Source organism: Barbus barbus (genome assembly GCF_936440315.1).
Source record: "Barbus barbus genome assembly, chromosome: 26".
NCBI lineage: Eukaryota > Metazoa > Chordata > Actinopteri > Cypriniformes > Cyprinidae > Barbus > Barbus barbus.
The window spans coordinates 3,691,208-3,979,565 of record NC_136754.1 but is presented as its reverse complement, the minus strand read 5'-3'; the positions used below and the strand labels follow the sequence as shown (position 1 = coordinate 3,979,565).

The 288,358-nt window shown below is 37.1% G+C and overlaps 7 protein-coding genes across 10 annotated transcripts in view; 4 read left to right on the top strand and 3 right to left on the bottom strand.

Moving 5' to 3' along the window:
• Window positions 1–39,781: 39,781 nt before the first annotated feature.
• On the bottom strand, window positions 39,782–50,610 carry kcnj9 (potassium inwardly rectifying channel subfamily J member 9; the record flags this gene model as incomplete). The annotated part of the gene is made up of 7 exons (XM_079379235.1): window positions 39,782–40,057; window positions 44,767–44,897; window positions 44,985–45,182; window positions 45,340–45,532; window positions 48,355–48,556; window positions 49,811–50,024; window positions 50,316–50,610. 7 exons carry the CDS (start codon window positions 50,608–50,610, stop codon window positions 39,782–39,784), a joined length of 1,509 nt encoding a protein of 502 aa, XP_079235361.1.
• A 12,751-nt stretch (window positions 50,611–63,361) lies between these two features.
• cdc34b (cell division cycle 34 homolog b) lies at window positions 63,362–73,900 on the bottom strand. Its single transcript, XM_079379264.1, has 5 exons — window positions 73,168–73,900; window positions 69,815–69,901; window positions 67,184–67,281; window positions 65,591–65,725; window positions 63,362–64,968 (listed from the first exon to the last, which is right to left on the bottom strand). Exons 1-5 carry the CDS (start codon window positions 73,351–73,353, stop codon window positions 64,746–64,748), a joined length of 729 nt encoding a protein of 242 aa, XP_079235390.1. The 5' UTR covers window positions 73,354–73,900; the 3' UTR covers window positions 63,362–64,745.
• Window positions 73,901–77,296: 3,396 nt separating this feature from the next.
• Window positions 77,297–88,791, top strand: abhd17aa (abhydrolase domain containing 17A, depalmitoylase a). Of its 2 annotated transcripts, XM_079379248.1 has the most exons (5): window positions 77,297–77,498; window positions 78,506–78,958; window positions 82,981–83,175; window positions 83,253–83,432; window positions 84,621–88,791. In XM_079379248.1, exons 2-5 carry the CDS (start codon window positions 78,531–78,533, stop codon window positions 84,838–84,840), a joined length of 1,023 nt encoding a protein of 340 aa, XP_079235374.1. In that variant the 5' UTR covers window positions 77,297–77,498; window positions 78,506–78,530; the 3' UTR covers window positions 84,841–88,791. The 2 variants fall into 2 exon arrangements, with proteins under 2 accessions (XP_079235374.1, XP_079235375.1); XM_079379249.1 differs by lacking the exon at window positions 77,297–77,498 and having other exon boundaries at window positions 78,421–78,958; window positions 84,621–88,790.
• Window positions 88,792–101,756: 12,965 nt separating this feature from the next.
• On the top strand, window positions 101,757–227,049 carry sema6ba (sema domain, transmembrane domain (TM), and cytoplasmic domain, (semaphorin) 6Ba). Its single transcript, XM_079379203.1, has 17 exons — window positions 101,757–102,421; window positions 170,041–170,164; window positions 173,407–173,521; window positions 176,356–176,416; window positions 176,536–176,598; window positions 187,461–187,559; window positions 188,756–188,846; window positions 189,164–189,283; window positions 191,656–191,744; window positions 193,022–193,239; window positions 207,314–207,445; window positions 208,840–208,989; window positions 210,326–210,505; window positions 213,711–213,851; window positions 216,186–216,263; window positions 218,838–218,896; window positions 224,101–227,049. Exons 2-17 carry the CDS (start codon window positions 170,059–170,061, stop codon window positions 225,015–225,017), a joined length of 2,619 nt encoding a protein of 872 aa, XP_079235329.1. The 5' UTR covers window positions 101,757–102,421; window positions 170,041–170,058; the 3' UTR covers window positions 225,018–227,049.
• Window positions 227,050–234,047: 6,998 nt separating this feature from the next.
• LOC306845777 (G-protein coupled receptor 55-like) lies at window positions 234,048–244,440 on the bottom strand (the record flags this gene model as incomplete). The annotated part of the gene is made up of 2 exons (XM_079378758.1): window positions 234,048–234,932; window positions 244,348–244,440. The coding sequence occupies 2 exons, from the start codon at window positions 244,438–244,440 to the stop codon at window positions 234,048–234,050; spliced, it is 978 nt and encodes a 325-aa protein (XP_079234884.1).
• Window positions 244,441–251,897: 7,457 nt separating this feature from the next.
• rorcb (RAR-related orphan receptor C b) lies at window positions 251,898–268,309 on the top strand. Its single transcript, XM_079379234.1, has 10 exons — window positions 251,898–252,196; window positions 257,395–257,480; window positions 257,748–257,889; window positions 258,979–259,455; window positions 259,757–259,878; window positions 260,001–260,133; window positions 261,654–261,761; window positions 263,549–263,659; window positions 263,813–263,925; window positions 264,599–268,309. The coding sequence occupies exons 1-10, from the start codon at window positions 252,190–252,192 to the stop codon at window positions 264,758–264,760; spliced, it is 1,461 nt and encodes a 486-aa protein (XP_079235360.1). The 5' UTR covers window positions 251,898–252,189; the 3' UTR covers window positions 264,761–268,309.
• Window positions 268,310–271,741: 3,432 nt separating this feature from the next.
• The window catches only part of sh3gl1a (SH3-domain GRB2-like 1a), a 20,981-nt gene continuing 4,364 nt past the window's right edge, over window positions 271,742–288,358 (top strand). Inside the window, exons 1-10 of one of the 3 annotated variants that reach the window (XR_013782043.1) lie at window positions 271,782–271,947; window positions 277,568–277,636; window positions 278,276–278,348; window positions 278,877–279,020; window positions 279,327–279,460; window positions 280,604–280,762; window positions 282,264–282,367; window positions 282,728–282,861; window positions 285,302–285,362; window positions 287,141–287,185. Coding sequence is in view for 2 of the 3 variants with exons in the window: in XM_079379242.1 (XP_079235368.1) it covers window positions 271,903–271,947; window positions 277,568–277,636; window positions 278,276–278,348; window positions 278,877–279,020; window positions 279,327–279,460; window positions 280,604–280,762; window positions 282,264–282,367; window positions 282,728–282,861; window positions 287,141–287,185 (907 nt within the window). In the remaining variant the exon portion in view is untranslated. Of the gene's footprint in view, window positions 271,948–277,567; window positions 277,637–278,275; window positions 278,349–278,876; window positions 279,021–279,326; window positions 279,461–280,603; window positions 280,763–282,263; window positions 282,368–282,727; window positions 282,862–285,301; window positions 285,363–287,140; window positions 287,186–288,358 lie in introns of all 3 variants that reach the window. The other 2 variants (XM_079379242.1, XM_079379243.1) reach the window with 2 other exon arrangements.

Sequence of the window (288,358 nt, the reverse complement as noted above, 5' to 3'; positions counted from 1 at the left end):
TGTAAAGTGTTATTTTGTTCTCAACCAGAAAAAAATTAATTAATTTAAAAAAAATAATGGTTTTACGAAACAATTTCTACCTAAATCTCAAATTGCGCACCTTCAGCTAGTCCAAAACGCTGTGGCCAGACTTCTTCTGAAGTGTCGCAAACATGAACACATCACTCCTACTTTCAGATCTCTACACTGGTTGCCGGCTCATCAGAGAATAGACTTCAAAATTTCAATCTTTGTTTATAAACCTTTACATAACCTAGCTCCTGTCTACCTCTCTGAACTCCATTTATACACTCCATCTAGAAGCCTAAGATCTTGCGACCAGGCTTTGTAAGTAGTTCCACATGTTAGACTTAAGCGTAGAGGGGAGCGTGTATTTGCAGTGGCAGGGCCACGACTTTGGAATACCCTGCCTTTAAAGATTAGAATGGCCCCTTCCCTGTCTGTTTTTAAGTCCCTGCTAAAAAGGGGAGAGCGATGGACTCACTCAGTGAGTGAGAGACACCAGCAGAAGAAAACTGGTGTCATAATTTAGGTACACCTGTAAGTGTAATGGTATACGAGTGCACATCTACAGATTGAGAGGGGTGCAGAGTCCCGGGGGGGGGGGGGACAAAATGTATTCTCTAAGGCACTAAGAGCCCTAGAGGCAATTAGTGCATTTGAAGGTATAAATACCAAGAGAATGAGATGCTAGAAGGGAGGCTCTAATCGTGAATCACTCTACCAACTCTAAATTCCAACCATTACAGACAGGGGCACGCCCCGAGTTTTAGCGAATCGGTCAGATATAATGGTCAAAGTAAGTAGGGGGTGAAGTAGTGGAATAGTTAGGTGTTTTGGAAGGGGGGTTTTTTTCCCGCTCACTAGGAGTTTGAACAAAGCTTGAGAATATTTGTTTTTAAGTCTCTTGTTTTATTATTATTACTACAATTTTTTTCAACTCATTTTTATTGCTGTGATCAATATTGTTATGATTTATTTTACTTTCTTTCATGTAAAGCACTTTTAATTACCATTGTGTATGAAATGTGCTATATAAATAAACTTGCCTTGTCTATTTGTTTTCCTTAGTGTATTGATGACTGTTATAGTGTAATTTTAAAATGGGTTGTTATTTTTTATCTGGTTTGTTTTCTGTATATGTTTTTATAATTTTCTCTCCTGTAAAGCATTTTGGTCAGCCTAGAGGCTGTTGTAAATGTGCTATAAAATGAACTTGAATTTTCACAGAAATGCTCTGCTCATGACTGAAGCCTGTTGTCACTAAATAAACTCTCACATCTGTGTAGGCCTAAATGAAACGATCACTAATTACCTTGTAAAGCAAAAAAAACATGGGACAAAAATTACGTAGATTTTTAGTAAGGGAGTTTTACCACACTCATCCCTTTTTTCAGCTTTCACTCAGTTTTATTCAGTAGGATGCATTAAATTGATCAAAAGTAACAGCCTTTTGTAAATGTTATAGCCCTAATCCTATTTTTAAAAAATGCTGCTCTTTTCAACTTTCTATTGAAAGAATCCTGAAAAAAACAGTTTCCACAAAAATATTAAGCAGTCGAATTGTGAAGAATCATGTGACACTTCAGACTGGAGTAATGATGCTGAATAGTCAGCTTTGCATTACAGAAATAAATTACATTTTAAAATATATTGAAATAGAACAGTTTTTTTTTTCTGTTGTAAAAATTCTCACAACATTACTGTATTTTTTAATCAAAAAATGCAACCTTGGTAAGTATAAGAGAAATCTTACCGACCCCTAACTTTTTAACGGTACATACATATACATATATACACACACACACACACACATATACACTTTTTTTTTTTTTACATTTCATTCAGGCACATTTCCCAACACTGGCTCTAGACCTGTGCATGCAGGCAGGAGGTCATCTTCAGGACAGGGTACAGTTTCAGTCACTGAGGTTATGGAGATCTATCCGGTCTCATATTTAGAGTCTGCTGGACCAAGCTTCATTCTTTTGGGATATTAGCATGCCATCTGAATCACAGATCATGATGCGTGTATCTGAGCCCAAAATATTGCAGAACCTACAGTCCAAAAAAATTTGAGAAAGGCAATCTGTGCACTGCCTCAAAGCATAAGCAAAAATAATCAGTACTTAATGTCACCTCAATGACAATATAATGAAAATACTTTTAAAAAGCAAATACTGCTTGTTAGTGTTAATCTGAGCAACCACAGAAGCAGGTGATTTTCTCAATGCATGCTCCTCCGGACATCGCAAACATAAACACACATGGGATGCCGGGCTTAGACATGTTGGCACAGACCTCAGACACACTCCGGTTACAACCCTGCTGTTAGCAGCTGATTCTAGATGATCTTCAGACCACTTGAAGGCACAGTGAGTCCTAACCTTAACGTTTATGAGTAACAAAACAGAGCAAGGATCTCAATGTACAGTATCATGACAAAATGTCAGTGTCAAGTAAATGATCCATTCAATTTCACAACCATTTGGTTTCACTAATGAATGTCAATCCAAATCAAATCGCAAAACTGTTTAGACTTAAATTCTGAAGAAAATCTAAATGTTTCAAGTCTATTAAAAACTTGTGTTCTGTGCAGTTGCTAGAATATGAGTGGTTGTTAGGTGGGTTCTTACTAAAATGCCAATTCCAAGTCTCTAGATATGGCTTCAAAAATAGCTACCATGTAACTACAGTGACTACTCAACAAACATGAAAAATGTCATGCTGAGAGATCTAGAATACATTTCACAAACATATCAAAGCAAAGTTAACCAAATGTGTTTAATAACTCATTCTTGGTAGAAATTGCAAAAAAAACTAAATAACAAAAATAAATAATACATTTTATATATATATATATATATATATATATATATATATATATATATATATATATATATATATATATACACACACACACACGTATACATACACACATATATTTATAAATATAAAATCAAACATTTCTGATTTATTTCAACTGCTCCACCAGATACCCTTTTTATTCCACTAACTACTGAAGCATATACTCCTATATCTATGCCGTCTTCCAAATCCAACCAGATGAAGGCATCTTACTTGACAAGATGTGCAATGATGCATCTCTACCTCTTTAAACTCTGGTTTTGAACAGCCATTATGCTCTTGGATGCTTCAGTAAAAATCCCAGTTCCACTGTCAACAACTCCAATGCAAAGTCAGACCACATTAGTTCTCACAAGTACACCAAAAGCAGGAAGTTACAACAGCATCTGCAGAACATTAAACAGTCAATAGAAGATTGTCAAATATACCTGTTGAGCTCCAAGAGGACACTGACGAAACAAACACTGACACATGCTTCCCTACCTGTCCATTGTCCAGCGCGAGTGGATCAGGGTGGGTTGGAGTCACAGGGGGATTATGCTATCATGGGGTTTAATAAAGCCGGCTCAGCCCGAGGGCTTACGGCTGCCGCCACACACAGACGTACATGGAGTAACAAAAAGGAGGAAGATAGAAATGGTACTTACTGGTTAGTGCCCAGGAAATCTTCCCGAGTTCATTGGTAGAGCCCAAAGGCACCTATTCCAAATGCAACGGTTTCTAAAGAGCGTTTTGTAATAAGTGCAGGTCAGTTTGTGAATGATGAGAGGTGAAGAAATAGCAGATGTCCATCATACTCAACCAAAGGATGCTGATCCATATGGATGAAGAATGTAAAGGAATATCAGTGGTGTTGATAGACAGGAAGAAAGAAAAAGGGGCAGGGAAAGGGGAAAAGAGAGGGAGAGGAGGGGAATGGTATTTGGAAGGGAGGAAAGAGAGGGGAAAAATTGGATACGGCGGACAATTAACAAAAAAAACAAAAAAACAATACGATGGACGTGAAGAAATCGGACAATTCCAATAGCGTTCAAATTTTACAAAAATAAAAAAATATTCCAAGGAATCTCAATGACGAACTTCTGCCGGTCACTGAAAATCCACAGGTGGCAATTTTCTGAATTTCCTGTTAAGCTAACAACTCCAGAGTGACAGACTACTGAGAGTCATGGTAGTGCACATGCTCACACACACGAGCAGAGGTAAACTCACCCAGTGGACTCCATGTATGGCCTGAGATCTGAGTCCTGCAGGGGAGTCTGCCATAAATAGACTGTGGGGGGGTTGAGAGACCCAGGGATTGAATCAGCTGTTAGATCAACAACCTCACCAGAGCAGTACCAGAGATAGACGCACGCATGGATCAGAGGAAACATACATGGATGGATCGAACTTGAAATATCAATTCTTTTGATACAGATATTGTATCCCATAAAACATAGATCCTAGTTTGTTTTTAACTAGTTATTGTATTTAGCACTAAAATTTGCAATTTGCATCATCAGTTACAAAGAGCAAACCATGCAGTGTATTAATGGAACATTTTTCAACATTTCTTGAAAGCTTATTTCAATAAAGCAATGAATTATTTAACATTTATCAATGTGCATCATACATCTAAAAAAAACAAAAGTGTAGGATTTATTCAAATATAACTGCAAGATTTATTGTTAGTTTATTTCAATTAAAAGTAGCTAGTTTTTTAAGTTAATGAATTATTTAGTGTTAAAATCAACGTGCATCATACATTTCAAAGAGCAAACATTCACTAAAATAAGAGTTGTGCTTTAGTTTTAAGTTTAGGCTATTTCAATGAAAAGTGGTTAAATTATTTTTTTAAAAATTAATTCATAATTTTGCATAATTTATGTAAATCATAGGTTTAGTGCAGCATATTAAAATGAAATTTTAAAATATTGTTTTAAAAACTAGCAAGGAATCACCATTAAAATCAAAGTGCATCATAGTTTAAAAGGGTAGGCAAATAGTGTAGCAGTTATTCAAATGGAATCGTGGAACATTTGCTTATTCTAAATTAAAATTGGTTAAATAAACTATTTAATTAATTATTTAACATTAATATCAATGTGCTTCATAAGTCTGAAAAAGTTACTTTTAAAACTTTAAAAGAAACTTATTAAAATGGAATTGTGCAACATTTAAAAGTGCCGATAAGCTAAATTTGCAATTTAAAAATGTACACTAAAAAAAAAATAAAAAAAATGGTGCTATATAGCACTAAAAGTGGTTATTTGGCTCGTAATCATAGGGGAACCACTTTTGGTGCTGTATAGCACCAAATCTTGGTGCTTCAGTGGTTCTTCAGCAGTTCTTCGGCATGACTGAGGGGGCTATATAGCACCGCCATGTACAGAACCTGTTAAGCTCCTGTATGGTTCTTCAGTGGTTCTAAGGGGTGATTAAGGTGCTATATAGCACCACTGCTGTAAAAAATAACCTGTTAAGCCTCTTTAAAGGTTCTTTACAAGCCAAAGAACCACTGTTGGTGCTGTTTTACACCATTTTTGTTGAAGAAATACAACGCAATACGGCACCTCTTATGGTTCTACATAGCACCATTTGACAAAGGTGCGGTATAGCACCTTTAAATATATGGTGCTATATAGCACTAAAAGTGGTTCTTGGCTCGTAATCATAGGGGAACCACTGTTGGTGCTATATAGCACCATTTTTACGAATTTCTAATGTGCTTATAAAAACTTTTTTCATCAAAAAAAAAAAAACATATTGCATCAAACTGGCTATCTAAAAAAAGTGGACAAGGAACCATTAGACATATAACCCTATATTCACATGGTGTCTTTGGCCTGGAGTGTAGCAGTGAATGTCAACTCGCTGCCAGAGCAGATCAGACTGCAGGTGGGCACAGAGCCTCGCTGGGTGATCTGAAACTAGGGTTGCCACCCGTCCCTTAAAATACAGAATCGTCCGAATCGTTTATTTAAAGGTAAAATGATGCGTCCCGTATCAAATCAATACGGGACGCGATTTGTCCCGTATTTTACAAAGGCCAACAAGCTGAATCAACAAATAAGTATTTTGCACCGTCTATAATGCTAAAAGAAATTATAATGAATCAATTTCATAAGAAGTTCGAGAAGCTCATCTTGGCGTCTTTGTGTCCGTCCTTTGAACACAAGACTCAAGATGTAGAGCTGAACGGGAAAGTTTATCAATGCGTCGTCCTGTAACTAATGATGAACGCGCAGTTTGCAGAGAAGCATTTGCGGTGGACTGTCTGACTTAAAGGGAACTTTAATTTTTGGGTGAAACATATCTTTAAAGTGACAGACACATCTGTGCTTCTAAAGGCATAACTATTATTTTATTAAAATTTGGATAGTCTGTTAGAGCTTGATAGACATTATTATATTTTTAGACATTATTAGACAAAATAATTAATAGATTATAATTAATGTTAGACCCTATTTATTAATTTATCATTTGTATTAATCAAATATATACATAATTAAATAGGCATGCGTGTCATATACAATTGGACATTTTAAAAAGGTTATACAAAATGCTACATTTAGATTTAATGTAGTCCTAATTTAAGCAAGTGAATAAAAAAAATAATCTCATCCAGGTAACCGCTGCAAAACTGTCAAAAAAATACTAATAAGAATAATTAATTTACATATATGAGCATGTTTTCTCATGGTGTATTGTCGAGCTATGAGTTCCTCGCTGATTATACGTGTCCTTTTTTTTGGGGGGGGGGGGGGGGTCCCTTATTTTGGCTCGCTGAAGGTGGCAACCCTATCTGAACCTCAGCACTGAAGAAAGTGACTCAGAGTCTGAACTTTTATGAGCGATGTGGATTTCAAACCAGCACATAGTCACGCTGCTGCAGTGTCACTTTCCTACACTCACCCTGTTCGGTCTCCTGACAAACCTTTATGAAACACCCTTGAATGTTTTCTCACCAAAAATGGCAAAGGAAATGAGCAAGGTGTATGTGCGAGTGTGCATGTGGCATCTGTTTATGAACCTTATCATTGCACAACTTCATATGCAATAAGAACAGAAACAGGCTCCAAATGAAGCCATTTCTCAAGCTTAGGTAACCAAAATAAACACCTTATCCATACATATTCCACGCAATATTCACACACACTGATTATTTAAATTAAAAATCATGAATAATTACAATATATAGACATTATAGAAATAATGTAATCTCAATTATACTAAAATTCCTTCATTTTCTATTGATTTTGTGGTGAAATTGTTGTTTTACTGAAATACACCCACATGCAGACACACTTCAGCCTCTAAAGGGAGCATGGCAACAGAGATGGATGGGGTAACTAGTAACTATAGAAAGACATGAAAAAAGCTCATAGGACAAAATTATATGATGTGACAGCACAATTCCCCTCCAAATCCACCGTACATTAAGACAGGCAGCCATCTGCTGGACAAATCATGCTAAGACAATATTTAAATGCAATAATAATTACTTAACTCATATCTTGAGGTAAAAACTAGATTTAAGTAAAGAAAAATACAGAAATAAATATACTGTACAAGTTCAATCAGTAAGTTTTCCCTTATAAAAAAGCCTCGGTTTTGCGATTGTGGATTAAATGATCATGACAAAAACACCTGCATATAAGGGTATTAATTTATACAAAGGGCAAAATTCGATTTGCAAACCAAAATTATTAAGAGCACCTAAGACAATTATCTAGTTGTCAGCGGCCAGACTGTTCGTCCACATGAGCTTTATCCATGTCCACATATGCAGCATGGGTCCAGGCAGTGGAAAGCTGATTATTGGACTAATGGACTAATATAAACACACTGAGACAGACCACATACTGCACTCATTCATGGGCTTTACCTTTAGCACCAAAGCACACACGTGGACTGCTCATTTGATCACATGAACACCGGACAAATGCATTTGCTGCCAAACACATATATATGTCCACAGGCAATATGTCTGTTTTGAGCTTAAAAGATTATAAAATTTGGGCATTTACAAGCAGAAGTATAGGGATGTCTTTATTTGAATTTAAACAGCAGCACATAGGCCTACTTAAACAGCATTTGTGTATAAGCTATAATCTTAAGGATCTTTATATAAGAAAGATTTATGTAATATGGTAGCCTATAAATGGCTTTTGTTCTAATGGTTTGACTGTCTCCTTGACACATAACCAATTTCTAGAATATTTGTGTAAAAAAATAAATAATCTATTGTCTATTATTAAATTGAGTGCTATTATATAATTTACTGGCCACCCTCATCTTTAAATATAATGGAAACCTGTATCTGTATTCATTCATAGCTGAAAGAATCACTTGCCAAAGCAACCTTTAGACAACACACAGGTGCCACAGTGTTTCAAAAACACTAATTGAGCCACAAACCATTTCGTCAATGAGCCTAAAGCAAATATACAATTTTATCATCAATTGAAACGTATGTGGTGAAGTTCTCTAATGACTCTTCATTTCTCACATTTAACATGAAAGAGTACTTAAAGCTAATTAAACAAACAAGTAAATGAATAAGTACATTTTAAAAACTTAATGACATTTAGAAGGTAATGAAGCGTTTGATACCATCGATATCAAATAGCTCAACTTTCAATTAACAGTCAGGTGCCAAATAATGAGACAAAAGCTATGGTAAGCGTCTTGAGGAAAGATATTCTTACCTTTAAATAGACGTTCGCTCTGCTTCACACTTTTATCGCGTGTTTTTCTGAATTATTTGTTTGTTTCATTCATACTGAGGGACCGAGCAGACTTCAGTCCAGCGGGATCAAAGCGTTTGGTGGCATTAACGATGATAAACACGAGCTCGTGATTTCCGGTGATAGGAACCAATGATAGAACATCATTCCAAGACGCCTAACCTAAAGTATTTATCATATGGTCTAGTACTCAGTATAAGTTTTGGGCTCTAATTACGTCTTTTTCAAATGTATGTTGAGGTTGGTTATTAACTGAGGTAAGCTGTCACATTAGATTGTGTCATTTCATAAATAACAACAAAGCTAATTTGGCCAAAACAATTGTTTACCTTTTCCATTTTTGATGTTTCATTCATTGTTTTGTGTTATATAATTGTTTTGCTGTACAAATTCGCCTGACAAATCCAATAAATATAGATATGTTGGACATAACCTACACTGAGAAATATCCACTGCAGTAAAAACTACCTTCCATTTTTTTGAGAAAAACAAAATCGTTTATTCATTCAATCTGAATAATTCATCACTTTCTATAAAATATGGAACCTGACATGACATTTTAGCTCAGTGTTTTGATAACTATAGCTACAAACACAGTTTCACTAGAGAGAAGCAAGTCTGAGAAAGTGGGAGAGTGTGTGTCTGTGTAATGTTGGTGATTTTAGCACTTTTCTCCAGCCAGACTCCCACACTGAGCTGCCAGTTGGACCCAAATGTTGGCAGAACTTCTTATCAATGGATCACAACGTTGGCACAACATTTCATGAATGTATCAGGCCAGTAGAGCATTTTATGATGAAACCTAAAATCCTCCCATTATGCTTTAGGAGATTTGGAGGACATCCATCACATTTTCTTTCTTTTCTGTTTTCAGTCACACATGAACACACTGCATTTATAGACTATATTTATATATTTCACTTTTACACACTATAACCACAAAGTGTAAAAATACTTCTTATAATGTCCTATGACTTGAAACCCAATGAACTACTTTTAAAAAAATTATTATGCTATCTTTCTGTCAAAATAATAATGTCTCGGTTTAATTTTGATTTAATGCTGAATTGTCCAGATACTGACATCCCTCAAACCAATTTTGACATGTTTTGCAAACCCACTTGACAGAAAAATCTTTTTTGATGCGTTTAATTTTATTTTAAACAGCATAAGTTCTCTTTAAACAATTAAAATATTTGTGAAATATTTCTCACTCAACATTCAGTTATTGGCCATTTATGGTTATTGTCTAAGGGTTTTTAAATATATCAGCACATCATTCCTGTGCTTCTCAAAATGTGCAAATTAAAAGGTAAAATATTATCTTTTTAATAATAAAATGTCACAATTAAATGAAAATTCAACCCATGAAATTATTGCAAAAAAATATATGATACACTCGAGTAGAGCAATACTAGAAAGTAAATTACATTATTTAAAAGTTATAAATTCAAATATATTAATTGCATATTTTTGCATGCCTTATTCAACATGTGCAAGCTATGAACTTAAAGAGAGTTAACCCACTCCAAAAATAGTTATGCAGATCTTATTTAGATATATAATCACAGCAATTAAATTGTAGAAAATGTTTATTAAATTTGATTTTTTTTTATCCATATGTCACATATTTACATTTCAAATGCCTAAAACATTTACAAACATGGAACCAAAAAATTATGTATGCAAATGCAAACCATGATATCCAGAAATGTCCAATGACACAAAATAAGCATTAAAAATGTAACCGATGACACTCTTGGCATGAAAATGCAACAGCTTGTGTTTTACAGACAGTGTTATCATTATGACTCCCGTTACAAACGAAAATAAAACAGTACGATTCAGTGGCTTTTTCAACTTACTCTGAATGCTACAATGGCAAAAATGCTACATAGTTCATGAAAACAGCTTGAAATCATATAACAGTTATGGCCTTTTTCAGTGAAATAGGGAACAGATCCTGTCAGTGTGCTACACATCTTACTTTCGATCCAAACGTTAGCTTATCATACTTGCAAAGAAAGAAAGAAAATATTTGGCTGCGTGTGAGCTAAAGACTGTTGACTTATTGATTTCTTTTTCGTTTCTTCATAGAAAACCGTTGGTACGAGCTCATGATGATAACAGTACATGATTCTGAATGGAAGACGTACAAATGCTCAAATAAAATAAGGCCACATTTAGCTTTGAACGGAATCAAGATCAAACAAAGTCACTTTTAATGCTGCAATATCCTCATTGTACAAGTTTCTAGGCAGCTGTGATGGGATTCACTAAATTTGTTATCTGATGTTTATGTAAATTGAATGAACATTACAACTATACAAAGCGTCAGATATCAACCGTGGGCCTTTTTCGCTTTACTGCAGCATTTACTACGAACTCAGAAAGCAAAATCCTGTAATTCATGTCCAATGTTCACAATGAGAGCCCCTAAACTTTGCAAAGCCAAAACGGGACATGCTGCAGGTCTCCCACTTAAATTTGCCCATCATTTTTTTCTTGATTTTTTTTTTTCCTTTAAGCACTAGAAAATTATAGAATTGTCTTATTCTATACAGCAACATAATACTGCCAACTTGATCCAAGAGCGAAGAAATTAATTATGGTTAAATACAAAATACCTTTTAAAATATTTAAAATATACTTTTATTTTATACATTATGCAGACTGGTTAACAATTTCAATGATAACAAAAATAAGTATTCCGTGAAATGCCTTTTTTTTTTTTTTAATCACATGGATGGCACTATGACGGGGAAAAAGCAAGCGAACACACACATGCACGCGAGCATACGCTCATTCACACGCTTGCACGCAATTTGAAACGCTTTTCTGTGAGTGATGTTTGGATAGATGACGCTTTAACGCAAGTACATCCTGCTTCCCAGATTTTCTACAGCCAATGAGCTTCTGTGTTGGACAATATTGCTCAAGCTTTCATGCATTATGATGTCAGAAAGTATCATATCTCTCCATTCCATAGCATATGGCATCTTAGAAGTTTCATTTTTCCTAAAATTGTTCCATACATATCACACATTACCATAGAGTATCTTTCACCTAAACTAATCCAAATCATTACATATCTAGAGCTGTCCTCTACTTTGCAACCATCTACGTTTAACCGTTAAAATTATCTGTACACATTTAGCTTGTTCATTGAAATGCTCGTGAGCATTTATTGCTTCCCGAAGTTACCTGGGGTTTAGGTTTGGGGTATAGACACGGAGCATTACAGTAGTAGCTAACATGTATCTTTGTGTTCGCGTTTGTACCCTGTGTTTTAAATTCTACATCGCCTGAAAAATAGTTCCCTAATTCAAAGTCGCACCTGCGTGAAACCTGGGTCACACAACATCATTTAAGGTATTTGATATATCAGACAAACATTCAAAACATGATGCACATTTCCACATTTGAGATATCAAACATTTGGGTGGTGTTTCAAAGTAACTCCTTAGGCTTATCGTTACTGGTGTGTTTCAAAAAGGCCACTCGATAGCTAAAAATTCTCTTTGAATCCAATCACGATAAAAATACGGTAACAAAGGTGCTTTTTAAGTTGATACATCAAATACTGAAACGCTCATCCAACCCAGGTCTCCGTTTGACCTGCATTACACCACTGGTTTTAATCGATACTGTACAAAGCTCTCCACACTCAGGGACGTACGTTACAGTGTGCTGAAAAGTTCTGGTAAATAGGGCACTATGGGTTCGAACCAAGAGCGATACGGTTTCTTTGATCGATTCGTCGGAAAATGAAAACAGTTCAGAGCCATTGAGCGTCTTCTACCACCTCGCGTGGAACTCCTGATTTGGAGCAGAACAGCTCAGGTGACACAAACATGACAAAAAATATAAATAGAACAGTTCTCGTAAAACTGCCATACTGGTTTTGGTAAAGTCAAAAAACAATATTAAAAGCGTTTACAAAACATTCATGTCTGCTCAAACAGAACCACGTGGGACAGAGGGGTGAACGTACCCCTTGAAAGCACTCCACAAGCAGACCACATGTTCCAACAAACGACAAGAGAGTTCCATGATGTCAATAGAGGAAAGGCTGGCGGGACCAAGACTCACTGGGGAGGATGGGGTAGAGGCTGCCTCCGTGGACTGGTTTCTTGATGGACTGATGGATTTGGGAGGTTTTAGGGGGTGACTCTGATGGGTCGTGCATGGTGCTGCTTGAACATGGAAAAAGTTATTATACCGTGTTCCAACCAGGTAAGATGTGATAGACAAGAAACAAAAGGATTATCTCCCTCTATATTGCATAAAGAAATTGAAGCCTATAAAGTGAATTAAAACTCAGTTTACATTAAAAGGCAGTTCAACTAACAATACCCTTTATTAATATCATATATAATATTTTTTTAATTTTTCCATCTACATTGCGTAACTGAGAAAAATCAGCTTCATTTTCTTAATGCAAAATATCCTTTTTTAATTTTGGGCTGAAATACGAAGAACTTGAAATTACACTGTAAATACCTGGTTAGGACATAGTATTATGATGTAGCTAGCTTAAAGTGCAGAATTAAAGCAGAGCGTTTAGGCAAGAATGCTAGGACACAAATATACACTCTTAAAAATAAAGGTTCCGAAAGGGGGTTTCGTAGCGATGCCATAAAAGAAACATTTTTGGTTCTCCAAAGAACCTTTCTGTAGCTAGAGGTGTCATGAACTGAGAAACCAAAATTCCCTTGATCCTTTGACATTTAAGTGGTCATTGCACTATAAAAACATCCTGTAAATTTGAGAACTCAAAACTTTCTTGTTTGTCATTTTGGCAGACTGGCTTCAATATAAGCTGTTTTTAGACTGTTTGTTGAATGTACAACTCTATGATGTAATAGTGTCCTCCACGGAAGAAGATCAACACCTGCTTCTACATTGCTGCCTGTTTAGCCCCGCCCACCGACTTGCGCATGTTGTGTTTATGAGAGAGGCGAACGTGCAGATCTACGCAGAAATAAAACAATGAAGATGGCACCAAAGATAACAAGATGCTGTGCAGTGCCAAGTTGTGGAAAAAGTGTCTTTTTCATTTCCTTCCTTCGGATCCCAACATTGGGAAAGTGTGGATTTATTTTCAATGAATTTCCAGACCGTGTCAGTAAGAACTTGGTCCTTTGTAAACGAATCCGCACTAAACCAAAATGAACAAACAAGGCACAATTCGACACAGGATTTTCAGAAAGATTGAAACTGAAAGACAATGCTGTGCCAACTATATTGGATCCAACAGTAATGTCGCAACACAAGTGTGATTAACTTTTCACTATTGCTCACCATTGCTTTGTCTGTTAAACAGATAATTTGATATGAGTATTTATGCATTTTTAATCTAAATCACTGCAGCATCTATTTGTGAAATGTGTAGGCTGTCAAACATACACAACTGTTAGCCAATCATTGCAGTGGGTGTTTACGTCCGAGTATACTATCCACCATGCCTATTCAAAGGAGCATTCCGATGAGGTGGGTTAAAAACATGACAGAAAATAGCCTATTACTTCTAAATCATGTTTTTTGAAGAAATCTTGATAACGTTATAAATGGACCTCAGTGAACAGTACAAAATAAAAAACAAAAGGCAGTTCATGACCCCTTTGAAAGAACCATTATTTCTTAGTGTGATTTTAAAAATCTAAAGAAACTTTTTCACTATAAAAGTATGTAAAGTTTCCATGGATGTAAAGGTTCTTCATGGATCCACTGATATCAATAAAGAACTTTTATTTTTAAAAGTGTATGCTAGTGTTGGATGATATCAGTGTGTTGGGAGATACTGTTAACTCAATAGTAACTCAAAGAGTGGTTAAAGTGTAAATCAATTGTGGTCATACCAATTAAGAAGTGTAGCACAAGACCTTGAACATAGAAACAAGTCTTAATACCAGTGGGATGATATTGTAAGAGAGATGATGACTTGCACAAATAGCTATATTGCCAGTTATTAGCGAAACATTGGTGCGCAGAGATAACACTGTCTAGACGAAGGAGAAATTAATGAGATGCACACAAGGTTAGTGTAATGAAGGGTTAGTGAGAAGACCGAGGACTTGATTAAGGGAAGGAACATGCAAAGATGTGAGGAAGGAAATGGTTTGAGGAAAGACAAAGTTGTGAGGATAATAGGCTGTTTGCAAAGGGTAGGACAGAATAAGAGATTGTAGCTGGTTTTAAACTTCATTGATTGTTCTGTATTACTTTTTAAACAGTCAATTTTTTTACAAAAGACATTAAAGTTGTTGTTTTTTTTTTTAGTTTCTTGGTCATTTTAAATGTTTTGCTGAGTAACGTACCAGATAAAGTCTAATAAACCAACTTTTAAGGAAATTGCAGGGCAAAGAACTATGACACGTGCAAGAAATTAAGAAAAATGGGGCATGATGAGAACTGTAACATATGAAGAGGGTGTGGCGGGGCATTTTTGGGAACCTCCTTCTGGCAGTGGAACAGCAACACTTAGAAAGCCAGCAGAGCTGGAACTGAGTGGGCGTGGAGTGGAGTTGATACACAATGCTCTTGTCGGAGTAGAAGGCCATTTCAGATGTCTCAGTGTGGTGAGGTGTTTAAATGTGTTCTGAATGCACGTGAGTGTCTGCATACATGACAATGACTTTGAGTGTTTGTGTATCAGTTTGTGTGCATTTATGCACAGATGTGTGTTTTAGAGAAATGCATCGCTCAGTGTGTTTGTGTCTAATGTTATATATATATATATATATATATATATATATATATATATATATATATATATATATATATATATGTGTGTATATGTGTGAGTCAATGTCTGAGGATGTTTCGATAGCATATGAGGATGAAGGCATTTAGCAGACAGCCAGGTCACAGTGCTGGAGGATGGCCCTTAGTTGGATGACCTCTGACCTCTAGGGTTCAGCTACGATCTCTCCACCTGGCTGGGCTCCTGTGACTCTGAAAATGTCAAAAGAGGAGAAATACATCATGTAAACAGCTGTAAATGTAACAATGGCATCACTGTGTACATTAGTGCATGCATGTAACGTAAATAAGCTAAAAAGAATTCACCACACATTGAAATAAGATCACAACACTATGCTGGGCTCAATTGAGAGCAAATTGTTCTTTGTGAAAAATTATAGTAATAATCAATGATCAATGACTGATAGGCTTAAATTCGGAGTAAAATTTGGGACTTTATCAAACGCCATACTGTACAAATGTCACCATCGACTTCTGCTATCAAATGCTACCCACATTAAATACAAAAGCTGCTGTAACAGTTTCTCACCTTTTAGGGTTGCCTGGTCGTCTTTTGTTTCTTTAGGTTCACTGGTGACTGCAGGGTGGGCGCTGCCCTCTTTATCCTCTACCTTTGTGGTGTTTGAAGAATCCCGTGGGCCAGGAAGGGGGCATTCTTCCTCCCATCCATTGTCTCCCCACCTTCCCACCCCGTGCAGTCCATCCCAAGAGTCTGAGCTACGGAGGCTAAGGCGTCTCATTCGTGAGACAGTGTCCACTTCCCTCATGCGGGCAAGTCTCTCCTCTGAGCCATGCCCGGGCGGGGCCGTAAAAAGAGCCTCTATTCTTTGGGAAAGTCCACGGTTCCGTCTATCTACACTTGAAACCTGACCTTCATCTGCACCCCGACTCTGACCCATATCAATGCCTTGGCTACAATCAGCTTGTGTTTTATCTTTTTCCACTTTATCAGTGCTAGAGACTGGACTGCTATGGTCTTCACCAAGACCCTGCTCAGGCGTAAGTGTTTTCTGTTTTGTCTCTGAATCTGCCTCTTTGTTGCCAGTGTCTGGGGTATTTTTATCTAATTCCCAGTCTGAATCATCTGTGCCTTGCCCATCAATCCCACACCCACGCCAACCCCCCAGACCCCGTTTTTCACCACCTCCTTCCTGTCTATCGTCGTCTAAACCCCATCTCTCTCCATCAATACCCCATCTCTCAGCATCAAGGGACCGCCTCTCTCTGGACCAGAATCCACCTTGACCCAAACTTTCCCCTTCCCACCCACCCCTCTCCCAGTCCAACCCTAAAGATAATCTACGATTAAGGTAAGGAAGTACAGAAAGGGGAAGGTGCTCTGGTGGAAATTCAGGACGTAGCTCTGAATCTAAACCTGAATGAGTCCACATTGCAGCCTTATTTGCCCTCAAGAACACATTTGGTTCTTTCTTTTCCTCTGAGGTTATATCACTATTTTGCTCTGTTCCTTCAGTAACAGTGTGTTTCTGCTTGCATTTCTCTTGCCCTGTTTCTATGTTTTCAATAGAAGTTTCCTCTTCTTTCACTTTCTCTGTCACTTCAGGTTGTTGGTTTTCAGGTGTCTCTGTTTGCTCTGTTTCTGTGTCTTTTACTTCAGAAGGTTTCTGCTCAGTATTGGCAGAGTCTTCTTTCATTTCAGTGGCTAAAATGTTGCTCACTTCATTCTCACCTGACTCACTGCCAGGAATGTATTCATCACCTTTAACCTTGTTCGACTCATCAAGGTTCTCTGCTGAACTCTCTCCTGTGATTAGAGTAGCAATATGCTTTTCAGCTAATGAAAGCTGCATCTGCCAGTCAGCAGGAACCTCTGGGTTAGCCTCTAAACCTGCTTTGTCACCAACAGGCTTTCCGGTTGCAAGGCTACAAAGCACACCCCTGTTACTAAGGAACCTGTTAGTGTGGCTTGTTACCCTCCTAAAGCCTGAGGTCCTTTCCTCCCTGAATAATGACATTGGCTCCTGTCTCCCTTCTAATGCTGAAGAACAACATGGCTGCTCAGAATCTACAGGAGGCCTACCAGGTATGGGCACATGCTGTGGGGTTTCAATGCTCATGGCACTTCCTGGTTTGGATTTGATAGAAGCTCGGCTAACAGCCCCAGATTCACGGGCCATTTGGAGAGTTTGACAGATGTGCTCGTAGTCTGGGGGGCTGGTTAGAGTGGAGGCATCTTGCATGGGCTGTCTGTCTGCCCATGGCACCTCGGCTGCCATGGAAGAGGTGGAGGAGGTTTGTGCAGTCAAATCTTCGTCTCTTTGGGTCTCTTTGGGGGCTGGGATATCCAGCTTCACTGATCTGCAGGCTTTGCGTTGGGTTATCTGGGACATGACGGTTTTGTAATCTCTGAAACCTGGTTCTGGTGGGGGAGGAGCAGGACAAATCTCCTCTCTCAGCTGTTTGCTGAAGCTCACACTCTTCCCAGTTGATGGTCGGGAAAAGGCACTCTTCACCTCCCGGTATTCTGGGTCACTTCCAGGCACCAAGCTTGGCCGAAGAGCAGTTGCAGGAATTCCAAGAGAATCTGAAGATAACCTAGATTTGATGCGGTCAGGGATTTGCATGGAGGAGCGGTTGGGAAGGTTATTGCTGGCAGTGCTGAGCTCCAGGATATCTTTGTAGGCCTCATTAAGATCCTCAATGCACTGGTCGACGCTGGGGCGTTTACCTGCTTGGTCTTTCGCCTCCTTATTGATGGTCTCAAGATCCTCAATAGCATCCCACGGCCGTCGGCTTACTGGCTTCAGCAAGAATTGGCCAAGTCCCTCAGGATTTGGCCCTGTGGCTGACTTTGCCTCCTCGTTCGGATCTGATGGTGGGGACTGAGCCGGGGGCTGCGTTGGTGGGGGAGGAGGAGGTTGAGATGGAGGTTGGTTCGGAGGTGGGGGTGGAGGGTGTGGCGGGGGATGTAATGGAGGTCTGTGAGAACCTGTGCTCTTGGATAAGGTACCCGTCCGTGAAAAAGCACTGTTGCTAGATGGTTTTAGGCTTTTCTGGCCCTTCATGGGAAACCCGTAAGGGGTGCTGGGATCAGGAGCTCCTGAAGCCGGTGGAGCTGCTGGAGTCGGTGGAACTGATGGAACCGATGGAGCTGACAAAGCCCCAATGGCCCCCGGGGTAGCCCCTGGAGCCACCGATGTAGTTTCAGCAGGAGCTGTTACCTCTGGGGCAGCAGGAGCATCTTGTGCTTCTGTATTGGTGGGGCCTGGATTTGCATTGCTCTTTGTGGGCTCAGGGCTGGTCTGGGTCTCCTGATCACGGTACTGGTCCCCTGGCCAAGCCCCAGAATACCGTCGGAGCTCATCATGTGGATTTGGCTTAATGATCCTAGAGCGCGAGTTCCTTCTCCGATGCGCTCTCCGTGTGGCTATGCTACTGGACCCACTGCCAAGTGTGAGTGCTTGTAGCTCTAAGTCAGTGGAGGTGGTGGATGTGCTTTTGAGGCTTTGGTTTGGCAGGGAGCCGAGGGTGTTGCTGTTTTCACTGGATGAACTTGGTGGAGGAGGAGGAGGAATTGGAGGAGAGTCTGGTTCTTTCTCTTCGTTGTTGTTTTGATCTCGGGATTTTGCACTGGACTGCGAAAGTGGTACAGACACAAGGCAAAAGATAGTCTCACTGAGTTTCTTTTTCACACTCTTTTTCTCGGGTTCCTGGACTACTTCTGTCTTTACAGTTGAAACACTCTCTGAAGAACCTTTATCCATGGATTTGTCAGCCTTTCCAGACTTGTCAGTGATCTTCTCAGGTTTTATCTGGTCTGTACTGCCATCTCCTTTTGCCTGCTTGTCACCCTTAATCAACTTCTCAGTAAATTTTTCAGATTTACTCTGTCTTTCTAAGATTTTATCTGCTTTAAGCTGTTTTTCTAAAATTCTATCAATCTTCAAGTGTTTCTCTAAGAGTCGTTCAGCTTTACTTTGCTTGTCTGAAATTCTATCTGCTTTTATGGGCTTTTCGGGGATTTTCTCTACCTTGACTTCAGGCTTAATTTGTTTGTCAGTATACCTGTCGGCTTTGACTTGATCTGGGATTCTGTCTACTTGTATCTGGTCAGTTAATCTTTCCACCTTTACTTGTTTGTCTGTAAACCTGTCTGGCTTTACTTGTTCTGTAGGCTTATCTAATTTTATTAGGTCTGTAACTCGATCTGGTTTCACTTGCTCTGTTACTTTGACTTGGTCTGTTTTTGTCTGTTCAGTACCTCTCTCAACTTTGACCGGCTCTGTTACTCTCTCAACCATGACTTGGTCAGTGATTCTGTCTGCTCTAGTCTGTTGGTCTGTACTTCTGTCTGTTTTAATTGGTTGCAGGGGTCTAAGCTGAAAGGCTGGTGGGTACTTGGCACAGCTCTGGTCAGGTGCTACAGTTTCACTGCCTTTATTCATCCCCTTGTGCCAGCGGTTAGTATTCTCCTGTTCAGTGAGAGCCGGTTTGTTAGTGTCCATGCTAAGACTCGGTCCCTGTGAAGGGAGAAAGGCACTATCATGTGTGGATTGTCCTAAAGTTGCAGCGCAGGGAAGCTCTTTGTTGACGTGTCGGATCTTGTCCGCGTCTGTGAGCGAGTTTCCACAGGGCCCCCCTGAGACGTGCCTGATACGTGGGTCTTCAAATGGGACATACTGCACAAGTCCTGGACGGCTAGGTACGACAGGCCCTGGATGAACAGGCCTTCTTGGAACCACTGCCATGCTCCTATCTTCACGCCGTTCGGACCATGACAATCCTGAAGTCCTGGAAAACCACTGCCCCATCTCTGCACTCACAGGTTCACGTTTCCATCGGACAAGAGCAGAATCTGCTCGGTAGTTCTGTCCACTCCTGGGTGGCAGGAATCTCCTATAGGAGGGGGGTGGGATGTAACCAGGAGGCTCCATACCAGTCAGTTCATGGTAAAATAGATCTGTCCTATATGATTCTGGTCTCAGGAGCTCTGCACTTTGGGAGTAACAAATGGACCGGTCTCGGAGCAGTTCTGAGCTCTGAGAGTAACAAAGGGATCGATCCCGTAAGAGGTCAGCACTATGCGAGTGGCTGAAAAAACGATCACGCAGTAGTTCCGCGCTCTGTGAATGACTGACAAATCTGTCTCTTAGTGGTTCAGCACTTTGAGAGTGGCTCAGCATGCGGTCTCGAATTGGTTCTGCACTCTGTGATAAGCAAATGGACCGATCTCTTAGAGGCTCTGCACTCTGAGAATAACAACCAGACCGGTCTCGGAGTGGTTCAATATTCTGAGGGAAGCACACTGAGCGGTCTCTGGTTTTGGACACGGGTTCAGATGACAACGTTTCCCAGCTTCCCCTGTTTTGCTGGTGAGTCTCATAAGACGGGGGCTTGATGGGGCGGCTGAACCGTGGCTTTGGTACAACTGCAGAAGGAGCATGACTTTGTATCTGACCACTCCACCTTTCCCCTGCTGGCCATTCACTGTGGTATCGACCATATGGAGCAGAGCTGCTGCTTCTTTGTGTAGGGGGGTGATTTGGGGCACCGGTTTGAGGCAGTTCTCCATAGCGGGGATCTTCTGGGGAAAGGACTCGAGGGAGCGACTGGGACTTGGCTTGCACTGTGGCAGACACACTGCCGTCTGCCGGTCGCAGACGGTGTTGCTGCTCCTGAGACCAATGTTCAGCCTCGCCATCTGACAGCTGCCGGCCCAAGCCCACTGCAGGGCGCCACTCCTCTGTTCCCAGGCTCTGGCATTTTCTCTCTGCAGTCACACGTAACGTCTCTGGGCCTGAGTCTATAGGTTCCCGTATCCATGGGCCTTCCTCCCAGCGTACCAGTGGCCTCTCAGCCCTCAGCTCCTCAACAGCTAGTACTGGACCTCGCCACAATCCTCCAGACACTCTGAGTTCCCTGGGATCAGCATAGTCCAGTAGAGCACTGAAGTCCTGTCCCCTCCTTCTCCAGAATGCAATATCTCGCTCATCTGCATGTTCAGAGAACGTCAGGCTGGGAGCATCATAGAACCTAGTAACAGAGACCAATATAGATCATTTATGAAGGTATAATTTTTTTTTATACTCCCATCTGAAATCGCAACTTTAATGTTGCAAACAAATTAGGTCGCAGAAATTAATAAAATTATATTCATATAGTAAAGGAAACAAGTATGGCTCTAACACCATATGGGTTCATGCTATGTGTAATATGAAATTATTTGTGTGAGTTCAATCTTTAAGAAAGAATTACAGAAAAAATTATTAAAAGAATTACAGAATAAAGGCAAAATTAGAATGAAATTTAGTCTAGCGTAATGACAAATAAAACGCTTGTTAATAAAAAAAAAAAAAAAAAAAGGTTTGTGTTGTGCACAACGTTAATTTACTCTCACTTTACACACACTCGAAATGCACCTCAGGGCAAGCTATAGAAGTGATTACATTCACATGGCCGATTCTTTTGAGGTTACAGTACATCAATGTTGACAGAGTCTAGATTTTTGTGACAAAATCACAGTGGAATGGATTAGGCATGAAATATGGATGAAGTCTATTTTAATTTGTTTGTAATAGGACAGTCTAAGACTCAACTAACAGTCTAAGACTCAATTAACAATTCAAGGTGTGCTAGAGAAAAAGTTGTTTAACATTTGATTTTTCCATTAAAACTAACCTCACGCACATTCAAAAGCAGCACACATGGCATGACATCCACCCAGATTCCAGGGCTCAAAACAAGGTGCAGTTAATGTGATGAACTACACTGGTGTGAACTTGAAGTGAACTGATTGAACCAACTAAACATCACTAAGGGCACTGGTAAAAATGCAAAAATGGCTCAGAAAAGTGAAGTTACAGTAGTTATGAGAATGGCTCTAGCATCATTGCAAGCAAATACCATTTGGTTTGATATTTTGTTACCTAATGTAATGATATTTATACATTTTTAAATATGGCGAAAGTGCCCAGACACTTTTTGGGGCCACAGTTTTTGTACAACAGATTATAAAATATGGGTCATCATCATGGATAGAACATTGCATCCAAAATAATAATGAAACGCATGTGAATTCAAAATAAATCTGCTGATAATTGCAAAATTTCAAACAAAATAGATATAATTTATTAGTGTCAGTTGAATTTGTTTAATATTTGAATTAAGAAAATGCTTTGCACTCTGTAAAAGGAATGTTAAATGTTTTAATGTGTGTCTTTTAGGCTACATATATCTTTACCATGTTAGCCAAGATCGGTGTTCACCAGTGATGATTACCATTACTTTTTGAAATGGCTTGTGGCAGGGATATTTAATGCAGATTATTTAATGCAGTTGTTGACCATACTTTTTCTTTGCTTTGATACGCTTATTTGGAAAGCGTCTTTACCTGCAAGTCATTCATAAACACGTGTAGATCTTAAAGTCCTTCTTCACAGGCCCCAAACGATAAGAGGCATTTTCAGGTTTTCTATTGGTAAATATCCACTTAATACAAAGTTTTAACGTGTTACTGTCACTGCTCAAAACAATTAATTGTGTGCGCGAACTTTTTGAACGATTCAAAGTGAATCGCAAACCGATTCACATTGAGGTTTTGCCAACTTGTTTGCTGAAAAGAGTTCAAAAGAGTTATTCACTCACAAAACGTACATCGAATTTCTGTGTCTGATTCTCATTCGAAGTACAACAGAAAACACCAGAAATAGACCAGATTCAATAAACTACTTTAGCTGATAAGCGAGCTGCTCTAACACCTGCAGCACCAGTCAATTTGTTGATTTGAACGGTCTACTTGCCAGGGTTGGGGAATACATGTAACGGCCTTACATAATCAGAATACAAAAATCTAGTAACTGTAACTCATTACAGATGCATTAAAAAACATTTTCATGTCTTGAAATTTCAGTTATTTTGTCAAAGGTCAGTCAATGAAATAAAGAAAGATCATAGCATTTTACATATGTTTCAACATGTAAGCTTTTAAAATAGACTAATATGTATATGTGTACGTTTTTTAATGTTACGTATAAACTTTATTTTTCCTTGCACGTTAAATAAATACATACATAATAATAATAAACCTGCTAAACTGTATAGCCATATATATATATATACAGGTGCTGGTCATAAAATTAGAATATCATGAAAAAGTTTATTTATTTCAGTAATACCATTCAAAAAGTGAAACTTGTATATTAGATTCATTCATTACACACAGACTGATATATTTCAAATGTTTATTTCCTTTAATTTTGACGTTTATAACTGACAACTAATGAAAGTCCCAAATTCAGTATCTCAGAAAATTAGAATATTGTGAAAATGTTCAATATTGAAGACCCCTGGTGCCACACTCTAATCAGCTAATTAACTCAAAACACCTGCAAAAGCCTTTAAATGGTCTCTCAGTCTAGTTCTGTAGGCTACACAATCATGGGGAAGACTGCTGACTTGACAGTTGTCCAAAAGACGACCATTGACACCTTGCACAAGGAGGGCAAGACACAAAAGGTCATTGCTAAAGAGGCTGGCTGTTCACAGAGCTCTGTGTCCAAGCACATTAATAGAGAGGCGAAGGGAAGGAAAAGATGTGGTAGAAAAAAAGTGTACAAGCAATAGGGATAACCGCACCCTGGAGAGGATTGTGAAACAAAAACCCATTCAAAAATGTGGGGGAGATTCACAAAGAGTGGACTGCAGCTGGAGTCAGTGCTTCAAGAACCACCACACACAGACGTATGCAAGACATGGGTTTCAGCTGTCGCATTCCTTGTGTCAAGCCACTCTTGAACAAGAGACGGCGTCAGAAGCGTCTTGACTGGACTGCTGCTGAGTGGCCCAAAGTTATGTTCTCTGATGAAAGTAAATTTTGCATTTCCTTTGGAAATCAAGGTCCCAGAGTCTGGAGGAAGAGAGGAGAGGCACATAATCCACGTTGCTTGAGGTCCAGTGTAAAGTATCCACAGTCATTGATGGTTTGGGGTGCCATGTCATCTGCTGGTGTTGGTCCATTGTGTTTTCCGAGGTCAACGCAGCCGTCTACCAGGAAGTTTTAGAGCACTTCATGCTTCCTGCTGCTGACCAACTTTATGGAGATGCAGATTTCATTTTCCAACAGGACTTGGCACCTGCACACACTGCCAAAGCTACCAGTACGTGGTTTAAGGACCATGGTATCCCTGTTCTTGATTGGCCAGCAAACTCGCCTGACCTTAACCCCATAGAAAACCTATGGGGTATTGTGAAGAGGAAGATGCAATACGCCAGACCCAACAATTCAGAAGAGCTGAAGGCCACTATCAGAGCAACATGGGCTCTCATAACACCTGAGCAGTGCCACAGACTGATCGACTCCATGCCGCGCCACATTCTAATTTTCTGAGATACTGAATTTGGGACTTTCATTAGTTGTCAGTTATAATCATCAAAATTAAAGGAAATAAACATTTGAAATATATCAGTCTGCGTGTAATGAATGAATCTAATATACAAGTTTCACTTTTTGAATAGTATTACTGAAATAAATGAACTTTTTCATGATATTCTAATTTTATGACCAGCACCTGTATATATATATGGGCTATAATATCTAGATGGTGAAACAAGACACGATTTTTTAGTTTCAGATAGTTTTACTATAGTTTATATTCGTTTTAATTTTAAAGCTATAATTAAATAAAAGTACTTTGATATTGATATTTTGACTTTATTTACATATGTAATTTGAAGTAATCCAATTACATTACTTTTATATTGTGGTACTTGGATTACGTTACTGAATAGTTTTTTAATGAAGTAATTTGTAACTATAACTGAATACATTTTAAAAGTGACTAACCCTCCCAACCCTGCTACTTGCACACTAAATGAAGCTCGCAATACGCTAGTATGTTGTAAGCCTAGGTTTAACTTTATGGTTTACAAATTCATTTTAACAGTGAAAAAAAAAATTTAATTATTGGTTTAGAATCAAATAAGAAATTGATGCGATACGAACACATTTTAAAGGCAACAAATCAGATTATTTAACTGTGGACTTTATATTTAATTTTTTACAATGGTCAAAATCCACTTTGACCAATTGAAATTCAATTAAGTCCAAAGGGCCATTCACATCAAGAATGATAACTATAAACGATGATATTTTCAATACCAATGGATGACAATGTTCTTTGTGGACACTTGACTGTGCACACTTACCCACTGTCTGTAGCTAGAGAGTCACCCAGCAGTTGCAGGTCACCAAGGAAAGCAACAGGAACCTCCAATCTCCGTTGAATTCTTTCATGGCCCTCATTAATGTTGTTGTTGTTCTCTGGGTAAGCCTTCACTGGCGCCGGCCTGTACACCCCCGTGCTTGCTTCTGCTCCCCCCTCAGTTGTTCCGAATCCATTAAGAGTTCCACCAACACCACCACCACCTCCAGCAGGCCGGTTCTCTACATTATCACGGCGACAGTCGTTGTTTCGATTGTCATAAGGCGCAGAGGAAGAGGAGGAGGCAGGGCCGCTCCTGGGCAGTTTGTATCCATGAGAGATCAGCAGGTCCTCCACACTGTACATGATGTGTGTGTATGTGTGTGGACTGAGTTGGAAAGGGAGCCCAAAGGCCTGTGTAAGTGTGTGTGTGTGTGTGTGGCCTATGGGCAGTGCTGGTGCAGCAGGCGGGGACACAGCTGCTCAGCAGAGGCCATCACTGGAGAATAAGAGAGACAGAGAGAACATTACACTCTAAAACAATAACCATCTGCTGTGCAGAGACCCAACCATCTTCTTGGCCGAGCACATGAAAGTTTAAAGCTACATACAGTATTTATTCTTTAGATCTGATGCGGCCACACCCTGTCAGGTTATTATATAACCAATGCACAAAATATTCAAGTGCAAACTCAGAAGTGCAGCTTAAAGTCAACGTGATACTCTGCACCCATTAAAAAGCCATCATCTGGGTCTGTGTGATATTTTACAGCTTTTTTATGATTCTCAACATATATATCTCAGTATTAGAGGAACCAGATTCACTGTTGCCAAGCAGATTTAAAATGTTCAATACAAGTAAAATACAGTAAGAAAATTATCAAGGCATGTTTTTCATCCTGTTTCTCACTGAAAGAACAGGAATTATGATATTTAATCATTTTGACTGACTGTTATATAAGAATACAACCAAATTTTAAAATATGACACAATTTTAAATATGACAAATGGTACACAGACACTTGTGTATTTTGAGTGACAATGCAAATGAATCTTGAATTTTTAATCAATTTTTAACTGATTAATTGAAACAGACAGTCAGTAATGGTCAGTCAGTAAAGTGAACGGACAATCTAACAAACAACATTTTTGCTACTGAAGTTTAAAAAAACATTCTGCACCACTAACAACACCAAATGCAATTATAATTTTTTTTTTCAAAAAGGTATCCTGAAAGAAATAACATGAAATTTAGTGTGAACCAAGACAAGTGTCAATACCAAGACAAAAGGAGCATGCATTTAAAATAAATAAGTGTGTCTGTCTGTGTACACACATACATATTATATATATATATATATATATATATATATATATATATATATATATATATACACACACACACACGTTGGTTTTTGTGGTTTATGGGGACTCTCCATAGGCGTAATGGTTTTTATACTGAACAAACTGTGTGTACTATTGCCCTACACCAACCCTACACCTAAACTTAGCCCTCACAGGAGACTTTGTGCATTTTTAGATTTTCAAAAAAACACCATTTAGTATGTTTTTTAAGCCTTTTGAATTACGGGGACATAGGCAGTGTCCTCATAAACCACCTTCATATTGTAATACCTCTGTCATACCCATGTCATTATACAAATTTGTGTCCTCATAAACCACATAAACATGCACACACGTACACACGCACACACCTCAGAAATCAGTGCTTATGTTGCAATGGATAATGTTTCATTTTTATCTATACTGAAAATATTTAAGTGTAGTGTTTACTTTTAAAAAATTTCACTCAGAAATTGCAAGTGCATTTCTCAAATCATTATAAACATCAAGTAACACATTGAATTAAACATGAAATTATGAGGTAGAAAGAATTTAAAGATTTTTTAATGCTTTTTTATTTACAACTTTGAAAAATCACTCACGTGCACATTTAATAGTAAAGATTACAGATCACATATACACAAGAGACATACCAACTTGCAAGTCAGCAAATACTGATTGTTGAATTTATGTTTGAATAACTGTTCAATAAATAATCATCTGGAAGCACTATCTGCATTGCCAAGAGAGCAAAACTGCGTGTTTCCATGGTGATTTAAAATAAATGAACCACACCTCGGTGCTGAATGTCTCCTAGCAGTAACCTTTGATCCCAGCAGTGACCTTAACTTGACCTTGAACTAGGAAAAAGAGAGACAATGACCTTGACTCATGCTCTGCAGCAGCTCTGTGTGCATGTGAGTGAGTGTGTGTGAGTGTGATTGCCAAAACACTATCTTGTTTTCTTGAGTAATGCTCAGACCGATTTGATGAGTGGCATTCGGTCAGGTTGAATTCACAGTGAGCCATGCAATACCACCAGCTACGCTTGAGGCTTTGGCTAGATCCTTCTCTAACTAGTCAGGAGCCTGCTTACAGTATCTGCACTTTTTTTGTTGTCAACACACACACACACACCTGACCTCCGGATGACCTCTATGTGAAACATGTGCATGCGTTCCTGTGCAACTAGACGCATGACATAACCAGTACCTGGTGTATACTTTACACTGTCTAATGAATCCAAAAACCACACGCATAAAATATGCATACTTTTGTTAGTGTGTTTTGTTTGGTTTCCGTTAGCAGTCTAAAAACCTTTCTGTGGGTCAGTTATCGCATTGCAGAACCCTTAAAACCACCCATGCTTTAACAACCAATGTACATTTGTGAAATATGGGGTTGAAATTACAGTGAGCTTGAGGATATTGCATTTCCCCTGCCAGCTGCAACTCTGATTGGTGTGGTATAGGAGTGACATCATCACTGTGAGCAGCCAATCGCGTTCCTCTGAGTCTGAATCAGCTGTAACCTACAGCAGAATTCTGAGTAAAACTAAATAAAGAGTGAAAAACCCAACAATGCTGTTTGATACACAGCCCCCGCTCTTTAACTGCAGTATTGGAGGGAGGTGGCTAGTTTAACTGTGTCACAGGCATTCGCAACAATACCAGCGAGAATGCAGGTACCATCGCAGGCTGATCGTATCACACCAGCAAGTAGTGCTCCCTATTCAGTCATAGGGATCAGGGAAGAGAGACGGCAATAGTCAAAGTGTGATTTGACCATGACAGCTGCTGTCAATGATAGCACATCGGTGTTGCTGGGTAGAAAAAGGGGTGTTGCTGCCTCATGTTGATTGAATATGAGAGTGTCACAGCATCACCACTGGAATGGAGGTTCATAATTACAACCATTGACTGTATCCCAGAGGGGGACTTCACAAAACACTGATCTGACATCATTTATCTAATCTTGTCATTTTCAAATCTTGTGTCATACTAATCAGCATCACAATATCAGCTCACTAGTAGGCTACGTGTATGTATATGTACGTGCATTGCATCAAATGCAAACATGTTTGCATGTACATGCATTCTTTTTTGTCTTACAACGTATCCCTCATTTAACACTGATCATTAAAAAAACTTTGTAAGCTGAAAGGTAATAGGTCAAAATATCACCAGAATTGTGTATTCGGCAAAATGCTAATGAATTATTGTTATGTATTCTCTTCTGTAGATCTGCATTACATTATAAATGCAAAAAATAAAATGTTACCATGTAAATAAATTCTTTTCTGTCTTATAATTTAACCTCCATTTAACATTGATCATTTAAAAAAAAAAAAAAACTTTACTTAATCACTAAAACTGCATATCCAGCAGAATTTTAATGGCTTTTACATGAATTATTGTTGTTGTTTTTTGTGCATCTGCATTACATCATAAATACTAAAAAAAAAAAAATATTCAAAACATAAATATGGATTTCGCACGCCTATCATCATGGCAACAGCAGCCTAGATACGTGTCAGATATTGCACACAAACTTCACCATATACACACACACCTCAGTAAAGACAAATCACAATGAAATGTTTTAATATCTCAAGTGATCCTCCTAGATTAAAAGGAGAGCAAATTTAGATTTATGCTTGAAGGGACAGTTCACCTAAAAACACTGTCACTATGTTGTTTTTAACCTGGATGACTTACTTTCATACATAAAACGCAAAGCAAACCAGTTAAACAGAAGGACAATCTCAGTCACCATTCACTTTCACTGTAAGCAAAATATACAATGTTAAGTGAATGGTGACTAAAACTGTCATTATGTCTAACATTCGCTTTGTGTACCACAGCAGAAAGAATGTCATGGGAGTTTGAACAAGAGTAAATGACAATACTCATTTTAAAAAGAGAATTGTGCTTTTAATAACCATGATTTTTCTCCCAAGCTAAAACATCTAATCTCACGTGTCTCCTTTAGAGTTTCTCAAAGTGCAATGTTCTCATATTTCTCATGAAATTCTTCCAGGACTTAATTATTTGAGCTATGCGAATTCATTTCTAATTCTAAACTCCTATCTCTAATTTCAGGAAAAAAAAAAAAACATCTGTGGCAAAGTTGAAAAACATAAACCAATGGACTTTTTAAATCAAAGTTCAGGAGCATCTAACTCACTTTCTACCGACATCCACCTCCACTTCTGTTTCTACTCACTTCTATTAAAGCATTCCTTAATTAAGAAGTCCAGAATATCTATTTAGAGCTTGAGTGGAGTCTTGAGCCCTCCATCATGGTTAACAAGCCAAATGTGTTTACCTTAATCTCACTCAAGGATAAACACCAGAACATGCGAAAATCTCAAAGCTGTAAAAAGAGCAATAAAACGATCCCGTGGTCGAATTCACTGTCTCTAAGGAGCAGGCCGGCTCGATGCTATAGTGTAAGGCACACAGGTATAGCTTCCATCAGCACACGAGCAGGTGATAAAATCACTCCTCCGTCACTTTTTACAGAATACAGCATTTAATAGGAACCGAATAGAGACGGTTCAATTATTATCACGTGTGTACCAGAATTAATTAAGAACTTGGAGCAGAGCGAGAGAGAGCGAGAGCGAGAGAGAGAGAGAGAGAGAGGTGGGGTGGAATGGGTAAAGCAGAGTAACACCCAAACGCACCAAGCATTCCCTACCCTATGGGAGAGGACGTTAATATTTGAGCAAGCAGCCCAACTCAAATGCAATTTCCACCTCTCACTTATTTCATTTCGCTGAACATCTCCACTGCGCCACAAACACACGCAGCTCCTGATGAGCATCAACGCGGCGCACAAGCGCGTAATATGACCTACAGCATCAGCACCAGCACAAACGTGCTATGCTGGCAAAGCCATACTGCAGTGTGTGCCACAGTATACATCAAACAGGCATTCAGGAACGATTCTAAAAGTCAAAAACGCAGGCTTACGCGGCGCCGCAGGTACAGGAATCACATTGCACAAACTGATTGGGGAAAATACGCTGTCATAATCCCGTTTCAATTTTTACATATCCTCCCATAGCAACATAAACACATAAATGGCCTAGACTCGCACCGGCAAACCCAAGGTGTGGGGTGCGTTTTTTTTCCAGCTCTCCGCACCATTTGCAAGATGCGTCTTTTGCTGGAGTGTGTTTATCTTTTGCATAAGGTGGAAAACACGCGCGCGCGCGCCCCCGTCATATACTGCTTGTTAATGGAAAAAATACATGCATGCACGGGCCGGTTGCATATGTGTATATTCGGTCGTTAAAAGGCACGATGCGCTCGGATGTCATTTCAAATGCATGTCTTACCTGGAGCTCGTTTGGCGCGGCCGTCGCAGTTCGCCTGCGCCCAGCGTCAGAGGCTGCAGGACGCTTCAGCTGAGCATGCCTATATCAGCGGGCTCTCCTCCTCTCTACGCGGAAGAAGAAAAAACGGCGTTGGCGAAAATGGTTTCTCCCGAAGTGTGCGCGAAGTTTATTTTCCTTCGCCCTCGTTGACGTCAGACGCACGTGAAATTGCTGCTTGATTTGACATTTAGTGGAGCTCGGTATGCCAGCGCTAATGCGGAGCCTTCCATGGTGGTGGCGGAGTGTGTTCTGATGTCAGGAGATCTACAGCGAGCGGGGTTCAGTTCATGCTAGGTGTGCACACACTCTCGGAAATAAAGGTTCCAGCCCTTAAGGAGAACCTTCAAGTTCCACCAAGAACATTTTTTATGCTCGAGCTCGTCAGAAATACATCTACTGGTGCTTGAAGGGTCTGGAGAACCTTTAATATTATGCGAAGAACTTAATTCATGTTTCTTGAGTGTTAGAATACCATCAATGTTAAAGAACCCAGCTGTCATTTGAAGTAATCTAAAATATATCAACTTTTAGCCTGTAGAACAATCTATCTATCTATCCATCTACACTCACCGGCCACTTTATTACACCTTACTAGTACCGGGTTGGACCCCCTTTTGCCTTCAGAACTGCCTTAATTCTTTGTGGCATAGATTCAGCAAGGTGTTAGAAACATTCCTCAGAGATTTTGGTCCATATTGACATGATAGCATCACGCAGTTGCTGCAGATTTGTCGGCTGCACATCCATGATGCGAATCTCCCGTTCCACCACATCCCAAAGATGCTCTATTGGATTGAAATCTGGAGACTGTGGAGGCCATTTGAGTAAAGTGAACTCATTGTCATGTTTAAGAAACCAGTCTGAGATGATTTGAGCTTTGTGACATGGTGCATTATCCTGCTGGAAGTAGCCATCAGAAGATGGGTAAACTGTGGTCATAAAGGGATGGACATGGTCAGCAACAATACTCAGGTAGGCTGTGGTGTTTAAACGATGCTCAATTGGTACTAAGGGGCCTAAAGTGTGCCAAGAAAATATCCCCCACACCATTACACCACCACCACCAGCCTGAACCGTTGAGACAAGGCAGGATGGATCCATGCTTTCATGTTCTTTACGCCAAATTCTGACCCTACCATCTGAATGTCGCAGCAGAAATCGAGACTCATCAGACCAGGCAACGTTTTTCCAATCTTCTTTTTTCCAATTTTGGTGAGCCTGTGCGAATTGTAGCCTCCGTTTCCTGTTCTTAGCTGACAGGAGCAGCACCCGGTGTGGTCTTCTGCTGCTGTAGCCCATCTGCTTCAGGGTTCGACGTGTTGTGCGTTCAGAGATGGTATTCTGCATACCTTGGTTGTAACGAGTGGTTATTTGAGGGACTGTTGCCTTTCTATCATTTCTAACCAGTCTGCCCATTCTCCTCTGACATCAGCAAGGCATTTCGTCCACACAACTGCAGTTCACTGGATATTTTCTCTTTTTCGGACCATTCTCTGTAAACCCTAGAAATGGTTGTGCGTGAAAATCCCAGTAGATCAGCAGTTTTTGAAATACTCAGACCAGCCCATCTGGCACCAACAACCATTCTACGTTCAAAGTCACTTAAATCCCCTTTCTTCACCATTCTGATGCTCGGTTTGAACTTCAGCAAGTCTTCTTCACCACATCTAGATGCCTAAATGCATTGAGTTGCTGCCATGTGATTGGCTGATTAGAAATTTGTGTTACCAAGCAATTGAACAGGTGTACCTAATAAAGTGGCCGGTGAGTGTATATATGAAGCTAAATATTGTATATATGAGTGAAAAAAAGATTTTTATAAGAGAATAAAAAATAATAATTTGCATGCATTTATATATAATATACTTTATATAATTTGCATATGTGTGAGCAAATTAAGAAATTACACACACACACACACACACACAAGAACTTCATCTCCAAAAAAAAGTAGGAAAGAGATCTTTTCTAAACTTTTACATTCATGCATTTAGCAGATGCTTTTACCAAAAAAAAACTTATAGTGCATTCAAGGATTACAGATTCACGCATTAGGTTCAGATTGACTGTCTTTGCCTGCATGTTAATGACTTGCTACCAAAAAGCAAATTACATTATATAATATTCCACATGGACAGGCAGAGAGAAAGTCCAAAGTACTGTACGTTTTGAAACTGCCCATCTGAGCATGGAAATTCTGATATCTGTCTCTCTTGTGTATATAACACCATACCCATTCTCTGAGGGACCGGCCCACTCACACACACACACACACACCTCATCACCATGCAACACTGACCCAGAATTCCCGGTGCTCTTGATCAGATCAGCACGGTGCGAGCGCTATCCACAATGACACTCCATAGAGATTCTAGAGGTGAAGGGAGAGAGAGAAAGAGCCTGGATGTTGTTCACATGCAAACCTCCCAGCATGCCCTACATGAGGCGGTGTCACGAAAACATGCATACAAATTACCAATAAAATATACAAGTCTAAGTTTCTTAAATTGAAAACAATCATTTATATTATGCGATTCATTTTAACATAACTATAGCTTGTTGTCAGAATAAACTCAGTTTGCACAAACCATTGAAATAGACCACAAGAGTGTGTTGCAGCAGGCCTCTGTAGGGTTTCACAAGCTCATGTTGGAAAAACTATGTCAGTATTGTAATGAAGAGGAAAGGCAAGGAGGGGTACATTGGACAGAAAAGAAAGAGAGCAAGGGAAACGTAATGCAAGATATAAAACAGTGTCTCTTTTGTTTATAGTGTTGCAGTTTTCTTTGTTCTGAACTGACTTTGGGAATCCTGTGCCATTTTTACAAGTTCCAATGCGTAAAATGGAACTGAGGTAAGAACGTTCTTACTGATAGCTGAAAGCGCAATCAGATTACTCAAGATATTTCATAAACAAGGTCAAAGGATGAGTAAAAGTTTGTGAACGGTGGGCGTTTTAATTCTGCTGATGTTTGTGTAGAGTGCTGCGGGCGCAGATTCAGTGTGGGCCTGGCTATAAGCCGTTCAAAGACAACCCCACTGAGCTTTGGGGCTTATACAGATCTGTAGGTCTGTTACTATGTAGAATAGTGAAATGATGAATCTGTGCACTCAGCCTCACTGTAGCCACTGCCCTCTAATGGCGCTTCCAGGCCTTGCAAGGCAACTAAACTGCAGAGATGGTCTTATACAGCACATGGAGACTTCATGCAATAACCTTGCATCTTAAAGGAACAATGCAACGTCTATTTTTATATGATCAGTGTGCTATAAATACAGCGGATATGGTGAAACACTGAGGCGAATCGGTGAAACAGAAAGGACCAGGAGGAAGATGCCAAAGGACGAAAGAGTCAGAAGGTCAGAGAATAGTCAATACTTTAACATTTACCCATAATCTCACTGGGTTAAGAAGAGGACACTCTTTGCACATTTGTGCATGTGGAAGTGATGGTGAATATAGACATTCAAATATTTAGAATTAGAACTAAACAGATTAGTGCTCAACCCCTTTTATAGTCCTAAAAATGTATAAATGTATCTGATTAGCTCAATGTATCTTTAGTTCATGTAATAAAATAGTATCAATATAGGTGAATTTGAGGTGGGACTATTTTTAGCAATTCTGTCTTGCATTTCCAGTTTGTGCCACTAGTGGCGCCAAATTACAAACTTCAGCTTAGTGTTTTTAAAGTGCCCCCATTATGGGTTATGAAAGGTTCGTATTTTGGTTTTGGGGGTCCCCAACAACAGGTTGACATGCATGCAAGATCAAAAAACGATTCATTTTTCCAAACCCCTCTTTTCTTTGCGTGACGCTAATCTGCGGTGATTGGTCGATTTCATTTAAAGCAGTGTTTGTGAGCTTTTAACGCTCCAAAGGCGGCACCTAGTGGCAAAGAATGAATTGGCATTTTCATTCAGACCAACGCAAAAATCAAGTTTTTCTTAGGTCTGCACGCGCAACAAGTGGGCGGGTAATATGCTGATATTTCATGTTGACATTAACATGAAATGGCTTGGGATTCGTTATAAAAAGGACTCTTTTAAATTATTCAGAGTCGATTCTTTCTTTTGAGAGACAATAATACACGAGGTGAGAGAGACAATATTATCGAGAGACAATAATTTATACATGGTGCACTTTAAGATTTAAAACTTTGCAGCATGTTTTCATTCACCTAGAGCTGTGTTACACACTGCATGAAAAGTCATTTTCAAAAAATCATAATAGCATGTCAATCGGAAACAGTTCATTCATGGAACTCTCTTCTAATGAGCTGATGATCTGAATCAGGTGTGTTAAACAACAGACATGCAAAATGTGCAGAGCGGGGGGGGGCACGAGGACTGGAGTTGAAAACTGCTGCTTTAGAAAATGAGTCGGGGTACCAAAACAAACTTGTAGCCAATCAGCAGTAAGAGCATATCTACTCATGATGCAGAGGAGATAGCGCTCATCAGTGCACATGAAAGGACATCAGCTGAGCCGAGCGACAACAGAAAGATAGAGATGGCAGATAAAAAAAAAAAAAAAACTAAACAAAAGAGGGACATGTCTGCGGAACAAAAGAAGGCTTACACCGTGTCTACACCAGACATGACAGTTGTCCTGTCTCGGTCTAGCTACACTGGATGTGACAAAGCGACTGTTAAAAATCATTTGAAATTTGTGTCAATATGTCATAAATAGAACGCGGTAGCAGTTTACTGTCGGGGTTTTGTCGTGTCGCGGCACGGCATCCACTGTAGACAGCATCACTCATTATAATGAGTTCTATAGTAGGCTACTTTGTTGCGCCACGCCACTCGTGTCTGGTGTAGACACGGTGTTACGATAAGGCAAGAAGTAGGACCCGTGTAAATATCGGATCAGCTTTCCAGCGCTGGAGAGAACTCAAGGAACGGGAAGGCCTGTGATCGGACAACCGAGGTTGCTTTGTTCTTGATAGGTGAGTAACATTGGTTTTGCTTGGTTTCACAGAACTAATCGTTGTTGTACATATGTGTGGGGCGGAGCTATCAAATTAGAGGCGAGACCCTTTTGGGGTACAGGCGTGTTTGTTTTGGTGATTTCAAATGTCAACATTGGCTACCAGAAATCACTTACCCCACCTTTAAGACAATTAATTTCTTTAAACATTCAATGTACACATCTTAATCACCAGACATTAGGTTGAATATAGTTTTATTAAGACTTATAATACAGAAATAGTAAAGCTTAAAAACACATTTAAAAAATTTCAACAGCAGCAAAAGCAAGAGGAGAAACCTGCATGAGAGCAGAGTTTGTGCTTATCGTATGTGCTAACGACATTCAAGTGAGCTACAAACCACATACAGGACAGCACACGCTAGAACACTTGGGGAAAACACACAGTTTCTCTCAGCCTGATTCAAACTCAATTTTTAAAGGTGCGCTCAGAAATGTTTCCCTTATTTTAAAAAAAAATTACATAAATGATTGTTAATTTTGAGAAATATGTTTAAAATATCATCATATGAGATAAAGATTCATATTGGTAGTCTAAAGAAATCACTACTTTTAATCACATTACATTACATTGAATTCACCATTTCCAAAAAAAAAAAAAAAAAAAAAAAAAGCAGCAAAACTGTTTCCAGCACTGATAATAATAATCAATGTTTTTTGAGCAGCAAATCAGCATGATTTCTGAAGGATGCTGAGAATTCAGCTTTGCATCACAGAAGTAAATTATATTTTAAAATATATTCAAATAGAGAACAGTTGTTTTAAATTGTGATATTTCATATTATTACTCATTTTTGATCAAATAATTACAGCCTTGATGAGCATAAGAGACATCTTTAAAACAACAAAAACCTTTGAACTTTCAAAATAATTTAATCATGGATGTTGGCAAACATTTCTACACTGGCACTAAAGTGAGAACTTCAACACCAGAATAAGGAAAACAAATATTAGTGGGTGGACCTTAAATTCATTCAACCTCTTCTGAACTTTTACCCTTCTGAAGTGAGTATACTGAAATTGAATTGAGTTTATATAATGATACATTAAAAGCTTTCATTAATAATAAAGGTTCAGATTGACTGTTCTATGTAACACACACACATTACTCTACACAAACACACATTAGTGCATCGCTCATGACAGTGCTATCTACATTACATGTCAATGTAATGTATTATTCTTTAGCTTGGGTTGAACAAATAATTTTGGTTGGAACAGCATGCAGCTACGCTAATTATGTCTCTATTGTTTCTCTGTTTCTGGTAACCTGGAATTAGGAATCTCTTAGGAACACCTTAAGAAGAGATGATGCCAACCCCTCAGAGGATGTCAACCCTCAGACAACATACAGAATTACCCAATTTTGCCATAAGTTAAATATATTAAGTTTCTACAACATATAAATATATTGTAGAAACTTAATTTCCTGTAAAGCTGCTTTGCAACGATTTGTATAGTAAAAAGCGCTATACAAATAAACTTGAATAGAATTGAATCGAAGGTTTTCAGCATAATTGTGTAAAATTAACATGAAACTGGTTTCTTCAACATATGATGAATAATAATAAAGTAGGACTGATAATCACACTGAGAAACACTACTGTCCCAAAGGAAACTAGAAAAGAGAGAAATACTAATTAATTATGTGTTAAACTCTTTTGGCATTAAAGAGACCATCAGAAAAAATATATAAAACTCAGCCTTTGACAAACTCTTATATTTCAAAATCTATTTCTTATTAAAAGTCTTTTAAAAATGACAACTGCAACTGTTCCCTTTAACTCGAACATTTCTGTGATTGTAAAAAAACCCTGTTTATTCGGCGATGTTGACGTTTCATTAATATCCCATTTTCTTTATTAGGTTTATTTTGGTTGTATGTTTTTGTTGTATGCCTATGGAAAATATGGAGAATTCACTGGTCCTCTTATTTTTGTCAAGCTTGTTTCCTTTGTACAGCTCGATCTCAAATAAAGCTTATGCCAAAAAAACTATTGGACCAAACCTCTTGACTAACTTAACCAGCTTCACCAGAAAGATCATCCACAAACCAGTCCGGACCAGCATGGGAAGAGACCATGACCAGCTGGTTTAAGACGTCCCTGGTTGCACCATATTAGTTAATGTGCCAAAAATGGCCTGTTGAAGTGTTTGAAATATTCACTGGTTAATTTCTTCAATCAGCAGCAGTAACAGAGCAATGAGTTATTTGTTGCCAAGAACACATTTGAACTCCATAAATAAGAGATACAAAGAATAGCAGTGTGTTTGCATTCAAACAGCTGATCAATCACAAGATGATGTTAATTTCTACATTGATTTAATTAGGAAGTTGAAAAGTTGCAATGACCTAATAGCATTTAATATCTATGGTATTTGAATCCATTTAAGCCATTTATCTTCTAGATCCACTCACATAATGGCATGACTTTCCCAGGCTGTTCGGCAGTCGTGAATGTGTACTAAATTTACCACCGGCTGACTCTTAAGAAACTAAAGCTAAACTCTGCTGTGATGTTGCAAATTGGAATGTAATGTCGCCATAGTAACACGTTCACTTCTTTTTCAGGTACATGTGAAACTAGCCAACGTGACAACTTGCACTGACTTGTTCTAAAAGAAAGATTGTTTTAAAAATAGTACCGCTCTGGCTGAACACTTAAGAAAGAAAGGCAGTGAAACGTTAAAGACGGTTAAGTTTACTCAAATGATTGGCATGACAGACATGTTAGCTTGGTTCAAAACCTGGCGAGTTGCCTATGTTTAAGTCACATTAAAATGGATTGTTTACCCAAAAATGAATATTATGTCACTTACTCCACTTATTCCAAACCTGCATGAGTTTCTTTCTTCACAAAAGAAGATATTTTGAAGAATGTTGTTGCTGTTAGCCATTAGTTGGAAAAAACACGATGGAAGTCAATAGGGAACAGAAAGAGTTTGATTACTCATATTCTTAAAAATATCTTCTTTTCTGTCAGCAGAAGGTTTGGAACAACATGAGGGTGAGTAAAATTAAGACAGAATTTTCCCTTTAAGGCAGGGGTGCCCAACTCTGTTCCTGGCGATCGACTGTCCTGCAAAGTTTAGTTCCAACTGTTTGATTAGAGTTGGAGCTAAACTTTGCAGGACAGTCGATCGCCAGGAACAGAGTTGGGCACCCCTGCTTTAAGGCAACACCGCATGTGTCCTTCACAGGTTTTATTTAAGTTAGGATGATGTCTAAGTAGACGGCAGACAGTGAGGCATCTTACTACTTTTTGAAATAGAGCTACTGTGTGAATTCAAAGGCAGCGTTGTTGTAAAACATCAAAAGTGAAGATTTAATCTGACTGAAAACACAGCAAGGAGATGCTAGGATTTCCCCCTTGGGGAAAGTATTCTATGCCAGGCATTAACGACTATACATTTAAAAACTCTAACTCGAAGAAGGAGGCTTGGATCGCTGAACAATCCAGACTAAAGTTACATTTACATATACTGTGGTTCTCCTTCGAAGATTTTCCGTACCTTTTTACATTCTTGCATCCTTTTAAGCCTCAGACTCTGATTGGTCAGTGGTCACACTGCCGTTCTGCTCTCCCACAACCGATTGGTCCTGGGTATTTGTAACTCCGCCCACAGTAAATGTTGGCCCGTCTCCCTTCCTGACAGATTCTGAATCGGTGGACTTCGCTGTTTGCTCAGTCAGATTAGGCCCCTCCCATTTCTCTTCATCAAGCCGACTGGAAATCGACCAATAAAGATGAGCGTCCAAACGGGCGGTAGCCAATGCCAGCTCTCTCGCAGAACAGGAGGGCGTGTCCACCTTTAAAAGATCATAAACAACTTTAGTTAGTTATTTAAAGCATTTGTCCAAAACCAAGTCGGGGTATATTTGTAGCAATAGCTAAAAATACATTGTAAGGGTCAAAATTATTGATTTTTATTTTATGCCAAAAATCATGATGTTCCATGGAGATATTTTGTAAATTTCCCTTTTTTTCCTTTTTGTAAATTTTGAAAAATTGACCATTATGACTGGTTTTGTGGTCCAAGGTCACATATTTTAAAAATAAATAAATAAATGAAATTCCTAAATATAAATATTAATAAAAAATAATAAAAAAAACGAATTCTCAAATATTCTTAAATATAAATATTGACTAATTATCACAATATTTATTTAAAAATGTACATAAACATCTATATATAAATATCAATAAAAAATAAATATTAACTACATATAATGACAGTATTTCTTTAAATAAATTAAAATGGTTTATTAATTAAATAAAATTAAATAATTTTCTAATTATCTAAAACATTTGATAAATATCAACTAATGATCACAATATTATTTATTTATTTACTTATTTATTAATTCATTCATTCGTTTAAATGGTTATTTTAGATTTATACAAAAATACTCTTTGGGCCAATGGATCGAAAGTGAGAATGTGATTGTGTAAGTAGTTAAATTTCTTCCAGTGATGTGCATTTATGACTCATCCAAAACTATAGCAACAACTAATGTAGAATTTTTGATCCAATACGCACATAAAGTCCCATAAGTAAAGAGATACAGTATCTCTCTGATTTTGCTCTATAATAAAGTGATGGTCAGCCTTGCACAGACAGATGATTATTACAGAGCCTTTGAACTAGCTAATACAGTGGTTTCAACATAAATTATTTTATAGAAAACTGTATATTTGAGCACATTTGTTACTCCACATAAAAACATTTAAATGTAAATATTAATTTAATAAAATTCAATATTACCTAGATATCACAATATTATTTCCCTTTTTTAATATAATATAAAATGGTTTATTGTAGCTTTGGATGGATTAGATTGCGCACATAAAATCCCAAAAGTAAAGATAGATATTTCTGGGTCTGCTTAATAATAAAGTGCTGGTCAGGCTTGTACAGACAGATGATTATTACAGAGACTCTGAAGCTAATACGGTGGTATCAACATATATGAGTTAATTGAAAATTTTGTAAGGGATTTAGGGGAAAACTATATGAGAGATGATGCAAACTGCAAAATGAAACCCAGATATGCTGATACAGCTACTCACCAAACAACTAAATGCATGCAAATTAAGTTTAGCATCATTATACTTTTAAAAAAAGGTTTCATAGCAATAGATTTTTGGTTCCCCAAAGAAAAGAAAGTTCTTGATGCAACTGTTTTTTTTTTTTTCGTTTTTTTTTTTTTATGCAGAGAACATTTTATGTAATCTAAAGTACCTTTTCCACTATAAAGAATCATTTGTGGAAAAGCTCTGTGAATATTAACGGTTCTTCATGGAGCCATAGATGCCAATAAAGAACTTTATTTTTAAAAGTGTACAGAGGCGGACAGTAGTGAAGTATTTTTACTCCGCTTTAAAAGTACTGGTGTCTGGACTTTATCAGAAAGAAAAGTGTCTGGACTTTATCAGAATGTTTTTCTTTAGAAAACTTTACTTCACAACATTCCAAAGAATAATATTGTACTTTTTATTGCACTACATTTCATATTAAATACAACCTGAATTCCAGAAATGTTGGGACATTTTTTTAAATTTGAATAAAATGAAAACTAAAAGAATTTCAAATCACATGAGCCAATATTTTTTTTTTTTCACAATAGAACATAGATAACATAACAAATGTTTAAAATTAAAAACTTTACAATTTTATGCACAAAATGAGCTCATTTCAAATTTGATGCCTGCTGCAGGTCTCAAAATAGTTGGGATGGTGGCATGTTTACCATGGTGTAGCATCTCCTCTTCTTTTCAAAACAGTTTGAAGACGTCTGGGCATTGAGGTTATGAGTTTCTGGAGTTTTGGTGTTGGAATTTGGTCCCATTCTTGCCTGATATAGAGTTCCAGCTGCTGAAGAGTTTGTGGTCGTCTTTGACATATTTTTTTTTTGTTTAATGATGCACCAAATGTTCTCTATAGGTGATAGATCTGGACTGCAGGCAGGCCAATTCAGCACACGGACTCTTCTACTATGAAGCCATGCTGTTGTAATAGCTGTAGTATGTGGTTTTGCGTTGTCCTGCTGAAATACACAAGGCCTTCCCTGAAATAGATGTCATCTGGAGGGGAGCATATGTTGCTCTAAAACCTTTATATACATTTCAGCATTCATACTGCCTTCCAAAACATGCGTGCTGCCCATACTGTATGCACTTATGCACCCTCATACCATCAGAGATGCTGGCTTTTGAATTGAACGCTGATAACATGCTGGAAGGTCTCCCTCCTCCTTAAGGCCTTTCCACACTGCGCATGATGCGAAAAAGCGAACGAACGTTGCTTTCACACCGAGCGCGAAATGAATGTTCGCCTTCTGCTAATTCACGGCTGCATGCTAGGGGGCGCCGAACAACTATGCATTTTTCCTCAGATATGTATCCGCGTATATGGATTTAACATCTAAATTAAGATAAACAAAGTTTGGTTCTACACCAGAAACACGAGCTATCTATAATGCTTACAAGAATAGGCTACATCCTAAAAAAATATAATTAGAAGTACAATAAGCATCAACACTTGAAAATGTATTTAATTATTAATGTATTTGCTTACCCACTTTAAACCATCATCGAGTGCTTGTAATGACTTCTAATTGTGATTTATAGTTGATTTTGATTCTATAATAATAAGCAGACACATGCACTCTTTGTTTGTTTAATAACGCTACACTGTTAATATTAGTCATAAACATCCTTTATTGCTATGAAAAAAATACTATGAGCTGGATACAAAACACATACAGAAATTGTATTGTCATAATCATGTCTATCTGCATTCATATTTCATGTGCAGAAAAATGTTTCACTCTATTTTATTTTTTAATACGGAAGATCTAGAGAGTGAACGACTCATAACACTCGCGCACGTGGAAGAAAACGGACGGTGCTCAACAGATCACATGATTCAATGGAGAATTATTAGAAATTATATTCTGTATGAAGAACATGTGAGAATAAATCTGTTCTCAAATTCCAACGATAACAAGAACTCATCATCCACTCTTCTTCTTTGTTTGTTTACATTAGTTTTCGAAACAGCGCCACCCTTTCGTGCAACAGCAGCTGCTCTGGTCACGTGATCCTAGCTCAAATGTTATTGTACGGCCCGTGTTTTCGCTTTGCGAAACTGAAAAGATTCGTCGGACTGGACGAAAAAAAAACATTCGCTTTTTCGGTGCACGAATGTTCGCGGTCTTTGTGGAAGCATGCTTAGGAAGCTGTTGTTTATTCCAGCGCGTCATCGCGTGCGAAATTCGTTTAGCTTTTTCGCGCTCGGTGTGGAAAGACCTTTAGTCTGGAGGACATGGCGTCCATGATTTCCAACAAGAATGTCAAATTTGGACTTGTCTGACCATAGAAAACTTTTCCACTTTGAAACAGTCCATTTTAAATGAGCCTTGGAACACAGGACACGATGGCGCTTCTGGACCATGTTCACTTATGGCTTCCTTTTTGCATGATAGAGCTTTAGTTGGCATCTACAGATGGCACTGCGAATTGTGTTTACCAACAGAGGTTTCTGGAAGTATTCCTGGGCCCATTTAGTAATGTCAATGACAGAATCATGCCGATGAGTAATGCAGTGTCATCTGAGGGCCCGAAGACCACAAGCATCCAACAAAGCTCTTCGGCCTTGTTCCTTACGCAGAGATTTCTCCAGTTTCTCTGATTCTTTTGATGATGTTATGCACTGTAGATGATGAGATTTGCAAAGCCTTTGCAATTTGATGTTGAGGAATGTTGTTTTTAAAGTATTCCACAATGTTTTTACGCATTCTTTCACAGATTGGAGAGCCTCTGCCCATCTTTACTTCTGAGAGACTCTGCCTCTCTAAGACATCCCTTTTATAGCTAATCATGTTACAGACCTGATGTCAATGAACTTAATTAGTTGCTAGATGTTCTCCCAGCTGAATCTTTTCAAAATGTCTTGCTTTTTCAGCCCTTTGTTGCCCCCATGCCAACTTTTATGAGACCTGTAGCAGGCATCAAATTTGAAATGAGCTCATTTAGTGGATAAAAGTGTACAATTTCTCAGTTTAGACATTTGTTATGTTCTCTATGTTCTATTGTGAATAGAATATTGGCTCATGAGATTTGAAAATCTTTTAGTTTTAATTTTATTCAAATTTTAAAATTTCCAGAATTCGGGTTGTATAATTAGAAATCTATTACTCTCTTACTTTTACTCAAGTAAAAGTAATTCAAAGATTTACTTGAGTACAAGAAAGTACTACATTTTTAATGTTCTTAAGTATTAAAGGTAAAACAAACAACAACTTTTATTTATGAAATGTAGTGCAGTAAAAAGTATGACATTATGCTTTGGAATGTAGTGAAGTAAAGCTTTCCATATAAAAACACTGATAAACTACAGGTATTTTTTAAATATACTTGAGTAAAGTAAAAAAATACCTCACTACTGTCTGCCTCTGAAAGTGTACAGCAGAATCTCAAATGGACCAATTAGAAATTCCCATTGTACACCACATACCTCAAATGTGTGGTGAAAAGCCCCATAATCAATGTCAAAAAATCCCTCGGCCAGCAACATCATGGGACTGAACCTGTGACCCCATAACAGCTCTTCAGCCAAGTAAGAGCTCCGTGCCTGACAGGTCATTCCTGTAGATCAGAATATACCCGTCGATTACTAAACACAAATCAATACAACACATTTCGCATGATAAACCTGAGTATTAGTGTATGTACCTGTAGCTTCTACCATCCCCTCCAAGATGACCACAATCTCAAAGTCCTCTTTCTCCAGCTGTGCTTGTGACACATCCCAGAATGGAGAGCGGGCATCGATCTCGTGAGAGATCACCAACGGAGACACCAGGAAGAGACGATCATCCCCCGTCTCAAAACCCACACTGATATCCGTCTGATCCAGTGGTATAAACTCACCTAAAGAGAAAGACAACAAAACAAACAGTTCTGATTAGAGAATGTTCACACCATGTCTTTGTATGATATAACCGGCAGGTGGCGCCACTTCATCAGTAAGTGCATGTGAGGCTGCTGATGTTGCAGATGAGTCTGAGGCTGGTGAATGCTGTCTTACCCTCTTGTGTCTGTTTGGATTTGATAAGCTTGGCTCTCATGTTGGCGCCCACAATGTGGGAGGATCTCAAGTCCCCGACGCGAAACATCAAACACAGCTTGTCATCCCGCAATGAGATGACAGCATTACGAGAGAACACCAATGTCTCGGCACGCTTATTCGGCTGGGAGATCTTCACAAACATGCAACCAACCTAGTGGCAGAAGGAGAGAAAGAAGCTAGGTGATTTTTACTTTTTCTGAGTCCAGCTCAGAGGTGTTGTTTACATACTATAAAAAAATTTTTTTTAAATAAAACAAAGATTATTGGAGTATTTTGTTTTTTCCAAGAAAATAAAATCTCAAAATCTCATGTTAATTAAATGTGTTACCTACCATTTCTTAGTAACTATTTGTGAAATTTACTAGCAATTTCTGAGTGAAAATTATTTCTACAAATTTTTCAGTATATTTATTCATACTTCAAACGAGCAGTTTTTATTTTACTTTTAGTTGAAGTTTTATTAATGAGTTCTTTTTTTATAAGTTTTTTTATATATTTCTATTTAGCATTAATTAATTATTTAAGATAGTAATTTTAGTATATAAACCTTACACCAATTTTTTTTCAGTCCAACTGAAATAAAATAAGTTGAAGTTTATCTTGGATCTATTTTAAATTTCTAGTGAATAATAATAATAAAAAAATACAAAGAAACAGTAACACATTTAAGAAAGACTGAAATAGTATTTTCAAGTAAAACATTCCAATAGCCTTTGTTTTATTCACAACTCATTAGAAAATCAATTAACAGTGTCCTTTTTTAAAGGTGCTATAGAATGCATTGATACAATATTTTAAATCGTTCGCTGATCTCTACATAGAAAGTATGTGGCTTAGGTAAGGGCAAAAATTCTCCAGAAACGGTTTTACATGTTCATTTACAACCCTAGGATTTCTCCCTAGAATGATATGATCTGTTATTACCTTATTTGGAAGGGTCATGAATAATAATGTTGAGCTCTGCTCTGATTGGCTGTTTCACAGTGCTGCTCAATGTTGAGCTCTGCTCTGATTGGCTGTTTCATAGTACAGCTCATTTCAGTAGCTCACACAGCAGGAAGGAAACACAGGGAAAATATATATTTCAGTACTTTGAAAAAGCATCAAATATGTCATTTTGAATGGACTGCTATCACATTAAAGTCAAAGTTACTAAATATATATATATTTTTTTTTTTTCATTCGGCGGGTGAAAATTTGGTGACTTTGGAAAAAAGCAGCACAACAACCACATGATTTGAGGACAATTATGAATGATATGTAAAAGTTTATAAAGTTTAATGCTAAATAGAGATTAGTACTCAAATCTCTAACCCCAAATATGAGTTTGTTTGTATGTTTGCCTTCACAAACCCCACTAATTAAAAATAAAGTGAAAATTAATTTAATCCGTTAATCTGGGTTTAGAAAAGCAGATACTAGAGGACATGGCATTTAGAGAGAGTATGTGTTGTGTTCAAGTGTGTGTGTGTGTGAAAGCAGCCCCTGGGGGCAACATTTAAACCAGGACATAGAGATATAAATGAACTCATCATAACCACAAAAATACATCAAAATAGGCCAGAAAAGAGATTGCAAAGGGGGTTGAATTTGGCAAAAGGGACAGAATTAGAAAAGGAGAAAAGGAAAGACACAGAAACAGAGGGAAAGGGTACACACATCTGTGCTCCAAAAGGCATGACACATTTGCTCTTGGTTATGGATGATATAACTCAGTAGAGCACAGATCAACAAACCAAAGGCACGTGCAATGAAAAACACTGCTTTTCCAGACCACATCATACATGGCAATCATGCGGCACTTTCTACAAAAAGAGTGCAAATAGTACTTCAAATGTACCTCAAAACAATTATTATTTTTAACAATTAGGCAGTGAAAAGAGATGCTTAACCGTCACAAAATCATCAACCTCAGGAGGTAAACTAAATATTATATGTGCTTTAATTTTCTATTTATTTTGCAACCCTGTTACCAAAATCTGAGACATGCACCCATATGTGTGATTTTGTTATTTTCTAAAATAATACAGAATACAGATGAAAAAAATAAATAAGTAATTAAAAAAAAAATCTAAATAACAGTGTTTCAAAATGAAGGTAAAAAAAATACATAATTATGTACATACAGTACAGTACACACATAGGGACTTGAGGTTTTACCAAGTATATACTAATGCCATAAAAATATATAGATAACATTATTATACTGAACAAAATTATAAACGCAACACTTTTGTTTTTGCCCCCATTTTTCATGAGCTGAACTCAAAGATCTAAGACTTTTTCTATGTACACAAAAGGCCTATTTCTCTCAAATATTGTTCACAAATCTGTCTAAATCTGTGTTAGTGAGCACTTCTCCTTTGCAGAGATAAATCATCCACCTCACAGGTGTGGCATATCAAGATGCTGATTAGAAAGTATGATTATTGCACAGGTGTGCCTTAGGCTGGCCACAATAAAAGGCCTTTTGTGTACATAGAAAAAGTCAGTCAGTTCAGTCAGTTCAGCTCATGAAAAATGGGGGCAAAAACAAAAGTGTTGCGTTTATAAATCTGTTCAGTGTAATAATATTTTTGATAAAAGAAAATGTCAAAATAATACAGTTGCAAAATTAAGATAAAAAATTACAGAATATATTGTCATTTTTATAAATAAAATAGTATTTGTATTAAATAATGTTAAGTATTGATATTAATAATATTACATAATACTAATATTAATAATATAAAGGTAGCATATTATTAATTCATTTTTTGTTGTTATTCTTATAATGGCTGGGTTTGATTAATGGAGTCAGCATTACAATTTTTTATAAAAATGTAGAAAATATAATTGCACAGCAAAGTAGATAGAAAAATAGATTGCACAGCAAAAACACAAAATTCGTGACTCTTTTACCTTATTTTAAAAAGCAATTGGATGCCAAAGTGCACCATGTTTTTGTGGAAAGTAGCGTATATTTGATCTTACCATGAATGCATTGACCATAGATCCCAGTATGGCCTGTAGCAGGAGTAACATGGTGCCCACTGGACACTGGTCAGTGATGACACGGTAACCGTAGCCAATGGTCGTCTCGGTTTCAATGGAGAAAAGAAAAGCAGAGATGAATCCATTAACATTATTGACACATGGAGTCCACGCCTCGTCCTCCAAATGATCCAGATCACCCCTGCCATAAGAAAGAGGAAGGGAGAGAGATCATCCAACAGCAACAAAGATGTTTTGTTTGTGAAAATGTGTCCTTGTCTTTTTTTAAATCACGCAGTCTCCTTTAGTAAATTGGCTCTTGCATCTTTCAGAGCAAACCGGAGCGCTTGTTCTCAAGTGTCCACCCACACAGATTAACTGTGTTCATATCTAGCATGGACAAAAATGACAGAATGTGGACGACACAAATCCACTGCAGCTATGAGCAGAAAACTTGATTGAGAAGTATTCCTCAGGGAAGAAGTGATTTATATTTTTGCCAATATCAAAAACCATTCTGATTTTCTTTATGATACCTGTTATTTAAGTATTATTTACATACACTGAAAAAATACTTTAAAACTAAATTTTATTCAGAACTTCCTAGTGATTTTTTACAAAAATACAAAGAAACGGCAAGTAACATTTAATTAAACATGAAATTTTGAAGTAGAAAGACTGAAATTTCATAATATTATGTGCTATAAATATATATGTGTGTGTGTGTGTGTATGTGTGTGTATATATATATATATATATATATATATATATACACACGACCCTGGACCACGAAACCAGTCATAAGTAGCATGGGTAGCAGTAGCCAACAGCACATTGTACACCAACAACACATCTCCAGTCATAAGGGTTAATTTTTTGAAACTGTGATTTATACTTCATCCGAATAAATAAGCTTTCCACTGGTGTATGGTTTGTTAGGACAGGACAATATTTGGTAAAGATACAAATATTTGAAAATCTGGAATCTGAGATTGCAAAAAAATTAAAATATTGAGAAAATTGCCTTTAAAGTTGTCCAAATGAAGTTCTTAGCAAAGTTTTGATATATTTACTATTTCCTAAATTATATATTTCCTAATGATTTTTGGCATAAAAGAAAAATCGATAATTTTGACACATACAATGTGTTGTTGGCTACTGCTACAAATATACCCATGCTACTTATGACTGGTTACGTGGTCCAGGGTCATGTGTGTGTATAAATAAATATATATATACACCTACAATTTTACATGCTTCAAAACATTCTTGTAAAATAATGTATACAAGTTTAATAAATATATTATATTATAGCCAATTGTTACCAATTGTCACAAATATATTCTGGATTCTTTATTTACTGGGGGGGGGGGGTCTGATTTGGCATCCAAAAATAGAGTCTTATGGTTTAAAAGGTTAAAGGATATAAAACTGCATGTTTGTGTGTTCTTCATACCTGCAGTATGCAATGAGGTACCATATTGCTCCAAAGAAGAGCCAAGTGACTGCATACGCCATGACAAAGACCAGCAGAGAGCATCGCCAGTTCAGATCCACCAGAGTGGTGAAGATATCCGTCAGGTAGCGGTACGTCTCGCGCATGTTACCGTGCTGCACATTACAGCGGCCGTTCTTCTCCACATAGCGCTGCCTCTTACGCTTGCTGCGCCCTGGAGAGAAACACAGGAAAATTAGAGCGAGTAAAAAAGGACATAAAAAGTAGACAAATACCGTCACTGAGTAGCTTACGACAATCCATATTAAAAAAAGTGATGAAGTAAAACTGAGTGAGACACATCCAAAAACTAAGAAATGGTCAAACTAAACTGATAAGCAGAAGAACAGTGACATTATGTTCCTGTAGAGGTGTTAGAGTAGGTCAGTCTGTTTCATTACAGGTAACAGAACTAAATCTTTGACAGCCACCGACTCCTACATCATCTAAAGTGATTGAGTCTTACCCCATCCGAACCTGCCCCTCTCTTGCCCCGCCCCCTGAAGTTTCTTCCGGGGCTGATTGGCTTGCGCCTCCCTCGCAGCCATCTTGTCCTGAAAGGACATGTTGTTATTGGTCGATGGCTGTGTGGGTGGGGCTGTCTCCGTGGTTACGACATTCCCCAGCTCCTCAAATGTGTTCTGTCCATCGGTGGGCGGAGCATCCTTTGGGGCCTCCTGCACAGGCTCCTCCCCTTTCTCAGGAACCGGGACGGCCAGGGATTCGGGGCACGAGGAGAAGCCGGTGTTGTCCAGTGCCATACTGTGTGTGTGTGCGTAAGTAATAAGTGAATATGTGTGTGGTAACAATGTTTCTCAGTGCCTTATTCTCAGTCGCAGAGTTTCATTTGTGCCTTTGTTTGATTTCTGCAAAAAAAGACAGTGAGAGAGACACAGATAGACACTGATAAAATCGAAAAAGTCCTAATTAACAAGTTTTACCAATGGGCTGAAAGTTTTATAACATTCTCTGATGACATTCTCAGAATATCAAAGTAATTTGCAACCACCAAAAATGGAAACGGTTTTATTTCACTGCTTATTATTGCTCAGCGTTCATTTCAACCTTGCCTTTCATTCACTGCCCCCGTTATGCATTAAGCATCCAATTAACTGCCTGAAATTAACTTAAGTAGATTACACTGATGACTTCATGCAATTCAACCTTTAAAAAAAAACATTTTCCATATCAAACACGCAGCTGATGAAGGTCGTTTCAATACACAGTAAAACATCCGATCTGTTATCAGATGGGCTCTTAGAAAAACACACAAACCCAAAGAGCAGACTGATATATGGATGTCTAACTTGACTTGAATCAACCTCCGGGTTCAGCAGCTAAACACATTTTCAGAAGACAGTGAAAAGGCAGCTAGAGGATTTAGGCTCACTTTAATCCACAGCTCTGATGCCCACACACATACAAATGTACCCAGAAACGGGCAACCGTCCACATGATACTAAACATACAGGTCTGAGTTTCCCAAAAGCATGGTAAGCCTAAGCAGATCGTAGAAACCACTGCCACCAAATGTCTCTACAATACATTTAGGTTTACGATGCTTTTGAGAAACACAGATAAATACATTTAAAGGATTGTTTGAGGTTCAAAACAAGTGAAGATCCAAGCCAAAGATGCTGCTGATTGCCACAGACAATAATTTTGATTTGTTTCATTGTGTTTACTGTAATGAATGGAAGTCTATGGGATGAGACAGTCTATAAATGTGCAGTCTGTGAAAGCCCATATTCATTTTTTTCATAAAAATGTGTGCTACATAAGCTATAAAGCTGTCTAAATCATGCTGCAGGATTACTTATCTAGGCTGATTCGGGTAGGTGGATTTTTTTTACTATGTAAAGAGTCTATCTCTGCTATATTTTGAATGCAGACTTCACTGCCTTGAAAAGACATGACAGGAGAAAAGTAGATGTAATGTTGAAAACACAATGGTAGTAAGGGCTCTTAGTCTAACATGAGATTAATTCTGCAAATTTATGGGGCCACACTTTCAAAACAGCATTTTGACTTTTTTCCTGGTGCAAAGTTCCATAGATTTCCATTGTAACTGAACTTAAAAAAAAAAAATACTATCTACTAAGATAACTAAAACTGAAATCAAAATGAATAAAAACTTATTTTTTTAAAATGCACCCTAACTATAATTAAATTGAAAAAAAGAAAATATTAAAATTAAAATAAAATAATGATAAATAATGATAAAAAACATAATAGTATCTCAGGGATACTAAAATAAGTGCCCATAGAGGTCCATTGTAAGATGGGTTATTATAGTTAACTAAACTAAAATACCATAAAAACAAACATTGTTACTTAAAATAAAATGGTCATGAACTAAAATAATATGCAAAGAAACAAACAATAAATCAATAGTTTCCAAATAGTTTACAAGTCAGTATTTCTCAATTTCATTTAGTTTAACTTGATGTAATATAATAACTAAATCTGAAATAATTATTAATAATAAAAAAAACTATATAAAAACTATACAGCCATGTTAAAAAATAATGAAAATGACAAAACAAATACTCCACTCAAAATAATAAACTAACATAACTTGGTGGGTTTAAGCATCCTCACCATTGTAACTGTCTCAAAAAAGGCCATCAGTGCCTGCCCGTGTTCGGGAAACCTGTCTGTAACAGTTATTGCCCCATACTGCCCCAGAAATCACACAATCAACTTTAACTTACAAGCCAAAACATTCCATAAACAACACAATATGCACAACACAAAAACCTCTCAGAAAGATAAACAAAGCCAGTCACAGTTTCCTGTGTCATCATTGCAAAAAAACAGTGATGTGACCTGTAAAAAATGCCTTCTTGCTTTCATTGCACATATATCCAGTATCCTGCATCAACAATCACATATCACATCACCATTGATTCATCTATAATGGCATATTTCACTGCTGCATCATCTCTACAGTACGGTAACATCTGTCTGACTGAGTCTGATCATGTTTGCTGTGTTTACACAGGGTGTTAGGGTGTTAGGGTGCGAAGTCCGTCGAGATGCTATATTTAGCTCTGATAGTCTGGCAGTAGTAATCCCGCCCACTCGAAGATTGATCATGATCTGCCTTTTGGTCTGGGCCACATTTTTAGACTCATGAATCTTTCATGGAGTGGATCTGTGTGAAGACATGCTCATGTGTTCAACGCAAAATTGTCAAAAGAGACTGGATATCTCGGACTGCCATATTTCAGGATTTGCAGGGCTCAGCTAGGGCGCACACACACACATATACACAAATAAATCAATCCTACTTGAATTAGACTGAATGCAGCAGGTAGCACAGATGAAAAATGACCTGCACTGTGGACAAACCTACTGGGTGTGTATATCTAATGCACAATAAACAGTAAAATAGTACCCTGTTGTTTGATATACCATGCTAGGCCTGCATAATTAATACTGCATAGTTTATGAAAGTAAAATGAAGAAAAAGTGTGCGTATATCCATGTATTTGTGTTCGTCTCTGTTAATCGGTCTGTTTGTGTGGGTGGTTTGTTCACAGTCCTGATGGAAAGTGGGATTGTCATGTTTTCTAATTTTGGTCTTTTGGGAGAAAAGAGTGTTAGATGTGACACAAAGCTGCAATTACACACATACATGTTCAACCACACACACACACACGCACGACCAGTGGCCTATGTTTGTCAGGATCACTGCCTGCTGTTTACATGAATATTACAGCGTTACTGAAATATAAACTAGTGCAATAGCACACAAGGCTTTTTAACACTGAATATTTTTAAAGACCATCAGACAATACTACTTTTGTATAACAATTAGTATACTGCATATTAAACTTTTTTTTTTTTTCTTAATTTAAATATATATATATATATATATATATACACACCATAAAAACACTTCTTTGGGATCATTATTAAATAATTTTCAATCTTAATAAATGTAGCATGTAATTATTTTATTTGTGTGTGTGTGTGTGTGTGTGTGTGTATATACATATATATATACACTGCCCTCCTTAAAGTTTGGAAACACCCCAACCTTCCTAAACCTCCAACAAGACAATGACCCCAAGCACACTTCCAAGCTGTGCAAATCCTATTTTTGATTACTCGAAAATTTAAGTTTTTTTCTATGTATAAGCTGTTTATGTAATAAAATATGTTTTCGTAGTTTGTGTTGTCCCTTATCAGTGCAAAATTATCACAAATTAAAAAGGATTCATGCCAATATTGTCCAATACTCCACTTTTCTAGGGCGTTTCCAAACTTTTGGAGGACAGTGTGTGTGTATATATATATATATATATATATTCCACTCTTATGCTTAAAATACATTTTGACATTTTACAAACTTTTTTTATTTTTTATAATAACATTTTTATGCAATTGATTATTAAAAAGTTTTCCATTTATCTATTATTGTTGTTCTCCTTTTTGTTAGCCTACATTTAATTTTTCATTTCCAATCAGTATTTAAAATACTTGGAAGCAATCATGCAATCACATAAAGCAAGAAACCAGAAGGGGAAATAAGCATATAATGCATGCACATTTACTGATGTTTAACTAATAACAAGTCTTGATCAGCAAATAAGCATCAGTCAGTGTATGTAGTAGCGCACAACTAAGCCTACCTGCCACTGAGGCGTTCTCCAGCACGTTAACTTCAGCGTTTTAAACACTTGAGATCTTCAACAGCCCTGAGGGTTTGTTATTCCAGATCTCTCATGTTGGGCTCTTCGATCAGACTCATACCGGCGATGATGCTGATGATGATGATGATGGTCTACAGCGACGCAGCATCACTTCAGCATCATTTCACCTCCAGGAAACAAAAGAGAGCCAGCCAATCCAGTCAGAGCGAGAAGGAACTTGTGAAATATTAATCTCGCGCTGCTGAAGATGGCAATGAATCCTCTTTCCACCGCGGAGAGACTCCTCATTAAAATGGAGGCGATCTGACTGTCAGGATGGATGAGAGATTGGAGAGCGAAGCGAAGCGGCGTCGGCGTGATTCACTGACTCTGCGCAGGTGTTCTTCTGCGCGCGTGCGTGCGCGTGTGTGTGTCTGAGAGAGCGAGAGGGAGAAAGCGTAGAGAATTGGACGATTAGAGATGGAGAAGGGGGAGAGGGGAGGAGAAGAGGGGGTGGAGATGAGGTCAGTGTCTCAAAAATATCTCTCACACATCATAAAACCATGAACCGCCATAATGATTTGCTTAAAAAAAAAACAAATTATATATATATATATATATATATCTCATGCATTTAATATGTAATCTTTTTTTATTATTTTTAATGCAATACATATTTTACATGATACATATTTTATTCATAACTACCAGTAATAGGACAACATAATATTATGAAATATAATACTCAAATGTCATGAAAATGATACAAGATTGAGAAAAATGTAACCCACCCACCTTCTTAAGAAATGATAATGTAATTGTCATTTAAAACCTGAAGCATGATATATTCTTGCATGTTATTAAATAACAGCGCTTCCTAGTTAAAATGTGCTTTAGGAATGCAATTTGATTAGGTTTAATCTGGTAGATTAATTAGTGAGCAATGGGGTTTAATGATAAAATGCCAATTTATTTGTTAGTGGGAGATCACTGCAGCAGTCTATTGTGTGTTGCATATATATATATATATATATATATATATATATATATATATATATATTTACGTACATTATATTTAGTAATTTAGCAGATGCTTTTATCCAAAGCGACTTGCAAATGATGACAATAGAAGCAAACAAAACCAACAAAAGAGCAATAATATGTAAGTGCTGTGACAAGTCTTGGTTAGTCTAATGCAGTATATAGCAAGGTTTTTATAATAAAATATCTATAATAAAAAGAAAACAAGCAGACAGAATAGAAAAAGAATAGAGAACACTGGTGTTAGAGGGTTCATTTTCTTCTTCAAACATACATACAAAATAATTTAAAAAAATAGTATTACAAATATATAAAAGCACATATATAAACAAACACATAACATATCATGCCCTCTGCTGGAAAATGTGTTCCACATTCTCAACCATATTCTGAAAACTATAATTTGTTAACATTAAAAAAATATAAAAAATTGTAATACATGTTATAAGAGTATGTAGTATTTATGGTGTACTGAAGTGGGCTGATGTGTATCTTTATTGTCATAACCCCATCACCTATCCTAATAAGGGTTAGTCAGATGCACGTTCAAAAATATTCAAAAAATTTGCAAGTAAAGTGAATTCATCATGCCTTATAGTTAAGGATCTGCAGGTTCCATCTTAAGAACTCAAGAGCTACTAAAAATACAACCCCTCTGTCACCACGCCGCCTTTACACAAGAATCTTGAGTAGTTTTAGAGCTGCAATTAGTCTTCTGAGAGTTTTCTTTAATGGGGAAGCATCTTATAAATGCAAATTTGGTTGAGCTAAATCTTTTAATCTTTTAATGATAGCCATACGGTCTGATTAATAACCAAACCAGTTAACAGTTAACCAGAGTGGTAACAGGTTAAGATAAGACTAGTGCTTATTTGTGAGGCTGTCAAAGGAAAGGCCCGAGGAGAACGTCTCCTCCATGCATCTCCACGTCTCGGTACAGTGCAGAATGTAGGACAAGTGAAAATACTTATATATATATATATATGTGTTATGGCAGCTTTGTTCAGTAGCTCTTCGTCTATGTCAGTAGGACATTCTTAGGAACAGAGCTTTCTATCTCACCCCTAGAAAAAATGTCCTTGTAAACATCCTTTTAGAATTCAATTTCTATATCCAATAAATTTAGCTGTGACTGTGCATAGACATAATTATGCACAGCAAAAGAAATTTTGTTGGCAAAAATATCATTTTCTTGAACTAAAACCTGCTTTGTAAAAATAGCCATATTCCATAGAAGACTGCAGTCATGGCTTTACTAAATCTTCAGATACCTAAAACAACTTGAGTATAAACTCAAACAAGAACAATGACATTAATACTAATCTAGGCAGAATGGCAAGAAACCAGAAACAGATGCTCCTGCAACAGCAATATGCCAAAACCACACATTTACTCAAACTATTAGTTGTACTGGCTTTGCCCAGCTAAAATTAGGCACTTTATATTTAAAACAGATTGTTTTACTGCTGGTAAAATTCTGTGAAGTCATTCGAGTATGGTTGAAATGGAATAATGCTGCATATTTTGCAGCATAAACTGCATAATGCCTACAGTATTCCATGCTTTTTGTCAAATGAGCTCATGACTAATATGTATTGTTTTGCTTTTTTATCTTTTGCAGGTTGATCAAATAATGATTGAAGATATATCACCTAAAAATAAAACAAATGCTGAAAATGTACTTATCCAAGTTTGTTTCTTAATGGAAGCAGATTGGGAGAAATTGAGCATATCATCACTTGCTGCAGTGAATGGGTGCCGTCAGAATGAGAGTCCAAACAGCTGATAAAAGCATCAATAATCCACAAGTAGCACACACCACTCCAGTCCATCAATTAACGTGAAGTGAAATGCTGTGGATTTAGGCATTTTAACCATCACTTCTAGCCAAAATATATCCATGCAAGTCCATAATCCACAATAATGCTTCCTCCAGTGAAAATCTCTATCTCCTTGTTGCCCTCTCACATGAAAACCCAAAACCCACATCGAGTTTGACTACTTGAGTTTCTAATTGGTAGTTTTGAAACATCTTGATTAAATGAGTTTATTCTCGTAGTGGATCATTTACGTTGATTGAGTTTTGTCTGGGCTTGATTAAGCCGTATCGCTGAAAGCTAATGAGTTGCTTTCATGTTCTGCTCCTGTTTGGCCATCTGGATGCATCTGAGATAAAACAGTCACAGGCCGGGCAGGGAATGGACATCTCTAATGAGGAGAAGAACAACTTAGAAAAGGTTGTCCATTTAGCACTGTCATATTACTTGGTCTGGGATCTGTGCAGAATGTGTTTGTGTTTAATTATACCCCTCTGGTTAGTTGCTCTCTGATTTCCTGGTGTCTTCTTCAAGCAGTGACGACAGAGGACTGGAGGGACTGTTTAACTCTGCCACTGACCTGGAAGAGAACATCAGACAATGAACACACTCTTCTGTCTGGAAATACACAATTGTCAAGCATTTCACAATTGAAGAGCTCTGCTGGAAAGACTGTTTTTAAATGTGATGCAGGTGAGCATGTTTTGTCTACTTTAATGTGTATTGCGTTTGTCTTTATGTATACCTAAAATACCTATATTATAATATATTCATAAATACACGTTCATACATAAACACAATTTATGAATCTGAATTTTAATGTTTCAAGGAATAATTCAGGTGAAATACCGGTTAACAGCATAAATAACAACTGCTTATTAGGTAAGCTTTCAATGATTGCTCCATAGACCTCTATTGTGAGTACGTTTCGATCAGCACATTTTTACAAACTAACCCCGCTGAAAAAAAACAATAGAACCCTACCCAAAACACACTACAAAAGGAATTTTGTAATGGTTTTACTGGAAAAAGCTAATGGTTTATAGTGGTATTTTAATGGAAACCGTTGGAATTTCTGTGATGATTTCTATTGGACTTCTATTGTTTTTTTTTAGCAGGGAGATACAAGTGCAAATTATTTTCTATTGTAATCAACAGCCTGCTGAACTTGGAATATTAACACTTTCAAACTCATTTTAGTCATGTTACTCATTTTCTTTTTCTTGAAAATGCTAGTTAATGTCATTGCATTGGACTAAAACCTGACTGAATTTTTTTGGGGTAATTTCTTGGTATTTTTGGTGAAAAATGACAGCCTACAAACATTGCTTATATATTCTTATGCTATATTATTGCCAACTATTGAATTCAGGTTTTTTAGCAAATTGTTTTCTTTCAGTAAGGACAGGTTTTGTGTTTCATTTCGGAACTGATTGATTGTAGCCCTCGTTGATCTGAGCTTATGCACTGAGTTTTTGAGTGAAGCATTATTTATGGATAATTTTGGCCCCGTTGATTCAAAAACAATGAGGATCCTATCCTTAAAATAGGATCTGGTCCTTTTGTAAACAGCATTTCAGATGTGAACAGTCATTTTTTACATTTGCAACAGGTGCTGGACATTGGCGACAGGCTTATCATTCCCAGTGAGTAGACAGAGGAGAAGAAGACCTCAGGGATTTGGTGGAAACAGCTGGTTGCCAGAGCAACGGCAGGACGATATCCAGGACAGGAACCTTTCGGGCCGAATGAAAGTTTTTTTTCTTATGCATCTGCGTACATCATTAGCATTTCTCAATATTTAGACTGACTTTTTCTTTTTTTTTAAGCAAATCTAGTCTGTTTTCTGTTTTAAGTGTTAAAGTGATACTAAGAATATACTATTCTATTACAGATATTACTCACTTGATAGTTTCATGAATTGAAATGCGTTGCTCTGTGAGTAATTTGTTGTTGTGAGTGGGTTTCAGGTCGATTCTTTCTGATCAAACCAAATAAACAGATGCCACTGTGGAAGAGAAACAAATGTAATGATGTTAAATTTTGCACCAGAATCCACCATGACAGGCAGGATCCTGAATATATATTTGAACATAAATGGCTCAGTCTCAGTCTGATATAAAGGGATTTCTAGTCAAGAATAACCATAGACAGTTGGATATTATGCACTATATGCATGTGTAAAAAAATGCATTTGCTGGCTTGGAAACGTCACTCTTGAAGACCCATCATTAAAGTTGAACTACATTCACAGTGGCAACAGGGCAGAAAAATAATGTTTCTTAATAAAATTGATCACTAAAAAAAAGATTGCATCATCATCATGAGCTCTTGGACATAAAAAGATGTCCAACTTTTTCCACATACAGTGTATTAGGGTGATAGCAAATCTTAACTGCTTGATTGCTTGCATTGTCATAAACTATATTATCGCAAAGCTCTCTAATCTCGCAAACATATCATCTAGGACCAGGAGTCACAAAGGACTTTTATGCATGCTACATCCCCATATCCTGAGTATTATTCCATCTACATCCATCGATCTTGCCATTTTATGATGTACATGCACAAAAACGCTTACTCAAGAAGCCCAGCTATTTTACAGCATCATACCTATAAATAAATATCTTGTAATGGAATTGGCTTACCATTTTATATTTGGATTGTTTCATTTGTAATCGACTCCATTGGACTGCACTTCCACATCTCTGCCGGTTGCCTCATTGATTCTCTGTAATGTAATACACCTCTGTAATGCTCTGTCACTAAATCATACAGGCTGTGTTTCAGATATTAACAGTGATGGCCATTTGAAGAGCAGCTCTCAATGAGGATGATCGATTTATATGTAGCACCAGTGTTTATCATTGTCATAAACCGGGGTGCTCCTCAACCATCGCAAATATCACATTAAAAACTACTTAAGTCTCATCAAATGCTCTCTGTGGGATTGCAAATACTGCAATGAGCCTGAAAATCGCTGTCTGGTTTTAATTAACATTAATGATAAAATATGTCATTTGCATTCTGTGCAGCATATACTATAAACACCCTACTATTAAAAAGTAGGAAAATGGTTGTTTTGCATTTTTATTCCAAATTCATGTTGAAATCTCTGGATCTTTGAAAGTCTGACTAAGTCAAGAATGAGTGTCCTATATCTTATGCTCACCAAGGATGCATTTTTGTTGGATTCAAAAGTTTGGGCCAATGAGTTTTATAAAATGTTCTTGAAATAAGTCTCTTATGCTCACCAAGGCTGCTTTATTTAATCAAAAATACAGTAAAAACTGATAATTATGAAATATTAGCATATTACAATAATTATTTTATAAGTTTAATATTTTAAAATGTCATTATTTCTGTAATCAGAAATCATTGTAATATGCTGATTTGCTGCTCAACAAACGTATTCTTATTATCAGTGTTGAAAACAATTGTGCTGCTCAATATTTCTGTGGAAATGGATACATATGCATTTGTTCAGGATTCTTTGATGAATACTTCAAATGAGCAGCATTTATCTAAAATATCATTTTTTTGTATCATTTGAAATTAAGTTAAATGGAGTTAAATTAATGAGTTCAAATTAATTTTTAAAAATAAATTTGGTAAAAAAATGGAAGGTCAGGTAGGGCGCAATGCATTCTGGTATATAAATACTTTTCAACACAGCGTGCTCTGATTGTATAATTATTCACATTATACTTTCATACGGAAACTGAAACTACAATTTTTGGCTCTGATCAGGGAAAATTTGTAAGCTTAATCACATAAACTAGAAATTTTGAAAATAGTAGGGGTAGTATAGTAATGTGCCATTCTGAACAATTCCCTTTATCAAATACTCCACCAGAGCCATAAAAACCCACATTTCGATATGCTGAAACACAGTCCTAACCCCGGCGTCCTGTTCCTGCTGGCCCGTGGGACTCTCGCCAGCTCTCCACGGGCACTGCTGCGCACCCGTATGCAGGGACAAGCCAGCTCTGTGCTCCCTGAGAGAATCCCTATCAGACACAGAGATGCTCTTTATGTCTTAATGGAGGACAAATCTGTTAGCGCAAGGCCAGCGTGCGTGTGGGCTCTTCACTGCTGTCACCTGAGCACAAATCAGTTGAATGGAGACACTTTTAGAGCTGGCAGACGTTTTGTTTTTACCTCAAAGCAGCTTAAAGTTTTAGTTTTGCTGTGTGTTTCATTGCTTGTAGAAGTGCATTTAGATGAAGAGTGTAAAGAGGATGAAGCCATGTCATGTCAGTCAGGCAGCTTGTTGTTGTTGTTGTTAAATGATTTAAGTAACTTGTAGGCCTACAATATTACTACATTTATACTACCTGAACCTGCATTTATTTGATCTAAAATACATTAGAAACAGTAATATTGTGAGATATTATTACAATTTAAAATAACTTTTCTATTTGAATATTTTTTAAATTTATTCCTGATGCGAAGCTGAATTTTCAGCATCATTAATCCAGTCTTCAGTCACGTGAGCCTTCAGAAATCGTTCTAATCTGCTGATTTCCTAATCAATACACATTTATTATTATTTAAGTATTTTACTTATTATCAATGTTGAAAACAGTTGTGCTGCTTAATATTTGGGTGGAAACCATACATTTTTTTCAGGATTCTTAAACAAATAGAAAGCTCAAAAGAACAGCGTTAATTTAAAATAGGAATTTTTTATCAAATTATTAATGTCTTTACTGATCAATTTAATGCATCCTTGCTGAATACATCCCTGATCCCAAACTTGTAAAGCAATACTCACCCTAATGTCACTCCAAACCTCCAGTATGACCTTTTCTCTGTGAAATACAAAAGACGTTTATATATACAGATGTATAGGGGTCAAAAAAGCTTCTGAAGTTCAAACAACTGCATTTAATATAAATTTAAACTACAATACGTTACATTTACTTGCAAATAACATGCAACTAAGTGTTTGAAAACATTACTTAAGTACATTATTTCTGCAATAAGAACCCCTTTTAAAAGTATGCTTAAGTATATTTGATTTTCACAAGGGTGGCCCTTTAAAATACAGAATGGCTATCAACACACAAAATAAGGCATTTTGAAGAATATTGGTAACCCAAGAGTTGACGGTAGCCATTGACTTAAATATTATTTTATTTTTTTCCATGTAAGTCAATGGCTACGTCAACCGTTTGGTTACCAACATTCTTCAAAATATCTGCTTTTGTGTTCAACAGAAGAAAAAAAACAACTCATTTTGGAAAAAAAAAAAAAAACAGTTTTGGAACAACATGAGGTTGAGTAAATGACAATTTTAATTTTTGGGTGGACTATCCCTTATTCACCATAAATGTACAAATAGTAGAAGCATGTCTTCTGTTTCATTCTTACAGTGTAACAGCTGTTTAAAACCACCAGTTGTGTCTCCAAACACTCTCAGGCAGATTACAGTGAACCTTTGCTCTGCAAACTTTATCAGTCATGTACCTGCATCTCACTGGCGCCCCTCATCTGTGTGTTCATTGTGAAGCCTGCGAGCTCAGATTGTCTGAATAAGCCTTGAGCACAGCGTTTCCAGGCAAACCTTGAATGCCAGTCGGAGGGTTGTCATGGCAACAGAGTTGGGCCAACTTCACTTTGGAATGCCTGGAGACCCTGAACACTTCAGCTGTGTCGAACATCTTATCTGCTAACCAATGTCAAATTCAGATGTGCATTGAAATCAAACTCTCTCGTGTCCACTTACCCTGAAAAATGACATCGAACAGGAAAGATAAAAAAAAAAAAAAAAAAAATTGATCTCTGTAATATCTCAATTAATTATTTAATTGAAAGCCCTGAAAACAGTTACGCAAAAGAAAATTTTGTTAGACCGACTACATTTGCTTCCTTTAGTTTGATTGTAAAGATTTTTTAATAAAACATTTAATGTGTAACTTGCCACTTAGTAATTATTTGTGGAAAATAATTTCCGCACCATTTTTTCAGTGTAGTTAGGTTTTTTAAAAAAGAAAAAAAAAAGAAATATTCTAATAAAGATCTTTATTCAGTTTTAAATAGGCCAACAAACCGTAAAAATACATACAGGTCAATAAAACGTCAAATCAGCTCCTCATGTGCATCTCAGCCTCTTGGGATACGGTTGTAAATGGTCCTCAAAACAATATGGAAAAGATGGATAGTTTGCAGGTGTGAAAAAAGTACTTTTTGTTGTTGGTAGCTTTTTTCGTTTTCCAGATTGGCTGATCCTGAGAGTCAGTCGGTATGAGATTATATTCAAATCAGAGACGGACACCAGCACTCCCCAGCCTCCAGGCAGTGGAAAATTAAAGTTTCCATTAGGATCACAACGTAGGGTGTGCTGTCAATTCATGGAGCCATAATGCAAAAGAAACGGCACGAAAAAAAATAAAAAAAATTCAATGGTCCAGAAGTCACCCTACATCCCAAATAAAACAACAAATGCTTTTTTCAGTGATGAAAAAAAATATCAGCATTGCTTAAAAAACATTAAAATAAACAACATCCACTTGCCAACCTACCAGATTAAGCCTGACTATATTGATTTTCTGATAAGCTCCTATATCTTGGAACAAAGTAATACATAATTTTAATAATTTAAAGTGACACTATAAGTTAAATAATGCACATTTTTAAACGCATCGTAGAATGTAGGCCTCGGCATTTTTTGGTTTTTGCAATGTTTACATTGCAAAATGATTTTAATATCAACTCATCCTTTAATTTTTTTTTTGCTTAAGGTTTCTTAAAGAGATAGTTCACCCAAAAATTAACATTTTGTCATTTACTCAACCTCATTTGTTTAGTTATGAAGAAAGTTGGTAACCAAACAGTTTTGGTGACATCAGATTTGGGATGACATGGGGTTGAGTAAATGACAGAACTGTAATTTTTTGGGTGAACTATCCCTTTAACGTAATTACTACTCAAGTGAAGGAGGAATAAAAACCAAAAACTCAAAGCTTGCCCCCAAACTCATTACGTTTTTTTTTCTGGGCTGCTCAGATGTGCTTGAAGGCCAAAAAAATGAGCATGGATGATCAAAGTGAAAATTCAAAAGATCAGTGACATAATCAGCATTATTCAGCACAAACCCTCATTCAAAGAATCATTCCCTAATTCAGTCACACTTGTTTTTTTTCACAGAGCTATCTGAAAGCACAAAGCAAAGAAATAATACAACAGCAGATTTAAGAAAAGCCTGAAGGCCAGCACAATTATGACACGGAGGGAAAACAACATAAATGCCAAAAAAAAAAAATTCTCTCTCATTTCAGTCCATTAAGAAAACAAAAATGGCCATCTGAGTGAGTGTAAATGCAGGGCGCATGCCTTAACGTTTCCACTTTTGGAGTGATGCTGATGTAGACGAAAATGAAGATGGGAATGTTGTCATGATTCCTCATTTCCTGAGTCGTCCTCATCATAGCAACAGTCCTCGCCATCCTCATCCTCATCCTCATCCAAGTCCTCATCATCATAGTAATCGTCGTATAACAGGTCGGACCCCTCGTCCAGTGCAGGGGCGCGCGTACGAACGCAATACTCCGCCAAGGTGGTGGGAACTTTCACTCCGTCCCGCTCTGCCTCTGCTTTAGTGGCCAGAACCTGTTTTCTGCAAGACACACAAACACATGCAGTAGATTTAAAGGAATATTTGGCTTCACTTTTGTGCTTTCAAATCTTCAGGCTAGAACTGAATTGTTTTCCATTCGCTTTTACTGATATTACGGTTTGTGGTAATCAACACCATGCACCAGACTTTGCCTAAAGACATTAAATTTGCTCAAAATGCAGCTTTATACAGCTGAAATATTAACCATATAGTTTGCATAAGACTCATCTGTCTTAGTCACTGTTGCCCTGAGGTTTTAACAAGCCAAGGCTCGGGAATAAACAACTGATGTCCTGAAGGAGGGAAAGGATGAAATCTGATGCAAGTCAAATTTTCCAGATGGTTGAAAACATGAATTGCAACATGTAATAGATAGATTGCCAAGAGGAGATAAACAATCACTCGTGTTTCAGTGTCTCATGCAACCACAGGAGGGCACCGATGATCCAGAAAAATAAATCAAAATCTTTATAGAATGGCTTTCCATTAGCTAAATTGTTCCTTCTCACCAGGCCTTCTGATAGAGCCATTAAAATGTAACCAGCATTAAACAAATAAACACTGAGCACAGCTGAACTCTTAAGAGAGTCATATTCTGTAGTTTTGCACAATTATTTGTTACCTAATGATTTCTGCATATTCCCGGTCTTTTCCTTTACTGTCTCTCCATTTGCGGTACATGACGGAGGCATCCACATTGGCTGGAGAAAATGTGTTGGGTTCGTTCAGTAGAGAGATGACACTCAACAGTATAGTTCTGTAACACAAACAGATACTCCATGTAATAATGTCATTATCTTAAAGCTCATCAGCCGCAAAGCTGCTTTGTGTTGCATTTTCGTAAAGATTTCAGGAGATTTTACACAAGAGGATCAGTCTTCTTCTATTGCTTACAGCTACACCGGCACACTCACGTTTGCAGTAAGGGTGTACACTATTTTCAGTGGTCAATTTGACAAGAAAACAACAGTGTTCACTAGGAAAGTTACTTATTTTGAAGCACTCATTGCATAATCATTCCTATAGTCATTGATGGTTAAGTAAACAAAGTGTTTTCAACTTAGCAAATAAATTATGTAATACAAAATATATTTTCAACAATTTAGAATAATAAAAAACATCTATGATTAAATTAAAAACAACAACAATAATAATAATTATTATTATATTTGTATAATAATTGTTTACTTGAAATATGATATACAATTAATTCATGTGATGTAATTATTCTAGTTGTAAATAGGTAAAAAAAAAAACAGCTGATATACAGCAAGTTATATCCTGATATTTTTTATACATTGACAAATGTTTATTTTTATAAGTTTGATAAACAAAAATATAAAAAATGTGATGTCCATGATTTGGACAATTGTTACAAAGTGCATACAAATTGTTTCCTGCTAAATAATATAAACTTGTTAAAAAAATCATGAGACATAATGAACACATACTGCTTTTAAATAAACACCAAACAAACATTTAATATCACATTTACTTACAGATACCAATATAAAAACATGAAAAATGAAACGTGAAAATTATACAAAAAGTGCAATCTATTTCTATAATGCACTGTGGTTGGTACAACAGAAAATCAAGTTCTTTGAAGAACAAAGAACAACTGGCAGATGTATTAGTTTGCATTTACACTTCAAAACATAATGCACAGATCTATTCTGACATACAGTGTCATATTAAAATATTTGTTTTACACTCAAAATAATAAAGTATTAGAGCCTACGCAGTAGGTTTTGACAGTGCAAAAAGGCAACATTTAGTCTGGGTCAAAATATGCCCATCTGTCTCCGTGTACAGCGACAGGTGCTCTTCAACAACATGAATGATTAACATGAGCTTCCTGGAAGACACTAGCTCTTCCACCGAAGCACAAAGCCCAGTGAAACACGATACCAGACCAACTAGAACACAGATCATACTCGGGGGAGGAAACGCACAAATAAGCAGATCTCCACTGAGATGCTTTCCATAAAGGCAAGCAACAGGAAACTCATGAACACAAAACCTGCCTAGTCACTCTTCCTATAATTCTGTTATCGGGAACACTGCTAAAGAGCTACTGCCTGTGTATCCCTGAGGGGAAAATCATTTGAAAACAAACTATTTATCTCTGGTAAGTGGACACAACAAGCTGTAAAGTGGACTAGACAACATGGTGATAATCAAAAAGGTCTGGCTGTTAGAGGTTACTTCTTACCTGACGTTCTGTGTGGGGTTCCACCTCTCAGAGGGCAGCTCTCCGCTCTGTGGATCATCTATTGGAGGATGAAGAATGGAGATGCACACGTCCCCGTTCTGTGAAAGCACAAAGAGATTCAATCACAGGATCGTAATGCTTTCATGAGGCAAAACAAGCATCTGAGTGAACCCCTCGCCTCCACACCACTGCTGTGAGTACTCGAATCAGAGCGAGACGTGTGAAAGAGAGATAAGGAGAAAAACAGCCCATCAAAACTGAAGGACAGTCCCTGCAGAACGATAAAAAACTTGCCCGGACTCTGAAATGGGCTTGTGCACATGTGAAACCAAAGTGAAAACAAAATCCAAACCCACATGCCACATGTTTGATGATCTGAAACATTAAAGTGTGACAAACATGCAAAAAAATCAGGAAGGGGGCCAACACTTTTTCACACCACTGTATACATCTAATTTGAGGAAACATACCGGTGCATTGGGTAGGTGGTATGACTACAAACTTAAATCAGATCTCATGAGGTATCGATAATATAAATATTAGATGAAAAACAAAATGAAAACTGCCTTGGAAATCATCTAGTAAATGAAATGCTAAAAACACAAACACTAAATCAAAATAAATATAAATTGCTAATTATAAAAAAAAAAGAGAAAACTGTAAATATAAAAATAAAAGCTCATTTAAAACATTAATAAATCCTATAATAGTATATTCATATTTTATAACTACAAAAAGCTTTGTATGTTACACATTAATGAGCTATGTTTAAAAATAAGCACATCTGTGAACGCACATCAGTTCAATTCAATATCAATGTGGCAAGATGTTAAATTGCATGGCAACCATAAACAACATGCAGTTACACAACATTTATACAGGAACATGCTGGTGATGCGTCAAAACTAATAAATCAAAATAATGCACATTACAAATCAACAAAGCTGACTGCACTCCAGCACACCACACAGATATGCATTTTCAAAAATTATTGAAACTTAAGAGAGGAAGGCCAATTATCCTTTTTTACATTTTAACTACAAATCCACCTGCCATTTTTTGGTAAAAGAAACGCGCACCAAATATAAAAATATAATGCTACTGATCACAATATTACTTAAAGGACACCTATTATGCAAAATCCACTTTTACATGGTGTTTGGACATAAATGCGTGTTGGCAGTGTGTGAACACAACCACCCTGCAATGAACAAAAATCCACCCACTCCTCATTTTTTCATCCCCTTTAAACCAAATCAGTCTCGCTAGGCCTGCCGTTTTGATTCTCAATACAGTGTGACGTCACATTTCGGAGGGCAGGTCCAAGGGGGTTGATTGACAGCCTGCATTACCATACGCTGTCCTTCCTTTTCTTCGCGTTTGAGCAGCTGTAACATCAAGATTGTCTCGCAAGCAATCCCAGTGCTCTGTGTTTGGATGTAAGTCTGAACATGAGTCTTCATTTTCTCCGAACATCTGAGCTGCTGAGGACGCTGTGGATTACTTTAATTTTTAATGGAAATGTGCCTCAAAATCTACCTAAATACATTCATCACTCCAGACTCCTTTGTGAATATCATGTCGATATAGTGCTTAGTGTTTTAACCGTATTTGTGTGCATACATTAAGTAGTTTTTAACTGATGAAGGCGCGCTCGTTAGATTAGTTTGCACCGTTCATAGCACAAGATTCGTTCGGGAGCGCGGTCGCGCGACTAGGTCCATTGACCTAAACCGATGACAGGTCAGCACGAGGCGAGCTCTGTACATTGCGCTGTTTCCTCCCACTTTCAGAGCATTTGACTTCCCATATGTTTGGCTGAACACCGGTTCTCTCGCTCTGTTATGTTGCTTCTACCCGCTGTAGGTATGCAATGCAGAGAGACGCATACGTCGTGACGCCCTCTTCTGGAGACGGGGCGGGAATATGCAGCTCATTTGCATTTTAAGCGATACACCCTAAAACAGCTCTTTTTTTAGACACACCCCAAAAGTGACATTTTCCAGCTGTTATAATAAATGATCTGTGGGGTATTTTGAGCTGAAACTTCACAGACACATTCTGGGAACACCCAAGACCAATATTACATCTTGTAAAAAGGGGCGTAATAGGTGCCCTTTAAAATACAATTCTACATCAACGTAGGGGTGTGTGATATATATCATATCTGATAATATCGTAATTGTTGTTTAAAAAAATATATTTTTTTAATTACTTAGCCTAAATTTCAGTCCATTCTTCACACACATCAGAATATAGCGCATGATTTATAAAAACCCTCACAATATGATCTAATGTGTTTTTTAGGTCACAAACAGATCTGGACTGCAGGTGAACCACACCTGTCTGTGCCTGGTGGTGAGAGTTACAGTTCTTCCTCATTTTTAGTTCAAACAATGTGTTTGGCTCACTTTCCCATTTGACACAGTGCAGCTATTTCTATATAGTCATATCAAGAGTTCATAATGCATTGCCTTGCATATCTGTTCACTGGCACTAGCCAACACAAAGTGTTGCGTTTGCCAGGTGCATTAACAGAGGGCCTAACTGAGAAGGAAATGAGTAAGTCCAGAACAACAGACAAGCCACGTGCTACAGTACACAGCATGAAAGCTGAAACAATCCTCTTACCTCATAGATGTTGGGGTGCCACATCTTGGTCAGGAATCTGAATGTGGGAGGGGAATAAGGGTAATCGATGGGGAACTTGATGCGAGCCTGCAAAACAAGATGAAAACAGTGGTCAGGACCATCAAAACACACTTCAACCCATGCCTGTTCGCTTATTAAGTATTACATCTAAATTGATTATGCTTTCAGCTGCCAATAAGGCTGTTTTCACACTTTTTCTTTGTTTGACCTGAACTAAAGTTCGATTTCAACCCCCTCACCCGCTGGTCTCTTTTCACATTGTACTTTGTACATTTGTTTGTCTGCAACAGATGCATCACAAGAGATGTGAAAAATGCAAGCTGCTTTCCAAAGGCAATTTATTTAGAGACAAACAACAATGAAAAATGAATAACGTCAAAAAGGGGTTTTTCAAACTTTGAGACCTCCAAATACACTGAAAAATAACAATGTAAAAACTTGTCTGAAAAATATTTCGTTTCTAGAAATTTTGTATTTTTTCTAACTACCATTAGGCCTATAGTACTATTTTATAAATTTTAAGAAATTGATTTTGCATTTCTCACCAGTCTTTTTTCTCTGTAATTTTTCCAATTATTATATTTCTTTCTATTACATTTTACACACCATTTTTCTCTAACATTTCCCAAAGAGCCCCCAATTTCCTAAAGCAAACTGTAGTGAAAGTGTGAAAATGTCCAAAGAAACTATATTTAACACATTTCACCTTGTTAAAAACCATTCTGCAGATTCTTCCACCCCCCCCAAAAAAAAACATTCTGGTGCTGCTTGACAATCTAGCCATACGCTAAACCCAAAACAATCAACATCACAGTGGCGTCGGCCGGTACGGTGCAGAGAGATTTCTTATATACAGCCGCTTTGGAGGATTCGTTCTCAGGGTGAGCGCAGGACAGCTGCTCTTAATAGGATTGGAGATGCATCACATTGCAGGAGAACAGTGCAGATGGACAGGAGGGAAAATCTGAAAGAAAACAAACAAATGGACTTCGAGCTGGAGAGCCAGGAAGTGGGACGAATCATTTTTTGGCACGAAATCAACTAGGTTAAACAGCCGTTACGCAAGAGATATGCCCTCCATCTCAATTCAATACAGACCTAATTATTTTCAAGTCTCGTGGCAAAACTGCCCTTGAAATATTTTAGGCAGCTACTTGAAAGTGGACACACTGACACGTACATTCAACTATACTCATTTAAATTACTAAATTAACCAGGATTAGTTACTCAGTCTGATGTTCTTCCAAAACCTGAATGTTCACACTGTTCTGACCCATATAATAAAAATTAAATAGGGATCGATGCTGTTGAGCCCCACAAACAGACAACACCACCATAAAAACAGTCCATATGGCTCTACAGTCAAAGTCGTATGATAGCTTTAGTGTAAGGAACAAATCAAAAAATCTTTATTCACTGAAATTGCTTGTTTCCAGCGTAGCACACAATGCCATTTGCGTATATTCAAATACAGCACATAAAAAAAGTGACACCAGGTATGTCAAATGGAGTTATTATATTCTTTAGAGACAATGAGGTTTGAGAACTACAGCAGAGGAGCAGATTGTGTCAAAAACAACTTCAGTTTTGTTTAATTCCTGTCAAAAAGCCATTGTAAGGTTTCTGAAGACCTGACATAAAGCACATATAATAAAGTTCAAAATTTAGGTTTGGTAAGATTTTTTTTTTTTTTTTTTATGTTTTTGATCAAAAATACAGTAATACAGAAATATTATTACAATTTAAAATAACTGTTTTATACTTTCATATATTTTAAAATGTAATTTGTTCCTGTGAAAAGCTATATTTTCATAATCATTACTCCAACTTTGTGTCAAATAATCCTTCATAAATTACTCAGATTTGATACTCACTTAATGTCAAAACCATCATTACTTTTTTTTTTAAGATTCCTTTATGAATACAAAGTTCAAAAGAATATAATTTATTTGAAATGGTAATCTTTTAACACAGCCTAAATGTCATTACTGTCACTTTTGACCAATTAAATGCATCCCTGCTAAATATCAGCATTAATTTCTTATCACATTGATCAAGTTTTTGAACAGTCATCCTATGGATGTCTTCTAATGTGGTTCTGGTGATTCAACAGCATCCATCAGCACTTCTCCTTTTGTGTTCCAAGGAAGAACATCAGTGGTAAAGGTTACAAACACATGAGGGTAAGTAAATGACATAATATTCAGTGAATTGACCTTCCTGTGAACAGACAAAGTGTGCAAATAATTTCCCCTTTCAAACAAAGCAGCAAGTCTCTGACATGCAAATACACTCTCCACTGGTTTATCCTCAAGCAGGAGTATGAGTAGCATGCCTTCGGGCTTCGCCAGGCTCAAGAGTTCAGTTCTGACATTAATCAGGTTTCAACACGAGCTCACATCCTGACACACCAGTGAACAAGTTACGCCACTGTATATGCCAAACCCTGTATGTGTGTGAGTGCTCTCGCTGTAAACAAGGCAAGAAAAGTCATTGACCTACTTCAAATCACTACACAACAGTCCAGGACCTTCCTTTACAATCTAGAGAGGAACTAACACGAAGATGAATGATTCAATAAAGCGTCTGACATAAGGTCATTAATTATAAACTGGTGTGAAGGAACAGGTTTATCGGCTCTGGTGGAATGGGGTGAGACCTCCTTAAAATCACCCTTTGTTGTCATTATTCCGTTTTTTTATTACCATAACAGGTCAAATATGATGTCAACAACTAATACCAAATAAACGGCCCTTAATAAGTTGATGGAAGGTTATGAGTATGATATTTTCAAAAGTGAAATCAGTTTTGACAGATACCTACATTCAGAAGAATTATCACAATCACTAAGTGATGAATTATTATTAGTCAATAATGAGTAAAAAAAAAAAATCACTCATGAGTAATGAGCATACTGTAAGCTTAAAGTATAGTAATACTATGATGAGATTAAATATGATCACATTTAATTGTAATATTAATAATATTCTTCTTACAAAGTCATGTAAATCATCTCACCCTCCATTCATCAGAATCACAATGAGTCAATGAGGAACAAAGAAACCAAACAAATGATCTCCATTATCCTCAACAAAGACCCCAAAATCTCATCAAACCGACATCTGATGGAAAACAAGACTTCAGGTCATATTCGGGCCTTAAATCAATCAAAAACCTTAATTATATTCAAATACGTCTAAAGCAAACAGACACAGAGGCACATAAAGAGACGCAGCTATCTAGAGCTGGTTCCAGGTCTAAATATAGACCATAGCCATCTGTTCCTAAAAATAACACGTATTTACCCCTTACAAATCATCCTCAGTCCTTACCTTGAAATAGCCCCCTTCATAGTGAGTGTTTGGGGGTCCAAAAATCGCCACTTCCCAGTTGTAGAGATCAGCTTCATCCACTAAAGTGATCTTGAAACCCTCCACCGGTTCTTCCTGTAGAGACTTCATCTCCAGCATTAATGCTTTCTGTGAGCTGGCGACCTGAGCACTGCTCTGCTGGGCCATTTCTGTTTTATTTCGACCCAACTAGACTCAAAAAGTGGGGTTTGTTCTTCAAAAAGGGCGAAAACCTGACAAGATGTGATGAGGCGATAAAAGCTGCTTTTCTTTCTTTGTCTGGAGTTGCTAGCTTAGCGAGGAAATGACAATGTCTCAAAAAAGAGACTATTTTCGACCAAATAAAAAGTATTTTAGCTATAAAGCATTATAAGTGTTTTTTTCGTCGTCCATGAAAGTAAAAAAGGTTGTTTGGTTGTTTATACGCAGAGTTTTGCTTGTCAGAAAAATAAAAAATCGCGCTCCGGGTTTGTTGTTTTTCGTAGCTGAAGGCTAGCCGTGAAAATCCACTTCGATTCAACACTAATCCTCTCTAACGGGAGGTTTTCGTTAAATAAGTCAATTCAGATGTCTGAATGTACAAAAAGAAAGTCTACGCTTGAATTGTGTGCCAAGCTGATCCGTCGACAAGCAAAAATTAGCGTGAACTAGTAAACGTGTAGGAGAGTTATGAGCCAATGTCCTGGATGCGTCTTTCCTCAATTCCAATGGGGTCGCGGTGCATCATGGGTACTGTAGTTTTACCGGCACAGTTTACACTGTAAACAGTGACAGACATCATTCCAGCTATTTGACTAATACTAACCCCTCTTATAATTAGTTTAACTAAATAATTAACTGATTGAGTTATTTATTAGGCTATATTATTTATATTTTTCTATAGGCCTATAGGGGAGAATGGGCCTCTCTGTAATACACAATAAGTCTTGACTACAAAGCTTTATTTAAAAAAATAATAATAATAAATTCTGTTATTTCCCAGTAAAAACACAAGTGGACAATATTCTCAAATAAGCCAAACATATAAACCTTCATATCATCCATTTAGGCCATCTCAAAACAAAGACAGATAAATCTCATCAGATCAACATCTGACGACAAAACAGAGCATGACGTGATTAAAACAACCTTTAAATCAATCGTAGATCTGAATTACATCAATATGTCAGAAATTCAGTTATGCAACACTATTACAGAGCTCTGTAGAAAAGAAAAGTTTGTTTTATATTCTGAATGAATACTTGTCTTTGTTCACAAACTCTATGGTTTTATTTCTTTTCGAACAGAAACCCGGTCCTTAAAAGAACTTCTTTGGATAAAATAAGAGTTCTCGTTGTTTTTGATTATAGAACACTTTTCAGGTCTTTTGATTTTCCTTCTTATATCAGTATTTTAAAAGAAAATATATGTTTGCTGTTCAGCAGCTCATAGGCCTATACTGTTCATTTTGCTCCAGTGAATATCCAGGAATGTCTAATCTAGATAACAGACATCTCTCTTACTCTGATTATATCTACTGCCTGTTTATTATTAATCTCTGTTACATAATCAATCAAAACTACTGGCTTTTGTCCAGAGGTAAGACAGTAACAATAAAATTCAACCAAGATCAGCTGTGGTGAGGTCTGTTGCTGCATACATGCATTTGTACATGGCGATTAGGGAAATAACAATATTAAGCTAAATCTCATAAGGCACATTAGATCAATCTTCATTACTCTTATGTTTCTCTTCATGTGGAAGAGCCTGAAGCAACCCTCTGTCTGTCCTCCTGATATGCTGTCAGTTATCTGATACAAACGCAGGACAGCATGGCTTCAGGAACTCACTGAATGTTGGCAAAGGACTCTTAGTCCCTGACAATAAAGTTAAACTTTGACGTTAAGGAATTGGCTAGGCTGTATTACACCTCAGTACATTTGTTAGTAACATGATATGTGGATTGTATTGCAGGATGCTTTTAATACTTAAAAAAAAAACATATTTCCAGATGTATTTTTAAATCTATTTTAAAATAAATATATGATTTGACAGTCATATAATAATGAGTATTCATTAAATCATTCAACCTATTTGTTCAAACAGCTCATGAATGGGTCATCAATGACTAACTTGATTCACTCAAAACGGGAATTCACTCAGTTATGAAACACCACTGTTTGGCAACTGTTCTGCTCTGTTTTTTAAACTATTTTCATTAAACATGCCGATCAAAGACAAACATTGAATTTAAAATGTACTGTAATTACTTATTGTGACGTGTTGTATGAATATTTAGTTTGAGATCGCTCTAATATTCGAAAAAAAGCACTCTTATTTGTGTGATATTGCTTTAACTACATTTTTTGCCCCCTTATCTTATATTTTGGGGGCTCTTTTATATATATATATATATATGAATATGTATTTTTTTCACGTGTAGCCTATTTTACACTAACCAGGAGGCAATAATACTTTGCATTTATTTATTTTATTTTTTTTAACCCAAAGCAACAACACACACTTGTTGCTGGTAGGGTTTTTACTCACAATGCTGATAAAATGTAATTTCAAGGACTCTGTGGGTCCTGAATCAACCATATTAAGGCTCAACCAGCAACATTTGTGGGACTTGTCAGTAATTAATAGCCCAATAAATCATTCCTATATATGTCACATTACAGAAATGTCTCTAAATACACATTTGTCTCATTATAACATTTGCCACTCATGAATATGAGTGCACAGTATATATCTTGGGAAAAGCCCAATTTTAAAATGTTTTCCACATTGTTGAATATACATTATTTTTGCATATCTAAATTGAACCGTCATGATGTAAAATTTAAATCTGGCTATAATGCAGCTAAATAAATAAATCTAGACTTGTCACATCTGCTGTTGCGTTAAATATTCAGTTCAGTTCTATCTTGGAAATACAATTTAGAGAATAACTCACTTTACTGCAAGTGAGTAAAGCCACTTTGATTCTATTTCATATCTGGTCGTGAAGTTATGTATAATGCAGTATCAGTAGTACAGACGTATACTAGATAAGGAAGTGATTTGAGATAAGAAGGCCTTTAAGAGAGGCCCATCTTAACTTTTTCCCCTGGTTTCACAGAAAAGGCTAGTCCCAGACTAAAATGCATGTATGAACTGAAAATATCTTGCTCTGACATATCTTACAATATGTCATTGCCGTTGTTTTGTCTCAAGATGCACACCTGTAAAGTTTTCTTCTAAGACACTTTTATAAAAGCTGCTTAAATATCTTAATTTACCTAAGGCCTAGTCCTGGCTTAAGCTAAGCCCCGTCTGTGAAACTGAGCCATAAACAAGTCATAAACAAATTGTTTAGTGAACAATTATTTGTTCTTTTTCTTCTCACACATCACAGAATGACGATGAGTGATGTTTCCCCCATGAATGACCCCCCCCCCCCCAAAAAAAAAAAAAAAAACTGAATAAAGTATTTTATTTGTGATTACAAGATCAGATTATGGCAAGCCGTTTTGACTTTTATTCCTTCACATGATATGAATTCTTGATATCAACAATTACATTTTTACTAGTTAAAATGCTAATTCTTGATATCAGGAATTATATTTCTACTAGTAACAATGGCTATTTTTGAGATCAGCAATTGCATTTCCACTAGTAACAATGTAAATTTTGTATATCAACAATTCAACTTTCACTTGTTAAAATGCTAATTCTTGATATCAAGAATTAAATTGTTGATATCTGTAATTGTTTTTTCACTAGTTAAATGTCACCATAGGCTGCTATTCAAAGTCAATTGTTGATATCAAAAATTAACATTTTTACTATTAGAAATCTAATTCCTGATATCAAGAATTAACATTTTAACTGGTAAAAATTGAATTGTTGATATCAAGAATTCATATCCTGAGAATGAATAAAAGTCAAAACGGCTTGCCATAATCTGATAAACTACATTACCTGAACACATTTGGCGATGTAAAGCCAAAAAAGCAAATATCGTTAATAGTAATATTTATTTAGTTTTATTATTTGTATTAGTAAATAAATAATTTATTTTTAAGTAAGTTTATCTTTGAGGTGAACTCTATTTTCCACAGTTAACTTTTCCGGTTACGGGGCTTTTATTGTGAAATGCGGCACATCCGGCGCTGCCTCCGTTTTTTGGCCGACAGATGAAAACATCAGTGTTGGGTGCTAATGCCTGCCACAATCAGCAAGATGTTTGTCATCCTACTGCCTGTTTCCAGTCAATACGGATCAAACTGTTAACGTTTACTGTATCTGTAGGTAGCCAAAGCCCATTTTGTATTACTATACCCCTTTTGGTAAGTGATGTCTGATTTATTTAGCCAGAAAATCCAGCTAGTGCTAACTGACTAGATATTAATAAACACTAGCTGGATTATTCTTTAGAAATCCATTATTTATGATCATGTCAAGAGTAAAATAATCTACTTTTATAAATCATTTGGATGCATGTGATGTGCAATTAAAATACACTTGTGCAGTGGATACGTTTTCGTATATTGTCCAAACGGTGTGTGTAACGTTATATTTTGTATTTTATATGATGTAATATTTATTTTATTGTAAATTGTACCATACAGTGCTACTAATGCATGTCTATCTGTCTGTATATCTATCTGTCATTTAAATATATTTTATTTATTTTATTTTTTATTTCTTTGTAAATTAATTTTTGCCTTCATGCATTGGGGTCTAAAGGTCAGTCTGAGATCACTAGTGGATATTTATTTGTCTATTTATATTTTAATGCATATATTTATTTGCATAACTACATTAAATAAAAAGTTAAAAGAGAGTTAAAAGACAAATGATTTTTGCAATTTTTGTGTGTTTTGTTGCTTGGTGAAACCTATTTTTCTAGATTAATATAAATATTGTTTTTTCTATACACACAAGAAAATGTAGTTATTATTATGTCTTCAAGCAAGCTTTTACAGAAAAAGCACTTTCCCATTTTTTTAATATTCAGTCAGCTGCTGTGTGCATAGATAATTGTTTTCTGAATTAATGTGCGATTAAGTTAAATGGTGAGATCTGAGTTTTGTGATTATGTGGGCAGCTCTCCTGACATCAGCCTTGCTGTAGTGATGGATCCGAATGCAGCTTTAATTTCTGTGCCCTGTTAAAATGCCTCTAAAGGTTAATCGCACTGTCTTGCAATGACCAAATCAACATTTCCCTTTAATCTAAATGTCAACCCTCCTTAACATTAAATGACATTCTCACTTGGCTGGATGGCTTTGTTGGCATTGGCTTATGTGAATGATGTTGAAATTGATAATTAAAGCCGTGCAATCTTTCACAGGATCTCTAATTTCCAGCGGAAGAAAATGAACGGCTTATCCATCAGCGAGTTGTGCGGCCTGTTCTGTTGCCCGCCCTGTCCGAGCCGGATTGCAGCGAAGCTGGCCTTCCTGCCCCCGGAGCCCACCTACGCTTTTCTGCCAGACCTGGAGTCCACCTCACCTGTGACCTCTAATCTTGGAGCCCCAGGTTTGCGCTCCCGTTTGGCAGGAGGTGCTGGAAGTGCTGGAGGTGCCGGAGGTGGTGGTGGTGGAGGAGGAGGAGGAGGAGGTGGTGGTGATGGTGATGGTTTTGGTGACAGGAGTGGAGAAGGTCGATGGAAGCTGCACCTCTCTGAGCGAGCGGAGTTCCAGTACTCCCAGAGGGAGCTGGACGGAACCGAGGTCTTCCTCACTCATTCCAGCCGTGGCAACAGAGTGGGATGCATGTACATCCGCTGTGCCCCATCTGCAAGGTGAGGAAGGATCAGCTTAAGATGTTAATGTAAAAAAGCATTCTTTTTAGTAGTAGACTTCTCACCCAAGCCTTTAAAGGCCCATTCACACCAGGAACGATAACTATAATGATAAAGATGAAGAACTATAATGATAACAATACAGAGAAGCACCATCATTGAAGTCATTTTCAAAACTATTTGGTAACCCTTAAAGCTTTTATATAATGCATTATAATAGCAGTTTTACTGCATGAGTTATGCCTTGTAATACATGGTATGATCTCATGAATAATTGTAACTACAGTTATAATACATTATAACACATGACAAACAAAGCTTCAAATATTATAATGCATTGCATTACAACAAGAGTCATGAGTAAGGTAGTTTTTCACCAGGAATGTGATTATTACATAAGTTGATATACGATTAAATACGTTGATAAAATGCTGGCTGATAGCTTCAATAAAAACATATGCCATTATTTATAACCTCATAGTTTACAGTAGGTCTGTATTTAAAGGTTCATAAGTTATTGTTCAAAATCAATTCCCCTATGGAGAAAATTAATGGAATTTTTACTTCTGGAACCCGACTGCTGCACTTTATAATAACATTTTAGAAGAAAACCTGCAGAAAAATGTGCAGGGCTCGCAAAATAGCTAGCCCGACGTCCCGGGGCTATTGCGTTTTCCAGTCGGGCTACCAAAAATGTATCACTGCCCTGCCCGACGGGCTACCCTAAATACAGGGTTCCCACGCAATGTTCCTTCTAAGCTGAGCGCGCGCGCGACCGCGCTCTTCTTCCACCGCGGCCGCGCAGAAGAAATAATGTGCCTCGCACACACAAAAATTAGTTGGGAAGCCATTTGATTGAATGCCGCCAGTAAAACGGAAAGAATAGCAATGCTCGGGCAAACCACTGTAGAGCTGATGTCACGAAAGAGTTAGAACCGGTTTCATAGAAAGAGAACGATATGCACCAAATGAGTCGCTGTAGAAACTGAATACTTCAATGGTTGCAGTGCGCTCAACACGAGAGACAACGCAAACGCAATGACATGTGAAATAAAACGTCCTCATGTATTAAAGGTCCCATGACATGCTGTTTTTTGGATGCTTTTATAAAGGCCTAAGTGGTCCCTAGTACTGTATCTGAAGTCTCGTTCCCGAAATTCAGCCTTGGTGCAGAATTTCAGCCACTACGAGCCAGTCCCAAAATGAGCTTTCCTTAGGACGAGCCATTTCTGTGTCTGTAGCTTTAAATGCTAATGAGGAGGAGAGAGGCGGGGCAAGGTGGAGGCTGGGTGTGTGTCCTGCAGCTTGCGGCCACGGTACCATGCGCTAATGTCGACAGTGGATGTATGGCAATGGCTCTTAGACACGCAGTCCTTCAAGCTTTTCAGTTTGACCCAGAATCTGATCCGGATGGAGAAGCACCAGATGAAGAAGTTGCAACTCAGCGGCTACAGCAGGACGTCTCCGAATGGTTAGTTTAAAACATTGTGTCTGGATACGGTCAGTGTTTCCCACACATACACTTTACCTGGGCGGACCGCAACAATATCCACCGCCTGCTGCCATCAGCTCCCACGTCTCACACACACGAGCGCGACTTTAGCACAATATTTAGTAACTTTCAGACCCTTTAGGCGGCTTTTTTCCCATAACGGGTACATACTAACAAACCTAGTGACTTAAAAAAAAAAACTAAACAAAAAAACCTTATTCAGTTGTAAGATGTCTCCAGTACTGCCCCGCGAGCGCGAGGTCTCTCTCCCGGCGAAGTGTCGCCTCTCTTGGCGTCTGTTCTGAGCAGCGAGCGGCAGAGAAGCAACGCTTTCAGTTTGCCTTAAAGCAGCAGACTCATCAATAAATCATTTAAAAAACTGCGTTTCCAAGCACTTGTCGCTTACTGACTGTTTGGACTTTTTAATATGAACATAATTTGTCTGTTAATATGCACAGTTTATTACTCGGACGCAAACCAGTGCTTCGCTCGTTTGCAAGCCATGATGTCTCTCGCCTCGCACAGTCGTAGCTCATTTTCTCATGGGCGGGCAAAGCAGAGAAAGGGGAGGTAACCTTTCCCCATATGACGACATAAAGGAAAGATTCCAGATCGGGCCATCTGAGCTTTCATTTTCTCAAAGGCGAAGCAGGATACCCAGGGCTCGGTTTATACCTATCGCCGTTTCTAGCCACTGGGGGACCATAGTCAGGCTAAGGGAACTCATATTAATGTTAAAAAACTTTATAAAGTGACATTTTCATTCCATGGGACCTTTAAAGAAGAGTGGCTTGATTAAGTGCTGGAAATAGCGGAGGATGGGCAAAGAACGGTAACAAAACTCTGAGACATGTACAGTCACACACAAGTGTATTGTACAAACTGTACTTCATAACGATGTTTAGACAGCTATAGAAGAATTCATATGTTCACTTTTTTATATATATTTAACTTACAGACCTCAGCTTAAGTTTGGCTTCAGTTTCTATTGTATTATATTCTATTGTATTCTATCAGTTTAAATAGTTTGTTTTTATAATATATTATGTTAGGCCTATATTATAGACTCAAAAACAAGGTCAATTATTTATCAGGTTTTTGACTTTGAGTCTCTTGCTCATCAAGGCTGTATTTATTTAAAAAATACAGAAAAAACGGTGATATAGTGAAATATTATTGCAATTTCTAATATCGGTTTCCTATTTTAATACCTATACTTTAAAATTGTATTTATTCCTGTGATCAAAGCTGAATTTTCCAGTCTTCAGTGTCACATGATCCTTCAGAAATCATTATGATATGCTGATTTATTATCAGTGTTGAAACTGTTGTGCTGCTTAATATTTATTTGGAACCTGTTTCTTTTTTCTTTGATTCTTTGATTAATAAAAAGTTTAAAAGAACAGCATTTATTCAAAATAGAAATATTTTCTAACAGTAGAAGTCTTTACTATCAATTTTATCAATTTAACACATCCTTGCTGAATAAAGTTTAATTAACTTTCTTTAAACTTTTTAAAAGTATCTTTAAAAAAGAAAGAAAAAATTTCTGACCCCAAAATTTTAAATAGTTTATATTGTAACACAAAATCTCTATTTTGACTAAACACTGTTCTTTTTAACTTTTTGTATTTTAAAAATATCACAGGTCCCAAAAAATACAGTATTAAAAACAAAAAACAAAAAAAGGCAGTACAACTGTTTCCAACATTGATTAAAAATCAGCATATTAGAATGATTTCTAAAGGATCATGTGACACTGAAAATACTGCTTTGCTTCACAGGAATTAATTACATTTTAAAGTATATTAAAATAGATTTATTTTAAATTGCAATAATATTTCACAATATTATTTTGTGAAATAATATTCAGTATTTTGGATCAAATAGATACAGCCTTGATGAGCCTAAGAAACTTCTTTAAAGAAAATGTATTGATCCAAACTTTTGAACTGCAGTGTATTGTACTGTAAAAATGTTTTCTCAGCTAACCTAAAATGTACATCATTTAGTTACATCAAGGGTCAAATCAAATATAAATAGCACATTAAAGTTAAAAGTTACACACTTTTTTGTGAGCGTGCTGTACAGGTCTGGTATAAAGAATGCTTTTGCTCAGGTGACCGAAATGTCCGCCTTAAATAGATTTTCAAATTGCCTTTAGCATAAGAATTCTGCAGATACCTTGTAAATAGTAAAATAAAACTCTTTCCTTGATATTCATTGATATTTGTGTATTGAAAATGTTTTTGATTGACATCTATGGTCTTTATTTTATTGGCTAGTTAAATTAATTATCGGGCTACTAAAATCTGAAGAGTACCTGCCCGAAGGGCTACCAGGGATTTAGAAATTTTGCGATTAATTTATGGATTTAAGTTCTGTCTATGTATAGATGTCAGGATTGCATTGTTATATTTCTTCCTCTTAATCAAGAATTGTTATTTTGCTATGTTTTGATATGCAGACCATCTCACAATCCATTTTAAAGCCAGTCCTCTAGATCTGTCTCTGTTTTTGTGCTCTACAGGTACACTGTGCTTTTTTCTCACGGTAACGCTGTGGATCTCGGTCAGATGAGCAGCTTCTACATCGGTCTGGGCACTCGTATCAACTGCAACATCTTCTCTTATGATTATTCTGGTTATGGGGTCAGTACAGGGAAACCCTCAGAGAAGAATCTGTATGCAGACATAGACGCAGCGTGGCATGCTCTGCGCTCAAGGTATGTCTGAATCCAGAGACTAGAGAGCATGCAGCTGTACTGGTGCAATATTAAAATTCAGGTGTGTTTTGTTTCAGGTATGGCATCAGCCCAGAGAATATAATCCTTTACGGGCAGAGCATTGGTACGGTGCCCACCGTGGACCTGGCGTCCCGTTATGAGTGTGCTGCCGTGGTACTTCACTCACCCCTCACCTCAGGGATGAGGGTGGCGTTCCCTGACACCAAGAAGACGTACTGCTTTGACGCCTTCCCAAAGTCAGTGAACACTGAAAACATTTATGTTAACACTGTTGTTTAGAATATTACGATATATTAAAACTATTGGCCGATCAAGGTCATGCGTTAATAAGGAACTCAACTGAGGTGCAGTCATAGGTGTGCTTATATAAATGATTTGTTTAGGTCTTCAAACATGGCTCATTCATTCAGAATTAAGAGCCGTATGTTTCCATGAAGAGGAAAAATGTAATTCCTTTTACCTCTGAAATTTAGCAGCAATCTACTATAGAATGAAATATTTTGACTTTAGTAGCACTGCTTGCAAGATATTTAGTCTGAATACTTTTGAATGGCAATCAGTGAAGAAACTAGCTTTCTGACTGCAGAATAGTACAGTTATGGTCTTATTCTACTAGTCTTACGTTGGTCTAATAAAAATATTTTATAAACTATTTATAGATTCTTGCATTCAGAAACTATGCATTAAATTGATTCAAACTGACATTTATATTATAAATTATATCAAATATTTCTATTTCTAATATGAACTTTCTAAGAATCGTAAAATATTTGTCTCCGTTTTCACAAAAGTATTAAGCAACGCATCTGTTTTCAACATTGATAATAAATATTTCTTGAACATAATATCAGCATATTAGAATAATTTCTGAAGGATCTTGTGATATTGAAGACTGGAATAATGATAGCTTTGCATCACGGGAAAGCTCATTTTAAAATGTATTCAAATAGACAAGATAATAAAAAATATTATTAATATATTATATTCCATTATTATATTATAATAATTTAAAATTATAATATTATTTCACAATATTAATGCATTTACTTCATTTTTGATCAAATAAAAGAATTTTCAAAAGCATTAAAGGCTTATTGACACCAAAATTTTGTGTGATACTACAATAGATTAAAAGTGTAAATTTTCAAATCTGCTGGTCTGTTCTTAACCCAAAGCCACTGTATGATTTCAGAATATAGTGCTTAGACTGATATAAACTATTTTTATGGTTATTTTGTGACCTTGTTGAAGGCTAAAAACTCCGTGAGTAAAATTGCCCTGGAAAAAAAGACCAGCGCGTTCTTCCAAATGTCCTTTTTATGGTTCACAGAAGTCAATTTTGAATGACATTATGGAGAGTAAATAGTGGCAGAATTTTGTGGACTGTTTCTTTAATAACTCTGTTGTGTCTTATCCTCTCTCAGCATTGAGAAGGTGTCTAAAATCTCATCTCCGGTGCTGATCATCCATGGGACAGAGGATGAAGTGATTGATTTCTCTCATGGTCTGGCTCTGTTTGAGCGCTGCCCGAAGGCTGTGGAGCCGCTGTGGGTGGAAGGAGCCGGGCACAATGACATCGAGCTCTACAGTCAGTACCTGGAACGCCTGCGCCGATTCATCAGCCAGGAAGTGGCTGCACAGTAAACACACCCTTCGTTACGCTCATGTCAACACATCGTCGACGTATATGGAAAGCAAACAAACAGAATGTAGTTCTGGAGGGTTTGTTCTTCTGTAAACTTCGACTCTTATGTTTCTATCAGCCTGGAGCTGAGTTTTCTACTGAGAAAGACCCCTCGACTTCACACCCAAAAGATCCGAGTGTGTGAGCGTCGGTCTCAGGAGCTCAGTACATCTGAGGCACTTGCAGTTGATTTGGCTTGTGATTTATGTGACCAGGACAAATGAAATTAAATGTCATTTGAACAGGTCTAATATCTCTTTATGAAGCTCTTGTGGGTGTTTGTGTACTTTCTCTTTTGTTAATTCTCTTTGGTAAGCATAAGACCAGTCTGTTTTAAAATACAGCATGATCACCTTTTCAGACAAGAACTTTCTGCTGGACAGCTTGTGTGTGTGTGTGTGTGTGTGTGTGTATTCAATATTTTTTTGACCATCTGCTGTGTGTATAAATGTGGTTTCATTGAAGCCTTTTTTCTGATGAACTGATCTTCATCGGGCATCTCAAGATACACTACCGGTCAAAAGTTTGGGGACACAGAGTTTGATTTTCATGATCTTAAAAACCTTTTGATCTAACACCTTCTGCTTTAATGCTTAGTTTTGTAGACAAGTATATATTGTGCCTACTGAATTTCTTTACAAAACTAAAATCTTAATGAATCTTGTTTTTTTTAGTGGACATGTCAGACCAGTGAAGCAACCAGCAACTGTCCAGTATACATGCAAACGTCTTCAATACAGTTTAAGACTATCCCAGGATGCTGCTCATGAAGTTGACAAATGTCCAGAGCTGGAATCTAGACAATGAAGCTCAATTGTAATGCATTTAAAAAATTTTTTTTTTTTTTGCTTAATACATACTTTAATTTGTGTTATTTAATTTTATGTTATAGTTTCATAAATTTTCTATTATTCTAAAATGGAAAATAGTCATAATAAAAATATTATTTTATTAGATGTTTCCAAACTTTTGACTAGTAGTGTAGGCCCATACCGGTTTTGATTCTACATTTTGCTTTTAGCATTTTTCCCTTTGCTTCCCTTTATTTAAAAAAAGGAGTTTGGGACCCAAACACTGTTTTTAAGCTGTGCCGAGACAATATGGATACATGGAAATATACTTCCATTCAAAAGTTTGGGATCAGTGGATTTTTTATTTTTTTTGAAAAATGATAGTAATGGTTTTATTTCACAAGAATGCATTAAATTGATCAAAAGAGACCGTAAAGACATTCAAAATATTTCAAATAAATGCTATTCTTTTCAGCTTTCCTGTTATCAAAGAATCCTGAAAAAGTATCAGTTTCCCCAAAGATATTAAAAGCAACCGTTTTCAAAGAAACATTTCTTATTATCAAATCAGCATATTAGAATGATTACTGATGGCTCATGTGAGCCTGGAGAAATGATGATGAAATCCAGCTTTGCCTCGCATTAATAAATGAACTGTTTTCTATTTGACTATATCTTAAAATCTATTAAATCTATCTCTTATAGAGTAAAAGAGACTTCTTTCAAAACAAAAAAATCTTACTTACCCCAAACTTTTGAACAGTGTTCTATCAAGATTTTTTTCCTCGCCATATTGTGTTGATCCTTATAACAATTTTTTTAATTCATGTGTTCATTTATTACATGTTTAGGAAGAAACAGATTCTCTACGTGAGCAAAAACTCTAAAACCAGAGCTGCTTCTATAAGACGAAAGTGAAGTAAAACGTGCGGGAGAGATTAAAACTCTTCCCTGGTCCAGTTGATATGATATTGTGATGCATCAGTGTATTGAGTTGTGAAATATGTATCACAGTGAAGTAGTTGGCATTTCCAGCCTCTAAAATGGGGACTGAATTTGTAAATATTTAGATTTCTGATCCTTTTCCCCACTTTTTCCCCACACTCTGAATTGTGGCGGAGGTTAATAGCTGTGATTTTGCCCACTGTGAGCACCTGACCCGAATGACAGGAAACCTCACGCTACACCAGAAACATCACACGTTCTTCCCGCATTCAGTTCTCTTAGCTCGTGCACGTTGATGTAATGATGCGTAAATGAACTCTGACTCCCAATTCGACCCCAGACTGACGTGTGATTGACAGTTTTCTGAGCCGTCCCAGAATGGGGTCGGGACCTCCATCCACTGCTGACCTCTTGTCTGTGTTTATGTCTGCGAGAGGAAGAACCGTGACAGGTTTTTTAATATTACCGCATACCAGGTCATCAAATCACATTACCGTCGTTTTTGCTATTTCCAATCGCAGTTTGTATATTGAGCTATTTATAGCGGCCACTTCTCTAGCAAACGAGCCTCGCTGTATTAGACATGCTCTTATGTGCTCAATGGATATTTAACATGAACTTCCAGATCTATTTTTATAAGGTTGACAAGTCTTTGCTATAATATGAACAAACCTTTCACTGTTTAAGAGCCATTTTTAAAGGGATAGGTGTGTCTTTGTAGCCTGGACATGTAGATTGTTTTATTTTTTGACTTAAAGGGATAGTTCACCCAAAAATTTAAATCTGTCTTAATTTCTTCAGACCATAAACAGGTCGTTTTTTAATATTATAAACCATGTAGAGACCAAGGGCCGTCAAGCTCAGAGATTATGATGAGTTGGTGAATAACCACCCAAAAAATGAAAATCTGTCATCATTTACTTGTTCAACTTGTATGACGTCTGCAAAACACAAAAGAAGATATTTTGAAAAATATTGGTAGGCACTCAGTTTTGGTTCCCGTTTTCCAAACAATGGAAGTCAATGGAAACCGAAACTGTTTGGTAACCAACATTCTTCAAAATATCTTCTTTTATGGGTGTGTGTGGGGGGGTCTCTTTAAATTTAGTGTTTATCATGCAAATCAATTGTACAGCTTATGGTTATGATACTTTAATTGTGTCTGTTTTTTGTTGTCGTTTTAGGGTCTTGAAAGCATCTGGTCCCTATATGCATTCTTTTTATCAAAAAGCAAATTTTCAGACCTGTTTGTAACACTATGAGGGAGAATAAATGAAGAAAGTTTTCATTTTTAGGTGAACTATTTCTTTAAAAGGGCATTGCAACCTCTTTAACAATCTAGTTTGCTATACCTCCCTTAAGGTCAGTCGTTTTGTATCCTGACACCTGTAGTTCTTAAGACGGTTTTTAAGACTTTGGCATTTTTAAGACCCCAACTCTTGTAAAAAGCTGTGTGTACTCAGGAACATTTTCATTCGTTTGGCTGACAATTGTCCTAAAATGCTGCCAGTAAAACACAACCTGCTTTACATTGATCTTAGGAGCCAGAGACGGCAGGAAAAATCATTTCTCATAATGAGCATAGCAAACTTTGTGTTAAAGCAGGTGTGTGCCACTTTCAGGATGCATGTAATAGATATGAAATGGACTAATTATAGCGTGCAGATTTCAGTGTATATTAAATGACTTTCCGAGATTAAATAGTTCACGTTAGCCTAATATATAAAAAGGATGCTAGGATGTTGATTTTTCATTTAGCTCTAATGAAAAGGGTTAGTATTCACATCTCTAAACAACCGAGCAATAATGTCAAACCTTTGACTGTGAGAGCTGGATAGATTTATCAGACTCACACAAAACTCCACATGATGATCATTTTGAAGGGTTTGCACTTTCAGTGACGCAGAACAACCTTATCTCAGAACTCTAAAATACTCTATGCTGACTTACAATTTTGTAAAGTGATATAAAGCTAATTTGTTGTATTTCTAGTCACACTAAGTCACATATCTAAAATTACTGTATATTACCAGGTACATGTCTGTATAAAGAGGTGATGGTGATGGTGTGTCCCCCTATGATGTAAGATGCTTTGTGTGTGTTGGGTAATGCTTTCTTTTTTTAGCTGGAAGATGTGATGTGCTGTGGTTGAGTAATAAAGGAAAGCTGTAAAGTAACAGTGGTATTTTAGATTTTTTTTATAGTGATTAGTAGTTGAATTGTCTTATTTTTTGTGTTAAATGACTGATATCTTGAGAGCAAGAGCCCGAGAGTTTAAAATTGGTTTAAAATTAATCGGTTCTGATCATCTCAGAATGGTCGAATATGGTCTGATTGACTGAACCTTGTCCTTTAACTGATTTTATGCCGCAGTGTTTTGAGCACAAAACTGTAATGCAATAAATGTTAAATGCAATAATCCAATATGCTGGCCTAAAAAGGACAATTCATTTTAGTCAATTAAAAAAAAAAATTATAATAATGAATTAACTCATTAAAAAAAACTAATATGTGGTATTTACAGCAGTTTTGTAAACGAATGTTTGGTAAAATACTGCTCTTTTAACTCTGAGGTTTTATTTTTGTATAATTGAGATACTGTTGTCATCTTTATTATTAATTAGTTTTAATTTTATATTTTTGTTTTGATTAAAGTTTAAGTTTTTTTAGAGTATTTTATGCATGTCTGTATAGTCTTTGTTCATTTTGATTTAGTTTATTTTAGTACACCAATAAACTTAATGAAAATGACAAATGTTGCCATGGAAACTAGATGAAAAATAATGCAATCAAATTTGTATAACGTTTCAGCCTTGGAAAAAGAAAGCTAAAAAGGTAAATGTGACCTTTTTTTATCTCAGAATTCAGTTTTTTTTTTTTTTTTTTTCTCTCTCACAGTTCTGAGTTTATCTTACAATTTTGACTTTTTTTTTTTTTAATTACGAGATATAAACTCAGATATTCGAGATTTTTTTTTTATAGTTTAGCACCCTGTGGCAGAAACAAACAAAAAAAAAGTGTAGTTTTAATATATTTTATTTAATTTTAGTTAGATTAATTTATATTTTAAGCTTTATTTTGTTTGGTGTAAATGAATCTGTTCATATTTAATGCTATTACTCTAACAGATGTTTTGTGCCAGGTCTACTGCTCTGATTGCCAGAAACAATTTAATGTCATATATTTAAGAAGCTTATTAAAAAAGCTGCCATAAATAGAGGATTTGTACAACGCCAAAAGCTTGTTGCTGGCATTTGTGTCTCAGAATAATATTCCCAATGCAAAGCCCGTCTAGGCATCGGCATCAGACACTAGATGGCAGGGTCTCTCTGTCTTCAGCAAGATGCAGCACTGCCCTCCTCTGATCAATCTACACATCACATCACACCTTCAGTCAATAAACCGGTTTGTGATTTTCAGTGCCATCTCCAGGGATACCGTAATATGTGTCTATTTTTACCCGCTCTGTAGCATTGTCTATTAAAATGGTTTGAAGCTGTTAAAGATGAAAAGCAATTATATTAAATGGCTATCTTCAAATAAAATCTGCTCAAAGCTCCAACATGGAGTTTTTCTGTTACCTTCAACTATCCCAGCTTGATGTTCAGAATCAACAGTAAGGACGTTGATCCTCAGAAAGTGTAAAACGTGGTTTTGTGTCTGATTGATTTGTTTGTTTGTTCATCCCTACTGGCTCGACACAGCAACGGTGGCTCAAAGAGACGTGAGTTTACATTCATTCAGCGTTATTTAGCAGCTAACGAATGTTTGAGTTTGGTGTGAGACTATTCGTTCCCACCAGTAGAAGAAGGCTGAATCTGTTTCAAAAGCCATTATTATTATTATTATTTTTTTTTCAATTTTGCACTTCAGGTTTAAAGGATTTCAAAAGAATCCTGTAACGGTCCATTTAATAATAATCCATTTAAAACTTCCCCTCTGCTGCAGCTCTTAATTCTCATTTCTTATGATGTGTCAGTGAGTTAAAGAAATAGTTTACTCAAAAATGGAAATTTACTCACCTAAGATGTAGATGAGTTTGTTTCTTCATTATAACGGATTTGGAGAAATGTAGCATTTCATCACTTGCTCACTAATGGATCCTCTACAGTGAATGGGTGCCGTCAGAATGAGAGTCCAAACAGCTGATAAAAACATTACAATAATTCACAAGTATTCCACATGACTCCAGCAGTTAATGTCTTGTGAAGCAAAAAGTTGCATGTTTGTAAGAAACAAATAAATCATTAAGACTTTTTTTTAAATTCGAACCATTGCATCCATTCAATTCCTCTATCCATAATATTGCTTTCTCCAGTAAAAAAAAAAAGTTATCCCATCTGTATCAGGAGAGAAATGTGCACAGATCAAGCACCGTTTACAAGCCAAAACAAATTCGTTGGTGGATTTTGATGTTAGGGGGGCAACAGACAATGGACTTTTTCAGTGGAGGAAGTGTTATTATTGATTATGGACTCAAATTTTAACCGAAAGTAACAGTTTGAAGTTAAAATTATTTAATGATGGATTTGTTTCTTACAAAGACGCATCTCTTCTTATCACAATATGTATTGATTAATTGGAGTGGTGCATGGATTATTGTGATGTTTTTATCAGCTGTTTGGACTCTCATTCTGACGGCACCCATTCACTGCAGAGAATCCATTGGCGAGCAAGTGACATAATGCTACATTTCTAAATTTTCAAATGTGATTTGAGAGCAGTGGACAGACTTTTCATTTTCGGTGACCCATTTTATTGACATAAATAGCTACAATGTTGTGGTGTGGCCTGCTGCTTTTTGTAGTGATTTGCACATAGGTTTTCAATTTTGCAGGGTCTGTGCTAAAAACACTTTCTGGAGTGATTTGCCACTGACCTGTGTCCAATTTGTAGATGTCAGAATCGGATACTTTTTCCATATCAAAGCGGCATCTGTTTCAATGCTTGCCTAAAAATATCAGCATAATGGTTTCCTGATGCTCATCTCCTCAGCAACAGAAGCAAGGGTGATGAAAACCTGCCTGACAGGAATATTACTAAAAAGTGTTTCCCTCGCTCTCTCTTTTTTCTCTTTGATCGCAGTTTATTTGGGGGATATTGGGGAAACTGGGCCTTCAGAGTCTTGTTTTCAGGCCTGAAAAAATATTTGCATTGCACGCTTGAAAAGGGCTTGTTCTTTCAGTCTTTTTCTACAATTTAAACTATTTTTTATTATTTATTTAAGGAGTACAAGCACTGAGTGTTACTAATTTGCTAATTTGTCTGATTTAAGTATTGCTATTTGATGTGAACAACCCTTGAGAAATGCATGCATGTACTTTTGATCCTGTGGTTCTGTGCATTTGTAGTCTTTCGAGTGCATTTTAAACTTTAATGAGTCACATCGTACTAGCGAATATCAGACTCCGAAGCAAAAATCCCACACATCTCAGTGAATCAGCCGAGAATCCATCTGGAAAATCTGTTCTGCGTGTGTGACAGAAAGAGAAAAGCAGTCACACAGTAAAAAATGGGGTGTTAATATTTCAGAGTAAAGTTATTTTAACCCAAATAGAGTATTTTCAACATTTGGGAGAGTAAAGTTGCTCTATCAGTGGAGTTAAAAGTGAGTGTAAAAATCTGCAGAAACGCATGACAATTTCAACTCTACAGCAGTGATGAATACCCGCCACTCTGTTGTGCTGAAGATTGGCACGTTTGTCGGTGGAGAAAGATCGCTCTGGAGTAACGTTAGGGCACTGATATTGCTAGGTAACTTAAGTAATAATCCCTGTGTTGTCAACACACAAACGGTATTTTTTAACTTTACATAATTTTAGAGTTGTGCTGATATTAGTTGAGGTCATAATACAACTAACCAGCTAATCTGTATCGGTAACTGTGTTTCTTACTTGCAATATTTTCACGAATGAATTTGGTCAGAATGATTTATGCGTAAAATAACGTTAGCTCGGTCGATATAACAACAAAATATTTAATATCTATTTTTTTAGCTTCCCATTCAACGTTAATCTGGTTTTTTTTTATACTGGTAATGTTAGCATGATTCTGATGTTGGTCTAGCTCTATATCACTGATTGCATGACGTGTTTGTTTAACATGGCTTAACCATTTTAACGGGTTACTGTTTGAACTAAAATAGCTAATGAGCTAGCTAACTTTGGCACAGTTATTTGGTAGCTAGTGGGACGCGGTGCCTCTAAACTTTTAACTAGCCTAAGTTAACGGTAACCCATTTGCTGCAGAAAATAGCCTAATGTGGAAATTGCAATAAATCGCAAGTGGCAACTTCTCACTTTGAGCACACGAATGCGTGTGTCATTTATTTTTAGGTACAACACAGAAGAGAAAAACATGACGCTCAACCGCGTCCACGTCACCACGCCATTTAAAGGGACAGCGATCCCTGTAGTAATGAATAACACACTAAGAACAAAGTGCTGCGTTTATAATCAACAGTATGTAGAACTACGCTTAATAACAAAGGTGAATTATGTATGTCACATTCACTACACACGTCCCCCCAGAATTCACCATATCAGAAGAGAAAAAAAATAATTAAAAAATAAAACCGTCAACGGGGAGGTGGTCGTATCAGTCGGCCACAACGGCTGCGCTGTTCCGGAGGTCGAGGAGACCCCACTGCAGGCGGAGTCCCGTCATTACACGTGTGTGGGGCATGGAGTGGAGATGGCTTGGGAGTAAGGGGGGCAAGGGGTGGGCGCAGAGCAGGAGGTCGTCCGCGTGGTGGGGGCTGAGCCAGGTCAATGGGCCTAGCCACGTCCAAGTGAGCCGGTTTAAGGCGGTCAATGGAGAATCGCTCCGGTTTGCCGCCCCTGTCCACCACAAAATGTTTGTCCCCTGTCTCCAAAACCCGAAATGGGCCCTCGTAGGGCGGGTGTAGCGGCCCCCTGTGGGCGTCGTGGCGAATGAAAACATAACCAGCCGCCTGAAGCCCAGCGGGGATGTGTGACTGAGGGAGGCCATGACGGGAAGTAGGGACAGGTGCGAAAAGCCTCGCATTGTCCAGTAGAGCAGAGCGCTGGAGAGAAGCAGACCAGGGAACCGTAATGCCAGGGACAAAATCCCCTGGGACCCGCAGCGGCTGCCCATAAACCAGCTCCGCGGATGAGGACTGAAGATCCTCCTTTGGTGCCGTCCTGATGCCCAGCATCACCCATGGGAGCTTGTCGACCCAGTTACCGTCTTTGAGGCTGGCACGCAGGGCAGCCTTCATCGACCTATGAAAACGTTCACAGAGTCCGTTAGCCTGCGGGTGATATGCGGTTGTGCGATGGAGTTTCACTCCGAGGCTCCGTGCGACGGCATTCCATAGCTCAGACGTAAACTGCGCGCCTCGGTCAGAGGAGATGTCCGAAGGGGTGCCGAAACGGGCAACCCAGGTGCCAATAAATGCCCGTGTCATTTCGACTGATGCCACTGACGTCAGCGGCACAACCTCAGGCCAGCGGGTAGTCCTGTCAACCATGGTTAACAGATATGTGAAACCGTGAGAGGAAGGCAGAGGACCAACCAGGTCCACGTTTACATGGTCAAAACGCCTCTCAGGCACAGGGAACAACTCTAAGGGAGCTTTAGTGTGGCGGTGGACTTTGGCCCGTTGGCACTCAACACAGGTGTTAGCCCAGTCCCTAACGTCCTTCTTGAGGCCGTGCCAAACAAACTTCGCCGCAACCAGTCTCTGTGACGCTTTCGAACCTGGGTGGGAGAGACCATGGATGGCATCAAAAACTTGTCGTCTCCATCCCGAGGGAACAACCGGCCGCGGACTACCTGTGGAGACGTCACACAGGAGCGTGGCGCCGGCGTCGCCAAAAACCACGTTCTCGATCTGCAGCCCTGTAGTCGAGGTCCTCAGGATTTGAACATCCGGGTCTGTGGTCTGAGTCGCCGCCATGCGGTTGTAATCCAAACCCAGATGGACTGCCCCTGCCACAGCCCGTGATAGGCAGTCCGCCACGCGGTTGTTCTTACCGGCAACGTGCTGCAAGTCCGTGGTGAACTCGGAAATGTAGGACAGATGCCGCTGTTGGCGGGCGGACCACGGCTCAGCCACTTTGGCCATTGCAAAAGTCAGCGGCTTGTGGTCCACAAAAGCAGTGAAGTGTCGGCCTTCCAGCAGGGAACGAAAGTGTCTGATGGCGAGGTAGAGAGCCAGCAGCTCCCGGTCGAAAGTGCTGTACTTCCGCTCACAGGGGCGCAGCTGACGGCTAAAGAAAGCCAGCGGCTGCCAGGCCCCGCCTACCCACTGCTCGTAGACAGCACCGACAGCGTAGTCCGAGGCGTCCGAGGTGATGCCGATAGGGGCGGCAGGAGAAGGATGCGCCAGCATGGTGGCATTCGCTAGGGCTGCCTTAGTGGCAGCAAAAGCCTCGACTCTGCTCTCAGTCCAGTCCACAGCGTGCTTGGGTTTACCTTTCAAAGCCTCGTGCAAGGGCAGCATGAGCTGAGCGGCACGAGGGATGAAGCGGTGGTAAAAATTCACCATGCCGAGGAATTCCTGCAGGGATTTGACAGTGAGCGGGCGTGGGAACTGTGTGACTGCCTCCACCTTTGATGGGAGAGGGACTGCCCCATCCTTAGTGACTCTGTGTCCTAAGAAGTCAATAGTGGAGAGACCGAACTGGCACTTGGCGGGGTTGACAATTAATCCGTGTTGGCTAAGCCGCTCAAAAAGTGTCCGAAGGTGCACCAGGTGCTGAGACTTGGACATGCTCGCTACCAGGATGTCATCCAAGTACACAAAAAGGAAAGGCAGCTCCCGCAAGACAGAGTCCATAAGGCGCTGAAAAGATTGGGCGGCGTTTTTCAGGCCGAACGGCATGCGCAGAAACTCAAATAGACCAAATGGCGTAATTACTGCCGTTTTAGGAATGTCCAGTGGGTGTACCGGCACCTGATGATATCCCCGGACGAGATCCACCTTGGAAAAAATCACCTTGCCAGCCAGGTGTGCTGAAAAGTCCTGTATGTTTGGGACAGGGTATCTGTCAGGTGCCGTTGCCTCATTAAGCCGCCGGTAGTCACCACACGGGCGCCAGCCGCCGCCAGGTTTGGGGACGATGTGGAGGGGTGATGCCCACGGGCTGTCGGATCGGCGTACTATGCCCAGGCGTTCCATGTTGGCAAACTCAGCCTTTGCCACGGTAAGCTTGGTTGGGTCGAGGCGCCGAGCTCGAGCGAAAACAGGAGGACCAGTAGTGGCGAGATGGTGCTCCACACCATGCTTCACGGTAGATGTCGAAAAAGTGGGCTGAGTGAGGGCTGGGAACATGGCAAGCAGACGGTGGAAATCATCGGACGTTGAGAGCATGCTAGACAGTCGTATGGGGTCGGACTCGCTGAGCGTGCACATATAAGAACAAAACGTGACGGCGTCAACCAGACGGCGGTTCTTTACATCCACCAACAGTCCATGTGCGCATAAAAAATCAGCGCCGAGGAGGGGCACGGCGACCTTTGCTGTAACAAAATCCCAGCCGAACTGCTGTCCTCCGAAACACAATTCGACATACCTCGTTCCATATGTGCGGATGGGGCTACCATTGGCAGCTTCCATAGGAGGGCCGTGGCTGTCGGTCGCCATGTCCAGACGGGATGCAGGCAGGACGCTCCTTTGTGCCCCCGTGTCGCACAGAAAACGGCGTCCGGAGATGCTGTCGCGGATGAAAAGCAGCCTGCCTATGCGGCCGACGCTCATGGCCACTGCTGAGCGCCGGCCCTGACATTTCCCGAACCGCCGAAACTGCATGGTGAACGGCATTTGGTAGCCTTAGTTCCAAACTTTGCATGGTAGAAACACAAACCCGAAGGCTGTTGGGGGCCAGAAGGCTGCTGCCGACGAGAAGTGGTTGCCGCAACGAGTGTGGAGTCGTCCCGCGTCGCCATAGCAACGTGCGCGGGAAAAACCGCGGCCACACAATGTTCCTGACTCGCCAGGAAAAATTTATCAGCCTCTTCAGCCAGGCTCCGACAGTCAGTGATTGTGGTGTTGGCCAATGCAGCTCGCACTTGAGAAGGCAGCTGACGCAGGAAAAGCTGGATGAAAAGAAAATCTGGTCTGTGCTCGCCCAGAAGATCCAGCATACGGTCCATGAGCTCGGACGGTTTGCTGTCACCCAGTCCATGAAGTGAAAAAAGCCTGCTGGCTCTCTCAGCGTCCGACAGTTCAAACGTTTTTAACAGGTGGGCCTTGAGCACTGTATACTTGTCAGTTGCCGGAGGATTTGTTAAAAGGCTCACCACTCTGGATGCCGTTGAATTTCCGAGAGCTGACACAACATAGTAGAATTTTGTTGTATCCGCGGTGATCTCACGCAACGCGAACTGCGCTTCAGTCTGGGCGAACCATGCCGATGCCGACGATTCCCAGAATTCGGGGAGTTTAAGGGTGACAGCGTTCGCGGTCATGGTCGTGTCGTGTCTCTGGGTACGTCCAGCAGACTAATGTCGGGGTCACCAGTGTGGAAATTGCAATAAATCGCAAGTGGCAACTTCTCACTTTGAGCACACGAATGCGTGTGTCATTTATTTTTAGGTACAACACAGAAGAGAAAAACATGACGCTCAACCGCGTCCACGTCACCACGCCATTTAAAGGGACAGCGATCCCTGTAGTAATGAATAACACACTAAGAACAAAGTGCTGCGTTTATAATCAACAGTATGTAGAACTACGCTTAATAACAAAGGTGAATTATGTATGTCACATTCACTACACTAACGTTATATTCAACCAGCATAACTTTGTCTTCAGCCACTCTTTGTAATTGCAGTGTAACATCTAAGTAATGCATAGTGCATTGCCACTACTGAGAGAAATGGATAGATAATTCTTAGTTGAACCAGCCCTAAATTATGATTTTGAATATATATATTTTTTTGTTAACAGGGGCAAAATGCTGTTGCGTGTTCAATTCGGGGAAGAGCAGAAATATGTCAAGCTGTCTGAGCTGACATTCGATGCTTTCTTGAAAGAAGGTGGGTCATTAGGTTAAAGCAATATCACCCAATGATACAGCACCTATTATGTTATTATATCTAGCTAGGTCAATAATCATTTCTGCTGTGCTTTATATTTTCAGTTACATAAAATCGGGTGCAGATACTTGTCTTTCATCATTTTGTGAATACATGAGGCAAACTTAAATATGACCTTTGATTCTTGTGAGGGAATGCATGTTTTTTTATTTAATTTTTTTAAACAGCGTGTCTAAAATTCAACATACCAGAAAGCAGGCAGCCAGACATTAGGTGTATGACCAGTCAGACACAGAAGTTGACACAGGTTTTTGAAGAAATAGTGAAGGAGTCACCTGGAACTTTCAGAATCATGCTGGGCAATGGAGGACTTGGTATTCATTCAGACAATTCACAAATTAGTTTGTTTAGTTCAAAGGCCGGAATGAGAACATTTATTGTTTTAAAAATTTCTTGTTTCTTGTAATATGTTTCTATGTTTTGTACAAATTTCATAATGAACAGGTGCCTCTCAATCATCATCATGCTTGGGTACATCTGATGACACTGTCATCCTGAATTTCACGATGTGTGACCCTGTTGAAGAAGTAGCTGCTGCCGAAGGAAGCCAGCCTAAAAGGCCATGTCACATAAACTATGAGGCAAAAGCGGTAAGTGGTGGAAATTGCTGTTAAGTCCAATCTGAATGTTGTTTCACCATGGGAAGTGTTCTTTAGATAGCTTTTTTTTTTCAGCATTACATATGGTTTTACAATAACGGAAAGCACATTTTATTCCACCTATAGTTGATTGAAAAAATCCTAACATCAAAGCCTGGTGGTGAACGCATTATGCAAGAGTATGGAAAAACCAAATCTCTGACAGATGCCACCAGAAGACAGATGATTAACATACTTGCTGCTGAGATGACAGAAACACATGGGTAAGCATTAAGCATATAGATGGGCTGTAAAGAAACATTGTTATTGTTGTACAGTTATTAATTATGTAAATTGTGTTGTGCAATGTCAGTTGAGTGTGATGTTAAATTTGAATTCATATGCTAGGACATCCCCCCCCAAAAGTGTCAGAGTGATGTATGCACAGGGGATAGTAGCTTTGTTTCCCTATCTAGAAGACCCATACTCACAGCATGGATATGTAAGTAAATGGGTTATTGCAACATTATGCACATATTCACTCTTTGAAATGTTAATAGTACTCATTTATAATTTATTTATAATCACATAGGAACATTACTACGATCCGGAGAGTGGTTCGGGATACCTTGCATGGCGATTGAAGACCATACAAAAAAAAACAGCAGAGGAGAGAGGTGCCTCAGTGAGCAAATCTCCTAAAGGTATGTTTACTGATCAGTGATGTGATTATAGTGGTGACCTGTGAATTGTACAGAAATCAGTTCTTAACATTGTATTTTTTCTTAAGTTGGTGGGCCAGGCCGTGGTCGTCAGCCCTTCCGCCATCTGATGAGGATGTGGAAGCAGCTATTTCTGTTTTGAGACACTCTGCTGATGAAAAGACTGTCCGCGAGAAGATGGAAATGACCTTCATATATCGGCAAGCAATGGTCAACGATGAAGCCAAATTATCAGATGTCTTCTTGGTCTTCCCACGATTTCTGATCAGATCAAAGCAGGATTTGGGTTTTTTTCATGTCGACAACCTGCATTACCCTAGGCCTTTTGACATACAAATGTCATATGGAGGGACTGACACAACTCTCCTTGTCGTGCCATATTGCTTTCTCTGGTAAGAGAAAAATGTTTGTAAAAAAACATTGTTATACATGTCTCTGTCAGATACAAGGCATTGTAAATTCAATGTTCAACTCAATTCAACATTGAAATGCTTTTTCACAATAAATTGTGAGTTCTGTGATCTAGTGTTATTGTGCTTGTTTTTATTTGGATAGTATTGATAGTTCTATATAATTCAGTAACAATGCATCTTATGATTTATATATATTTTAAAACACTGTAGAGAAATAAAGTAAACATTACACTTAAAGTGTCATTTTTTTTTAAGTAAAATTGTAGATAAATTAACTCTATACTGTGTAATCATATTACTCTTAACAGTGTGATTAAACTACAGTGTTAAATACTTTTACACAATTCATTGTTATTTTTTACTCAATATTGAGTAGAATTAACTCTAAAAACTTGACACTGACCAAAGAGTAAATTTTACACTGATTTCGAGTGGGACCAAATGTTATCTGAAACAGAGTCAAATTCAACTCTTTAGGAGTTAAATTAACACTTCTGTTTTTACTGTGCACCTGAAGTGTTGAAATGACACATGCATATATTTTCTATGTTTTTGCATATGAAATATATAATTAGACTGCCTGGATTATTTATGCACTTCATTTTGTGGACCGTTATTTAAAAAAAAATCATCAATATAGAAAGACTTGCAGTTAGAGTTAGGGTTGGGTCAACAGCAAATATTATTATATTATATTTATGGTTTTATATTATATTGTATTATTTTTTTTATATTATATTATGCTTGATATGTAGCATCAATAGTAGCATCCATTAGACGTAAAGTATTATTTGTTTGTTTGTTTTTTAAAGAAATTAATACATTTAATATTGTATTTTTAACTATTTTTTCATCAAAAAGTCCTAAAAAAAGTTTCAGTTTCCACAAATATATTACTGTTTTACTGTATTTTTGATGAAATAAATGCAGGCTTTTAAGTGTGAAAAATGGAAATGTAAAATGTATTTTATTTCAAAACTTTCTCCAACAGGTTGGTGGAATCCAGGTTAAATTACACATTGGTAGGTATTAGTCATTGGTGAGCCTGTCTGTATCATAACCTGTGTTTAAAGTGAGATTACAATGACAGATTATTTTATGTTCATTAACTGGTTTGGTCTGTTTACGACGTCTTTTGTTGCTTCAGCAGGTGCGGCAGTCAAAAACCAAACACAGATGGTCCAAAGCATTATCTGAGAAGAGCTTTTGTTGTCCACGTGGTGGTGAGGATTCTTGCTTTAAATAAACTGAAATTAAATAATAAAAGTTACCTTGACACATATCCTGGAGTATAATTGGTTCCTGTGCATTAGTCACATGCATCTTCATAGACAATAACATATCATTTTTTAAAACATATTTGCTTATGCTGTAAGGATTCTACATCTGAAGTCTGAAAACACTGAACTAAACAACATTAGAGCCCACTGACTTCCATTGTATGGAGAAAAACAAAACACTAAGACATTATTCATAATATCTTCTTTTATGTTCCACAGAAGAAAGTCAGTCATACAGGTTTGAACCGACATGAGAGTGAATAAATAATGAGTAATTTGAATTTTGGGGTAAACCTCTTCTTTGAGATCAGCAAGGAATCCTCCAAGAAACTATATTTCACTTTGTTGGATTCTTAAGTTTTTTTTATTTATTTATTTTTTTTTTGCTGGAAAAGTTCTTGATGTAATATTAGGTTCTTCAGATCACTGTATATGGATGAAAACTAAAGTAGACTAAAAAGTGTTTTTATGTAATTATAATATTAATTTTTAAGAGTGTAATCATAATAGCTTTATTTTATAGCAGTAGAAGTCTAAGGAGGGTGCTCTTGAGTAGCTATTAAAAATCATATTGCTTAGAGGTTGATCTTTCACATCTCAGAAGACTTAAAGAAGATGTAAAATACATTCAACTCAAGCACTGGCTTTTTCTCAGATGTTTCTCTTAAAACCAAAAAAGACGCAAACCAAATATGTTCACATACATGGAATTAATGTGGGTACAGATCATTTAGTCTTAAACCAGTTTGATGAGAAATACGTCATATTGAGGTTCATATTGAGGTGTATGTAGCCTACTACTGAACAGGACTACAATTTGAGACATTGTTGAGATCTCCACTGAATCTCAGAGGACGTGTGAAATTAATAGGGCATTTTTCTCAGGGGAAAATCCATTCTCACTATTTGCTCTCCATTTAGTTTAGGAGAAACAATTGAAATATTAATTAGATCTAATTATCCGAGTGTGTATAGCCTACGTTGCCTAACTGTGTGAATGTGTGTGTGTGTGTGTGTGAGAGAGAGAGAGAGAGAGAGAGAGAGAGAGAGATCCATCCCCCCTCTTGGATGGTTAGGTGCCTCAGTCTGAAGCCCGCGGATGAAGCTCGTGTTTACTCAGTGCTCGGTGTCTCAACGGTGGATGTAAATATCAGTTTATACTACAGCAGAACGCACAAACTGATTCATGAGCATCGCCAAAGGAACCGCTGGAGAGACGCTCCGCTCCACTCCAGACTGCAGGAGGATGTACGGCGTTATTAACCATCCCCGAAACCATTTAAGGATCCTCAGACATTGATATCTTCATATGCACGTGAATCCTCTGCATTTGAAAGGCTTTCAGCGGGCGGACACACGCGCTGCGCTGTGCGTCTTAACGCAGGACTGCTCTTTTGGACCCGTGCCACGGTTGTCTGTCTCCGTCCGTTCACCCAACCACACCTACCCGTTATACCCTCACTGAATTACAGCAGCGGCGTCCGCACACCGGATCCCGACAGATCCCGTCGCGAAAGGGACATTGTGTCTGCGTGAGCGGGTGGAAGATCGCGGATCCACTGCGCTATAAACGCCCGGTGCGCACCGGACCCGCTCAAAGACGCCCGTGTCGGACCGATATGTCAGCCCGGTGCGCGTGATCGCTTTGGAGGAGAGGCAGGTGAAATTATCAGCTTTGTCCCGCATCCTGCGCCAAGAAGGAACGCATCACCTTGAGGATTTAAACGCACCGACATCCAACTTACCAGGTGAGCCGCTCATTCATATTAGCGATAGATTTAATGCACATTAGAGTCAGAAATTAACTTTTTATATTAGGTAAATTAATTCCAGTGACATTTTGTCAGGATTTGAATTGCTGATTTCATCACAAACACTTCATATTAGCTCTGCGGAGGCGCTGAAACCGTAATTATTGGCCTAAAATATTAGGAATGGTCAAAAAATATAAAAACAGAGGATGAATTACATATTTTGTCCCTCCAAAGACTATAAATATATGGAGCTCTTTAGTGCATTTTTTGTCCTAAACCCTTATTAATTTCTGATCATGATGCACATTTGAACTTGTAGAAGGTTCATTAAGTCAATACACCCACCCTAGTCCCTAGTCATAAAATCCTGGAGGAATATTGGAAATAGCATCAACGTTTGGAACCAACCTTAATGGGATCCAGTAAGAATCCTTTAAGAATCAAATCCACCTGGATGAACTGAAATTCCTGCAGGGTGTTTGGGATTATACATGTCTGTTGTATATAAGCGCTACACTTATTGTAATGGAATAATGTCTAGCTATTGGGCGGTTAAAGGAAATCACATGGAAGCTGAGAGTTAGTGAAAGATTTTCCTCACATTCCTTGAAGGCATTGGTTCTTTTGGTGATGTAAAAATCCTGTTAGGGAGCATGGGTTTCTGAAATACCACCATAAGTCCTTAAGATGTTAAATCAAGTAATATTAAGTCAATATATACACCCTAGTCAAGGAGAAATAAGTACCGGATATATATTTGGAATTGGAATTGGAATTTGAAACCAATCCTAATAGGATCCAACAGGATTTCCAGTTTTTCTTTTATTCTTGATTCTTAGAGTCTTATTGGACATTATGTAACCTTTTTCAGAGTTTTATATGTCATGTACTGAATTAATGTTTTGCTGCTGGACATTTAAAGGAAATCACATGGATGCTTTGTCTGAATGATCTAGTTTTTGTTTGTGTGATGTTTCATTTTTTGCAATTAGAATTCTTTAGAATTGCTTTTAAATCATGATGGAATTCTGTTCGCATCCCTTTAGGAATTTTAACCAGGTGTAGCTGGTTGATAAGGCTCTTTTTCATCTCATTCAGGGCTTGTTGGCTCTCAGTAGCATGTCTCATAGGTCATGCATGCAAGATTAATATCTTGCAAAACTGTTTAGTTTGTAATTCTCTCACGTGCGTGCGAGGTGAGCGATCTGATGCGGTGTGGCTTTCATTGGTTCATCGTTCTATTGTTGTGAATGCATGCACACTCCAGGCCCGCTGATGCTTCATAATTCTGCGGCTCTTGCTGTAATAAAACAGCGTTACCGCCACTGGAAGACCGTTTGGGCAGTCGTAGCCTAGTGGATAGAGAGTTGAACTTGTAACCAGTAGGTCGTGGGTTTGAGTGATTGTAGGTGGGGGGTGTGAATAACCAACACTCTCTCCACCCTCAATACCACGACTGAGGTGAGACCCTTGAGCAAGGCACCGAACCCCCAACTGCTCCCCGGGTGCTGGAGCATTGGCTGCCACTGCTCCGGGTCTAAGTTCACTACTGTGTGTACACTTGGATGGGTTAAATGCAGAGCACAAATTCCGAGTATGGGTCACCATACTTGGCCACACACCACTTCCCTTTCCCTTTTTTTTCCTTCCCTTTCCTAATAAACAAACCTCTCCAGTGCCAGGCTTATGTAAAGCACGTTTCTCTTGTCAACAATGTTTCTGAAGACAAAGCTTTCATATTGGCTAGGAGGATAGGGGATCATTTCATCATGTGCTTTGGGATATACATGCATGACTGAAATGCAATCACCACCTGTCTTTTGTGTTCTACATGTGATGATTGTTGAGTTTGTTTCTCTAGTTTTGTATAATTTATAAGCATAGTTAAGAGGAACTGCTTCCCTTGCTTCCAATGAAAACCAGCCATTTATAAGATAAATTTAACTCGGAACAAACTTTACCATTGTACAGTAAGGCTGTCAGAAGGTAATACCATGGTATACACTGGAAAGGTACGATTACCCTCATACTAGAAGCTTTCAGAATCTGTCTTTTTAATGGATTTTTTTTTTTTTTTTAATGATGTCAAATGGTGTCAAGTTAACACTTTTTGCAGTGTGTTTTTTTGGGGCAAACAAAAAGGGTCAGTCTGCTTACATTAGTTAATGTTTTTAATGTTTTATTTTATTTTATTTGATCCAAGACAACACATTAATTGTACATGCCAATATGTAAAATGTGCCAAAGATTTAGTCAAATTAACAAATGTACAATTTGTTGTACAATATGCTGATGCCAGCTGAAACGACAAACAGGACCTAAAAGAAAACCGACAAATCTCTCCATGAGGCAGTATCGTCCTGAGAAAGACAGAATTGTTCTACACCAAGATGTTATAAAAACTAGCTGGCCTGTAACTGCCTGTTGCTTTTCTTTTTGCTGACGTGATGTCTTTGCCCTCTTAGGCACTGCATGATTTATTTACATAATTTATTTATTTTTACCCATAGGTTCCATGACTTTGAAAAATAAATCATATGTAAGGACAGTCTGGAGACGTTCAGAAGAGAACAGAATGTTTAGATAGACGATAATATCTACAGATAACAGTGGAAACGTACACTAGCTGCATGTTGTACAGATGATGTGAGCTAAAATGTTTGTGTTTGAATACAGTGCACAGTAAATAACAACTGGATTTATGCGTTTTGTTGCTTGTCTGTGCAAAACTCATGCACCACCACGATGCTAAAGTGTTCTGGGTGCTTGCCAAGGTGTTGATATACAGTTACGAAAGTTGCGTCCCCAGTGAAGCACTATACACTATGCACTTATACACTATATACTTATGCACAGTGTACTCGTTTCTCTCGTAACTCTGATCACATAGAAAAATGATAGCACATCACTTATAGCAAAATTAAGGACTGTATGATAATGGTTACACTATTAATCACAATCATTTTTATTAGAAAAATTTATATTATGTTTCATTAGAATTATTGCACTTTCAAATAAATACAAATTAAGAATACGTCAACTCATACGCAGGGTTTATTTTACCTTATCTAGTTTCCTGATTATTATATTTATTATGTACATTTACATTTATGCATTTAGCAGACGCTTTTATCCAAAGCGACTTACATTTTGCATTCAAGTTACAGGTATTTAAAAAAAAAAAAATTTATGAGCTCTTGCTTTCCCTGGGAATCGAACCCATGACCTTTGGCGTTGCTAGCGCCATGCTCTACTATTTGAGCTACATTAAAGAGTGCATTAATGTACATAATAAATATAATAATCAGGAAACTAGATAAGGTAAAACCATTAAGAATACCATTAAGAAAACTGATATACCCTTTCTCTCAAAAGCTAAAACACTGAAATTACTAATATTAATTGCAGTTATTCAAAATTATGTTAATGCATTTCTTATAAAACACTAAAAAAGTATTTTGAAGCCTTTATGCTACCATACAACAACTACAATCCCAAACAACGCAGTCGAGATTTGTTTGTGTATATCGCAAGTCTTGCAGAGGATTATGCCTAAATAATTGAGAGAAGCAGAAATCATGATCACAATTAAAATGCGATTAATCGTGCAGCAGTAATTGGTATCATTTATATCATAATGCATGACAAAGTTTAATGCTCAGAGTTGTTGGTTTTATTCAACGCTATCTCACGACCAATTCGTCGTGGTCACACCTCACTCGTACCTTTTTGTACGATTTGTATAGATCCCAGTGACGGGTAGGTTTAGGGGCGGGTTAGGTGTAGGTCATTTGTACAAATTCATACGAATTGTGCAACTCGTAAAATACGTACGATTTAGCAAAAGTCGCATGAATTTGTACGAGTGAGGTCGTACGAATTAGCCACCTCGTAAAATATGTATGAACTGCTGTGAGATTGGGCTGTTTTATTAAATCACTAACCCAATGGATAAGCAATAGTAGTGTTAGTTCTAACAAGGATCACTAATGTAATTCTATAGTGCTGGGTGGAGTCTACAACAAATATAATTTTTGCATTCCCATTTGCCTCAATAGCAACAGAAAACATCCACGAGTCATATATCAGAAGTCATATTTCTATGACTTTTCAGAAGAGGAAAAAATGTCAAGAGATTACACTGGTCAGAAGAGAGAAAAAGAGAAAGCGGTGTTAACTAGTTTTTTTTTTTTTTGTAATTTAACACCGAGATACCATAGTGCCATAAATGTACATTCATTTCTTTTTAAATGAAAACATAAAACGTGTGGAAATGTGGAAATGCACCATCAAGGTCTGTGAAAAGAGTCCATAGAGACATAGAGTGATAGGATGTGGTCTATATATAATTTTGAATCCAATTACATGTTTGTTGCTTGCCGATTGCGAGATGCTTTGTTAGAGTGACTGTTACAGGCTGAATGTGTGTGTGTGTGTGTGTGTGTGTGCGTGCGTTTATATATGTGTGTGTGCAAAAGAAAGATTGAGCCAGAATTGCTTGAGAAGGATTGATAGTGCATTTGTGTAAGAGTTGTGTCAGTATCTATGTGTTTGTTGGACAGAAAGGGAGGGTAAACAGAGCAGGTCTCGATGTGTGTGAGAGAGTAAGACACACACACACTCACACACACACACACACACATAGAAAGTGAGACAGGGCTTGACTCTCTCCGACTGACTAGCTGTGAATAGCCCCCCTGTTATCTCTGCAGTGCACACAGACAGCAGCGCAGCAGGCCAGCCAGGCAGGTGCTGCACAAAAATAGCAGGTGTCTGTTCGGTTAATAAACATCGTCCCCCCTTCCCGTCTCTCCCGGGGGCCGAGCACCCATCACTGGGTTGCGGCAGCGTTGAGAAGGCCCTCCTCCTCCTCCTCATGCACCACAAGCTTGAGTGACCAAGGGTGACGTCTCGCCGTTGTCCGCAACTTGTTGTGTGTGACGACCACCCTTGTCCCCTTTCGTCGTCCGCGGACCGAAGGATTGCTCTCGTCTTTCAACAATAAGGGAGGATTTAGAGCTCGAGGTGTTATTGGGATGTGTGTGCATCTGTGTTTGTGTGTATAACTCAGCCAGAGGATGTATTTTTATTGGTCAGGCGTTGCTCTTTCATCGCTCAGGAGAGTTAATTGAGTTCTCAATTATGTGTCGTTTAGGTTTCAAGTAGCTTTTGAAAGGAATCTCAATGGAAGTAGATACAAATTAGATGTAGTGTAATATTAATTTGTGATGACAAAATATCGTGCAAGGAACCATGAGAAAATATGTCAATAGCCTTTCCCGTAATCATATTTTCTGTGAACGGAAATAGGAGTTGGTGTTTTACTGCCACTAGTGTTCATTTCACCTGGAAACTGCAGTAAGTTGCGCGCATAGGTGTGTTTTTGACATTTTGCAGGAATGCAGATAGACGCGCATTGTTGATAGATGCTTTCCAGGAGAAGCAAACAAGATATTAAAGAGATGTCAAAAGTGAATAGATTCCCCCTTCTGAAAACTTCAGTATTGCAGGTTGAAGTCTCCATTTGCTCTCCATTTAATCTCATTGTTGACTAGCATAAGTAATAGGAGTAATATTAAAGGCATGTTTTTCTTTCTTATAGCAGTTCATAGCTTTCTCCCTCTGAACGCTTCGATATTTTTAAGTTGAAATAAAATAAAACTGTTTTCTGTTCTACGCTAGTTATATTTTAGAAACTCTTGCTTTCGAATCCAATATGTTTCGAGGCCAAGAATGGACTGAAATTAAATCATTAAGTATTGACAGACTGGAGTCACAGGGAGAGATACAGAATTATGGCAGTGCATCAAACACATTTAGAGAAAATTCATTTGACAGTTTATTGATCCTCAAAGACTTCATTGTTCTCTCTACTTCCTTGAGATAGCGCAATTGGTTAACTGCAAGGCAGCGATATTTTCCCTGATAAGAATTTAGGCAAGTGAAATGTCTCCTGTTCCACAGCATTGTATTCTTCTTCAATATTCACAGTACATGTACGCTTGTGCCCAGTGTTCACGTCCGATTGATGTTCTTAAAACAGTATCCTACTCGCCAACACAGTTGAGAGGGCTTCAATTATCTCTACGTGCCGTTTGAAAGTTCACATGGGTCACCTTGAGTCATCTGTGGTGCTAACAACGAGCTGAATGTGCGCTAACAAGCTTCACAGACACGGATAATTCAAGCCAGTCACCGAGTAAAGCCATGATATCATAACAACAGAGTGCAGGAATCCACAGAACTGGCTGTTAGTGGTTTCCTGACAGGAAATGAAAGATGTTAGTTCATTTTTGAACAATTTAGGCTTGTGAATGACAAATGGATAATAAGACAACCTTGGCCAGGACAGGTAACTACACTGCTCTGAACATTACTGGATAAGTAAGTTTGTAGTTGGTTTTATATGGTTTCTAGCTGGTAAAATTTGAGTCAGTAGCTGGTTTGGGGACCGATGTTGTCATTGCAAAAGCATTTTCTTTTTCAGTGTTTTGTGGTAATAGTAAGATCCTTATGTTCTGTCATCATTTACACAGATGAAGATACTTTGAAAAATGCAAATGTAAAGTGTTTTTGTCTATACATTGCAAGTCAGTGGTTTCCAAAGCTTTTTTAACAGTACATATTTAATGTATGTTCATTAAAAAATGATGCTCTGTTTTGGAACTATATGAAGGGGAGTAAATAATGACACAGTTGTTATTTATGGGTGAACTGATGCTTTAAAAAATATATACATTTAATTGAGAAGCAAAATTGTGTAAGATAATGCAAGAAATATAGGGAAAAGATCATTCATTTTATAATAAACTAATGTTCAAAACTTGGCTGGTAAGATTTTTAAGAGAAGTCTCTTCTGCTCATCAAGGCTGCATTTATTTGATCAAAAATACAGTAGAAACAGTAATATTGTGAAATATCATTGCAATTTAAAATAACAGTTTTCTAATTGAATATATATTTTAAAATGTAATTTATTCCTGAGATGCAAAGCTGAATTATCCTATAAGCCTTGCTCCAGTCTTCAATGTCTCATTATCCTTTAGAAATCAGTCTAATATGCTGATTTGCTGCTCAAGAAACTTCTTCTTTATAATTATTTCTTATCAATGTTGAAAACAGCGCTTAATGTTTTTTTCAGGATTCTTTGAACAGCACTTATTCGAAATAGAAATTATACGTCTTTAATGACTCTTTTGATAAATTTCACATCTCCTTTCTGAATAAAATGGTCAGTTTCTGTAAATCTTAAACCAAGTGTATTTTTTCTTACTTCAATGATAGAGTGTTTTAAGCATAGATTTTACTACATTTAGTGAGGCTTATGCATATGCAGCAAGAAGAGCTATTTACCAATAGTGTAAGATAACCATTCTCTAAAAATACAACACGTCTTAATAAGTCTTGAATTCAGCTGTTGTTGTTTTTCTTTTCTAGATTGTGTGGGTTATATGACAGGCTATTAACACATAGATGAGAGGAATCTCTTGAAAAGTATCATGTTGTGAGCGATGTATATTCCCCAAAGCCCCAACATATAAAAGAGTGCGTGCAGGTCTGTGAAATCAAATAGACACAACTGGTCATAAGGGGCTCATTTAAAAGCAATTAGCCACCAATTAGCTCCTAAATTTCATCAGCGGTTAAACACACAATATTCCAGAATTAGCCTTTGAAAACTCTCGCAAACTCTTTATTTGTACTCTAGATAACCTTCAATGTAATGTCACCCTGTAGGTCTGTGTTTTTCATTGTTTAGTTCCAGAACCCACAATAATCTGCAATTAGCACATTTTAGCATTATGTACTATCATTTAGGAACATTGTGAGGGTTTTGCAGCGGTCTCGTAATGTTTTGTGGTGAACAAGGAGACCGTAACAGCCTGTGTAACTCTCACCTCCCTCTTATTGGAATATAAATTCATGCCGTGCGGCTGCCGGGCGTTGGGTAAACAAATAAAATGCTGTTAAAAGTAACCGAGTGCTAGCACTGATGCGAAACGGAATATTACTCCCTCACCCAACTTCCCAGCATGGCTCCACTGACATTGGCGTGTCGAGAACCGCAGGTTTCAAATTGTTTTTTGGGGTTTCACCTATGAGGCTGTTTATATATGACTATTCATACTGTGTGTGTGGCATTTCTGAATGCAATTCACTGCTAAAAAGTGAAATGGAATGATTTCATAGTCTATATTATACAAATTTGCATTCATGTATTTTATTGAAATGCTTGGCTTGGAGGTTGTATACGGTGAAGCTAACTGTAGATAGATGGAATGGGACACAAACAAGGCATCCTAAAAGGAAATAAATAGACAAAGAAAACAAATATTTATTTAAAGAATTTTAAAAGAAATCAAAATATAAAAATGCTCGTTTTCAAAGGGGTCCAAACACATATCACAATTAGTGCTCTCAAACGATTAGTCACAATTAATTTAATCCAAAATAAAAGTTTTTGTTTACATAAAATATTTGTGTGTATTGTGTATATTTATTATGTACCTATAAATAAACACACATACATACTGTATGTATATTCCAGAAAAATATGTTATGTTTATAAATAAAATATTTATATTTATTTATTATATAAATTATGTATTTTATATATATATATATATGTATGTGTGTGTGTGTGTGTGTGTGTGTGTGTGTGTGTGTGTAAATATATACATGTGTGTGTATTTATACAGCACTAATCACAATCAATACAAAACAGAACAAAATAAAAAATTATAATAATACTGTTATCAACACATCAACCATTAGACAACTGTCAGGATTGTGGACTGTTTTGTGTGTGTTTTGCTCCCCATGTGTTCCCTGTGACCCAGTTTTTCCCCGGTTGATTGTGTTCATCTGACTCCAGGGGCCCGTTTCAATAAGGAGCTTCAACCAACTCAGAGTTTAAACTTGAACTCAGAGATGACTTACTCTGAGATGGGAAACTCTGAGTTTTCGGTTACAGAACAGCTGAACTGAGTTAGTTTACTCAACTCTGAGTAGGTTGACTCCGAGTTACATTTACATTTATTCATTTAGCTGACGCTTTTATCCAAAGCGACTTACAATTGCTATATATGTCAGAGGTCGCATGCCTCTGGAGCAACTAGGGGTTAAGTGTCTTGCTCAGGGACACATTGGTGTCTCACAGTGGATTCGAACCCGGGTCTCTCACACCAAAGGCATGTGTCTTATCCACTGCGCCATCACCACCAGTTAAGCGCGTGCACCACGACTATGAAAAGTCATGATCAGCGGAGCGTCGAAATTATGATTCAACATGGCAACAGCTCCCGCCAAAAAGACTTCAGCGCATACGTCCGTAAATGCGTAATTTTAATTGTTAATAACTGTCAATAACTTAATAACTGTTATAATATCAGAGGTGAAAACTGTAAATTATTGAACTAATATTCATTTTAAATGGAATGCCATGGCCACAAAAAAAGGGAAAAAGACAGTAAAAAGAAAAAAGAATGTGGCAGCAGCTAAAAAAGAAAGTATAAAAACACAATTCAATCAAGGTAAAGCTTTAAACATGAAAGGTTCATGGGTGTGGGCTAAATGCATGACTTTACAAACATTTGACATTAAATATCATTCAAGGTCTATTTCAATGCGCTGTAGCTTTTTCCACATAATCTAAAACACTCACATAGGCTAATTAAATATTCTCTAATCCAACCAGTTACATTTGTTAATTAGAATAATAAAATGAACTACTAACTTGTCGACAGCAAGCACCAGCACCACTGACAGATGAAGAGGAGATGGTCAAGTATTGGAAGATTTCTAAAATCCAAAAGTAAAAAGAATAACTTCTGTATTAGGAAATAAAGATGACCAAAAAAAACTGTGAATAATTTGTTTATTTAACAGCTGTGGTGGTGGTTATGGCTCGTACTATCCCTCCATCTGGCATCCTTCCATTCCATACAGTAATCAGTTTCATTTTCAGAAGGTGTGATGGTGGGGATATGCTTGTCATCAATGCATCCAACCAAAGTGAAAATCCTGAAGGAAATTCTGATTATTGGGTTACTTCCAGAGGTCACAGAAAGATGTTATCAAGTGAACGTCATTTATCAGATTAGCCTCATTTAAACCGATTTTTACCGCACTGACCTACAGTCCTGTGAAACCCTTCTTTGACGGATTTGTGCCCAGGAAAAAATTCTCAGAATGAGTGTGAGAGGGGATGCACACTTTCCTTAAAATATGCATACAGTGGACTTATAATGTGCTCTGCATCTCCGATGTTTTAAAGTGCTTTAAAAGTGTAATTTTGCTAATTATCTTCCAATGGGGTAAGAAATTAAAAATATTATTGTTTCTGTTTGCATTAAGATCATTTGTTTTTACCCTATGGTGGACAATTTTACTTGTTTTATGTAAAATGCACTTAAAAGGAAAATCCCCCAGGAAACAAGACTAAATGTAATCGCATGCGATTGTCATGCGCATCTCGTCAGTAAAGCCGGTTCTTTGATTAGCGGTAAATCTCCATCACCTGCTATCAGATGGAGCGACACGGAGCCGTAGTTCGCTGACAAGCCACGCAAAATCGCGTTCATAATCGAATGCGATTTATCAGCGATTAATCGTGCAGGCCTATTCTGAACGTCTTTCCATGTGTTCCTGTGTCTCCTACGTGTGTGGACTATTAAAGACTGTGTTTTTGAAGTACTCCTTGCTCCCTCATTCCTTGCTCCCTGGTAAAGTGTGACAGAAGAACCGACCAAAAACAGGTACCTCTGCGTCTACCCTCCGTTTTGTTTCCCGTTTTCTATCAGTGTTTTTGTTTCCGTTGTGTGCCCCATGGATCCCCTCGTCCGGCCCGAATTCCTCCTCCTCCTGCTGGAACAGGGGGAGCGTTCGTTCGAGGACCATACCAGACTGTTTCTGGCCCTCACGGAACTTACCAGCTACCCGGATGACGAGCTATGACGCTAGCCTGAACGCCGCATGCAGAGCACTGTCGTCCGAAGATGGTCCTCGAGCGGAATTCGCCACTTTCATGGAGTGGACTCTGGCGAGAAATGGATCGCGACAGTGCCCACCACGAGGGAGCCAGCCGCGGCTGAGGGTGAGCTGATGATACATCTGGGACTGCTGGACTGGGAGGGGGTGTCAGATCCTCCAGTGCCCGCTCCTCGAATGTGCACTCCAGTGCCCGCTCCTCGAAAATGCCCGCCCTCCCACCCGCTCCTGTCTCCTCCACCGCTGTCATCTGGCAGTCCCCCCCCGCTTGCCTCAGCCCCCTATCTTTACGGTGCGAGCCCTGTGGGTCTGCCATCCTCCAGCGTCACCAGGGCTGGAGTATCCCTCACCTCCACCTCCAGCCTCTGAAGCCTGGACTCCGCCTCGGCCTGTAGACCCAGTGGCTCCACCTCGGATCCTAGCTCCCTCGCTTCCACCATCATCCATCGATCCTCCAGCTCCACCGGGCTCCCTCGTCCCTCCGGCTCCGCCTTGGTCGGGCGTTGACCCGCCATCACCTCCTCTCCTCTGGCTGTGCCTCGTCGCTCCGTCCCACCGGCCATTGGGCTCCTTCCTCCCTTCAGCTCCACCTGGGTCCTCAGTCGTTCCGGCTCCGCCGCGGTCGCCAGAGCCCTCGGCTCCACCCTGGCCCCCTGGATCCTCGGCATCCCTCTGGCTCGTTGTCTCTCTGTCTCCGCCTCGGGCTCCTCCACCACCTGCTCCACCGCCGTTGGTTGGCCCCCTGGAATCGGCGGCCATCCCTCCTCCACGGCTGCTCCCTCCATCGGCTCCACCGTGGGCCATCATCATGGCTGTGGCCTGGGTCCAGCTGTGTGCCTCCTGCTCCGGGTCCCTCCTGGCTCCTCCCTCCTTCGACCCCTCCCGGGTGTACGTCCTCCTCCTTAGTTCCCGCCCGCCCCTCCCCTTTGGATGTTACTACGGTGCGAGGATGCACCTTCCGGGAAGGGGGGCGATATGTCAGGATTGTGGACTGTTTTGTGTGTATTTTGCTCCCCAGGTGTTCCCTGTGACCCAGTTTTTCCCTCATGTTGATTGTGTTAATTTGACTCCAGGTGTGTCTCGTTCCTCCCTGATTGTCCTGTGTATTTAGGTCTTGTACATTCAGTTAGTGTTTGTCGGTTCTGAACATCTTTCCATGTGTTCCTGTGTCTCCTACATGTGTGGACTATTAAAGACCATGTTTTTTTTTAAGTACTTCTCGCTCCCTTGTTCCTTGCTCCCTGGTAAAGTGTGACAACAAACACAGTGACAATTAATAAAGACTTTGTAAGCACCAAATCATAGCTATAGATATAGATAGATCTATATATAGATTATGTGCGATTATACAACATTATATTTGTATGAAAAAATATATAAATGCATAATAATTTTTATTATTATTATTTTATTGAGAATAATAAAGGTGATAAATAAATAGTTAATATAGTCAATTTATCTGTTTCTATTGAATTTTTAGTACGTACTTATTAATTTTTTTGTAATGTAAAAGTAATATATACAAATACATTTTTATTAATAAAAAGAAAATTCAAACTAGACTTTCTAGTACATACTCATCAATTTTTAAATGCAAAAATTATATTGAACATTTGAATTTTTATAACTTTTCATTCAAATGAAATAAATGTTTAATTTTTTTTTAAACTCTAGAGGAGACGTGAGATTAATGGGATCTTTTTCTAGGGGGAAAAAAATTGGATATGCTGAAGACTTTGGCAGAAGTCTCCATTTGCTCTCTGTTTACACTCATTCCTATCTATGAAATCCAATTTGTGATTTTTATTTCTTATGGACCATCAAATTGTTTAAATGTGAGACTGGGACAGTGTTCAATCATAATATGCTATGATATGATGTTTTAATATTAAACATGCCACGTGATTGATTTCTCTGTCAAATAGTGTAAAGTTCTTAAACATTGAGTTGTTTTCCATGCAGTCGCTCGTGATCTGTTAATGCATGCTGAGAGGAGCTCCATCACCCAGTTATGACATGGACATGCGGAATGCTGGATGTCCCACCATGCTATTGTACGGCTTTTAGAAAGCGGTTAATGCCCCTTTTGAAAAGCGCCTGCAATGTGGCAGTATCTGCTAAGAAGTAGATCACACAAGCTTGGCTGGAGAGGGGCATCAATCCCCTGACCTGCTCCCCGAGACACCAGACATGCAGGCGGTGGGGGGTTATTCTTCAGAGCGCACATGGCAGAGGAAAAGAAAGAGCCGAAAACTAACTTGGGTCGCTTTGATTCCAGTGTCAGTTGTGAAGCCATAACTTGATTAATGAGAGTTGGCTGAATGGGCCTTTGAAAAGAAATGTCTTGAAATTCATCTTTGCGTTGTCAGATGTCGCAGGAGCGTTTAACTTCGTGACCCCCCAAAGCGGAAGAATAAAGTGAGAGGAATTAAGACTTTCAGAAGTGTGTGATGTCACAGGAACACAGGAACATCTCTGAGGAAAAGTGCACAATGTAATTTTGGAGAAGATGACTGCCAAAATAACTGTCTACCTTTCTCTTGCTCGCAGACTTTTTGTTCTCTTTCGCTATTCTTTTTTTTCTTGGGCATTTAGTGTTGCTTTATTCTTTTCATTTCTCCCTGTGGTGCATGATGGGAAATCTGTCAAGAGCAGTCAACTCTGCAAATAGACTGCTTGCAATTCATTCTCAGTTTAAATGGCAAAACCATCACTGTAGGACAAAGAAGAAGCATCCATAACATTCCGTCTCCTGTAAAAAAACAGGCAACAGAGCATATACATAAATGGCTATTTGATATTTTAAAGGGGTCATATGGTGCATTTTATTATTTTTAATGTACCTAAAAGTCATTTTATTACTAAAATTAAAGTTAAATGTCAAAAACATTCATAATATGTGGTCAGTTATGTATAAAAAATATATGTACTGTATATGCAATATTCCAACAGATAATAAAATCCCCCTGGATCCCATTTCAGAAGTAAAATAGGATGCATATGGCTTTTCATGTTCACTTTAAATCCAGCAGAGCAGATGACATAAGTTGAAGCACTGCCATATACTGTGCAAGATGCTTTTTTTTTATCTATTCATTTTAAGCAAGGTCAGCACAACGTTGCCCATATTCATCTGAAATTCACATAGGAGCTAGACTTAACCTTGGAATTGCTAGCTGGTTTTGCAGCAATCTAACGCGCATCTCACAAGAGTCTTAGTGAATATCAGACCTCCATCTAATTGGAAGAGAAATGTCAGTGAAAGACCCCATACAGACCCATTCATTTCATTTGAACCAAATTCATTAGAAGAAAAGCCATTTATATGATTGAATCAGGCTTTTTGTGTAATCTGGTTCCGTTCGCTACCCGCCTGCTTGATGGAAAAAAGCAGCCTGTCTTCAACACATCACTTCCCGTGAGACATCTTAGGTCACATCATTTATCAATTAATATTTTATACAAATCACTTTCATTATCCAGCTGCATTTACAGCATATAACATTTCACTGGATTTAAAGGAAACGTTCACCCAGAATTAAACCTTGAGGGTGATTACATTTTGAGCAAATTTTCATTTTTAGGTGAACTATTCCTTTAATAGTATATAATGCTAGCTAGGGTTAGTATCACTATTACTTAAAATTAAATTGAGCCAGTAAGGAACCATCCAGGACACCCTGGCAACCTCATAGTAATGCAACAACACTGTGCCTTAGCAACGCCCTAGAATCATGTCATTGACTTTGAGCAACACTCTTCATAAAATATAATATTCCCATAACCCCCTCCATCCAAGCTGCCATTTGATTGGCCGGTAATGTATTTGGTATGTGCTCATTAATCATTTTCATGGGTCTGATGTGTTTTAATGTGCAGGTGGTTTGTAATCAGACCATTTAATCAAGTCTCTCTCGCTCTCTCTGTGTGTTTTTGAAGCTGTAATGCTAGTGCCTGCTGCATTGATTCAGCCTCCGTTCTGGTTACCAATTCATTTTGCCGATGGCAAGTCTCCTGGGGTTTGAAACCGCATCTACTCTGGTCATCAGTCTCCCCCCTCGAGTCCTGCGGTCTATGCTAATGTCGGCCCACTGAAGCCGGGGTCTCTGGAGAATTGCATAAGCTGACATCTGTACATTAACCTCTGATTTGAATTTCCTGTCCTGAGGTGTCGGCTGCGTCTCATTACATCGCTTCATTTTCTATGTTGGGAATCAGTGCAAATTTAGACACTGATGTACTTGATAACACTGTTAAGGTTGTGCAATATACTGCTAGTATCATTTGTTTTGTGCATCGTGTAGTTTCATTGTAGCTGGTAAAAATACAGTGCTATTTGAAGTGTGCTTGTGACCCATTTTTGATGATTTGTTTTATATTAATGGTAAGAATATCTTGTATTAGAAGTGTTATGATGACTTAGATCCTGTTGTAGTTTTTATTGATATTTTGAATTCATGTTTATTTTTCATATTTTTTGTTTTCATTTTAATGTGTAGTTTTTTGTTTCTTTTAAATATGTCTGAATAGTTTTTATTTTTATATTATTTTTATTCCAGTTGTACTTGTTATTTTAGTACATCAAGTTATACTAAATTAAATTGCCTCATCAATTAGCTGAAATAAAAAATATTTTATATAAAGTATATGTATGTATACACACACACACACATACATATATGTGTGTGTGTGTGTATGTATATTTCAGTTTTAGTTTCTTTTTTATAAAAAAATAAAAAATCTTTCAAAAATGTATTTAGAAAATACATTTAAATTGCATAGGGGAAAAAGGAAATTAATATGTACATATATAAATAAAGGTAAAGTCATTTCTATGCTTCACTGACTTCATAAATTGTTCTTGGAAAGTCTTTGTTGAATTGATACTTATATATGTAAAGTTAAAATATTTTATATGAAATAAACATGCAAAATATATATAAAATAATTAATGTAAAAAGCTTTTTGTAGATTTATGTAAAAATTTACAGTTGTAAATAAAAACAAAATAAAAATGTTTTTGTCAACTTGACAGACTGAAGTAGAACTCGTCAGAAATTATTTGAATTATAATTTTTATTCATGAATGTAAAAAATTCAAAATATATTTTATCACTTGGTGCATGTAACAGTTTTCTTGTTTTATTGTTGAATATTATGATTTTTGTTCAAATATCTTTTTTATTTATTTGTAGCATAATTGTATCTGCAATAAATGAGAAAAAACATTTTACATAAATAAAAATACAACAAAAATGAATTCACAGACTGCAGAAGAGACATTTCCAGTGAGCGAAAACAGTACCAATGCTTGCTTTTTTATGGGACATTTTCTCAGCACATTGAATGGATGTTGACAATGGAACCGTCCTAAAAAAGATTCCCTGTGTATTTACTACTAAACTAGGGAGTGAATTGAGACCCAGCTCTTGTTGAAAGCCCTCTCTAGAAAGGTGCAGCGCTCCTGCATAGACGCACTAGCAGGAATCTGTTAGGAGTAAGGCACATCTGTGTGTGGCAGCGAGCTATAGCTTAACCTCAGCCTCTATCTTCCAGCCCTTTGCAAAGAGCAGCAGCGGTGCGTTTGTTGATAACACTGCCATTTTCAGCACTGCTGACCTCACGAAGTTTCCCCAGCCCAGACATCATTCTCTCTCTCTCTTTGCCGTTCTTTAGCTTTGCTTCTTTTTAACCTTTAAACGGATGCTCAGGCTGTTGCTGTTGATTTGTGCTGTGAATGGAGCGTTTCAGACGCCACTGTTTGCGGTGCAATGACAAATGTGTCCTCCGCTCTCACCTCCAGAATTCAGCAGATTTTCCTTTCACACGGGAGTCTATAAATGCATTCGAGAAAATCATCAATCATTTTTACTCGTTGAGAGAGTTGGAACAAACATGCAAGCATTATTGCCTGTTTAATGTGTTTTATTACTCAATTTGATTGTAAGCTAGTGTTGCTTTTATAAATGAGTGGCTTTGTGCGTTTTTTTAGACTGTTATTGTTGTTGTTAATGTGCCGTTGTGATTTCTCCTCCAGAATGTTGTTCACATTCGTAGCATGAATTATTCTTCTTTGTTTACACCGTGACTGGGTATTAGATTTATTAAGACCCAGTCACATTTTTTTTTTCAAACCAAACAGCTGGAAAATATAATTATGAACTTTTTGTAACTTTCTAATATCAGACAGAGGAATACATCTGCACATGACCACCCACATTTACAAATGTCAATCCAGTGTTCAGAAATATGGTCTGCCACTAAAAAACAATATTAAATGACCTCTTCAAAAAGGTGCATTTATTTATTTATTTAACACATTTTTTATTCATTTTCCAGGATTGATTTATTTACAGTACTTATTAATTAAAAAATACAGTAAAACAGTAATACTGTGAAATGTTATTACAATTTAAAATGACAACATTTCTATTTGAGTATATTTGCAAAAGTTATTTATTTAAAAGTGTACATAAATGTGCTTTGTGTGAGCTAAAATATTTACTGGAAATTTCCCTGAAACTCACATTTACAAAATCACAGCTGTAATTAAATTAAATTAAATTAAATTAAATTAAATTAAATTAAATTAAATTAAATTAAATTAAATTAAATTAAATTAACACACCACACTATATTTACATATTTATTTATTTATTCAGTATAAAAAAATATAATTTTTTTTGAATAAATCTTATTTTAAGTGTGTATACACACACACATACACTCACACGCATGCACACACACACACACACACACACACACACACACACATACACATATATATGTATATATATATAGTAATCATAAAGTAATTATTAACTATTTATATTTGTAAATATATATAATATTTATGAATATATCTAAATCTTTTATTACATGTATGCATTTAGCAGACGCTTTTATCCAAAGAGACTTACATTGCATTCAAATTACAGTTTTTACATTTTATCAGCTCTTGCTTTCCCTGGGAATCGAACCCATGACCTTGGCGTTGCTAGCGCCATGCTCTACTATTTGAGCTACAGGAAAGCCTGTATTATTAATTAATTTATTAGTGTATTGGTAGTCAAGCGTTTGCGTACCATTTTCCACTCTCACCGTTAGAATGAAACAATCTGTGTTTGCAACTGTACCTTTAATACTTCTTTGTAAATTTCTCATGTTTTAATAGTTTTCTTTGTATCGGTCCTATATAATGTGGTGACCCTTTCCCATGATTCACCTATAGTTTGTTGACATATATTGAACTCTTGCTTCAAAAGTGCAAGGAAAGTTATGTTTTCCATGATGTGACCTCTTTAAAGTCCAGCACAAAGTCAGATGAGTTTGAGGAAACTTTCAGGTCATGAAGAACATTATGCAGGAAAACTGTCAGTGTGTGGATGTACTACAGATTGTTCCCATCATCTGTAATGCTGTATTACAGCTCGCGCTCTTCTTAAACAGCATATGATGGATTTGTTTACAGTGGTGTCTGGCTGTGATAAGACTGCAGTCAGTCTCAGTTATCCTGGCATTCACTCTCCATGTGTGTCGATGAGCTCAGCTCTTTCTAGCTTTCCTTCATCTCCGGACCCTGACAGATCCGTTGAATGTCACTCTGTCTGTGGTTTATGTCTCTGAAGAAGCAATCAGAAAAGTTAATTTGTTTTTTTGTTTTCTTGCCAAATGTTTTGGTTGTTTTTTTCTTAAACGAAAGACTCAATGTTTATCTTTCTATCAGATTAAAGCGTATTACACCCCTGACAGTCAAAGGGGGAATGTTTTTCATGAAACAGACGTCTTTAAGACCATTTCACTCTTCTGGAATAAAAAAAATAGACATGTTTATCTGACTGTTTTAACTAAGTCTAGATGAATTCAGCCTTTATGCAAGATTAATGGATGAAGTTTATTGATCCCACAGGGGAAATTCATAGACAGTCTAACTACGCTGATTCCTGCTTCGAGAGTCTGGAACGACATAGACATTCCCAGCAGATCTGAGAACAACCTCACAAAGTTACCACATGTATTTAGGATACATAAAAATAAATAAATAAGTGTGTGTGTGTTTACAATATATATATATATACATACATACAGTTATGGCCAAAAATATCGGCACCCTTGGTAGATATGATCAAAGAAGGCTGTGAAAATTAATCTGCATTGTTAATCCTTTTTATCTTTTATTTTAAAAATTCACAAAAATCTAATCTTTCATTGGATAATAAGAATTTAAAATGGGGGTAAATATCATTATGAAATAAATGTTTTCTCAAATACACACTGGACACAATTATTGGCACCCCTAGATGTTCTTATGAGTAAAATATCTCTGAAGCATATTCACATTCATATTCACAATTTTGAGCACTCCAGGGTGATTATGAACATGAAATTATCCAGCCATGGCTTCCTGTTTCACAGAAATATAAATAGGAGGGAAAACAAAGCCCAAATTCCCTTAATCATCCATCACAATGAGAAAAACCAAAGAATATATTTGTAATGTGCAGCCAAAGATAATTGAGCTTCACAAATTAGTGAAGTGGCTTTAAGAAAAGAGCTAGAGCAGTGAAAATCCCCATTTCCACAATCAGGGCAATAATTAAGAATTTCCAATCAACAAAAAATGTTACGAAACTGCCCGGAAGAGGACGTGTGTCTATATTGCCCTAATGCACGGTGAGAAGGAGCGTTTGAGTGGCTAAAGACTCTTCAAGGACCACAGCTTGAGAATTGCAGAAAATTATATATTATATATTGTGTTTTTTTGTTTTTTTTTTGCTGCTTTGTACATTGGTTATTGGCTATTTCTTGTTATTTTGTGTTATTACCTGTGTCCTGTCCTGTTACTGTCTTTCTGTTGCACTGTGGAGCTTCTGTCACTACAACAAATTCCTTGTATGTGTAAACATACTTACCATTCTGATTCGGATTCTGATTCTGAAATAGTTGAGTTTCAGGGTCATAAAACCTTTAAAAAATGGTCAAACAGCACCTACATCACCACATGTTGTTTGGTAGGGTTTCACGAAAAATTCTCCTAGCTCATCCAAAAACAAACTCCAGCATATTCAGTTGTCAGACACGACTGGAACTTCAAATGGGTCTGGCTTCTATGGCCAGATGAAACTAAAAAAATGGCTTTTTAGCAGCAAACACTCAAGATGTGTTTGGTGAACACAGGCATAAAACATACCCCATGTGTACAATGAAATATGCTGCTGTATTTTTAATGTTGTGGGCCTATATTCCTACTGGAGGTCCTGGATATCTTGTTTAGACACATGGCATCATGGATTCTATCAAATACCAACAGATAAAAAAAAATCAAGTGACTGACTCTGTTAGAAATCTTATAATGGGTCATGTTTGGATCTTCCAATTGTACAATAATCCAAACACAAACCTCAAAAACAACACAAAAATGGGCCACTGAGCTCAAAACCAAGCTTCTGCTATGGCCATTCCAGTCCTCTGACCTGAACCCTGTAGAAAATGAGTGAGGTGAACTGAAGAGAAGAAGCACCAACATGGACCAAGCACCAACATCTCTTGTCAGGTGTTCTCTTAACTCATCAGGCATTATAGGAGAAAATTTAGAGCTGTTAAACTGGCAAATGGAGGTTTCAAAAAGTATTGAATAAAAGGGTGCTGTTAATTGTGCCCAATGTGTATTATATATTGATGTTGAAATTGGTTAAATTATTAAATTATTAAAATCCCTTTCAAATCAAAATGTGATAAACAAGTTTGCAATAAAGTAGCTTAAAGGTGATCAAAAAAGTAGTCAGAATACATTACCTAAAATGTGTAATCTAATAGATTGTAACTACAATTTTCATCATGTAATTTGTAATCAGTAACAGGCTACAAGTAATCTACCCAGAACCGATTCTGTTTTATTTATGGGTAGATGGATCGTTTTGGATGAATGGATGGATGAAAGCATGGACAGATTGATGTAATGGATGGTGGATGACAGAGGGAGGGACTGACAGATTGATGAATGGATAGATGAATGAACAGATAAAGCTCATTACGTCAGTGCAGCAAACACACAGGTGCCAGTAAAAGTAGCGTGTGTCTGGTCTCGGGGCTGGAGGGAGGTGATTGCTAAATGCCGTTCACCATCTGCTTCCTCCTTATTCTCCTGGCAAACTGCTGCGGCTGTGTGAAACTTCAGAATATCAAAAGCATTTAGCACCTTATACTTCCTGTTTATTTTCTGCGTTTACGGTGTGAAATACTCATTGTAAATGCGCTATTGTGTGCAGCCAATATTTATGAAGTGTTGCGAAGTCGCTTCCACCTACCATTGTCATAATTAAAGCGGATTTTCCGCACACTCCGAATGGACCATGGGCACGACAGCTGTAAAAATCAATGGTACTTGTTATAGGCAAGAAATATTATTTTTCTCCCTTTAAAGGTGGAAACCTAATATGAACATCAGCCTATAAGCCATAAATGACAGCGGGGACATGCATTCGCATGTTTTAAAGACCTCCTGTGGGGACTAGTCACCTTCACAGTGGAACACAACGGCTAAATTTAGCCTCATTAAACAGGATTAAACACACAGAAATGTCAGTGTTTGAGGAGCGTTTTTGTCCATAATGCTTTTCAGCCGCACCAGAGGACGCTGGTTACAGAGGTGAGGCCGAACGTAGGAATCGGCGTTGCACAATTAAGGAATAGTGCACCTAAAAAGTTACAGTTGCTGAAAAGTTACTACTTTCAAGCCATCCAAGATATAGATGAGTTTGTTTCTTCGTTCTTTCTTACAAATATGCAGCTTTTTGCTTCACAAATCGTTAATTAATGGACTGCAGTGGTGTAGATTATTGTGATGTTTTTATCAGCTGTTTGGACTCTCATTCTGACGGCACCCATTCACTGCAGAGGATCTGTTGATGAGCAAGTGATACAATGCTAAATTTCTCCAAATCTGTTCTGATGAAGAAACAGACTCATCTACATCCTGTTTGGCCTGAGGATGAGTACATTTTCAGAAAATGTTCATTTTTGGGTGAACTATTCCTTTAAAGGTATCACAGTTGTTCTTTCATTTTCATCCCTTCTGCAACATGGGTGTTCCTCCATAGTTTTTGCTTTGATTAGCTTTTTCTGTGTGAGGGATTATGGATGGATTAAGTTTAGCACTTCAAACGGTGGCGTACGGCTCAGAGAGCATATGTGTTCTGCTGCTGAGAAGAAGAGAGAGGCCGAGAGAAACCTGGCAAGGTGTCAGTAAATGCCAGCTTGTTCATAATATCTGTTTGGGGGAAGGCTGTTTTAGTTGGAGCATGCACAGACAGTTTCTCTTTGATGATTTTTTGTTACATTCATAAACGGGCTACAGTTTCCCAGGCCTCTATGTTAATTAAAAGCTGTTTCATTTAGGTCTGTGAAGGTTTTCATTCATCTCGGCTGTCGTAGAAATGTCATATATAGTTATTGTCACTGCCTCCATCGCACAACTGATGCAACCACTTTAAAATCAATGTATCATGGAAAAACTATCACAAGACTTCAGAAGATTTGAAATATAGCACACAAGTCATATGAACTACTTTTATACTGATTTGTCTTGTTTTTCTTTGGAGCTCGACAGCTCACTAGGGATGTTGTTCATGAAAAATATCTTGTGAAATTCCCCTTTTTTTGTTCCACAGAAAAATAGCAGGTTTAAAAACAACATGACGGTGAGTAAATAATCTTAAATTCTCTTATGGTTGCTACAACCATGTGTAGTGAACGCCAGGGGAAAACTATAAAACGGTAGAGAAATGTAGATTATGACTCGTTTAAACTGAATCACAAGTATGCAAATGCATTTGAAGTTAATTCCCCCTTCTAGGACTAAAACAGGTTTAAAGAAAGTCCATGTTCTTTAATACCGCTGGGTGCATTCTAGCAAACACACACAGCAGCGCTGCATCCATTAACCAAAGCTGCTGTTTAATGGATGTTTTCAAGTTAGAAGTTGTAGGAACTTGGAGCTGAGAAACAAGTTGAGGTTATGAGTCTCCAGTGGGACTGTGGCAGGCAGGAGAGAGTCATTATCAGGCAGTGAGTGAAATACAGTTATATTCTCTCGCATCGACTTTGAATGAGTCTCACTGTGAAGTTTAGCTGAGCGACTCGCTTCATTTCCAGCCCCTTACGGTGGGACATTTGCGACTAGGCTAGAGTGGTGCCCGGAGACTGCCAGATGGAAATGGGTCTGCGGATGTCGGAGTGGCTGTGACGATGAAAAGGAGCAGTTTAGCGGTGAGCTGATAGGCTCCGGAGAGGACCGGTCCCTGGGCCATAAGGAAAGCGGCAGAGCATTGCACCGTTGTCTGGAGACAGAGCAGATTTCCGCAGGTGATTTGAGCTCAGATCAGCTGCTGATGCTTTGCTTCTCAGAGGACTTTGAGGTCATAAAAGTGTGAGACAGAGATGCAAACGCAAGGGATGCTCTGCTTTATGGGTAAAATGTCACCATGCACCTGTCTAATGCATTTCAATCCCAGCCCATCAAGATGCTAAATTGAGTCTGACAGGTCAGTTTAAGCATTGAAATATTAGTAAATTTCAATCAAATAGTTATCTGATGTTGACCTTCATATCTGTGCAAGTGTTATGAAAGGTGTGATGACTCAGTCTGTAGTGGGCTGGAAACAGAAATCATTTAGAGAGAGAAAATGACTTCTGGTTTTGCTTATATCTTGTTTTGATTTGAACAGAAATATGTTTTTTAGTATTTTGTGTGATGTCGCTTAAGTGCTACATTAAAATAATAAGGTCACAAGGTTTTGAAAATAATCTCATAATTGGACGTTTACGAGAATAAAGTCATAACATTAAAGTGATATTTTGTCAAAATTATGAGAAGGATGTCATAGCATTACAAGATTAAATTAGTAAGGAATGTAACATCAAATTTATGTGGAGCAAAGTCAGCCTATTAATCAAAACATTAATGTTTTATTTTTGTAATGCTATGACTTTATTCTCAATATTGTAGAATTTGATTCATTTAAATTTTTAATGTCACATTAAAACACATTTTTTGGATGCCGTTCACATAAAAAAAATTCTGAAGAAAATTAAATGTAAGCTACTTTTGCTTGCAAAATTTGCCTCTGTTGTATTTTTATTCAACAAGGACACATTTAATTGATCAAAAGTGACAGTTAATTAATTTATGATGCTACAAAAAATTATATTTCAAATAAATGCCTTTCTTTTTTATTCATCAAAAATGTAACACTGTTCCTACAAAAATATGAATCAAATGTTTCTTGAGCTGTAAATCATCATATTAGAATAATTTCTGAAGGATCGTGTGACACTGAAGACTGGAGTAATGATGCTGAAAATTCAGCTTTGCATCTAGGAATAATTTACATTTTAAAATAGATTCAAATAGAAAACAGTTATTTTAAATTGTAATAATATTTCCCCAAATTACTGGGTTTTTTAATCAAATAAATACAGCCTTAGTGAGAATAAAAGAGACTTCTTTTAAAGGGGTCTTATGATGCAATTTCATGTTTTCCTTTGTCTTTGGAGTGTTACAAGCTGTTTGTGCATATATAAGATCTGTAAAATTGCAAAGACTGAAGTCTCAGACCCAAAGAGATATTCTTTATAAAAGTTATGACTCGTCCACGCCCACCTAAAACGGCTCATTCAAACACGCCATGTCTACGTCACTGTATGGGAAGACGTATACGCAATGAAAGAAGGAGTAACTTTTATTCTTGCTGTAGTATTGTTGTTGCCGCCGTCATGTCGTGGAGACGCTGTGTTTCATTGTGAAAAAGAAAGTACTTTGTTTGGTCTTCCAAACGAGTTCACAACTAAAAATCAGTGTTTAAGTTATTTAAAACATTGTTCCAGAACAGTACAACGCAAATATTGGAGTGTGTGCAGCGCATTTTGATCCTGGGAGAGCGTAGTCTACAATGTGAACACTATGTATGGCTGTGAACACTATAAAGTGGGGCAATTCCAACATCGCAAGGACAGTCTGGTGCTTCTGACTCACAGCCTGTAAGTATGTTTCGATATTTAAAGAATTTGCTACTGACTATTCAAACGCGAGTTTTGAGCAGTGTAGAGTAGTGCTTGTTTGGCTTTTCTACGATCACAAATGCAGACGTGTAAAAAGACTGTATGAGTCATTATAATCAGTAATTATGTCCCCACTGGATGCAACAAATGCTTCGTTTATAGTGGATTTTATTGTTTTTGTGTCGTCGCGCCGGGACACGACATCATATGGTAAGGGGCGTAACATTTCCGTCACACGCCTGAGGTATTCGGTATAGCTGGCCAATCAGAGCACACCTCCCTTCTCAGAACGATGATCTTTGTAAAAATCGTCACATTTCAGAAAGGCAGAGCATTGAGGAGCAATATACAGTATGTGGAAAATAATGTGTTTTTTGAACCTCGAACCGAGTAAACGCATTGCATTACAGCAAATATGCAAGATAATGTTCTTTTTAGCAACATCATACGACCCCTTTAAAACTTGAAAAAATGTACCAACCCCACAGAAGTGTATTTTAAGTTAAAATGAACAAAGTTAACACAACACATCTGTTTCTCCAGCAACTCAGTTTGAAGCTGTTCTAGTCAGATAAATGGAGACATGCACGCTAGTTTGTGAGCTATTAGTATTTTAGAGCACCATGTTGATTTCCAACCATCCGGAACGCCAGACAACTGAGAGCTCGGTGGTTAATTAAGTGATTTTAAGCCGCAAGATGCCAATCAGTGTGTCAGACGGTAACGATTCATTCATCAAAGGGAGCATCAGCAGGAGATATTCTCAGCCTTTGAGTTGTACGTACCATTTTAAAGGATGGAAGTTTTGGATGGGGTTTGATTGAGTGTAGGAGCCAGACTCATCTTTTACTCTTACGTTTAGGATGCTGTGATTTCTCTTACGCATAATTCGGAAGAATTTGAATATTGGGATGAAAATTTGGTGGTAATAATCAAACCCATCCTCATGTTGTACCAAACCTATGTGCAGTTTTTATTCATTTATTTATTAAATTTTTTTGTGAAAAAAAAAAAAAAAAAGATATTTTGGACAATGTTGGTAACCAAACAGTTTTGGAGCCCATTGACTTTCATGTTGAGACATTTTTCAAAAGATCTTTTTTATACTTCACAGAGTAAATAAAATAATACAGGTTTGGAATGATTAGGATTTCTTGGGTGAACTATTCCTTTAGGTAGGCCTGTTCTTTTTAGTTAAATTAGGTCTATGTTTATATAAACTGACACCTGTATTTATATATATTTTCAGCTGCATATTGTCAATCCTCTGGACAGTAAAGTGCAAGTTATGTGGTGTAAAACATCAAAACTGAGTACTGAGTCAGCCTGTAAAATGTTATGTTAGCTTGCATATAATAGCATATAGAGGACCTTGAAGCAGATAGACATGGAATTTTGATTTAATTTAGTTTTTAAATTGCAATACTTCATTGACTATCAGTAAATGTGATGACACTGTTATGTTTATTCTTATATAATCTGAGCTGTAATTAGAGATCTGTTTGAATCTTCTCACCTGTCAGATCTGCTCTCTCTGAGGTGGGCCGCTTCTCACCAGCACTCAAAATTAGCTTGAGAACGCTGCATATGATTATAGGTTCCATAGCTTACATTAATACTCTTGCATCCCTCACTCTCGGCTCGTCTCTGGCTGTCTCTGTCTCGCTGCTCTCCTGCTGTGATTGTGTATTCAGAAGCACAGCTCCGCGTTCATTCGTAATAACACGCTGATCCAAACAGATCAGGCAAAAACGGGCAGAGTGCAAGGAAAACAGCTGTTATGTTTCTTACACTCAAAATCCATATGTCAACAAACAAACAAAGTGTATGTTTAGAGGTTTAAACCTTGCAACCCATCAACTGGAAACTTTCACAGTTTGATGAGATATTGTGAATGGAGGCTTTATTTACTGTCAGTTGCACAATTTACTTATTATTTATTTGTTTAATTTTTTAATCATTATAATTTAAAGATACACCGTCTTTATTGAGCACGTGTCACAGCTTGATGCATCGGAACAATAATTAGCAAAGCAGCATGGCAGTGTAACTTATGGAGGTCCATTTCCACTATGCAATTAAAATATTAAAAAAGTAAATGGGACTTTAAAGAATTATGAGAAAAAAGTCAAAATTGCTAAATATAAACTCTCAATTCTCACTTTTTTCTCACAATTCTGAGATTGCATCTGCCAATTTATATCTTATTAGTTTATATCTTGCAATTCTGACTTTTCTTCTCAGAATTCTGAGTTTACATTTTACAATTTTGTTCTATTGTTTTTGTTTCTGCCGCGGAATAAAAAATAAATAAGGTCATTACGACTTTTTTAAAATCTTAATTCTCAGAATTCTGACTATCCTTTGCAAAATTGTAATTTTATACCTCACAATTCTGAGTTTATATCTCACAGTTCTGAGTTTATTCTTAGTTTGTGTGAGAAAAACGTCAGAATTGCAAAATATAAACGTCTCACTTTTTTCTCACAACTCTTGCAGTTTATATCTTATAAATATATTATTAGTTTATAGCTTGCAGTTATGACATTTTTCTCAGAATTCTAAGTTTGCATTTTACAGTTTTTTGTTTGTTTGTCTCTGCCACATAATAAAAAATAAAAAAGGTCATTACAATGTCTTTACAAAGTAATGTCTCAGAATTCTGACTTTTTTTGAGTTTTTTTGTTTAATTCTGACTTTACATCTACAATTCTTACTTTTATTCCTCAGAATTGTGGGAAAAAGCACAAATTGTGAGCTATAAAGTCAGAATTGAGAGATATAAACCTTTTGTTATCCTGTGTTGGAAACAGGCTTCCTAGTAATGAGCTTTATTGATTATTAGCAATTAGACTGAATATTAAGTTCTTTCATGAACAGTTCTTAGGCGTTCTCGTTGTGCTCGTCTCTGTGTGATTTGTGCAGCTGTAACAGTGTAGCACAGTGATGTGGATTAAGAGAGATCAGAAATATGAAGCCCTGCCAAGGATACCTTTAAATGGATAACATTTGCCAAATGGGTACGTGCTACTGCTCAGAGCGATGAATTTGAGGATAGATATGCAAATAGAGTAATTAAGAGCGCAAATGTTATGTTAATAAAAAGTTAAGTGTTCTCATTGGCCCTTTGGAGGCCCCAGGGGTCCCGGCATCATTGTATCAGAGAGCTTCAAACACACACAGCTGGACTAGAACACAAGGTACATGGGCTTCATTTATGAAAAACAACACGCATGTGGAATAATTACAACCTTAAATGTGAAGTCTTTTTACAGCTGAAAAAGAAAGTGATAAAAGGAGTGCTATGCGGTTACTAAGAGTGTTTTTAGCATGTTGCTATTTGCTTCTCAAGGTATCCACAGAGATGCATGAGTTTTTTTAAATAGTGTTTTGGTCATCTGCCAGTTGAAAAAAAGTTTTTTATCACTCATAGTAATAGCTTCTCTCCCCCAGAAGCTTCATGATTTAAGGTTTTTCGACAGCCAAGGTTTGTCAAGTCAACCTTCAAATCGCTTACTAGTTATTTTTGTACATTAAATAAAAGTGGACATTTTTTATTATTATTTTGACAAAAATAACATCAGCTTTAATCAATGTAAAAGACAACAGTATCTCCTTGAGTTTGTTAAATTGTGTTAAATTTAGTGTGAGATTAAAAAAGGGATCGCAACTTCCTGACTGTTGTTAACTCATAATTCATTCAACACTTTCATTTAGTATTTTTTTGCAAGTTTGAGTATCAGGTGATGTCGCTCTTATTATCACTTTAATTCACTGTCAAGTGTGTCACATCTGTCAGAATGTCTCACCTTTTGAATCAAACTCGATATCTTGAAACTTCCTTTGGCTTAATTAGTCTGCTGTCACCTTTCTTTCTCTTTCTCTTTCTCTTTCTCTTTCTCTTTCTCTCCTTCCGTGTTTCTTGCTTTCTCTTTGTCCATCTCTGCTTCCACTGTCTCATTGGTCTTTCTGTAGAGCTCATTTTAACGCTCAGTATTGTGTTTTGATGGAATATCACAGCATTGTTTTCCCTGTGACACAGGCGGGATATTGCGAGGCCTTTACAATGCTGCGGAAATGTGTTTCCTTCGCGTTGGAATGACATTATTGTGACATTGCCGTGCTGTTGAGGAGACTGATCTTATGGCACACTGTCAGTTTTTTCTGACAGCTGATTCTGATGATTTGCTGTCAACGGTGAAAAACAAAGTGCAAGCGTGTCTTATCTTTTGATGGCGACTGAGTTGGGAGCAGGCCGAACCGATATAAGGGAACATTATGTCAGGGAAGGTCTCAGTTTGTCAGATGCATATTGCATGCTGTAATTGCAAACACATTTTTAAAATGACGAGCTCCAGTGTGATTGGATGTTTTTTTTTTTTTTTGCCACTTTAAAGAGTCAGGGTGTCTTTATCAGCTTGCAAATGAAACAAATGATGCTTACAAGTATGCAGGCAAAATTTAGACCTCAAATATGTGTACGCATACAATTGTTTAAAAAGACAGTTGAATTAAAAGTTTAATGCTGAAAAAACATGCAGTTTTACCGAATATTAAGCATCACAACTGTTTTCAACATTCAACTCAGCATATTAGAATGATTCTTGTGACACTGAAGACTGGAGTAATGAGGCTGAAAATTCAGATTTGTATCACAGAAATAAATTACATTTAAAAATAAATTAAAATACAAAATAGCTATTTTAGATTGAAATATTATTTCACAATGTTACAGTTATACTGTATTTTTAAGCAAATGAATAAAGCCTTGGTGAGCAGAAGAAACTCAAAAATGACAAAATGGTTCATGCGTGTGCAAAATATATTCTTGGAGTGCTGTGCATTTGCTAAGGTGTTTTGAGTTTAGCGTGCTGCTGTGTAGTTGCTATAGGAAGTGTTTTTAGCATGTTGCTAGGCTGTTCTTTGTTTTGTTTTCAGCGTGCTCTGGTGAACATTTTAGAGGAAAAAAAAAATGTTTTTGCTAAAGCTTGCGAGGATTATGGTAAGTTTTGTTTGAGTAGCAAATAAACATTATATCCTTGTGCATACTAGTACATCCCGCTTTGCTTTTAGAGTTATATTTGATTTCAGATTTAACATCCATTATGGAAACACGTCATCCGAAAACTAAATCCGATATATGAGAGAAAACGGGTGAATTGGTGATAACCTGAATAGTGCGATTATTTCACATTGGATTTACAAAATTGTTAAAGGGATAGTTCACCCAAAAACCCATACACAAAAATACATTTAAAATCTATAAAGACTTACTCACCCGTATGACTGACTTTCTTCTTCCCTTTGAAAAACGTTGACCATGTTATATGTCCAAAATATTTCTGGACACCTTAATTAAAAATGGAAATTCTGTCAGCATTTTTCATAAAAGTTTGATATTTTGAAGAATGTGGATAACCAGAGAGTTGACGGTAGCCATTGACTTACATAATATGGAAAAAAAAATACTATGGAAGTCAATGGCTACCGTCAACTGCTTGGTAACCAACATTCTTCAAAGTATTTTCTTCAGTGTTCAGCAGAAAGAAAATCATACAGGAACAACTTGAGCGTGAGTAAATGATGACAGCATTTTCATTTATGGCCGAACTGTCTCTTTAATTGCCATACACTCACTTCACATGTCAGTCAGATGGTCTCTTCCTGTTTAAGTGGGCGGTTCTTGGCCAGAATAAGCTGCAGTGTGGACTAGACTTGCTGATATGTCAAAGGTATCAGTGATGGTGTTCTTGTAGGCATTCTGGGATGGTTTTATTTGCAGTGTACCAGAGAGAGTACCAGAGAGATAAAGAAGGTGAGAGGAGGCGAGAATACAATGCGTTACTCCGAGAAGGCTACAGATACTGAGCTCTCCTGCCCCCCCCCCCCCCCGATAGCGATCCCATTCCAGCAGCCGTAAAAAGAGCGTCCAGACCCGTTAAATCCAGCAACATGCTCGCCATACCAAGCAGTTCTGTCCTATGAAATCGCCCCGGGAGAGAAGGAGAGCTGGAGAGAGGTGAAGGGGTGGGTTTGCGCAGCCATCTTGAGCTGTTCGTCGGCCCCTTTAATTACACAGAAGGAGAAAGAGAGCAGAAAATCACCTGATCACCCTGCCGTCTGCTAGCCAATCTAATGGAGATGTACCCTGCTCATTAGCATATAAATTGGCCTGAAAATTGAAAAGTGCATTACGACATTTAGCTTCCACCCCAATAAAAAAAAATCCAGTATTGCCTTAAGTCTCTTTACAGAAAAATGGGCAGAAAGACAAGCTCTTAAGGAAAGAGCATATTATCCAATAAGGCTGTGATAAAATAAAGACGTGATTCATTCATCAGCTGGTAATGCTGTACGTGTGGGTATGCTCTTTATGGCACATACTACTCATACTATTTTAGCAGCATATTTATATATTAGTGTATAACATGCATATTTTCGTATGCATGGAATAAAAGGATGACCTATTACAATTGTCAAAATGTGCAGTAAACAAGTAGATTATACTGATTATACTGGAATATTATATCCCAGAATGCAATGTGCTCAACTTGATTTGAAGTGTTCTATTCGTTTTCTGATCTGACTTACAATCAGTGCTGGGGAAATGCATTACAGTATTGCGTTACGCCATAAAAAAGTTAGTAATTGTGTTACTTAATTCCTTTTTATTGAAAGTAATGCGTTATGTTACTTTTGCATTACTTTTTTTAATAACAAAAACCCAAAAGTTATGCTACTTGCATTAATGATTTGGAAAATTAACTCAAATTTAAAAGTAATGCGTTACTTTTTAAAGTAATCTGATTAAGTAATCTTGTTCTTTCTTTCTTTCTTTCTTTCTTTCTTTCTTTCTTTCTTTCTTTCTTTCTTTCTTTCTTTCTCATCTATCTATCTATCTATCTATCTATCTATCTATCTATCTATCTATCTATCTATCTATCTATCTATCCATCCATCCATCCATCCATCCATCCATCCATCCATCCATCCATCCATCCATCCATCCATCCATCATTTCTTTATTATTTATTATTCATTATTTATTAGTTTAATGTATTTATTAATTGTTAGTATTTATTTAGTTATTTATTATTTAGTTGTTTGTTATTTATTATTATATATTTATTCTTTCTTTCTTTCATTATTTATTTATTCTTCCATTAAAAATGCATCATTTACTTCTCAATATTTTCTTTTGAGTTGAAAATTGGATGCCAATCACTACAAATTAAATGTAGCACACTGCTATCTAAGATGTTTATTGTTGCATACTATGTACTGTTTCACATGCTATTTTGTAATTGCATGATCCAGGGTTGTGCACCATTCAGAATTTAAATGACTGTATTTGAGTTCAGTTTGAATAGAGGATATGCAGCATGGCATTTTGAATTTAGATCGATAGATGATAGATAGATGGATAGACTGCACACTGTGCAGTGCGCTAGTATCACAAAGGTAGCTGATGTCTCCGCAGAGGCACTTTATCTAAAGCCCCATGTTTTCAGACAAACTAACAGAAACACTATTACAGCAGCTCAGAGCTCGGAAAGGGTTCTGGGTTTGTGTTTGCTACAAATCAATATGAAAAATTAGGAGTATGATGAATGGGCCCAGAGCACAAATTCAAGAAGCCAAATAGCGCATGTGTGTGAGTGCGGTTTCTGTGTGTGTGTGTTTGATTGAGGTGAAGGTGACCTAGATTATTGCGCAGCTTTAGTCCCTCTTGTTTTATTCAATGGGTTTAAACTCTCATCTGAATATATATGGAGAAAGAGCTAGATTGAGTGAGTGAATATTTATGTTGGTGTGTGTTTGTGATGACAGTTTGTAGGTGAGAGGGAGGGCAGGATGGGAGAGCACAGTAAGCAGTAAGAAATGAATGTTTGTGTGTGTGTGTGTGTGTGTTGCAGCGCTGGCGTTCTTGAGGTGTCCTTAGCTGTCGCAGTCATAAGGCATGACTCTGGAATACTGATCGCCTGTACCGTCCCTGTCTCTATCCCTCTCTTCCTCTCTCTTTCTCTGCCACTCATCTGTCTGATTGCATCGCAGCTGGAGTGTGTGCTGTCCACCCTCTTAAATACAGCTGTGATCCAGGTGAATAGAAATGCATTCAAACTGACTGTTGCTTTTGAACGCTCGCAAATGCTTCTCTGCTGTAAATAGCGGTCCATGTGGCCGGCGACCGTCAGCCCAGCAGTGCTTACAGGATGTAACAAGTTATATCTCTGAAATGCACATCCTCTCCACAAGTTCTTGGTGAAACCCCAATTAACGGAGAGTAAAATATGTACTTTGGAGTATGTAGTAGGATAGTTTCCTTGTATATGGAAATGACCAAAGGATTGTGCAAAGGATTGCATATTGGATATTAGAATAGAAGTATTAAAAGATGCATACTTTCAAAACATACTTTTTTGACATACTATTTTCAGTGTACAAATGTTGAATTTAATTCAAATGTTGGAATTCATACTCCGAATCCCAAACATGAAGGTGTCATAAACTTGTAAGTTTCCATAGGAAGTGTGACTTCAATTTGGAATGCATTTTATATATTCATGGCTATATTGTATGCTAATTCTGATTCAGCTGATCTATCTATCCAACATTATTATATTATAATAATGAAAATGTCGGACTCAGTATGCACTGGCCTTGAGTCCAAAATTTTTGCACGTTTAAAAAAAAACACAGATGAAAACTTCAGACTCAGTGTGCAAAGACCTTTAGTCACAGAAAAAGTGTTCGTTAATGAATATTTTTCGTCATCATCTTCGTTGACGAAATTAATAGTGCTGCAAATATAGTATGAAAAAAATTCTGATCCAGCATCTATCCTATGCAATATATGATTTGGCCTTTCTGAAACATAGTGTATGAAGGCTGTCGTTGCTTAGTTAGTTTGCAATAACACAATTAAATATGAAAGTAATACAAAGTATGTATTTTGTGCCTGTTTTCTGGGGACAACAAAGTAATTATGCAATTTCCCAAAAGCCAAAAGAGAGACATACACACACAAAAAGAGCAATATTTTCATAACTGATAAAGAAAATTAAAATGTGCTTTGCCTTTATGAATTCATTCATGAATAATGTGTGAAATCCAAATGCCAGTGCATCAGTCATAAAAGCCCAAAATAATAGAAAATGTGTTTTAGCCCACTGATAAGAGTGATGTTATGAGGTGGGGAAGGGAACTCTACAAGAAGCAGCTAAATTGAGTTATATTTTATTTGTGTTACTGCTAACCCTAAGTATTAAACTTTAGCACATAACTTGTCTCACACTCTTTGCGCTACAGACATAAATGATGCCTCAAATCATGCAGCTTGTTCAGAAGAGGTGTGCTATTACTTGTCTAAGCAATTAAACTTTCCCGGGGAGATGATCGAACACCCTAGCAACTGCATAGACACCTTAGAAACATGCAGACAAGTTTACCACATTTGCTGTTTGTTTGCTCTCCCCATCTTCTGTCCACTGAGTAACACATTTAATCTACAAGCCAATTAATACACAAATCACCTAATTTCCCTGCTCCTGAGCATATGACAGCACGTTCTCATCTGCCCCTGTAGATAAAAGAGCTCTGAACCCAACAGTGTAATTTCAGCGTTGAATTTCACATGATTTCCCTAATCACCAGAACTGAAGAGCACTATAGACACCACTGCTTCTGCCTAACAGCTTTTATTGTTACTAAAGACAGGCCTTATATTTTATTACGCCTGTCGTACAGCACAATATTGCCCACGATTCCCTGTAGGAGAGAGTTAATCCACTAACTGCTCGCTTACTGTGTCTGGAAACGGAAACAGAAATCACTGCAGGGAACAATGAAGTGGCACACACACACACACACATACACACAAACAAACAACCACGGCTCTTAACTAGGCAGTTAATCTGACAAGACTGTCAGAATGACACATGCAGAGAGAAAGAGAGAGAAATGTCTTTGTTAAGAGGCAGAAAACACATCTATCGTGTGCAGGCTGCGCCTGTTGCACAGCTGATCGGTTCACAATTTATCTCACTTTGCGATTGTAATGTATATATATAATATTATAATATATATATGTCGTTGTGTTAAAAAAACATACTTAATTTGCAGACAACTATAAGGTATTTGTAGGTTGATTGGCCTGGGAAGTGTAAATGCTGTTATAAAAACCTTTTGGTTGGTCAGCCTTAAACAGAGACATTGATTCAGCCAATAGTGTGAGTTTAGGGTGGGGCTATGCGTTTGATGGCCAATGGCAGACAGAGAGAGTATTACAGTGAAACCTGTTGGTAATTTTTAATGTAATTACATTCGGTGAGGTATAAATCACACCTTTTTAAAATACAAGGGCAAAAGATGTTCTTGAGGCTTTATTTTTTTGGAAATAGGCTCATTTTACAACTCCCCTAGAGTTAAACAGTTGAGTTTTACCGTTTTTTAATCCATTCAGCCGATCTCCGGGTCTGGCAGTAGCACTTTTAGCTTAGCTTAGCATAGATCATTGAATCGGATTAGACCATTAGCATTTGGTCATCAAAAATTACTAAAGAGTTGCGATAATTTTCCTATTTAAAAATGGACTCTTCTGTAGTTACATCGTGCACTAAGACCGACGGAAAATGAAAAGTTGAAAAGCAACTGAAAGCAGTCCCTAGCTATATCATAACTAGTTACCTAGCTGTGGACTACTTTCAGGCGCTGCGTAATATCACTGTGTCTGCTGCACCCACGGTATGGCAGCAAATTTCCTTGATTATTACGCTGGAACAAGAGAATAGTTCCTAGCCATATCTGTGCGAGGAGGGCAGGACAGGACAGAGGACAGGACAGAGGACAGGACAGAGGACAGGACAGAGGACAGGACAGAGGACAGGACAGAGGACAGGACAGAGGACAGGACAGAGGACAGGACAGAGGACAGGACAGAGGACAGGACAGAGGACAGGACAGAGGACAGGACAGAGGACAGGACAGAGGACAGGACAGAGGACAGGACAGAGGACAGGACAGAGGACAGGACACCAAGCACACACAACATTCAATGACAAACTGGCATAGGACTGCAAACACATGGAGATTATAAAGGGAGAAAACGAGGAGGGTAACGAGTAAACACAGGTGGGGCAAATTAACCAATAATCAGGAAACAAGGTGGGTGGGGTCAAGACAATTAACATGAGAGCACATGGCACTTAGAACCAAACAAGACAAGCCATGTGCTCACACAAAACAAAAACACAAGCACATGGCCAGCAAAACAAAATCACTAGCCATGTGCAAAACAGGACGTGAACATGCAGCTAATGAGGAGACTCATAAGCCACGTGTTCACAAAACATGACAAACATGAAAGCATGCAGCCAGTGAAAAAACACGAGCTGCGAGCAAAAAAACAACGAAAAAGCATGTGGCCGAACCCGAACCGCGTGCCGAACAAAACACATACACACACGGACAGAGGAGCGCATGGCCCGAGCGAACTCGAAATCGCACGCTCCCACAGCAAGAACAAACCTGGAGTGTGAGTGTCCGAACCCCGACACGAAACCAGAACTGAGCCTGAACAAGACAGGAGTGCCGGGATCCGAACACCATGCCACAACATGAAACAGAGCACTCAGACGAGAGAGAAAACAAGACAAGAAGGGAGTGTCAGGGCTCCGTCACAAAACCATGAATAAACTAGATCGAAGTGACAGAACCCTGACAATATCAGCCTAGAAAATCGCAACTTTTCATTTTCCGTCGGCCTTAGTGCACAATGTAAGTACAGAAGACTCAAGTTTTAGTGACTAAATGACTAAACTCTTTGGTCATTTTTGAGCGACATGCTAATGGTCTAATCCGATTCAATGATCTATGCTAAGCTAAGCTAAAAGTGCTACCGCCAGACCCGGAGTTTCCCTGAATGGATTCAAAAACGGTAAAACTTAACTGTTTAACTCTTGGGGAGTTGTAAATTGAGCCTATTTCCAAAAAAAAAGTGGAGTGTTCCTTTAAAGAGCACATTTGCGGATATTCAAGCAGGTTTGTTTTGTTAAAGTGATAATAAGTAAATGAACAGTGCATATTATTTTTCCATGTTTCCTGCAATATATCCCCATTTATTTGTCAGCAAAAGTCCACTGGTTAATGTGTTTTTCATGTCTTTTGACAGCTCCAGGGCTTTTGTGAAAGCTACAGGTCACATTTTTGTATCCCCGCTGATAGATCGTGCATTATGGGTGTTGAACTTTTTGCCACAGCCTTTTTCTCTGTTTTCTCTAGTCATGTAATACTGTATAGACAGCCAACCATTATTAAAGTTGGCAGCTGTGAATTACCTTTTTAAATCACAGTTTAAACTCTAGTTTTTTTAAGGAAAAATAACATTAAAAAAGGGTTTAACTAGGAATTAAAAGTTTAAATTCCTTTACTGAGATCTGAGATGACTGTTAGCCCAAATGGATTTAAAAAAAATTTTTTTTATTATTATTGACCAATTACATGACACTTATTTCATTGTCTTTTTATTCAAGAATACATTTAAATACATTTAATATAAAAAAGTCTACAACAACATGTACAACATCTTTTTTAATGACCGTGGTTATTATTTATTAACTTTCATTTTATTTTATTTTAAATGTCATGTGGTGTTAACTTTCCGAACCTTAATGGTAATTATGAATTAATAACAATATTATATTTACAAGTGTGTGTGTGTGTGTGTGTGTATATATATATATATATATTCATCAAAATATCTTTAGCTTTTTATGGAATAAGATTAAGAGACATGACATGCAGTCATTATATATAATATGAGTCATTAAATTAGAATTTTTCAAAACCATTCATGTGTTCTAAACTGCATTTTTCCTTTGTTTCAAAAGATCTGTACTTTTCATATCATTGACATTCTATGTCTATTCTATGTCATCCATGTTATAAGCATGTGTAAGACAGGAAAGTAGAGGTGAGAAAGGAAGAGTGGGATTTTAGTACATGTCTTTTCATTTGATTGTTTTAGTAGTAACACACTCATTGATTGAAGCATGAGGGAGCTCAGCCAATCGGGTGCTTGCTCAATTAACTAATAAAAATCAGGTTTACTAAGCTGTGGCAAATGAGAAGCCCGGCGTCAGAGATCGATTTCACGCATATGTGTTTGATCGTCTGATAAGTAAATGATTATTAAGCATCGTATAACATAATTAAATCTCAGCACAGACTCCCATGTAGCGGTTGGGCTGGATATCTATCTCGCTTAACTACGGTTTGCTGTAATTGCTTTTTAACAGACGCAATATGAAGTGTGTGGTAACACGGTTCATTAATGAGTTGGTTAAGAGTGTTTTTAAATGGTTATCCCCAGTCAACGTTTATGATATGATTTGATTTGACTTCCCTCGCGGTTGCCATGGGGGTCTCGTCGTGAGATAATGAGTTGACGGTTACCAGGGTTTCGGCAGGCATCAAGGATCGCATGGCCTCAGGAGTGGAACAGGAAGAAACCATCAACGTCTCAGCAGCCTTCAAATGTAATTATGCAGAAGTGTAATTATTTGGTTGCAAGGAGGGGAGGAGTAAAAAAATGTGATTGTGACTAGTTGAGGAGAAAGGAAATACCAAATGTGGAAGGAGACGATTCTTTTTGATGGCTGATTAGTGTTTGTGTGTGTTCTGGATTGAATTTAAACTAAATCTGAATCTAATTAAAGAGTCATTGTAGTCACTGCTGAATGTTTTTTCTGTATATTTATGTACTTCCAGAAAGTGATGGGCTTCTGAGGCAGCATAATAGTTTAATTATTTTAAAGAAAATAGAGAGACCTTTGGTGATGACTTAGCAAATATTTAATTACCATAATACAAATTTCTCTCTAGAAATGATATCAAAAGTGGGAAAAGTTGGTAAAAAAAATTACATTTACACAAAAACTGACCACCAACTGTAACTTTCAGACTCCATCCTTATTCTTTTAACTCAGCTGTCACTAGTTTTGCAACTGATCACAAAACTTATGGTTTGTATCATATGGTTTCTGAGTTAGATTATTTGTCAGATAAGGAAAAATGTCATTTGTCAGTTTGTTAATATTTTAAATTGGATCTTATATGTTTTCAGTTGTCATTTTAATTTAATTTGAGTAATGTTGTGTGTTTTTATTATTGTTATTTTTATATATCCATATAGCTTTTATTATGTTTTATTTATTCAATTTAATTGATTTAGTTTGTTATTTTTAGCTCTCTACAATAAGGTCCTATTCGTTACAATTAGTTTATTAAGTGTTTACTAACATTACCTAACAATGAGCTATAAGTTTGTTGCGTTATCTATTTATCTTTAACCATAGATAATAAAAATAGCTTTTCTGTGTAGTTTTTCAATGTATTAGTAAATGTTAAAATTACCATTAACGGAGATTAATGAATGCTTTAGAAGCATTTTTCATTGTTCAAATTAATTAATAAAGGGAAACTTATTTTAAAGTGTTACCTATTATTTTAGTAATTGAATGTAAACTATATATATATATATATATAAAGGTTTTTGCCCCCTTCTTGTTTTTTTATATATTTCTCACACTGTCAGTCCTCTGTCATGTGTGTCTTGTGTTCCTGCCTCTTGTGTCCTTATTTGGTTTGTTTCCTGTCCTTGTTTAATGTGATTATTAGTTTATTCTGTTCAGCTGTGTTTTAGTCATTAACCTGTGTATTTCGGCTCCTGTCTGTTCAGTTTTGTGTCGTCTGGTCTACTCGTTACTTCCCGGTGTTCCTGTCTGTCGTAACCATGCCTTGTCTTGCCCTGCCTTGCCTTGTTTGGATTTGATTGAAGACTGTTATTTTGAGTTTACTCTTCGTCTGCGTGTTCCTCTATCCTCCTCATGTGTGCACCGCGACACACACTTAAAAGATTCAGCTCATCAAACAAATTTTAATATTACACAAATATAATGCAAGTAAATAGAAAATGCAGTTTTTAAATGATGCTTTCGTAAAAAGCTGTCCAAATCTACCTGGCCCTACGTGAATAATTAACTCCCTCCTGTTAAATCATGAAAGAACTGATTAACCACATTATTTTAGAAAGCTGAGTTAAGTTTCACTAGCGACACCCAAGCCTGATTACTGCCAGACCTATTAAATCAAGAAATCACTTAAATAGAACCTGTCTGACAAAGTAAAGCATGCTTAAAGAGCAACACATAATCTCAACACGTGATCTAAATAAATTCAAGTACAGATGAGAAACAAAATAGTTGACATGTATCAGTCTGGAAAGGGTTATAAAGCCATTTCTAAGGCTTTGGGATTCCAGCAAACCACGGTCAGAGCCATTATCCACAAATGGAGAAAACTTGGAACAGTGATAAGCCTTCCCGGGAGTGACCGGCCTACCAAAATTACTCCAAGAGCGCAATGACGACTCATCCAGGAGGTCATAGAACCCAGAACAACATCCAAAGAACTGCAGGCCTCAATTAAGGTCAGTGTTCATGATTCAACAACAAGAAAGAGACTGGGCAAAAACGGCATCCATGAGTGAGCAAAAACCACTGCTGAACAAAAAGAACACAAAGACTCATCTCACATTTGCCCAAAAAAATATCTTGATTATCCCCAAGACTTTTGGGCGAATATTTTGTGGACTGATTCAACAAAAGTTTAACTTTTTGGAAGGTGTGTGTCCCGTTACATCTGACGTAAAACCAACACAGCATTTCATATAAAGAACATCATACAAACAGTCAACCGTGGTAGTGGTAGTGTGATGGTCTGGGGCTGCTTTGCAGCTTCAGGATCTGGATGACTTGCCATAATTGATGGAACCATGAATTCTGCACTCTATCAGAAAATCCTGAAGGAGAATGTCCAGCCGTCAGTTTGTGACCTCAAGCTTAAGCGCACTTGGGTTATGCAGCAGGACAATGATCCCAAACTCGCCAACTAGTCCACCTCTGAATGGCTCAAGAAAAGCAAAATTAAGGTTTTGGAGTGGCCAAATCAAAGTTCGGACTTAAATCCAATTGAGATGCTGTGGCATGACCTTAAACAGTCCTTTCATGCTTGAAAACCCTGCAGTGTGGCTGAATTAAAACAATTCTGCAAAGAAGAGTGGGCCAAAATTCCTCCACAGCGCTGTGAAAGACTCATTGCCAGTTTTCGCAAATGCTTGATTGCAGTTGTTTCTGCAAAGGGTGGCACAACCAGTTAATAGATTTAGGGGGTAATTACTTTTTCATGTAGTACCAGGCAGGTTTGGACAGCTTTTTTCCCTTAATAAATGAAATCATTATTTCAAAACTGCATTTTGTATTTACTGGGGTTATCTTTGTGTAATATTAAAATTAGTTTGATCTGAATAATTAAAGTGTGACAAATATGCAAAAAAAAAAAAAAAAACAGGAAGGGGCAAAACCTTTTTCTCACCGCTATATATATAGAGCGTTAGTAATGCTCACACCACTAATAATTAAAAAAAATATATATTTTTGAAACCAGTCCTTGAAGAAGAACATGCAAATTAGGCCATTACAAATTATAAACACTGATATTGGCTGATATATTGTGCATGATAACATGTCAAAAGTTCAGTCAGTAGGAATGCAGTTATGTCTTCTATCTGGTGAAATTTCCTTGTCAAGAGGTTTTGTGTAGTCCTCCAAAAAAAAAGAGAAAACCCTCAGATTTTCAAAACATTGGCAACCTTCAATCCCGCACTGAAGCTGTACTTCACACCATTCTTAGCCCATTGGCTGGCGTATCCAAACACATATATGTGTCAAACAAAAGTCAAATATTTGATCACACATATGCTCTCAGTAGGTGAGAATGAGACTGGCGGCGATATATTTCTCTTTCTCCAGCCCTGTTGAACATCGCTTACTGTTTCCACGGCAACGGAAGAGGAGGGGAAAAATCAGTAGGGAGAACAGAGTAGTCGTGTTGAAAATTTTCATCTCTTTTTTTCATTCTTATTATCTGTGCATGTGTGAAAGAAAGAGGAAAAGGACTCTGATACCTGTGCTTGATGCTTTCCGAAATATCCTATCAAAGTACTAATAAACACAAATCCTCATGTAACAGTTAGAGATCAGAATGGAATATCTCACTCGGGGCAGTTATTTGCATATTTTGGTTAAGTTTCTTGCGAATGCAGCAAAAGAGAGAGAAGAGAACGCAATTCGAGCCAAATTGAAAGCCGTTGATAGACTTAAGCAATTAAGCAGGACATTAATTGCCTGTGAGCGATCGATGACATTGAACTATCCTTTCATACATCTCTCGCATCCGACAGGGATAGAAGAGCCAAAAAGCATACACAACCTCTTTTTCATTGCCGCCCCAAGTCATTGTTCTGTTTCCAAATGTAATTTCATCAGCGACCGCCGGCCGTCCTCGTCATATAGTGGGAAATTTGCGAGTGCTGCCCGTCGCGGTGTCAGAACACATTTCAGGGGGTTCAGTTGGAGGTTTTAGCAGCAAGATCACTTGAACCTGCCCACATTCCCAGCTCACAGGCTCAACGACATGCGGGAGGCCTTCAAACTGTGGCAGGGCACAGTGAAACAATGACTATTAAGGCTTCCACTTCTAATGGGAAATGGCTTTGACTGCATCCCAGCATGCAAAAGTACAAGTTTCCATGTGTGTGTGTGTGTGTGTGTGTGCTAATGTGGAGCTTAAGGATAATTGACGTGATATGAAACACTAAAAAGATTCAAAATTATGGGGTCAGTAAGAGTTTTTATTGAAAGAAATTTATACTTTATTAAAGGGACAAAAAAGACATTTACAATGTTACAGAAGATTTATAATTCAAATAAATGTTGTTCTTTTGAATGCTGAATCAAAAAGTGTCATGGTTTCAACAAAAATATGAAGCAGCACAACTGTTTTCAACACTGATGATGATAAGAAATGCTTCTTGAACAGCGAATCAGCAAATTAGACTGATTTCTGAAGGATCATGTGACACTGAAGAATGGTGTAGTGATGCTGAAAATTCAGCTTTGCCTCACATGAATAAATTACATCTTAAAATATATTCAAATAGAAAACAGTTATTTTAAACTGTAATAATATTTCACAATTTTACAGATTTTTACTGTATTTTTTGATCAAATAAATGCAGCCTTGGTGAGAATGACATATTTTGTTTTTGTACAATTAGTACAATTACTTTAAAGTCTTGTTCACCAAAAAAAAAAAAAAAACACCTGTACTGCATGTCTACTATATTACTTTCTTTTTTCATTGGAACACAAATGGAGATGGTTTCTGAATAATCAGGCTGTCCTGTTCAATATAATGAAAGCGAATGAGGTCTGGGGCTGTCAAGCTCCAAAAATGACAGTAAAACAATATTTTGGTATCATAAAAGTAGCCTTTCCGGCTCATGCACTATACTTTAAGTCTTATGAAGTCATATGAAAGCTTTGTGTAAGAATCAGGCAAATTTTCACCATAGCTCTCAAATATAATTTCAGCATATTTCTCTCACAGAGCCGAAGTGAGGCTTCAGAAAACACATTGCAAGAAGAATCGCAATATTAAGTCATATTAACAGGTTTTTATTGTTGAAGTATATAAATGATGGTCATCATCTACTTTCATTGTATGGAAAAATTATTCCAAATGAGATTTGGAATGTCATTAGGTGACGATGACAGAATTTAAATTTTGCATCAGTTGTTCTATTAATATCTCAGTTTTTCCCTCTTAGACAGCAATGAGGTTAAATGGAGAACAAAAGTCAATATATGTCAAACTGTGGTCAGGTTTTGTCAAATGTCAGAGTTCTCATTATGATCTCAATCATTTGGGGAAGGGGAAGGGGTATGGGGAAGTCGTGGCCTAATGGTTAGAGAGTCGGACTTGTAATCCAAAGGTTGCGGGTTCGAGTCTTGGGCCGGCAGGGATTGTAGGTGGGGGGAGTGAATGTCCAGTGCTCTCTCCACCCTCAATACCACGACTGAGGTGCCCTTGAGCAAGGCACCGAACCCCCAACCGCTCCCCAGGCGCCGCAGCATAAATGGCTGCCCACTGCTCCGGGTGTGTGTTCACGGTGTGTGTGTGTTCACTGCTGTGTGTGTGCACGTTGGATGGGTTAAATGCAGAGCACGAATTCCGAGTATGGGTCACCATACTTGGCTGAATGTCACTTCACTCACTCACACTCACTCACTTCACTCACTCACTCATTTCTCATCTAAGACTAAATGATATGATCTATGACATCCACGCTTGATTTTATAGCTCTAAACTCTTGCTGCATGTCTTCAATTGTCTCATTTGCATCAAATGTTGTTTCTCCAGAGGAACAATAGAGAAAAACATCTGAGACAAAGTTAATACCAGAGCCGATCCTCCCTATACGCAGAATACGCAAGCTGCGTAGGGCCCCCGAACTGCGTAGGGCCACCGTTTTTAACTTTGTCCAGCAGTTATGAAACCATGAATGATCATTTCTTTTAATGTGGTGCGCTGTCACCCTCTCTACGTAAAAATCAGTCAAACGTAATGTGAATGTCGTACAGTCTCTTGCTCAAGACTAAAAAAATGAGTTGAAAGCGTACCGAGCTGCGGAAGAGATACTGTTTCTCGAGCGTTTTCCACGAGTGCGATTCGAGACAGAGTGAAACACGGACAAATGCGTTACATCCATTCTTTCATCCCAACCACCCCTCCAAAAAAAAAAGTTTTGCGTAGGGCCCCCAGAAGTCTAGGATCGGTACTGGTTAATACTTCTATAAAATAACTGAGGAAAGAGGAAACTGAAAGAGTATTTGACATGGTCAGAATAGCACAGACTGTCCAACTGTTAGCAGAAGAGTCTGTGTCTCAGACACTGCGGCAATCTCTCTCTCTATCTCTCTCTCTCTCTCTCTCTCACACACACACACACAGACATCTCATCTTATATCTGCCCGGCGGCAAAGTACACCAGAAACAGAGTCGTCCAGCTCTGCTGTTCCTCTCTTCCCCTGCCTGTTTTCTGCACATTCATGCTTTCAGGTTTGACTGCAGCCATATTTCTGTACAGTCTGTCAGTGTTGTGTTTTTCTCTCGGCTTAGCAGTAGAAAATATTTCTTGTGTTGGATTCTCTACTGGTTTTGCTTCAGGACCCAGATTTGATATGTTGAGAACCAGTGTTTTTAAGCTCTGCTTGAGGTTTTTCTGAAGATGAAACATTCGTAAACATCTGATTGCAAGCTGTATTTGATATCTACTAACAGTCTTTGCACATTTACATAGTATTATTAATGGTTGGAGCTACAATGCAGTAGTTAATGTTTACAGCATTTATTTAAAATAGAAATCTTTATACCGTTATGAATATATTTACTGTCAGTTTGCATCCTTGCCGAAAAGAAGCCTAAATTCTTTAAAAATATATAAAAATTAAAAAGATCTTACTGATCTTAAACATGTGAATGGTAGTATGCATAAATATTGCATGGTAAATTGTGTGTTAAATGTTTTAGGATTAGTGCTGAATGGACCACAGGTGCTACTCAACTCAGTTGAAAGAACAATAAGAACACAGAAGATGAGTGAATAGAGAAGAATAACGCAGGAGCTTTCACGTATTGATCACTTGAGATGAACAAAACAGCCGCCGATATACATTCAGAAAGAGACAAAGGAGCTGTTTAGTTTATTCACAATGAAGCAGTGAAGCAAGCGTCAGGATGTGAGAGCTGCATGATGTAAACACTGCAAACGAGGATAATATGTGCTTGACTAACAAGATACAGTAACGATTATCTGAAAACACTTTCAGCTGAAACGTTTCTTCTGGAGAGCGAGAACTACAGAAAATTGTTTTATTAAGCTTTTTTTTTCGTGCTGATTAGCTTATTATTATTTCATAAGCATAACTAAATATGGTTTTCAATTCATTCCTAAATCATAAAAAAGAAGACAAATAGTTTAGGAAAATGTGTTTGGCACAAGTTCTCAAAGTGATATCAAAGTGATTGATACAACGAGCCTCATTTATTACACTTTAGCATTGAGAACTGTGTAAAATAATTGTCAAAAATACGACAAAATGCACTTAAATTTAAGATAGAATCTATGGAAACAAGCCTTAATGGCTCATGCAGTGCTGCATAAATAAATGTATCTTGTTTCATTGATTTATTAAATCATTTTAGCTGGAAAACAAGTCTAAAAAGGACTAATGAAAAAATTATTAGACTTTTTTTTCCATTAAGTAAAAGAGATATCCATTAACATGACTCATATTTGTTCTCAGGGTTATATTTGACATAATATTTACCAGTATTTTATTAGAAGCAAAACATGCATATAAATGTGTCTTGTTTAAAGGACTTTTAGATATTTTAGCAAAATAAGACAAATATATTTGTTAAGAATATATTTTGGGGTTAAGACATTGTTTTCAGATAATGTATAATTACAGTGTATTTTATCTTACCGCACAGGCAGATTTGAAATATAAACAAGTGAAAACATTTAAGATAGAGTCTGTGGAAACAAGCCTTAATAGCTTGTGCAGTACTGCATGAATAAATGTATCTTGTTTAATGGATTTTTAGATCTTTATTTTACTAGAAAACAAGTCTAAAAAGGACTAATCAAAAACTCATTAAATCTTTTTTTAAGTTAAGTAAAAAGACTTATCCATTAACATGACTCTGAGTTACATTTGACGTCATATTTACCAGTATTTTGTTAGAAGCAAAACATTGCAAGAGTATGATTCTTTTGTCTTATTTTCCAGCTAAAATATCTAAAAATCCTTTAAACAGCATGCATTTACATGCAGAAAATATTGTAAGACATATTCCAGGTAATGCATCTTTATGCAAGTGTACTGTTTAATTGCACAATCAAATTTTAAGTGACAACAAAAAAGTGACAAAACGCACTTAAATTTACGATAGATTCAGTGGAAAAAAGCCTTAATGCTCATGCAGTGTTGCATGCTTCTTATTCATTTCATTTACTGGAAAACCAGTCAAAACGGACTAATCAAAAATGAAATAATTTCTTCAGTTAAGAGACATATCCATTGATATGACTCATATTTGTTCTCAGAGTTATATCTGATGTCTTATTTAGTCGCATTGACTATGACAGGTCAGAATAAAGCGCAGTGTCTTTAGTGTTGAGACCTCATCCAGACCAGCTTCCCGCGCAGCGGCCATCAGTGGGCGTTTCGGGGAAGCTCGGTCTTTAATGGTTACGGGGACACTGACACAGCTGTTGATTTTGTTGTCATTGTTTTGGCGTGATTTGGTGAAGTGCCCTGACTGTGTACATTGTGCTGAGCTGCACTAATAGTCCTTGCAGTTTTGAGCCGAGAGGATTACAACAACACTGCGGTCTTCCTGTGCCATGATCGTAAATCAACAGGCATTAGACCACAGTAGACAGACGTGTGTGTGTGTGTGTGTGTGTGTGTGAGAGAGAGAGAAAGAGCCAAAGTCTATATGGCCGATCCATCTGCAGCTCTTTCTCTCTCTTCCTCTGCTTATTGCATTAAAGCTGTGACATGCGGTCAGCTAACGGTCTCTGGCTTTCATTGGGACCTGAGGGGGACATGAGCCTCTGCATTTATCACATTTAGGTGCCTGAGTGGAAAACTAAGTTTAAAGTTTGTTATAAGGTTATGGGAAATGGCCTCCTTACAGCAACAATTATTAACCACAAAGAAACTTTTAAGAAACTCGCATTTTACACAGAAGTACAACTAAGTATGAAATACAATGAGAATAATTACTTATGCCAAAGGGAGAAAGTAAAAGATTGTGTTTTTAAACTGGCAGATAAAAACTGAAAGATATATTAAATATATGTGTAATTTCTGTAAATCTAGTAGCACCGAACTTTAAATATCCTGAAGAAATGTAACTTTTCTTGTCTGTGAAGGACTCATTACCATTGTTCTCACTATTTTGTGCAGTTACTATGATGTTTTGGTTGGTTGATACATCTAGCAATGTTATTATAGTTTAGATTTTGTCATTATTTACTTTGTATTTCTATAACTTTTTTTATTTCAGTTTAGTTTAGCCTGTGAACTAAGCCTATGCTTCTTAGTTTTAGTTTAGTTTTCCTTTTTCTCGTTCCAGTTTAGTTCTTTTTGTCTAGAATATTTTCACTTATTTATTATTTTTTAACTTTTTGCACTTTTTTTCTGTCCGCCCCACCCCCACCCCAGCTTTTAGCTTAGGTATAGTTTTCTGGGATATTTATTTATTTATTCAGTTTAGTTGTTTTCTATAATATTTTGTTTTTAATTTCGCTTTTTACTTTTTGCATTTTTTTAAATAAATCTTTAAATTTTTTATAGTTTCAGTTTAAAAATTTTACATTTTCAGTTTAGTTCTAATTATTTTAAAATAATTGAATTATTCAAATAATTAGTTATTATTTTAATTTCAGTGTTCTAAAGGAAAACATTTATCATTTTAGATTTTAAAATGCTATTTGAATCATAATTGACACTTTCAGACATTCCCTAATGTTTTTAGTCAGATTGAGCTCACTTCTGAGAATTGTTGTTAATTCAGTTTACCGGTAAAAGTCTACTTTATGGCTAATTAATTTATAAATCAAATTCATCTGGGACTTTTTCATTTGCATTAAGCAGATTTCCATTCACATGTTTTTATGCAAATGTCAGGATACAGCATACAAAAAATGCTGGATGGAAACACTAAATTTTACTTGGTTAAAGTTTGAGTTATAGTGTTTGCTAACTTATACTGTAGTTGTTTCTGGAAAAAGAGGAAGTATTTTAATATTAAATTTTTTTTTTTAGTAATACAGAACTTTGAGGTTGCACACTTATGCTTGTGTAAATGTTATTAAAAAAACTTTAGGAAAGTGTAAGTGTATTTTTAATTGGGTGAATTTACAGAGAGTGCCTGAGAAATGCATTAGCATGTGATAGATCACAGTTAAATCTTCTTTTCTTGAACAGCTTGTGATTTGAGTTGTGCACACAGTGTAATGTTTATTAAAGAGTATTTATTTGAAGTCTCTCCCGCCATCTAACAGCACACGCCGTTTATCTAGAGAACGTGCGATGAGACTCCATCCCGCTCTTCCTCTCGCACTCAGCTTGTGCTCTGGTAATTAGCCTCCGCTCATTAATTATTAAACGAAGTCACAGATCTGAACCCGTCTCATTATTTAAACATCACACTCACGACGACATTTTCTGATGACACATAAATAGGAAATGGAAAAAGCAACAGGGAGTTTTTAAAATAAGGAGCGACAGCTCACAGTATATACTCCTGTGCACACGTGTGTGTGTGTGTGTGTGTGTGTCACACTAACAGATCTGAAGACTCCTGTGCACATGAAGTCTGTATACACAAGTTCAACAAGAGAACAAACGCAAAACTTTAAGCTTGTTCTCCATGGTGATGGCGCGTTCGTGCCAAAGATAGATTGCCTTTCATCAGCACGTCTAAATGTGATCTTGACTGATCACGTTTTTTATTTATTATATCTCATATTCATTTGAGTTTTATGTACGTGTGCATATTTACAGCCTGCTCCAGATTTTAAGCTGTCATAAATGCAAATGTTGCTGCACTAATGCATAGTCTTGGCTTTAGAAGCAGACTGGCTTCAGTATAATAAAATAAGCAGGGAGTATCACTGTAGGGCTGTGAATAGTACATTTGTACCTGCACAACATAAGTCATGTGGTTAATTCAGATTGTGCGGCTGTGTTCAAAATCTAATACCAGTATCCTGCCTACTGCAGTGTATACTTTGTACTGTTTCAAAATAGTATGTGAAAACATTTTAACATTTTAAAGTGCCCCTGTTATGGATTATGAATGGTTCATATTTTGTTTTTGGGAGTCCAAAACAACAGGTTGACATGCATGCAAGGTCAGAAAACACTTTAATTTTCTTGTACGCCTAATATGCATTTATTTTTTACCTTATTTGCTCAATGACTCCCAAACGATTTGCTCAACGATTAATTTATCCAAACCCCTCCTTTGCGGTGATTGGTCCGATTGGTCGATTTCATTTCCATTTCATCATGCCTTATAAAATAGCTTTTGTGAGCACAGTGCTGCTTTGTGTACAGCGTTACCGGGAAAACCACTATTTTTACCGCACCAAAAGCGGCACCTAGTGGCAAAGAATGAATTTGCATTTTCATTCAGACCAACGCGAAAATCAGGTTTTCCCTGGTCTGCACACACAACAAGTGGGTTATGTTTATTAGGGTTGTATGTTACATCTAATGTTGTTAAATTAATGTTTATAGCATATTTCAGTTTAATGAGTCTCACCATGATGGTGTTTAGTGCTTGTGTGAATGACACTGTGCACCTTCTATATATGCTATTGTTTAAAAGTTGCTTGTGATGTGCTTTGGCTCATCATGTGACTTTCTCATCATTACCTGCATTTGGTGGATATCAGTGTATTTCAAAGGAACAAAACAGATTTCAGTACTTTAATAGGTTGGTATATTAAGATTATATCAGTTAAAGAAATTACGGTATTTAACTGTAAATTTAAATTAAAACCGTAAAACCTAAAACGTTGCTACCGTATTTTTACGGTAGAATTCTGGCAACCACAGCTGCCAGTTTTTTACCGTAAATTTTACGATTTTTTTTTTTTAATTTTTTAGCAATGTTTATTATAATATTTATTTTCAATTTAGTTTAGTTTCAGTTTTTCTCAAACTGTGGTTATTAGTTTAGTTGGTAACACTATTCACTTTTCATTTGCTTATTAGTGTGCCTATTACTAACATTTTTGCTGTCTCTTAGTAATTATAAAGGTCATATAAATGCATGACCATATTCTAGATCCCTTAACTCTACCCAATATACATAAACAAGCTACTACAACTATTATCAATAAGCAGTAATCCGTTTAGTTTGTCTAGTTTCTGATGTTTACTTGTTTTGTTTTTTTTTGTTTTTTTAGTGTTCTAAAGTAAAACTTTTGGATTTTTGAATCATAAATTACTTTTTAGTCAGATTTAATTCTTTTCTTAGACCAACCATTATTTTGAAAACCCACAAAACTACAAATTCTCAAATCTAAAACATTTAGGCATAATGCTTCTGATTAGGCTCCTGTTTCTGTCAGGGAATAAAACAATAAAAAAACAACAAACAAAAAACGCCACAATAATAAAAAATGAAAAGGTTATTGTAACTTTTTTCTTGCATTTGCAAGTTTATTTCTTACAGCTTTCTTCGCAGAATTGCAAGTTCATATCTTTCAATTTTCTCAGAAGAACATTCCAAATTGTGAGATATAAACTCAAAATTGTGATATAAAAAGTTGCGCTTTATTTTATTTGTTAATGCCGTCACAGAAATGGGCTTCCGTAGACTGCACAAATAACTGGACATTCACTTAATTAATTATGTAAAGTAAGTGGCCATTTGACAACAACGTAGCACGCTACTGGTGTTTTAATTTGATGTTTTTAAGTTTTGCAAAATTTGCATTTATGTGAATGGAAAATTAATTTTATTTGAAAAGTCCCATCTGTATAAATGAACTGTATAAATGAATAAGCCACAAAGACAGTTTTCATGCATACAGAACATTTGTGTAATATAATATAGTATATGCTATTCCAAGCATAACTCTTTTTTCCCTCTTTCTATCTCTCCTACTCTTCATTTCAGTCTCCAAATCCATCATCCATTCAGCTTCCTTTTGAGATGCTAAACAAGTAAAATAATGAGAGTGAGAAGGATTGAATCTCTTGTCGTTGAAGAGAAATAAATCTGAACAGGAATTTGATTGAAGGCTTGTCAAAATGAGCTGTTTCCATCTTACTGACTGGCTAATTTTTATATGCAGGGATTAGAGGTCTAGACAAAAATTGCTTTCTGATTGCTTTATCTATTGTGATTGCCTTTGGCGAAGAATAGAGCAGCTTTATGTTTCACACTCCCTTTGCAATGTAGGCCACCTTTTGAAAATTTGTGTTGTGTGTGATAGCAGATCGTGGTTCCTTGTTGCCATAACACCCAAAAGATGCTCCACATCTGCAATAAAAACTACAGAAATGCACACACTTACACAAACCTGCATTCTATCTTGTTATCCATCTACCAATATTTAATATTTTATGCATATATTTACAGTATTTTTTATGCTGTATTCCAAAATTTAGTTTGACTGTTTCTGACTTTTCAGTAATAAAGACTGAAAACTACTTTAATTTAGTAAAAAAATCTAAATAAATTGTAAAAAAAAAAGCAAAAAAACACATACATGCATATATTAATAAAATAAAATCAATTATTCAGACTGTTCTCCATTGTTTACTGATAACCAGAATTAATGACTGCTAAATCTGACTAAAAACTTCCTTTGGGAATGTAATTTATCTAACTGCCTCCTCATAAAAAAATAAGTCTATTCTTTCACTTTTCTGAAATATCAAAAGTAGTGCTGTCAAACGATTAATCGCATCCAAAATAAAATATATATGTAATATAATAATATATGTGTGTGTGTACTGTGCATATTTATTATGTTTATATAAATACACACACATGCATGTGTAAATATGCTGTGTTTATACATTTAAAATATTTGTATATAATATCAATTATATGAATATAAATATATACATGGCAATATTTTCAAAATATATACTGTATCAGAATCAGAATCAGAATCAGAATGAGCTTTATTGGCCAAGTATGTTTACACATACAAGGAATTTGTTGTAGTGACAGAAGCTCCACAGTGCAACAGAAGGACAGTAACAGGACAGGACACAGGTAATGAAACAAAATAACAGGAAATAGCCAATGACCAATGTACAAGCAGCAAAAAAAAATAAGAAATACACAATATATAATATATAATATAGGCGACTATGTATGTACAGGTCAAGTATGTGCAAATTAGAAATGAGAAAATAAAATAAGTGAGTGTGGTGAATGGATAATGTATTAGTTGTGTGTTTTACGTTTATTTATTGAGTGTTCATGAGATGTATTGACTGAGGGAAGAAACTGTTCCTGTGTCTGGTCGTTCTGGTGCTCAGAGCTCTGTAGCGTCGACCAGATGGTAAAAGTTCAAAGAGGTTGTGTGCTGGATGTGAGGGGTCCAGAGTGATTTTACCAGCCTTTTTGCTCACTCTGGATGAGTACAGTTCTTGGAGAGTGGGGAGGGTTGTACCAATGATTCGCTCAGCAGTCCGGACTACCCTCCGTAGTCTTCTGAGGTCAGATTTGGTAGCTGAGCTGAACCAGACAGTTATTGAGGTGCAGAGGATGGATTCAATGATGGCAGAGTAGAACTGTTTCAGTAAGTCCTGTGGCAGGTTGAACTTCCTCAGCTGGCGAAGAAAGTACAACCTCTGCTGGGCCTTCCTGACAATGGAGTCAATGTGAATATCCCACTTCAGGTCCTGAGAGATGGTGGTGCCCAGGAATCTGAATGACTCCACTGCAGTCACGGTGCTGTTCATGATGGTGAGAGGGGGGAGAGCAGGGGGGTTTCTCCTGAAGTCCACGATCATCTCCACCGTTTTGAGTGTGTTAAGCTCCAGGTTGTTGAGACTGCACCAGACTCCAGCTCCTTAACCTCCTGTCTGTAAGCAGACTCGTCACCGTCCTGGATGAGGCCGATCAGTGTGGTGTCGTCTGCGAACTTCAGGAGCTTGACAGAGGGGTCTTTAGATGTGCAGTCGTTGGTGTAGAGGGAGAAGAGCAGTGGGGAGAGTACGCAGCCCTGAGGAGCTCCAGTGCTGATGGTTCGAGTGCTGGATGTGAATTTGCCAAGCTTTACTAACTGCTGTCTGTCTGTCAGGAAGCTGTTGATCCACTGGCAGACGGAGGTGGGGACGGAGAGCTGAGTTAGTTTATTTTGAAGGGTTTCCGGGATAATGGTGTTAAAAGCAGAGCTGAAGTCCACAAACAGGATCCTCACATAAGTCCCTGGTCTGTCCAGATGCTGCAGGATGAAGTGCAGTCCCATGTTGACTGCATCATCCACAGACCTGTTTGCTCTGTAGGCAAACTGCAGGGGGTCCAGTAAGGGTCCAGTGATGTCCTTCAGATGAGCCAGAACCAGTCTTTCGAATGATTTCATGGCTACAGACGTTAGTGCCACAGGTCTGTAGTCATTAAGTCCAGTAATTTTGTGTTTCTTTGGGACGGGGATGATGGTGGAGCGTTTGAAGCATGAGGGGACTTCACACAGCTCCAGTGATCTATTGAAGATCTGTGTGAAGATGGGGGCCAGCTGCTCAGCACAGATTTTTAGGCAGGCTGGTGACACACCATCTGGACCAGGTGCTTTCCTTCTTTTGTTTTTCCTGAAGACCTGGCACACATCGTCTTCGCTGATTTGAATTGTAGGTGTGGGGGAGAGAGGGGTTGCTGGAGGTGTGAATGGTTGTGTGGAGGGGTGTTCTGGGCGGGTGTGGGGTGATCGTTCAAAACGACAAAAGAACTCGTTTAAGTCGTCTGCCAGGTGTTGATTCTCCAGAGTGCTGGGGGGTGGTGTTTTGTAGCTGGTGATGTCCTTTAATCCTAGCCACACTGAAGCCGGATCGCTGGAAGAGAATTTGTTCCTGAGCTTGTCAGAATAATTCCTCTTTGCCACTCTGATCTCCTTTTCCAGTGTGTATTTGGCCTGTTTGTACAAGACTTTATCCCCCTTTCTGTGAGCATCTTCTTTGGCCTGACGGAGCTGTCTGAGTTTGGCAGTGAACCATGGTTTGTCATTGTTGTAGAATAGATGAGTCCTGGTAGGAATGCACATGTCCTCACAGAAACTGATATAAGATGTTACAGTCTCTGTGAGCTCGTCCAGGTCATTTGCCGCAGCTTCAAAAACAGTCCAATCAGTCAGGTCGAAACAGGCTTGTAAATCCCGCTCTGTTTCGTTAGTCCATCTTTTAACAGATCTTAATACAGGCTTCGCAGACTTAAGTTTCTGCCTGTAGGATGGAATAAGATGAACCAAACAGTGATCAGAGAGTCCTAAAGCTGCTCGTGGAACCGAGTGATATGCGTCCTTTATTGTTGTGTAACAGTGATCCAATATATTACTGTCTCTGGTGGGACATGTAACATGCTGACTGTATTTTGGCAGTTCACGGGAGAGATTTGCTTTATTAAAGTCCCCGAGAATGATTAAAACAGAGTCCGGGTGTTGTTGCTCACTCTCTGTGATCATATCAGCGAGTTTCTGTAGAGCTGTGCTCACGTGCGCTTGCGGTGGAATGTAAACACTCACGAGAATGAACGAACAGAACTCCCGCGGCGAATAGAACGGCTTGCAGTTAATGAAGAGCGTTTCTAGATCTGAACAGCACATCTTCTTTAACAAAGTTACATCTGTACACCACCTCTCATTGATGTAAAAGCATGTCCCGCCGCCGCGCGATTTCCCCGTTGATTCTGTGTCCCGATCTGCTCTTATCAGCTGGTAATTAGGCAGATGGATCGCGCTGTCCGGTATGTCGCCATTCAACCAGGTTTCCGTGAAACATAGAGCAGCAGAGTTAGAAAAGTCCTTGTTTGTCCGGGAGAGCAGAAGGAGTTCGTCCGTTTTGTTGGGTAGAGAGCGGAGATTGGCCAGATGGATGCTAGGCAACGCCGTTCTAAATCCGCGCTGACGAAGTTTCACGAGCGCGCCGGCTCTCTTTCCCCGTCTGCGCCTCCTGTAGCGTTTGACCAGAGCTATGGCTCCGCCAACTACAATGTCCAGCAAAACGTCCGAAAAATCAAAAACCGGTAGAAGATTTTGTGGTGTGTTCTGCCGAATGTTCAGCAGATCATCCCTGGTAAAGCTGATCTTATTTGAAAAACAAAAAACAGGAAAAACAAACAAAAACAATACAAACACGGAGGAGCAACGCACAATAGCTGCCATCAGCGGCGCCATTTTGTAGACTTTTGTGTGTGTATTTATATATACTTAATAAATATAAAATGTATACACACATATATTATGTAAACAAAAACGTTTATTTTGTCATGTCAGATAAATCTGTTTTGAAGTGTTCATAGATCTAGACAGCTGTATTTACACTCTTAAATACCTAATATGACGTTAGCCATTTTGTTGTGATGTTCGGTATTAATAAAAGTTAGTTAGCAGCGGTGGCTAACGGCGACGGCTTCTGTCCCCAGGGCCTTCTGCCACCCCTTATAAAACATCCCTCTCGTAAAGCAGCCCCATAAACAGCTTTGTTATCCTGGTCTCCACAGCAGAGCACATTACTGCACTCGCACTGCTTGCAGCTCCTCCAGCTGGAGCGGGAAATTGAAGTTTTTAACCCAGTGTAACCCTGTTTCCTGCAGTTATAATAGTTGGGTTTCTTGTTGGGGCGGGTGTTGAGAGTTCTTTGAATTTTTTCAGAAGCAGCTTAAAAATTGTTATCTGCTCTTCAATTCCTATTTCCATATCTGTGTGTAAACTGCCAAGGTCATTGATGGAAAAATGACGTGTACCATTCCTTTGCAAAAAACACAGTACAGCAGTGTTATTTTAGGATTATTTATGTACTATGTATTAATGTTTTGAATTTGCTTTTATTCTTACATTTTCAATGTTTGGGTTTGGGTTTTTGTAATTTTTTTTAATATTTTGGTTTTAGCTAATTTAGTGCAACAACATATTTTATTATCTAATTTTCAAATTAACTTAGGTTTTTCATCTAAAGTTTAGATTTTATTTAATTGTGTGTGTGTGTGTGTGTGTGTGTGTGTGTTTATTTTTAGTAATTTTAGTAATTGCAACATTTCATAATTTATTACATATTTTTTCATCCAATTTAAGCTTTCAATTACTGAAAGCTGGTTTTAATAGTTTCAGTTATCAATAACAATGCAGAATATCAGATATCTGTGACATTTCAGTGATATCATGGCTTTTTACATGGTATTTAATCATTACCATTATTCATCTAGTATAGACACTCTAGTATAGTATACTCATGGTGTACTTTGGAGAATACCACAGTAAATACAATGTTCATGTATTTTCCTCATCAAAATATACTTTAGTTTTGGCCAAAGTACAGTGGTTATTAGATCCTGTCCTGATAATAACTGTTAAAATGAAAGTATTTTGATGAAAACTGTGTTTGCTATGCATATATTTATAACTGGTCCTTCACTATTGTATTTCCTGTGCCATGCCACATTATCCGGATGAGGTTGCATAATTGGTAAGCAGTGTTTTGTTTTCCTGAAATAAAACACTGCACATTTACACAATGTAGACATTATTTGCTCAATGCTGTGGAACACTGAGATTGATCAGACTTAAAATAGACTGTTTTTTTCATCCGTTTTTACATAAGATGCAAATACAACAGCTTCTGTGTTGGATCAATGTAAGCGGTTTAGGTATCTTCTAAATCTGTAGCATTGATATCCTGTGTCTTGCTCTCTCTTATTCATCAGCTGTGCCCCCGTGCCCTAAAAAAACAGCTGACTCCATCAAACATCCATGATTAATTTCCTTACTTTCTGTCCCACAAGACCTTGGGCCGAGTGGGCTGTAAACCCGTGTTGCAGTGACATACAGCGTTCAGATTGTGCCGCGTTCAACTGCATTGCTAAATTTATAATAACACAGGTTAAGCTTGATGTTAGCGCGCTGGAAGGAGCAGTGGATGACATACCATCCCACAGAGGACTCCAAAAACCCATTAAAATGATGTTTCAGCCCTACGTGTCTCTTAGGAAATTGCTAAAGCCTTACAAGTGTCTTTAAAGCAGCTACAAACTCGTATTTCCTGGTCTCTTTCATTCTCTATTCCATTAGTTATATTGTGTGTCTTAGTATGATGGGTGGGAGTGCAGTGATTTGGTCGAGATCAAAGGCTGAACGCCGCAGAGATTAAAACCTTGTGCTTCTTTCTAGGCTAAACGCGGACTGCTAAGAATCACCGGGGACCCCTGACTAGCAAAGATGCTAATGCTAACCTTCACAGATTAGTCAATAAACATTCTAATGAGAACGTTGAATCGATGTGTTTTACTAAGTCATGTGAGAGAGAGTCTGGGGTCTAATTAGAACGCCGTGTGAGGACGGAGTATATCATTAACTGAATCCTTAACTGAGTGTGTACTAGGATACTGTAAACTACCTACTGTTGATTGAAGCCAGACCTATCTATCTATCTATCTATCTATCTATCTATCTATCTATCTATCTATCTATCTATCTATCTATCTATCTATCTATCTATCTATCTATCTATCTATCTATCTATCTATCTAGCTATCTATCTAGCTATCTATCTATCTAGCTATCTTTCTATAGTTCTATCATTCTATCGTTCTATCTATCATTCATTTTATCATTCTGCAGTTCTGTCATTCTATCTATCTATCTATCTATCTATCTATCTATCTATCTATCTATCTATCTATCTATCTATCTATCTATCTATCTATCTATCGTTCTATCGTTCTATCGTTCTATCTATCGTTCTATCTATCTATCTATCTATCTATCTATCTATCTATCTATCTATCTATCTATCTATCTATCTATCTATCTATCTATCTATCTATCTATCTATCTATCGTTCTATCGTTCTATCGTTCTATAGTTCTATAGTTCTATCTATCTATCTATCTATCTATCTATCTATCTATCTAGCTAGCTAGCTAGCTAGCTATCGTTCTATAGTTCTATAGTTCTATCGTTCTATCGTTCTATCTATCATTCATTTTATCATTCTGCAGTTCTGTCATTTTATCCATCCATCCATCCATCTATCTATCTATCTATCGTTCTATATATCTATTGTTCTATCATTCTATCTTTCGTTCTATCTATCGTTGTATTGTTCTATCTATTGTTCTGTCTGTCTGTCTGTCTGTCATTTTACCGTTTTATCATTCTGTTGTTTTATCGTTCTGTCGTTCTTTCTATCTGTCTTTCATTCTACCTAGCCTCCATTCTAGATATGTTTTAGATGTGCACAGTACAAAAATAGTATATGCAGCTGGTCTGTGCATTTGCAGTTATGATTAATATCCACAATGTGTTTATCATAAATTTGCGGTAGTCACTACGCTGTGAATGTTTTCTAGTTTATTGTGTGCTTCTCACATATTCGCTACATAAAATGACAGGCTAGTTATTACGATGTGCTTTGGGAGTTCAATATTACATAAAGTATATTAAAGAAGCTTACATAAGACTGTGATTTAGATTGTGAGCTGTGCTGTAATATGACTTCATACATCATATCTGTGCCACATTAAAGCCTTATAGAGACTTGGGCTTGTCCTCTTGAATATAGAGGAGCATGCATTGTATAAATTTAGATGAAGAGTTATGAATCATAACAGATGCGAGAAAGTAGCTGTCTGCTGGGATCTTTATCAAGACTGACGCAAATCAGAAAGCGTTTAGCATGTGTATGACCGTAAAATAGGCAACAATTGTCGCTCAGTGTGTGTCTGTGTTTGTGAAGCTTACAGCTTGATGTGGTTTTAATGGATTCCAACAGCAGTCAGAAGCTAAAGGTGAAACGCTGTGTTGTTGTATTCATTTGGTGTATGCTAATGAGGGAAACAGTATTTGCATGTGCGTACGTGAGGGAGAGACAGCATGTTCGGCAGGAAAACTGATGAGTTTGCAGCTGCCTTTTTTCCTTTATTTGATGATGTGCCTCATTAGTGTCTTTCTGTATGAAAACATGAGCAATGATGTACACATGCACACATTCATTTCACTTAAATCTGCTGAGGAGGTACCACTGTACAGTGATGGTACTGGATGTTAATACCATTCTTAAGGTTGGAGGTTTGTTCAAATGACTAACCTAAAGTATGGCAGTAGTTATAGTCTTGCTTTAGCAAGTGCCATTAAAAGCATTACATTTTTGGGGCTTTTATGTGAAGTGTTTTCTGAAAAATGTACTACAGTTCTTCATGCTTTTCCCTTATCTGTCCATCCATTCATCCTTCTGTGTTTATGGATGTATCACTCTGTATGACTCACCGTATTCAACTCTAATTTGAGAAGGTCCCATTGGACTCCAGCTGGAAGTGACAGACCTGCGTTAGAGAGAATTCTAATGTGCTCTTCACAATCAGCACATCGTATACACCGTTTAAAATTCGGAACACTGATGATTCATATTGGAAAATATATTACGGAATAAATCTGCTCCTAAAACACCCATAATGAATCCGCGGACACATTTAGAGGGCTATTACACCTAAAAGTGTAAATGCGTTTTAAATGCAACTGTGCAAAGGAAGATGTTCAGCTATTTTATTTTAACTTTTACATTTTTTTTATATTTAAGGACAAAAGGAAGAGAGGTTTGAAATTATGTAAATGATGACACAATTGTACATTAGCCAATTATATTATAGTTTAATTTTGCAGGTTATACCAGTAAGGTTGAACCAATTACATTATGGTTAAACCTAGTGTTATAAATCAATATCAAAGTACTTATGAGAGTGATAAATTGACTATTATAAAATCTCACCCGTTTCCATCAGCAATGTTCCATCCATGCATGACAGGCATCTCATGGTTCACGGAGTGGCCTCAATATATCTGATACTCCACTGGTTGAAGCATATACGCATCTGCTATCAGCAATGATATACATCCTCTAATATATAGATTCATATTGGTAGAGAGAATGTAATGTATCAGAGCAGCAGCATTGTGTATTCTTGTCTGTCATTTTTTTGCTCCTCATCTGCGATGTCTCACCAGGTCATCTCACTCCATGCATTATTCCTTCATTAAAATAAGAAGAACGAGGCCCTCTGCTTCTCTCTCCTGTCCTTCTCCATTAAACACAGAGCTGCGGTTGTTTCCACAGCGTTAAACTTCACCTACCACAGACCATGTAAAGAGGTCACCGACGAGAGATAGCACAGACCCTGCTGAGATATGACATCTTGTGTGTATTTATGGAGGCCCGAAAGCAAGCCTCAAGAGACCCGATAGAAAAATATCAAGATCTCCTGGTTTGTGTTTGAACGCTGTCCGAGTCTCGGCGGATTGTTTGCGGACAGCGGGGTGTCGCTGTGCCAGTCACTGTGGTTTGTTTTATTTGTCTGACAAATGTTGAGCTTCGACTTTTTGACCTGCGAGACGTGTTTTGGAAGATTTCAGACTTTTGCTACGCAAGAGGCTAGGAGGAGGTCATTGTAATTATCAACAGGGCACTGAAAAAAATATGTTTTTATATGTTTTTTTTTTCAGGTGTTTATTTGGGTTTAGCTGGGTTTAGAGATAAAGTGGTCAGATTAATCTGGTGATCTTGAGTGGATACGCTAATGTAGCTGAACTGTTTGGACAGCGCGGTCACAACATGCACCCTCTAAAATGTCTCTCCAAAGCTATATTTGGGTATTATCATGTTATCAGGGACGTAATATATAGAACAATAGTATAGTGAGATATTTTAATAGCTCTGGTCCAAAAATGATACCAGACTCCCAGCAAATAGACCTTAGTTAGGTTAAGGCTGTAATAAACTACACAATTTTTGCCCTGATTTCCCCCTGATTGACAGTCTGGGTATGTCAAAAATAGTTGCCTAAAGTCAGATCCAGTCTGCAGATTTACATTGACAGATTCCATAGAAAATGTGCATCGTGTATAATAGTCATAGACTCCGATTTTTTATCTTCAGACTCCAATTCCATCCAGTCGGAGGAGCTCAAACAGTAGTGTATTGTATTTCAGCCTTTAGACGCCATATTGAATGAAAACGAGGCTGTGAGGGACAGACTTGCAGTCTTTATAATGGCACGTGCTGTATTATGTTTCTTTTCACAACTCACAACTTTTAACACTGTTTTATGAAGTGTCTTCCAAAAGTTTTTTATTTTAGGGAAGACATTTCATCAGATGAACAATGTTAAACAACAGTATAATCTATTGAACACACTGTAGTTGAATTCCTCACAGCTTCATTTTTGTTGCTGTCCAAAATTCAGTATGGTGCTAGCCCGATGAAGGTCTATAGACAGCTGTTTTCTAAGGCAGTCTTACTGAAATATAACCTCAAAAGTGACAGATTTAGAACTCTGTACACTACAAAGGGTGCTTGATGTAAGCCCTCTAAAGGAAGCATGGCATTAGTGTCTCATTCTGTTTTTTAGATTTGCATGCATGCAATTTTATAAAAAATGTCCATCTAATTGAGCTAATTACTGAATTAACTGAATTAAAATTAATTACAGTAAATGCATGAATCCTTAATATATTTTAATCAATACAGTTAAGTAAATCTGCTTAGAAAAAATAATTAATATACACAACACTTCTATGGTCATTTAAGCTTTCATTTATTAGATTCAAAAATATGGTAAAAACAGTAATATTTAGCAATTTTAAGTAACCGTTTTCTATTTTAATTGTGAGGCAAAGCTGAATGGAGCATCATTGCTCCAGCCTTCAGTGTCACATGATCCTTCAGAAATCAGTCTAATATGCTGATTTGCTGCTCAATAAACCTTTCTTATCATCAGTGTTGAAAACAGTTGTGCTACTTAATGTTTTGTTGATCAGTAATACATTTTTAATGATTCGATAGAAAAAGAACATCATTTGTGAAAGTAAAAAATATATTTGCAATGTTACAACAGATTTCTGTTTCACATTTTTGATTGATTTAATGCATCCTTGCTGAATAATAGTAAAAAAAAAAATCTTACTGACCCCAAACTTATATTGTCTAAATAGTAACACTCAAGTTCATCACACATATACAGTATACATATATAAAGACAGTTCCTATATTATGTTTTGTGGTTCATTTTCAGGTTACTTTGACCAGATGCAGTGAACCTCAAGGCACTTGTGGGTAAGACGTTTCTCAGCATTGTGGACAATAGGTAGGCTTGGCCTCAGTGACATTCCAGTCATTGTTTTCTGCAAATGTCTTTTGCTTTGGACGGGCATCTGTGAGGGATTTCCATCCGCTGTGTCTCTGACTGCTGTTTAAAGCCTTTCATTTTAACGGCTGTTAGCGCCATCAGCCTGCCAGCAAAGTCTTGGACCGTTCCTGTGTTATTCAGGCCTTGTTGGTTGAGTGTGTGAGAGAGAAAGGAAGTGAGAGAGTTTGTGAGGTGTGTGTGTGTTCCGTTAATAAGAAACAATTGAGCTGGTATCCCTGCCTATTAGGTTTAATTTAGAGCTATCACAAAACTTAATGTGTCTGTGGCTTGGTCACGACCCCCTTAAACCAAATTACAGACGCGTTCTGTACTAGAGACGTGTTTTCTGCTGCAAAACCCTATGGGAGGATACCTATCCTGACCCCTGACCTTTCCTTCAGGCACAGGGGTTCATGCTGGAGTGGGACGGGGGGGATGAAGGAGATTAGAGAGAGAGAGAAGGAGGGAGAGAGAGCAGTTTTGAAGGCTCTAGACAATGAATGGTTTCTTTATGAAGCATTTAGAAGCTCTGTGTGCCCACCAGTCCTTTTGTCCTTTTAGTGCCCCTTACAAACAGCCTGGAAACACACATAGACGCACTATTTTGTTGAATACGATTTAGTTTTTCAACTTGCAGAGGTCATAACATGGAAAACGGATTTCCTGGCTCTTTTGTAGTAAAAAAAAAAAAAAAAAGTAAGTTGTTCCATTCAAAAGTTTGGGGTCAGTAAGATTTTCTTACTTAAACAACAAAACAAAATAATAATAATAATAATAATAAGTTTAATTTATATAACGCTTTTCCAGAGCTCAAAGCGCTTACAAATCAAAAAATAAATGCAACAAAAACAAAAAACAATACAGTGTATATATATATATAGGCCTATATATTCTCATTGTAGTAGGTGCCTATTGAAGCTACCTTAATGCAAGTGTGGTTTCTAGTGCTTTGCAATGCAGTGTTGTTGTTTTATGTTCTGGAGGGTTGCTTAAGGGAATAGTTCATCCAAAAAAGAAAATTTGCTGAAAATTGTCACCCTCGGGCCATCCAAGATGTAGTAGATGTGTTTGTTTCTTCACTGGAGCTAATTTGGAGAAATGTTGCATTACATCACTTACGCAGCAGTAGATCCTCTGCAGTGAATGGGTGCCGTCAGAATGAGAGTCCAAACAGCTGATAAAAACATCACAGTAATCTAAAAGTAATCCACACCACTCCAGTCAATCAATTAACATCTTGTGAAGTGAAAAGCTGTGTGTTAATCAGAAACAAATACAATAAGACGTTTTAACTTTAAACTGAAAAACAAAATATAAGTCCATAATCCATAATAACGCTATAAAAAAGTCCTCTCACATCAAAATCTGCTGACATATATTTTAGAACAGTTTTGGACTGTTTATATTTGTCAGTGGCGCTTCATCTGTACATATTTCTCTCTTGATGGAGACGACGAGATGACTTTTTCACTGGAGAAGTCTTAATGAAGAGCAACGGTTTGAAGTCTTAATGATGGCTTTGTTTCTTATAAACACACAGATCTTCACTATACGATATGTTAATTGATGGACTGGAGTGGTGTGGATTATTGTAATGTTTTTATCAGCTGTTTGGACTCTCATTCTGACGGCACCCATTCACTGCAGAGGATCCATTGGTGAGCAAGTAAAGCTTAATTTCTCCAAATCTGTTCTGATGAAAAAACAAACTCAACTACATCTTGGATGTCCTCAGGGTGAATACATTTTCATTTTTGGGTGGACTATTCTGTGTGGTTGCTTAGAAAAGTAATAGCGCACGTCATTTCAACAAGCTGCATGGTTTGAGGCATCATTCATGACCGTAGCACAAACAATGCACCAACAACACTTACTGTTTTAAGTTTACTATATAGGGTCGGTGATTTGTTCAAATCCCTAACCTCAAATGTGAGCAGCAGTAATTGTGATGTTTGTCTTTGCAGCGCCACTGTACTGTTTATACGATGTGGCCTCTTTCAAGTAATATATTTGACAATGTTCTTTGTTTTATGTGTGCGGTGGATAAATATCAAGTCTGTGTGTGCGCCGTGTGCTAATGGAGTAATAGAGTCGTTCGTCTCTCTCTGATGCCATTGAGATTCATTTCTGCCTTATGAATTTAAACCCTCAAAAGGCCACTATTAATTTCAAAACTTTTCACCAAAGGCATCTAAAGTTCTTTCAATTAGTTTTTCATCTCTTTTATTTCTGTCATCCTGAGGGATGTCTTAATTACATGATTCATTGTTTCATCTCATTTAAGTGGTAATGCATGTATTGTTGGAGGCCTGTTGAAAGCAGAAAAAGGGATAATTGAGAAAGGTCTCAAACAAATCCTTTGAGGGAAAACGCTCACCATCACTGTCATTAAAGCGCCTCAGATTTTTAGGTTTTAATGATGAACTTCATCATTACTTTAGTGTCTTATAATGACTGTAGCTTTTAATGGCATGTCCATGGATTGACTGAGTAGTATTTTTACGCAAATATTATTCAAAACTGCAAACTCCAATCCGATTAGTTGGCTCTTTTTGTTTGAGGAAGTAAATGAGGCTTCCTTGAGTGCAAATGTAGGCTATATTCTGTTTTGTTTAAATTGAAATTATGTGTTTGAAAGGATTAATATTCCCTACTGTTCAAATGTTCAAATGTTTCTATGTTTCAGTTTCTAAATTTCTATTTAGATTTGTATTTCTCTTTACATTTTTTGTATAGTTTCAGCATTCAACTAGATGTAGTAAATGATCTAAAACAGACATTAAAATTTATAAAAATATAGAAAAAAAATCAAGAAATAATAAAAATGACAAATACAAATAAAAATGCAAATGGAAAAAATATATATATTTTCTTTTAAAATGAAAAGGAAATAAATATAAAATGAAGTTCAAAATATTAATAAGTACACACAAAAAAATTATATAATATAAATACAAAATAACACTGGCATGAATGCATTAGATTGATGAAGTGAAGTCATTTAGAGTATTACAAAATATTTTTAATTATTTTAAAAAATTTGAAAAACAGGGTTATGATTTCAACAAAAATATTAAGAAAAAATATAAAACTGTTTCAACAATGATGATAAAATGAAATGTTTCTTGAGAAGGAAATCTGCATATTACAATGATATCTGATGGATCGCGTGATACTGAAGACTGGAGTTATGGTGCTGAAAATTCAGCTTTGAATCACAGGAATAAATTACATTTTAAAAAGTATTCAAATAGAAACCAGGTATTTTAAATTATAATAATATTTCACTGTTTTTACTGTATTTTTAATCAAATCAATGTAGCCCTGGTGAGCATAAAAATATACAAACCCCAAATCTTTTGAATGGTAATGTATTCTAAACATATCCCATTGATTTCTTCAGCGTTCCCTCTTGATTTTAAACTGACTGGGATCTTTCTACACCTTCAACATGATTCTCATTGATATTCATCAACTACTAAAAAAAATAAATAGTATTTGCTTTATACGATAGTCAAAAGTCTGTGTGAGACTGTTCAGATTATGTGATGTATGAAGCTTGACTGGGGTTCACCCTGTCTCGTGTGTGTTTGTATCAGTAATATACTGCAGGAGGAAGGCTTGACATGCTCTCATAAATTACTCAATTACAGCAATCACGCTGAGCGAAAAAAGAAAAGGACAGATGAAAAGAGTGTGGAAAAGAAAAGAGCAGATGGTGGCATAATTCTGGTCCTCCTGCTAAAGCCACCAGTCACTCCTTCCTCCACAGACTCAATGAAAAGGTGCTAAAGATGAATTACAGTGTGTGTGTGTGTGTGGTCTCGGGTCTCTTGAGGGTTGTCTGTGAAAGAGAAGCCCTCACGACTCTCATCTGGTTTCTGTCTGAAGGAAGAACTGATTTTCGGAGATGAAAGCTTTTGTTAAACAGTTTTATGCCCCACTTACACTCGCTCGTAGACAGACGGTTTCCTAACACCCGTTAAAATCGCACAGGTCTGTTTTGCTTTACAGACAGGTATTGTGGTTTTTGTAAGTAGTCTGTTCCTCATAAAGTGCCTGAATAAATGTCAAATGTTAAATACTAAACAGCTTCTGTTTTGCCTCATGCTCATGTGGAGTCGCCTGTGCATTTAATTTCATTGAAGGCACGAGGCATGTCTAACACCCAAGACGTCTAATGTTCCTTTGTATCATTAATCATGTTTTGCCCGTATCTTTACAGAGACTGTTTGTGAGTTATATTTTTAGCTCCAAGCCCCAATGTGCTGCCTACCTAGGCAACTTTTTAGGCATCATATAGTTGTGTGTCTGACATGAAGGTTTTTCCAGAAGTAAACTGAAAAAGTGTTGTTACATGGATTTGGACAAAATCAGTGCATGGCTCAGTTAGCTCCTGCTGGTCATATTGTAACGTAATATTTTTTTCATGTGATATTGCAATTTGGTGGTTATTAAAGCACTCATTCATTAGCTTAGCAACAATTATCTTATGCTTTCATGTGACAGTGGCTTTTTTGTGTAACAGTTATTAGCAGGTTGAATTCTGCATTACAAGGGAGTTGCCTATGCAGATAGTGAATGTTGACGCAGTTCACTAGTACTGTATTGTGTTCTTTTCACTGTTTTTCTAAGTTAACATCATTTCTCTATTCCTGTCTTCACAGCTCTGGTGTGTCGCTGCCATGGCGACCCTGACCCCCTGCTTCTTACGAATCTTTGCTGTCCTCCAATTGGCTGCCTGCTCGTTTCCAGAGGAACCTGGCCCTTTAATCTCCGCCCCTGCTGAGGGTAAGAACACACCCCCTCACCAATTACAGTCTATCAGTTTAGCAACATCAGCAGGTTATTTGTCAGTTAGACATAAATGCCACGTTTATGATCTTTTATGCATATACATTTAGAGCATAACAGCACAATCAGCAATTACTATTTTTGGCTCATAAATTAGCTTTGAGAAAAGGCACATCAGTTGAATTCCAAACTGTCCCAAGTTTCCATGATCATAAGCATATAAGAATATGCCTTTGCAAGTTACAATGATTTTACCAGTGATTTATTATTATTATTATGTAATATTATTATGTATACATTTATTATTTTAGCTAAAGAAGCCCAATATATAATACCACTGCTGTTCTATTGATAAAAATAAATACCATTACTTTGTTATTTTTAGTTTAAGTGTCGGCTGTGCATCAGTGTTATTTTAGTATTATTTATACGCTATCATTATATTATATTATATGGTATTATATTATATTATATTTATTTTATTTATTTATTTATTTAGTCATTTAGCAGACGCTTTTATCCAAAGCGACTTACAAATGAGGACATAAGAAGCAATCAAAACCAACAAAAGAGCAACAACGTGCAAGTGCTATTACAAGTCTTGGTTAGCCTAACGCAGTACAGATAATTATTATTATTATTGTTATTTTTTAATAAAAAGACATAGATAAAATACAATTAGAATAGATAGTGCTAGAGTTAGAGGGTCAAGTAAAGATGGAACAGATGAGTTTTTAGCCGTTTCTTGAAGATGGGTAAGGATTCGGCTGCTCGGATCGAGTTGGGCAGGTCATTCCACCAGATGGGAACAGTTAATGAAAAAGTCCTTGAAAGTGTTTTTCTGTGTTTTTGGGATGGTACAATAATTCGTTGTTCACTTGAAGAACGCAAGCTTCTAGAGGGCACATATTATATATGCATGCATGCAAAAAAAAAAATGAAAATGAAAATATACTGGTAATTGTCTCCCAGATCATTCATTAATTTTTTACGGACATTTTTTTGTGTGACATGTTTGTGTGTCGTTTTGTATGTGTGTGTATAAATATGTGTGTGTGTATTTCTATTTAGCTTTGTATTTCTATTTACACATTATTATATAGTTCACACTCAACACTTAAAGGGATAGTCCACCAAAATTGAAATTTCTATCATAATTTACTTACCCTCATGTATATGACTTTCTTTCTTTCTTCTGTTGAACACATAGAAGATATTTTGAAGAATTCTGGTAACCGTATATTTTGAGTCCCATTGACTTCCATAGTATTTTTGTCCATATGGAGATCAATGGCCAGAATTTGTGAGTGTGTATACGAGGGACCGTATTCCCTACAGATCCCACAAAGCAGAATCAGTGATATTGATGAACAACCACTCATGCATATCTAATGATTCAGTAGAGACCAGAGGTTAAAGGTCATCCAGCACAATGTAGTTGGTATTTATTTGGATCAGGTTTTGTCCCCACAAGGATAGTAAAACCTGAAATCGCCTACGCTGTGAGGTCCTGCCAGTGTTCGCTCTCTGTGAAGAAAATGGCTTAGTAAACATCCTAAATAATCTCTTAATGAGAAAGTAAAATAGCAGAAAGGTTTACATGAGGGCTAGATTTAGAGGTAGAGGAAATATCATGCCATTATCTCAGTGTAAAAACAACAGAAGCCAGTGAAGAGCAAAACAAACATTGTGGCGCTTATGTGTATGTGAATCAAAGTGAAATAACGTGACCTTTTTAAGGGTTTTCCACACTTAATTGCTCTTTCCAAAGCACAAAAACATTTAAACCCTGGTGAAATGTGTCCAAACATCTAGAGGCAAAGAACAAGCCAGCAACAACAACAGTGTTTCTATCCTTCTCTTCTCATTACAGTGGAATTAATTAGTAGCAGAAACTGTAAGCAATATCATTAGCATTCACAATAAATATGTGGGTGTCCTCAGGCTTCTCAGACTCAGAGTACAGATCCATCTGCGGTTGGAGGACACATTCCTGTTGGGTTTTTTTCAGTGGTAATCTGTTTTCTAATTGTGTTTAACTTCTTTCCACAGCATTCGGAAAGCAATTTTCCTTATCGGAAATGTGTGAACGCTCCCTGAACTGCTATAACAGTTTTCAGAGCATTTTATACAGGAGGGACTCAATATAAATCAGCTTTGCTCATGAATATTAATTATGTGCCAGGACACTGGACCTGAGTCTGATTGTCAGAGTAGGTTGCATTAGACATAATAGGATTAGCACTTACTGTGTGTGATATTATGCACTATTATATAATCTAATATTTATTAAATAATTTGAATTAACTTTTATTTTTATACTTTGTTTTTATTTGAATTATTAGTAATTTTGTTATGCGCTTTTGTCATTCTTATTTTTATTAGTTCTATTAAAAATATATTTTTTAAAATGTGTTTTTATTTTAGTTTTATTAATTTTAGTACTTTAACTTATTTATAACTTAATTGAACTTTTAGTGAGCTGCTATGCAAGATAATAATATTTATATTTTATTTTCAATCCGATATATTTTAATTAACAATTTTTTTAATTGGCAAATTAGCATGTTTTAATTTTACTTTTAGTTAACAATGTTGTGTGTGTTCAATAATAGACTAAAAGATTCATTTATGAATTGAACTGATTCAGTTCTTGAGTTCAACTCACTGATTCAATGAGCCGGTCTAAGTGGTTAACTGTTCACTTTAATGTATTATCAGTGAGTAATGATGATGCATATTCCTGTTACACACAAAAATCTATCATATGACTTGGAATATAGCACACAAGTTGTATATACTAAGCTTGTGATGCTTTTGTGTCCATTTGAAGCCTAAATCTTTATTCATTGTACTAGCTTTGAAAAGAGCAGGCAGAATATTTTCGAAGAAATAAAATCATACATGTTTGTAACAACATAAGGCTGTGCAAATATGAGAGATTTATTATTTTTGAGTGAACTTTCGCTTTAAGACAGCTTGTTTTTGGACTCTGCATGGTGAAGACACAGTGATGTATGTCTTTGTCCTTTCTTCATGTCTCAGAGGTCCTCTATCTCCAACTCTTCCGGGAAAGTGATGGACACATTCCTGCCTGTGTTTTAGTATCTGTTTCATCCATCTATACTTCATATTTTGACTCTTTTGTTTGGGTGCCCCTAACGTCTCTGTCTTCCATCTCAGCTAGTCATTTGTCATTTTTCCATATTTTGACTTCTCTCTGTTTCTTTATTTGTCAGTGGTGAGGCGATATCCCGTGTTTGTGGGCCGAGCACATCGCTCTTACACCCGTCAGGAGCCGCTGTATATTCAGACTGTCCTGAAAGTCAACCGTACGCTCTACATCGGAGCCAGGTAATGCCAACAACTCAACAATACACGCTTCAAATTATAAATGATTTTCCATTATATTTTGCATAATGCACAATTTGTAAAGACAAGCAAAATAAAGACTGTTTATTTTGCATATTGCTGCACAGACTGTACTAAGGAAGAAGTTAATTATTCTCTGTTGTAATCATTGTTATTTATGTATTATTAATATAGTATTATGTTTTTAAATTAATTTTTAGGTTAGTAAAAATTATAATATTTTTAAAAAAATTATTTAATAAAAACCATTATTAAACAAGTTTACATAATTGTATTTTATTATTTTAAATATTCAATAATATTTAATTTTTATATCAATTGTTTTAGTTTTATATTTTTCATTTTCATTGTTATTATTTTATTACTATTTTTGCTCATTATTTTCATGATTACATGATTTTATTGCTTTTTTTATTGCCGTTATTATTTTTAATAACAATTATTTTTAATAACAATTTTTATTGCCGTTATCTATTATTTTAGTGCTTTCACTTGCCATGGCAACATTTCAATTTTTTTTTAGCTTTTCATCTCATATTTTTAGATTTTATATTATATATTTATATTTCAGTTTCACGTCAATTAACCAAAATATTTTACTGTAATTATCTCTAATAACAGTGGTGGTAAGTGACAACATTTTAAGTCATCGAGATGTTAATTTGAGCTTTAATGCCACCCACTCTATTCACGCAGTAACATCACTGTTAGGTTTTACAGTAACCATCGTTTGGTTTTACATTCTGAATTAATATAACATGAATATAATATCCTCTCTTTCTATTTCGCTTCACCATCTCGGTACCTAATTGGTCTTAAACGGAAGTGACAGGTTACACAATGAGAAAAAAGTTCTGACATGAACACCCCGTCCTTATAGCTCAACACAATCAGCCCGTATAACAGCATGTTCTCTCCACACAGTCAGGAAATCTGTGTCCAGTTTGACTGGTGTTACATTTAGTTACATCTTTGAAATCGGCCACATGGACAGACCTTCAAAGGGTTTGGACTCCCGAGGGAGTTGACATGTGGTCCTGGTTAGGCGGTGGTTGAAAGTTAAACCAGTGTTCGCTGACCTTTAACCAGCCGCTTAAACACTTGCTTTCTCTGAAGCTAGAGAAGAGACATTGTCTATCTTGAGTTTCTGAGCGCTTTTATAAACTCTCTTACACATTCTGGAAAGTTGAAACTCTTATAAATGGGTTACTGTCACCACAAAACTCTGAGGCTGACATCTCCAGAGCGGAGAACTCAAATTTAGACTGTTCTCATAGACAGGTTGATGGATATGTTTTATCAAAACCCTTGATAAAACGTGCTTCAGTGTATTATGTGCTGAAATATATCTTCACAGACTTTCTATCTTGTCTCAGTCACATGATTTAGGCTGTAATTTGATTTGCATTCTTCTAATATTCTCTATGCTACACTATGTACTTCAATGCCAGTGGGAAAATATTATTGAGTATGTAGTAAGTATTGGGACATCTTGAAATTGTGTATTGATAGAAATTATTGTTTACATGACTGTTGTTTTGATATTATTTATATAGTTATAAATATTATTCATATACTTACACTATATATATATATATATATATATATATATATATATACATGCATACACTATATTACCAAAAGTATTGGGTCACCCCCTTCTAATGAACATGTTTGACTACTTTAGTAATTTCTATGAGTACAAATATTAATGTTTAAGCATATAATGATATTTTAGGGAATTGTGTGCTTCTGATTTTATAGCAACAGTTTGGACAGAACCCTTTTCTATTCTAACATGACAGTGCCTCTGTGTATAAGACACGGTTCAAAAAGACATGATTGATTGAGTCAGTGTGGAAGAACTTGACTGGTCTGCAGAAAGCCAAGTCCTGGTCCCAGCTGAACTCCTCTGGTGTGACTTTATATGCAGACCTTGAGCTAAAAACTCATCACCAAACACCAAACAGTTTTTTAAGTTTAAGTTTTTCATCCAATCTATAGTTTTTATTTTATTTCAGCTTTATTAACAAAAACAATTATTATGTTTTAGTTAATAATATCAACTAGTACATGGCACTTGCATTGGTAACTTTGTTTAGGAAAATATTAGATTGTCTGAAGATGTCTTCAGTTAATTGGATTTTTTTAAATAGATTTATGCTCAAAACAAAAAAATGGGATAAAGTGAATAAATTTAATAAATAGTAACTCTCATTACCTCACACAAACTTGCTTCTCAAGTAAAGGTATTTTTAGTAAATTTATTTGTTTTAGGGATGTTTAGAGGGGTTTTTACTGATTAAAATGTTTTTTTTGTACGTGAAGGGAAGTGACATACTGCCAGGTATGGTGACCCATACTCGGAATTCGTGCTCTGCATTTATCCCATCCAACGTGCACACACACAGCAGTAAACACACACACACAGCAGTGAACACACACACACCGTGAACATACACCCGGAGCAGTGGGCAGCCATTTATGCTGCGGCGCCCGGGGAGCAGTTGGGGGTTCGGTGCCTTGCTCAAGGGCACCTCAGTCGTGGTATTGAGGGTGGAGAGAGCGCTGGACATTCACTCCCCCCACCTACAATCCCTGCCGGCCCGAGACTCGAACCCGCAACCTTTGGATTACGAGTCCGACTCTCTAACCATTAGGCCACGACTTCCCCCTGAAGTTCCCCCCTACGTGTGTGCTGTGATTCAAAATATTGTGATTCAATATTTTAATTTTAAATTAAGGCCCATTTTCATTGTTACTGCTAATGCTGGTCTTCGTATGCGGTGTGTGTGTGTGTGTGTGTGTTGCTGCAGGGATGACCTTTATCGAGTGGAACTGGACCATGTATCTGGAGATGAAATGTTCTACAGCAAGGTGAGCCCTTGTACCGTTGTCTCTCTCTCTCTCACACACACACATAATTGCATGTATGAGCACCTTGCTTATTTTACCTTGAATGTAGGTAATGATTTTACTCCCTTGTTGTTTCACAGAAAAGGACGTGGGAATCCAATAAGAATGACATCCGCATCTGTCGAATGAAGGGCAAACACGAGGTGAGCGTTCATTGCCAAATAACACAGTTTTTTTTCACATTTCATGGCCCTTTTAACACCATCTTAGCGAGGAAATTCATTCATAGCACTTTGAGCGATTTACTGTTGCCAGGAGCTCAATGTTTCAAACCTGTGGCAGAGCTGGATACAGTCTCATAAAAATAAATTCTCCTTGAGTGTAAATGTACAATATAAGGATTTGGCATATTTCTGCAGTTTGACAAGGAAACGTCCCTTTGGCCTCTCAGCGGATGCTTTTAGCCTTATTGCGGACCATTACCTGCAGCCTTGGCTAGTCTTGGATGTTATTGAGGGATGTGGATTTTCCTGTTATTTGCTTGTTTTTAACTTCTGTGATTAGTTCACTTTTATGACTCTCATTGTTTTATCAAATACACTACCTTTCCTACAGCTGATGTGTGTCTAATGCAACGTGATGCATAAACAGCAATCAAACACTTACAGTCACATTTATGTATTTAGCAGACACTTTTATTCAAAGTGTCTTACAATAGAGAACAATAGAGCCAACAATATTCATAGTATGCCATAGTAAAGCCAACTTCATTTGAAAGATTTATTTTTTTTATTTCTTCCACACATGCTTACATAAATCCAGAAATATCATCCAAAAATAACCACAGCTCTGAAATGAGGTGTATTGCTCTTCTTTAGCATGCTGTATTTCAGTGCAGTTCACATTAATCTGGGTCTATGTGCTTTTATAACAGTATGCAATTTCAGTTATGCATTTGAATTCATTCCTAGGCAAAGTTAATGAAGCTCTTTGTAGAATTTTTTCTTAATGCAATTACCGTAGTGATACAGTTCACGGAAAGCTGGTGGTAAATGTAATTTTTTTGAAAGGCAATATTGGTGTACGTTTTACTATAGTGGGTTGTGTGTATCACATACTGGCATCTCCATTGGAAACAGTTTTGGCTTTTCTTCAGCACATTTGGACCTGATAGCTCCTGCAGCAGTTCACTTATGTTCTGCTCAATAATGAATCTACGTGCTGGTTTGGGAAAAACAGATAATAATCTGGCATTACATAACGAACAGCAGAAGTTAAGATGATTTTAAGAGGGCGATTTGCCTCGTTAACAGGAAACATGACCTAACAACTGACAGAAATTAAACTGAAACTCTCTTCCTATACTTGTAACGAGAAGCGCTTAAAACATTAATAACAATGTTACAAAAAAAATGCATAATCATATACTGTATATAATCACAACATTTTGGCTTTAATTGTGCTGCCCTTCAAACAAGTATAGCAAACCTGTAGTTGTTTTGTAATCTCTTTTTAAATGGCAGTTGCCGTTTTTATCAGAAAATTGCAATTATATATTTTCCCCAAAGCGATCAGTGAATTTTCTTTATATATATATATATATATATATATATATAAATATATATATATATATTATTATTATTTTTTTTTATTATCGTATTATATTTTAATTAGCATAATGACATCATGCTTTTAGCCATGGGTCATTTGAAAAACTTAGAACTATAAAAAGCAAATAAAATGAGAAATGTTGCCTTTGCAAAAACCAAAATATAATAAACTGAAGTTTAAAAAATGTGTAAAATGAAAACTAAAATGAATAATTAAATCTAAATAGAAATAAACAAATAATGAAATGACAAAATTACAAAAAGATCATTCAAATTATTATTAGATACTATAATAGTATTTAAAATATTGTGCCAAATTGTGCAGCCCTACAAACAAGTTTTTGAGTTTTTTTTTTTTCTCACATTTTAAATGGCATTTGCTGTTTTTATCAGACAAAAAATGCAGTTGTTTTCTCTAAAGCGATTAGTGATTTTCTCTTTTTTTTATTTGTTGTGTTATTAGCATATTATATTTGAATTAGTATAATGACGTCATGCTTTTAGTCATAGATAGTTTGATTTTTTTCCATTTAGTTACTCTTCAAATCACCACTGCTGCAGCCATACAGTTTCAGACATCTATGGACTTTGTGTCGGTTCTTGCGCTGTTTTTTTGAGCGTCCTGCTACGAGTATTGCATTTTTAAGTCAGCATGAATGGAAAAATACTTAACTTTTGAAAGCCCGTCTCGACTCATGTATTCTGCAACTTCACTAGTTGATTTTGAAAATGTGTATTTTTTCTCATCCTTTGATCTGCCCAAATAACTCTTTGTTCAATATTCTCTTTAATTTGAGAAGATTTAAGAGTTTGCGAAGGCCTGTTTTGCGAGCCGCAGTCGTTTCTCACGTCTGAACCTCAGACTCGATTGTGTCTCTCTTTGATGTTTTTGTGATAAATCTGTTCTTATTCTTCAGTTCAGAGGCTAATTACCTTCTGCTTTCTGCCCATCTTCATAATGTAAGAGTCGTGCTTTCCCGCTCTTTCCCATCCAGGCCGTTTTAATAGATGTGTATGACTGCAGGGGAGAGAACTTCAAGGGGCTGAGTGTCAAACCTGGACAAGGATTATTGTTTGGCAAGAGGGAGTTTACAAATTAGACCTGTCTGCCACCCACCCACATGTTCGCTGAAATCTGAGACATCAAACACGCACCTGCGAATCTCTGCCTCCGGCAACTTCTGCAACAGGCTCTCATGCTCTCTGCTTCTCGCGTTCTCTTTCTTGCTCTTTCCGTGTTGTTTTTGTTCGTGATCGCTAATTACCTTAAACTATAAACCGGGTTTTCACAGCATTCGCCTCTAATTGTGTGAGATTGACAGAATATTAGCGCAGACGGGCCAGAAATAAGTCCGTTTGAGACACACGTCCAATTATCCGTCCTTCTGTCAGAGATCTGACCGCACACCTCCACACGCCACTGATAGCAGACCTAAAACTGAGGCCGGGTTTGCATTTCATGTGCTCTGGAATAGGATTAGATGGACTTTAGAAAGTGCTGTCAGATGAAATGTGTTTGATCTGATGTAGCATGTGTTCCTGCAGTAATTGTGTTCTTGCTGCTTGATTTAAACTGACATGATTTCATAATGAGGGAGGAAATTTGATATCCTTAATCTGACTCCGCACACACACACACACACACACACACACACACTTACTACAGAGAGGATCTGTAAAATACCATTCTGTTTATGCGAAGAGAACTGTTAAAACAAGACAATTAAAAACTATTTGTGTTAATTGAAATAAAGCTGAAATGAATAATAAATATCAAATGTATATTAAATATATAAATAGTACTTATACTCTATGTAAAACAAAATGAGAAATGTTGCCTTGGCAAGTAACTGAAAAGTAATAAATTGAAGTTGAAGTGCTAATATTACTAAAACGACAACTGAAATAAATGCATTAAATCTAAAAAGAAATATTTAAAAAGAACTAATAAAAATAAAGAAATATTTTAAAAAATAACAATCACATAACACATTTGCTAAAACCTAATTCAAATGAAAACTGAAATGTTAGAAAACATTTAAACTTATACTTAAATATAACAAACAAAAAGTACAATTAACTGAAATATAATATGTTGAAGTGTTAAAACATAAAACGACCACTAAAATAAATTAAATTAAATATAAATATTTTTTAAAGTAATAACAATGACAAAATAATGTAACAAATTTAATAAACTTTTAAGTCGAATTTAAATGAAAACTTAAGTATTAGATGAAAAATTTAAATAAGAAATGTTGCCTTGGCAGTTAACAGAAATATAATATGAAGTACTAAAATGACTAAAATGAAAACTGAAATACATAAGTAAATCTAAATAAAAAACAAAAAATTGCATAATCACAACAAATTTGCTAAAACATATTTTTTTTACTGAACACTGAAACATGATGGAAAAATGTTGCTTTGCAAACAATTGAAATATAACAAGTTAAAGCTTAAGTACTAAATTAAATCTAATAAAAAATTATTAAAATCACCAAATTACTAAAACTTAAACCAAAATTACAACAAAAATAATAATAGTATAATATAATAATAATAGTATATGTATTGCATTGTGCAGCATTTTGCTTTCTGTATGCACAGATAAACAACTTAAAACTGGAAAGTAATTGCACCGCACCTGGTATAAAAGTGACCGGTTCAAAACAGTTTAAGCGTAAGCGTTGGCGGTAGTGCATTAAATCACAGTAACATCTTCAGAGGTGGTTAAATGGATCATTCATAATTCATATGAAGACGCAGGAGTTGAATTACTTTGTTTGGCTGTCGCTCGTGCAGTTTTGATCGGCTTTTATGGAGTGCAAGATAAACAGATTTGTACAGTAATAACACAGTGACTACAGTAAGATCACATCTGCTGCTGGTGATACTCCTATAGGGAGTATAGAAACGTGTGTGTGTGTGTGTGAGAGATGTAATAGATACACTCGAACCCTCTCGAGTATCTGTTCTCTCTCTTGATGAGTTCCAATTGTCATTTTTATTGGCTTGAAGGGCACTGCAGGAAGAGAACTTCATTTGCGGGGTTGTTCTAAATGAAAATGAGCAACGGGGTCCCTTCATGAGCGATTCACTGAATATCATTTTGCTCGACCCTGAACATTTTATTGCTCTGATATTGCTGTTTTATAGCTCAAGGCACTTGAACAGGTTTGTTTTGAGATGTTTTGTCAAAAATATCTTAGGAGAAATAAAATAGGCACAGTGAGATCATTGTTAGGAGCTATAAAACTGCAGGAAAATGTATGTGAACCCTTTGATTTTTATTTATTTATTTTCCGCATGCATTGCAATTTGATTTAAATTTCAGCTTGTTGTGTGTAAACATTCACATTTACACATGTACGATTTCTCTCTTGAGTATGTTCCTTTATGACATTAAATAATTAAAAAAAAAAATTGTAATGGAACAGTTCTTTAAACCTAATTATTGCATATGTGTTTTTTGTTGAATATCATATTTAATGCATTAGACATATGGCTTGAATATGATATGATATAGTGAGAATATGGAACTCCCTATGCGAATTTACACATATTAAATGTCCATATAAGAAATATATTGTCATATAAAGTAAATATATAGTAAAACATATATGAAACGTATTACAAATTGGAACAATTTCATGTATCACAATTTCAAGACAATACAAATATGTATGTATGTGTAATACATTTTTAGATATAAATGACATGTACATGTATATTCATCTTAAAATATCTCAATACATCTTGATATTAAATAAGTTAATATAAAATATAGACATTTAAAAAATATTACAAAACTGATTTTTTTTTGTATATATGATATTTTAATAAATGTGCATATATCAATTATTATATATTGTTGACATATGGTTGCTACAAATAAAACCATATAAAATCAAGATATAGATATTATTAATAATTATTAATCGATAATTATTAACAAGGGCAAAAACTAATTTATGTCCTCAGAGGCCCAAACTGAGCAAAAGTATGCAATTTAATGGAGTTGCTGATATTTAAATGCCAAAAGCAAGATAAAATATCAGTATAACAGAAAAATTGCATAATATACATATAAATGTTGGTTTATGCATATTAACATCACTTTATATCTCCAAATAGTATGTCTTTGTAAGATAATATTTAAATGTTTATTTTTATCTTTGCAGTCCTCTGTAGTTTTCGTTCTGGGGGCAAAACATATAATTCTATGGAACACTATGTTGATTGAGAGATGAACAAATAAATGTTGCTTAAACGCCTGATGATCATATTTGATATTGATATTTTAACATGATTTTTCTCAAATTCTCCATATATATGGACAATTAAGGAAACCTAGGTTGCTTCAGTCCAGTAAGTGTTCATCTTGAAATATTACCAACAATATAAAAGTTATTACGCTTACTTTATAAAAACAGTAAAAAGGTATGTAAACCATGAACTGAAGGTGGATGTTTTTACAATTATACTAAAAGGCTTTTTACTTGCTAAAACATCTAAACTATCAATCAGACAACAGAAGGCATGCAGTAGATGATGTGCGACAAGCTTTTCAGCAAAGTTTTGATCCTTTAGATGAATCTTTTGAATGAATCTTTATATGGTTAAGCCAATTGGAGTGGGAGAAACTGGAGCGAAAGGAGACATGCAGAGAGAGAACAAGGAGTGGTGGAGAGTGAGGAAGGTGAGAAGAAAGACAGGAGAGTGAGGGAGTAAGGGAGGAGGTGTCAGACTTTGATCAGAGCAGAAAGGAGTCTGCCGGGGTACGGGATCATATACTGCCTTGCCACATGCTCTAATCTGAAGGATAAATCTTGACACTTTCTTGATGGTGTTTCACAGAGACCTGAAGCACATGTGCTCTTCCCCAGAGCGAAGCCTGCTTTTTACACCTCTGACGGGCGTACGGATTGACCCGCTCGCAAACCTGCATCTCTGATGAATTCAATTTTACAGTTTATGAAGCGGAACGAAAGATCTCCCCACCCCTGCAGAGAGTTTACAGCACACGCACACAGCTGGGCCGTTCATGTACAGCTGGATGTTTATGATGTACCTGTGAGTCCGGATGGGAATAGATGGGCTTCGAGACAACGTGACGTCAAAACTGAGCTTACTTTCTTTCTTAAATAAATGTCCTTAGTCTTAATTTTATTCTTCATTAGTGTACAATATACTAATGAAAAAATGTCCATCAAAAAATCTATTTAAAACAGATTTCCTATCCTGATGATGTAAGCAAGGCCTTATGGGCGGGAAAACATAATGTTAACCAACTATACTGAGTGTTTCTTGTCTGTGCAAAGCATCGAATGAAAGGGTGTTTTCTTGGGCTTTGATTTAAGGTGCTATGATGTTCTGCCTGGTTCCTAGGAATTTTCCAGTGGGTTACTAGGACTTTGCTAGGGCCAGTGTTGCCACAGTTTTCTAGCAAAATTGGGCTACCTTTTTTTTTTTTTTTTTTTTTACTGTTGCCGCAGGTTGTTTTTTTAGTCCATGGGATGAAGCAAACCACCCCGTCCCCTGGAATGCAATTTCGAATCCCCCACCCCACCTGAAGTGTGATTTTGACAGCCAGTTGCCCCTGGGCTAGTTTTGGTCCAGTTCGGGCTACTTTTGAGTAGCAGTTGGGACGTTTTTTTGCAGTTGGGTTAGGGCTTGACTAGAGCTGGGGACACACTATACAACTTCTAAAATTGAGCTCAACTCACTTAAAGTTAAATTGTTTCCATCGAATGGAGCAGATGCTAGTCTTTGACAGTCAGAGAGGAGCGCAAACCTAATGACTGAGTCAGTCCACTACACAACACACTTAACGACTGGTGCAAGTCACGACTGGGCAAATTCTTCCCCCAAAAAAATAAAAAATCTCACGATAAATTAAGTGCATGCCAAAACAAACATGAATGTCCTCAACAGATTGCTAGCAGTATTTGCTGTGCAATTTGTGCAGAAAAAGGAAAAAAGTTACAAAATTCTGATTATATGGTCTACCCGTAAAGCTGCTCCCATCCCACCAAAGACATCACTGCAGACAGCGGTGCTTTTATTGAATTATTGAAATATTCAAGGTTTGTTTTTCTTAGTTCATGCTTAATATGATCTATCCTCTTATGTTGGTGTTGCTAAAAAAATATCACAGCAATTTGTCTTGAATATTTTTTCATTATTGCCAGAGTAGACGTGTCTTTCATGTCTTTTCAGATATATTTAATTTTCTTCATTATAAAATTTCTAGCACTGTTTTTAAACTTGTAGTCAAGCAATAATATATTTGTTATTCTCTTGTATGTCTACAATCAGGTATTAAAAAACGAATTGGTTCTAAGGAAAAATGGTAGGCTTTTTTGTTACAGTTCCAGAATTACCAGTTAGAGTTAAATAATTACTGCTTCATTTATTCAGACACAGCAGTCATTTCAAAATGCTATTTTTTTAGTAGTCTACAGCAAACGTTAATGCTTCCAGTGCTATTTAATTGCGCTGTCAACACTGCTCTGCGACAGCTGACAGAAGAGCTGCAGAGATATTCAATGCATTGTAATTGCCTCATCTATTTGACACAAAACTATATTATTATATAATTAAATTATTTTATTTACAGGTGTCATGTTTTTTTTTTAACTCGTTATGAAGAATATTTTAGACTGCAGATCGGAATAAAAGATTTCTTGATTAGGTTTTTGAAATGATACAAATCACTAACTATTCTTAATTTACTAAAAATTTACACAGTTTTTGAACAAAACAAATAGCCTAAAACCTTGCAATGTGAACTTATGAAATAAAAGAAACATCAAAGCAAGATGTGTAATCAAGAAATAATATTTGACAAAATTAATGAATTATGTTTGACACTGAATGCATGTCCATTGAATACTACACATTGAGAAAAATCTTTATGAAAATGACTGGCAACAACTGTTTCTTGAATATTTAAGGGTTACACTTTATTTTGAGTCCACTTTAGACATTCTACTAACTATAAGTAACTTTGTAACTACATGTCAGAGTAGTTACAGACTCCTCTCAGAGTAGACTGTTACGGTAGGTTTAGGGTTAGTAGAATAAATTGACATATACTTGCAAAGTTTCTCATAGTCAGTATGTTGTATATTGTGCACCCATCAAAATAAAGTGTTAGAAGATATTAAACAGACAGTCTACTAATACTCTAATGACTGCTAGTCGACATGTAGTTGCAAATTTACTTACTGTTAGTAGAATGTCTAAAGTGGACTATCGAAATAAAGTGTTAGGTATATAAGATTTTATTATCTTTCATCAATTTCATCGGCCGACCGAGCCCAACTGAAAGAGACCCAGTCCGTCTGGGAACGATCAGTCGTCAAGCCCATTACATTCAGTTACATTCATAATAGTTAGAAAAGAGGTACTCAATCTCTCCTCATCAAAGAATGAGCAATAGTTTCTAGTTGCCTTCTGTAAAACAGCAAGCACCAGTAATATCATTGCCATACATTACAATCCAATCAAGACATCCTGCCAGACAGTACATTATTCAGAGCTAAATATTCAATTGCACTTGAAAATGACACATGACAGAAATAACATTTATTGTGAATGCTGTTTAATATTCTTCTCAACACACTTTTCTGGCTGGGTTCAGTTTAGAGTGAAGATCAACCATATTGTCTTCTAATTGGTGGGCAATTATGGGCAAATTGTTGCTTAATTTTGCTGCCATTATTTGCATTGTATCCTGATGATCACCCAGAAAACACACACAGAGGGAAGAAACTGGCAGTGTTAATACCTCAACATATCTTTCACAGCATCCAGGTGGAAATACTCACGATAATAAGAGGTGAAAGGTTACGTCATTTTGTATGCTCTCCTCTCACTCACTCTCACACACACATACACACTACAGCTTATCAAAAATGAAAGGATCCCTGTCCTTCTTGCTATTCAAACACATGCACACACACTCTGTAAGTTGATCTGTCGCTAGGGAGTGTGTGTTTAACGCTGTGAGCAGCTTGAATGCATTTGTAACGACATCTCTTGTGCAAACACACGCACACAGTCAATGGTGGGCCTGCATCTGTAACAACACATAGACCCTCGGCAGTCCTGCTAATCACCTCAAAGAGCCTGACCTCAGTGTCGGCTCCCCTTCGGGTTTCAGCTCCACCAGGAGGCCCAGTCAAACTCAATGGGCAGACCGGTGAATGGGTCCACGGTGGAGCTGCGTGGTGGGGCCCACATGCAGAGGTTTCAGCAAAATACACAAAACCACTTCAAAACGTTCCATTGATGTCCATCAGGGAACAAAAGCATTCCTGCTGCATGAGTGTTCGCAGCTGGCTATCCAGTAGCTTTCAGGACTTCTTTTATAGCTGGACCCACGTCGTGATGCATTCAAGTCCAGCTACTTCCTGTTTCTGTGCTACACAAAGACGTGCAGCAACATCTAGTCCAAATACAACAAATCTAGTCCAAATACAATGTAAAAACCTGAAGAAAATGTATGTTTTTGGGTAATGCCAGCAGTGTGAGCTCTGTGGCGGAGCTGCAGGCTGGGACCTACTTATCTGCTGTCTGTCTTCCAAAACAAACACAGCTCTCAAAATTATGATGTCTGGGGGAAAATGACTTGTGAAGCTGTGTCAATATTTACAGCCTTATTCTTTTGTCTTACCCTACCCTTTCATGTCTGACCCAACACACACACACACATGCACACTGTTTTCATTAATCTCTCTCTCCTTCACTCAAATTTTAATTAGGATTCAAATGACTTTGTTAAATGACATGAACGTCAAATGCTGCCAAGTCATTGTGATTCAAAGAGGATCAGCCTGGCAAAATAAATACAGAGAGTCTGATATCATCACCGCTGTTTCCACACAATAATTAATAAGAATAGTCATTTCTATAGTGTTTATTGATTTTGAGATAACATAATTATTCAAACTCTCTCTCTCTCTCTCTCTCTTTCGCTGTTTTAATGTTTAATCCTAAAATATTTTGTTTATTTTGAAATTTAAATTATGATTTGAATCCCAGATTTTCAATGTGCTCTCAGACCTTTGAACCATGCTGTAATATTAATAAAATACAAACAAGGCAAATGAGATTGAGAAGCATTAATAAATGTATTTAATTTTATTAATATTTTTTATTTAATTTTATTTCATTACATTACATTGCATGGTACTTTGAACATGGAATCATCATAATACCATAGACTCTTGGATATGCATTATGTTATTCCTTCAAAGTACCTTGGAAAATGCTATAACGAAAACACTGTAATGTAAGCATATGGTAATCATTCACTCCTGTGCTAAAATACTGAATACCAAAATATATCTTATGCAACCTCAAACCTCAAATTTGACAAGAAGAATGAATATATAATAAGTTTAAAACAAGAGTAATTTTAGTCTTTTTCTCTGTGTTTCTTTCAGGAGGAGTGTCGTAATTATATTAAGGTGTTGCTGAGCCATGATGGAGGGCTGTTTGTGTGCGGGACAAACGCTTTCAACCCGCTGTGTGCCAATTACACGGTGAGTGTTCCTCGATGCCTGCAGACTTCACCATCTACCCTGTGTTTACCCTCAGCAAACATGTAGAGCGTGTAAAGCGCAATTCTACACTAACAACACAGGGTACAATTCTGTTCTTCCGTCTATATGTGGAACAGCAGCTCATTATTTTATTTTATTTATTTTTTAAACAGTTCAATAATGCTGTGTATCTCTGATTCAGTTACATAGTCTGCGTTGTTTGCAACATGTCACCCAACAGTCCAGTCGTTAAGAAATGCTTTGTGAGTCAGATCCACTGAATCATTAGAAAGAATTGGTTCAGTTGAACTCATAGAGTATGCATCTTTACAATGGATTAACAATAATGAAAGTGGATCAGCATTGATGGAAGGCCAATCGACTTAATGATTAAAACTCAATAAATGGATGCACATAATTACATTGGAGGCTTCTGAGGAGATGATGCTTATTTGAACTGAATCGAAAGTGTGAATGCCTATTGTGAGTGAATCTTTTAGGAACGTGTCTGAATTATATCACCCCAAAATCAAAGGGAAAACATAAGAAATTGTTTTGCATAAAGAAAATTAAGCATTAATATGAAAGCCATATTAAATATGGAATACATGTAAATATTTTCAAAATATATGCTGTATGCGTGTGTATTTATATATGCATAATAAATATACACAATAAATATTTTGGATGCGATTAATTGCGATTAATCGTTTGACAGCACAAATGTTCAGTTGGTCATATGGTATTTAATGTTTCATCTTCTTAATGCAAAATATATTTTCTTTTGTATTTATAGTGAAATTTCACGTGAATACCTAATGAGAATCACCCTTTTGTTGCGAGCAGATTTTCAGGCCACATCTCACATTTAAATCTTCAAATCTTTGTTTTTATAGTATATTGCAACATCAGAGCTGATTTATTGCTTCATATAAAACTGAGAAAGCCTTTTTGGAGACAGTTTGGTAGGTTTGTTGTATTTGTGAGATAAATCGTCACGCGCTACAGTTGTGTTTGAAGTCTCTCTCTCACACATGCACACGCTCACTAACACTCTCGACTGTTGCTGGGAGCGTGTAGAAATGATAGCAGCACTTGTGAATGTGTTTGGAGATATGTGTGGTTTATAACAGCTATCATCCTCTCAGAGTGTCATATCCTGTCCTCACAAACAGTATGTGTGTGTGTTTGCTCAGAGAGACACTCTGGAATTGGTTGGCGAGCCCATCAGTGGAATGGCCCGGTGTCCTTATGATCCCAAACACGCTAATGTGGCTCTGTTTGCAGGTAACTCACTGTCTTTTGTGGCTATGTAATGACTCTACCTCACATTATTTACATAATGGACTGATTTGTTTAGCAATTTTTAATATGTGATAATAAGAGCCGTACACCCAGTGGAAACACAGCATAATAATATTTAATATCGCCTCATTTATAGCTGTTTTATTTGCCTCCATAAATCTGTTTAACCACCTCTTCTTAACATCGTTAAGCTCAAGGACTTTCCGTTCGAACCCTTTGCCACATACGTTTATCATCATGGCACAATGTCGATGCTCACTTCTGGTTATTGACCGCTGACCTCTGCCGTTTGACCTCAGAGGGCAGCTTGTTCACGGGGACAGTGACTGACTTCCTGGCCATCGACGCTGTCATTTACCGCAGTTTGGGAGAGAGTCCGGCTCTGCGCACGATCAAGCATGATTCCAAATGGTTCAGAGGTACTGTTTCATACATAAAAGAAAACCATGAATGTTTGGCAATATACATTGTTTTGTTTTGTTTTGTTTTTTGTTTTGTTTTGTTTTTTGTTTTGTTTTGTTTTGTTTTGTTTTGTTTTGTTTTGTTTTGTTTTGTTTTGTTTTGTTTTGTTTTGTTTTGTTTTGTTTTGTTTTGTTTTGTTTTGTTTTGTTTTGTGATCTGTTTTGTTCTAGATTTTATTTATCTTAAAGAAACTGTCTTGGGCGTTTGTGGCAAAACAATGTGGCAGAAAATGTTTTATTTATTTATTTATGAATTTAAACATTCCTAATGCACTAACAGTTAGGTTTTCTTCTTTCGTCTATCACAATAATGGACAGTATATACCATTCAGAGGATTTGGGGTTAGTAATAAAAATAAATAAATAAGTACTTTTATTCAGCAAGAATTCATCAAAAGTTACACCAAAGACGTGTAATGTTACAAATTACTTTTTCAAATAAATACTGTTCAATCTGGACTTCCTGTTCATCAAAGAATCCTGAAAAAATATATATTTCACAAAAATATGAATATTTTCAACATATATAATAAGAATAAATGTTTCTTGGGCTGCAAATTAGCATATTAGAATGATTTCTGAAGAATCATGTTACACTGAAGACTGGAGTAATGATGCTAAAATTTCAGGAATAAACAGGAATAAATTACACTTTCAAATATCTTCAAATTTAAAGCTGTAGTAATATTTTACAATATTACTGTGAAATATTACTGTAATTTCATTTAGTAAAGCATTCATGAGCATTTTTCAAAAACATTAACATGATGCCAAAATGTTGCCAACCCCATTACCATTACTTTTCTCATCAAAAATTGATATGCAATTAATTGTGACTAGATTATCTTTATTTTATTAAAACAAAAATGACTTATGGCTTGGCATTACCAAAGTAATTCCTGTAGGAGTTATCAAAGCTCAGCGCCATAAACTGAGGTTTATGGATGTGCAAAACTACATATTTTCAACATAAACTAGTCAGTGCTTTGTCAGATTTTTAAAAAATTCCTATATAATTAGGCTGTTTCATGTCTACTATCTAGACATGATAAGAAGTGGTTTTTAACATCATGATATTTTGGACACTAAATATGGCCTTTCAATAGGACAACTGACAGATATTCAACACAGAAATAAGCTAAATAACTATGTTTTACAATAAAAAAGGGAACTTTTTGTTCTAGTTGACTAGCTGACCATCCTCAGACATTCTTAGCTACACTCTTAAAAATAAAGCTTCTTTATTAGTATTGATGGCTCCATGAAGGTTCTTTATTGTGGAAAAATGTTCTTTAGAATTTCAAAATGTTCTTCATACTAAGAAAAAAACTGTTATTTTAGGAATTGTTCACTGAAAGGAACCAAAAATTATCCAAAGAACCTTTCCGCCACACAAAAGGTTCTTCATAGTGGAAAAAGGTTCTTCAGATAATAAAAATGTTCTTCACACTAAAAGAACTGTTCACTGTTAGGTTCATCTGTGGCATCACTGTGAAAAAAACATAACATAATTAAACATAATTTTAGTGATACAGCAACAGATTTAAACAAGGGACGAGTCAAACTTATTTTCTGTTCATCAGAATAGAGCAAAAGCTGCATTTAACCTGGATTATTCCTTTTTTAGTCCGTTTTTCATTTTAGTAAAAATGAATTGCATTCGTGTCACTCTGCAATCTACCTGTCAGCCTGAAGTAGGGTTTGTTTTGTAGATTTCAAAATAGTTTCAGGAAGCAGTTCACAGCACTGAATTCTGAGTCTGATTTCAAACCAGACACACCAAGAGCGCTAACAAAACCAAATGGGAGTTATTTTTCACAAATATGCGAGCCCTTGTAATCACGGGAAACTGCACGGAGCTCTTGGAGCCTCATTCAGATGAGACTAGGTGGATGTGTGTATAATTTAGAGCTCTCTGAACTTTGAAAACTGGAGAGCTATGAGTTAAATATCTGTATAAAAGAATCATTGAGGGAGTGAGACCAACACCCCATTTGGAGCCGCAAAGACCTGTGTCTGCTTTCTAAAACACACACCGCTCAAGGAGAGAGAGAGAGGAGAGGCCAAGACCTCCGAATGTCCTCTCTTCACTCTCTTTGCTTTATTTAAGAGGACATGCATGTTTTATGAGGACTATCTCTGCCTCATTCAGTTCTCTCGCTGTATATCTCTTTCTCTCCCCACCTCCCTCTGGGACTGTGCATATGTTGTTTGTTCAGATGAAATGTCTTTATAATGACTGATGAGTGTTTACTTATTTGAGCTGCAATTTCTCCATAGGACGCCCTCAGACTGTAAAATTAAAGCCTGTGTTTGTGTGTGTCTTACAGAGCCTTATTTTGTGAGCGCCGTGGAATGGGGGCCTCATATCTACTTCTTCTTCAGGGAGATGGCCATGGAGTTCAACTACCTGGAGAAGGTAAGAAAGAAAAGTACAGGCGGCGATTTACACTGCTGTTCAAAAGTTTGGGGTTGGTAAAGTGTATTGTTTTTTAAATAAGTTTCTTCTGCTAACCAAGGCTGCATTTATTTGATAAAAATACAGTAAATATAGCAAGATTGTGAAATATTATTACAATTTAAAATGAGTAATGACTTTCTATTCGAATACTTTTTAAAATGTAATTTATTTCTCTGATCACAGCTGAATTTTCAGTCTTAAGTGTCACATGATCCTTCAGAAATCATTCAGATTTGCTGCATTTCTTATTATTATCAATGTTTAAAAATTATATTTTTTAACATTATAAGTGTCTTTGATGTCACTTTTGATCAATTTGTTGCATTCTTGCTGAATAAAAGTATTATTTTCTTTAAAAAAATTACTGACACCAACAGTGCATTTTTATCATTTATTGAAACTAAGCTGCTTTAATAATAATTAATCAAGGCCGTCATGTCATACTCATAACTTGCACATCAGTATATGACTGCCCAAGAATATCTATTAATGACAGTTCAGTATTGAGGATCTTGATAGTGCACTAACCAGTGCTCTGAGGTCAGCCAATCATAACAGATGTCATTTGCATATTAAAGGTACAGTACTGTAAAGGTATTTTAGCAATGGCATTTTTAATTTAAAGGACCAGTTCACCCCAAAATTAAAATTGTCTTAAAAATGTAATCATCCTCAGGCCATCCAAGATGTAGATGAGTTTGTTTCTCCATCAGAACAGATTGGTGAAATGTAGCATTACATCAGTTGCTTACCAATCCTCTGCAGTGAATGGGTGCCGTCAGAATGAGAGACCAACAACATCACAATAATCCACATGTAATCCACACAGCTCCAGTCCATCAGTTAACATTTTATGAAGTGAAAAACTGCATGTTTGTAATAAACAAATCCATTATTAAGCTGTTTTTCTTCAAACTGGCTAAAATACCAGTCCTCTGTCCATAATATTGCTTTCTCCAGTTCCTTTATGTCAAATAGAAGTGAGAAAATGGTTGGGTAAAACTAAATTGTGACAACCTTTGGCACAAGAAGCCTATGCAGTAAAAATAAAATGCAGTAGAGCAGAGCATGGCCCCTTTAGGTTTTTACACTATTGTCAAAAGTGTGAGGTTGAAAAGCAGTTCGCCAGTGAATAGTCACTTTGATTGTAGCACTGAATAGAGGCTTCAATCAAAAAAAAAATTAAACTGTCTTCTTTTTGAATGTGTGTGTGTGTGTGTGTGTGTGTGTAATAGGTGATGGTGTCCCGCGTGGCACGTGTGTGTAAAGGTGATTTGGGGGGCTCTCAGCGGGTGTTGGAGCGCCAGTGGACATCGTTTCTGAAAGCGCGTCTGAACTGCTCGATCCCGGGAGACTCGCACTTCTACTTCAACCTGCTGCAGTCCACCAGTCCCATCATACGCATGCAGGGCAGGGACGTCATCCTGGGGGTCTTCTCAACACCTTCCAACAGGTACACACACTCATACAGGATGAATCCTAAAGAGGACAGTGTGATCATTTGCATTATAGAGGAACAATCTGTGTGAGTGAATGATGAATGCAGATGAGACAGTAATGTGATTCAACAGTCCTGATGCAAATAAGGACAAAAACCCTTGAGAAGGTTATTTCCTCAAATCATATTGGCACCATTTATTGTCTTACCAGTTTCCATTCCCAGATCTGTCGGGTTACTATTATTTGTAAGGCACTATAAAGGTGAATTTCTTAAGAACTTACCTGCTTCATATTTCATATTTTATTTTATTATTTTATTTTATTTTGTTTTATTTTAACGATAATGATATAAATATAATGACTACATACTTCATTTTATTTATTTTCAGTCAGTAATATCCTGCAGCAGAAGAAAAGTTTTTTTGTTTATTGCTGTATGATATTATTTTCATGACAGTTAACCATATTTTTCCCACCAAATTCTTATAATTATAATATTACTATGCCTGTATGGTTTTACCCCGATCGCTCTGCTCCATGGAGTTCTGGCGAGAGTGCGCCGGGACGAGGTCAGTCTACTACTATTAGCACCGCTCTGGTATCTCTGACCTGATTTCTCTCCTCGACGGCTCGCCCAGAGCTGTGGAAGCTGTGGGTGTGGCCTCTGAGGGGGCACAGCTCATAGCTTCCGGTCTCTCAACCGAGGTTGTTGAGACCATCCTCCAATCCAGAGCTCCCTCTACAAGGAAACTGTATGCCCTGAAGTGGAGACTCTTCACTTCATGGTGCGGAGATCGCCGGCTTGACCCAGTTAACTGCCCGACTGGTACAGTTCTGGAGTTCCTGCAGGCTCGTTTCTTCACAGGGTTAACCCACTCCACCATTTAAGTTTATGTGGTGACCATTGCGGCCTACCACGCCCCTCTCGGTGGTCAGTCAGTGGGTAGACACCCCCTAGTTACACTTTTCCTCCACAGCATGAGGAACTTGTAAGTGGAAGCGTCACTTCATGGTGCGGAGGTTGCCAGCTCGACCCGGTCAACTGCCCTATTGGTACAGTTCTGGAGTTTGTGCAGGCCTGTTCCTCCGCAGGGTTAACCCACTCCACCCTGAAGGTCTACATGCCGGCTTTATCGGCCTACCGCGCCCCTCTTGGTGGCCAGTCAGTGGGTAAGCACCCCCTAGTACATGTTTCCTCCAGAGGCTGAGGCCTCCGGCAAGAGGGCTTATGCTATGTGGTGGATCAGGATGCTATTCTATAGCTTCGAGTCCTCTGCTCTCCCCCCTTCTGGGGATCAAGACTCACTTCTCAGGAGTTGGCCTTCGGGACGCAGGCCCTGCCCACTTTAGCCACTTGTGGCCCTTTTTCTCTCGCCTTAGTTGTGCTCTTCCACACTAGGCAGGGATTTGAAAGTCTGGCGGTGTGGGCATCTCGTTCCCATTGCTTTTTCGGACGCAGCTCGAGTTCCTGAAGGGGAATGTCTCAGGTTACACATTTAACCATGGTTCCCCGAAGGGAACAAGACGCTGCGTCTCGGGGCCATACTTCCGGCATCCCTGCGAAAGGTTGCTTCACTCCTAGAAACTGACGCCGGTTCCACCGCACGTGCTTTTAAGGCTCCTGGTCGATTACGTCACCCGCCCGTGACGTCTCGCCCATCCTTTGGAGAGATTACACATGTGATTCAGAGTGTGGTCACGCCCAAAGCGTTTTCGAACGCAGCGTCTCGTTCCCTTCGGGGGAACCATGGTTACATGCGTAACCTGAGACGTTTTTGTGACATTCACCCCGTAAATGTGTAAAGATTACAAAACGTAACTAAATTGAAGGGAAATGGAAAGCGGTTCTACACATGCACGTACGAATGTTCCTCTGTGATTTCGCTTCTTATTAGTCTGTTTTGAAGCCGAGCAGCACGAATGAATCCAATTTCAAGGCAATTTGGATTTTGTTCTTTTGATATTCTGCCAAAAAGGCCTTTTTTTCTCCAGAAGAAGGACAGAATGAAGAGTCGTCAGAGTTTGATTGTCTCAGAAGAATGACTGTTTGATTGTCTCAGAAGAATGACTGTTTAGAATTCTGTTATCCATAAACACAATGGACAAAACACTGATCTGATTTCTTCAGGATTATAAATGGCCAGCTCACATTGTGTTGTAGTTTACAGTAGCACTTGTGACAAATGTGCGAAGAGAACGAGTCAGAAAAATAGAAACAACTATACATTTAGAGAAATGTGCTTCTGCCTGGGAAGCCTGTACAAAATGTACTATAGTAGTGATTTTAGACACTATTATGGTGGAAATACCATGGTATTCAATGAGGTACTTTACAGCTCCATTTATATTGCATGGCCTATTTTCTGCATTTGCCAGACACTTTTATCTAAACTGTTTTTGTTTCTTTGGTTTTTGTAAATAAATTAATACTTTTATTTATTAAGGATGCATCAAATTAGTTAAAAGTGATAGAAAAAGACATTTTGAATTTTACAAAATATTTACATTTCAAATAAATGCTGTTCTTTCGAACTTTCTATTCACAATTTAAACTTTCTTTTCAACATTTTTATTCATAAAAGTGCCCTGAAAAATAAAATTAGGGCCTTTTTCCACAAAATTATTAAAAAGCACAATTGTTTTCAACAATGATAATAATAAATATTTCTTGAGCATATCAGCATCATAGAATGGTTTCTGAGGACTGCAGTAATGATGCTGAAAATTTAGCTTGGCATCACAGAAATAAATTTCATTTTAAAATACTTTCAAAGTGTTACATGTTGGGTTTTTTGTGACTGTTCCATGTCGGGTTTTCTGTTTTCCCCTGTGTCCTAGTTCAGTTTAATTAGTCATTGTGTACACCTGTCCTTCCCAATTATCTGCCCCTTTATAAGTTCCTGTCTTTGTTAGTCTCACCGTCGGTTATTGTTTCTATTATGGATGTGTGTGCACTCCCGTGAATGTATTCTGCTCCTGGATTCCTGATTAAAGGAAAGTATATTGTCTATGCTCGTCGTGCGCTCTTTGTTCCGCACAGCACCGTAACATAATAACCGACCAAAACAGCAAGTTTGCGGCGTTTTTCCCCCGTTTTATTTTCCCGGTTTTTGCCAAGTTTTTTATTTTTTATTATGGATCCCGGTGTCCTCGTCCTCCTGTTGGAACAGGGGGATCGCTCTCTCGAGGACCACACCGAGGATTTTTTGTGTCTGGCCAACAAGACACACTTCCCGGACTACTGCCTCTGCACCTTCTACAAGGCTGGACTTAATATCACCACACGTAGGCAGTTGTCCGGGGACGGTCCTCGAGAGAGCCTCGCCGCCTTTATCGAGTGGGTGCTGGTGTCTTGCAAATCGCATCTCACCGTGGACCTCGCAGAGAATGACACCAGCCCCACTCGGGACCCAGCGCCCAGTCCACTACCACCCCGCAGCGCGGAGCTGCCCGAGCCCACCGCAGACGGAGAGCCAGAGCCTGCCGCGGTCGTTGAGCCATCGCCATCAGGAGCGACAGAGCTGCCGATCGTCCCGGAGCCCGAGCCCCAAACGTCTGACCAGGTGCGAGAGCCGGCAGTGCATCCGACGGTGGAGAAAGTTGTGGAGATCGCGGGGGCTATGGAGCGCCCCGCCCACGGCGCCACCGCTGAGGGTGAGCATGAACTGGACCTGGGTAACCTCATTGACTTTCACACTGACACAATCATCCTTAAGCCAGCTCCTATGTTAGATTTCTGGGAAGTTATCCCACCCAACCTCCCTCTCCCACCGCCTCTCATTGACCTGGTCCCTACTCCAACACCCTCATCGCCTGAGTTCGTCAGCCCCTCTGCTCACCCTCAGCTCACCATCTGTGGCGTGGGTTCGCCGCGGGTCTGCCGACCTCCAGCTCTGTTGGCGTTGAGTCTGGAGGATCCCTCGTCTCCGCCCTCAGCCTCCGAGACCCAGACTCCGCCTCAGTCCGGCGACCCTGCGGCTCCACCATGCCTTCAAGCTCCCTCGGCTCCACCGGATCCCGTCTACCCACCAGCTCCACCGGGCTCCCTCGTCCTTCCGGCTCCGCATTGGTCAGTCGTCCCCCTACCTGCACCTCAGGACTACTCTCCTTGGGCTGCGCCCCGTCCCTTCGTCCCTCCGGCTCCGTTGGGCTCCTCCTTCCCTCCTGCTCCACCTATGTCCTCTGTCGCTCCGGCTCCGCCGCGGCCATCCGGATCTCCGCCTGCGCCGAGGTCGCCGAAGACATCTGCTCCGCCTTGGACCTCCGGATCTTCGGCGTCACCCTGGCTCTTCGGCTCTCTGTCTCCACCTCGGGCTCCACCACCACCTGCTCCGCCGCCGTTGGTCGACCCCATGGAGTCGGCGGTCCCTCCTCCACCATGGCTCCTCCCTCCGTCGGCTCCCCCGTGGGCCACCATCTGGACTGTGGCCTGGGTCGTCATCTGGCTCCTCCTGTTCCTGGCTCCCCCTTGGCTCCTCCCACCCTCCACTCCCCCATGGACTTATTGTTTGGACTCTCTTATGTTTATTCCCTGCCACCCTCCGGTTCCACACCCTCCTCCAGATCCCCCACCCGCCCTCCTCAGTTGTTACGTTACGGCGTGAGGCCACGCCTTGCCGGGAGGGGGCGATATGTTACATGTTGGGTTTTTTGTGACTGTTCCATGTCGGGTTTTCTGTTTTCCCCTGTGTCCTAGTTCAGTTTAATTAGTCATTGTGTACACCTGTCCTTCCCAATTATCTGCCCCTTTATAAGTTCCTGTCTTTGTTAGTCTCACCGTCGGTTATTGTTTCTATTATGGATGTGTGTGCACTCCCGTGAATGTATTCTGCTCCTGGATTCCTGATTAAAGGAAAGTATATTGTCTATGCTCGTCGTGCGCTCTTTGTTCCGCACAGCACCGTAACACAAAGAGAAATCAGCTATTTTAGATTGTAATAATATTTCACAATATTACTGTTTTTACTGTATTTTTTTAATCAAACAAACATAGCCTTGTTGAGCATAAGTGACTTTTTTCAAAAATATTATAAAACAGTTGTGTGTATTAATATGGTATTGGACAGTACCATGGTAATTAGGTGATGCAACATTAGTGCGAACTCATTTGCTGATTATTTATGATGATTCTTTTACAATGATTATCTCACAAAGTATCATGGTATTACCATCACCAAAGTGCCGCCACAGGCTGATTTGCACGAGAAGGTAAGAGATGAAACAGGTTTATACGCTGACATTTTATCTCTCTGTGGAAACTGAACCCCCTCCGAGCAAATGTGGCATAACATTTCGAAATGGGTGCCAGATTCTCTATGATTGACACATGCAGTAAATGTAAAATGTCTTATTGTCATATCACAGAGCAGTTTTACTGTGGCATAGCATACCTGGGAGTATAAATGATCACTGGAACAAGCTAAAAAACTAACGATTTGACGTGGAATTCCACATAGAATTTGGGCTTTGGCGCAGCACGGCTCCTGAAACAACAGGGCTTGAAATAACTCCCAATAGAGAATAGACATTTACATACTGTAGACCCAAAATAAAGGGGTACGGAGACAAAGAGAGGAAAAGAGATGGCAGAAGATACTGTAAAACAAGCAGCCGATAATCTGAGCTCATGGGTTTATGAAGAGAATGAATTGTTGTGTTCTGTGCTGAGCTAACTGGATAAACAGTCAAGTACATCATAAAACCAGCCCAAATGTTGTTCTGTCAGCTCTCTGTGTGGGTCCCGAGAGCTCGTAACACACTGTAAGAGCCCTCACTGGTCTACAGGCTCCGCGGGTAAGCACACGATGAGTGTGTGTTCAGTATGATATACTGCAGTCCATCAGGCGGATGATGAGGGCCGTTTTCACTAGATTACCTCTGCTCTGCTAGATGTGCTAATTGTTTCACTACAGGAAAGAGCATATCATAGGATAGCCGCTGAGTAAGGAAAGGGATAAAGATGAATGAGAAGTTGGACATCATTTGAAGGGACAATGTGTTCACCGTGTGAAATATGCACTCATTTATGTGTGTATTGTGACCGCTTTTGGTTTATGTTTTGTGCATGTGAATGAAGAATAACCCAATAAGCCACGAGTGGCTGTCAATAACTGATTTTACCATATAACAAATCACTCTAACACACAGCCTTGATTGCCACACTACCTTTTTAATAATAATAATAATTATTATTATTATTATTATTATTATTCAACAGTAACCAAATAATCTATTATTATTATTATTAATATTAATGATAATAATAATAATAATAATAATAACAATCAGATTTAATATTTCCCGAACCAAACAATATACTTATTATACAATATACATTATTATTATTATTATTATTATTATTATTATTAACAATAACAATAATAATTATATTGTATATTGTATAATAAGTATATTGTTTGGCTCAGGAAATATTAAATCTGATTGTTGTTATTATGTTATTATTATTATTATTATTCAACAGTAACCAAATTATTATTATTTATTATTATTATTATTATTATTCAATAGTAACAAATTATGTATTATTATTATTATTAATAATAATAATAATCATAATAACTATCAGATTTCATATTTCCTGAGCCAAACAATATACTTATTATACGATACACAATATAATAATAATAATTATTATTATTATTATTATTATTATTATTAATAATAATAATAACAATAACAATAACAATGATAATTATATTGTATATTGTATAATAAGTATATTGTTTGGCTCAGGAAATATTAAATCTGATTATTATTATTAGTAGTAGAAGTTGTAGTATTGAAGGGTATCTCAATACCTGTATTATTATTATTATTATTATTATTATTATTTCTGTTGTTGTTGTTGTTATTACTGGACAGTGCCTGATTTATTTAGTAATATTTTTGTATGTTTCTTGATATTATTAGTATTATTAGTAGTAGTAGTAGTAGTAGTAGTATATGACCATATATAAGCCATAGGTTAATATATAACTATACATAGGATAATAAATTATATTATTTGTGAAACAAATGTTATTATTATTATTATTATTATTATTGAACATTAACTGATTTCTGTATTAATATTATGCTGGTTTGCAACCAACAACAGCCTACAGTTAAGCTAATGAACTGTGTGATTTGGTGCAAGAATTGTTTATTATTATTGTTGTTCTTGTTAATAATAATAATAATAATACAAATTACATTATAGTTATAATTAGTATTATTTTACAAATGTGAATAATAATAGTAATTATCAGAATAAAAAAATACAATTGTACAAAAAAGTACAAAGTTGGCAAGTAATATAGTTCTTTAGCTTAAGCTGTTTACTGTGCCGATCAGTTTTTTTTTATGTGTTTCTTAAATATCTTACCTTAAATACCATAAATGCTTCATTTTTCACAGTAGTTCGCAGTAATATCTGAAGGGAGAGTTATTGTGCTGTGGTCTGGCTGTGTTACTTGCTCTAGAGTTATGGCTGAGCAAACAGCATGAGGCTCCTCCTGCTTTGTGCCGTGTCCATTTTTCTCGTTTAGTCCTCATTTCTCAGCCCCCCGTCGTGTCCTGTCTCAAATGGCCGCGAGAGGCTTTGTTGCAGAGCTTTGTGTGATGAGGTGATCTTGGCCCGTTCACCTCAAGCCCACTGGGCTGGGCAGTTACACAGGCACGGCGCCAGAAAGCCTTTAAAGTAGTGGACGATAGGTGACCAGGGCCGAGAGCCAGAGAGAACAGGGTGAAAGTAGAGCTCGTTTGTCTAGCTAGAGCTTTACAAGGCTGTACATCACTGTATCTGACAGCTCATTGGCTGGATTAGAGTTGGAGGCCACAAACTTCTGACACTTTATTGGCTTAAGAGGTGTTCTCAAAAATGGCTCCTATTCGGACCCCGTCTGCCCATCTCAGTTTCTGCAATGGCAACACACATACACAACTTTTTTATGAAGGAGAAATTTTGAGTGTCATGAGTTTCTTTTTTTTTTTTACAATTACAATTTAAATTATATATTTTCTGTTTAAATGTACTTTAAAATGTAAGTTATTCCTGTGATGCAAATTCATCATTACTCCAGTCTTCAGTGCCATATGATCTTTCAGAAATCATTCTAATATGCTGATTTGCTGCTTAAGAAATATTTCTGATTATTATCAATGCTGGAAACCATTTCATTTATTCATTTATTTTTGAAAACATACATTTTTAGTCAATCTTGAATAGATTTTTTTATTTTGTTTTTTAAAAATATAATAAAATAATAATATTATTATTATTATATTATATTATTATAATATAAAATAAAATAAACAATATTTTATGACATGATACATGTCCTTGTCACTTTCTAACAATTTAATGCATCCTTTAACTTTCTTTAAAATATAAATCTTTTAAAATATTAAAAATGTATTTACAGTGACTTTTAATCAGTGTAATGCATCCTTGATTAATAAAAGAAGGGGGGGGGGGGGGGTAAAACAGAAGTCAATGAGAATCAAAATGGTTTGGTTACCAACATTCTTCAAAATATCTTCTTTTGTGTCCCCAGAAGAAATATAGTCATATAGGTTTGAAAATCATATTTGGTAATTATACATTTACATTTAGTCGAAAGTGACTTTTATCTTATGACTTAGAAATGAGGACAATGGAAGCAAAAAAAAAAAAAAAACAATACAATACAATACAAGAGTAAAGTAAAATTAAATAAAAAAAAACTTCACAAAAGCACATAAAATTGCTAAAACTAACATTAAAAGGAAAACTGAATGTATGAAAATAAAAGTTCATTCATAAAAGTAGTAAATACTATGTAAAAATACTAAAATAACATTGTGCTCTAATACAGATGAAATAGCATTCTTAAACTTTTCTAATAAACAAAATTAAATGCTTAAAACTTTCAAAACTTTTGAAAGGTAGTGTACAAACATATTTACTTTCTTTCTTTGTAGAAAGCACAAAAAGTAGTATTTAAAAAAAACAATGATTTTTGCCCCCATAATTACAGTCAATGGGATCCAGTAATGTTTTTAAAATAACATGTAATAACCCAATCACAATAACCCTAATGGCACTTGTAGAACATTATTGTTTTTCCTTTTATTCTAGGTAATTATAAGGTTGTGCTTCTCAGGGAAGCGCAGTATAGAGACAAAGAGGAAGGTGCCATCCAGTGACATCTCTGTTAATTTGGTGTAATCTCTGGCACAGATGTCCTCCATAAGCACGGCAGGCGGCTGGCTCAGGCCTGTCTCCAAATCAGTCCATTAACACCAAGCCCACTGCGTCATTTCTGTCCATCAATCTGCACACATTTTCTCAATTTTCCAAATGAGACCCTTCATTCCCAAAGCCCTTCAATTACCAATAGCCCATATTTAACAGATCAAAGCCCGTATTTTCCATGTATCTATTAGTGGGGGATATTAGAGCGGAATTGAGCAGAAATGGAATGATTAGAATTGAATGAGCAGACCTCATCATATCCAAATGCTATGATTGCTCTGGAGCTGTCTTATCTGCTTCAGCTTTATTTAGTCACCGTGTGGATGGTGCAAGGACTCATTTGCACTCTCATTGTCATCAGGATAATGTAGATATTGTCTCAAATCCAAGCTTGCATAAAAATTATTTTCCCTAAATGATTCATTAAATGAACATAAATGAAGATTTTGTCATCATTTATTCACAATCATTTCGTTCCAAACTTCTGTGACTTTCTCTTTACTCTGGAACACATATTTTGAAGATTGTTGGTAAACAAACTTTGATTTTGACATTGTATTTTTGTCCATATAACATAAGTCAGTGGGAACAGAAACTGTTTGGGTACAAACATACTTATCTTATGTTCCACAGTAGAAGTAAAGCTATATAGGTTTGGAAAAAATGTTTTGGTAATATATAGAAATGTATATATTACAGAAGAGGATTACGGCCAAGCAATAATAAAAAAGTAAAACCATCTCGAGATAAAGTCATTATAATATGAGATTAAATTTGATAATTTCAAGAAAAATGTCAAAATACAATACTGAGAATAAACTCGTTAAATTACAAGAAAAAATTCATTAAATTTCGAGAAAAAAACAGATAAAATGTTGAGAATAAATTCATTAAATTACGAGAAAAAAAGTGTTTCGAGAAAAATCCTGTTAAATTTCAAGAATAAACACACTTGTGTCAAACAGCAAAACAAATAGAAATTAAGAAATTTAGTAATGTGTGATAAAATAGAATGACACAAGGAAAAAATATTGAACTACTAAAATGTATTTAATACTTCGTACAAAAGCCTATATTGGTAATGACAGCTTCAAGACGCCTTCTGTTTGGAAGAAACCAGTCACATGCATTGCTCAGGTGTGATTTTAGCCCATTCTTCCACACAAACAGTCTTCAAATCTTGAAGGTTCCATGGGCCTCTTCTATGAACTCTGATCTTTAGTTCTTATTTTCTTTTGTATTCCAGTCAGGTGATTGGCTGGGCCATTCTAGCAGCTTTATTTTCTTTCTCTGAAACCAATTGAGAGTTTCATTGGCTATGTTTGGGATCATTGTCTTGCTGAAATGTCCACCCTCATTTCATCTTCATCATCCTGGTACTGTAGGTGTTGGGATTGAACCAGCTAATATTAATTTCCACAGACTAGGGGCAGGATTGCTTTCTAATTACTGATAGATTTCAGCTGGTGTCTTGGCTTTCCATGCCTTGTTGCATGTCCCTTTCTTCATGTGTTCAATTATTTTTCCCTGTGTCATTCCACTTTATTACACAGAACTTAATTTCTGAGCTTTTTTGTTTTGTTTTCTTTGTATGTATGGATTACTTGGATTGTTACCAGCAGCAGCACCTTTGGAAATATATTTACTGAGAAAAATGGTGACGTGTTCAATACTTAATTTACCCGATGAATGAATGTATGTATGTATATATATATATATATATATATATATATATATATATATATATATATATATATATATATATATATATATATGTGTGTGTGTGTGTCTGTGTGTGTGTGTGCGTGCGTTTTTGTGACAAATGAGGACATAAATTTGTATAATGACACAGGTATTACAAGGTGAAGGTGACTTTTCAGGACATTGACCCATGTCCCCACTTTTCAAAACGCTTATAAATCATACAGAGTGAGGTATTTTTGGGGAAAGATGAAATGCAAAGTCTCCTGTGAGGGCTAAGTTTAGGTGTAGGGTTGGTGTAGGGTAATAGCACACACAGTTTGTTCAGTATAAAAACCATTACGCCTATGGAGAGTCCCCATAAACCACAAAAACCAACATGTGTGTGTGTGTGTGTGTGTGTGTGTGTGTGTGTGTGTATACTGTATATATATATATATATATATACACACATATATTTATATATATTTAGAATAAAAAACTAATAAAATTCAGAAAAGCATAACAAAATTAAAATGAAACCTGAAAATATGCAAATAAAAGCTAATTCAAAAAGTAATAAATACTATAATAGTATATAAAATACTAAGATAGCTCTGTATTCTATTACAGATAAAATGTCATGCAAAAATTTTGAGTAAAATTATCAATTTTTAATTAAACATTTTAATGAACCTTTTATTAATTGTTTTAGTAGCTGTTGAATGAAATATATTTATTTATATTGATCTATGTCAAGTCATAGTTCACAGGTTATTTTAGACCACTAGAAAACAAAATGGTTGGCTGGTTTTAGCTGGTTTAAGCAGGTTTGGGCTGGTTGGTCAACTGGTTTTCCAGCCTGACCAGCTAAAGAAGTGTTCAAAACCTCTCTAAAACCAGCTTGCTAAACCAGCAAATGACCAGACTGGAAGACCAGCTAAAACCAGCCAACCATCTTTGGCTGTTTTTTAGCTGTTTTTTCATCAGACTGCATGAGGTCTTTTTATCTTGAAATATTCAGTGGATTCACTAAAGTTTGCAGGGTTTGTTGCATTGAGTCTATGAAGTTTGTTTCGTTTGAGGCTCTTTTTGAGTTTTGTTGGGGGCTTGGATTTGCCACAGCACTGTCATTTCAGGTAAAGGAGCATGAGGTTTGGCTCATCTTTGGCCAAGCATTGGCTCAGTATTGTCCAGCGTTGGCTCAGCAGGTCTGGTGTCAGGTGAGGGGTGCAGACAAGTCCTCTCTCTCTCTCCAGCTCCAGCGGGACACCACACAGAACTTGCCAAATCTGTCACCGCGTTCCAAACACACATGTTCTGAGAGCAGCTGATGGGGCCATGTGTGACAACAGACACAGACCAACAGCCTGTTCATGTTTTACAACTCACACAACATCACAAGAATCAAACCCATTGTTAATATTTACACGTTTGTTGTCCCAACACAAATTATAACACGTCCTGGAGGAAAATGTCATGGATCTTTTACAAAATGAAAGGGATTTTGCTAAAGAATAACTGGATGGAAATTGAAATTGAGAACAAGTAAAAACCTACATTCATTTAGTCATTCATTTATACGTTTAATCTAAACAATATTCCCAAGATTGCATAACTTAATTGTGTTAAAAGAAAACTAACAATCATTATCATCTTTTAAAATGTATAAAACTTCATCTAAAATATTAAGAAATTTAAATTTATTACCAATTTTTTATATAGTTTTACTAGATTAGGTTTAGATCATTTGGGCTACCGTTCAAAAAGTTTGGGGTTGGTGAGATTTTTTATAGTGGTTTTTAAGAAAAGTCTCTTATGCTCACCAAGGGTGCATTTATTTAATCAAAAATGCTGTGAACACAGTAATATTGTGAAATATTATTACAATTTAAAATAACTGTTTTATATTTTAATATATAATAAAGTGTAATTTAGTTCTGTGATGCAAAGCTGAATTTTCAGCATCATTTCTCCAGTCTTCAGTTGTCACATGATTCCTCAGAAACCATTATAATATGCTGATTTGGTGGTTATTATCAATATTGAAAACAATTGTGCCGCTACATATTTTTGTGGAAACTGATACTTTTTTCAGGATTATCTGATAAATAAAAAAATGTTGAAAGAACAGCATTTATTTTATTTGTAAAATTATAAATGTCTTTACTGTCACTTTTGATCAATTTAATTTATCCTTGCTGAATAAAAAGTAATTTATTACTCACCCCAAACATTTTAACAGTAGATTATAAGTATTCATTTTCGTGTGTATACATCAAAGCACACAGAATTGATCATTTCATATTTTGCACAAGACTTCAGTTCACAACAAGCCTTCGATAAGATTTGTTGTCTTGTTGTGGCCAAAAGCTGAAATCTGGACAGATAAAGAGGATCCAAGTTTCCTCAACAGTCCATCTGACCTCCCACCGTTTGGAAATGGAGGAGAGAGAGAGACAAGCTGCCCTGGAACACATGGTGAACACCTGCAGACCAGAACACACACACACACACACCATTGGGCTCTACGCTTGCCCATCCTGGCAGTTCGTTTTACAGCTTCCTTCTGTGTCTGACTGATCTATGATTTCCTTTTTGTTTCATGTGCATCAAGCTATAATATTTTGCTTTAAAAGGAAGAATTCGCCCAAAAAATAAAACTGTCATCATTTATTCATTCTCATATCTTTTCAAAGAGGTTTTTCTTTCTTTCATGAAACCCAGAAGATGTTTTAAATGTATTTTTTCATGTATTGAAAGCACATAGTGACCAAAAAGCACCACGAAAAGGCAAAAAAATAAAATAAACATATATGTATTGTATTGTTATATGCATAAGGGTTTTGTGCTATATAATAGCCATATGTAAATGTGGTGAGCTCGTTGAGTCTCTTGAATTTGCTCTGGAGTTTTTATCAATCTGATGTGAGTGGTTGTGGAGATACTCTCTAATGAGATGCAGAAGAGGCAGATTGGTCGATTAGTCTGTCAGCTCCAGAAAAACGAATGGTCTTGTTGTGACATGTCACTTTGGCTTGGGGTAACATTGTGTGTGTGAGTGCTTGTGAAAATGTGTCAGACTGCGAGTGTGTGTGTGTGTGTGTGTGTTTGAGGTGTGGATTGGATCAATGATGTGTCTTGACCCTCTTGCTGCTCTGTGTCTTCCCAGCATCCCCGGCTCAGCGGTGTGTGCGTTTGACATGCAGCAGCTGGCACGTGTGTTTGAGGGCAGATTCAAGGAGCAGAAATCACCAGAATCCATATGGACACCTGTACCTGATGAACTAGTACCTAAACCCAGGTATCTATCTATCTATCTATCTATCTATCTATCTATCTATCTATCTATCTATCTATCTATCTATCTATCTATCTATCTATCTATCTATCTATCTATCTATCTATCTATCTATCTATCTATCTATCTGGCATCATTCTATTATTCTATCTATCATTCCATTCATCCATCCGTTCATCTATCTGTCAATGTATCATTCCATCCATCTATCCATCATTCTGTCTATCGTTCTATTCATCCATCCATGCATCCATCGTTCTATTCGTTCATTCATCCATACATCCATCGTACTATCTATTGCTCTATTGATTTATTCATTCATTCATCCATCCATCTATCTATTGATCTATCGTTCCATCCATCCATCCATCTGTCATTCTATCTGTCATTCTATTCATACATCATCTATCTAACCATCCATCCATCCATTATTCTATGCATCCATCCATTCATTTATCGATCTTTCATCCTATTCATCCGTCCATCCAACCATTGTTCTTTTCATCCATCCAATCATCTATCTACTGATCTATCGTTCCATCCATCCATCGTTCTGTCATTTTTTAATCCATCCATCTATCTATCTATCGATCTATTATTCATTCATCATTCATTTATCTATCAGTCGTTCCATCCATCATCCATCATTCTGTTCATTCATTCATCTATCTATTCATCTATCACTCCATCATCCATCCATCCATCTATTGATCTATTGTTCTATCTATCCATCCATCCGTTGTCCTATCTGTCATTCTATCCATCCATCATTCTGTTCATCCATCCATTTATCCAAACATCCATCGTACCATCTATCTCTCTATTAATTTATCCATCCATCCGTATATATTGATCTATCGTTCCATCCATCCATTGTTCTATTCATCCATCCATTCCTCTGTCTATTGATTTATCATTCCATCCATCCATCTGTCAGTCTATCAGTCATTCTATTCATCCATCATCTATCTATTGATCTATCTATCCATCCATCTGTCCATCATACTATGCATCCATTCATTCATCTATCTATTGATCTATCTATCCATCCATCCATCCATCTGTCCATCATACTATGCATCCATTCATTCATCTATCTATTGATCTATCCATCCATCCATCCATCTGTCATCATACTATGCATCCATCCATTCATCTATCTATCGATCTTTCATTCTATTCATCCATGAATCCATCCATGTATCTATCATCTATCTATTTATCTATCCATCTATCTATCATCTATCTATCTATCCATCCATCTATCTGTCTATCTATTTATCTATATATCTATATATCTATCATTATAGTGTTCTGGTTTGTAGCTTGAAATGCACCAATGAAGTGTTCAGTTTGGAACGTGAATGTGGCTCTCTCACTATCTTTTACTTTCCTAGGCCTGGAGGATGTGCTGTCCAGGGGTCAAGGTTCAGCTCCTCCAACACCCTTCCTGACGAAGTGCTGAATTTCATCAAAACTCATCCTCTGATGGATGAAGCGGTTCCTTTGCTTGGACACAGACCGTGGATAGTCAAGACTATGGTCCGGTAAGATGAGGACACTACTCAACACAGGTGTTGTGGAAAAATATCAATAAGCCCCAAGATGCTTGTTATATGAAGTGTGTTGCAGAGAGTTGAAAAGGTGAAACATCATTCTCAAGGTCTGCTAAAAGCCATGCTGCTTAAACTGAAATTGGCTGAGATAAGTCCGAGCTCTGCTGTAGTGTGGTTAGTGTTAGCAGCTCCTACCCTCAAAGGACATCATTCTGTGAGCATTCCTATTAAGAGCGTTCCTATAGTGTCTCTCAAGGTTAGAAAAAAAACCCTTAGTTAAAATATAAATCTGAACTCCAGAAGTGCTTCTGCAGAGAATAAATTGTCTGAGGCCTTCAGACTCGAAGCAAAGCTTCTCTGCAACGAGGAAAAATATAGCTATAAATCATCTCGCTTTTAAATGTTTGATTGAAATGGCCACTGGGTTCCTTCAAGATAACTAGAGGTAAATTGACACAAAGGAGAGTGGTACTCTGGTGTACATTTGATTCATATTCAATAATAGACCATTTTGCCTGAATGTTTATCTTGAATAAACGTTAGTGAATTACGCCTCATAAAGATTTCAGACTTGAAAAATAGTCAGCTCAGGTTCTTCACGACTACAACAAAGTAAAAGTACACAGAAATTAAAAGCTGGTGTGAGCCGTCAGAGACGCTGGTGAAACTCCTCTGTGTTTGTTGAATTTAATCCAAATAAGCCTTTTTACACCTAATCTTCTCAAGTCTCAACAGAGAGAGTATTTGCAAATCTTATCTCTTACATCCCTTTTTAATTATCTCATAAACTGTATTAAGAATAATACACCAAGAATGGTTTAAAACAGATAGCGGCAGCACTAAAATCTGATTTATGTTTGAAGCTATGAAATGACAAACTGTGACCATCCGCTTGAATTCAACGGATCAAAATGAACCCTGTTTACTTTCTTAATGTTTCAGTGCACAATTCATCAGTGAATGCTATTCTAAAGAAAATATCTCAATAACTTGATTTACCTCTGAAAGGACTGTCTTATTCCTCAGAATTGTGTATAGGCCACGTGGGTGGGGAAAATAATACTGTGTTACATAGTTTTTTTCTTATTCAATATTCTGTTTAGCACATTATTGTTGCAAAATGGCTTGCAAATGCAGTTTTGTGCTGATTTCAAAGCACTATTTTATTTGGCTACTGTAAACAGCTTACATTTAGCATGATGAAATATATTCTTGGCTGAAAATGTCTCTTTTATTGTCTTTCATCATATTGATGTTGCAACTGTTTTATACAAGCAATAAGCTTCTGTAATGGTGTGCATATTGTTCTATTTCCCTCACTTTTAAGGTACCAGCTGAACACTATGGTGGTGGACACTGAGGCAGGCCCACATCGCAATCGGACCGTAGTGTTCCTCGGATCCACCAGGGGAACCGTTCTCAAGTTCCTCATCACACCCAGCCCGGAGAGCCCGTACTCCAACACCAATACCTTTCTGGAAGAACTGGAGGGCTACAACCCAGAAAGGTGAAAGGATTTTGTATTTGAAACCAGTTTGAGGCAAGACCGTGGTTTTTTCAGACACTGGTCAGTTTTGATATTTTGGTGTATTTAGCGTCTTCTGTCAGAGTTGTGGAAAGAAAACATCCAAAATATACATTTAAATGTTTATTTTATTACACTTGCACGTGTAGATTTGAATTACAATACACATTTAAAGGAGGTTTTCCCAAAACCTCCACTTTAGTAGCACGTATATACACCAAACTACAGTTTTGATCTATATTCTGAGGGTTTCTATGGAGGGGTTTGTTATTATATCATTTGCCTGGCAAATGTTAAATCAAGTCACCATTATTTACATAGTGCTTTACATATCATATCCTTTCAAAGCAGCTTTACTTTTGGATAAATGGAAAAAAATGATTCAAAGATGCAAACAGAAATCAATTCTGCTGTAAAGCAGGTCAAAAAGAAAAAAAACAACAGTGTCATTGTTCAGCTGAGGCCAGTTCAGTGTCGATTCAATTCCTTTCAATAATCAAAACTGTAAATGTAAAGTGGTACTATAGAAAACAATGTAGTCATCATCATCTCAGTTCAGTTCTTATCCAATAGTGTCAGCCAATTTAATAATGCTGTAAATGTTAAATATGGTGATTTTTTTTTCTAATAGTTGATAGTGTTTTCTGATTTATGGAGTGATAAAAGGAAATATCCTGCAAAAACCTTTAATTCTGATATGTCAACAAAATGAATTTTGAACCGTGTCTTATCGAATGTTCATATTTCAGTTCTGAAATTATATGCAAATTAGTACATATTTAATTAGACATTGCCTCATTTGCATATTTAAACATAACTTTTCAGAAAAATTGTATTGCAAAACAATTACCTTAATTAAGAATATGACAACTCAAGAGAGATAGATCTACGCTGCCTGCAAAAAAGATGAAAGCATCTTAGTAGACAAGTGGGGAAGTCGTGGCCTAATGGTTAGAGAGTCGGACTCGTAATCGAAAGGTTGCGGGTTCGAGTCCCCGGCCGGCAGGGATTGTAGGTGGGGGGAGTGAATGTACAGCGCTCTCTCCACCCTCAATACCACGACTGAGGTGCCCTTGAGCAAGGCACCGAACCCCCAACTGCTCCCCGGGCGCTGCAGCATGGCTGCCCACTGCTCCGGGTGTGTGTTCACGGTGTGTGTGTGTGTGTGTGCATTTGTTCACTACTCACTGCTGTGTGTGTGCACTTGGATGGGTTAAACGCAGAGCACCAATTTCGAGTATGGGTCACCATACTTGACAATACGTCACGAAAAAAAAAAAAAAGTTGTTACGTTGGTTTTGGATGTTGTCCTTAGCATCCTTTAATCTTTTTCCAGACTTCATTTATTTCCAAAAGTCCTATTTTATCAAGCAGTTTCCCAAAGTTGTTTACTGTTGTTGATGTTTATCCCTGGATTAAAAACTGTCAAAGAGTAAAAGATATTCAGTATCAAATGCAACTGAAGAAATAAATCCATGCTTTTTATCCGCAAACAAACAAACACACAGCGCCTCTGAAAATGTCCTCAAAAGCAAAAGGAGGAAAAATGATTCAACAGGGTTTCTGATTATTTCGTGTGTGTGTGTGTGTGTGCGTGTGTGCGCGTGTGTGTGAGCGTGAGCGTGAGGCGCTCTGATGGATGAAAACATGGCTGGGGTTTTGAAGATGAAAGGCAATATCTGTCTGGAGGAAGAACAGTAAGGTTCAGAGAGATGCATGCTGGGAGATGAAGGCGAGTTGTGTGGCGGTTGAGATAAGGTTCTCAGCAGGACGCTGCGCTTGCTGAGAAACACACACACACACCTGAAACAAAAAGATCACTGTGTCTGCTTGACCTTCTGTCCTGCCTCAGGTGTTCTCTGGATGCCATCCAAAACTCTCACACGACATCCTGTAATATGTCTCATTTGTCTCCCAGCTATTTATCAGTGTTTAGATTACATGTCTGATATCTGTAGAGCTACTGTTGGGGAGTTTCTTTGAGACACCGGTGTTGTTGCGGCAATTTAATGCCTTATTAACAGCTTGATGGTTAATGTGTGTTGGAAACAGACCAACTCTGACTGAATCTCTTTTAGTGTGTATTTTTTGGGCTGTTTGCCAATTTTTTTTATAGTCACAGACAGTAGAAAGAGGCAAGGAGATTACTTAAGAGAAAGGGAGAGTGAGGAAATTGGATTGAGAACAAGGCTGGACGAAATTCTGAATTTAAGGATTTGTTCACAAGTTGGAAAGTCACCCCACAGGACGTTAAAGTTAAATGACAGGAAGTGGAATTTACTCAATTAGAAGTCATAAATTTAATAGGTAGTGCATTCTGGAGAAATTAAGTCTTGGTACACAAATTAACTGTTCATTATTTATTTATTTATTATACTTTTATTTAGTGATTATTCAAGGAATTATACTTTTATTCAGCAATGATACATTAAATTGATTTAAAAATCTATTTCAAAGCAAAGACATTTACACTGTGACGCAAAAAAATAAAAGCTGTTCTGATCATCAAACATTATCAACAATGATAATAATCAAATCATAAATAAATGTTTCTTGAGCAGCAAATTGGCATATTAAAATGATTTCTCAAGGATCAGGTGACACTGAAGACTGGAGTAATGATGCTGAAAATTCAGCTTTGATCACAGGGATAAATTACATTTTAAAATATATTCAGATAGAGTTATTTTACTGTAAATTGTAATAATATATCACAATATTACTGTTTTTACTGTATTTTTCAAACTATGTGTGTATAAAAGACTACTTTTATGCTTCATTCATTCATAAAAGTACTATCTAAACATTTCTTGGGAATATTGTTTTAATTCATAATAAACACTTTCTTTTTCCATCCTATTGGTCTTTTGGAAAATCTCTTTAGGTTTACCCTCTCTCTGACACCATTTTGCTACTGTATCATTAAGACTATGTAAATGATATATACTGCATGTTCTATACATAAATAACCTCTGTAGTGATTGGCTAACCTCTTTGCATGTGAAATGAATTAGAATGTCTCCGCCCCACTGCTGAGTGCGGGTGGTCACACTGTTTGTTAATCTGTTCATGACTCATGGAGACGCTGATGAAGTTTTTAATGACTGTGTGTATCCGTGTTCTAGGAAATGTTTGGTTGTAAAAGTGCACGAGGGGTTGAATTGATGACTTCAATGTGTGTGTGTAGGTGTGGTGATGACTCTGTGCAGGCGAAGCAGCCTCTCTCTCTGACCCTGGACAAACCCAGTCACACACTCCTGCTGGCCTTCCACTCCTGCGTGGTGAGAGTGCCTGTCGCACGGTGCCAACTGCACTCCAGATGCATGAAGTAAGAACACACACACAGCTTCAGTCTGTACACTGATTAAACACACTCTCATTCACATGCGCTCTCGTTTTCCATCTTAAAGTAAATTGTGCCACCCAAATGCACACTGCTTCATCAGCGGCTTTGAAATTACTGTGACCCAGCTTTTACAATTTCCTTCAGACACACACACACACTCCTTCTGGCCCGTCTCCCGTACGGCACATTTGGAACGGTCTCTTCCTGTGAAGCAGTAAAGTTCTGGTGTAATTCAGCCGTGATTAATGGAAGAGGCTTTGATTGAGTCTGCTGACGTTCTCTCTCGTCTTGCGGGATGCAGTACAGTACCATCTGCACCAGTTCAAGTCTCTCCAATCCACTTTGTACGTCTGCAGCACCATGTGCCGCTCAAATGACTCTTGCACCAGCAGCCCAGGTTGCTATGGGTGGTACACTCATGCAAACATTGTGTAGGATTTACTTGTTCGCTCAGAAATTGCTACACGGGAGAAAATGGATTATAAACTGTTTTTCCAGCAACTGTTTTAGTAACACATTGAATTTAACATGAAAATTTGAAGTAGAAAGAATTAAGTCTTTTTTTTTTTCAATTTGCAACTTCAAAAAAATAATTTTTTACACTGTACACAACTTTAAAACCTCCTTTTCCTCCATGCATAAGCTCACATAAACGCTAAACAAAGAATACAGTACTAAACATAAATGCATTGTTTTAAAGGGGTCATATGACATTGCTAGAAAAGAACATTATTTTGTGTATTTGGTGTAATGCAATGTGTTTAATAAACACATTATTTTCCACACACTGTACATTATTGTTGCTTCTCTATGCTCCGCCTTTCTCAAAGGCGTCGATTTTTTAACAAAGGTCATCGTTCTGAGAAGCGAGGTGTGCTCTGATTGGTCAGCTATCCAGTGCGTTGTGATTGGCTGAATACCTCAAGCGTAAGACCGAAATGTTACGCCCCTTACCGTATTGTGATGTCGTGTTCCAGTGCGACGACACAAAAACAATAAAACCCATTTTAAACGAGGCATTTGTTGCATCCAGTGGGGACACAATTACTGATTATAATGACTAAAACTGTCTTTTTAAGCATCGCGTTGCATCTCGCCATGTAAACATTACCATGTCTGCATTAGTGATCGAAGAAATGCCAAACAACAAACGCTACTCTACACTGCTCAAAACTCGCATTTGAATAGTCAGTGGCAAATTCTTTAAATATGAAAACATACTTACAGGCTGTGAGTCAGAAGCACCAGAATGTCCTTGCAAAGTTGGAATTGCCCCACTTTATAGAAACAGCCTTTGTGCAAGCCAGAATTGTAGGCTACTCTTCCAGGTTCAGGAAATAGTCCTCCGTAAAATGCGCTACACACACTCTAAAATTTGGGTTGAACTGATCTGGAACAGTGTTGTAAATACAACTTAACCACTGATTTCTAGTTGTGTCCTCTTTTGGAAGCCCAAACAAAGTACTTTCGCTTTCACAACGAAACAGAGTGTCTCCGGGACCAGGCAGCAACAATACTACAGCGAGAATAAAAATCACGCCCCCTTTCTTTGCATATTCATTTGGGCAGTGTTTTGAAAATCTCCCCACACTGTGACGTAGACATGTGGGGGCATGTTTAAATGAGCCGTTTTAGGTGGCCGTGGTCGAGTCTTAACTTTTATAAAGAATATCTCTTTGGTTTTGAGACTTTAGTCTTTGCCACTTCAGGGATCTTATCTATGCAAGAATGGCTTGTAACACTCCAAAGAGAAAGGAAAACTTGAAATCGCATCATATGACCCCTTTAAATAATATAAACTTAAATGGCAAATTGTAATTGAAAAATGGTAAGAAAAAATTAATTAAAGTAATTATATTTATTGCTTTTTGGATTGTAAATCTGCTCACTTTAAAGTTAATTTTTTTATAAGCAGTAAAATCACTATAATTATATTTTCATAAAATTATATATATATATATATATATATATATATATATATATATATATATATATATATATATATATATATATAAATCTAATTTTATGTTTATAATTTTATGTATATAATTTTATGGTTTTAGAGAAGTGATGTTGAATAGCTGGAGAGACAGATATGAGAAAATATGAGACTGCAGCTGAATGCAGTCATGTCTGTCTCTCTCTCTCTGTTTCATTCTCTATAAATCATAATTTCTGTTCTCCAGTTTTGTTTCCTGTATTTGTTATAGAGGACGTCAGTATTGTCCTCTGTAATAACATTGACAAACATTGTGTGTGTGTGTGTGTGTGTGTGTGTGTGTGTGTGTGTGTGTGTGTGTGTGTGTGTGTGTGTAGAAACTGCATTGCGTCCAGAGATCCATACTGCGGCTGGACAAGAGGAAGTACCTGCTCACTCCTGAGGCCAGGCACCAGGTTAGAAATAAAACCAGAAACATACTCTACACAAATATAAATGATTGCCGTTGCATGCATACTGCCCTGTTGTACTTGACATGCCTTTAAGCCTCAACTCAAGGAGGTTATAGAGTTACCCTCAAATTTGTATGCAGTTAAAGGTGTGCAATTTCTGCACCACTACTGTCACCAGATGTAAATGTTTTTACACAGGTTTCCAAAACACTCTGCTCATCTGAAATTGGCCAGTCAAACATTTAGTCCCGCCCTCACACTCATGCCATTGCTTGAGCCATTGCTGATGTGTTAACCCAAATAACTGTAATTATAAGGTCCTATTAAAGTTTTGAACATCTTTAATAATAATGGTCTCAAAATGTTACTACAAAAACATTGCTTATACATTTTTTTTCTGAAACGTTTTAGTTACAACCCGAATTCCGGAAATGTTGGGACTAAATGAAAACTAAAAGAATTTCAAATCACATGAGCCAATATTTTATTCACAATAGAACATAAATAACGTAACAAATGTTTAAACTGAGATATTTTAAAATTTTATGCACAAAATGAGCTCATTTCGAATTTGATGCCTGCTACAGGTCTCAAAGTAGTGGGGATGGTGGCATGTTTACCATGGTGTAGCATCTCCTCTTCTTTTCAAAACAGTTTTAAGACCTCTGGGCATCGAGGATATGAGTTTCTGGAGTTTTGGTGTTGGAATTTGGTCCCATTATTGCCTGATATATGGTTCCAGGTGTTGAAGACTTTGTGGTCGTCTTTGACTTATTTTTCGTTTAATGATGCGCCAAATGTTCTCTATAGGTGAAAGATCTGGACTGCATACAGGCCAATTCAGCACCCAGACTCTTCTACTACAAAGTCATGCTGTTGTAATAGCTGCAGTATGTGGTTTTGCATTGGCCTGCTGAAACAGGCCCTCCCTGAAATAGACGTCGTCTGGGGGGGAGCATATGTTGCTCTAAAACCTTTATATACCTTTCAGCATTCATAGTGCCTTCCAAAACATGCAAGCGGCCCATGCCATATGCACTTATGCACCCCCATACTAGCAGAGGTGCTGGCTTTTGAACTGAAAGCTGATAACATGGTGAAAGGTCTCCCTCCTCTTTAGCCCGGAGGATACAGCGTCTGTAATTTCCAACAAGAATGTCAAATTTGGACTCGTCTGACCATAGAACACTTTTAAATGAGCCTTGGCCCACAGCACATGACGGCGACTCTGGACCATGTTCACAAATGGCTTCCTTTTTGCATGATAGAGCTTTAGTTGGTATCTGTAGATGGCACGGCAGATTGTGTTTACTGACAGTGGTTTCTGGACGTATTCCTGGGCCCATTTAGTAATATCAATGACAGAATCTTGCCAATGAGTGATGCAGTGTCATCTGAGGGCCCGAAGACCACGGGCATCCAACAGATGTCTTCGGCCTTGTCCCTTACGCACAGAGATTTCTCCAGTTTCTCTGAATCTTTTGATGATGTTATGCATTGTAGATGATGAGATTTGCAAAGCCTTTGCAATTTAACATTAAGGTACATTGTTTTTAAAGTATTTCAGAATCTTTTTACGCACTCTTTCACAGATTGGAGAGCCTCTGCCCATCTTTACTTCTGAGAGACTCTGCCTCTCTAAGACATCCCTAATCATGTTACAGACCTGATGTCAATTAATTTAATTAGTTGCTAGATGTTCTCCCAGCTGAATATTTTCAAAATGTCTTGCTTTTTCAGCCCTTTGTTGCCCCCGTGCCAACTTTTTTGAGACCTGTAGCACGCATCAAATTTGAAATGAGCTCATTTAGTGAATAAAAGTGTAACATGTCTCCGTTTAAACATTTGTTATGTTCTCTATGTTCTACTGTGAATAACATAATGGCTCATGTGATTTGAAGGTCTATTAGTTTTGCTTTTATTCAAATAAAAAAAAAAACGTCCCAACATTTCCGGAATTCGGGTTGTAATCTACATTTTTAATGTTACCACTTTGAAATGAACTTACCCATAATGTTTGTAAACTGATCAAATGGAATATCAGGAAAAACATTTAAAATATTTTTTGAAACATTTTTAAAAACCTGACTTTTGAATGTTCAGATAGCATTCAGAAATAGCATTCAGAGGACATTCAATGTTTGCGTGACTTAGTTGGAAAACAAATGTTCCAATTAGAACATGTTGGATGGGAATGTTTTGGAAGTTCAAAGTTCAGTGTTTGAATATTTGCATATTCCTAAAAAAAGTATATAAGAATATAAAATTGTATTATATATTGTTCACCTTTAAACCAGGTGTATATTTATTCATGTCGCTTGGTAAACATGACAGTTTAACTAACTTTTAACTAAAATTTCTCTCTGTCATAACAGCCACTGACCTAAAAAAAAAAAAAAAACAGCAGTCGAATGTGTTTTGAATTGTGTTCGGACACATTTCTAAATGCAATGACGCATGAAATTGAGTTTGTATAACTAGAAGTGCATGCATTCATGTACTTATAGAATGTGTGTCATGTATCTAATCTGTGAATTTGTGGTTAATATTCAAATCTGTTTTTCTCCTGTTTTGTAGATTACCTTTCGTGCAGGACGTTGAATATGGAAACACTACACATCTCGGAGACTGCGACGGTGAGTTTGTGAACCTGTTTTGGATGGGACCTTTAGCTTCCCGCTCTACCTTCTGCGCGTCTCTCCTTCCTCGAGAGAATTCTCTTGCAACTCTTCAACAATACAGAAAAGATCCAGTCTGGTCTGGTTTGAAAGTTGTCCTCAAGCAGTCAAAGTCACGAGAAAGTCACAGGTTGCATCGAGAGAGATGGAAGAAGATAATGAGAGAGAAACAGAGCCTCGAGTCTTTTTTTTTAATTGATTTCTTTAAAGTACAAGGTGTCTGGGTGCGAGTTAGCAACCTTGTTTACATTGTTAAAAATACAAAAGATGGTTTATATTTTCAAACAATGAGAAGCTTAGATTCGCTTTCCGCTCTTAATAGCATTTTGCAAATCTGGCAGCATATGAAAAACTCTCTGTCAATCTCTCCAGTTTTCATGGCGCAAAACGCTTAAATTTGTTCCAAAGTTCAGATTTAGCAGAATGTGGAACAGCAGTGAGGTTCTCAAGTCTCATCTTCAGGAATTCCTGACATAACAGACTGCCACAGATACTCAGACAGAAGAGGCTATATCTCACTGCAGCCATATGGATTCATATAGAGTCACAGAAGAGAGAGCGAGAAAGCACACAGAATCAAATAGATTAAAGTTCAATGGCTTAGTAAGTGTGTACTTTCAAGGAATCTGTTTCTGTGTGATAGTTTCAGGATAAAAATGGAGAACAGCAGCAGAATATGGGCGTCTTTTTTGGATTGTTAATCTTGACACAGTTCAATTTAGGAAAATAATGATGGCCTCATTGTATGACTTCTTATAGTGACTTCCTGAAGTTTTTAGGAGACACAACTGAATTCTGAGAGCACTTTCAGATTCATATGTGTTGTATGAATAGAACTGCGGTCAACAATGTGCTTAATGAGTGGTGCTCAAACTTTTTGAGTCAAAGGCCCCCCGTTGTCCAAAAGGTATTTCCAAAATTGACCGGTATTTCTGCTGTAATTATTACTGCTTGTTTTCTTTTTTATTAACATGAAAAAAATGTATTGACATGACATTGATATATTAAACTATTTACCTGTGATTAGTTTCATGAACCGTATGTCCTTCAATAAAATAATTATTAAGGGGGGATTAAAATTACATTTAGTTTGATGTTAATTTAGAATAGATTTTTATTTAGATTAGAGTTTGAATATTTTATTAATAATAATCTATTATTTTAAATAAAATAAAAGTTTGCTGAGCCCCCTAGTGAACCCTGACCCCCTGGTTTAGAACCACAGAAGCAATAGCAGAGCTGCCAGAGTATGATGTTAAACTGTATGGGGTAAGTTGTCACAATGCGAACCTGCTATTAAAATCTATTTTAGGCATTTTGGCTTATTTTTAACAGTTTTAATATTATATTTTAGGTCATTAAAATTGTGATAAGAAATGACAGTGGTGTGGTGGTCAGGCTGGTGTGCAGTGTTGTTTTAGTATTATTTATGCAGTTATTTATAGCATGTTATTATGGTATTTATTCATATTTTGAATTGGCTTCTATTAGTATATTTTTAGTTCTCATTTTTATTTTTATTTTAATTATTTAGTTATGTACTTTTGTTATTTTTAGTAGTATTTTTTTGTATTTCTCTTTTCTCGTTTTTTCCTGTTTAAATTTAATTTAGTGTTCAACATAAACTTACAGTATTTCAGTTAGTTGCCAAATCGTTGAAAATTGTTCATCTAATATTTTTATTTATTAACAGAATTTATTATAGTTTATTTTAACCATCTTACCCAGCAAAGTCCAGCAGACTAGCACTAAACCAGTATTAACCAGCATAAACCAGCCAGAAATGTTGGTCTTTGCAGCAGGAACAAGTCAAGCCTATTGTGAATTATCAAAGAGAATTGACTGTGGTCATACACAGTACTCAACCCACTCAGGTTTGCTGCAATACACTTGTCACAATGTTATGGTAAATATGGTAGTATGAATATAGCCAGAGAGTCAGACTTCTAAACCTCAGAAAAACTGTACAATATGCAGATCCTTGTATACTGTACAGTGAGAGCTTGTTTACTCGCTTTAACATTCAACATAAAGCTGGAGGCTGAAGGATGTATTTACAGACAGAGGAAAGGGAGGGACGGAATTAACATGGAGAACAAAATTAACCCCAATGTCAAGTGGCAAATGGGAACTAATTAAAGAGATCCTTGAAAAGAAATTTAGGCACATTCATAATATAATGAGCCCATAGAAATGCGTCTGTAAAATGGCTGCCGTCTGGCCAGTCTAATATAATTTGGTTTTGGGATATATGAAGCAGAGTCACAGGCTCATTAAACTCAGCACTCCTTGCTGAAACAGCTCCAGTCTGCTGGTCAGCTGTCCTCTCGACTCGTTTACATAAAAAGCCTGTCTTCTTCTGTCCTCGCTCGCTCCATCCATCACACAGAAGTTCAGACATATTTTAAAGAGCCTAAGACGAGTGAAACAGTGAATTCCAAAAAAAGGGATCAGAACAGAGAGAGAGAGAGAGAGAGAGAGAGAGAGAGAGAGCGAGAGAAACGAGTTTGTTCAGAGCTTGTTTGAAATCACTCTGTTTGATGCTGCTGGACTTTGACAGAAGCAGGCAAGTACATTAAAATTAGCCATATAGTCATTATAATGTTCATTTTAGATGACGTTTTAAAGCTATTAAAGTTATCCAGCCAGGCACAGTGAGTTGTTTTCTCTTTGTCTTGTCAGTATTGCATAAATATACTAATTTGCTTTATATACAGTACAGTTACATTTATTATTAAAATGATTCAAATAATTGTAAAATAGAATGTATTCCTGTTATGGCAAAGCTGACTTGTCAGCTGAAAATATGCTACAAATACAAATAATATAAAGATGTAAGAGAAATCTATCAGTGGTCAGGAGGTTTCTGTCTCTTGAAATGATTGCTACTCCCCTGAGGACGGATACACACACACACACACACACACACACATTACAAGCAATCTTGCAGCAGTATTTTAGTCTTTAGGAATGTTCAAAGGAAACCAAAAGTTAAGAAAAGGGTTCAGTTGTTGAGTGTGTTGTGTGCAGCAGACTCCTGCTGTTACAATTCCCAGCTGAGACTACAACAGTTTTAATGGCAGAAAACAGAAAGGGAATATGAGAGAGAGAATACAAGAAGAGATCAGAAAATTGGGGTTTGTGTATGAATGTGTGTGTGTACGCCTATGTGTCAATCTCATTGTATATGTGTGTTGGGGAATAGAAATGTGCTTTGTCAAAGAGTGTATGTAGTTTATATGGTTGCCATTTTCTGGACACTACCACAATGGCAGTACCATGGTATTCTTTGAAGGGCTGCACACAATATTCATTTATATCTGAAAGAGTGCGTGACCAAGCAATGAACAGTTCACCCAAAAAGTGATCACTGACTCCCTTTCATGTCATTCTAAACTGGTTTGTCTCCTTTTGTGGCCTACAGTAGAAGGAAAATCATTTGGACTGACGTATGGGTGAGTAAATGATGACAGAATTTTCCTATTTGGGTGAACTATTCTTTTAAATGTCCTCTTACTGTCAAGACATTTACTAGTTTGGATACTGGAGTAGACGCAGAGTCTGACAGCTTCTCATTTGTGAGACGGCTAACAGCCCACACATAAACGGCACCACTAGAGGAGAGATAGTCAGCGAGAAGAAAGCCAAGAGAGGAGATAGAGGAAAAAAGTAGACTGAGAAAATAAAGGTTAAAACCAAGGACATCTCACAGGGAACAGCAGAAGAAAGAGTACAAGGAATGCTGTTAAAAGAAAGAGAAAGGCCAGGATTGCACAAACGCCAATTCCAAGAGAAACGATTAGAAAGCAGAGTATGAAAAGCGTGAGTCATCAACTCCAAAAACTGCTGCGTCCTTTGAATTTATCGAATGATCTCTTTAGACCCATTTAGTTCTTACATCTACTCACATTTCCAGTATGAATCTCAATTGCACAGGTTGCTCATGGTCAGTGACGGACAGTGGCGTTTGCATGTTCATGGTTCTTGAGGCAGGACGTTTAAATTCAAGGTTTCTAAGGTCATATTCCATCTCTGTAAGGTCACGGCCTTAGTCTACTGAAACACACTGTATCAAGTTCACAAAATTAGGAGCAACTGTAGTCAACAGTCTCTTGTTTTCTGATCGATTGCTGGGGCTGTAATGTACAGAAACTCAATAGATCAATTGCACACCGCTTCATAAGTCATGAGGAGCTTCTTTGATGCTTTTGTAAGCCATTCAAATGTTTTTTAATGATTAGTCCTCCTGAGCTTAATCATGTCAATAGTTGTAGATGTTACTGTGTTTTTTAGTAGTCCCAAAACTGCATTTTGGCCTTCAAGGGCTAGTTTTACTAAACAGCAAATTAGCGGGAGAGCGCAATTCCAAAACAGCACAGATGAAAACTGAACATTTCTGCAGGTGATTTACTAACAACGCGCAAATTAAAGAACACAGATGCAACATCTCATTTACATATCGACCAACGCAATATACCATGTGCAGCACAAATTAGCGTAGTCACAAATAAAGAATAAAGAAATAAGCCACAGTATGTTGAAAAGAACCGGAGGCCAAAAGCTGAAGGGTTGCACAAAGTTTTGATAGACCTGGTATTGCGTGACTCCTAGTTGAGGGTTCCAAGTCATCTTTCATTTGCGGAAGTAACTTAAAAGTAACGTGGCTTGGCAAATGATTTGTTCATATAATGTGTTATGGCATTCCGAATAAATTAATATGTGTGGAAAAAAACCCTCTCCCTTCTACCACGAGCTCTCTGTTCTCTGCGGCGCCTCCTCCTTGCAACAATAATTGCAGCCATTTCAAGTGCAAAATAATTTAAGACATGCTTTTGTTGGGCGTTAAATAATGGCGCAAATACCAGTAATTTGACGAGCGCAAATGTTTGTAAATCGGGCTGTGTGATTCATTTGAATGCTCCCCTCCCATAAATTTTGCGTCTGAAAGGGAAACTCCTAAATGCATATTCAATAAGGTCAGGCGCAAAAATAACTGTGTCCATGCCTTTTCAGCTCTAATTCTTCACTGCACGTCTTTAGTAAATCCTGACAGTAATATTTTAACGCCAAAAGAAGGCCTGCGCTGGCGCAAACTGTTAGTAAAACTGGCCCCAAGTTACTTGTTGTTTTTGGATTGTAACATTATCCTCTCTTTCTTGCAGGTCTGTTACGTGAGAGTTTTACGGATGAGCCGGAAAGTCTTGTTACTTTGAATCTGCTGGTTGTCGCTGCAGTCTCTGCATTCTCCACTGGGGCAGCGTTCTCAGGCCTGGCAGTTTGCTGGATCATGGGTCAAAAACACCGCCACCGTTCGCACAGCAGCACTCCTTCATCCAGTAGTCAGCGGAAGAGCGAGAAGGAACGGTGCATGATGGGACAAAGCAGGAGCGGCTCCGTGATGAGCGTATCCCGGCACAGCGGCACGGACCGGCCACGTTCGCAGGGAGAGACGCTCTTCGTAATGCCGAACGGTTGGGTCAAAGCGGGCGACTTGGATCCAGGTCTGCTTCCCACACCCGAGCAAACTCCCCTGCAGCAGAAACGTGGGCTACGCCTGTCCGATTCAGGATCCAGTTGGGACCAAAGCCAGACCTTCTTGAGCTCGGTGGGAACCCAGTGTCCACCTCCACCATCCACCTTGTTTCTCAGCTCTAAACTCCTGCAAGGGTCCGGTCGACGTCATGAGGAAGCCATTGAAACCTGTATTGACCGCCAACGCTATGTCTCTCTCTCCAAGTACCGGGATCAGGGAATACGCCCAGGCACTCTTCTTCGCAAGTCGGCAGGTGAATACAACTACCCCATGACTCCCCAAGACTCCCCCGACCGGCGGAGAGTGGTGTCAGCACCCAGCACCCAGATAGAGTACAGCGGAGAGCCGCTACGCTGGACCCACGAAGGCTACATCTTCAGCAGTCACGGCATACCTCCAACGGGCCACCACTACACCCCGGCCTCACAGCATCCTGCAGGACTGACGCGCACCGTGCTCCACGGGTCAAGGGGGCTCATCGACCTGGCGGACTTCAGCCACCTGCTCGGGAAGGGAGGGAGCGATCGGACACCAACAGGCCAGTGAACAGAGAGGAACCAAGATGTGAGGAGTGGGAAATTGTAGAAACGTGAGCGGCTGAAACTTCATGTGGACTGCGGAGCGCAACCTGGCCAATCACAGCAGCTCTCTGTGTCTCTCTCTCTCTCTGTTTCTTTCCTCACCTGCTTGTCATCCTTTTCCTCATTTGTCTGGAACTGCTTGCATGAGGAAAAGCCAAAACGGACCCCGCTGACTATGAGAAGAGCAGCCATTCCTACTGGAAACACCTCTTTCTTCTCTCTATTTATCACTCACAATCACACAAATATGTAGGCAGAGATGTACTTTTCCCTGTAGTTCTCATTCTTGCTGACTGACTATGAGTAAGGCTTACCAAACTTCATTGCGCCTTTATCAGATGGAGGAAAGAACTGTAGACATCTTGAAGACTATCTATCCCTGAATCTGTTCAGACCTTGACTCTCTTTAGCAGGTTACCCTTTCAGCAGATTTGTAAGTTTGATCTAACGACCGCATTTAATTTGGGACAATTGTTAACTCCAAATAAGAGGAAGAACGCAACAGTTTCTTGGAGTAATGACTCAGTGGTCAACGGTGGTTGTTGTTTCTGGTCGATACCAAACTCTAAACAAAGTGCTGTGATTACTGGCGTACAGGACACCCCATTTACATCAGTGTAAATGCTGTAGGAGCATATTTGGACAGGTTAACTGGTCGAAAGGAAAGATTTGGAATGAACTTGGAATCGCTTCCTCTCCCTTTCACATCACAGTGATTATTGATTGGTTCTAACTTCTTGTAGCCCATTAAAATTTACATTTTCTACATAACATACGTAGCAGTGTTGTAGTACTTGAGTCCTACAAGACTGGACTCAGACTAAAGTCCAAGTCCATGAGCATATTTTCTATGACTGATCGAGACCAGCTCATTCAAGCCTGAGTCCAAATGCTCCTGAATATATGGTCTTGGCTTAAGATGGACTTAAGTAGTACACCCCTGATTCATAGACAAATTATACTATTCAGCATATTAAATGGGAGAATAAAGAGAAGCATATTATAGAAAGGGCCACATTAGCCAAAATAACAACACTGTCTCCATCAGCAGCACTTTTTCCATTATAAATATTTGTGTGTGACATCACTACATGTGGGCGGGGCCCCGTCTCATGGTTCGCTTTGCAAGATTCACAGTACGCCAGTTGCATTGATGTATTATTTTGACCAAAATGTATGAATAGAAAGCGCAAGGTTTTTCTGTTGTATGCTTGGAAATCTTTTGTGTTTTATGACTTTTTTCTCTGTCGATTGAGCTGAGGTCTTTACCTCAGTATTACCTCAGCCTTGAATTCAGACTTTACAAGAGAGAGAGACAGAGAGAGAAAACTTTGGTTGGATGAGTTTCATGGCCTCAACCACGTGAATATCTGTGTTCTGTGTAGCTCTGTGAGTTTTATCAGAGAAACAAAGCTCTCTGAAAACTTCTGAACACGCTGGATTCCAAGTCTTTTTTTGTCTTTTTATTTTGTTTCTTCTTTTTTGTACAGTGAATTTTTCTACACAATATGTAAAATGTAACATGGAACAGAGAACTGAGGTAAAAACACCCGCTGTTTTCTAAAAAGACACAATTAGAAACTGAGAAAAACAGACTCTGTCTTGAGGACCTTTGGACTCTTCTTCCTTAAGATACTGTTTGACCTTTTGTTTCTCCTGGACTCTGAAGGAGAGCAAACGAGAAACCCAGAGAAACACAATGCGTGAACTAAAAGGACTACAAAGTCAAGAGATGTCATGTGACTTGAAGCCAGTTACGTTATTGGGTGTGTGTTTGTCTGTGAAGTAACCAATCATTTTGCTTGGCATATCCATCATAATACGCTTCCCCTCCATTTTGTATTTATTTGCTTTGGTTTTGAAAGTTCTTCATCATCAACAGGGATCGTGGATTGCAAGTTTACAGTCATGTGTGCTTAAGTCATTGTGACCTTATATTAGAAAACCTAAAATGTACTATTTTTTGATCTTATTAAAGTTAGCTAAGCAACATGCTATCATCAGACTAGTGAAATTAACTTTATTTTGAGAATGAATCAACTTTCTGTGTCTCCTTGGACACTGTTAATAGAGTTGCTGTCCAAAAATGACTGTTTAAAAAAAGTCAACTTAATTTTGGTTTGGACTCTGCCTTAAAAGACAGTAGACAACAAGTTGGCTCTCTAGGGTTCAGGAAAGAACCTCTTTTTCATCAACTTCCTCTTTCTGCATGACCCGCACACAATTAGTGCTTACACTTAAACACTAGCTTTGTTATTAAATGTCTAATAGCATCAGTCTGTAAGATATTGAAAGCAGATGTCTGATTAGATGAGTTGCCACACACACGAGTACACAGGAATGCACTTAATAATAGTTCTCATGCACCTGCAAGACGTCTCTTATTAAAAGCACGTGCTACACGCATCACTTAAGCATACTCCTCTATCCTAGAGAGCACGATCACGCCATTGCTGATGCTCTCGGAAAACACACACTCCTGCAGTTGTGTGCAATGGTCGGTTGAACATTGATTAGCTCATAAATCCAGCTGAAAGGAGAGTCATGGTTGATTGCACTGTGCGTGTGCCTGTGTGTGTTTATGAGTTTAAATTACTGTGTGTATGTATTTAGGTCTCCTCTCTTCAGCATTGAAGATACACCAGGCAGGAAATATGATCCAGAACACAGGAAATATATCCCGGTAGGCAGGAAATGCAAGGATATAATTGCTTACCTGTAGGTCAAGGACACTAAAGCAAGCAATCAAATGCAGGAAGTAGCAAATGCGCTATATGCTAATATTCTAACCATATGTAAAGAAAGAAGCACGTCAGGAAGATGTCATATACTTTCAGCAAACATCTCAAAGTTTTCAAGTGTTCAAATTCACAATTTTCAAAAGAAACTGTGCCATATCCATCTTCATAAATGTTTGGCAACAGAAAATGGAATCGCTAAGTTTGCTAATAAGCTACGAAGATGCCAAAACAAGTGTTTCTTCAAAGTGTGACTTGTCGCACGCTATTTGTGCTATTGATACCTCAAATTGAGCAGCTTACTGAGGTGTGCATTTACTTTTCTAAGTGATCAGAGTGGATAAAACAGGGATTTTTTTTCTCCTGAAAGAGAAAAGCTAAGCATGCTACTACTGGAGAAGCGTGTTTTGCCTGGAAAACCACTGCTTGTATTTTCTTGACAAAATAGTAGGCTAAGTCTAGTTCCCAGTATAATTCCTGATTATTTCTTTCAAACCTCAAGAAACACACGCACACAAACTGCCTTCAAAAAAAAGATACAAGTATCCACACATCAACTTGAAAATTTAGTGCCTAAAGCTAATTTTCTTTCTAGCAGGAAGTCCCTTGTTGTAAATTAAAATGGCTTTAAATGTCCATGATTTTGCCCTTCGCGATATTTTCCTTTTGTTCGGATTATTTCTGGTGTGCTTTTATGCCGAACTGCTCAAAGTGATGTTGAGTGACATTGACTTTTTCACACAGCGCCATCTGTGTTAATTATGATCTATTATTGCCAAAGCAAAGTGTTGAATGTGCTGTGAATTCAAATGATTTTTCCCATAAGCACTTGCTGTCATAACCCAGTGTCTTTATCTCCGATCATGCTGCAACAAGCACAATATTGTACAATAATCAAGGCCAATAATGTGTTTGACTTTTTTTTGTTCCACAAAGTATCACATTTATTGGTTGTCACAGACTTTGCAAATGTTGAAGCAGGATTCTTGATCTCTTGATAACTGGCATTTTGTACGAAAATGTATATGGCGACACAGATTTGCCTTCGACGTGAAGGGCTGTGTGTAAGACTGAATCAGTGTTACGTTGAGTTGTTTACGTAGACTCAGCTACTCTGTAAATAGCTCAAATCCTGATTTCCACCCCTCGCTGGTGATGATGTAATGTCCCTGTGTATAGAACTCCAGTGAAAATTGTTTTGTTCGTTTGGTTTTTAAATAATCTCACATGTATAGAAGTACACACATATACACCCAGTTTCACACATGAACACACACGACTGTACTGGAGCACACATTTATTTTCAGATGTAAATCAACATGGAGATTTTATCATTCTAATAAACACATTTGATTGTTTGACCTTTGTCTCTGTTAAATGTGTCATCCGTATTAAAGATATGATGCAACACTCTAAGTAAAAAAGGTACAAAAGCTGTCATTGGGGCGGTACCTTTTTTGTACCTTATTTTCCCCTAAAGGGTGCAATTAAGTACCTTATTAATATAGGTCTACATATTAATACCTAAACTGTACAAACTAGTAGGCCTACTTTTTTTGAAAAGGTACAAACCCAGTGACAGCTTTTATACCTTTCTTTTTTTTCTGGGTGTGCTCCCATTTTGCAGTAAGGCTCACTATAAAGAGTTAATTTGGTGCCAGTTGCCCAAAATATTATATAGTTAATTATAAAACTACCGTACTACTGTAGCTAACGTAAGTCACTATGCAATATAGCCCAGCTATTTAACTTAACCTTACAGTACATCAGAGACTATTTCTATTAGCAGAAAGTTAGCAAGTAATGAATTATCTTTTTAAAATAACATTTGAATAAAATAAGAGCCTATATCAATAATGCCATGCAAAATCAAATGCATTTTCATTGTGCTCATTATATATGTCTCAATTTAAATAAAATATTTAAATCATATTAGTTCATTTTAATTTTTCACTACATCAGAATTAACTGAACATAGGAGCAAAAAATTATTTCACTAGTCTGAGCAGATGTTATGATTTTTGCCCTCAATGCATTTCTAAATTAAAACATTGAAAATCATGGCACTCCGAAATATTGCATACAAACATTTTGTGATTATTTGATTCATGCGCCTTTAATTAAACTTTAATTTTAAATAATTTTACTAGCAGATGCTGCCATTTTTGTCTTATCTCAATGTGTTTCTAAATCAAAACAGGCAAATTATTAAGTAATATTCAATTATTTTTAGACAAAACATGTTTTTTTGACATATTTTTTTAATTGGTAATGTGATTTTTAGGATTATTAGGATATTCCACATTATCATTTTCCGTTCTATTAGTCTTTTGTACAATCCCTTTAACAAAAAACAGGAAGTGATATCATTTTGGAGGGAAAACAACAGCACAATCACTAGTAAGTATTAGCCATGGGGTTGACTAGATTCAGTTATGCTTTGTGGTTTTAGTTTGTTTAACTTATTCCATTCTGCTGATAAAACTATCAAATTTAGTATCAAAGTATATATAAAAAAAAATATTTTTGACATCATTAGGCTTACTGTAAACAGTCCCTCAATGGCTACCTTTAACTGTTTGTTAGTCGTTGTTATTAAAACGTGAGAATATGGGAGTATGACTAGAGAATATATCTAACTAATATTTTCTATACATGTTCATCAAGTGGAAAGGTTGTTGTTTCTTCATTTGCACGGCACCGTCCAGTAGATGGCGTTTCACTGAACGCACATTGAAATTTCACACAGCATCTCTCTGTTGCTATGGAGAACCATGTCACCATGGCAACTTCTGTGCAATCTGAAGACTAGAGTGATGTTGTTTTGAAGGATCAGTACTTGGAAGTTAATTAGACACATCAACATATCAATTACATCAGGAATTTAGCATCAATGCAGTTTAATTCGACTCATTCATGTTCTTTGCTTCTTAATGGCTTTAAAAAAAAATTAAATAAGTCAAAGGTGTACAAACTGATGTGTAGTTTTTTTTTTTGTTTTTTTTTTTCTAATTATCCATCGTTTTTTTAAATGCCGCAATTTTCCCTGTTGAAAAAAAAACAGCATATGCTGGTTAGGTAGGTTTTGAAGCATGGATGCTGGTTTGAGCTGGTTGTCCTTAGCTGGTCATGAGCTGGTTTAAGCTGGTAATGTGCTGGTCCTGAGCAGGAGCTAGTTGCTCATGACCAGCTAAGGACCAGTTTAAACCAGCTCAAACCAGCATCCATGCTTCAAAACGTACCTAACCAGCATATGCTGTTTTTTTTCAACAGGGTGATAAATTGAGAAGAACATCAAAATAGTGCAACTTTTTCTCTCATCATGACTGGACAGACAGATCTAAAGCAGTCACAAAACCTGCAGAGACGCAGAGACCTGCAAGTACTTTGGTTTATACTTTGATGAAGGTTCTTCATACTATGGTTTTACTATGATACTGCATGAACAAAACAATACCGTACAGCATGGTAACATAACAAAAAACCTATTACTAATTATATGGATGATGTTTTTAGTACTCCCTAGACCTGATAAGGTATTTAACACTGGCCATTTTCAGTTCATGTTTTAATATAGAATCACTATACCACGTGCCAAATGCTTTTGCTGTCTACAGTATGTGCACGAGACTGCAGAGACAACGCATGTGACAAATACACTGAATGGCCACTAGAGGACAGTTTAACCTTACATGACAAATAGTGCAAACTGATCAGAGCCGAAGGCCTCCTTATTTTAATAGAGTGTATTTTATAGTTTATTTTAATTACTTTTTCTGTCTGTCTGTGTGTCTGTCTGACTGTCTGTCTATCTATCTATCTATCTATCTGTCTATCTGTCTGTCTGTCTGTCTGTCTGTCTGTCTGTCTGTCTGTCTATCTATCTATCTATCTATCTATCTATCTATCTATCTATCTATCTGTCTGTCTGTCTGTCTGTCCGTCCATCCGTCCGTCCGTCCGTCCATCCATCCATCCATCCATCCATCCACCCATCTAGCTATCTGTCTGTCTGTCTGTCTGTCCGTCCGTCCCTCCCTCCCTCCGTCCGTCCATCCACCCACCCACCCATCCATCCATCCATCCATCCATCCATCCATCCACCCACCCATCTATCTATCTATCTATCTATCTATCTATCTATCTATCTATCTATCTATCTATCTATCTATCTATCTATCTATCTATCTATCTACCTATCTATCTATCTATCTATCTATCTATCTATCTATCTATCTATCTATCTATCTATCTATCTATCATTCTGCAGTTCTGTTGTTCTATCTATCTATCTATCTATCTATCTATCTATCTATCTATCTATCTATCTATCTATCTATCTATCTATCTATCTATCTATCTATCTATCTACCTATCTATCTATCTATCTATCTATCTATCTATCTATCTATCTATCTATCTATCATTCTGCAGTTCTGTTCTATCTATCTATCTATCTATCTATCTATCTATCTATCTATCTATCTATCTATCTATCTATCTATCTATCTATCTATCTATCTATCTATCTATCTATCTATCTATCATTCTGCAGTTCTGTTGTTCTATCTATCTATCTATCTATCTATCTATCTATCTATCTATCTATCTATCTATCTATCTATCTATCTATCTATCTGACTATCTGACTGTCTTTCTGTCTGCCTATCTTAAATTATGATTTATGATTTATATTTGTGTACTATATTCATAAATATTTAAAATATTTTATTTAATAAAATTAATAAATTAAAAAATATAAAAAATAATACTAAATATAATATACAAATAATAAAAACTATATAATTATATGATTTATTACTGATATGTGTGGACTATATTTATTACATTTGTCTACTATTCATGGTATAAATATTTTATGTTTAATAAAATAAATACATTGAAAATATATCAATGATAACAAATACTCAGAATTGTCTGGGTAGATTGTTTAGTCTAAAGTCTAAGTACTTTTTGATTAGTTTTGACTTATCACATTGATTGAAATATAATCTCATACCATATTGATACAAAAATACAAAGAGTAAGAAAACATATTCCATTCGTTGTAATTAATAACATGAAGTGCATTTAACATTACGTTGGGCTACTTCAAGGTTTCCCAAAGGGTTTGTAAATGAAGCTTTGTGAGTTTAATGACAAGATAATAATGAATTAAATCATAAAAATATTCTAACATTTTAGAATAACATCAATCAAATGAAAACACTGAAGAAAATGTTTAATTTGTTTACCTGCATGTTCTAATGTGACCATTAACCAACAGAGAACTGTGAACATGCAAATGTGATGCTTAATTATTACAATATTTATTTCAAAATCTCAGGGTACTTCAAGTAAATATATTAGATGAAAGATGTTCAGATGACAAAAAAAGTTTGGGAATGCCTGCATTACATGTAAATAAGAAATAACGTGATTTTGTGTATCTTAAAATTGTGCATTCTTTGTGTGAATGTCCACAAAACTGGAAGACTTTCTGAATGCATAGAAGCAGTAGGCTATTTTAGAAAGGAACATTTAAAAGATGAAAAATAGGAGTTCGGGAGAATCGATAAATTATGAATTGCTATTATGTGAATAACATGTAATCATGTATTCAATAAAAAAGTAACTGTACTCTGGTCACGAGTATTTAAAAATCTTATTACAAATAATATTACTACTTAATTTTTGGAATCTGATTATATAAACATAAAATAATATAAAAATAATGCAATATATAAATCTATATAAAAAGGTATATAAATTATATGATTTATTAGCTACTATTACTATATACTGTTGTGATAAAAATTGCATGTGATCAAAGTCACAGGATAAAAGCATAGCTATATAATATAATATCATTATTTTATTTAAACAATATTATTGAATTCCTTCATATAGACATAATCTTCATGAAAATATTTATTTGAACAAAAAAATTACAAAGTGCAGAGACAGTTTAGACATTTTTTGGAATATATTGCATACAAAAAATAAATATATATTTTTCTGAAAGTAACAGTCCAAACAGGATCATACTCTGGTGGTGCCATAGTAGCCTGCAATTATCTGATTCGTGCAACAATATTTAAATTGTACTTTAAAGAATATTATGGTATTTCCATCAAAACCTGCAACCATGGTAACACCAATGTTGTCAGTTGTAGACCAAGCTTTGTTATCCTGTGTTCCGCACATATGACGGGGATCTGCCTCAATCTAATCTGGATCAATCTAACTTTTTACATTCAGTATGAAGGATTGTCCCTTTTATCAACTCTTTTCAGCAGAAAGTAATAGCCAATCGAATCCAGACAGCAGTTGGTGGTAGCGATCCACTCTGCGACATCAAGAAACACGTGCACAAAGTCTTTACTTGAATCATCTGATATTACATATTGCAACAAAAGACCAATATGAACAGGCGTGAAGCAAACTATGAATGTGAACATGTTCGCGGTGATGATAGCGGCAATGTTTTTCCTTTCCACTTTATCCCTGCCTTGGACATGCTTAAGGGATCTGATCAGGATGTAGATGGTTTGTGTGGAGCAAAGTATTACGATGAGCACTGGAATAAGATAACCTAAAATCTCTAAAAGCAAGAAAAAGTGTTGTTTGAGCTTTTTTGTCAGTTTTCGATCATAGCAGTACTCTAATTTGTCTGGGAGAAGGTCTTTATAGTTACAAGCACAGATGACCGTTATGATCGTCCAGATGAAGATGCACTTTGAAATGGCGATCATCTTACTTTTGGAGGCCAGTGCTTTGGTCAGAAACGGAAACCTGACGGCTATGAATCGGTGAATGCTGATGGCTGTAATGGTGAAGATGCTGCTGTACATGTTGGAGTATTGGGTGCACAGCAGGAATGTACACAATTCACTGGGTTTAATCGGGCAAAAGGTTTCCAGTATTCTGAGAGGTAGGAAGATAATGGCTAGGAAATCAGCCAACAGTAGATTGAACATGTAGATGTGCGTGTCTGTCCAGCGCTTGAGGCGGCAGAAGATACACAGAGCCGTGACGTTGAATAAAAGGCCCACTATGAAGACAGGTGTGTAGGCCACACGTTCAAACAGACTGAGTGCTCTGTCTGTGTGGTTCAACACTGGATTGCAGTTATATTCAACCTAGATGAGAGTCAATGATAGTGTACAAAAGTTAGTGGTTGTTTAAGTGAGAAAGCTGCTTGCAGAGGTTTCACAATTTTGAAGACGTCACAACAAGATTTGAGCACTTAAGCTGCGCTTAAAATATCTGAATGTCATCAGTGCATGCAAAATATTCAAATGCATGAGCTCAGATGCTGCAGGCCTGTTTTTTATACACTAACTTCACTTTTCGCAGTTGTTTTTGCTCGTTTTTGAATTAAATAGCAATGCTGCAGCATCTTTTCTCAGACTCAAGTTGATCAGTATCTTTTAGGTGTGGTGGGTTTTGCTGACTGTATGAGGTCAGTTCTTATGCAGTTAGAAGTGGGTTGTATTTCATCATGAGGAAGTTCCACTGATGTTTCACAGCCAGGACAGTGTTGATAATTATGATAATCTACTGTTTTATCATTAAGTGAGTGAGTGAGTGAATGAGTGAAGTGACATACGGCCAAGTATGGTGACCCATACTCGGAATTTGTGCTCTGCATTTGACCCATCCAACGTGCACACACACAGCAGTGAACACACACACACACACACACACACACCGTGAACACACACCCGGAGCAGTGGGCAGCCATTTTTGCTGCAGCGCCCAGGGAGCAGTTGGGGGTTCGGTGCCTTGCTCAAGGGCACCTCAGTCGTGGTATTGAGGGTGGAGAGAGCGCTGGACATTCACTCCCCCCACCTACAATCCCTGCCGGCCCGAGACTCGAACTTGGATTACGAGTCCGACTCTCTAACCATTAGGCCACGACTTAAAAGAACATACTACTTTTTTGTCAGTTATTTACCCTGGAAAATGTGCCCTGTTGAAAAATCCAACATATGCTGGTTAGGTATGAACATATGCTGGTTAGAGCCAGCTCATGACCAGCACATGAGCTTAAACCAGCTCAAACCAGCAGCCATGCTTCAAAACATATACCTAACCAGCATATGCTGTTTTTTCAACAGGGTGCTTTGTGCAGAATAAATATCACATGGTTTTATATTTTGTTATCTAATGCAATGATATTGACACATTTTTAAATGTAGCTTAAGTTTCTAAATATTTTCTTGGCCACTGTACTGTATGTAGAGAGTGTACGTGCAGATAAGCATTGAGAAACATGCAGCTTGCTGTATAAAAAACCCACTGTGGTTTGAAATCAGTCATGTATCTTTAAATACATAGATGAGGACAGGAAGTGTAGCAGTTTGAGGTTATAGGCAACGCTTTAACAAACTATAGGTTTGTAAGGAATAAGAAGTTGATTTTGACGTAAAATATATATGCAGTTTAGATAAATACTTTAAAACTCTAAATACAAAATCATATGTAAAACGTACAGTTTTTCATGCTCTCGCATTTATAAAAATAAAAACGTGCCAGTACAGGGTGTACGATTACAAATATTACATTTGTAGAAAATTTGTTATGATTTTAGTATTTACTCTTTCTATTTATTATGAATTTATTTTATTAGTAATGCATTTAGCTCATTTTTATTGTTGTAAAGTACTTCACTAAATTTACATTTGTAAATTAATATGAATTACATGTTATTAACAATAATATCAGCTACATGCTTTAAATAATTACAGTGAAGTGAATCAGCATGACCTCTGTAAACTCTTTCGTAATCCCTTGCATTTAAACACTTTCACTTAAAAACCATAAGTTGTCATGTTAATAAGACAAGCTTGACTGCTACTTGAATAATCTTTTTTTTAACTTCCAGTTATTCCTTCATTTCCCTGATTGACAACAAGAACAACTCACCATGATTTATAGCTTGTTCTTCTCTCAAAAAACTCCTGTGAGTCTGTCAGCAGTGCAGTGCTCGATGCATTTAAAGAAGTGAAATGAGTAGGATGTCTGCTGCATGACCTGCCAGCCTGCTTCTTTCCTCTGCTGATGTCACATCATTGATGTGGATTCTGATTGAACTTTTGACATTGAAGGTGTCAGAACAGATTAACCAGATCCTCACTGCTGTCTACAGATTTCCGTAATATGCAATTCTTATATGGTGTTATAATCTTTACTGGAAAAATGTTATTGTGAAATGTGCATGGAATTTAAAAAACATGATGTGTGTGGTTGTGGTCGTGAGAGTGTGCAGATTATTTAGTGTGTTAGTATATGGTTAAGTACAGATACGCACAAACATATTATACTGTATATATAATGTGTATACACTGTAAAAAATCTAAAGTTGAGAAAATGTAAAAGTTTAAGGCAATCAGCTTAGTTTTCTCAACTTCTTGTTTTCAGTTTATGCAACAAAAAGTTGAGGAAACTAAAAAAAAACTCCTGAAGCTGGTTGCCTTAAACTTTTAAGTTTACATTTAAATTTAGTCATTTAGCAGACGCTTTAATCCAAAGCGATTTACAAATGAGGACATAAGAAGCAATCAAAAGCAACAAAAGAGCAATATGCAAGTGATATAACAAGTCTTAACGTAGTACACATAGCAAGGTTTGTTTGTTTTTTATTATATGATAAATAAAAAGAAAACATGGAATAGAAAAAGAATAGAGCAATCCAGTGTTAGAGGCCTTTTTTGCTTTTCTTAATTATACAATAAATAAAAAGAAAACAAATAGATAGAATACAAAAATAAAATTTTTGAAAAAAATTTTTTAAGAATAGAATTAGAATAGAGATAGCTAGAGTTATAAAGATGAAAGAGTCATAAAGATGAAAGAGATGCGTTTTTATCCAATTCTTGAAAATGGCTAAGGACTCAGCTGCTCGGATTGAGTTAGCCTATTAGCTTGTCAATCGCATCTCCATCAACGTCGTTTTCTACCACTTTTCCGCTCTCTCTCTCTCTCTCTGTTTCTTTTCCCTCTCGCTCCTTTTTTATGAGTCCATCAAACAACTGTGGTAAATCGGAATTACTCTACAATCACAGAGAGTAATGGCTTCTCCTTGCGTCATCACCTGCCCCGCTTGCCACATGTACAGTTTATCTGTCTCTGTCAGCAGCGAGGGATTCACATGTGATAAATGCAGGGAAATAGTTAGGCTGACAGAGAAGATTTCAGAATTAGAGACACGCATCCAAACCTTAGTTGAGGACAGTAAGAATGTGAGGGCTACGGCTTTGGATGCGACTAGCTCAGGGACTCCTGTACATTGTTCGGTTCCGGTTTCAGCTCCTCTGCAGCAGGGCAACTGGGTTACTGTGACGTGGCATAGTCGAGGGTCAAAACACCACTCTTCCATTCCGATCAAAACATCAAACAGGTTCTCCCCACTCAGTGACGTACCCACTGAGAAACCTGATGAAAGTGCTCTAGTTATTGGCGATTCTATTGTACGGAATAGAAACACCAGCCACCATAGTCCAATGTTCACCGGGAGCCAGAGCACCTGATATCTTGGAAAATTTAAAAGTGCTGGCTAATGCTAAACATAAATTCAGTAAGATTGTTATTCACGTCGGTGTTAATGATGTTCGACTTCGCCAGTCGGAGATCACTAAAAATAATGTTAAAGAGGTGTGTGAACTTGCAAGTACGATGTCAGACACTGTAATATGCTCTGACCTGCTCTGACCCCTGCTTACCGGGGTGACGAGATTAATAGCAGACTGCTGTCACTCAATGGCTGGATGTCTAAGTGGTGCCCGCAGAATAACATAGGTTTCATAGACAACTGGAAGAGTTTTTGGGCCAGACCTGACCTGTTGAAAAGAGATGGTCTTCATCCCTCCTGGGGTGGTGCCGCTCTTCTCTCTAGAAATATGGCACATAGTTCGTACTTGACTAACTGGGGCCCAGGTCAGGAAGCAGACAGACTGGCTAAACCAACCGTCTGCTAGACACCTCACATCAGTTAATTCTCAGCACATAGAGACTCTTTCACCTAGATATCTCACTATAGAGACTGTGTCTTTTCCCCGAACTAGTAAATACAGAAAAAAACAAAGAAAGAGCAACAATTTAATTGATGTTCAACAAATAAAAAACATATATAATACAGATAGACAAATAATAAAGCTTTGCTTATTGAATATTAGATCCCTTTCTACAAAAGCACTTTCTGTAATTGATATGATCACTGACCATAAACTGGATGTGCTTTGTTTGACAGAACAAAGAGGTCTGGTTTTTCTAAGAGGTCGGGTTTCAAGTATAATTCGTTCGAAGTAATTGTCACGAATCTGGTCCATGCTCTCCTGGTTTACCACCACCAGAGGTCACCAGTTCACCACATTGACTCTCACACTACACAGCACACTGGACTCCATTTCCCACTATGCATTGCACAGATCACAGCTGTCACCATTCACTCATCACACACACCTGATGCTCATTTCACAATCACACACACTATTTAAGCCATGGACTTCCTCAGCATCAGGGCCAAGTATTGTTAGCGTTTATCACTAACCCAGCGATAGCAACTTTAATTTTTTTTAAATGACAAAAGCACACAATAAACTGCTGACTAATACTTTACTGAAATAAAGTGAAAACATAATATATAAATAAAAACAAATTCAAGATATTAATAAAAACTCTTAAAGGGGTCATCAGATGCAAAATTCACTTTACAAGTTGTTTGAACATAAATGTGTGTTGGAAGTGTGTGTACAAATCAATCCTATCCAAAGTGTTAAATCCACCCAGTGTTTTTTTTTAAATCCTCAAATCAGGCTGTTCTGAGATTCCTGTCAGAATGACATAGTTCTGTACAGGCCCCTCCCACGAGAGTTGATTGACAAGGCCGTCTTACCTTAGACCCGCCCTGAGTGAGCTGAGAGACTCCGCTGCAGGGGAAGACAAGAATGTCTCAGATTAAGCGATTGAGGTGTTTTGTTGTTGGATGTAATAATAAATATAGCAGTCATTATTTACTCCCGACATCTGAGCCGCTGAAGACGAAGAGGATTAACCTTACTTTCCATGTGAAGTGAATGCGCCTATCCAGAAGAAGTGAGTATAAGGGTTTTTATGAATCTTTACAAATCGCCTTTCCTAATAATGCGTTAGTTAGCCAGTTTCGCGGCTGAAGTTTACAGTCTGCTCGTCAACGTACAGAAGAGAGGGGCGGGGTCAGCAGAGCTCATTAGCATTTAAAGCAACATGAACTAAAAAAACAGCTTGCTGAAAACAGAGCTGATTTTGACAGGGTAAGTATGTGTTTTTTACACTACCATTGAGAAATTTTAACCAAAGTATGTTATAGACTTTTCATTAAGACCCTAAAGAATCTTATCAACTTGTGGAAAATGGGCATCCGATGACCCCTTTAACAGGATCTCAATTATACTAAAATAACACTGGTGTGAATCAGGACACTGGCGCCTGCTGGCCGAATGAAGAACGACAGTCAGGTTCATTCATGTCAACCTCTTACACAATACAACTTTGTGTCTTTCTTTTCTACTGTAAATTGCTTCTTTCTCTGGTCTTTCTCCCTCTGTTTTCTTTCTTTCTTTGTCCGTGTGCCACATTCTAGTTTGAACATTCTGAATCAGAGCAGTTTTTTTTTCCAAACCATTCTTTTTATTCTCTCCCAAAATTGCTTTTCAGCCAATAATTACAACACAGTCCAGGGTCAGAGTCTGGGGTCTCTGTGATTTGAAAGACGGTGAAAACGGATGACCGATTTCTCTCTTTCAGGAATGGTCTGTACTGAACGGCATCTTTTTTTCTTGATGGAATATCTCAAGTAGGTCAGCTGAACACTTCTGATGGAAAATCAGGTACATAAACCTGCCTATATCAAATCAATCTAAATATTCAATCAAACTTTACTACTTTTTGAGGCATTTTGCAGACATATATAAGCATTAATATACGCATTCATTTTGCACTCATTCAACCCACCAAAGCCGATTTTTAACTCTTTTTTATCTTATTTTATTTTATTTTTTATATTATTGCTTTTTTTTTTTTTTTGGCCTCTTCCCGCAATATTCCTTTATTTATTTATCATATGTTTATATTGTATATTGTGTGTGTATGCGTTGCATCACAGGAATAAATTCCATTTTAAAATACTGTATATTAGATATAGATTATAAAAAAATATACTGATTTATATAAATAAATCAGTTATTTTGGTTACAATAATATTTCACAATATTACTGTTTTTTATGATCATTTAAATGCTCCTTGGAAAACATGAGAGACTTATTTCAAGAGCATTAAACAATTTATAACATTTGCATGTTATACAGTAGCATCATATCTTACCTGGCACTTTCTGCACTCACCATTTTATTATTTATAGTATGTAGCGTTTTGTTTCTTACTGATGTTGTTCTTGTACTGACAACTGAATCAAATTTTTCTGTATCTCTGCTGTGATTCTCAGTTCCTTAGGGTAAGATCTATCTTGTCTTCTTTTACTTTAATAAACACTGGAGCTCTACAGAGAAGGATTTCAAACACATTTAAAGACATCAGCTCTGGAAAAGAAGGGAAATGTATACTGTATCTATCTATCTATCTGTATGTCTTTTGTTCTGTCTTTATCTATATATGTCTGTCTTTCTGTTTATCCATTCTGCTCACCCTCATATGGTCATATGTGGTGTTATTTCCTTCTAATATGCTGTAAATGTTTCTCTCTGTCTCTCTCTCTCTGGTGTGAAGCGCAGTGTGCTCGCTGTCAGAAAATGTGCTGGTGTGGCCCTGCTGCATGCGCCGCTCGCTGTGAATACTGATTTGGACTCTTGCATCAGCTCAAGTGCGATGTGAATATGCTAAGCTAGCACTAACGGAGCAGAGAGCTGTTACATAAGCTCTGACCACCGGGACTCATTAGATCTCTCTGTTTCTCAGCAATGCTTCTCTCTCTTTTATAGAATTCACCAGTTTCATGGAATCTGATAGTGGGAGGAGAATGAAATGAAACCGTGTAACCTCTGAATGACCCCTGAAGTTTGAGAAGTCCCAAGATGCGAGCAAGCGAGAAAGAGAAAACACTGAAAGCGAAAGGGTCTTGTTTAACTGAAAGTGAGAATGAATGATGGTATTAAAAGGAAGTAGAACAGCTGTAGTCATGGAGACCAGCTCAATTGAAAGATGATGATTTTTGAAGGATGGGGTGCTATTGTGTGAAAGAAGGACAGGAGGGAACAAAAGGTGAAAGAGACAGCTGGAAAAAATATAGAAAATATAGTATCAGAGTGACAGAAACTAGATGTGTTTAACTGAGTTAAACAGGAAGAGTGTGTGGGGTGTTTCGAGCTCTCAGTATTCTTTGTAGGAGGTGAGATTGGGATGGGGTGTTACAATAAAATTAGGTCACCAAACAGAGAGAGTTTTGTCATCTTTCTAGTTCATCTGTATATGGGTGTTGTTTCCTTGGCTTTTATTTCTTCCTATCTGGCTGAAATTAGATCCAGCTGCTTTCTTTCTTTCTTTCTTTCTTTCTTTCTTTCTTTCTTTCTTTCTTTCCAATTTATTAGTAATTTATAGAGTCTAAGCAGACTAAAGCAGATATATAAGCAGATTAAAGGAAATATTATACTTCAATGCTTTTGTTTGCTTCAACAACATTTTGTGAAAAAAAATGCAAAAGCATCGAAATATATATGTTAGTTGACTCATGCTATTCTATTTTGTGCTACACAGGAAAGAAAAAGTGGGTCAAAATTATTGATTTTTCTTTTATGCCAAAAATCATTAGGATATTAAGTAAAGATCATGTTCCATGAAGATATTTTGTAAATTTCTTACCATAAATATATCAAAACTTCCTTTTTGATTAGTAATATGCATTGCTAAGAGCATCATTTGGACAACTTTAAAGGCGAATTTCTCAATATTTTGATTTTTTTGCACCCTCAGATTCCAGATTTTCAAATAGTTGTATCTCAGCCAAATATTGTCTGATCCTAACAAACCATGGAAAGCTTATTTATTCAGCTTTCAAATGGTGCATAAATCTCAATTTACACTTAAGACTGGCTTTGTGGTCCAGGGTCACATATAGTAAAACACTTGCATTGTATTTTCCAATCTTTTGGTGGGATAAAACTGACTCAAAACTGAAGCAGCCTTTACCATCACTGTCACTTTATACAATACAGATTGTTTTAAAGCTGCTTCACATTTATTAACATGAACATAACAGTGTTAATTAAAAAAAATAAACAAATTCTATTTCAGCTATAAAGCAGCCCCAAAGAAGATAATACTGTATTGAGGTGTTTCAGTTTGATTCAGTAACTGTGTCAGTGTTGCCAATTTCATCAATTATGAAACAAATTCAATTCAAGTAGCACAACAGAAGGAAATAGTGTCATTATCCAGCATAATTCAAGTCAGTTCAGTGCTGATTCAATTCAGTTCAATAACAAGATGTGCACCTATTTTGCGTCACAACAGAATGTTAGAGCTTCTACAACACTGTAAAAAAAAAAAAAAAGTTGAGTCAAGTTTAAAAAATGTTTAAGCCAAATTTTAAGGCAACCAGCTTCAGCAGATTTTTGAGTTTTCTCAACTTTCTCATGCTGGTTGCCTTAAAATTTTAAGTTGGCTCAACTTTTCTTTTTCTTTTTTTACAGTGAATATCTGCTGGGTTTGATAAATATGGCTATGAAGATAAATATGACAATTTTTGTTTTACATTAGAACCCCAAGCAGAAAGAAAGTCAAAAGTCAATCACAACAAAATACGCAAATTAATATACAGCTGTGATTTGCTCTCATTGGGGTTTTGGTGTTAGTCAACTCTATTATCCGTATCTCTGAGCTCTTTAGAAAATGGAAGAATACGAGAGCTGCAGGCAAGTGTGCTATAGCGTGTGCACTAACAAGGCGGGTGGGTGCTAATCAGCCTATCCCTGCCGCTATATGGGTCAGCCTCACAAGGCACGGCGCGCTGGCTGACTCAACGCTGGTAAACAGGCTTGCTTGCTCACCCGTTTCCACAGCAACACCGTCCCTGCCCTTTCTACGTGTTCTCAATGGCTCTGCAAGCATCTGCTTCCTCTCACTGCCGGAACATTTGCAGGGAAATTTGCCTCACAAATCAGAGACACATCACTAGTGTTCGCTTTTGTTTGCCATCTTGTTGGTGACATACGTCTTCTTTTCCAAATGGGCTATCATTCTGTTTGTTTATTCTCTTTCGTTTTCTCTAGATGGGTTTGACTGTCATCGCTGACGTTCATATTCCTGTCATTTTTTCCTGGCATGCGTATTGTTCTCTTTGAAAGGTGGAGGTAGAAGAAGTGCAGATGTTGTTGTCAGATACCTTTGTTGACCAAAGCCACACATGCCACTCATACTATAGAAGTCCTACATCGATTCAGTCTCATTTGGAAGTTTCCTTTATATATTATATAAAGTTCTGTTGAAGATAGCAGTAGCCTGGTGAAGACAGAAATGTGTTTTTTCCCCTCGTATCACTTCAGGTCTGGATGTTTGATCACTGTTCGGTTCTTGAGGTAAAGGATAGGTCGTTCTTTGATGGTCAAACTAGCTGTTGCGAAATGGGTTTGGCTGTAGTTGGCAGGTTGGTTCATGCCCGCAGATTACAATTACATCATGTGTCTGATATTTAACAAGTGTGAATCTGAATCAATAGGCGTGGTTATGTTTAAAAGCTTTTCCACAAAGGTGTGTCGAAGCTGCATTGCTGTGACTTTGTGCATGGACTAGTGTTATTGTTGGCTAAAACTAAAATGATAAAAAATTGTTTTCATCTATTGAAAAAATATAAATATAAGGTTAAAAATAATTTCAAAATCATAAATTAGGTTTAAAAGATTAGAACAGAGATGAAAAAATATAAAAATAACTAACAATGTTACTAAAACGTACACTAATTAATATAATAATATATAAATAATATCAAAATATCAGTGGTATGCACATAAATAGCCATTTCTGCTATCAAAATAAGATTTATTACACCATTTTTCCTTTCCTATCTGTAATGACTCAGGCTCGGGGCTCAGGTGTTATAGATCAAGGTTTGTATTTTGTATTTTGTATTTTTTTTAATGGTAACACTTTATATTAAGGTGTCCTTAAGGTTATACTTTACTTGTACTTACTATTATAATAACAATAAATTATTCATAATTACATGCAAGTAACCCTAAAACAAACCCTAATCCTAAGTAAGTACATGTTAATCAATATTACTCAGTACTTAAATATATAATTACATTGTAACAAGGACACCTTAAAATAAAGTGTAACCTTTTTTATACCCACTTGGCAAAAATTATAAGTCTGATCAAAGGGTCCCACTTTATATTAGGTGGCCTTGTACTTTACTGTACATTAAAAATAAGTACAATGTTGTGTTCATATTGTATTGCAAAACACTTTTGCTGCTATTAAGGTGGGATATGGGTAAGGTTAGGGACAAGTTTGGTGGTATGTTTAGGTTTAAGGGTGGGTTAAGGTGTAAGGGATGGGTCAACAGTGTAATTATAAATGTAATTACAGAAATTAATTACAGCTGTAACTACATGCAGGTACATGAGACAAAGAGGATGAGCAATGATGGAGGAGGAGGAAGAGAGGAATAAAGAAAAGGAGAGAGGAGAACAGGACAAGAGAGAACGGAAGGTGAGAAGGAGGAGGGAGGAGAGAACACGAGATGAGGAACTGTGTTTTCACTGACACACTGACCCGGCAGCATGTTGCCTGGAGTCCCATCAGATAAACAGGCTCAAGCCAGCGGAGATTAGAGAGCTTTTGAAATCGTAGAAAAGCAAGGGATTAGAGGGAGGAATAGAGGGGGGCAGGAGGGAGCGGGATTATGGCGCCATGCGTAGACTGGATCAAACATAATCCCTGAGAACGCTCAAACCTCCATCTTGGTTACAGGGAGAGCGAGAGTGAGGATTTACCCATCAGTCACCTCATCAGTAAATAATTGCCCAATGAGTTTATGATCAGTCCGTTCACTCTATTCATCAACGGTTCAGTTGCAATGTGCATTTCTTTTTACGCATTAGTAATATTTCTCAAACATTATCTGAAAGAAAAAAAAATAGGTACAAGTGTTGTCACTGGGGAGGTACCTTTTCAAAGGGTACACTTTGTACTTAATTTAATTGTACTTAATTAAAAGGTGCTATTATGTAGGCCTACCATTTAGAATATGTACACTATGTATATGAACACTAGGTACTAATATGGGGTAAATAAGGTGAAAAGGTATATCTTTTGAAAGGATATCATGCCAGTGACAGCTTTTTCTGAGATGATTACAAGCTCAAGTCAAAACAGCCCACCTGTTTTGCTTCCTAAATGTGAGGTTCCTTCTTTAGTGTAAGTGCAGTTTTATCTTCTGTCAGGCAGAAATAGTAAGTCTGAATGCTTAGAAAAGTAATGGCACACATAAGCTATGATTTGAGGTTTCATTCATATCACATACGGTGCTCAACAAGTTTAATACTTTTGATAGTAGAACAGACAAATCGGTAGCACTTTATTTTACAGTCCTGTTCCTCATGTACATACTATGTACTTATTGTAGTAATTACAATAACTAGGTAGTAACTAATTACTAACCCTGAACCTAACCCTACCCCATGTAGTTATCATATATTACCAGTACTTTTACAGTAAGTACACTGTAAGTACATGTAATTACACATACTGTAAAATAAAGTGCAACTGACAAATCATTCATTTGGCGGTCTGCTTCCACCCACCAGAATTGAAAGAGCCGGTCAGTGTCTTCAGAAAGAAAACAACATGATTTTAATAGAGACAGGGACAAATTGTTTTAGAAAAGCTACCATTCCTGTTGGTATCAAACTTGATCTAACGGCTTTTTGGGTAGATGATAGATTTTTTAAAAATTATTTCAAATGTACAGTGTCATATTTGATATGCAAATTTCTAAGACATAAAATTATCAACATGATCAAAACTTTGCTGAAAAACCTGTTGTGCATGATCTTCTACGTTAGATCTGTTTTTTGATTGATAGTTAATTTTTTTAGTTTTTATGGTACAACCCAAATTCCGGAAATGTTGGGACATTTTTAAATTTGAATAAAATGAAAACTAAAAGAATTTCAAATCACATGAGCCAATATTTTATTCACAATAGAACATAGAGAACATAACAAATGTTTAAACTGAGAAATTTTACAATTTTATGCACAAAATGACCTCATTTCTAATTTGATGCCTGTTACAGGTCTCAAAACAGTTGGGATGGGGGCATGTTTACCATAGTGTAGCATCTCCTCTTCTTTTCAGAACAGTTTGAAGACGTCTGGGCATCGAGGTTATGAGTTTCTGGAGTTTTGCCTGATATAGGTTTCCAGCTGCTGAAGAGTTCGTGGTCATATTTGACATATTTTTCATTTAATGATGCGGCAAATGTTCTCTATAGGTGAAAGATCTGGACTGCAGGCAGGCCAATTCAGCACCCAGACTCCTCTACTACGAAGCCATGCTGTTGTAATAGCTGCAGTATGTGGTTTTGCGTTGTCCTGCTGAAACACAAGGCCCTCCCTGAAATAGACGTCATCTGGAGGGGAGCACATGTTGCTCTAAAACAGGGATCTCCAACCCTGCTCCTGGAGAGCTACCATCCTGTAGATTTTAGTCCCAACCCTGCTCCAACACACCTGTCTGAAATTAACAAGTAGTCTTGAAGACCTTGATTAGCTGGTTCAGATGTGCTAGATTGGAGTTGGAGCTGAAATCTGTAGGACGGTAGCTCTCCAGGAGCAGGGATGGAGACCCCTGCTCTAAACCTTTATATACCTTTCAGCATTCATAGTGCCTTCCAAAACATGCAAGCTGCCCATACCGCATGCACTTATGCACCCCCATACCATCAGAGATGCTGGCTTTTGAACTGAACGCTAATAACATGCTGGAAGGTCTCCCTCCTCTTTAGTAATGTCAATGACAGAATCATGCCGATGAGTGATGCAGTGTCGTCTGAGGGCCCAAAGACCACAGGCATCCAACAAAGGTCTTCGGCCTTGTCCCTTACGCAGAGATTTCTCCAGTTTCTCTGAATCTTTTGATGATGTTATGCACTGTAGATGATGAGATTTGCAACGCCTTTTCAATTTGATGTTGTGGAACGTTGTTTTTAAAGTATTCCACTATCTTTTTACGTACTCTTTCACAGATTGGAGAGCCTCTGCCCATCTTTACTTCTGAGAGACTCTGCCTCTCTAAGACATCTCTTTTATAGCTAATCATGTTACAGACCTGATGTCAGTTAACTTAGTTATTGGCTAGATGTTCTCCCAGCTAAATCTTTTCAAAATGTCTTGCTTTTTCAGCCCTTTGTTGCCCCCGTGCCAACTTTTTTGAGACCTGTAACAGGCATCAAATTTGAAATGAGCTCATTTAGTGAATAAAAGTGTAACATTTCTCCATTTAAACATTTGTTATGTTCTCTATGTTCTATTGTGAATATAATATAGGCTCATGCGATTTGAAAGTCTTTTAGTTTTCATTTTATTCAACTGGAATTCGGGTTGTATAATTGTACAAATGTCCACCTTCAGCTTGTGGTTCACGTGTCTTTTGCTGTGAAATCTGTACTTATTTTTATAATAACTTTTATATTGTTAGTAATATTTCAAGATGAACACTTACTGGATTCAAGAAACTTAACATGCATGATTTTTAAGAAAAATTATGTTATAATATGGGTATCAAATATTAGCCATAAGGCTTTTGAGCAATGCTTATTTGTTAATCTTTTGATCATCGTGATGCATTGCATTACGTTTTGCCCCATAATAAAAACTAAAGAGCCTTGATCATAAAACTAAGCATTTAAATGTCATCTTACTAAAACCTTACTTATTAGGAGATAGGCTGATGACTGATATTTATATGTTAAGTGAAGTGACATACTGCCAAGTATGGTGACCCATACTCGGAATTCGTGCTCTGCATTTAACCCATCCAACGTGCACACACACAGCAGTGAACACACACACACACACACACACACACACACACACACACACACCCGGAGCAGTGGGCAGCCATTTATGCTGCGGCGCCCAGGGAGCAGTTGGAGGTTCGGTGCCTTGCTCAAGGGCACCTCAGTCGTGGTATTGAGGGTGGAGAGAGCGCTGGACATTCACTCCCCCCACCTACAATCCCTGCTGGCCCGAGACTCGAACCCGCAACCTTTGGATTACAAGTCCGACTCTCTAACCATTAGGCCTCTAAAATTCAATAAACTGTTCCAGTTCAAAGAGAAAAAAAATACACTTTTCAGACTATTATTTCATATGTCAGGCTTTACAGGGTTATCTATTATGGGATTTCCAGTGTGAATTTTTCTCATGTACCTTGTCCTTGTTGTCAGTGAGTCTCAGTCACCGCAGTCACCGCAGTCATCAGTCACCACTTACCCAAGATCACAATAATCTGTGTTCTAACCCTCTGCACCTGCCGATCTCCTATCAAGCCACCTATAAAGCCACGGTCCACTCACTCACAGATCGTCCGTTCTACAGTTCACTATTAGAACCAGGCCAGACCCTCTAACCTTACCTTGTGAATTTACTTACCTCAGATCTCCCGTTGATTCTCCACCGCTCCTGTTCTCCACCGCTCCCTGGATTCCTGCTTGTGATCTCCGTTCCTTCCCTTGCACCGGCAAGCCTACCAACCTGCACTCAGTCACCTTGAACTGCCCTCACGAAACTCCCCTGTTTCTCATCTGACCTTAGCAATAAAGTTCCCTGTTTGACCCTTCCTCTGTGTCTCCTAGCCTGTGTCCTGACACTTGTACTGAAGAACTGAAAAATAACTTGTACATTTTTAGTTTAATACTTTAACCAAGGGTTTGTTTAAACACCAACTATATCTTCAAAATAAACATACAGTACATTATTTCTGTAAGGAGTCCAACTATGCAGCTCCTGCGTTCATTGACCTTTTGTACCCGAAATAGATTTTATTGTATCATTTATTCACAGCCTCACATCTGTTTTTGTAACGTGTCAGTTGTAAATGCCATCCTATAAACATTTTATTATTCTTCACATCCATCCATCATGAATCATAAGTGTTCTTTTTTTATTCTCTCTCACTGTTTCTACAGATCAGACCTGTTGTAGCGACTGGATTCGCTCAGCCCTGCCCCCATCCCTTCACTAGTTTAGGGTCAGAATGTCATGGCTGTTGCCATTAGTTACCGAACACGCATGAGGGAACACAGTAAAGGATGAATGTAGAAAATCGAAAGAACTTATCAAGTAGGCAAAAATGTTGCAATAGACATCTTTTATATCGTTGTTATCGTTCATACGTGTGTAATCAGGAATAAAACTCTGTTATGTTATGGGTGGATTACTTTCTTCTGCAGCCGTGATGTTTATTGCATGAGAGAGAGAGAGAGAGAGAGAGAGAGAGAGAGAGATGAGCGGATGAGAGGAGAGATGAAAGATAGAGTATCGGGGGGCACAGCAGGCCAGTCTGTTGAACGAATAGAAATAAACAGATTGAATCAGAAAAGAGGCAAAAAGAAGAAAAGGAGAGAAGCAGATCCCCCAGGACCTCAAGCCTGGAGGTGGACACAAGAAGCGGACAGGAATGAAACGGTGATGGAGTGACGGATGGGGGGGGGGGGGGGGGGGGGGGGGTGCTAACAGGGAGCCGCTTTGAGCGCAGCAGTCTGTGTGCTCTCTGCTTGTTCCACTAACCTACTTACTGTAATCTTCTCTCTGTGTTTCATAAGAGCCCCTGCTAGAGAATTGCATCACCAAGCTTTTCCACACACAGTCGCTGCACTTCTCGTCATTGCCATTTAGGATTTTGAAAGGTGCACAGATCAAATGCACATGGAAGTACATAAAGATTTTTGTTTTTGGCTCCCAAATTGACTTATCATTTGGTGCCCAAGTGCTTGGATTACGTTGATGGAATGTGAAACACGTTTTGTTGGTTGTCTGAAATGGTACAATGTGATTAATATATCTCCTTTTCAACTATATAATAGATTGACCATTTTCATTTAAGAAGCTCTCCTAATATAGACTCATTTAAGGGTTGATGACTCCCTCAAAAATAAATAAATAATGAATAATTAGCCTATTCAAGCCTCCAGCAGGCCTCCAAGGATTATGTAACCATCTGCCATAACTATTATAGGACCAGCTCTTATTTATGCTTTATGACTGAGGGATTTCTTCTGCCTGGTTTGATTAATAAAAGGGTCATTTTGCAGAGCAATCCTTGAATGCCTCATTAATGGGTGTCTGATGGCGTGCGCATAAGAACTGGCATTGTTTTAAATTTTGCGACGCTACCAGAATACTTTTTGTGCGCAAAGAAAACAAAAATTATTTATTCAGCAATTCTTCTCCCCGAGTTCCCATCTTGCGCCATTTTGGAGAGTACCATGATGCATTTGTGTGCTCCCCGGAACTCTGGGAAAAGAATTATTGAATAAATTGTTATTTTTGTTTTCTTTGCGCACGAAAAGTGTTCTCGTAACTTCACAAAATTAAAGTTGAGTCACTGTTTTACCGATGTCCTTGCTACGTTTCTTGAGCTGGGAACGTTGTAGTTGCTTTGCTGTCTATGCAGGGTCAGAGAGCTCTCAGATTTCATCAAAAATATCTTCATTTGTGTTCTGAATACGAACGAAGGTCTTGCAGGTTTGGAACGACATGAAGGTGAGTAATTAATGACAGAATTTCATTTTTGGATGAACTAACCCTTTAGATGCATTTTATGATCGCAAACTGTCCTTGTATGACCACTTTTGATTTGAAAAAATCAAAAGTAGCTTAAAATGTGAGTTAAACGTAAATTTTATTTATTATTTACAGTGCAGTTGTTCTTTGTCCCCTAATATCTTATTTACTTTGAATTAATTCCGTTGATTTGACTGTGTTCCAATGAAAAGCATTCTGAATGATTGAATTGTAGTCCCACCTTAAGCGCTGACTGGATGCGCGTCCCCGTGAGCAGTGCGCGGCAGTGAGATCATGTGAGAGTCCACGCGTCTGAAAGTAGGTTAGCAGGGTAGAGTGAGAGGAGAGGGAGGACGACGACGGCGTTTCATACCGCGCCATAATACACGACGGAATAGACTTTTATTTTTGTGTACCCGAAGCGCAATAGAAGACCTTTAGAGACGCGAATTTACTTTGAGGATCTTTCTTCTATTTTATTTTCCTAATAATAATGCTCACAGTCGGAGCTGAAAAGTTTCATTCGGGTAGCTGTCTTATGTTAGCTACTTAGTCCGAACAATATTGCTCCGCACCCAGTGAACTTTGGAGAATCAAGAAACAGCGATCAAAATGAGAGGTAAGATGTTTGGAGCACTTTGCATGACATGTAACTATTACGGAGACGTTGCATGTTGCTTTTAACAAGCTCTTGTTAATAATAGTTTTGATACATTTAGCTGCGTGTATGTTTTCTCACAGCTTTCCTGTCACATTTGCAGCGCGGCCACTTGTTACTTTGTAACGCGTTTTAATGTTCCCTGGCGTTCCATTCTTTCTCAAATGTTACAGTGATTCATAGTAAGATGTTAAAATGTATCAAAATTCTGCAGTTCTGACATAAAAGCGGCAGGTAGTGATTTTGGCACGTTTGACGAGGTTTGTTTTATTACGTAACGAGAGTAAAAGTAGTGGTGTTTTTTTTTTCTGTATCAAGCAATAACATATTCCCTGGAAACACAAGTATTAATGTATTTGGTGGATTAAAATGTCTCCATGTGGTGACGCGGTACAGTCTCCTAAATCTAAATATTTCTCTAAACGCGGCTTGTTGTGAGTGAATTCCGCGTTCTGTGCGGTTGTGGTGATATTGTTGGAGATGGAGATTTGTCTCTGTGGCGTGTTGTTGTTTTCTGAGGGCAGCATGGCCGGCTGTGTGAGCAGCGCTCAAACCTGCTGTTCCACTGACCTAGTTATGTCACTGAGTATTACACAGCATTCACAATCACAGGAGGCAATGAAGGAGAGAGAGAGCGCGAGCGAGGGAGGCGCGTCGCTGGAGTCGTGCAGACCCATGCGGTCTGCTGGTGATGATTGACACCGCCATGCCTTCACCTTCCATCATGAACTTGAGTTTGAACTTGAACTTCGATATTGATGTTGACAATAAACGGCGTTTATTACAACAGTCTCACCTATTTATGTAACAAATACTTGCGTAACGGTGACTTACGATTATTTTTTTGTCGATAAACCTGAGTTTTAATTATGCAAAATATAAAAAAACCCGCATTGTTTTGTGAAATTTAATTGTTATATGTATATATATGTGTGTGTGTGTATTTGACACCAAAATATCACGTTATGAATTTAATTATATATAAACTTAATTAAAATTTCGTTGTTATATGGAAATATTTATTGTATTACATAATATTTTATAAAAAAAAAGTTTAAAAAAATCATTATAACTAGTGAGAGCCCCAAAACTCTGACTGAATATTTCTCAGCAGCAGATATTATGTATAATGGTGCTAAAATACATAATACATGGTTTTACCAAACAATTTCCACTGTGTACTTTCTTTCCTCACACAGAGTGAAATCATTTAAATTCTGGATCATTTAAAGTATTCATTTATTTATAATTAAATTTAATATGTAATTAAATGATCATAAGCACCACGACCGTAATTTACCTTGAAAATAACGGGTTTTCACATTAATGCCATGGTCAAAACCACTTTGTACTCCCTTTCTTCTCACAAAGTAAATAATAAGAATAATTCTGGTCCATAGTATGTATTCATTTATTAAATATATTATAAAATTAAAAGTTAACAAACACTATGACAGTAATTTACCATGACAATAACAAGTTTCTTTCTTATCACATAGTGAAAAAAATAATTTATTCATTTATTAAATATGTTATCAAATTAAATGAACAAATTCGGGTGCATAGTATTTATATAAAATTATATGTAGCACTATGACAATAATTTAAAATGACAATGAAAAGTTTCCACTTTAAAACTACGGTTATTGTTAATTCTGTAAAACCATAATAAATATGTGAATTCTATCAAATTCCCTCCCTCCCTATATTTTGGTCTCTGCTTGCAAAACAGAGAATTCTTTATCTTTGGCCTCTGGGCTTCTTATTACCCTTTACCTTGGTTTGAGCAAATATTAAGTCATAATCATTTTTCTTTTTAATTTAGCTGGTGATCCAGACTCTTTGTCTGTAAGCTCTAGGTGAGGATTTTGTCTCTCCCATTTTGTTTGCTGTCTGGACAAATGTTAAAGGCAGTTGCGGGCGTACGTGTCCGGACATACTGTCGTGAGGTGGGGCTGTGTTTAAATATACACAGCGTGGCTCATGTTCACAGGGCAGCTGAGGACAGGAAGGCTGTAGCGAGTGATAAATACTCTATTGAAAAACAGCAAATCTGCACTTTGTCAGGAATTTCTGTTCTTTCTTGTAAATCCTGGACATTTTGCGTGGTCTCTCTTGTGTCTCTTGTTCTCTGTCTTCTAATAATAAGCCTTCCTTTTTATTTAGTCAACACTAAAATGACGAAAATCACTTTACGGTAAAGAAAACACACACAGATGCATGCATAAAAGCAGCTGTTTTCCCATTTAGAGCCATTAGATGATTGGATCTTATTTTATGTTTGGTTGGCATCAGTGCAATCTTTACAGTGAACATGGCATGGATGACCAGACAGCAGAAACCAGTAGTGACTTACCGACTGTCTTATCAGAAACTACAGCATAATTCTGTTCTATCTGCATGAAGCGTCAGGATTTCACTTTGCTTGGGTGAGATCCGGGGACTGTGTTATGTAAAATAGGCGAGGTGTTAAATCATTGTTCTTTACGCTGGCCTACATATGCCAACCTTGTGACCAGAAGCCCTTCTGCTCATCACTGTGACAAGACAGACGCATCATTGTGGGATAATTCATTTGCGATTAGAAAGACGACTACACCTCATTACACACACTTTAGTCAAAACTGAAAAATGATACATAATTGCCTACATTTAAATGATTGTTTGTACTTTCAAGCGTATGTTTTGTCATTGCATAGCTTTTAAATAGAAGTTTGAGGTTGTTCTTGTAATATTTGTTGGGTCAGTGGCTCCTTTAGCTTTATCCTGAATGCTTATCGGTTGTGCTCTTCTGCTTAATCTAATCTGCAGTCTTGTGTTATGTCACCAAGTTAGACATTACTGAGTAACACCGTGTTCTCTGATCAAAGCTGATTTTATTACGGCACCTGCACGCAAACACAGATAACAGCGGCTGCCACTCAAAGTAGATTTGAACCATTTTCCTGAATAGCCATGCTCGTAAATAATTCCATTCTTTGTCTGTCCTTATTTTTTTTTGTTTATTCTCCATTATATCACACAAATGGCATTTAGAACGTAAGAGAGTGTGGAAACTAAAAGATCATGGTCCCTCAGTGACGCTAATATGAAACACATGAGTACATTAGGTATTTTTAGGTCAGGATTCCTCATGAAATGAATTAGAAACGTTTTGAGAAACACTTTTTAATGTTTTTAAACAGCAAATCTAGCAGGTTTAAATAAAAAAGCCAATTTAAAAAAAGAAAAGAATGGCCTCTTAAATTTTTTTATTAAATTAATTTATAAAATTATTGTATAAGAATTAATATATGTATGTATGTATGTGTGTGTGTGTGTGTGTGTGTGTGTGTGTGTGTGTGTGTGTGTGTGTGTGTGTATATATATATATATATATATATATATATTACACACATTTATATATTAACACAATTATTATACAAGTTATTTTAAATAGGCATGTTTAAATAGAAAGGCCATTAAAAAGAAAAAAATATTTTAATTGAATTTATAAAATTCTAAATATATATTCAAAATATATATTTTATTTTAATTTTAGGTTTAAATAGAAAAGCTGTTAAAAAGAAAGAATTGCCCTTTTTTAATTGATAATTTGTATTAGACAGACAGATGGATAGATATAATTTAATTGTTAATTTAACTATATATTTCATAAGTTATTATAATTGTAATTGTTTAATAATATTAAATGCTATTGTGTGTGTGTGTGTGTGTGTGTGTGTGTGTGTATATCACACACACAGTATGTGCACATTGTGTTAATGCACTTTTTTGTCAACATTTTAGGTTAAACGTATTATTTAATATATAAAATAATGTCATAATATTCATATAACATTTTATTGATTAGTATTACCTAGACAAGAATGTATACAGTACATTTCTTTTGTCTTGCCCTTGTTCTTGCATGTCAAAATTCCCATCGAGACCAGTTCCACCTTAACAGAGAGAAGGGAAAGGCCTATTCGAATAACATGCACCCAGGATCCGCCCACAGCTGATCCCCTTTTCACTGAGAAAGTATGTCAGTAGGACAGCGAGTCCACATGGGCTTACAGCCAGGCCGAATAGAGCGACACTCAGAACCGGCCAATCACAGACACATCTGCCCAAACGTAAACCAATAGGCTGTCAGAAGTGGCAGGGAGGCGGAACATCTGCATTATTAGACTGAGCAGCCCTGAATGGCGTGTATGTGGAATGTTTGCAGACGAAGGTTATATAACTCTACACAGAGAGCGGGACGGGAGGGGCACCCAAGGGCTCACAGATTTTTCCATTGCATGCCACAGTGTATCTTGGTCATGGCTTTCAGCTGACAGAGCTAGGAAGACAAAATGGAGGATGTTTTTTTATACTTAGGATGTTTTTGGAAGCATAGTTTTTTCCATTCCACCACTATATGGCAAATATGAAATAAAGACAGTTATTGCATAATAAATGTAACTATCACAAAACTTGTTTATTTTTTCATTCTGTCTGTCTGGCTGTCTGTCTCATTTAGTTAATTTTTTTCATTTATTAATGCATTCACTTTTAATCAATAATTGAAAACTTTTTACATATGAAAACATTTATAGTTAAATATGAATATTAAAATATATTTTTCTTTTATTTATTAATGTACTCATTATTTTTGATTAGTTTTTCACAATAATAAATAATTGTTTGCATATAAATATGAAAGTATGTTTTATTGCATAATAATTGTTATCATAAAGCACTTTTTTCATTCATCCTTTCATTTATTAATGAATTTATTTTTTTTAGTTTTTGTCAATAATTTAATACTTATTTTCATACTGTTTACTGTTCATTAGGAAATATCAGTTTAATGTGTGTCTGTATATGGAATCCAGGCGTCTAGTTTCTAAAAGAGCCTACACTGTGTTCCACTGATCACATGAGTCGTATCAAGGCCTCTCATAAATCTGAGACATAATACACCCTTCAGTCAGAAAATCAATCCTCTGGCTATTTCTGTCCCTCATTCTATGCAGAGCGAGAGAGGTCTCTCTATCTGACTGTGATCTTCATTGGTAGATATTATTTATGGTACATGTCAAAACAATATTTGTGCATATGTGCTTTTCTTTGTGATTCATGGTATGTTTTTGCTTTTAATACTTACGATGTTTGTTTGTTTTTAATTCCAGCTCAAATTGAGATTATACCATGCAAGATCTGTGGCGATAAATCTTCTGGGATTCACTATGGTGTTATTACATGTGAAGGGTGCAAGGTAAGAATTCTGGTGTAACACCCTATTGATTTTTATATAATTTTTTTTTTTCTTACCCTAGATGTGCACTTCATTTCAACCCATGTAAGCAAAATGATCCTTTTGTGCTTTGTCCCTCCTTATCTTTTATCCCAATGTTTTTGTTCTGTTTTCTGGGTCAGTTTATATTACTTTATGTTCGTCATGGGGTGGCAGGGCACACCTATGAAAGCCGCACCTGATCTTAGCCATCCTGTACGCTGATATAACCATGTTTCTGTTTTGCAGGGTTTTTTCCGACGCAGCCAGCAGAACAATGCCATGTACTCGTGTTCGCGGCAGAGGAACTGCCTGATCGACCGAACCAACAGGAACCGCTGCCAACACTGTCGCCTGCAGAAGTGCCTGGCGCTCGGCATGAGCCGTGATGGTGAGCACAAGTCTAGCCCGCCAGAAAACTGAATTTTAGAAACTAGGACTCAAATAAAAGTTCTACACATGTGGAGAGGCAGGGTCAAAGGGCAGCTGAGAGAGACTGCATACCAACAGGATGATCATGATCTGAAAATGTGAAGAATTTGTGCATGATTTCATTTCAAATTCAAATACGTGTGTTATGTTTAGAACCATATGAGCCTGTTTATTTAAAGCAGTTTACATGGTCATAAGATTTATTTATGGATAGCCTTAAATCAGGACCTACTGGTCTATGTATCAGATGATAAATATAATGTTTCTTTTGCTTGGATGATTCACTGTAATAGAATTAGAAGTGTGAATTTAAGACCCTATATTTCAAAGATAAATTAAGAGCTAGTTATTTTTACCATTTAAAAAAAATACATGTACTGTGTAGTAATCTTAGATATTTATTCAAGAAATTATATTTTGCACAAAACGGGAAAAGCAGTTGGGGCTATATGATTTATTTTTTTAAGTGATTTGTTTTTTTTATAAATGAAATATAATTTTTAATGTATTAAAAAAATTATAGTCTTATAAACAGTCATTTATGCAGTAATAAATATTGCTACTATTTACTATTTTTACTGCTGTTTATTTAATCAAAAATGCAGTAAAATGTGTAATATTGCAAAATACTGCAAAAATGAATGCAATTTAAAATGACTGTTTTGAATTTTCATGTATTTTAAAATGTAATTTATTCCTGTGATGCAAAACTGAATTTTCAGCAGTCATTATTAATATGCTGATTTGCTGATCAAGAAATATTTCTTATTATTTTCAATTTTGAAAACAGTTGTGCTGCTTAACATTTTATGCATGCATTTTTTTCATGATTCTTTAATGAATAGAAATCAAAAAACAGCATGTATTTGAAATAGAAATAAATTTTTTATGAATGAGAATCATAAATGCCTTTGCTGCTACTTTTGATCAGTTTTGCATCCTTGTTAAATAAAAGAAAATAAAAAAATCTGAACTCAAACATCTGTAAATAAATGATATAAATGATACGTAACAATAAGTGAATATATAATACTTTTTCTTCCTGTAGCGGTGAAGTTTGGCCGAATGTCAAAGAAGCAGCGGGACAGCCTGTACGCGGAGGTGCAGCGGCACCAGCAGCTGTCTCAGGAGTGCCTGGCGGGTTTGGGTGGTGGTCTGGCACCACGTGACCGTGAAGAGACGGGTGAAGACAGCGCGCACAGCCGGCCGTACAGCAGCGGAGGCTCTAGCTCCACCCTCAGCGACCTGGAAGACATCGCCACGCTGCCTGACGGTTTGCTGTTCGACCTGCCGCTCACACCAGAGGAGGCGAGCGAGTACTGCACTCTGGAGATGCTCGGGGGCGGCGGCGGGTCCGGGAGTGCCGGAAGCGGAAGTTCGTCCAATCAGAGCTCTCCAGAGCCCAGCTCTGTAGATTTGACGGAAGCAGCGAGGGTGAAGCATGAGTATATCCTGCCTGAAAACAGTCGTCTTACGCACTCTCTCCTGGGATCTCTACCAGGCAGCTGTTCTCTTTACGACATAGGTGAGCTGTCATTAGAGTTTTACACACATACATGCTAAATTTTTATAAATAATTTATATAAAATCTATTTAATTATGCTCTGTATATGTCTAATAATTTGTTCATGTACATATGCAAAATAATTATATTTAGCTATTTTATATGGTTATTTTTATAGATTATATAATCTGTCTATATTTTTTTACCTATCTATAGGTGTTTGTTTAATTATAATTTGTTCATATAATTAGTCTGTTTATCTAAGGATTTATTTACATCTAAATAGACAAATTCTAAGGGAAGATGTTGAATTTCTGTTCAGAGCGAATCACTCAAAATGTCGTGAAGTCTCACCTGGAGACGTGTCAGTACAGCTCAGAGGAGCTGAAGAAACTTACCTGGAACGTCTACACACCTGAAGAAACCCGCAGCTTTCAGCTCAAGGTACAACATTATCATATTACATGACATATTAGACAAATACATTAATAGATGGTCAATCATGTGACTGTGCTTGCTGATTTGTCTCTTTGTCAACGGATGTATTACAATCTCTGTGCATTCAGTCTGCAGAGTGGATGTGGCAGCAGTGCGCCCTGCACATTACAAACGCCATCCAGTACGTCGTGGAGTTTGCCAAGCGCATCTCTGGATTCATGGACCTCTGCCAGAATGACCAGATCATCCTGCTCAAAGCAGGTCAGTGCTGCCTTGATCTCACACAGATTACAGATGAGTAATCCCAGATTATACAAGAGATTTCTCACTCGCATCACTTTATCCACTCACTGCCATGATGTGGCATTTCTGATGTGACCCTGGGCGCCCGTTCAATCTCTTTATTAGTTTAATCACATTTGGTAATGTTCTAGCACCATTCCAGAGCACACTTGGTTTCTTTAGTGTTGTCAGTTCAGATAATGGCAAATGCAAACACACCCACAAAATTAGTGTTGAGTGCAATTTGCACAGGGCAGTTTTCAGTCCTTTTACCATTGTTTCAGATTTGCGGGATATAAACTCTTGTGAGATGTAAACAGAGGAAAAAAGCTTGTTCTTATTTTTTTTTAAGGAAGAAGGGCTCTTAATTGCGAGGTATGAACTCAGAAATGTGAGAACAAGAAAAAAAATCAAGAACAAGCCTATTGCTGCTAAGGAATTGCAACTTCTCTCACAATTCTAAATTTTTTCTTAAAGTTCTGAGATTATATCTCACAATTCTGACTGCTTTATTCAAAATGTATGGGGGATCATCCAAGATCATCCTTGTTTCTGGTAAGGAATAGAAAAATATATATATATTTTTTAAATATAACAGTTTAAATACATGTTGTAAACTCAAATTAAGACTGTCTATTCAGAATTGTAAATTAACATCTTGCAATTCTGACTTTTTTCTCAGAATTGTGAGTGCGAAAAAGTAAGAATTGAGATACAAATTAATTTTTCTTATTTTTTTTCATTCCATTGCGGAAATAAGTTTCCATATACCAAAGACCTGAAATTCTTCTTTTTAAAATAACTGTCTGCTTGACTGCACTGTGTTAGGAAATATGCCTGGATAGAATGCATTTCTCCATTATTTTACCATCAATCAATGATTTTCTGATTCCAGAGTTAATAAAAATATACACAGACACAATACAACAACTTAATGCTCATGTAGAAGTGATATTTAAGCACATTTAGTGGCTTGTTCAACTGGATTGTGGGTGGTTACATAAATAAAATGCAGGTTTTGTTTTCAGAATAATGACGCGCAAAAGGGGCGCAACTGTTTTGTGAATCCGCCCCACTGGATTCAGTTCTGTTCATGTATTTCTGTGTTCAATCTTAAATTTGAAATTTGCACTAACGTTTGTCTCCTCTTGTGTTTATTTCTCCAACACTCTGTCTACTACTCTTTGTGCTTACTGTATGAAAAAAAACCTTCCCTAAACAATTTGATCTGAATGTCATTTAAAATGATCACAAACACAATGAATTTTATTTTTATGGTGTTTGATGTTCCCATATTTGGAGAAAAATTATTAAAAATTTTTTATTTTCTCTCTGTATTTTCACACGGTGGAGCATATTCCTGCTTTTCCTTCCCCCTCCCCTGCACACTTTTGTCTCTATCGTTCCTTGTCTGTCTTTATTTTTGTCTCTGTCCTCTGTCTTTTCTGCCCCCCCCCATCATGTTTTTTTGCCGCTCTCTTTCTCTATTACTGTTCCAGGATGCTTGGAAATCCTGCTGATCCGAATGTGCCGTGCTTACAACCCTACAAACAATACTATGTTTTTTGACGGAAAGTTTGCCAGTCCTCAGCTCTTCAAAGCTCTCGGTGAGTGCCTGAATATCTACAGAATTGGAGGCATTTAAGTATGCAAGTATTATATTGTATTATAACTGTGGTTGCAATTGCTCATGAAATAAAACAATGCATTTAATCTAATGTAATCTATTTGACATAGAATACCTATGGTTGACCTGCTATATTTGCTAAACTGTGCAATGTACAACACATTCATACTGTGTTCAGGCATCCCATTATTTAATGCACTCAGTTTTACTGAATTCAGAATAGGATGCTAACATGCAAATGCAAAATAACATTTTTGGCAGTATTGCTAGATACTCTTGCGAAACTAAACGTAAAGATTAAGTAGTGATTAAGTGTCAAATGGAATGAGGGCATGCGATAACAACGTAGCAGCAAACTGCTATTTGAAATTTATACAGTTCCATAATGTGAAACTATCTGGGGAAAAAAAAAAGAGTAGGCAGTATTCAGTACTCTAGTATTCCACTTTAAACACATCCTCTTTTACCTTATAATGCAAAACACCAGCAGCCTCTTAAGAGCAAGAGCAGAGGCATCATGAATCAATAAGACACAAGAGCTAATGGTTTTAACCCAGTTAGTGAATACAAGCGACGCTCGGGTGAGTAATAGCTCATCGAAGTTAAATGGAAGCATTGCGGAAAGCTCTCTTGGCACATAATATATCAAATAAAAACCTTTATTCTTGGAATAAGTTTGTAGAATGGTTTGTATATTGTACCACTTTATTTTATTAGGTTTTTTTTTCAAATTGAGTATGCTTAAAGCATGAAATCTTTACTATTTTCTGAATGCAAGAGCTTATTGTGAAAAATTAACCCATGCATGTTTAATTTGATAACTTGTTTAATGTTTAAAATATCATATCATAAAATATCATAACTGCATCTTCTGAAAATGACAGACGACTTTTGATGTTAGCAGGATTCTCCAGTCATTTAGTCTGCTTAAACACAACTGCTCCAAGCTGTCATCTGCCTTCATTTGTGACCCTGGGCCACAAAACCAGTCATAAGGGTCCATTTCTCTAAATTGAGATTTATATATCATCTGAAAGCTGAATAAATAAACCTTTCATTGATGTATGGTTTGTTAGGATAGGACAATATTTGGCCGAGATACAACTATTTGAAAATCTGAAGGTGCCTTTAAAGTTGTCCAAATGAAGTTCTTAGCAATGCATATTACTAATCAAAAATTAAGTTTTAATATATTTACAGTAGGAAATTTACTTAATATCCCAATGATTTTTGGCATAAAAGAAAAGTCAATCATTTTGACCCATACAATGTATTTTTGGCTTTTGCTACAAATATACCCCAACGACTTAAGACTGGTTTTAAAGTCCAGGGTCACATTTTTTAATGCAACACGCATCTCAATATCCTATCAACAGCCAATACATTGAATCAAGTGCCTGCCATTTTTCTTTTTTGATAATCCAAATGGAAGAAAAGATCTGTTAAACTTTAAATGCAGCCTTCCTTTTATGATAAAATGTACAATACAAACATAATCCAACTGTGATATTCATGATAAAGCAAAGCTTGTTGCTTAAATTTATTGCATAAATCTCTGTTATTCTCACAAATAACCTAAAGCTTTTTACCCAGAACATCTTATAATTTCCTTTAGAGTTATTGGAACCCAATAGATCCATTAAATCATTTCATGCTGAATGAAAAGAGATTGGTTCTGGGCAAATTATGGCCCTCAACGGAAATGTAATTTGTTTCTTCATCTTCAGCATGGTAACCAGCATGTGTACTGTGTGTTTGTGTTTGTAGGGTGTGATGACCTGGTGAACGCAATCTTTGAATTGGCTAAATGTCTGAGTCGTCTTCAACTGAGTGATGAGGAAATGGCTTTATTCAGCGCTGCGGTCCTGCTGGCTCCAGGTGAGACTCTCGCACGCATGTCTGCTGCCAATTTCCTGAAGCAAACGTTTATGTGCTCTTGGAAAAAGAAATATGTGCCGTGGTCAGACTTGCACACAAGAATAAAATGAGACACATTCTCACAGTTTGAAACCTCGGCTCTGTTTTGTTCAGACCGGTCGTGGTTGACAGAGTCTCAGCAGGTGCAGAAGCTCCAGGAGAAAGTTTACGTGGCTCTTCAGCATAGCCTGCACATGAACGGAGCCACTACTGAGAAACTGGATAAGGTGAGGAATCTATTTGACCGAATCTTTACAACAACTGGTTCTGCACAAACTTCTGACAGAGAAAACACAAAAAAGTGAAAAATATAATATGTATTACATTATGTATACATTTAAAAATCATAATTTACATATTTGAATGGCTAAGATGAGCAAGCTATGGTATATTTTAGGATTTTGAGTCAGCCACTGAATTTAATTTATTAACGTTCTTTCATCATTTAAGGGTCAAATGGATTTAACACAATTGAAAATAATTGAGTATCTATATATTATTCAATTCAAATTGTCACTACTGACGAAATATACATTACTTTTTTAAAGAAATTAATGCTTTTATTCAGCAAGGTTACAGTAAATTGATACAAAATGACAGAAACATGTTACAAAAAAGTTATATTAATCATTTGACCGCACTAATTAAAATAGAAAATATTAGAAAATAGAAACTATTTTTAAATTGCGATAATATTTCACAATATCAAAGTTTTACACTCTTTTTGATTTAAATAAATAAAGACTTAAAAAACCTTACTGACCCCAGACTTTTGAACAGTAGTATAACTTATGTTACAACATGCAAAAAATGTCACATGTTTGTGCACTAATGCAAAGGTCAGGCTTAGATTATCCAGTAGTTTGTTGTTCTGAAGTATCTGATCTATTGTGTTTGCAGATGGTGTCCAAACTACCACAGATGAAGTCCATCTGTAACCTGCATGTTGACAAGCTGGAGTTCTTCCGCCTGGTTCACCCGGAAACAGCCTACAGCTTCCCGCCTCTGTACAGGGAAGTGTTCGGAAGCGAGATCAACTTCCCTGACTCCACCAACAGTTAGAGAGTGGGAGAAAGAGGGAGATAGTGAGGGAGAGAATGAAATCACGAGTGAGTGTTACAGCAAGAGAGGCCATTATGTGTAAAAACAGCATTTCAAATGAATGCATTTTAAAAACCTCCAGGGAGAATCCTCAGTCTATTGCAGCATGTTAGCACACACACAATGCACTACAAACATAACACACAAACACACTTAACCTGCTGCAAACACGTTCATACACACAAACACAGGGGCCAAGATTCGACAACACACCAAACATACTCGTATAGGGATTATTCCTGGAGTTGTGCTCTCAAATCTGTTTTTATGATCTTTTATGTACAGATGTATGCTTGCAAAGGCCCTTTGTCCCAACTTGTCTAAGCATGGCACTGTTCCTTCTGCATCTGTACACAGAGATATTTAAAGGAGTTTTTTAAGAGGTTTTATCATTGTAATAATTTTACAGGATCAAACTCTCTTCCACATGAACATTCAGGAGAGCACAACACTTTTTAATGAAGCGAATACAACATACTAGATGGCGTCACCCATCCTTCGCCACTGAATCACTCAGCACTACTATCGCTTTTTTCCTCCCTCTCCCCTCCTTTTTTCACCCTTGGACGAATCATGAATGTATCCCAAAAGCACTTATTTTGATTTGAGACCGAATGTACACAATGCACTTTTGGTCTTGCGTTATGCTTTATGAGACTTTATGACAATCCACTTAAAAAAAACAACAACAACAACAAAAAACTGATGTGCCCAGATTGTTTGTTAAAAATGAAGGGACCAATGTTACCATTTCTACGTTAAAGGAACATTCCACATAAAATACAAGTCAAGCTCATTTCTAAGTTTAAAATAATAAAAATGGTTTCATTTAATCAAAATCATTTTAGAAAAAAATTATCATTTTGAATTATCTCCGTTTGTGAAAACAAAGACAAACTGTATAAGTATTGACAGAAATGCACTTATAGTGGAAGTCTATGTGGTAGACGTACAGTTCTAAAACAATTAGCCCTTACAATGCTTAACTGGATCTAAAAGTTTAACTTGTATTTAACCTTGAATATTCCTTTAAAGCTACTTAAACAAACCAGAAATCATAAGTGTGCTAAACTCATTTCTAATGTGCAATAGAAGTCAAGTTTTTTCACTACAAGTGTGCAGTCATGGCCAAACGTTTGTGAACTCCTTTTGTTACAATAACGCAACGACAACCACAAAATCCTCACTTTAACAGTTATTTACATGATCGCATACCTCATATTCAGCAGATTTAGTACAGTATTAGACTCTAAACAACGTCTGAGTGCAACAGTGCTTAACAGGACATTATTATATGCAAAAGAGATATTCAACAGAATACAGTCTTGTATATAAGGGGTTTGCAAACTTTGGCATGACTGTAAAGAATAGTGCATTAGTGCCTGTCCACTTTTTCAGCAGTGTTGGTTTCGGAAGTGTTTTTTCTATTCATTTTTTTCCCCATAGGGATTGAATTTTTTTAAAACAAACTTTTAGTTGAAGCAGAAATGTATTGAAAATTGGAGTACAAGATTGTGTACCAAATGGCTTTAGTGAGGGGAAAAAACTACAATCCCAAGCACTTAGAGTTAAAAATGATGGTGAAATATACTGTTCTTTAAGTTTTGGATTTAATCAAAAAGAAACGATATATTTTAAGTGTATTTCAAAATATGCATATATATACCAATATTTAAGTATTTTGACTGACTCGTGTCATTTGCGTTCCCTGCAAGCTGTTTTGCTGAGATTTGCCTTTGCGACTCTCTGATTGGTGAGATTGTCCTCACAGGATCATGGGTAATGTAGTTTTTCATGACAAATTCCACTGTTAAACATGATTATTGTAAACATAATGCGAAAAAAGATTGCTTTACCAAAGTACAAACCATCAGTTAACAACCTCAGAGCTGTTTGAACAGATGTTATTGTTAAAAAAAAAAATCAGTTTTTACTTCCCGAACCAGGCTGTTGCTCTCTAAAGGCAAATGCCACATTTGACACCGTTGTTCCATCCACACATGCTCTTGTTTGCTCAGGCACATTTTGACAGTGTTTGGTGCTGCACCTTATTTTTTTTGTTGTCATTTTAATGCAATGAGAAACCTCAGTCCCACATCCCCTTCCCTTGTAAATGCCACTTTAGAATTCAAAAAGTTCAATGTTCATTTAATTTATATGGACATTTCTAAAAGATTATTTTGAATAGGAATGTAAATAAATTAGTATATTTAGTTAAGAAAGAGAAAGACAGAAAGGTGGAGCAGGAAGAGAAATGTTTAAAAAACGAATGAGCCAGGACTTTCTTCAGCCGGCTTTTGAGTTCCTCCAGCATGCGCATGGGGATACCGGACCCAAAAGATGAACTGACATGGATTTTGTTCCGGAACTGCCTTCTAGGAGTGATCCAGACGGAACACTTAAAGGAGATGGACAGTTATTCCGAGCCAAGCTGGATGGCTTTTCCACATTGTTCTCGGGGACACACACAGAGCTGGGGCGATCCTGATGACCCCAGCCTCATGTTATAAGACCCTTCCTCCTATAGGATCACCTGTCTGGTGGGCTTCACATGCTAAAACATTGTTTTCATGAACCGGAAGAAAAGAATGTGAGAAACCGATTGAAAAGCTCAGTCCAGCAGGTTTCGGGTACAGATACGCCACATGCATTGTGGCCAGTGTAGTTTCTGTTGTATTATTTTGTAAATTGTTGATTGCATCTCCTTTTGTCCATTTCTGTGGCCCGGATCGCATCCTTCCATCCTATTTTTTCATACTCTTGCACCAAAACACAGGTTCGACAGAGCTCTCTGCTATTAAGGTTCACTGTATTGTTTATAGTACTATTATACTATATATATATATACTACACAACTGGTTAAAGCGATTCAGATGAATGAATGAACTTGTATTCTGTATGAGAGATCAAATGTGGTGGTATATCTCGATTTTTAATGAACAAGAGGAAATGTTTCTTTTTGTGTGCCCAACATTACAGCATCTCACATCAAGGAGTGTATCCTGTCCTTGTTTAAGAATGAGAAGTATGGGAGGTCTGTCTGTGTAATGTATTTTTAAACGTGTTGTTCTGACAATCCCCACCTCTAGGCCTTTGATGCATGCCTTCCTGTAAAGATGAAATTGTGTTTGTCTCCTTCAGTCACCCTGTAAAGCAGTTTCTGTGGTTTCATGTTGATTTCGTTTTTGTAGAAAAATGTTTCTGCTCTGTTTTACACAAAAGATGTATTCTCAGGGAGATGTCTGGTCTCTGTCTCACCAGTATCCTCTGCCGACTACACACACACACACACACTTTGCACCGAATAGGAGACCCGTATTCTTGATCACTGTGTCCTGTAGCTATATTTAAATATATATATTTTTTGTGAATGTCAATCACAAAGTGTCAAAGATCTTTCCTCCTCCTGCCAATGTACTATTACAGGTTCTTTTAGCCTGAATTACAAAACACAGAATATGACTACATGAAAGAAAATAAAATAAAAACTAAAGATGGATTTTATTCTTGAAACATAAATGTTGTCGCTTGTGATTTGTCTACTTGACTGAATTTTATTTCAGTTCAGTTGAATCTCATAACATATATATTTTTTTAATTGCATACATATGTATTGTTACGAGGTCTTTTTAAATATATTTTGATGAAATTATTATTTTATATCAATTATTGCTGTCTGACTGCTTTTTTTTTTTTGCTTTTTTTTATTGCAAATCAAAAGCATTGCAATACTTGAAAAATGACAAGGGGGATACGAACAACATCACATGTAGATATAAGGACAATATAAATCAGCATGGTATATCATCACAAAAAAAAAATAATAATTACAGATAACTTACAACAGAATCAAGAATGTTAAATGTTTTAGAAGCCTTTGAGTTCAAAGGTTTGGACACATTCTTAAAAGAAGTAAAAAGAGATATTACATCAGATTAAAACATTCTAAATAGGTTTACAATGAATAGTTCTGGCTTTATGAAGGTGAGATTTACCCAGAAGACAAAGCAATAATACAGTATGTTCAAGATTGCTGTCTTTAGAGTGAAAATCTGACAGGAAGATGATAGCTTCTGTAATTTCGATCGTTTTGTTACAACAGAAAGAAATTAACACGGTAACTTCTGACCAAAAAGATTTAGAGAATGAGCAATGACAAAACAGATAGATTCATCAGTATTACAAAATGAACACAATGAAGCTATATTCTCGAAAAACCTACTTAAGAATAAATTACAAGGGTAGTATCTGTGAACGATTTTAAAATGGAGTTCTTTAATTTTACTTGGAATAAAAAATCTGTGAGGAGAGGTCCATAAATTAGTCAAATAAGTGTCCGGATAACAGCTCCTCCATTTAGATTGTGCTTTAGAGGGGCATCCTGCAGTTGAAGATAGGGCATTTCTGATAAAGACGTTATTGCATTTTTTATCTAATACATAAACTCCATTAAATGCAAGTGTAGGAAAATGGTTGTTTACACAGCCATAAAATAAATGTGCTTTAAACAAAGTTTTTAAACTGACAGGGATACTTTTAATCACTTAGTGAGATTGTTGCACCTTTTAAAGACACAAAATCAGGAAAAGAAAGAATGTCTCCCTGAGCATTGAATAAATCAGAAACAAAAAAGTGATTTATTACCAGACAATATATTTTCATTGTTCCAAATAATACATGTGTGCAGGGAGAAATTATGTTTAAAAGCAATCTTCCAGGATTCTAGGGCTTGTTTATGAAAATTTGAGAGTTTAGTAGGTAATTTACTACACTTAAAGTTACAGGACAATAAAAATTTAAGGCCACCACAACATTTGAAGATTAGGTTAGGGATCCAAAACCAGGGTAACTCATCATGAGATAAACAATTCTTAATCCAGTTCATTTTGAAAGTCTGGTTTTAAAATCTAACGCATTAAGACCACCCTCATAATTTTTAATCATAGATTTCCTTTGAACACATTCTGTCTTATTTCTCCAAATAAAGCGGAATAGCAGAGAGTTAATAGATTTGACAGTTTTTTGATCAACATAAAGGGAAAAAGCAGGATAAACTAAGCATGATATGCCCTCAGCTTTACTCAGCAGGACTCTCCCATAAATAGTCAAGTCTCTCTGCAGCCAACAACATACATTTTTTTTAATATTATCTAGCCTTGGTTGAAAATTGTGATGGAGACGGTCTGAATCAGATCTGCAGATATCAACCCCTAGATATTTTACCTGACATTTAACTTTAATTCCATCAACACAATTTTTATTTGAATCATGTATATATAAAATTTCACTTTTGTTGGAATTTACTACTAAACCTGAAGCTTTGGAGAAAAGATTAAATTCATTTAAAGCAGCAGAAACTTGTGAATCATTTTTAAGAAAAAGACCAGTATCGTCAGCTAACTGACTTATGATCAATGTATTCCCTCCAATATTTATACCTTCAATATTGGAGTGCTTTATGTGCAGGCTTAATAGCTCAGCGGCCAATAGAAAAAGAAAAGGAGAGCATCCCTGGCGAATACCTCGGCCCACACAAAATCGGGGGGAAGTGCCAGAAGCTAAGGAAACACAACTGTTACTACCGTTATATAGAGTTCGAATCACATTAATAAAGGATCTACCAAAACCAAACTTAGAAAGGGCCTCAAAAATAAAAAAATGCTCAACTGTATCGAAAGCTTTATAAAAGTCAATAAACTAAATGAATGCCTCTTTATTTATGAATTCTGAATAATCTAATATATCTATAATTAATCTAATATTGTTAGAAATATGTCTACCTTTTAGAAATCCAGATTGAGTGTTAGAAATGATGTTTGCTAAGCAATGTTTGATCTTTTCAGCACATATGCTAATATTTTATAATCAGGGTTCAAAAGGGTGATTGGGCGCCAATTATCCAAAAGACTGGAATCCTTATTAGGCTTAGGAATAAGACAAATGAGATCTTGTTTCATTTATTCCGCCAATTCACCATTGTTTAAACACTCAATAAGGGCCTCGTAAAGAAGAAACTTAATGGCGTCCCAAAAGACTTGAAAAAATTCAAATGGTAAGCCTGGCATTCTTTTTACTACATTAAACAGATCCTCTATATTAAAGGGTTCCTCACAAAATTCTCTATTCTGGTCATTAATTTTAGGAATCACAGAGTCAGTCTTATGGAAAAACAAGGATGAAGCATTAAGATCAAAAGAAGAGGTGTATAGATTTTGATAAAAATTAAAAACATGAGAAGAGATCGCAGAGGGGTCATTAGATAATGTATCATTAATATATAGAGAGGAGATTCTCTTATTGCTTCCACGTTTTTCTCTAAATTTTTTCGCCAAACTCAAGCCATTTTGAACTAATGAATGCGCCCCTTGCTTTCTCTAAAAATAAATCATCCAGACTGCATTGTAAAGTATAAAGAGATTCCTTGTCCTCCTCTCCCGGGTTAGGATTCCTTAAAATCTCACTCATCTTTCTAATTAACTCTGTGATTTCCTTATTTCTAACAGACACTCTATTCTTTCCAAATTTTATAGAGAATTTTCTCGTATTTAAAAAGTTCCCATTTAGAAATGGCCGAGATATTAGCCCGAGCTGACTGCTGTTTTTAGTGCAACTGTTCTTAACACACAGATGGATTAAAGATTAACCCGGAAGCTCGAGAGTTTGTATCTCTGAAAGCAACTCAATCTGCCAATCAGATCTGATAGTTACGCCTCATTATTATTTCTTCTACTGTCACAGATACATAACAAAATACCTACAACAATGTCAATTACGTAACATAAATACATTACAAAAATAACTTAAAAGAACGTCACATGTTCAGTTCTGGAAGCTTTTGAAACAATGCGAGCGATGGAATCCTGACGTCGGCAAGCAGTCGACCAATCAGAACTCTCCTATTATACGCGACGCGTGTATGGGAGCGTTATAGTCGCGTCGCGTGACTCGCGTCGCAGTGTGGATGGTGTGTGACGTGCGCAGCACTCACTGCAGGTTCAAACTCTGGCCGATCAGGAAGAGGAGATTGCGAGAGTTTTGTTTTTAAATATTCCGTGAATTAAATTAAATTTAAATTTGTTAAAGCGAAAGGATCCGACGTAAAGATGTCTGTTGCCGGATTAAAGAAACAGTTTTATAAAGCGAGCCAGGTGAGTGTTTCCACGTCAGCTGGTACACGAGCTAAACTTACAGACTAGATATAACAATAAACAAATAATACACCGTAAGCTACAAAGACACATTTTGTCAGCTCAACTTTTTTTTTTGACTCATTTCATCCGGGGTCTCCTCTGCTCTGATAAAGTAAAAGTTGATACATGGCTGTGTTTCAAAATGTAGTGAGCAGCACCCTACCTAGACAGCATATGCGGTCATCACACGTGCGTTTTTAAAGCAGGCATCTCATTAGATTTTGAGACACAATCCTATAAATTTAGTTTGTTTAATATTTTTATGTGTAAAATCTATATTTAATGTATAAGAGTGAAAGCTTTGTTTTGCACAGATGTGTCACCCAGTAGTTTGTTTTGCCAGCCATAGAGCTGCATTAGAGCATCAATACAAGAACTTTGAGTAAACCAAGCTCATGCATTTCCTAATGAAGTTAAGTCTATAAAGTTAGAGCTATAAATATTTCCTGTAAAGATTGTATAGTCAAGTACACACATGACACTATCAAAGAGTTAACAGGTTGCTTTAATGCAGAATCGTGACTTTGAAACACATTGCTTACACCACACTGACCAACATGCGGTTAACATTTCAGATTAAATTTAAACTTGTATACTGTGGGTTTTGAGCAGGAAGCACATGCATTTTATTAGCACTTTATTAAGCAGATTATGCATAGTGTTTATTTGTAATGTGCGGAGAAAACATATTTTGCATAAAATTAAGCCTATTTTTAGGGTATTGTTTTGCAATGTAATATGGTTCTCATGATGATTGTGCACACTTCCCTCTCAAATTCTCTTTTCTGTCATGTGAAAATCTCATTCTCATTTCCAACATGCACATTTTACATGACATCTTTTTGTTTGTTTTTGTTACAAAATACTGTAATGCATTGATTTACTTATAATACTGAATATTCATACTTAATAATACTTAATTTTACAATCGTAATATTAATTTGACTGTTTTATTCTATTAAACATTAACAATCGGTATGTAATGAGTTGTAGAAAGTTGAGTTATTTTCTTTCGTGTGAATAATGCTGTTGTATTTCATTGTGTGGTTGATAAACAACCCATTTTCAGATACTTGTGAGTCATGTGTAGTGGTTTAATCTCATGCCAGGCAGATAAAGAAAGGGATTTTGAATGAGATTCTTAGCTGGATTATCTTTTATCTTTTCTACTCCAACACAGTCATGCACTGAATCAGAAAGAGACCTGTTTATCAAACACTTTTGCACATGCAATTTCAGACATTCAACTGAAGTTTTTGGCATCAGCCAGTCTAACATTCCTTTACCTGCTGAAGCAAAACAAGTCTGACGTGCACCGACATGTTGCAGAAGAATCAGGCCAAGCATCTTAATGTCAGACGGGAGGTCTTGCAGTCCATGAGCTTCATTACAAAAAATGAAAGCCTGCAGGGTCAAAATGCATTATTTCCTAATGTTCATGGTTACTAAAGACTAAGTCATTAACCATTTTTTGGCTTATGCTTGTCTTTACAGAGAGCATGTTTCATCTTGATCTCATGTCACCATTTGAGGTTGAATAGGATTATATTGTCTGTTCACTTAAAGCACATAAAACAGGCCTAAAAGCTGAGTTATTTGTGGTAAGCGGAATTCTTGAGAGACAAAAACATGCATACGGATTTTACTAAAAGTATTCTCACAGTCATAAAGCATTTAGATAATTCACCCCAAAATTAAAATTTGATTAACATTTACGTTTCTTAATCAAAACATATTTGGAGAAATGTAGCATTCCATCACTTGCTTACTAATGGGTCCTCAGCAGTGAATGGGTGCCGTCAGAATGAGAGTCCAAACAGCTGATAGAACCATCACAATTTTTCACATGACTCCAGTCAGTCTTGTTTAGTGAAAAACTGCCTATTTATAAGAAACAAGTCCATCATTAAGAAATATCAAGATCGAGCACCATTTACAAGTGAAAACCATCCAAAACAGTTCTAAACAAATATGTCTGGATGTTGATGTAAGAGGACAACACTGGAGGAAGCATTATTATGGATTTGTCTCGTGTTTTGGCAACAGCTTCGAGTTAAAATCTCTTAATTATGGATTTGTTACTTAAAAACACACAGCTTTTCACTTCACATGATATCAATTGATGGACTGGAGTGGTGTGGGTTACTTGTGGATTATTGTTATGTTTTGACTCTCATTCTGACGGCACCCATTCACTGCAGAGGATCCCAACCTGTTTTGATGAACTCCTCTACTATTTAGATGTCTTGAGGGTGAGAACATTTCCATTTTTGGGTGAAATATTACTTTAAATATATAACTGCAAGATTGTCATCAGCAGACATTTGTGTTTGCCGCTCCGGTTGCTGATACCAGCATTACTATTTGTCTAGCTTTCTAACTGTTTTAGAAGCAATCTGGTTATCACATTATTTGTGCAATAGAGATCCCTGCTTTGATTTCATCTGCTAGCCTTGAAAAAGGCCAACTTTGTATGTGTGTTAACACTCAAAAAGATTTACAGGTGTGTGAGGAATTCACTGTTTGTTTGGTCATCAGACTGGATTCCTGTTCACAGCATACATGTCAAACAAACAGACAGTTTTCTTTCGGGCTATTTCCCACCCCTCCACCTTACTTCCTTTATCACCTGCTCTTTTTTTTTTTTTTTTTTTTTTTTGGCTTTAGGTGGCAATTACACTTATAGGCTGACAAGCAGTGTGTATACTGTACCCAATATCTCTTGCATTGTTAACTTATATCACGAAAGTCCGAGAGCTGTGAAAACCTAGAGGGGCAATTGGAAGTTTGAACGTTTTACTGTGAACCTTTCACACTAACTATGTCTCCGCTTTTAGTCTTGCTTGTAATCTGTTGCTTCCAATGCTGTCTGCTAATGAACTCTCACAAACACAACTTTGTTGTTTTTGCAGCTTAAGCATGACCAGTTCTGTAAAAAAAAAATGACATGGAAAACATAAAAGCATTCTGATACTTTAAAAGTGAACATAAACAGTAACAATAATCCACAATAATGATGATGACATTTTAGTGTAATTATAAGCTTGATGGATCGTGCCACCCAGGCTGTTTTTTAAATATTTTCCTTTGGGATGATCTTGACACACAAAAGGCTTCCTGTTTACTGGAATACAATACCCCATACGTGCTGTCTGTGTTTGTGTTTGAAGAGAGTTCAGCTCATAAAGGAGGAGTGCTTTTGTGTGAAACTGAGTGAAAGCATGTGTGCCGCCCATACAGGAAGTATCATTGATGAACAACAGGAAGAGCTTCAATGGGGAACTCTACAGGGGCCCCTAGAGTCCATTCCTGACTGAATTTCTTTCCTTTCCTTTGCTGTTCTTATTTCTTTTTTCTAATCTACACACAAGGGTTGTGAGTAGTGATTGCTAGGGCTTAGGAGAAGTGTGCTTTTAGGTCTCTAAGTGATTGGCCTTTCGATTTTCACCTGGTGGTCAATAAAACTCTTTTGATGTGGCCTAAGAAGCAACTAAGAAATGAGTTAAAATCACCTTGCCAACCACTCTTAAGAAAATGGTTCTAAACAATACCAGAAAAGGGTTCTGCGGCTTGTAACAATAGCAGAACCCTTTTTAGTGCTAAATAGAACCTTTTTATAGGGTTCCATATAGAACCATGCTTTGAAAATGCTATATAGGACCTTAATGGTGTTATAAATAACCTTTTTAATGATAGTTTTTCATAATAATAATGTATTATATTCTAATAATAATAATAATAAAATAATGTATTGAAGACCAAGCTCCAGTGAAATATCTTCACAATCCTCTGATGCCTTTAAGTGAATCATTATCTGTATTTTGTCGTGATTGAATGGCAGTTTCTCTGCAGATGATGAGGTTGTAGGACGTGATGCATCTGTGGAGAACAGGAGAGACGTTTCCACAGCTTAACAGAGCTGCACACACTTATATGTGACCAAAAACTAAAAAAAGATAAGAACGTGTTTGATTGGAAACCAGTTACAATTTTAAAGTTAAATTTGTATTTAAATTTAAGAATGAAATAATTTACCTGTTGAGAGTGTGTTGACAGTCTAAAAAACTAAATTAAGAACCCTAAACTCTAACACAAAGAACCGTTTCAGCATAAAAGAGTTCTTCAGAATGCTATGGTTCTAAATAAAACCATTACTGCATGTAAAGAACCTTTTAAAGAACCATCTTTTTTTGCACCTACAACACCCTAGTGACATGCTGGTGAGTTTTACATAAGAAAATGGCATTAATATTTTCTATGTCAAGCAGTTTCTGAAATCTTAATTTTCAGGAAGATTCTTTTATAAGTTTATTTATTTATTAACAAATAACACGCATAGTGGAGAGTATATGAAATAATAGGTAGAGAAGGGGAACGAACTTGGGAAATGTTGCACAGACACGAATCTGCAACACCCACATGAGCACCAAAGTCTCACAATATATCAGGGTTATTCAATAAAACAAAAACAATTAAAAATGTATAAATAAACTTAAAACAACAATAACTGGAAAAATGTATATTTAAAAAAATTATTCTAGTTGCCAAGTTTAGTTAATTGTTTTTTTTTTTTTTACTAAAATAACTATAAAATAAAACTGCTTTAAAAATGATAAATACAGTACAGACTTTTAAAAGACCCTAATACAGAAAATATAAAAAGTCAAATTCAGTATATTAACAAAAAATGTAGTATATCAACGATACTAAAACAACAGTGACAGGAGAATGTGGTTTCATTCTAAACATTTTTGTAGTGTTTTTTTTTGGGAGTGACAAAATCAAGCGTAACATTAGTTCTGGCAGGTCACATCAGTCTGACTATCAGCTGATCAACCTCTACCTGACCCTCCTCCATCCCCAGCTCCTCCTCTCGTCCAGTCAGGATTTGTCATTCTGATTCTCCTTTGAATCAGTCTAATTTCTAATATGTGTACATTAAATTATTGAACATTAATGATATCTGCAGTGCATTTATGTTGGTTTTATTCTGTTGGGGGTTATCGCTGCTGTCCCTTGTCTTATCCATGTTAGCCTGCATGGATGCCCAGGGAGTTCTTGTCCATAAAAGAACCATACCGCCAATCCAAATTGTATGCTAATTGTTAATCATGTTTGACGATAGTGGTCCTGACAGAAGTAAAAATTGTACTGCACATAGATGATTCTTATGTGAACACACTCACAAAAGTCAACAAATTAAAACATATTTTAAGTTCTTTACATGTCAAACACTTTGCTTTTTCTCGCTCTCTCTTTAACGTGAACTGAAAATGCAGCAGGTGATTAGATGAAAAGCCTGAGGCTTCAACATAAGGGATGATGAAAGCTGAGGCCTGTCTCTTTGACTTTACATTTGCAAACCAATGAATGTTTCTTGTATTTTAGTACTTTATCATGCAAACTCACTAATGTGTCAAAAATGTTTTTTAATAAGTCTTGTTGCACATGCGTGTTTCTTGAAGGATAATCACTCTTATTGGGTTGGGGGATAGAAAATAGCATTAGCTCTGTTAAAAACAACAAGAACGATATTATGCCTATTGAAAGTCCTTGTACTGATAGAAGTGTTTTTCAGATGATGAGTGAGAAGGTGGGAGGTGCAGAAGGAACCAAACTGGATGAGGACTTCAAAGACCTTGAGAGGGTAACACATTTTTAAAAAGTAATAAATGATGAACAAATGAAATTTTTTTTTTTAATGTTTTGTGATGGTGTCTTTTAAATATAATGTTAAAAGCCCATTTATACCCATTTCATCCTTCAAAATCACAAGTTTTTTGTTTAATTGCTGCATCATATTGACAAAACTGGCTTTAGTAGTTCTTGCGATTAGATTGGAATAAAAAGTGGTTAATACCACTTCCACCCAAAGTACGTCAGCTGTGCATAAACGGAAGTTCCTCCACCTAGAGAAGTAGCCCCACGTCAAAATGACTACTTGTACAACTTTACAACTCATAACTGACATTTTGCTACATAATTCCAGTAAGAGCTTTAATATTAATACAAGCTTCACATTTCTGGTTTAAACTCATTTGCATTATTTTCCGTGGTAAACCACAACAGGTCACAGTCTGTTGAGTTTATGTTGTAAAGAACCCAGAATATTACTTTAACTTGGTATCAGTCTGCCTCCTGAATGGCTGTTGTTTTAGTAGGTGTGACCGGTGCTGATTGTTCCAGGTCTGTCTGTGAGAGCTGTAAATGAACAATTAATGAGCCGCCTCTGTTGACAGTGTGATGTAAAGACACGCACCTGTTCTCTGACATTTGTGCTTCACAGAAGGCTGACGTGACCAGCAAAGCCATATCAGATGTGCTCTGCAAAACTACCGAATACCTGCAGCCTAACCCAGGTGAAAACATGGACTAAATGAATAAAAATAATTGCATTACATCACTTGTTCACCAATGGATCCTCTGCAGTGAATGGGTGCCGTCAGAGTAAGAGTCCAAACAGCTGATAAAAACATCACAATAATCCACACCACTCCAGTCAGTTAACATCTTAAGTGAAAAACTGTGTTTGTAAGTAAAAATCGATCATTAAGATGCTTTTTTTTATTGTTTTCTGATGGCACCCATTCATTGCAGAGGATCCATTGCTGAGCATGTGATGTAATGCTAAATTTCTCATCTACATCTTGGATAGCGTGTTTTTTTTGTGTGTGTGATGCCGTTTTTTCTATTCCTGTAGTTGACTTTAAAAATGTAGACTTTAATATTTTAGTCATTTTAAGTAAATGTATCTATTACAAATAAATGGATTTAATTATGTTTAGAGATTTATTCTGGAAAACAAGAAAAAAGTATTAAGAATACGGAATTCTTTTTTGTAGTGTATATTTACTTTTATTCATCTGTCTGTCTGTTTTGTACTGCAGCATCAAGAGCGAGGCTGACCATGGTGAACACCATGTCTAAAATGCGCGGGCAGGTGAAGAGCCCAGGTTACCCGCAGGCAGAAGGCCTTCTGGGAGAGTGTATGCTCAAATACGGCCGAGACATGGGAGAGGACACCAACTTTGGTGAGAGGAGTGTTTTTCTTACAAGCAATTACAAAAAACTGTAATTGGAAACAATTTAATTCATTTTATTTGCCCAAAGTATAAAAATCATTCTTGCAGTAACATGTACCAGCACAAAGTAAAACGGGAAACAAAAAATCTATTCAGATTCTCAGCATCTCATTATTAGAGACCTGTCTAACATCTGTGATTAATCTTTATAATATAAGTGTATTATATTTTTCTTTGTTTAAACGGCTAATCTAAGATCTCTTCATTTGTTTTTTTACATAAGATTTTTGTGCATGTTCTCCACCCAATCTGTAGGTGGCGCTTTAGTGGAGATGGGAGAGGCCATGAAGAGACTGGCAGAAGTGAAAGACTGTCTAGACATTGACGTCAAACAGAACTTCATCGACCCTTTCCAAACTATAATCGACAAGGACCTGAAAGACATACAGGTGGAAAACTACAATCAGTTGCACTCTAAAAGTTTATTCATTAAAGGGGACATCAGATGCCCATTTTCCACAAGTTGTTATGATTTTTTTGGCATCGTCTTGAAATATTTGCGACATATTTTGGTTAAAATTCCTCAATGGTTGTGAAAAACAACACCCTTTTTACCTTGTCAAAAACAGCCCTGTTCACATTGAGCCATTTCGGTGCATGTCTCTTTAAATGATAATGAGCTACTTCTCACCCCGCCCCTCTCTTCTGTTTTTTGTTTATTCGATGGTGTTACTAGTCTCAGCCTCCGATGTCATGCCCACGGACCGTTGGCTAAACGTCTGATGCATATAGCACACTTTTCTGGAAACGCTTCAGGAAGGTCGAAGTCGCCATCTGACTGGTTGAATTAAACCGGATTTCCAGGAGACGTTTATATCGTGTTTATATTCGGTCCGCCGGGAAACAAAGATGCCGTGGCGCCAAACCCCCTCACGAAAGAAGAAAGCCGTTGTGTTTACAACTGTGACGACGAACGCTTATCAGGGTCAACTAAACGCTGGATTTTCAAAAGTATGTTTAATACTTAAATTTCACGGCATAGAATCTTTAAAATACAGAGTTTCACACACCGGTTTGTTATTGTGGCGACATTTCCACACCCCGAAACGTGACGCTAAACAAAACAAACTATGTTTGATATGTTGGTTAAACGGCCTCATGGGCGGGCCTTGGCCGATGAAAGCGGACATATATTCCAGACCTTCTGCCGTCAGTCTGAAGGTCTGGCTACACGAGACTAGAGTGTTACCTTAAAAAACAAAATTAATCCACTGCATCCTCAGCATACAACCTTTCTGAGGGGCGGAAATATGCTAATACGGGACAATCCGTCAGCAGTCGTGGGCGGGGCCTGCGCAGTATGTCGTCATACTGTTCAGAAAATCAAAACGGCTTGGTAATTGAGAATGTTTACGTTTTTAGGGGATTAAATAAAAAGGAGAGAATGGGTTTTTATCATTCTAGGGTGGTTGTGTCCACACACTGCTAAAACACATTTATATGCAAACATCATGTATGAGCATTTGTTTCATATTTTAATCATGGGCTGTTAATAATAATAATAATAATAATATGCTCTGGTTCTTCCTCAGCATCATCTGAAGAAACTGGAGGGCCGCCGACTGGATTACGACTACAAGAAGAAGCGTCAGGGGAAGATTCCGGATGAGGAGCTCAGGCAAGCAGCAGAGAAGTTCGAAGAGTCCAGAGAAGCAGCTGAAACCAGCATGCAGAACCTTCTGGATACTGACGTAAGCTGGCTTCAGCCTATTAGTGTCTCTGAGCACCTCCTTTTTAAGATGCTGAAAGGTATTGATATATGGATCTTGAGCTTTGGTCTCATTCTTGACACTTAGGATGTGGTTTGTTTTAATGGTAATCAGACTTTGTCATAAATTGCTTTTGTAAAAAGTACCTGCTAAAACAGCAATGAAGATGTTGAGGGGTTGCCATTTAACTACAATTACAAACCTTGAAAATATCAAAACGATCAAAAATAAAAATTACAGTTACAAAATACAATAAATTATACTGTATAATTATTTTGATTGCTTAGATGCTTTCAGGTTGCTTAAAGTAATGAGCAGTAATAACAGTGATGCTTGCTTGAGAGAACAGCACTAAAATTCAAATCAAATGGCCCCCTGTTGGAAAGTTTTTATAGCTCAGGATCAGGGAGAGGCATATAACTGTACTGTTGCCACAGTGATGCACATCAATGAGTGCTGGATTTTTCCAGACAGTCTGCTGAGCCAACACATTTATTAGTCTGTTTTATCGACACTGAACTGCAGGCCGGAGACTGTGAAAACTTCGGGATGTTTCAGATTATTTGCTACATTGGTCTTAAATGCAGGCCTGTAATTAAACAAGGTCATTAATGTATGCGAACAAAAAGTTCCTCAATTTTCTATGCATGTACCTTGCAAATACCATGGTACAAGACGAGACTGTAGTAGTCGTTCAGTTCAGTATATATCAAAATAACATGGTATGACTGTACCTTGGATTTACATTAATATTCACTGCAATTTGCATATTGCCTCTTTTAATAATGCACATGATGTATGACATTAAACTGAAGTATGACTCTTTTGGGTCAACATAGGAATGGTCACGGTCACTTCATTTTATAAAACTCAGTGTTATGATTTATGATTTGGAGATAAAGCTCCTTCCAGCTGATTTCAGGAGGAGCATATTTTAATATTAAATTTTTGCATATAATTGTACTTTTAAACTCCTCAAAGGGTTAAGCCCTAGTTTTAATTTATTGATGCAATGTTAGTTTTAACATTGGGTTGTGATGTTTGTGCTGTGGAAAGCAGTGCTGTTTAAATATCGAGATATTATAGTAGCTTTTATTATTGTTTTGAATCAGTTTTTATTTTTCCATAATCATTTTAAAGTTTTAGTAATTTTGTTGTGCATTTTTGTTTTTGATTTTTAATACAATATGTCTATATAGTTTCTATTCATTATTATTGAAGTTATAGTTTTTATTAATTCAATTAAAATCTTGACTTGGCAAATAGCTGAATTTTTTAAAATGTTTGTTTTATTTTATTTCAGTTAACGTATATTTTATTTCAAATAACAAAACTTGAAACTAGTTAAGTTTTAGTTTTACTATAATAAACCGTTTCTAATAAGGTTTATGCTAAAAACAAGAAAAAACTGTTTACAAGTTTACTTAATAGCTTTCCTGCTCTGTACGTGTGTGTGGCTGTGCGTTGTATGCATGCTTTGTAGGTGGAGCAGGTGAGTCAGCTCGCAGCTTTGGTCGAATCTCAGCTGCAGTTTCACAAACAGTCTATGGAGGTCCTGGAGGAGCTGGCACAGACAATGAGAGAAAGGTTAGAGATGAAAGTCCATTGTTATCTGTCTGTCTTCATCACAAAAATAAATATGTCATGTCATTCCAAACCTGTTTGACATTCTTCTCTGGAACACATAAGGAGAAATTTTGATTAATGGTCCTCTTTTTTCTATGTGGTTACAATGAATGGGGACTAAAGCTTTCAAGCTATAAATAGAATGCAAAAGCATCGTAACAACAATATTACAGAAGTCCATATGGCCTCTGCACTTTCTTCAAGTGCTCTGTATATAATACATTTTTGGGTGAAACTTTTTCAGCCTCTTTCTCCTGGTAGATGGTTTAATTGTTTGTGTTTGCATGCATTTGTGTTCATGTTTGCGTATGTGCTCTGCAGAGTAAACAATGCCCAATCTCAGCCGCGCCAGAAACGGATGCTTGTGTCCAGACCCAGTTTTGATTGCTCAGAACCGGAAGACTCTAACGGAGGCTGGAATCCGTCAGCTGCACCACCCTCGTATCCATCTGCAGGTGAGCTCACCCTGTTCATTTAGATGAGGCTACAAGGTAAGGCCAAAAAATACAAATGTGCTGAAATTTTACTCAATCTCAGGCCATCCAAAATGTAGAATTAGTTTCCTCATCAGAACAGATTTGGAGAAATTTACTATTACATCACTTGCTCACCAATGGATCCTCTGCAGTGAATGGGTGCCGTCAGAATGAGAGTCCAAACAGCTGATAAAAACATCACAATAATCTACAAGTAATCCACACCACTCCAGTTCATCAGTTAACACCTTGTGAAGTGAAATGCTGCATATTTGTAAGAAACAAATGCATCAAGTAGTGCTGTCAAAATTATCGCGTTAACACAGGTGATTAGTTTTTTCAGTTTAACACGTTAACACGGGCTACAGTTGGCCACCCCTCTCACAACTGCCGTTTCTGTTACTTTTTCTCTTGACAAGACTTGCATTTATTCAGTTGCACAACGCCTTTATGACCACATCAAACCGGAGACGTTTCAGACGCGTGCTCCAACTTCACTTCAGCGGCAGGCGTGAGTCAAACAAGCCCGGAAACTATACTGTGCTCGGAGCGCGTGATCTTCCATTGCTGGTACAAAAGCGCCGGCGCGCACATTTCATATCAAAGCGCGAAATAATCTACGTGCATGCAGTGTCGTGGTCCGTTAAGTCATGAAGTTACCAAAAAGGTGATTAAAGCTGCCTTAAAACTGTGCGTGCATGTAATATATGAGTCACATTTAAGAACGTCTCTGAAATAGTTTTCAAAACTGTCCTGGAGCAGCCCAGCACGGTCTCACTCATCTAACACACCTGATTCAACTCGCCAGCTCATTAGTAGATACTTAAGATCTGAAGTGGGTCAGAAAAGGTGAAGAGAGTTGAGAGAGAATACGATGCGTTTGTTCAACAGCGGCAGCTCTTAAAGAAATAGCAGGCAAATAACCTAATAACCCAGCTGCTCTGATGTCTGTTCATCAAAGCAAAAGAAAAAAGAGGAAATCAATAACTTTTAAAGCTTTAAGGGTTCATCTAGGTTTAATTTAGAATTTAGTGTTTGATCATTTCTGTAGGCTATATTTCTGCTGAAGGGCACCTATATTATAATAGGTTTATGTGAAGATTGTTTTAAGTTCACTTAAATTAGAAGTTACTTTTTAAGTCTAATAAATGTTAAAAATGATATCTCAATTATACTGTAATGTTGAATGGCTATAGTCAATGGGCAAATATTAGGGTGGGGAAACAATTTCATAGAGACAAGTATTTGTATCATTGATACTGGCCTTCAGTCCAAAATGCCGCTGCAAGATTAATCTTTAATGAGCCGAAAAGAAAGCACGTCATGCCTCTGTTCATCAATTTGCACTGGCTACCAATAGCTGCTCGCATTACATTCAAGGCATTAATGTTTGCCTACAGAACCACCACTGGCTCTGCACCCCTTTACCGAAATTCATTACTTCAGACTTATATGCCCTCTAGAAGCTTGCGTTCTTCAAGTGAACGACGCATTATTGTACCATCCCAAAGACACACAAAATCACTTTCACAGACTTTTTCATTAACTGTTCCCATTTGGTGGAATGACCTGCCCAACTCGATCCGAGAAGCCGAATCCTTACCCATCTTCAAGAAACAGCTAAAAACTCATCTGTTCCATCTTTACTTGACCCTCTAACTCTAGCACTCTCTATTCTAATTTTATTTTATCTATGTCTTTTTATAAAAAAAAATATATAATAATAATAATTATCTGTACTGCATTAGGCTAACCAAGACTTGTAATAGCACTTGCACGTTGTTGCTCTTTTGTTGGTTTTGATTGCTTCTTATGTCCTCATTTGTAAGTCGCTTTGGATAAAAGCGTCTGCTAAATGACTAAATAAATAAAATAAAAAAAAAGATGCCATTAAAGAAATATAAAAAATATACCGCATTTGTGTTGTTTGTACATTAATTTGAAGATTGAATATAAATTTATCACAATATAAAAGTATATTTAAAAACTTCAGGAAAAATGTGCGAGAAATTTTGAGCATCGAGAAATTTTGACCTTAAAATTGTTGCTTCCAGCTAAAGTCTATAACCCATAATAATGCTTCCTCCAGTGAAAAAGTCATCTCGTCTGAACCAGGAGAGAGTTATTGAGTTGTTTTAAGTACTGTTTATAATAGAAAACAGTCAAAAATAGTTCTAAACAAATATGTTGGTAGATTTTGATGTGAGAGGACAAAAGGGGATGGACTTTTTCACTATAGGAAAAGCATTTTTATGAATTATGGACTCATATTTTGGCCAGAAGCAAACGTATAATGTTAAATTACCTTGATGGATTTGTTTCTTATGAACAAACAGCTTTTCACAAGATGTTAATTGATGTACTGGAGTGTGTGGATTATTGTGTATTGTGTGTGACTGTGGATGTTTTTAATCAGCAGTTTGGACTCTAATTCTGACGGCACCCATTCACTGAAGAGGATCCATTGGTGAGCAAGTGAGGTAATTTTCTCCAAATCTGTTCCAATGAAGAAACGAACTCGTACATCTTAATTTTTGGGTGAACTATTCCTTTAATGATAAATTAATCTTCGGACTTTAGTGTAAACAAAATTTTTGAGGTGGCCTAGATATGGGCCCATAATCTGAATGGTAATGGAAGGTATGAAACAACGAAAGCCATTACGTGTGCAAATGACAGACCTACCTTAAGGAAAGGTTAATCATGCAATGAATGGTCTTCCTGAATGATGCTTTGACTCACACATTACAGCTTTTTCTTCTGAAAATCTTTTTAATCAAAAGCAAGGGTTAATGGAAATCAGTCTAATAGGTCATATTCACCAATTTACGCAATGAGAAGCTCCGCAGATTTCCACAGACTGAGAGTTTATTCTCTTACAGTTTCCACGGAGACGAGACAAGACAAGACAACGCAATTGATTAACAAACGTGTTCCGAATGGAACGCTGCATGTTGTACAGGGTGTATACTGTATAATACTTAGTATTTTAAAACATTGGCTTTCCAAAACCTATGCCAGTCTGGCTGGCCAGACAGTCAGCTACTTTCTAAACAGAGTTTTGATTTTGTGTATAATGGAAACAGACTGTCTGAGGTTTCCAACTGCCTTCCAAGGCACAATAAAGTCATGTCTAATGATCTAGAACAAATTGAAGTGAGCTTCAGACATAGCAAAGCCAATATTTACTGACTCCAATTCTTATTTCTCGTAAAAGTTCATTCATATACTGAAAAGATGTTTAACTACAAGTCCTCAGTCATGCAGCATTTTGATTCTTTCAGCCATTCGTTGATTCACACATTGAATTCTGGGTTATCCTTAACATCCTTTTACTTAAAATCAGGATTCAGACAAACATGGATCATGCAAATGCTTGACAAACAAGCATTTGCAGTTTTCAGGCTCAGAAATGACTCAGTATGCAATGCGTACCATTAAACATTTGAAACCACATTGACTCAGGTGGCATCTGGATAACATTTTGGAAATAAAATTGTAGTAAAATGCTAAATTTTGTAGAATATTGAGTCAAATAAATGGTTTAAAATCATCACTGAAAAAGGAAGGTAGAGTTGAGTGCATGCATTTCAGGGGTTATTTTGTTATTTATATGCTATTATAATAATATCTGTTAATATTAATTTTAATTTAAGTTTTAGAAATTGTGTGCTTTTGTCATTTAAATTTTTTTTTTTTTTCTATTTAGCTTTAATTTATTTATAGTTTTAGTAATTGTAGTGCTTCTCAACTTTAGCAGCAATACTCAATTTTGCTCGTTTCTTTAGGCTTATTTATTTATTTAAAAAAAAATGAATGGATTAAATTGAGTGCAATGCAGCGTTATACACTATTATAGTATTAAAGTTTTGAATCATTTTAGTTTTATTTTTATGTTTATTTTTATGCTTTTGTCATTTAGTTTTTTTATTTAGCTTTATTTTTATTTTATTTTTTGTAATTTAGCACTTTATCTTAGATGTATTTATTTCAATTAGTTGCCAAGGTAACATTTCTAATTTGCTCCAGTTAACAATAACAACACTGGTGCATTGCATTGTGGGATATAGTATCTGTTGCCGTGTGCTCTGTTGTGTATGGCACATTTTCCTAAATGTGCATAGTATGTGTGAAGATGAGCTTGTCATGCATGTTTGTGTGGATGGATGTGTGTTTTTGAAGGCTGTTCCAGCTGGTTTTCACTGTGAAAGACTGTGGAGCCACGCAAAGACTGACCATTGTTTTTCTTTTACGTCAGCGGCCCCTTCCTTTAAAAGGACATCTTCACGCCAAAAACGCAATTGTGAGTCACACACACAAGCAGACACTCGGCATGGTGAAGGGCTTTTATTCTACGCCAGATTATTTCCAGCTTCAAATCGTACTGAAAACCTAAATACACTCACACATTTAACAAACCCATGATGACATCACTCATGTGTATGAGATGCTCTGTGAGGGTGACACATTTAGTTTCTCTTCATAAGATTAATCAAACACGTGCTCGATCTGCCACGTGTTCAATTATCCACCGGGGAGCTCGTTTAGCTCAAAAATGAGTTATTTATTAAACCCTGCATGAACGGTTTAAGAACATCTCATCTCACATACACAAACAAGCTGTTTTCAAACCAATGATCTGCCTCGCTGTCTGCTGTCTACATAGGGTGTCTTTTAAGACAGCATCCTAACCTAAATGCAACTTTCTAAGTGACACTACATTGGCAGCGTATACGTTACGATTTGCAGTGATTCCTATACGTTAATGCTAGCATTAATGTGGTTTGATTTGACGTGTTCAGTGAGTGTTGTCTAGCGTGTGGTGTGTTTGGATTGCTTAAAAGCTAATATAGATGGTTTTGGGACCTGCATGTTTGGAGGTGGCAGAACTGTCCATTTTCTTTGGTAAATCCTGCTTTGGTTGAGGTCTTTTGCATGTGTTTGGTCAATTTCATTTCATTAGCACATCCCACAAATTGAGTACAAATCTCTTTTTTTTTTTTTTTTTTTTTCTTCAACAAAGGCACCAATCCCAGGTTCTTTGGAAAGAGATGCATCAGATATTTTAGATAATTGTCTAACATAAGATTAACACAGTATGCAAAGAAGCTAGTTTTAAATGCATCCACTGTCCATTTTTACACAAAGTTTAGTGTTGACTACATTTGCTCAAGCGTTCAACTCCACTGCCAAGATTATTTTGGGAAAAATAATCCAGAATTCATGTTTTATAAACCAACACCTTACCACATTGTTACCCATTGTAGTGTATTTTTATTTTAGTATAAATAATTATGAAATATAAAAGAAATGTATAAATATATATTATTTATAAATGTACAAATTAATATAATAAAAATGTTATTTATTTAAATAATTTTGAATTTTATGAAATTATTATTTAATATATGATAAGTTTATTTTATTAATACAATCTATCATTATTATATTGCTAGAATTTTAAAAAATTACACAA

Bases quoted from the DNA above. Each gene is read 5' to 3' on its own strand.
- cdc34b (XM_079379264.1), bottom strand. From the start codon at position 73,353: ATGGCCCAGCAGAGCAGTGCTCAGGTCGCCAGCTCACAGAAAGCATTA. The intron at 67,282-69,814 runs GTAAGAGGATTG...GTGCTTTCACAG, and splicing joins GGCACCCCAACATCTATGAG to AACGGGGACGTGTGCATCTC. The intron at 64,969-65,590 runs GTAACAAATAAT...TGTGTCTTGCAG, and splicing joins GAATATGCAGAAATCATTAG to AAAACAGGTTCTGGCCACTA.
- abhd17aa (XM_079379248.1), top strand. From the start codon at position 78,531: ATGAACGGCTTATCCATCAGCGAGTTGTGCGGCCTGTTCTGTTGCCCG. The intron at 78,959-82,980 runs GTGAGGAAGGAT...TGTGCTCTACAG, and splicing joins CGCTGTGCCCCATCTGCAAG to GTACACTGTGCTTTTTTCTC. The intron at 83,433-84,620 runs GTCAGTGAACAC...ATCCTCTCTCAG, and splicing joins TGCTTTGACGCCTTCCCAAA to CATTGAGAAGGTGTCTAAAA.
- sema6ba (XM_079379203.1), top strand. From the start codon at position 170,059: ATGGCGACCCTGACCCCCTGCTTCTTACGAATCTTTGCTGTCCTCCAA. The intron at 189,284-191,655 runs GTACTGTTTCAT...TGTGTCTTACAG, and splicing joins TGATTCCAAATGGTTCAGAG to AGCCTTATTTTGTGAGCGCC. The intron at 208,990-210,325 runs GTAAGATGAGGA...CTCACTTTTAAG, and splicing joins ATAGTCAAGACTATGGTCCG to GTACCAGCTGAACACTATGG.
- rorcb (XM_079379234.1), top strand. The intron at 259,456-259,756 runs GTGAGCTGTCAT...ATTTCTGTTCAG, and splicing joins CTGTTCTCTTTACGACATAG to AGCGAATCACTCAAAATGTC. The intron at 259,879-260,000 runs GTACAACATTAT...CTGTGCATTCAG, and splicing joins CCCGCAGCTTTCAGCTCAAG to TCTGCAGAGTGGATGTGGCA.